The 221614-nt window shown below is 42.4% G+C and overlaps 3 protein-coding genes, 2 long non-coding RNA genes and 1 other non-coding gene across 12 annotated transcripts; 2 read left to right on the plus strand and 4 right to left on the minus strand.

Moving 5' to 3' along the window:
• Positions 1 to 3574: 3574 nt before the first annotated feature.
• Positions 3575 to 6794, plus strand: LOC118146204 (uncharacterized). Its single transcript, XR_008475356.2, has 3 exons — positions 3575 to 3702; positions 3796 to 3898; positions 6659 to 6794. It is a non-coding gene; the product is annotated as an uncharacterized LOC118146204 (long non-coding RNA).
• Positions 6795 to 7287: 493 nt separating this feature from the next.
• On the minus strand, positions 7288 to 17759 carry RPS15A (ribosomal protein S15a). 4 transcript variants are annotated; one of them, XM_078344782.1, is made up of 5 exons: positions 17704 to 17759; positions 16041 to 16178; positions 14946 to 15025; positions 10941 to 11026; positions 7288 to 8977 (listed from the first exon to the last, which is right to left on the minus strand). In XM_078344782.1, exons 2-5 carry the CDS (start codon positions 16171 to 16173, stop codon positions 8884 to 8886), a joined length of 393 nt encoding a protein of 130 aa, XP_078200908.1. In that variant the 5' UTR covers positions 16174 to 16178; positions 17704 to 17759; the 3' UTR covers positions 7288 to 8883. The 4 variants fall into 4 exon arrangements, with proteins under 4 accessions (XP_078200908.1, XP_078200910.1, XP_078200909.1 ...); XM_078344784.1 differs by having other exon boundaries at positions 16041 to 16203; XM_078344783.1 differs by having other exon boundaries at positions 17638 to 17728.
• A 361-nt stretch (positions 17760 to 18120) lies between these two features.
• ARL6IP1 (ARL6 interacting reticulophagy regulator 1) lies at positions 18121 to 30357 on the minus strand. Of its 2 annotated transcripts, XM_009009239.4 has the most exons (6): positions 30241 to 30357; positions 27608 to 27741; positions 26531 to 26650; positions 23395 to 23512; positions 22192 to 22276; positions 18121 to 20908 (listed from the first exon to the last, which is right to left on the minus strand). In XM_009009239.4, exons 1-6 carry the CDS (start codon positions 30274 to 30276, stop codon positions 20790 to 20792), a joined length of 612 nt encoding a protein of 203 aa, XP_009007487.1. In that variant the 5' UTR covers positions 30277 to 30357; the 3' UTR covers positions 18121 to 20789. The 2 variants fall into 2 exon arrangements, with proteins under 2 accessions (XP_009007487.1, XP_035122959.1); XM_035267068.3 differs by lacking the exon at positions 26531 to 26650.
• A 3938-nt stretch (positions 30358 to 34295) lies between these two features.
• SMG1 (SMG1 nonsense mediated mRNA decay associated PI3K related kinase) lies at positions 34296 to 148007 on the minus strand. 3 transcript variants are annotated; one of them, XM_078344781.1, is made up of 64 exons: positions 147522 to 148007; positions 123367 to 123424; positions 119086 to 119249; positions 118346 to 118501; positions 114453 to 114589; positions 113099 to 113157; positions 111474 to 111687; positions 109726 to 109851; positions 109261 to 109333; positions 107654 to 107751; positions 106012 to 106185; positions 103659 to 103883; positions 100523 to 100624; positions 99404 to 99673; positions 96096 to 96226; positions 95779 to 95940; positions 94901 to 95019; positions 94352 to 94439; positions 94161 to 94262; positions 93425 to 93565; positions 92676 to 92875; positions 92099 to 92295; positions 91764 to 91928; positions 90513 to 90667; positions 88038 to 88180; positions 87697 to 87898; positions 84487 to 84596; positions 83672 to 83819; positions 83134 to 83293; positions 82285 to 82405; positions 78718 to 78966; positions 77586 to 77870; positions 76351 to 76495; positions 76100 to 76238; positions 74100 to 74330; positions 73819 to 73996; positions 73091 to 73252; positions 72028 to 72245; positions 71665 to 71819; positions 69545 to 69767; positions 66461 to 66707; positions 65814 to 66043; positions 63963 to 64211; positions 62436 to 62574; positions 62242 to 62351; positions 61901 to 62119; positions 61148 to 61338; positions 60259 to 60431; positions 59831 to 60110; positions 59091 to 59363; positions 58393 to 58627; positions 56676 to 56902; positions 53537 to 53687; positions 53245 to 53434; positions 52603 to 53072; positions 50358 to 50495; positions 47730 to 47882; positions 45563 to 45742; positions 44586 to 44813; positions 43451 to 43662; positions 43172 to 43278; positions 41123 to 41302; positions 40935 to 41041; positions 34296 to 38744 (listed from the first exon to the last, which is right to left on the minus strand). In XM_078344781.1, exons 2-64 carry the CDS (start codon positions 123378 to 123380, stop codon positions 38667 to 38669), a joined length of 10908 nt encoding a protein of 3635 aa, XP_078200907.1. In that variant the 5' UTR covers positions 123381 to 123424; positions 147522 to 148007; the 3' UTR covers positions 34296 to 38666. The 3 variants fall into 3 exon arrangements, with proteins under 3 accessions (XP_078200907.1, XP_078200906.1, XP_002755984.1); XM_078344780.1 differs by lacking the exon at positions 123367 to 123424 and having other exon boundaries at positions 41123 to 41299; XM_002755938.7 differs by lacking the exon at positions 123367 to 123424.
• Positions 93732 to 93835, minus strand: LOC118146601 (small nucleolar RNA U13). Its single transcript, XR_004732451.1, has one exon. It is a non-coding gene; the product is annotated as a small nucleolar RNA U13 (small nucleolar RNA).
• A 6200-nt stretch (positions 148008 to 154207) lies between the features above and the next one.
• LOC128929197 (uncharacterized) lies at positions 154208 to 187923 on the plus strand. The gene is made up of 2 exons (XR_008475263.2): positions 154208 to 154298; positions 187289 to 187923. It is a non-coding gene; the product is annotated as an uncharacterized LOC128929197 (long non-coding RNA).
• The last annotated feature ends 33691 nt before the right edge of the window (positions 187924 to 221614 follow it).

Consider the following 221614-nt stretch of genomic DNA (forward strand, 5'->3'; position numbering starts at 1 on the left):
CTGACCTCGTGATTTGCCTGCTTCAGCCTCCCAAAGTGCTAGGATTACAGGCATGAACCACCACACCGGGCCCACAACCACAATGCTTTGAGAATTAATTATGTGTACTCCCTCTGCGCTAGCAACCAGCCTCAGAAGTACAGGCTGACACCCTCGTTCCCTGCTGATCTGGAGTTGGGAGGATGTTAGGTGGGCAAGCAAAAATACCATCGTACTCTCTTACCGCAAAACAGAGCCGTGTGTGTGTGTGTGTGTGTGTGTGTGTGTGTGTGTATGTGTGTGTGTGTGACAGAGTTTCACTCTTTTGCCCAGGCTGGAGTGAAGTGGTTTGAGATCGGCTCACTGCGACCTCCACCTCCCACATTCAAGCAATTCTCCTGCCTCAGTCTCCCAAGTAGCTGGGATTACAGGCATGCGCCACCATGCCCAACTAATTTTTGTATTTTTAGTAGAGACAAGGTTTCACCATGTTGGCCAGGCTGGTCTCAAACTCCTGACCTAAGGTGATCCAACTGCCTTGGTCTCCCAAAGTACTGGGATTACAGGCGTGAGCCACTGCGCCTGGCCAAAACTGTTTTTTATTTTTATTTTTTGAGACACATTATCTATCTGTCAGCCAGGCTGGAGTGCAGTGACACAAAATGGCTGACTACAGTTCGACCTCCTGGGCTCAAGCAATCCTCTCACCTCAGCCTCCTGAGTAGCTGGGACTACAGACTCACCACACCCAGCTACTATTATTATTAATTATTATTATTTTGTAGAGACAAAGTCTTGCTATGTTGCCCAGGCTGGTTTCAAACTGACCTCAGGTGATCCTCCCACCTTAGCCTCCCACAGTGCTGAGATTTCAGGTGTGAGCCACCACACCCAGCCCTTAAAAACAGATTTACTAATGACCACAAAGGTGCTCCTGTCCACTCAGGATCTTTTTTTAAAAAAAAAAGTTGGGTTTCTCCATGTTGGTCAGGCTTGTCTTGAACTCCTGACCTCAGGTGATCCGCCCACCTTGGCCTCCAAAGTGCTTGGATTACAGGTGTGAGCCACCACGCCCGGCCGGCCTCACCCAGGATTTTATGTTCATTACTGGCTCAGCACAATCTGCAGCCCTAATCATCCATTTCTTTTTTTTTCATAACAAACACTGTTCAGGCCCCAAAGAATGTCTCATCTATTGTCCTAAAATCTCAAAACAAAAGGCAACTATGGCCAGATGTGGTGGCTCACACCTGTAATCCCAGCACTTTGGGAGGCCAAGGCAGGCAGATCAATTGAGGTCAGGAGTTCAAGACCAGTCTGGCCAACTCCATCTCTACTAAAAAATACAAAAATTAGCCAGGTGTGGTGGCGCTCAACTGTAATCCCAGCTACTAGGGAGGCTGAGGCAGGAGAATGGCTTGAACCAGGGAGGCGGAGGTTGCAGTGAGCCAAGATCGTGCCACTGCACTCCAGCCTGTGGGGCACAGCAAGACTCCGTCTCCAAAAAAAAACTATATCTGAATGTCAGGAAGGTTTGTGGGTTGCAGCTGCTACCAATGTTGGAGACTCACACTGCTTCAGAGTATGCAGAGAACTTGAGTGTTTAAACACTTAAGAGGAAGCATAAATCAATTCTTTAGTTCCTCTTCTCAGGTAGCCTAAATGCAGCAGATTCTTGCATAACGAGTATCATTTCTCAGAAGTGCTGAGAGCCCATTTTTCTGTTTCTCCTCATGTTCCAAATTATGCCTCCAAACATACTCATGAGTTAGAGAGTAACATGGGTCAGGCGTGTTAGTTCATGCCAATAATCCCAGCACTTTGGGAGGTTGATGCCAGAGGATCACTTGAAGCCGGGAGTTCAAGACCAGCCTGAGCAACATAATGAGACCCGCCCCCCCATCTCTACAAAAATTTTAAAGTTTAAATAAAAATAATAAAACATTTTAAAAGAGGCCAATATAGCCACTCACTGTAGCTGAGGAACATTTAGCCATTTAAACAATTCATACCACTCTCTAATTTGTACAAAAGATCTAGACACAGAATGTACGATGCAGTAGCAGTCCTTTAGGTGAGCATTTAGACTGACATTGACTATTAGAACTGGGAAGAGTTATTTAATAATAATATGCAATAAGATTTAAGTTTTCAAAATATTAAATTTTTCAGCTTTTATTTAGTTTTCTTTGAGACAGTATCTCACTCTGCCGCCGAGGCTGGAGTGCACTGGTGCAATCACACCTCACTGCAGCCTCAACCTCCCCAGGCTCAGGTGATCCTCCCACCTCAGTGGAGCTGCGGGGCCTACAGGTGTTCACCACTACGCCTGGCTAATTTTTGTATTTTTTGTAGAGATGGTATTTCATCATGTTGCCCAAGCTGGTCTTGAACTCCTGGGCTCAAGTGATCCGTCCACCGCAGTCTCCCAAAGTAGTAGGATTATAGGCATGAGCCACTGTGCCACCCAATTTTCAGCCCTAAGCACTTTTTATTTAAAACTTTGCAAAAATACAAAAAATTAGCTGGGCATGTTGGCAGGCACATGTAGTCCCCAGCCTCCTGAGTGGCTTGGATTAGAGGCTGTCACCACGCCCATAATTTTTGTATTTTTTGTAGAGAGGGGGTTTTACCATGTTGGCCAGGCCAGTCTCAAACTCCTGACCTCAGATGATCCACTTGTCTCGAACTCCGTAAGTGCTGGGATTATAGGCGTGAGCCATCGCACCCAGCTGTATCATGCTTTGAAAGGCATGCTTTCCCATGGCCATGAGAGCCAGGGATTATTTTTTAAAGCACAGTACCATGCCCTTGGAGAGGTTAGATGCTGGGGATACACAGATGACTAAGAGGGCGCTTGCTGTAGGGAGGCTCAGCCCATTAGGGATTAACAGGTTCCAAAAAGGGCCCCGACTGCTTGTTTGTGCACCCTTGTGTCCGAGTGCCTAACATTGTCTGGACGCTGTAGACTTCTAATAAACACTGGATAAGACCAGGAGAATGCATGACGGAACACGCTAAGGGCCAGCAGAGTAGGCTGGGGTTTAAATATATTCAAATGCTGATTTGACCACTTCCCAGCCTATTGGACAAATGGCTTTACAATTCTGTGCCTCACTTTTTTTCACCTGAATAACTAGAGCTGGGCCAGGCATGGTGGCTCACGCCTGCAATCCCAGGACTTTGGGAGGCTAAGGGGGGCAGATTACCTGAGGTCAGGAGTTCAAGACCAGCCTGGCCAACATGATGAAACCCTGTCTCTTCTAAAAATACAGAAAAATTAGCTAGGCGTAGTGGTATGTGCTGGTAGTCTCAGCTACTCAGGAGGCTGAGGCATGAGAATCACTTGAACTTGGGAGGTGAAGGTTGCAGTGACCTGAGATCACACCACTGCATTCCAGCCTGGGTGACAGAACAAGACTTTGTCTCAAAAAAACTGGAGCTGCTAATTGTACCCATGATGCAGAACTCTTAAGATTAAATAATGTGTTAACGCTCTTAGCTCCATGCCTGGCAAGCACTAACCACCATTAGTTTCATTAATACAGTCACACTTTTAGGAGAAAGATAAAGTATAACACATGTTCCTTTTGGAGGAAGATAAATGGAAGTGACTTGACTCTTGGCAACATCTTTGGAGAGAAAAAGGCATTCCAGATGGGATGAACCATGCATGAAGGCTGAAGTGGAGCATGTATGGAGTCCACTGAGGATCTGGGATTGGTATGTTATGTCTTTGGCAACAATGGATTAGACTGAAAAGCCAAGTGAGATTGAGAGCTTAGGTCTCCCAGAGCTTGCTTTCTCTCTGGCCAGGAACTGAAAGTGAACTTCCTAACCTGGGGTGAAGTTGCCTTCTCAGATGTTGGTCTAGACCCAGATTCCAACTCTGCCTTGCCCAGAGACTCTTCACCCTCAGGTGAGTCAATAGCCTCTAAGCGAGGACATTTGGCATGCACCAGTACAGACGTGTTGCTGAATGTAGAGGTCCCTGGCAGTGGTTCCTTGGTATTTTGAAGGACAAATTTCTTTCGGCTTCTGCTCAAAGGCTCTGTGGAATGTCTCTCCAAAAAAATGCACAGGTGGTTAAGTTTTGCATGTATTGCCCAGCAGTGCATTATATCCCTGACACCTGCGGCTCCGAGGTGAGACCTGGATAGATGTCATTGAGGTGGGACTGGATGATCCAGATGCTATCACCCTCTCCCCACCCCAGGGTCTCTGCCTGTCAGCAGAGAAGTATGCTGGGAAGCTGGGATCACCCCACGGGGGAAATACTTGTTTCTGAGCCAAGATATCCTGCCAGCAGGAAACTAAACTGTCTTCAGATCTGCAAGCCCTGGGGTCTAGTCCCACACCCTGGGTCTTATTATATATATATATATATATATATTTTTTTTTTTAAACCACCTTGGAAGTGGGGGTGGGGGCGGGGATGAGGGTGAGGGGCTTCAGACATTCCGAGGGCTAGTGGATTCTGCAAATCACCTTCTGGGCAGAGATGAGGGTGAGGGCTGGGGATGGGGTGAGGGGTTTCAGACATTCCGAGGGCCAGGGGACTATTTGACATTCCGATTGTTACTTAAGTGGTTAGCATTCGTTTACACATTGTCTGGGTAGGGTGGGGATCACAGTCCTTAATTACTTATTTACATTTGGGTTAGAGAGAGCAGTTTCCTTATTTTTATTTTTATTTTTTATTTTTTTTTTAAAGAAGGGGAAAAAAAGAAAAAGAGGGAAAAAGGAATATTACTTCATTCCTAAAATGGGTTTCAATAATGGCCGATCAATATTTTGAGTGTTTAAAGTGGTTAACGCATATTTTATGTGTTTAAAATGGAGACCTCTATTGTGTTTATTTGTTCTGGCTCTGAGTTCAAGTCCTGGATATCGTTATCAATTTGTTGTCTCGTTGAATCTAAATCTCGTTATGTGTCTTATGTATCTGGGTGTTAAGATCTCTTATTGTTACATTAATCCTTTTACCCTTGCATCCTTGTAGCTTTGAAATCTATTTTATTAAGTGTGAGAATTGCAACTCCTGCTTTTTATTTATTTATTTTTGCTCTCCATTTGGTTGGTGAGTTTTTTCCATCCCCTTGTTTTGAGTCTTTGTATATCTTCAGATATATCGTTAGATTTTGTGGATAATGTATATTTTGTGTGTTTAAAATGGAGAGCTCTATTGAGTTTGTTTGTTCTGGATCTTAGTTCCAGTCCCGGGTATCGTTATCAATTTTCTGTCTCGTTGAATCTAAATCTCATTATGGGTCTTATGTATCTGGGTGTTAAGATCTCTTATTATTACATTAATCCTTTTACCCTTGTATCCTTGTAGCTTTGAAATCTATTTTGTCAAATGTGAAAATTGCAACTCCTGCTTCTTATTTATTTATTTTTGCTCTCCATTTGGTTGGTACGTTTTTGTTTTTTTTTTTTCCAACCCTTTATTTTGAGTCTATGTATATCTTTGGATATACCGTTAGATTTTTTCTGTATCTTTTGATTGGGAGATTTGGTCGATTTAAATTTAGGGTTGCTGCCATTTGTTATTAACTGGCTATTTTGTCCTTTCGTTGATAAAAATTCTTCTTTATGTTAATGCTCTTTACTTTTTGGTGTATTTTTAGAAAGGGTCATACTGGTTGTTCCTTTCTGTATATAATGCTTCTTTTAGAAGTTCTTGTAAAACAGGCCTGGTGGTAATAAAATCTCTGAGTACTTGCTTGTTGCTAAAAGATTTTATTTTTCCTTCAAATGTAAAGCTTAAATTGGCAGGATATGAAATTCTGGGCTGAAAGTTCTGTTGATTAAGTATATTGAATATTGGCCCCCACTCTCTTCTAGCTTGTAGGGTTTCCGTTGAGAGATCTGCTGTAAGCCTAATAGGTTACCTTTATGGGTGACTTGATCTTTCTCTCTGGCTGCCCTTAATATTTTCTCCCTTTCGATCTTGGTGAATCTAATGATTATGTGCCTTGGGGTTGGTCTTCTTGAGGAATATCTTTGTGGTGTTCTCTGTATTGCCTGGGGTTAAATAGTGTCCTGCTTTGCTAAATTAGGAAAATTTTCCTGGATAATGTCCTGGAGAGTATTTTCCAGCTTGACTTCATTCTCTCCCTCACATTCAGGTACACCAATCAAGCGTATTTAGGTCTTTTTACATAGTCCCATATTGCTTGGAGACTTTGCTCATTCCTTTTTATCCTTTTTTCTCTATTCTTGTCTTGTCGTTTTGTTTCATTAAGTTGGTCTTCTACCTCTGATACCCTTTCTTCTGCTTGATCCATTCGGCTGTTTAAGCTTGTACATATTTCACTAAGTTCTCGTGTTGTATTTTTCAACTCCATAAGTTCATTTGTATTCCTCTCTATATTGTCTATTCTTTTCAACATTTCATCGAACCTTTTTTCCAAGTTCTTAGTTTCTTTACATTGGGTTAGAACAAGTTGCTTTAACTCCCAGAAGTTTCTTATCATCCACCTTTTAAAGCCAACTTCAGATAATGGAACACAGTCCTTTTCCATCAGGGCTTGTTCCGTTACTGATGAGTCCTCTTCCATCAGGGCTTGTTCGGTTGCTGATGAGACCTTTTCCATCAGGGCTTGTTCCGTTGCTGATGGGTTCTGATTTTGAGTATACTCGGCCTTCTTATACTGTCTTTTTCCCTTCATTGTAGATGAACCGCCTTTCTAATTAGTTTTCTGAGTCGACATCCGACTTATTGATTCCCAGTGCTGGGATCCGAGCAACCCACTGTGGCAGCCTAAATAGCAGCGATAAGACTGATGGTGCTCTTCTGCCCGGGAATCTCTGGTCTGGCTTCCCTCTTGAGTCCGCAACAAGCGGCTCTGACTTCCCGGAGCTCCAAACTCCGGTCAGTAGGGGAAGCAGTCCCGTTGGCTCTGCATGAAGAGCTGCTCCGCCGAGACGCCGGCAAAACCGCTGCGGTGGCCACAAGAGTCGCGCTGGCGACCCGTGGGGCTCCTCCACTGGGAATCGGCTAATCGGTGAGTGACGAAAATTCGTCTAATGATGTGGCGTCGTCTCCTTCTCTGAGCTTTCACTGGGAGCTACAATCCTGAGCTGTTAGTGGTCGGCCATCTTGGATCGATCTCCCCTGGGTCTTATTATAAAGCCACTTAAAGGATCTAAGAAACATGGGCTAAGGTCATCTGCTTCCTTGCCAACATAAAGAACAAGTGAAATCCACCAACCACACGACTCACTTTCCCTATCGTATTTCTCCAACTCCTGACCACTTCTAAGGAACACAGGATCCCCACAAAATGGTGACAACAAATGAAGCCATTGCCATATCCTATTTTATTTTTGAAGTCAGTGTCCAGAAACTGACAATTCACTCAATCAACATGTAACTGACTAAGGTATCCCTAGGTGCCAGGCTAGCAGGCTAGGGACCAGAGACACAGTGGTACAAGTCACAGCCCTGACCCAAGAGCTTACACCTTTGGCCTAAGAAAATCCTTCTGGACTTTTACCCATGCCTGTGACTGTCATGTGCCAAGTGTGCTTTATACAATCTTATTTTTCTCTCAACTCGGGTACAGATTTTCCATCATTCCCATTAGATAGGGACGTTGAGGCTACTGAGTGGTAAAGGAAACCTGAATTCTGGTGCTGGACTGCCAAACCCATGTTAATTACTCACAGCCTCCCAAACATGCCTCTCAACTCACTTCTCACAAATGCAGGCCGTTATCTGCCCCATCTCCAGGGCCATTCTAACATTCGTAGCTACTTCCCACATCTTACAGAGGTTGACCCATGCCCCTTGGTAAGGTAGCTTCTCTCCCCTCTGTATACCACCTGGATAGCCAAGGGCAGAGCAGAGACTGGGGGACAGGCCCAAGTGCCAGGTCACCACTCACTACCTCCTGTGATCTAGAGTGCTCACCACTTCAATGGGCACCTGCAAGTGGCACCAGATCCTCTTGGAACAATTCCTAAGTCTGGGCACAGTGGCTCACACCTGCAATCCCAGGCCTTTTGGAGGCCAAGGTGGGTGGATTACCTGAAGTCAGGAGTTCAAGACCAGCCTGGCCAACATGGTGAAACCCCATCTCTACTAAAAGTACAAAAATTAGCTGAACGCGGTGGCACATACCTGTAATCCCAGCTACTCAAGAGGCTGAGGCACAAGAATTGCTTGAACCCAGGAGGCAGCGGTTGTAGTGACCTGAGATCAGCCACTGCACTCCAGCCCAGGCAACAGCAAGACTGTCTTTGCCTGTAATCCCAGCACTTTGGGAGGCCAAGGCGGAAGGATCACTTGAGGCCAGGAGTTCAAGACAAGCCTAGGCAAGACGGCAAAACCCCATCTCTACTAAAATTAGCCGGGTGTGGCAACACACACCTATAATCCCAGCTACTCGGGCAGCTGAGGCAGACAATCATTTGAACCTGGGAGGCAGAGGCTGCAGTGAGCTAAGATCGTACCACTGCACTCCATCTAGCCTAAGGAACAGAGTGAGTCTCTGTCTCAAAAAAAAAAAAAAAACCTAACTAAAATATTTAGTGACAAGTACCTGGTTTTGGCAGACAGCAGGAGTGACTGTTTTCTTATGCGTATTGATTTCATAAGAACTTTTTCCCCCAGGGCACTCCTCTATAAAGCAGTCATACAGCAGTTTCCCAAACCTGAATCCCAACCTGGACTCAACTGCCCAGGGCCAGACACACCTGCCTCTGGCAAGCCAGGAGGGTTATGGTGTGGTATCACAGGCTGTATTAGTCACTTCAGGGAACAGCATTCACCAATAAACAAAGCAAATGCGGGCTGCTGCAGAAGCTCTGGCTACATTGCTGTAAAGGCTGAAAACGACCAAGTAGAAGCACCAGAGTCCATGAGGCATTTTATTTGTAAATATATGTATCACATCCCTAGAAAAAGAATCCCAGGATTTTCCCTCCTGTGTGTTTTCGTCTTGCTTCTTCATGGTCCATGATGCCAGCTGAGGTTGTCAATACAATGAAACTACGGAGTAGAAAAAGAAAATGCTGGTGAGTTAATAATTCAATATAGAGCTGCTTTCTGGTGCAGAAAAACATCAACACTCATCAGTAGTTAAGGACGCCTTCCTGTGGGGCACACAGCAACAGAGAGTGTCTATAATGTAGCGTATGAGCACTATCTGCAACCCAGTGACCCCAGCCACACACTCACACAGCCCTGACTTCTGCAAACACCATGAAACAAACATGATTGAAAACAAAAGGTGGGAACTCCTTTAACCTCAAATGTCACTTTCTGCTCTCAGATAAGGAGACTTCAAAGTATTCACATAAACTTGAATCTAAATTGTGTTTCTACCAGGCACTGTGTAATAGATAAGCTATTATATGAAGACATGTTCAGGTGTACAGTGAGTGGCTGCTTCATGAGTTACCATGGGGATCAATGTAACAAGCATATAGTATGCAAATATGAGGCATTGAAATCAGTAACATAATTACAAAGAGATAGATTTTTCTTCTTTTTTTTGAAATGGAGTCTCTCTGTAGCCCAGGCTGGAGTGCAGTGGCGAGATCTCGGCTCACTGCAACCTCCACACCTCTGGGTCCAAGTTCAAGCAATTCTCCTACCTCAGCCTCCCAAGTAGCTGGGATTACAGGCACGAGCCACCATGCCCAGCTACTTTTTGTATTTTTTAGTAGAGACAGGATTTCACCATGTTGGCCAGTCTGGTCTTGAACTCCTGACCTCCCAAACTGCTGATCCACCCACCTTGGCCTCCTAAACTGCTGGGATTACAGGCGTGAGCCACCACGCCCAGCCGAGATATGATTTTTCTAAGAGAACACTGTACCTGTAATACAGCAACCATGAAGTGAGAATACATTCAACCAAGACACCAAACGCCTAATTTGGAGGATATAAATTCTTTTTTTTTTTTTTGAGACAGTCTTGCTCTGTTGCCAGGCACCAGGCTGGAGGGCAGTGGCACAATCTTGGCTCACTGCAACCTCTGCTTCCCGGGTTCAAGCAATTCTCCTGCCTCAGCCTCCTGAGTAGCTGGGACTACAGGCATGTGCCATCACACCCAGCTAATTTTTGTATTTTAGTAGAGACGGGGTTTCACCATGTTGGTCGGGATGGTCTCAATCTCTTGACCCTGTGATCCACCCGCCTCGGCCTCCCAGAGTGCTGGGATTACAGGCATCAACCACCGTGCCCAACCCGGAGGGCATAAATTCTTAACCACAAACATACGAATTTACTGTGCCAGCTCATGAAGTGCTTTACCAAAATTAAATCAGATGATAAAGAGAGGAACTATTACTACTTTTACAGATGAAGAAATCAAGGCTATGATTTGCCCAAAATCTCATGGCTTTAAAGCAGAAAAACAAGGATTTGAACTCAGACAGGCTCTTAGGGACAAAGATTCCCAAAGTAAGTTTTCCCAAAGGCCTAGGCTTCAGAAGTGATTCTGGCTGAGTCTGGGATCACAGGGAACACACAGTATGAACTATCTGCAGTGAGCCAAAAGGCCAGACATGAAAGTGGACACGACCCTCCCCTTCTGCCAGTCCAAGTTCTCATGCGCCTCTCAGAACCTGAAGCCCAACACACGGTATGTGGCAAATGGCCAGGCACAGTGGCAGGTGCCTGTATTCTGAAATCCTCAAGTGGCTGAGCAGGGAGGACTGCCTGGGGCTAGGAAGTCAAGGCTGTAGTGTGTTATGACCACACCTGTGAACAGCCACTCCACCCAAGCCTGGGAAACAAAGTGAAACCCTTTTAAAGAGAGAGAAAAGAAATACTGATGAACACTTGAGCTAATTCTTAGGTCAAACTGGTTGAGAATAGACAATAGTGAGAATAGAGACTACTACTGCTTTGCTTTAAAAAGAGAAAAAAGAAAAAACCTCAAGTCAAACTGCATCACAGCAACTCTTAGCATTAACTTTTTTTAATTAAGGAAAGGCCAACTTACCCAAACTGGCGGGACGGAAGCAGATTATTCTGCCATTTTTCTAGATCTTTGAGTTGCACATCAAATCTGGGGCTGATCACACCACACTGTAAAATAACAGCAAATAAATATTGTTCACTTTACCAGTAACAGAAAAACTTAGTAACACAAGATGGTATTCATAAATGAACAGACCTCCAAACCAAACCCCAACATTCAGATGGGTACCTATTCTGTGCACAATCCTTGACATGCTTTTCAAAAAATACACTTAAGAAAGACTATGCCGGCCTACGAGAAAAAGTAAAGGCATGAAAAGATGGGACAAGGTAAAACACGGCAGTGTCAGGCCACTGGCGCACTCCTGGGGGCTGGAGAGCTGTCCAGAATAATCAGATTTTACACAGCTAAGAGATCAAGTCTTAGACAAGGGAGACTATAGCCTACCCTTTCTCTCCTTTTTTGAGACGGAGTCTCGCTCTGTCCCCCAGGCTGGAGTGTGGTGGTGCCATCTCAGCTCACTCCAACCTCCACAGCCCAGGTTCAAGCAAGTCTCTTGCCTCAGCCTTCTGAGTAGCTGGGACTGCAGGTGTGTGCCACCAGACCCAGCTATTTTTTTTTTTTTTTTTTGTATTTTTAGTAGAAACAGGGTTTCACCATGTTGGCCAGGATGGCCTCAATCTCTTCACCTAGTGATCCACCCGCGCTGGCCTCCTAAAGTGCTGGGATTACAGGCGTAACCCACCACACCTGGCCAATAGCCAACCCTTTTTTACATAGTAAGGCTAAAATAAAATCTTAGGGTCTCAAATCCTGAAGCTCCTAAGCTAAAACTGCAAATTCTTAGAATATCTAAAGAACACGCTATACACGCACTGAACTAAGAACGCTGCTTCCACCAATGAAGTACAATTACACTTTTCCAAGGAACAATGTCCTACAACCCCAGGCAAATTTCTCAAATGAATCTGACAAAATGATGGAAGGCAGAAAGAGCAAAGGGCTTGCAATTATCTCATCTTATCACTACTTGTGTCCAGACACAGCAACAATGATCCTCCTAAGTGAGAGCTCTCCAAGAGCTCTGTCATCACTCAATTATATGCCAGCCCTATAACACTACATCTTCCAACAAAGCCCACTAACTGAAAACCCTCTGTTCACAAAATCTGCTCTACAATCACAGGCATACTTAAAGGCACTTCCAAAAGCAGAGACTGACCCACAGAAACTGAAAATGTGCTTGTCAAAAAGGCCCAACTGCTTTACACCAGGAAGCCTGCTTAAGTTCTCCTACCATTACCCCATCAGCTATGCTGTGACTTGATTAACAAGGACAGTCTCACAGCGGATGAAAGAAATGCAGGGATAGGAATACGGGAAAACTAGTTTTATCCAAGCAAGCTATATAGCGAAAGATCTCTCCAAAGTCTGCCACATGCTGCGTCCAAGTTTTATGTTGATTCCAGCAGCAAAAATCCCTCTAATTCTGATAGAATTAAAATAGCATTATAATCCCAGCACTTTGGGGGGCTGAGGCAGGTGGATCATGAGGTCACAAGATCAAGACCATCCTGGTCAATATGGTGAAATCCCATCTCTACCAAAAAAAATTTAAAAATTAGCTGGGCAGAGGTGCACGCCTGTAGTCCCAGCTACTCGGGAGGCTGAGCCAGGAGAATCGCTTGAACCCAGGAGGCGGAGGTTGTGGTGAGCTGAGATCACACCATTGCACTCCAGCCTGGGTAACAGGAGCGAAACTCCGACTCAAAAAAAAAAAACCCAGCATAACCCTCCCAACACAGAGAATCCTAAGAGGATGTGATCAAGGCCAAAATTTTAATAAATCTAGTCTTTACACATTATCTTATTTCCAAGCTCAATTTCCACACTAAGGGTAGGTCCATGTCTTGGATGAAAGCAATGGAGGCAGACATTCTCTTATAAATTGAGAGAAACTGACTCCTGAGAAACAAAAATTGTTTGCTTTGCCCAAAGTCAAAGAGCAGGCCAGGTGCCATGGATCATCTGAGGCTATGAGTTCGACACCAGCCTGGCCAATGTGGTGAATCCCGGTCTTTACTAAAAATGTAACAGCTAGCCAGGTGTGGTGGTGCACACCTGTTACTAGGGAGGCTGAGGCAGGAGAATCACTTTTACCTAGGACACGGAAGCTGCAGTGGCCAAGATGATGCCACTGCACTCCAGCCTGGGTGACAGAGCAAGACTCCATTAAAAAAAAAAGGCACAGAGCAGCAGGGCCTGTATATCAACTGTTGTAGGCTACAATTTCTCAAATTAGTGTACCACAGAACAAGAGTGCCACAAATAAGTTCCATTTACAGAATGCTCTGTTCAAATTTACTTCTTGGCTGGGCCTAGTGACTCACACCTGTAATCGCAGCACTCTGGGAAGCTGAGGTGGGAGAATCACTTGAACCTACGAGTTCAAGACAAACCTAAGCAACATAGAAAGATCCCACCTCTACAAAAAAGCTATAAAAAATTTAGCAGTCACCGGGCATGGTGGCTCACACCTGTAATCCAGTACTTTGGGAGGCCAAGCAAGGCAGGTGGATCACCTGAACTCAGGAGTTCAATACCAGCCTGACCAACATGAAACCCTGTCTCTACTAAAGATACAAAAATTAGCCAGGTGCGGTGTCACATGCCTGTGATCCTAGCTACTTGGAAGGCTGAGACAGTAGAATCACTTGAACTCAGGAGGTAGAGGCTGCAGTGAGCCAAGATGGCACCGCTGCACTCCAGCCTGGGCCAGAGCAACTGTCTCCAAATATAAACTAATAAAAACAAATCAATCCTACTTTGATGTGGGGTTCTAATGGCTACAACTACAACAAAACATGACATACCAAAAAATTACCCTTGCAAGTTCTTCAAATCTTATGGAGTTTTGCTCTGTCACCCAGGCGGGAGTACGGTGGCTTGGTCTTGGTTCACTGCAACCTCTGCCTCCCAAGTTCAAGCAATCCTCCTGCCTCAGCCTCCCAAGTAGCTGGAATTACAGTGGCCCGCCACGACACCCCGCTAATTTTGTATTTTAGTAGAGATGGGGTTTCACCATGCTGCCCAGGCTGGTCTCAAACTCCAGCCCTCGTGATCCACCTGCCTCGACCTCCCGAATTGCTGGGATTACAGGTGTGAGCCACTGTACCAGGCCAATTCTTCAAAACTTTATGAATACTTCAGCAACTCACTTTCTGGGTAGCCTTCCCCCCTGATCTGTTGGACTAGACAAAGGGGTGTCCAAGGGAGAGAATACAGTCCTGGGCTCTTAATTTCTGTTTCTAGTTTAGCCAGTAAGGCCCCTTCCTCATCCCTTTTCTATTTATCATTAGAGACAGAAACTTTACCATGGTTTCATACTGCTAAAAGCCTAAAACAAAACACAACAACAAAATAAGGCAGGCTGGACAAGCCTGGACTAGAGGGAACTGACTCCTTGCAAATCTGAAAGCTATAAGCTTGAACAGAGGAAGCACAGTGGACCCCTCAACTAGCTTACAGACACCTGACCCCAAAACACACTCAATCACTTAAACCACAAAGTCAGTTAAGGTGTTGACAAGTCAAATTGAAAAGCAGCACAGACCCCAAACACCAATGCCAGCAAAACCAGAAAAAGTATTAGTAGTGCTATGTAGAAAGCCCCATTAACTCAAAGATAAAAAGATTCAGTTCAAAACACCCAACATGTCACTGAGAGGAAGGATGCAACATCTTGGACAAAAGGCTCAGTGGCCTTGAGCCACCCAAGTTCAAGCCAGTGAGGTAGGTATGTTAACATCCAGTACCAGCACTGATTGGTTTCACCCCGTCCCCCCTGCGACAGCTTATACCCCATGAAAACAGTAGGTCAACTGACATAATTCTAGCAGTCAACCCAGGAGAACAAATGAAGGTATATGGATAAAGTATGGCACCACTATTCAGTATATACACAACAGTATGCCACACTAAAAAACTCTTAAGGCTTTGAAATGTGTGTAGATCACTAAATCTTACCTTGTTTAGCCTGCCTGTGAGGTTCACAACAATTTTCCCAGCTCTGTGATCATCAATGATTTCAAATTCGCCAATGTAACCTGCAAAAAATAACTGGATTAAATACAAGACCAACTTGAGAGCTAAATCTTTGTGCTCCTCTAACCTACTCAATTCTTCACTCTCTCATCACCTCAGTGACTGCTTCTCCAAGAAGCTGGGGGGAAGACAGTTGCTCTGTATCAGAATTTTCACAACCTAATATAAAACATTTAGGAGACAATACCCAAAACAATCCACCTTGCAATTCTAAAAGAAATTATTTACCCCTTGCCCCTTCCTTCACTCTTTCCCACTCCCAAAGGCTACTTTATGCCAAAGATGTGAATAATCCAATCTTTCTTCTCCTTCCCAAAGGGTCCTGAAAAGAGCTCAGGAGTCTCACACTGTCCCCCAGGCTGGAGTGCAGTGGCCAGTGTCAGCTCGATGAAACCTCCACCTGCTGGGTTCAAGCAATTCTCCCTGCCTCGGCCTCCCAAATAGCTGGGATTACAGGCACCTGCCACTACACCTGGCTTTTTTTTTTTTTTCCTTAAGTAGATATGGAGTTTGCCATGCTGGCCAGGCTGGTCCTGAACTGAGCCCAGGAGTCCTTTCAATGACTCGGGTTCAGTTAGCTCTCAAACACCTAGCAGGGCCCCTTTTCCCAGCAGTCCTACCCTAAGTGACTCTTTAGGAGTTTGCATTCGTTCTCAGGTACAAGAGACATATACTTTGGTCTCTCAAAATTTCTACAGGACTAATTTTTCTTTTTTCTAAATTTGTTCTTCTTGCCTATTCTGGAGGGCAATGGGGCAATCTTGGCTCACTGCAACCTCCACCTCCCAGGTTCAAGAGATTCTCTTGCCTCAGCCTCCCAAGTAGCTGGGATTACAGGAGTGCGCCACCATACCCAGCTAATTTTGTATTTTTAGTAGAGATGGGGTGTCTCCGTGTTAGCCTGGTCTCGGCCTCCCAAAGTACTGGGATTACAGGCATGACCCACCACGCCTGGCCTAGGGCTGATTTCTTAAGAGTCTCACATTAAAACATAAAACACAGCGGCAGCACACTTACCATGCTTCATCATCACAGTGAGAAACCGGACGATGACTTTGGAGCACGGCCTAATAAGCACCTGGCGTTTGCCTCTCTTTTCGGCATTGTTGATGCTCTTGAGAGCATCAGCCAGGACATTCATGCGCACCATTGTGGCTGTTAGGGGAGACAAAATAGGAGGCTTTACTGGCATTGCTGACAACACTCAACAACCATTACACGGCAGAAGCATCATTTTCTTTCTGGCCCCACCTTGGCGAAGTTGTCTTAAGTCTAAGCAGGCTGCTTCGCCATTTCCCACCACCCAGGAAAATTCCTATTTACTACGGTTATTGAAAACAAGTTATCGGGATGTCAGCCTGCACATTTTAAAACTCATTCATTCGCTAACCACTCTTCTTCGAATCGTGCCACACCACCGTATGGAGGTAATAAAATGTGGGACAAAATCCACCTCACACAAGAAAACATCAGAATTGGTGGAAACTGCCAGCACCAAAACGAAAACATTGGATATACTCAACCGGTGATTCAGAACAGAAGCAGAACGTCACCGGCAACATTTTTCAAATTGCGGAAAATCCGCAGATTCTGTACTATTAACATTGTCCTTTAAATCAGTTCACTCTGGCCGGGCGCGGTGGCTCACGCCTATAATCCCAGCACTTTGGGAGGCCGAGGCGGGTGGATCACGAGGTCAAGAAATCGAGACCATCCTAGTCAACAAAGTGAAACACCGTCTCTACTAAAAATACAAAAATTAGCTGGGCATGGTGGCGAGCGCCTGTAGTCCCAGCTACTCGGGAGGCTGAGGCAGGAGAATTGCTTGAACCCCGGAGGCGGAGGTTGCGGTGAGCCGAGATCGCGCCATTGCACTCCAGCCTGGGTAACAAGAGCGAAACTCTGTCTCAAAATAAAAAAAATAAATAAGTTCACTTTTCACCTACCACGAAGACATCTATTAAACTTAACATCCATCTTTGTGCCATTTAAAATTGCGTCTAATAGCAAGAGCCACAGTGGCAAATAGAAACATTGTACATGCTGTCAGACTGGACACTTCTAATGGGCACGAAACGCACAATACACTAAAGTTTTGAAAGCTCTTAAGTATGGAGACCAAAGTGCCAACAGTAAAGAAAACTTCAGTCTCTCCCCTTAAGTTCCACAAAGTGTCTAAAGAAAAACTCCGCGGCCCAGAAGCTCCAAGTTAGCACCCAGCAAACCACCAACCACGGCACGATGCAGCTTTTACCTGTTAGGTGACCTCAACCTCCCAAGCTCCAAGCGCGGCGGCGGCGGCAATGAGAAACTGCACCGCCCACCAAACCCGATGCTGCCCGACACTAAACGAAGTGTGGGCCCAAGCGCTGCCTCAGACACTAAACGAAGATCCAGGCGCTGTGGCCGGAGCCGCAGCTACCGCCTAACTGGGCAGTCCAAGGCTCCGGCTCCCGCCAGCGCTGAGGCCTGAACCCGACGGACCCGGATCCCCGGAGTGCACAGCCTGGGACGCCCGGGCATGGCTATCCTCTATGCCTGTCCAAGAACCCGCAAGGCCAGCATCCTCTGCCAAGGAGGGGTCCAGCCTCCCCGCAGGACACCGAGAGCGAACCTTATATTGCGGGATGGCACAGATGACAGACGGATGAAATTGGAGCTCTCAGAAAGGGATACTCACCGGCACCGAAAGATGGCGGAAAGAGGACGGGAGGGGAGAGTGCACGGAGTTATGGGAAGCAGGAGAGCTATCGCGAGACTTTCAAAGGACCGGCAAAAACAAGGACCGCCTAAAAGGAGGAGGGCTAGGCGGAGCCTCCTCAGGGGTTGGCAGTCGAGAGTCGATGGAATCAACCTCCCCCGGTGCGGCCTCGAAGAGGCAAGGTGAGCCGTTCTTTGGAGGTTTGCCTACTTTTTATTTTCATTTTGTTTTTGATACGGAGTCTCGCTTTGTCGCCCAGACTGGAGTGCAGCCTAGAAGTTCGAGATCAGCCTGGGTAACATAGGGAGACCCTGTCGTTTTGTTTTTTAAAGTTATCCAGGTCCAAGTTTTCTAGAACCTACTTTGGCCAATAATTCAGAACTTAGATGCAGTATCTTTTGAGACTGAACCTTTATTTTTTGAAAAACATATTTCATACAATCTTTGCCATGTTAATGCAAATATGCACAAAGTAGGCATGTATTTTTGTTTTCCAACAGATGAATTATGAACATTTTCAGGAAGCTGGTATGATTTATTCAACTTTTAAATACAACCACAAAATTATATCCATCAGGAGGTATTACATACAACCTTTTGTACAGAGAAGCCACTACTTATACAATGTTACTAGGACAAGGAAGATTCAGTTCTACTTTTTCTTTTTTATACCGAGTCTCCCTCTGTCGCCCAGGCTGGAGTGCAGTGGCGCGATCTCAGCGCACTGCAGCCTTCACCTCCCTGGTTCAAGTGATTCTCCTGCCACAGCCTCCCAAGTAGCTGAGATGACAGCCATCACACCAGGCTAATCTACGTATTTTTAATAGAGATGGGTTTTCACCGTGTTGGCCAGGCTGGTCTTGAACCTCTGACCTCAAGTGATCCGCCCACTCCGGCCTCCCAAAGTGCTGGAATTATAGACGTGAGCCACCACACCCAGCTAAAAAAAAATTTTTATTAAAAAATAATTAAATCTCAGACATAAGTCACCCAACAGTTGCTTACTGAGCACCCAAGTACCAGCACTGAGCAAGGCCCTGGAGTACAAGGTACCTGTACAGGGACCATCTAGCCAGTTCTGTCCCCTGCTCGTTCTTCTAGCTTCATTCTCTCTCACACATCATCGTTGGCCCTTGATTGCATTTCCTCTTCCCTCTAGCATGGTGCCTGGATATTTGCTAAATAAGTAAACTTAAACCTTTTATTTCTGTTCTTTAAATTTTTCATAGACTCCTGCTCTGTTGCCCAGGCTGGAGTGCAGGAGTGCACTCATACTTCAATGTAACCTCAAATTCACGGACTCCAGTGAATCTTCCACTGAGGTCTCCCGAAGTGGTGGGATTACAGGTGTAGCCAACGAGCTCTGAAAGAGTACCTTAAAGACGTGTAAGGACCACACAGGGTACTTCACTAGTCAGATTCATAAATCCAATCATGTAAATATTATATTGGCTAAGATATAAAAAAAAAAAGTGAGACATGAAGAGTCTGGCTGTTTTTATTTTTTCCCCCTTTTACACAAAACCGAGTAGAAGAAATAATACAGGATTAAAACTGCAAAAGTAGTTAATCAGTAGAACATGTATACACAAAAAAATCCAGATAGGAAGACAGGCTTATTTACAATTAAAGTAAGGTAAAATTAAGGTGTTTTTCTTATGAAATATTTTTAAAAATCAAACATATGCTACAAAGGGCACCACTGTTTACAGCAATATTAAAGAGGAGAAAACAACACTTAATAGGGACAGATAAACCACAAGGTCCATAACATCAGTGCAACAAATTCTCAAAACTATATTACAGCTAGTTCATCAGTTTAAGGATTGTTCTCAAGTCAGTCACATTTTTGGCCCTCAGAAATTGATTCCTACAGATTTCAACTACTCTAAATTTCTAGCTACCGAGAAGTTAAGAACGATTATAAGAAGCTTTCCAAAGAGTTACAAAATCTTTGTAGACCAGAGGCGAACTATCATCACCTCAAGTCTGCTCTCACCAACAGCCCTTGTATTTTTCAGGGAGAAATCTCTAGGAAAAAAGTCAAGACACCAGTGTAGTCACTATCTCCCATGTCAAACCTAGGGGACTAAAATGGCCAGTATTACCATAAAATGAGAATTTTGAGGTTTACCTTAAAAGGCTTATTCTGGTATCAAAAATCAGTCAGATTATAATCTACTAAAATGAATCTTGACTAAACATATAAGACTGCCATCTTTTGCTGCTGGTCTTAGAGTACAAGTCATAGACGTGAGTTTTAACCTACTGTATACTATATAGCTAAAGTCAGCTGAAAATCTGAAATTAAAAGTATGCTAGACATCCTAAATGCAATCTTTTGAAACTCTGCCATTAAAAAGCCTTTAAGGATTTACTAACTTCAAGTCTAAGTGCAAGGGGACAAAAGCTTAAGCCTGTCAGACATTCCTTTTTTATTGACAAAAAGATCAAAGTTTCCTACAAATAGCTAAGTTTTGCACAAGGGAGAAACCTACACATACTAGCGCATGGAATCAGTTTCATTTTATTCCATGGGGACTCTTCTCCCACAGGAAAGAAACAGAATGAGGAATGAATCTTACTTGGTCTCTTCATCGGAAGTGGTAAACTTGGTCTCTGTATTCATGAAGTCAAACAGTTTTTTAAGGAGACTGTGGAAGCAGACAGTAGAACCAGCTTCCTGTAGCCACAGACCACTGCACTGAATCTAGCTAAAGCAAAGATGAGCCTGAACAATTATCCAGAGTCTCTTGAACTGTACTAAAGGGCAGGGGTCACCACTATGAAAAGGAAGTCATCAAAAAGCAAGAATTCAATTAACCCTGGCCACGAAAAATCAAAACAGGTCAGACACACTGAGTCACTCACGAGGTCAACTGCTATGCGACATGAAGACACTATGCACAAAGGCTTACTTGGCGAGCTCAATTTCTATTAACTAAGGGCAGAGTGAGGAGAGCGAAGAGCTACTTCTGAAACATTTTAGTATGCACACAGTACAGCAGAAACGGTTCCCAGGGGCAATGGGTGCTCCATTAATCACGCTGAATAAAGCAGATGAATTATTCGTTTTTCTTTTCTTTTTGTTTGAGAAGTTTGTTTATCTCCCTTTTGGCCATTCCAATGTACTTCGAAATGATTCCATGTTGGTTTAGTCCAGGAAGCAATAGTAAGGAAGTCACTTAAAATAAAAAAAATAAACAACATTAAGGAGGCAGCAATTAACTTGCTAAAGGTTATTTATTTATTTTTTTTGAGAGGGAGTCTTACTTTTTTTGCCCAGGCTGGAGTGCAGTGGCATGACCTTGGCTCACTGCAACCACTGCCTCCCGAATTCAAGCGATTCTCCTGCCTCATCTTCCCAAGTAGAGCAGCTGAGATTACAGGAACCTGCCACCACGTCCAGCTAATTTTCATATTTTTAGTAGATAAAGGTTTTCACCATGTTGGCCAGGCTGGTCTCGAACTCCTGACCTCAGGTGATCTGAGGTTATTGTGTGTGTGTGTGTGTGTGTGTGTGTGTGTGTGTGTGTGTGTCACAGTCTTGCTATGGTACTCAGGTTGGAGTGCAGTGGTGTGATCTCAGCTCACTGCAACCTCCACCTTCCAGGTTCAAGTGATATTCATGTCTCAACCTCCTGAGTAGCTGGGACTACAGGTGCGCGCGCATCACCATGCCTGAATAATTTTTTTTTTTTTTTTGAGATGGAGTTTCGCTCTTGTTACCCAGGCTGGAATGCAATGGTGTGATCTTGGCTCACCGCAACCTCCGCCTCCTGGGTTCAGGCAATTCTCCTGCCTCAGCCTCCTGAGTAGCTGAGATTACAGGCACACGGCACCGTGCCCAGCTAATTTTTTGTATTTTTAGTAGAGACGAGGTTTCACCATGTTGACCAGGATGGTCTCGATCTCTTGACCTCGTGATCTACCCGCCTCCGCCTCCCAAAGTGCTGGGATTACAGGTGTGAGCCACCGCACCCGGCCGTACTTTTTTAGTAGTGATAGGGTTTTGCCACGTCATGCAGGCTGGTCTCTAACTCCTGGCCTCAAGTGATCCACCTTTCTCAGCCTCCCAAAGTGCTGGGATTACAAGAGTGAGCCACCATGCCTGGCCAGTTATTACACTGTAAAGAAGGTAGGTTTCCAGATTACTAAACTCTGTAATGGGAGGAACCAACAGGAAACCAATTACTTCCACTGGGGTGTATCCCCAAAAACTTCTGCTCTCATCCCCTCTTCCACCTCAGAAAATCATCACTGCTTATTTTTACCTCTCGCACATTACTTTCTACCTTGGTTATTACATTGTTTTCACTTTCTATGAGACCATAATAATCTTTCTATATTCCCACAGTTCCCTTCCAGTATCTAAAACTTAGGAAGTACTCATAGTTGTTTACTGACGAAGTTACACTTAAACTTCACTGGCCAGGATATGCCTGTAGTTTTTCCGCAAAGACTTACCTATGAGGTAGGTAAGAAGCAGGTTGTGGACTTGCTGTCCCACCCAAGCAACCGCAGCAAGGGAAACGATCATGGTCATGAAGTACTAACAATGAAAACAAGAATTTATCAACTCCTAGAAACAGACTAAGCCTGACTTTAAGAAACTCTTTCACCATTCTACAATCTCTACATATATCAAAACTTCATGTGACACCATAAATATATGTAATTTTTATTTGTTAATTAAAGAAGAGTTTGTTTCAAAGTCTGGAAAATCATTTAGCTTTTATTATTACTTTTTTTTTTTTTGAGACGGAGGTTCGCTCGTTACCAAGGCTGGAATGCAATGGCAAGATCTCGGCTCACCGCAACCTCTGCCTCCTGGGTTCAGGCAATTCTCCTGCCTCAGCCTCCCGAGTAGCTGGGATTACAGGCACGCGCCACCATGCCCAGCTAATTTTTTGTATTTTTAGTAGAGACGGGGTTTCACCATGTTGACCAGGATGGTCTCAATCTCTTGACCTTGTGATCCACCTGCCTCAGCCTCCCAAAGTGCTGGGATTACAGACTTGAGCCACCACGCCCGGCCTCACTTTTGTTTAAAAATTCTTAGATTTAAAAACCTATTCCATTGGATCTACTTTACAGAAGTTTGATACATTTCTTCCTACAATTCTATATGTGGATATTTTATGATATAAATTATACAACCTTTTCAATTAATAACTTCATGGAGCAGCCTCACGTGAAGCTGACAGATAACAGATGAACAGATGCGTTTTTATTTTTTTGAGACAGAGTTTCATGTCATACAGGCTGGAGTGCAGTGGTGCAAACAGCTCACTGCACAAACAGCTCAATGGAGCCTCAACCTCCTGGGCTCAAGTGATCCTCAACTTCCCGTGTAGCTGGGATTATAGGCATGAGCCACCGTGCCTGGCCTAAGCAGATGCTTTCTATGGATATGTCTTTTTACTAGTATTTCAGTAAGAAAAATGAAATAGAAGAATTTTGTTTTAATAGAATAAAAAAATTAAATGCAAAAACGTTATTTTTAACTTTAAAATGATTCAGTCTGGTTAACACAGGTAAATATTTATGAATGTATTTAGGAGTTAACCAATGAATAAATTTCAAATTATAACTATTAAGACAAAAAAGGCAAAATAACTCAAATATTTAAATTTTACTGTACTTATTAAGTCAAAGCAAAAAAAGTACCATCTTAGGTTTTTCTTCCTTTAGTGTGAAGAGGCGTTTCCACCAACCCACAGCTCTGCGTCGAGTTTTTACTAGATTGCTGCAAATTTCATGGAATCTTTGCTGTTGTTCAGTGGTCCTAGAAAAAGAAATTTGTCTTTTGCTATAAACACATCGCTATAAGTTGACCAAAACACACCACCTTCTCCAATTTAAGAGCTATCTTCTAAAGAAAGTCAAAATAAAAACAGTGTCTCACCATTATCTTATATAAGTGAAAAAGTCCTTCCACCATTAAGATACCTTTTATAGCACAGCAATAAGTTTTTACATAAACTGTTTGAGAGAGTGTGTGTGTGTAATAAAGAAATGATAATCTATGGCTCTGAAGCCACATTTATTTTATTTTTTTGAGACAGAGGGCTCTTGTCAAGGCTGGAGTGCATGCAATGGTGTGTTTTGTTTTGTTTTGTTTGAGACAGAGGGCTCTTGTCGCCCAGAATGGAGTGCAATGGTGTGATCTTGGCTCACCACAACCTCCACCTCCCAGGTTCAAGCGATTCTCCTGCCTCAGCCTATGGAGTTGCTGGGATTACAGGTGCCTGCCACCACGCACAGCTAATTTTGTGTTTTTAGTAGAGATGGGGTTTCTCCATGTTGGTCAGGCTGGTCTTGATTTGAACTCCCGACCTCAGGTGCTCTGCCTGCTTTGGCCTCCCAAAGTGCTAGGATTACAGGCATGAGCCCCTGCGCCCGACCTGGCCTGAAGCCACATTTATTTAATGGTAGTAGAAGACTCATGACTTCTATGGGCCATAAAGAAATCCATCTAGGGCCGGGCGCAGTGGCTCAAGCCTGTAATCCCAGCAGTTTGGGAGGCCGAGGCGGGTGGATCACGAGGTCAAGAGATCGAGACCATCCTGGTCAACACGGTGAAACTCCATCTCTACTAAAAATACAAAAAATTAGCTGAGCATGGTGGCGTGTGCCTGTAATCCCAGCTACTCGGGAGGCTGAGGCAAGAGAATTGCCTGAACCCAGAAGGCGGAGGTTGCGGTGAGCCGAGATCACACCATTGCATTCCAGCCTGGGTAACAAGAGTGAAACTCCGTCTCAAAAAAAAAAAAAAAAGTAAGAAAGAAAGAAAGAAATCCATGTATTCCTAAATAATTTTTTAGATCCAAATAAATTCTGCACTACATCTATCAGAATCCAACCAAACAGCTGTATTTGAACACTCTTCAGTAACATACTAACTACTAGCATTTAACACGTAACACCCCCAACTGGGCCCCATACATTTGATGACAAGGCAGCAGTAAGCTCAAATCTAAATTCTTCTTTATAAACTTAGTCCTAGGGAAAGAAAACATAATCAACGAACAACACACACAGCAGTAAAAAGCCAACAAGAGACCCTCCAAGAAAACCTTTTGTATTTATAATGTTTTCTTGTTTTTTTTTTTTTTAATTGCCTTTGCACTGTCTTCGCTACACAGCTCTAATGGCTGCTATTATTACGTAGGCCTGTGCTGAGGGATGTGTTGCCTTCTCTCCTGTAGCCCTCATCTCTGCAAAACTGCAGTGACAGATAGAGGGATTTCTGCTGAGCCCTGGAACTTCTTTTTAACAGTTAGACATTATTTGTTGCCCATGGTCAAGGCTAGATTGTGGCTATGCAAAAGAGTGTTCTTTTCCCCTATAAGATCAAAAAAGAAACAAAATTTGCTCTATCAATAACTGAGGCACACCATGAAACAATCAGCGGCTATTTCTGAAGTTTCCTCTAGGAGTTATAAATTAGCAGACTGGAATGTCATCTGGCTAAGAAGGCCAAGGTTAGTGGTTTATTTCCTTTGCTAACTCTGTTACATTGAACATCCAGAAACTTGCCCAAAAAAGCCACAGCATTGATTCATTACCACAAGTGAAAAACAATTCAAAGGATAGTTCCTAACATGAATCCATTCTGTTGTTGGGGGAAACAACTTTAAACAAACATTGTTAATTATATGGTAATAAGCAAACTTTGAATTTGTTCCTAAAGATCCCTAAGGTCCACATTTAAAATCATTATATTTAAAGAATTATTTTGCAATTTGCTATCCTCTGAGAAACAACCAACCAAAGGCACAAAGAGAATACTAACCAAATAAAATAAACAGCCAAGGGAGAACAGCAGCTGAGAAGAAAAAAATGTATTCCAACGTCTATTTTGGCTGATTATTTGAATCAAAATTCAACATGCTACAGGAAGTTAAAATACTTTTAAATAATATGATCCTTATCCAGTTAACTATATCTGAGTTCTTAAGCAACCATTTCAGAATGGCATAAATAAAATCAGCAACTCATGTGTATCCAGTTTGAACAACTTCAGAAACACTTGGTATTCCTTTGTTAATCCACTTTATTAATTCCACTGCTTCACTAAGTATCTCAGCCTTAACACAAAATCTACTTAAAAGTCAAAATATTTCACAGTACTTAACAGTGTCTGCCATTTAATAAATAATTGTAGACATTTAATAAATAATTGCTGAACGAATGTGAATGAAAATCTACCAATTTCCTTTTCTGTATTCATTCGAAAATAATTTGTAAAGTTATTATACTATCTTTTTTTTTTTTTTTTTTTATACAGAGTTTCCCTCTTGTTACCCAGGCTGGAGTGCACTGCACTCCAGCCTGGGTAACCCAAGAGGTGACCTCTTGGGTTAAAGCGATTCTCCTGCCTCAGCCTCTGGAGTAGCTGGGATTACAGGCACATGCCACCATGCCTGACTAATTTTGTATTTTTAGTAGAGACAAAGTTTCTCCATGTTGGTCAGGCTGGTCTCGAACTCCCAACCTCAGGTGATCCACCTGCCTCGGCCTCCCAAAGTGCTGGGATTACAGGCGTGAGACACTGTGCCTGGCTATTATATCAACGGAACTGTAAAAATGTATATGTACAGTTACCATAAAAGAACAGAAAACTCATAGTTCATATTCATATTCAAATCAGTTAAGACATTCTTCACATGAAAGCAATACATCTGATGCTTAGGTGTCTGAGGTTAGAAAATTATCTCTGCTTATTTACGGCATACTAATCACAGCCACCACGTTCAGTAACTACACAGAAATTAGACTGCCAAATCATTATGCTACCTACCATTTATTGGAGCCAAAAATTCTAGGCGCTAGAATGGGAACGAGGTAGTCAGCCAAGCACAAAAACATAACAAAACAGGAAACGCCAGAAAGAACAGATGGGTCTAGATAGTAGATAATCCTGTTAAAAAAATCAATAAAGTTTAGAAAAACATAGTCATTATTATTCCTAACTAAACAGAACTAACTTAATTATTCACTTAATCCACTGCTTCTCAGAGATATTTGCCATTTTTTTTCTAATTTTTTCACAAGTGGCTTTCCAGATGCTTGGTGACATGCTGATATCACAGCTGCAATGGTTAAGTAAATATCAATGGACAAACACTCTTTGGAGTTCTCAGTAATTTTTTTTTTTTTCTTGAGGCGGAGTCTCACTCTGTCACCCAGGCTGGAGAGTGCAGTGGCACGATCTCGGCTTACTGCAACCTCCACCTCCCAGGTTCAAGTGATTCTCCTGCCTCAGCCTCCTGAGCAGCTGGAATTATAGGAGTATGCCACCACGCCTGGCTAATTTTTTGTATTTTTAGTAGAGATGGGCTTTCACCATGTTAGCCAGGATGGTCTTCATCTCCTGACCTTGTGACCCACCCACCTCAGCCTCCCAAAGTGCTGGGATTACAGGCCTGAGCCACTGCGCCCGGCCTGGAGTTCTCAGTACTTTTTAATAGTTTAGGGGAGTGGGAGACCAAGGAAGGGATAGCATTAGGAGAAATACCTAATGTAGATGACAGGTTGATGGGTACAGCAAACCACCATGGCACATGTAATATCTATGTAACAAACCTGCATGTTCTGCACGTGTATCCCAGAACTTAAATTAAAAAAAAAAAAAAAAAAAAAAGTGTAAGGATAAGTTTGAGAGTCACTGATTTACCCAAGTGCTTTAGGTCACCAAAAGTACTTACTTTATGTAAGTACTACAAATTCTGGAAACTAGAAGTGCCTATAAGAAAACACATTCTTTCTGGGTTATATATTACAAAAGACTTAAGACACACCCACAAATGAAAGCTATATATTAAAAGGCTTTTATTAACAAGAAACACAACCCGTAGTAATCTGATAGTTCACTTACAGAAACACCAAAGAAACCACACCCATGATGGCAGGTGGAAACCAGGCTCTTTCCCATCGAAGGACTCTATCAGCCATCAGCATCACTTCTCCCCATCCTTGCAGCTGTTCTTCCAGACTTGCAGTCTCTGCAGCCTAAATACCGCCAACATTTAAAGCAATTGTTTTACCACTCTCAACATCTTTGTGGTTCACAAAATTCAATTATTTTAAGGCTCCAAATACATAAAAATAACCTCTTAACCAAATTGCCATTTTAAAGCAAGTTGGTATCTGAAAAACTGCAATTGCAAAGATGAAAACCCAATGGTTTTTTTGTTGTTGTTGTTGTTTTCTGGAGTCTTGCTCTGTCACCCAGGCTGGAATGCAGTGGTGAGATGAAGCTTCTGCCTCACAGGTTCAAGCAATTTTCCTACCTCAGCCTCCGGAGTAGTTGGGACTACAGGCACATGCCACCACACCCGGCTAATTTTTTGTACAGATGGGGGTTTCACCATGTCAGCCAGGCTGGTCTTGAACTCTCGATCTCAAGTGATCTACCAGGCCCAGCCTAAATATCCTTTTAATGGTCACTTTTCTGGTCCAAGCACTGGGCTATTCTTTACATACATGATGTAACTTGATCCTTATAGAGAGCCACAAGGTAGGGATAATTAGACTCATTTTACAATTAAAGAAAGTGAGCTCAAAATAGTTTACTTTCTTAAAGTCATACAGGGAATCATGCGGCAGTGCCTAGAGTATTAATAAAAACGAAATTGCTTTAAGTTTGTTTATTTCGGATGGTTAGAATTGATCTGTTTTGTCATCTTATTGATTTAAACCCTTCTAAATCCATTAGGAAAGACTTTCCTGAACAGCATTCAATTTCTAAAATAGCTCTTTGTGTAATGGAATCACTCAGATGTTGGCATTCATTGCACAATTAAGGAAAACTACTTTCACTAAATTAAAGTGGCATATTAGGCTCAATGTATCTCCTCAGTACAGTGTTTCCTACCACTTAGGAGGTCATTCTGGTTATACTTCAAATTTCTCTATGACTCTGACAGCCGAAAGTGGACCTTTAGGATGAGCTAATGTGGCAAAAGCCCTGAAAACTCGTTTTGATACAGGAAGAAAAAATTAGAAGAAACCCAAGTGTTTGTGTTGAGTCTGGATGCAGTGGCTGACACCTATAATCCCAGCACTTTAGGAGGAAGAGACTGGAGGATTGTTTGAGCCTCAAGAGTATGGGACTAGCCTGGCCTGAGACCTTGTCTCTATAAATGTCATTCACTGGGAAGCATGCAAATGACAGAATCTTAACAAAGACACTTCATCTTAACAAAGCCACTCTATCTGTGCCACGCTGACCACTCTTTTGATCTCAATATTTTTGACTTTATTTCCATGCTTAATACTAATGAAAGAAGAGGCTACCTCCCAGCAGTGGGAACTCTGCTGAGCATTTTATATTTATACTTCAATTAATCTTCCCAACAACCCTAAAAAAGGTGCTATTACTATCCCCATTTTAGAGGAGGAAACAGATAAACAGAGGTTAACAGACTTGCATCCAGGAAACCCAAGACCAAAGGCTTTGCTTTCCTTATTGTTATACTGCTTTGCTGCAAAGCAAGAGCCCTAGCCCAGGATTTGTCATTTCAACAGGGCATGAGCAACTTCTTTGTGCTTCAATTAATCCTCTTAAAAGGAACCATGCTGGGAACTATGTTAGAAGGCGTGTGTTTAAAGGAACAAACCAAGCATTTCTAAAAGCAAATATGAAGTGAAAATAATGCACAATCAAAACTGCCCTGAAGTCACGTCATTGGCCAGCACCTGGGCTCTTGGAAGTTCAAAAGCCCAAAATTAAGTTCTTTGGTTCCGTTTTTCATTGCTGGTGTGTGACCTGCAGTCACAAGGAAGGGTAACCGAGAATATGTAAGGGTATCTTTTTTCTGCCTACATGGTGCACTTAAATTCGTAACAAATGAAATTTACCCGCCTATGATACCTAACATCACTGCAGTTCCTTCGGATCCCCGCTTATTACTCTCAAGTTGTTTCCAGTCGTCCTGTGACCCCACCCCCGCCAGACTTCCAAATTCCAGACAAACGCCAAGACATGCCATTGTCTGTTCAGCTGTACCCCACTCTCTCAGTTCCCCACGGTGAGCTCGCAGCCTCCCTGCGGTTTTAAGTTGTAGCAGCTCTAACAGAAATTCTCAGCAGTAGCCTTTTGACCTTCTATCCTTCCAAGCTTTAGGGGGAAAAGAAAGCAAGCACAGCCAGGTTAAGATCAAAGACGGGGAAAGCCGAATACGGCTGGGGCCTGGGCCCCGAAAGCGCTGGAGAGGCCCCAAGAGGCCTTCTGCCCCCTGCGGCACCCCAGGCTAGTGTCGCAGCCCCAGGCCTCCCACTTCCTCCTCGACCCCTATTGGCGGTTAGGAATCACCCGCCCTCCTCGCCCCGTCGAGCACCGTCCCCAGGAAAGGTCAGGGATCGACACCCAGGGCCAGGCATCGTCGCCTGCGCCAGGAGAGAAGGGACGGGCCCGCGGCGGGTGACAGGGAAGAGGCCGCGGCGTTTGAGCCCACGGACGTCCGGCGGCCTCGCTTGGCTCCCGGGGAACAGGCAGCCAGGACTCACCAGCAGGTTGGAGCTGCGATTATCTCCCTCCGCCATCGTCTCTGAGATGCTGTCTCTTAAGCTCAGGCCACCTTCCAGCGAAACCTCCTACCAGGACTCGCACGGCGACCGCAGCGCACGGGAACGCCCCGCAGACCGCTTATATGGGTTGTCTGCCCTTCCCGACAGCCCCCGCGATACTCGCTCCTCATTGGACAGGCTGAGCTCACGCCTCCGGGAAGCCGGACCAACCGAAGTTCAGCGCATGGCTTGAAATCGAGGTCAAAGGAGACAGAGGCGGTGTCGGGCCGAGGGGAGGGGACACGGAGTGGCCAATCAGCGTTCAGAGACTGCGCGACATCCCACCCAGGTCTGTCGGTAGCGGTTCAACGGCCGCCGCAGGGGGCGCTGTCCCGCAATGGTTCCCCAGTTCCGGCCTCCGCGGCCGCTTTCTAACCCTCTTTGTCTGGCTCTCGCAGCCCAGGAGCCTCTCCGAAAAAAGAGCTCCTCGGAGAGATACCGCGCCGCCTGAAGCGGAGGACGCCGGGCCTGCGACACTTAACCTATTCGTGGCCCCTAGGCGACTGGGATCCACTCCCTCTACGGTCCGGTGCCTTCGTCAGGCACCTGAGCCGTTTAGCCCCGATTTGCGACTCGCGAGGTTTTTTTTTTTTTTTTTTTGAGACGCAGTTCCGCTCTTGTTACCCAGGCTGGAGTGCAATGGCGCGATTTCGGCTCACCACAACCTCCGCCTCCTGGGTTCAGGCAATTCTCCTGCCTCAGCCTCCTGAGTAGCTGGGATTACAGGCACGCACCACCATGCCCAGCTAATTTTTTGTATTTTTAGTAGAGACGGGGTTTCACCAAGTTGACCAGGGTGGTCTCGATCTCTTGACCTTGTGATCTACCCGCCTCGGCCTCCCAAAGTGCTGGGATTACAGGCTTGAGCCACCGCGCCCAGCCCTGCGAGGTTTTGAGGACAAATGAAAAGAGCTCTTTGTGTAGATTTTGCTGCAATGTTTCTCTTCTACCCAGTAGAAATAAGGCCTTAGTGGAAAAACCCAGGCCTGGTTTGAGAACGTGTGAAAAATGCACCGCCCTCTAAGTGGCTTATTATACGTGGGTGCTTAAGTTACTTAAACTACGCGCTCCCTTTCCAAAAGGATTTTTTGTTTTTTGAGACGGGGGAATCTCGCTCCATTGCCCAGGCTGGGGTACATTAGCGCGATCTCTGCTCACTGTAGCCTCCATCTCCCGGGTTCAAGTGATGCTCACGCCTCAGCCTCCGGAGTAGCGGGAATTACAGGCGCCTGCCTCCATGCCCGGCCAATTTTTGTATTTTAGTAGAGACGGGGTTTCACCATGTTGGCCAGGCTGGTCTCAAATTCCTGACCTCAAGAGATCCACCCGCCTTGGCCTCTCAAAGTGGTGGGATTACAGGCGTGAGCTGCCGCGCCCGGCCAAAAGGATAGTTCTGATACGACTTTTCTACCATTAGAAGATTAGAAGTCAGCAGCTTAGCAACTGTGTTGAGACACTTGTACATGTTTTCTATCCAGGATTTCAAATGCAGTTAACAAGTGCTTTTTTTTTTTCTTTGGAGACAGAGCCTCACTCTGTTGCCCAGGTTGGAGTGCAGTAGCCACCGCGCCCGGCCAATTTTTTATTTTTCAATACAAACAGAATCATGCCAAATGCTGTCCTGATCAGGTTTCAGGTGAATTAACTATAGTTTTAACTTCCAACCTTTTTTTTTCCGAGGCGGAGTTTCGCTCTTGTTACCCAGGCTGCAGTGCAATGGCGCGATCTTGGCTCACCGCAACCTCCGCCTCCTGGGTTCAAGCAATTCTCCCGCCTCAGCCTCCTGAGTAGCTGGGATTACAGGCACACGCCACCATGCCCAGCTAATTTTTTTTTTTTTTTTTTTTGTATTTTAGTAGAGGCGGTTGACCATGTTGACCAGGTTGGTCTTGATCTCTTGACCTCTTGATCCACCTGCCTCGGCCTCCCAAAGTGCTGGGATTACAGGCGTGAGCCACCGCAACTTCCAACCTTTTATCCTTTTATACAGGTTTTAACTTCCAATCTCTTACCTATTGTGCCATTGAATTTAAATTTATTTTTAAAATGTTCCTTAAGTAACCACCAGGTTCTTAAAAGTTCAAGAAGTCATCAATGTGAGAGAACACAGCTGCAGGCCGCATACTGCCCCTAAGAGAGCTGGGCAAGGGAAGGAGCACTGTGAATTTCATGGAAGGGTGTTGGTTTGCTGTGGGTCTTTTGGGGGAAGGTGGAGTGAAACATCTGAATCAGGGAGAAGCACGTGAGAAAAAAAGCCTTTGTAACGGAAGCTGACTGTTCAATAAATTGCCACTCTGGAGAATGTTGGGGAAAAGAAGTTTTACAGGCAGGATACAGCCAGTTGACAGAGACGCTATTTGGGAAGATTTTAAAGATATGGAGTCTGAGACGAGCAGGTTCTTCTTCACACCCTCGAAGAAGAAAAAAAAAAAAAGGAATCCCTGGGAGGCCGAGGCAGGTGGATCACGAGGTCAAGAGATCGAGACCAGCCTGGTCAAACAAGGTGAAAACCCGTCTCTACTAAAAATACAAAAAAATTAGCTGGGCGTGATGGCACACACCTGTAGTCCCAGCTACTTGGGAGGCTGAGGCAGGAGAATTGCTTGAACCCAGGAGGCGGAGGTTGCGGTGAGCCGAGATCGCGCCATTGCACTCCAGCCTGGGTAACAAGAGCGAAACTCCGTCTCAAAAAAAAAAAAAAAGGAATCCCTTGAGCCCAGGAGATTGAGGCTGCAGTGACTTGATTGCACCTACTGCACTCCAGGTTGGGCGATAGTGCAAAAACTGTCTCAAAACAAACAAATAAAAAGATCCAGGCAATCTGCAGCCACATAATTCATGAACATGTTGAGCACTGGGTGCATAATCTTGCTAGACCTACAGTAATAGCCACTTCCAAAAGAGAGACTATGGGTTATTAGGTTTAAAGCTGACATTTCATTAGCTATGTGTGGTGGCGCGTGCCTGTAGTCCCAACTACTCTGGAGGCTGAAACAGGAGAACTGCTTGAACCCGGGAGGGGGAGGTTGCAGTGAGCCGAGATCGTACCACTGCACTCCAGCCTGGTGCCTGCCTGGCTATGAAACAAGACTCTGTCTCAAACAAAAAAAAAACAAACTGACATTTCTACTTTGGGAAACCAGCTTTTGCTGCAGAGTACGCTTCTCGTTTTCACCCAAGTTTTCCACGTACTACTTAAGACTTGTTAATACCAGCATGTGGAATAGAGTAGGTGAAAAAACAGAACCAACTCAAGCAGCAGTTTCTTCACTTAGTATTTATTTTTGTTACTTAACAAATAATGTGTTCCCATACCTATTTTCAAATGATCTCTCACTAAATTTCCTATTGGTCTAATGATTAAAAACACCCACCCTTAAGGTAGCTTTCTTTAGAGCTTTTTTTTTTCCTACTGAGACAGGATGTGATCTTTTGAAATGTGCCAGATGACTAAGCAGTTAACATAAATCCTAACATCATCAAGCAGCACCAAATGCAATCTTCAAGATACAAAGCCTGCTGGACATTTTCTATTTTCTTTCAGAGGTTTCACACAAGGAATGCATCTGTCACTATTGAACTATGGGAATTCTGTTTTTAAATATTGCCAAAATTAAGCTTTATAAATTGGACCTTAAAGCAGAATTTTATCATTGAAGTAAAATTTCCACTGTTCAAAAATACAACAGAAGTTTGAGAGTAAAATAATTACTTTTCTGAGAATTTAGGGGTTTTTTGTGGGGTTTTTTTTTTTTTTTGAGGTATTAATGCTATTCAGAAAAAAATGGCTAGGCTTGGCTTGGCTCAGGACTGTAATCCCAGCACTTTGGGAAACCAAAGATGGAGGATAACTTGAGCCCAGGAGTTCAAGATCGGCCTGGGCAACACAGGGAGACTGTTTTCTTGTTTGTTTTTTTAAAGCTACCCAGGTTCCAAAAGGTTCCAAGTTTTCTAGAATCTACTTTGACCAATAAATTCAGAACTTAAATGCTGTATCTTCTGCGACTGAATCTTTATTTTCTGAAAAACAGGTATTTCATACAATCTTTGCCATGTTAATGCAAATATGCACAAAGTAGGCATGTATTTTTGTTTTCCAAAAGATGCATTATGAACATTTTCAGGAAGCTGGTGTGATTTATTCAACTTTTAAATACAGTCACAAAATTATATCCATCAGGAGGCATTACAACCTTTTGTACAGAGAAGCCACTATTTATACAATGTTACTAGGACAAGGAAGATTCAGTTCAACTCAACTTGCTCTTAGAATAAGGGTAAAAGTAAATTAACAAGTAAGTGAAGTATAATGTTGTTGCCACTGACATTACAGGTGGAAATATAAGGGAAATTTAAACCAGAAAATGACACAACTTTAAAGAGGAGCTGAAACCTTGACTGTCAAGAAAAGAAAAAAACTATTAGCCTGTTTTCAAATAAAAACATTCCAAAAGTCTGCATTTCAGAACAACATAGAATTCTTTTAAGTTTACCATCTTCAAAAATCTACTTAATTGTATGACACTTTTACATTGGCACAACGAAAACTTTTTCTACTAAGTCCAGTCAAATTCCCATGGAAAAGCAAAAGACCCTAAGTGGTTCATGTTTTGCAGCCCTTGAACTTAATAAAGCTTTTCTCGTTAAGAGTCAGTTTTGTCCTTCTGTAAATAAGGATGGTGATATTTTTATCCAGACCTAAATAAAAAGCAGGAAGTGCAACAAACCCTTAGGGTTTCATAATACAGTGAATTTCCCCCTCCCCAACGTTTTGAAAAATTTGGGACACTCACTAGCTCTTCCATGTGGGAGAAATCTTTCTAATACTACCCAAATACTGAAAAGAAAATCTACCTTCTTTAACACTTGTATTAGTAATTCTACCTCCTTGGTTTAAGGAGAGGAGTGAAGTCCTAGTTTTAAACTGCTGGCATTTTACAAGCTCAACAAGATATAAAATGAAACACTGGTTTTCATACTCTATGTAAAACAAAGATGCTTAAATGTGCTAATAGTAAAGCATTCACTGGTATTTGATGTCTCTGACTGAATAGGACTAACAGGCTAATCCGTAGGTGCTTTCATATGAAAATAATTGAGAGAAAAGAAGAACCAGCTCCTTTGATTTTAGTACTGCCAAAACAAGTAAGCCCCCAGAGTTAATTACAAAAATGTGGAGGAAAATAGGCCAGGAAGACTTCTCAATTTAAAGTACTGCCTATAATACCCCAGATTAAAAAGGACCTAAGATTGCACATCAAGTCTAATATTTGGCTGTACTTGCATTGCCCTGCTCGGCATTTTAAAAAATGGCTCTTTCCTTAAATTTCACACGTCAGAACAACCACAATTAAAAAACAAAACAAAAAACAATGCAGATAACACCAAACATTGGACAATATTAAGAAAACTACTTACTAAGCTTAGGTAATAGAGGCAAGGGTTAAGGGCAGAAGTGATGGAAGTTTTTCTTTGTATTACAAACCCTCACCCTGAATCTGGGGTTTGGGCTCTAAAAGAAGCAATTTAGGGAAGCAGATCAAGAGCCTGATTATCATTCTCACATGGAAATCTCAACAGATCTCAAAAACAACTCATCAGAAGTGTCAGACACAAAATAATCTTAATAATCTAGCAAACTACACTAAGAACTCAATGACCAAAAATAATCAGAAACTTCAAGACACACCAAAGCAACAGTAAAAGAGAAATAACTAAACAAGCTAAGCCCCCACAGCTCTGTAGAGAAATCAACTAAAAATTAGGCAATTCTAGTAAATAAAAGACAACAAAAAGCTTAAGATTGAACTTCAATTTCCAAGGGTACTTTGAAGAGGTTAATTGTAGGTTATTCTGTACCCTCTGAATCTTAGAGAAAGTGGGGGGGATGGAGAGGGGACAGAGGAATGGAGGGAAAGGGGGAGATGTTGAGAGAGAGAGATAGGAGACGATCCCTGGTTTTCCCAGGTATTTTGTGTTATCAAAAATGTATGACTTCATAACTACAGCACTCTAACTTTTCTCGGTCTAACTGCTGAGGTCTCTTATAAAAGTTCAAATGGCAAGTCACCTTGTAGAATGACTTAACAGAGGAAGCCAAACTATACAGACCAGGGTCTTGTCCAGAGTGCAGTAAAGAGCAGGCTTTTGAAGTCATCTATTAAATCTGCCTTACAACCAAACCCACTGTGTATGCCACATTATTCTTGGAGGGACCACTGTAAAACTAAAGTGATGGATAATTTACCAGAGGCACATGCTTTTGAAGTAAAGCTGTTTTTTGTTTTTGCTTGGGTAAGGTGCCAGGTACCTCTGAAGCCTGAAAACACAGGCAATAAAATTCACCTATTTCATTTATCTTCTTTACCAAAGAAGAAGCAATTTCTGAATACTATCTACAGTGATAAACTAGTGTGAACTGGTTTTATCACTACGATAAAAGTTTTTCCTTATGATGACAACAAAGAATGTTGCTGAAAGCAGAGGTAATGTAATAAATGTAATTTGCTCCCAGAGCCTCTAGGAAATAAAGCAGCATGCAAAATACAATATGGCATTATTATTCCAGCTAGGTTGTTTTGATTGTGAAAATAAGGGTTCCAAATGAATGAAGAAAACAAAATTTGATGCGCTAGGTTCCTTAACTTGCTCCTGGACACATGAGCATTTCAAAAAATCCACCCTGCCTACAATACTTGTTAAAGTATTAAGAAAGCAGGGATACTGAAACATATTCTTTCATGGGTAAAGATTACAGATTAAAGTGGCAATCAGAATACAGAAAAGGCCCAGAGCTATGTGGAACTTTTTCCTTAATACCTTTTGTCTGTGAAGACTGGCAACTAGAAAGTGACCACTGTCCTAATCTCTAAAATGCAGGGAAAATGTAGTCAATTAAGATTTTAATTCTATTTTGTGTTGATACGTGATTTTAAGAACCCTATTCTAGTCCGGATTTTTATTTTGGATCAACAATTTAGCTTACACAGTAATGAAATGCAATGCTAAATTTAAGGAAACCTTGATCATGAATTCACTATAATGTATTACTGATTAGCAAGCTATTAAAATTGTACAAAACGTAAAGCACTTCACAGACTAATAAAAGATGTTGGTGGATCTCATTTTTGCTGATGTTTCACGTACATGTACTAAAATGCCAAGTAAACTAAAGAACTTTTAATTTACACTTGGTAAATTAAAAGTATCAAATGAAAAAAATGAATTAAAAAAAATTTCAGTCTACCTCCACCAGAACATCACTTTATTGTTAATCTACCATCAACAATGTAAAACTCTAATAGATACTCTATCCTGGTTTTTAAAAAGGTAAAAGATTACACTGGATTAGCTACTTTCTATGAAAGAAACTACAGCTACCATATAAGAGAGAAAATTTGAATGACCTCCAAAAAAAATGCACACCTAAGCAAAAGGGAGTGTACATTAAATCAAATGTCTGTTAGATTCATTACTTTTTAATGCACAGTGACGATTATGGAAACTGTACATGATAGAATCACAAATGACTTAAATAACCAGAATTACATTTTGTGTGTGATCGTCAGACCTTTAAACAATCCTTGAAGTTTCCATGTTATCAGAAGTTGTTAACAGTATCAAGACGGAAGTATATGAAATATAAGGATTGAAATAAAAGTGAATTTGAAAGATGGCTAATCTACTCTAGATTAGGTAAAGAGGGAACGGGTAAGTGGTGGGGAGGAGCAGGGAATGATGGGGTGGTTTTTTTCCCTTCATTTCAGAATAAGTTCTTCCACTGTAGTGTATCTGTTTCATAGCTCTCCATTTTCAGTCCATTTCTGAAATTCGTATCGCATAGCCTTTAGCCTGTTTGTACTTACTGGTCAACCCAACCAGTACTGTTGCCAAGCAACAGAGAATCTGAATGCATCAAATCTTCCTTGGCTGGATTTCATCGCGGCCCCAGTTTTCTCTGTTTCTGAACGGGATTTGTTTTTTTCCTGGATTGTACACACAGGGTCAGGTGGAATGGAATTCCAAATCACTCTGTGCTCCGTGGCATCCCGATTTCTTTCTGCAGCTAACCTCCTGACACGTTTGCTGCTGTTCTGTGGCAGAAAGACAATCTCCGTGTTCAGGCGGTGAGCTTGCTTTCCTTCACCCTTGACCCTGGGGTTGCAGGCCATGGTGTTGGGAGTATCCCTGAGTGCAGCTGTCCTGCAGGATTCACTTCCTAGTGCACCGAGATTTCCTAGGTTTCCTCAGAGTAAGCCCCCAGTTGCATCACCACCGACTGTGGTGTGGCTTTGGATGCCTGAGGCTGAGTTGATTCTGGTGGATGTCTGAACTCGCTTAACCAGACTCGTCTACTGTCTCACCATTCACACCCAGGCTGTCCAACCTTCATACAGCTGAGCCAAGTTATCTAGATTAGTTGCTTCCTTAATGACATAGTCAACCTGTAAAAATAGGCAGCATAGTATTTAAAGTCATTTAAAACTTCTGAATTGTCTGCTGAGTTACAATCTATGCCAAAAGTTATGTGCAAAGGACTCTATATACTTACCCTGCTCCTGAAAGCCCCTTAATTTTCATATAAAATTTAATAACTATCAGAATAAAAGCACAATAGCCAAGTATCCTTTAAAAAGACAGAGAGCTAAGACAGACAGTTATAAAGATTTGAAAAGCACACAATGCATTAACCTACCAGAATGTTTCTGAAGTAAAAATATCCCTAACTCAGAACATCTTTCACAGTTTTGACAAACCTGACAAAACAGTTTCTTTAAAGAAAACAAACAAACAAAAATCTTGCCCAAGGAAAGTTTAAGTCTAGGTCCTATAAAGAACGTAAGAGTGTTTAAAAGAAAAAAAAAATTTCTTGCTGATGTTAAAATTTAATTACAGATGGCAAACTATCGAACAGGATATTCAGTCTCTTAATTTTTATCCCACAGAAAAAAAATGTACATTTATAATGGAGACATCAAGAGGATACCATTCTTGACCAAATGACCTAATTTATCACCATCAAAGATGGCATAAACTGATGTGTCTCTTGATATAAAATACTGAGAAAGAAACATCACTGATGTTGCATTCCTTCTAAAACAATGTTGAATGAATTGAATTATAAGGAAAATATCAGACAAATATAAATGGAGGCACATTCTGCAAACCAACTAATCTAGACACACCAAAACTATCAAGGGAAAGGAAGAGGGAAAGGCTTAGAAACTGTTCTAGGTATTAAAGCAGAACAAGAAGTAGGACAGGATGGAGAGTCCCTGACTCATAATGGGTCCAAATGACCATTTTTAACTTCAACATGGGTTTATCAGGGTATTAAATGCATTTTAGACTTACGATGGATTTATTGGGTTGTCATCCATCTTAAGGGGAGCACCATCTATCTGTATGCAAAAATGCACAATGATCTTTGACTAGATGTTGGAGACGGGGGAAACAGGGAGTTCAGACAGGAGGAATAAGCAATAAAGGACACTTTGAGGTAACTGGAGAAATCTGAATGTGGATTGAATGTTAGATAATAGTATTACATCAATGTTAAGTTTCCTGAGTTGACAATTTTACGGTAGCTACAGTATTATAGTATTTTGTTCAAGAAACCCATGGTGAAGTATTTAGGCATAAAGTGTTAAGATGTCTGCAAAGGACCCTCAAATTGTTCAGAAAAACTGCGTGTGTATACACACACACAGAGAACAATGAAACATGAAAAAATGTTAACTGATAAGTCTAGGTAAAATGTTTATGGGCATTCCTACAACTTTTCTGTAGCTTAAAATTTTTCTTTAATAAATAGCTGGGGCTGGGGATGGATATTCTCAAATTTATATATTCAATATTAGTAAGACTAATGAAAAAATTTCAGAGCAATGACTTCAGACAATTGTCCCCATTAGCAAAAGGGAGTGTACAAAGATGCTTTACAAATATAGGGTGAGTATCCCTTAACCAAAATGCTTGGGACCTGTAGTTTTTGATTTTGAATTCTTTGAGATTTTGAAATATATACATGTATATAATGAGGAACTTGGGGGTGGGATGCGAGTCTGCACACGGAATCCACTTATGCTTCATATATACCTTATTATACAGATAGCCTGAAGGTAATTTTATACATTTTCAGTTATTTTGTGCATGAAACAAGGTTCTGACTAGGTTTTCACTAATGGGATCCATCAAGCGGTCAGGCATGGAATTTTCCACTTATGGCATCATGTCAACACTCAAAATGTTTCAGATTTATAGCATTTGATTTTCTAATTAGGGATGCTCCACTCACACTATACCTGCAACCCAAAGCGTCCTTCACATTTCATTTGAAAGCTTCAACAGTCTTCTTTAAATAGAAATTAACTGTAGTCTGATAGAGGAGGATCAGACTTACATTTTGGCTAAAACAGGGTTGGGGAAAAAGAAAGTGCTCATAGGGAAGGGTCAGAGTAAAATGGTGACTACTTGATAGCTCCAGAGCTGTGTTACTCAAAAATCTTCTGAATCCTGAAAATACATTTAAGTTCCTTGATGAACCACTAAGAAAATGGATGAGAGGGAGCTTTATAAACCTCTACTTTTCCAGCAGCATTAAAATGTGTAGCCCAAGTCTAAAACATGGTCACCTGTTCAGCAACTGACATCCTCCTATTTGGATCAACATCTCGGCCCTCTAACTTGGCTTTCACTCTCTTCCACACACTCACTGCATAGGAGTTTCTCTCTTGCACCGCTATGAAGCAACAAAAACATACGTTAAGTCAAACCATTATTTTATATAAAAATTTAAGGCATCTTTATTCTAACTAATTACCTTTCCCAGTTTTAGGGTCTCTGACTGCCTTTTTAGGACTACAAGCAACACTCTTGCCAGTTCCTGGAACAGTGCTTGGTGGAGTATCAGCTGATGTAGCAAGATTTTTCTGGATCAGCTTTCTAGCATTCTGTGACATGACATCAGGCTGAGTCTTCTGGCCAGTGTTACTCCGGACTGCTACAGAGAAACAGTTGGTGGCTCAATTTACACGTAAACAGAACATGGAGGGGGCAAAGCGGAGAGCACACGGGATTGGCGGTAGTGATTAACGCCCCAAATTAAATAATCAACTATAAATCCTTATCATTGACACAGAAATTGTCTTCCTAAAAATATAGCCTAAAAACAGTCAGACATTCGGGTATGAATTTGTACAATGATGTTTACTAGGCTTCTGCCATCAAAAACCATAAATATCAGCCAGGCACAGCGGCTCACAACTGTAATCCCAGCACTTTGGGAGGCCAAGGTGGGCAGATCACTTGAGGTCAGGAGTTTTGAGAACAGCCTAGACAACATGGCAAAATCATGTCTCTATAAAAATGCAAAAATTAGCCAGGTGTGGTGGCAGGTGCCTATAATTCCAGCTACTTGGGAGGCTGAGGAGAAAAAAATCTCCTGAACCCTGAAGGTGGAAGTTGCAATGAACTGAGATCACACCACTACACTCCAGCCTGGGTGACAGAGTGAGATTCAGTTTCCAAAAAAAAAAAAAGATAAAATAAAAACAAGAAAATAAAAAATAAAATTAAATTGGCCATTAAGTCATTTTTTAAAAGGTTATTTAATGACTGAGAAATTAACGGGAAAAAGGCAACAAAAATTGCATTTGCATAATCATCCCAATGTGCATATGCACAGAGAAGTAAATCAACAAATGCAGAGTGGTTTTGCGTCTATTTGTAATGAAACTATAAATTTTTCATTTGTACTAAGTATTTTCCTAAGATTTCCTTATAGATATATATTTTAAAATCATAAAAAACTTTTTAGTCAGGCCTGGTGGCAGGCACCTGTAATCCAACCTACTTGGGAGGCCGAAACAGGAAATTCACTTGAACCTGGGAGTGGGTGGAGGTTGAGCCACAGTTGTGCCACTGCACTCTGGCCTGGGCAACAGAGAAAGACTCCGTCTCAAAAAAAAAAAAAAATAGGGGCCGGGCGCAGTGGCTCACACCTGTAATCCCAGCACTTTGGGAGGCCGAGGCGGGTGGATCACGAGGTCAAGAGATCGAGATCATCCTGGTCAACGTGGTGAAACCACGTCTCTATTAAAAATACAAAAAATTAGCTGGGCATGGTGGCGCATGCCTGTAATCGCAGCTACTCAGGAGGCTGAGGCAGGAGAATTGCCTGAACCCAGGAGGCAGAGGTTGCGGTGAGCCGAGATCGCACCATTGCACTCCAGCCTGGGTAACAAAGAGCGAAACTCCATCTCAAAAAATAAAATAAAATAAAATAATATTAAAATTAAATAAAATAAAAACAATATATTTTAAGAAAAGTATTCAAATACAAGGCATTTTTATTCTCTCATAAATTGTTTCATTTTGTTTTGAGACAAAGTCTTGCTCTGTCACCCAGGCTGGAGGACAGTAGTGCGATCTCTACCTCCCAGGTTCAAGTGATTATCCTGCCTCAGCCTCCCAAGTAGCCAAGACAAAGGGCATCTGTCACCATGCCCAGCTAATTTTTTTTTTTTTTTGTATTTTTGTATTTTACCATGTTGGCCCGGCTGGTTATGAATCCCTGACGTTAGGTGATCCACCTGCCTTGGCCTTCCAATGTGCTGGGATTACAGGAGTGAGCCACCTCACTTGGCCTTTTTTTAAAAAATACCTGTTTATTTATTTATTTTTAAAGAGATAGGATCTTGAACATCTGGCTCACCTGAGTATTTTTAAGGATAAGCCAAAATCTGTTCAGTTCAAGATTACAGAATGACAGGGCTTAAGGGTTTAATATTAGACAGTCATATATAATTAAACATCTTAGCATTTATGTGTGACATTTTTAACAGATCAAGACTCAGGACTCTTCTCCTACCTGCAGCAAAGGATGGCTGATAAGTAGCAGATGACGTTGGACTCGAACATTCATTTGTTGCATCGGTGACTAAGGGTGATGCAAAACTCACTAAATTATTATAGATACTGAAATACAAAATAAAATGGCTTATTTATGAAATGTTTTGCCTGATAACTACTTACAAAAATGCAAAAAAAAAAAAAAAAAAAAAAACCTGAAAAATTAAATCAAAAGACAAATCTACACCAGTAGTTTTGTGCTTCTATTTTATAAATTTTGACCAGAAAGCATTCTTACCTCTGACTTTGTGTTTTCAGTTCTTTCAAGGTGGGAGTGATTTCCTGGAGCATTTCAACATGTTCTTGACTTCGAACCTGACCCATAGCCTGGACTAATGTAAACAGAACTGTTTGAATGTTGTCTTGCCATGATTTATATTCACCCAAAAACTGCCTAACACTGTTCTCATAGGGAACATCTTCACCATCTGACAGAGCAGCTTCTTCATCCTAGAATAGATACATTAATGATTAAGAAAAATAGTGTTAGTATCAGTAATTACTCTCGAGACAGTCACCTGGTGAATAAGAAGTAACAAGTGTTTCAAATATGAGTGTGTTTAAACTGCTTATTATAGTTCTCGCTCTTATTGCCTAGGCTGGAGTGCAATGGCGGAATCTCGGCTCACTGCAACCTCCACCTACTGGGTTCCAGCAATTCTCCTGCCTCAGCCTCCTGAGCTGGAATTACAGGCAGGTGCCACCACACCTGGCTAATCTTATATTTTTCAGTAGAGACTGGGTTTCTCCATGTTGGTCGGGCTGGTCTCAAACTCCTGACCTCGGATGATCCGTCCCCCTTGGCCTCCCAAAGTGCTGGGATTACAGGCGTGAGCCACAGTGCCCAGCCAGTTCAACTCCATTTTTATAGGAACTTTGTTTCCACCATCAAATAAAAATTCAAAGTAAATTCTAATATTAAATTATTTACTGTTTGTAATGATGAAGTAATAGCCTTTTCCAGAGGCTTAGTTTTCTTACTAACTAGACTCTGTTCAACACTGAAGAAAAGAGACAACATTTCATTCATTTGGCAGGCAAACTGTATGGTCGGCTGATATAGCTAAGAAGGAGAAAGGCTGGATATCTGAATGCTTACACTAGGTTCATATCTTGATTTTATGGTAAGTTATATCACAATAAAAGGAATCTATTTAAGCCTCAGTTTCTCTGTGTATGAAATTCAAACTACTACTACTGGCTTTAAAAAAACAGTTTATGAAAACACAAGTTAACTCAGTTAAAAACAAATTGAAAGATGTGATGAGATAAACTGTTATTTACAAAATGTCACTCTTTTTCCTATAAATAAAACTACTTGTACATTTTATAACAGAGGGCCAGTGAATGTGTGTTCATAGCATTAGTCTTACCTTAGCCATAGCTTTCAAGAGATGTTTGACATCTCCAAGCTGTCGGTTATGACCAGTAAGCACAATCTTTATATTATCAACCAGATTCTGAATTGTTTCACAGACCGTTTCTATCTGCTGCTCTTTCTCTGTCTGAATTGCCCTCTGAGTAGACATATCCTGGGTCAATTGTTTGTGTGCTGACAAAAGCCATTCAGAGCTACCAATAGGATGTTCAAGTCCAGTGTCCTAAATAGAACAAACATTTGTTTGACTTCAAGTATCAGCTGAAATAATGAGTCCTTTCTTCATTATCATCATCAAAAGATATTAGTAACTCAAGCTGACAAAGAGAACCCTCCGTTGCTAAGTCATGAATTAATTACCCACGAGTTACTTAACAGTAATCTCAATAATCTATGAAAAATAGATAAAGATTTTTACTTTTCTGCATAATCATTCGAGGTATAAATGCTTAAAAGTTTAAGACCTGAGAAATACATTCAGAATCACAAATATGACTGGCAATCCAGATCCCTAAATTCTAAGTAAATTCTAAGTAACTCTGAGAGAAGAAATGTGAACTTTCTAACGTACAGCTTTAAGCTTTCCGACAAAATATAAACGTCAAATTTACCAACTTGCTATTTTTGGCCTTCACTAACCTTTCCAGCATTCATCTTCCATAAGCCCTCCTTCTCCTACTCTATTTTCAGTGTATCTAAATCATTTGCTATATATCATCTTTCTCTTCCCTTTTAAATGTTTTGATATTCTGGTTGTAGCTCTGAGGATCCTTTACACTTTCTCATTTTTTATATTTTTAAACATATAATATGTTCTGGGGGCAGGGGGCTAAGAGGATAATTTAATCATCACTGTCCCCCCCCCATAACAATCTCTTATATGCTCAATAAATGTAAACAGAATGAATGTAGTAAATTGGTTTTGATAGTATCACATTAACCTTAATCAAGTTTACGTCCACCAAGACTCACCACTCTCTGTAATAAACGAAGCTCTAACTCAGACACTGAACTGTTAAACTGTGATGCAAATGAACACATCTGCTGACATCTCTTGATTAGTTCAAATAATGCTGCATCCAGGTTTAAGGCTTCTGCAGTTCTTGTTCGTAAACTTTCAAAATGAATGATATTGCTGCAGAGAAAAGTGACCTGTGAAGACAGAAATGGAACCACAAGGGGAGATGGGGGGAATGTGGAGAAGGGAAGTGGTAATTAATAACATGAAAATATACTACTTCCTCATTTTGAGAATTCAGGACCAGAATTGGTCCTGAAAATATATGACTCTTTTGGGAAATAGACCAAAATCTTATACAGACTACAAATAAATGTACATTTATATTGATACCATTAGGTCTGAGATGGCCAAAAGCACTGAAGAATAATTAGGTCAATGTATCTTTCTTTTTATTATTATTACTTTATGTTTTTGGGACAGAGTCTCTCTCTGTCTCCCAGGCTACAGTGCAGCATGATCTCGGCTCACTGCAACCTCCGCCTCCTGGGGTCAAGCAATTCTCTGCCTCAGTTTCCCGAGTAGCTGGGATTACAGGCACCCACAACCACGCCTGGCTAATTTTTGTATTTTTAGTAGAGACGGGGTTTCAACATGTTGGCCAGGATGGTCCTGATCTCATGATCCATCCCGCTCGGCCTCCCAAAGTGCTGGGATTACTGGAGTGAGCCACCATGCCCGGTCTCAGGTAAACATTATCTTCTACATGATTGTTTTTACATAGACAATTAACTCCACAACAAAGCTGTTAACATATTCAGCTACAATTTGTTAAATTCAGAAGACAATTCTGTCAAAATGTTGTTCCCCTTCTGCTTTTATTCTTGCCTAACTTATCCGGCAATATTAAGGTCATTTTAAAGGTATGATTAATTATTGTGGTGGTTAGTTTGTTTTTTTTTTCCTTTGAGACAGGGTCTCCTCTGCTGCCCAGGCTGGAGTTCAATGGCTTAATTATGGCTCACTATAGCCTTAAACTCCTGGGCTCAAGCAATCCTCCCGCCTTAGTCTCCCAGGTGGCTGGGACTAGAGGTGTGTGCCACCATGCCTAGCTTAAAAGTTTTTTGGCCAGGCACGGTGGCTCATGCCTGTAATCTCAGCAATTTGGGAGGCTGAGGTGGGTGGATCACCTGAGGTCAGGAGTTCAATACCAACCTGGCCAACATGGTGAAACCCCAACTCTACTAAAAATACAAAAAAATTAGCTGGCTGCGGTGGTGGGCACCTGTAATCCCAGCTACCTAGGAGGCTGAGGCAAGAGACTCACTTGAACTCAGGAGGTGGAAGTTTCAGTGAGTCAAGATCACGCCATTGCACTCCAACCTGGGAAACAAGAGTGAGACTCTGTCTCAAAAAAAATAAAAGGTAGCGATAGGGTCCTGCTATGTTGCCCAGACTAATCTCAAACTTCTAGCTTCAAGCCATTCTCTGGCTTCAGCCTTCTGAGTAGCTAGAGCTAAAAGGACATAGCACCATGTCCAGCTATGATACATTTTTAAATAGTTCTTAATAGGTATATACTAAAATATTTATAGATAAAATCATGTACTATTTGGGATTTCTACTAAATGTGCACAGAAAGGAGGATTAGGGAGTACGGGTAAAATAAGACAGACTTAAGTTGATCATTATTAACTTAATAATGTATGGTGTATGGGTGGGTATAATGTATTAGTACAATTTTGTACTTAGTTGAAAATGCCCGTAATTTTTTCGGTTCTCCTCCCACAGCCTCTTGACAGAGTACAAGGTCTTAAGACGTTTTATTGTCATGCAGAAAAAATTATATTTGAAGTACCTTTCCAAATCTTTGGATCACTTTACTTGCATAAAAGAAAACCTGAGAATCTTAAACAAATATGAATTTAAACCCTGTTTATTTTTCCACAGAGGCTGAATTCACCTAATAAGTTTTTAAATGGGAGGCAGTAAAGGCCCAGGAAAATAAGGAGCTGTGGGTTCAATTTAAAGCATGCCCTGAAAAGCCCGTCAGTCCCTCCTCCCAGTGCTGTGAACCAGAACATGGGCTCCCAAGCTCCCCTGGTTGCCCCACATATAACTTCCAGCTACTCATCTAATCCTGTAAGTGAATGCAAAGATGGTACACGTAAGTCACAATACCTGACTTGCTCTTTGGCTCTCTTTAAGGACAAGATTTCTTCTTTCAGCTATTGTTGCTTCAAAATCTTGTAGCACAGGGGCCAATGCAGGGTTGGCACCACCTGCCCACTTGAGTCGCTGTTCAATACTTGCTTCAAGTGCTGCAAGCTTCTCCTATAAAAAGTCAGCAGAATCTTAATGTATATGATATTCTCTACTTTCTATCTGTGCAGTATTTTATGTAACACAATAAAGATTCAAAAGAACCAGGGTAGACATGTGGAATTCAGAAAACAAAAGCTTTAACAATCACCTTTTTGAATTAACCTTGATTTCACTTTGAACATTTAAAGCCAAACATATCTGGCTTTCAGATTATCTTAAAATGTACAGAAGGAAGTTTCACTTTCATTTTAAAATAAAATGATCTTTAAAAAATAAAAACTCTGCTATGCCAAATTCTCACTGAGCTCTACGTGCTATCTGTAAGAAAATCCATTTATACTTTTTTTCTTTCGAGATGGAGTCTTGCTCTGTCATGTTGTAGTGCAGTGGCACAATCTCGGCTCCCTACAACCTCCACCTCCCAAGTTCAAGTGATTCTCCTGCCTCAGCTTCCTCAGTAGTTGAATTACAGGCACCCGCCACCATGCTCAAGTTTCACTATGTTGGCCAGGCTGCTCTTGAATGCCTGACCTCAGGTGTTCTGTCCACTTCAGCCTCCCAAAGTACTGGAATTATAGCCACCACAAGCAGCCCTCCATTTATACTTTAGCTTAAGAAAGACAAAAATTAGATTTCCACCAATTCCTAAGTTTGTTTACTAACTTGTAGAGACAAAAAAGAAAAATTATTGAGGCAAGGTCTGGCTCTATTGCCAGGCTGGTGTGCAGTGGCATGATCTTGGCTCACTGCAACCTCCACCTCCTGGGCTCAAGCTATCCTCCCACCTCAGCCCCGAGTAGCTGGGACGAGAGGTGCACGCCACCATGCCCAACTAATTTTTGTATTTTTTCTAGAGACAAGGTTTTACTAAGTTGCCCAGGCTGGCCTTAAGCAATCCACCAACCATGGCCTCCCAAAGTGCTGGGATTACAGGTGTGAACCACACCATGCCTGGCCAAGTCTATGAATAATGGTAAAAATCCATCCAGATTATCATGACAAGGAAAGTTTCACGTAACATAGTTATCTGATTATTTATTCAACATTTCAGATGGAGGCATTTACATTTTCTCTCCCCACTGCCCTCTACTTTCCTTCAATCCATGTCTCTAAAATCATAAAAAGGAAGAGTTCATTCTTTTAAGTTGAAAACATATCTTCTCTCTGACCAATACACTGTAGAGAAAGCTTATTTTAATCTTCAATGAACAGAGCTCCAAAAACGCTTCATTGCAAAACTTTAAAATATCACAGAAGTGATTACCTTGATTTTACACTGCTATTAATTTACAAAAACAGAAAAATGTCAGTTACTACGAGTACGTGAAGTATAAATGACAGACAATATAAAGACATAACCTTCAAGTCCAGTTTCTCATATATAAAAAGAAGCATTATATATTTAAATTTCAATATCCAGTCAAAAATAATAGTTCAGAAAAATATTCTGCTGCCTTAGGCATCACAAAATTCCATTATCTATACAACATAAGAAATGCCCATGCTTCTTAGGTACAATAATAAACAAAATAGAACTACTTCTATGCATTTCACAAAACAAATTAAGTATTCAAAGTTTTTCTAATCACCAAGATTTCCTTAATGAATTAAGGCACAGTAATTATCAAATTCATTAAAAACCTGAGATATCACTTTGGGAGGCCGAGGCGGGTGAATCACAAAGTCAAGAGATCGAGACGATCCTGGTCAACATGGTGAAACCCCGTCTCTACTAAAAATACAAAAAATTAGCTGGGCATGGTGGCACATGCCTGTAATCCCAGCTACTCAGGAGGCTGAGGCAGGAGAATTGCCTGAACCCAGGAGGCGGAGGTTGTGGTGAGCCGAGATCGCGCCATTGCACTCCAGCCTGGGTAACAAGAGCAAAACTCCAACTCAAAAAAAATAAAATAAAATAAAAACTAAGATATTTAGTATGTTTCTACTCCTGGTTCAAAATATACCTGTTACAAGATTCAGTTACCTTGGAGGGTAAGAAATAAAAAAGAGACCAGGTGTGGTGGCTCACGCCTGTAATCCCAAGACTTTGGGAGGCCAAGATAGGTGGATCAATTGAGGTCAAGAGTTCCAAATCAGCCTGGCCAAAATAGTGAAACCTTGTCTCTACTAAAAATGCAAAAATTAGCATGGTGGTGTACGCCAGTAGTTCCAGCAACTGGAGAGGCTGAGGCAGGAGAATCACTTGAACCCAGGAGGTAGAGGTTACAGTGAGGCAAGAGTGCCACTGCACTCCAGCCTGGGCAACAAAGCGAGACTCTGTCTCAAAAAAGAAGATATGTATATATACATTAATACATACACACACACACATAAATTAAAACTCAAAGTCAAAAGGATTATGCTCTTCTGGCTTGGAAGCCAAGGACACACACAGAGACACACTGAACAACAGAACACTAACAATAATGGTGTTGGTTATTTTTAGAAGGAAGATGTGAGAAAGGAAGATGTAACAAAACACACCTGAACTGTTGCAATAGAAGTTTCAATCTGGCTCAGGGTATGCAGTTTCTTTTTCATGCTGGTTAGGATAGCAGACCGTGGAGGAGGTGTGACTGACATGGCTTGTGGTCTATTGATAAGTAGATCTTCATGTTGCCACTGTTCAAAGAAAAATAAATGCAACAAAATCAGCAGGAAAAAGCCTTTAGATAAATAAGGGAAGGGAGGTACAACCTAGGACTGGAGGGAAGAGAAAAAAATCCCTGCTGCAGCCAATGGGAGGCGACCAGAGGAAAGTAACAGAAAAGACACACTCTGAAAAAAACCACATCCAGGTGAAAAGTCTTCTTGAGGTGGAGCATAGTTGATAAACTTCTTGGACCACTAACATGCAACATTTATTTTTTTGTTTTGTTTTGTTTTTTTGAGACGGAGTTTCGCTCTTGTTACCCAGGCTGGAGTGCAATGGCGCGATCTCAGCTCACCGCAACCTCCGCCTCCTGGCTTCAGGCAATTCTCCTGCCTCAGCCTACTGAGTAGCTGGGATTACAGGTACGCGCCACCATGCCCAGCTAATTTTTTGTATTTTTAGTAGAGACGGGGTTTCACCATGTTGACCAGGAAGGTCTCGATCTCTTGACCTCGTGATCCACCCGCCTCGGCCTCCCAAAGTGCTGGGATTACATGCTTGAGCCACCGCGCCCGGCCCATGTAACATTTAAATAGGAATTCTGAAAACGTTCAGTAGTCAGTGTAAAAGTCTAATATACAATCTCCTATAAAGACAATCTCTAGTTAAGAATATAGAGCAGGCTTAATTTGGTGGCTCACACCTGTAATCCCAGCACTTTGAAAGAGGCCAAGGTGGGTGGATTACTTGAGTCCAGGAGTTCAAGACCAGCCTGGGCAACATGGCAAAACCTCATCTCTACAAAAAACACAAAAATTAGCCAGGCATGGTGGCTATACACATGTAGTCCCAGCTACTTGGGAGGCTGAGGTGCAAGGAATGGTCAAGGTAGCAGTGAGACATGATCATGCCACTGTACTCCAGCCTAAGTGACAGAGTGCGACCCTGTTTAGGTGGAGTGGGGGTGTTGTCCAGCACAAAGTCTGAACAGGAGGGTGAAAAAAAAAAAAAAAAAGATGGCAGCAGTAACAGAACAAAGGACTGTTTCAACACAGAACCTAAAAGTGACAGAAAGTAGCAGGCAACTAGCAAGAGGCTCAAGCCATCTATTATGTTGCAGTGGTGATCCCAGAAGTTCCAAGGGACATTTGGGATAAGATTTAAAAGTTATACACTGTGATTTGAGTTTGCATTCAGATTTTTAAAAATTCAAAGGAATTTTACTGTTTTCCATAAGGCTGTCTTTTTTTTTTTTTTTTGAGATGGAGTCTCGCTCTGTCGCCAGGCTGGAATACAGTGGTACGATCTCGGCTCACCGCAACCTCCGCCTCCTGGGTTCAGGCAATTCTCCTGCCTCAGCCTCCTGAGTAGCTGGGACTACAGGCACTGGCCACCACGCCCAGCTAATTTTTTGTATTTTTAGTACAGCCAGGGTTTCACCATGTTGGCCAGGACAGTCTCAAACTCCTGACCTCATGATCCACCCACCTCAACCTCCCAAAGTGCTGGGATTACAGGCATGAGCCACCATGCCTGGCCAAAAAAACTGTATTCATAAGCAATATTTAATAATACAGACCATGCTTATTATACAGCCCTGATGGAAAGGAATGCTAAGAACACAAACCATAAAGGCTAAATGATCTCAGCTATACAGAAGAGAAGCGAAGTATCATTGGAAAGAGAGTGCCAAAACGCTATGCTGCATTTGCATTGGGTTGGCATCAGTTCAGGCAGTAAAAAAAAAAAATTCTTTGTATTATTCTATATTAATTTTCCCAGTTTTTCAAGTTTCCTACCTTGAGGAAAAACACATTATAAAGAAAAACAGTTGGCCAGGCGTGGTGGCTCACGCCTGTAATCCTAGTACTTTGGGGAGGCCTAGGCAGGCAGATCACAAGGTCAGGAGTTCAAGACCAACCTGACCAACATCGCAAAACTCTGTATCTACTAAAATACAAAAACCATCTGGGCATTGTGGTGCTCACCTGTAATCCCAGCTACTCAGGGGGCTGTGGCAGAATCGCTTGAACTTGGGATGTGAAGGTTGCACTGAGCTGATATCGCACCACTGCACTCCAGCCTGGGTGACAGAGTGAGACTCCGTCTCAAAAACGAAAAAAGAAAAACACTTACCTGAAACATGGCAATATGCAACTGAACCCGCTGCAGGCTTGTCTTACAAGAAGAAATACTGGTTTCCAGCCTTCGCACCAAGTCATGCTTCTTCCAGGCAGTGTCATAAGAACTTGCTAACACAGTCGCCCTATTCATAACCAACTGAGAGAACTTTCCAACCTGGATGTTATGTTCCACCGCTTTCTTACAAAGATCATCGACAGAAACTTTGCTTTCGGCACCAAAGTCCTTTGCCTCTACTTGAGCAATGATGTCTACACCCAGAGCACTGATAAAACTGCACAGTGTAAGTCCGAGGGCTTGGTTGGGTAGTCCTATCAAGAGCTGCCTCACAAAGTCAGCTGTGAATGCCTTGATAGGTTTGGCCATTTGGTCTTCACTGAAACAAGAGTTTCTAAAAAGGGTTTTCACATTGACAATCTGTACAGGCCCATTCACAGTATTCTGATCTTCAAGTGAACTTGATCCTACAAAAAGCAAAATTTTCTTATAAAGAATTTCATGAAGAAATAAGGTAATAGTGCTAATTTATAGTATTTAAGATGTCGTGAATGTATAATTAAATTAAGCTTGCTCTACCCTGCCCCCTTCCATAGTGCCTTATAACTAAAGCTAGCATGTTTAAAGGTATTATATTACCTGACAATGTTTTAGAAAAGGTACCACAGAGCCTGAAGAACTCCTTAATCGTCTGTAGTCTTTTTAGAAAGAAAATCTCTTCTAGCACCTGCCGGTGATTATCATCATCAAAAAAATTAACTTGAGTACTCCTGGCTTCCCTTATGATGTCAATCTTTCGCCAAGCTATAGGAATTTCCATCTTGTTCAACTACATAAATGAAAGAAAACAAAGTTAACTTCCCCACTCTTCACATACAGAACAACTATTTTATTACACTTGCATTATTTTTAAATCCAAGTCCACATTTACCTTTTCAACTAATAAGCTGAAAGCAGTTTCAACTTGAGCAAACATGCCATCAAATGCTACCAAAAGCATCTGGCCAGCTGACATTTTGGGTGTTTCATCAACTGAACCATTTCTTGGTTGAATTAATTCACCGTACTGAGCATGTAGTAGTCTACAGGAAAACAAAGGGAGTTAAAAACCTTTGCTGAAAAGTAAAGCCTTTGGTCAGAACATAAAAATTCAGTATATCTCACAGCTACATGGGAAGTGTAGAAAGCTTTCTGGCATTAAGAAGGAGTTATGGTATTTCACGTCCACCACAATAGGGTTTCAATGATTCCAATTCATTATTAACAATGGTTATATCATTAAATTTTATGCAAAGTTGAATGATTAGTCTCACTTTACACACAAAATGTGAAATAATATAAAATCCCATATTGAAAAATGTCAGAAATCACACAATTCTAAAGCTGGGGAACCAAGCAAATTACCAGGTATGTTTGCATTATTACCACAACATACGATACCAGCAACTATACTTGGGGTTTGTCTGGTTTTTATTTATGCACATTTTGAATATAAGGTCTTCAGAAATTCACCCCTGACATTATCATTAAGACTTACATAGCACTCATATATCCGGGCACTATTTCTTATCTCACACACATAGAGAAATTATTCCAAATGGCTGAACTATTAAGAATTTTTAAAGAGAATTAAAACTGTTTAGCTACCAGATAATTTCTCATGGAAAAGAGCTGTAAGATAGTATGAGAAGATTTTACTTGAGATTACTCAAAAAAAGCTTCTCTGAAACAAGACACAGATAGGCTGCCATAGATCCAGGCACAAAGCTTGTTAACCAAAGCACACATTTAGGCGAACATTCTTCTGCATGAGGATAAAAGGAACCCAGATTAGGATATTAAGAGAGACAAAATGAAGTCTGAAATTCAAGGAAAAAGAAAGATGTATAGATCTAGCATTTAACTTCTTAAATACTGCTAAAAATTATATGACAAAGCTGTTCTAGAAATAAACTAAATCATACTTAGCTGATATGTGTTTATGCTATTAATAATTATACTTTTTCTAGCTGGGTGTGGTGGTGCACATCCATAGTCACAGCTACTCGGGAGGCTGAGGAAGAAGAATCGCTTGAACCTGGGAGGCAGAGGTTGCAGTGAGCTGAGATCATGCCACTGTACTCCAGCCTAGGCAACAGAGCCAGACTCCGTCTCAAAAAAAAAAAAAAAAATAGGCCAGGCGCAGTGGCCTGTAATCCCAGCTATTCAGGAAGCTGAGGCAGGAGAAGGTTTGAACCTGGGAGGTGGAGGTTGCAGTGAACTGAGATGGCACCATTGTACTCTAGCCTGTGCAATAGAGCAAGACTCTGTTAAAAAGAAAAAAAAATTATATTCTTTCTCTTATTCTATGAATATAGCAACTCCAAAGAAACATGAGAAATAGGAAATTTCTGAATGCAGGATAATTCACATTAAGGAATTATTGCTACTTTTTTTGTTAAATAATGGCACAACATTCAAGAAAAATAAATTTATATTTTACATATCTACTTCCTGCATTTTTTTTTTTTTGAGAGGGAGTTTCGCTCTTGTTACCCAGGCTGGAGTGCAATGGCGTGATCTCGGCTCACCGCAACCTCCGCCTCCTGGGTTCAGGCAATTCTCCTGCCTCAGCCTCCTGAGTAGCTGGGATTACAGGCATGTGCCACCATGCCCAGCTAATTTTTTGTATTTTTAGTAGAGACGGGGTTTCACCATGTTGACCAGGATGGTCTCGATCTCTTGACCTCGTGATCCACCCGCCTCAGCCTCCCAAAGTGCTGGGATTATAGGCTTGAGCCACTGAGCCCGGCCTACTTCCTGCATTATTAATAGTTAAGAATGAAAAAACATTTACTTCAAAATAATTAGGGTAGTAAATTTAAAACAGACTGACCCAGGGCAGATAATTACCAAAGGTGGTGACACAGGGTTCATGAGACTATTTTCTCTACTTTCTTGTATCTTTGAAATTTCCCATGGGAGGAAACGGTGCTACAGTTCATTTCTACTCTCTCAATTATACTTTCTTCTGTGAATTAGATATCAGAATGCCAAAGAAAAAAGGCCCTGAGTCACTAGGGACAAAGGAGCTCAGGGCTTAGCTCTGAATACAATGCATGTCTGGAGGAACTGCCCAAACTCTACAGATCCAAAGTCAGATTACTTTTCTGGACTAAAGAGACAAAAAATACAATATTCAATCTAAAACAAACTTATAATATTTAAATTAATTTAAAAGTATTCACCTGAAGTGAGGTGCATACTCTGTTAGCTAAATACACTGTTTCAAGTGCCTCCACAGGGTTCTAGAAGATGACTTTAAAAACATGTTCAACTGTGTGTCTATGTACCTGTACATAACCACAGCACTAAAAGGATATATGTATATGACAGGACTATACACTTGCGCGCGCGCGCGCACACACACACACACACACACACACACACAAATGCATGTATAACTAGTGAAATCTGAGTAAGCTATACAGACTGTTGGTTTCACAATGTTGCTACTGTACTATAGGTACGCAAGATACTAACACTGAAGGAAGGATGAAGTGTGCACAATACCTGCCTGCACTTTCTTTTTAAACAACTTCTTGTGATATATAAATATTTCAAAATAAAAAATTTTTTAGGCTGGGTGTGGTGGATCACACCTGTATCCCAGCACTTTGGCAGGCAGAGGCAGGAGGATCACAAGGTTAGGAGTTTGAGACCAGCCTGACCAACAAGGTGAAACCCCGCCTCTATTAAAAATTTAAAAATAAAATAAAAATTAGATGGGCGTGGCGGCGCATGCCTATAATCCCAGCTACTCAGGTAGCTGAGGCAAGAGAATTGCTTGAACTTCGGAGGCAGAGGTTGCAATAAGCTAAGAATGTGCCACTGCACTCCAGCCTGGGCAACAGAGAGTGAGACTCTGTCTCGAAAAAAAAAATTAAAAGATACATATATGAGCATTTATATGTAATCATACCTGCTCTAAAAACTAAAAGTAAACTTACGGTAAAGTAAGAGCTCAGAATCCCTTTCTCTCACTGTCCCATCTCTTTTACGAGGAAATGGTACAGCCAGCATTCACTTGCCTGGCAACATCGATGTAATGAGCATGTGTTTCTTCTTCCAGTCCCATAGCTGCATTTCTTAAGTAGGCCTGAAGAGATTCCACTAGAGTCTGCAGGGGAACGCCATCAGTGGTCTGCTCGATAAGACCATCCAGTTCATGCAGCATACTTTCTAACGTGTATTCCCCTTTCATTAAACACCGAAGTGCTTCTGGAAATATGATTTGCCGGAAATTTGAGTTTAATTCCTATAAATATGAGAAAAAAATTTTTAGTGTTTTTTGAGTTTAGCTAAGTTACATATTTGGAGACTTAGAGCCATATATTAAGAGCAAACTTATGTAATTATGCCATCAACTCATTGATATAAGAACATCATTTTTTAAAAAAAAGTAAAGATGGGGTTTCACCATGATGGCCAGGCTGGTCTTGAACTCCTGACCTCAGGTGATCCACCCACCTCGGCCTCCCAAAGTGCTAGAATTACAGGCGTGAGCCACAGCGCCCAGCCAAGTACATCATTTTTTAACTTTTTGTTTCTACTTTTAAAATTTTTCTTTTTAAATTCTGTTTTATAGTCATGTGAAAATTTTCAGGAACTATCTCAAATGACTTTAAAAAGTTGTCAGGGCCGGGCGCAGTGGCTCACGCCTATAATCCCAGCACTTTGGAAGGCTGAGGTGGGTGGATCACAAGGTCAAGAGAGCGAGACCATTCTGGTAAACATGGTGAAACCCCCTCTACTAAAACAACAAAAAAATTAGCTGGGCATGGTGGTGCACGCCTGTAGTCCCAGCTACTCGGGAGGCTGAGGCAGGAGAATCGCTTGAACCCAGGAGGCGGAGGTTGCGGTGAGCCAAAATAGTGCCATTGCACTCCAGCCTTGGTAACAAGAGTAAACTCCATCTCAAAAAATAAATAAAATAAAATAAAAAGTTGTCATATAATTAAACATTCCTAGAATGACATACCTTAAGAACAAAAGAAACTGCCCAAAAGTACATAATATTGCTAATTTTTAGAAATCATATTTTTGATAGTGACATTCGTATTGTTATTCTCTTTTTGGTGTGGTTATAAGTGGCTTCTATGCCCAAAAAAAAAGCTCTATCAAGGTATAATTTGCATATAATAAACTGCATGTTTAAAACATATTTGGTATACTTTAGTACTTGCATATGATCTTGAAACTCACCAAAATCAAGAAAGTCAGCATATCCATTACCCTACAAGTTTCTTCCTGATGCTTTTTACTCTCTCTTACTCATGCTTCTCCATACCACCTCCCTCATCTCCAAGTAAACACTTAATCTGCTTTTTCTCACATTATACATTCTCCATTTACAGGAGTAGGGATGTTTAGCTTTCTTTGCTCAGCATAATAATTGTGAGAGTCATAGATGTGGCTGTATGTTTCAAGGGGTCGTTCACTTTTATTGCTGAGTATTCCATTATATGGATGTACCATATTTTATTTGTCCATTCACTTGTTGATGAACATTTGACTTGATTGCAAATTTGACTATTACAAATGAAGCTGCTATAAAAATTCAAAAAAACAAGTATCAACTGTAACCAAATTATGGCTATACATCTCACAATGATCTTTCTTTTAAATGACTGCTTCAACAACATTCAAAGGGGGAAGTCAAATTGCTTCCCTGGATTAAAGAGACGAGGAAAACTATTCAATTTCTAAAACAAACTTATAATATTAAGATAAATTGTAAGTGTTCACCTGAAGTGAGGTGTACACTCCATTGGCTAAGTGAACTGTCTCAGACGCTTCCAAGGGGTTTGGGATGTCTAAGTCCTGTGGCACCAGGTGGCACTGCTTCAGTAACTGAACCAAGCAGGTGACGTTTCCACTCATACTGCAGAGTTCTTCCAAGAACCAGGCTCCGTCCCGAGAAGTCAGATCAACCAGCTGTTCTCCAGCACTTGATGCTGCACCTTCCATCATCAGGTTACGCCTACAAGAGATAAATATCTGTATGGTGAAGCTTAAATGTATACACAAAACAAGGTAACTGACCCAGTCGAGGGCTCATGCCTATAATCCCAGCACTTTGGAAGACCAAGGCAGGTGGATGACTTCAGGCCAAGAGTTCAAGACCAGCCTGGCCAACATGGCAAAACCCTATCTCTATCAAAAAATACAAAAATTAGCCAGGTGTGGTGGCATACACCTGTAATCTCAGCTAGTAGGGAGGCTGAGGTTGCAGTGAGCCGAGATTGTGACACTGAACTCCAGCCTGGATGACAGAGTGAGACCTTGTCTCAAAAAATAAAAAATAAAACCCAAAGACAATTACAATCTGAAAAGAAAGCAAGCAGCTGTAACACTGAGCAAGACTAAGGAAAGTAAAAAACATTTTAGGTTTGGGTTTAAAAATAAGACACAGGAAATGTCTTATTTTTAAGTTGCTAACCCACCTTGTAAGGGTACAAAGGGCAGAAATAATGACACTTGCTAGACTCAAAGATCCTTCTTCTCCATTCTCATGAAGGAAAACTTTAATGCAACGTTCAATTTCTTTCAACTGGTCTTCACAAACTGGAACAGTGACGGCTTCTTGTTTCAGGCGTTCCACTTGTCTAATAAGCCTGCTGTTGATGTCTGCTGCATACCGCTGCAGGGTCATTTCAGTGGCAGTGATGAACTGACATACTGTTGGGGGTGGCTGGGGAGCATACTGCATTTCATATCTATTTTAAAAAAAAAAAAGAGGTGCTTGTTTGTAACACAACCACCCCCAACATACACAAGAATATTGCATTTAATCCTGATACACACCTTGAAGAGTAGAAATCATCATTTACATTTTACAGATAAAAATGTCTCAAGAGCTTAAGCAATTTCCTAAGAAGACTTGTTGGTGAGTGTGACAGAATCAACATTTGAGGCCAGGCACCGTGGCTCATACTTGAAATCCTAGTACTTTGGGAGGCCGAGGCAGGAGGATCACTTGAGCTCAGGAGTCGAGACCAGCCTGGGCAACATGGCGAAACTCCATCTCTACAAAAATATAAAACTTGTTGGGGCATGGTGGTCCCAGCTACTTGGGAAGCTGAGACTCCTGGATCACCTGAGCCCAGGGAGGCTGACGCTACAGAATACAACTTTGCTCCCACTCCCAAAAGGAAATAAAGAAAATTAAGCACTATCAACTTACTTCCTATAAAGTTCTTGACAACGCTCTACTGTGGTGTTACATATGAGCTCTTCCATCCAGGTCTTCCACTGTTCAATTCGATGTTTCTGAAATATGGCCTTTGGATACTGCAGAGCCACGGTTGCATAGTGATGCAGTTGTTCCAGACAGCCACGGAGCACTGACCGCCTCTGCTGCAGGAGAGCACCAACCTCCCCCTCCAGTTGCTCGCACTGGCTAATCAAGTGGGCCTGGCCAGCATTCTGCAAGAAGGCTGTTGCTGGCACGTAACTTGGAGGACCTTTTGGTAAAAGACAATATTAATCACAGTAAAACAGTGTTAAGTCAGCTATTATTGAAAGCTAACACAAACCAGAATCCTACACAAAAACACAATACTAATAAAATTCATAGTTTCACATGTGAACCTAAAATAAGTCAACCCATACCAAGGTCCATTTGTGTGCTTATCTCTTGAAGCAAGCTTGCAAGCTGTGTTGCTTCTAAATTATTGAATGCAGCCTGATAATGTGTTATCCATTGTTCAAATTCATTCAGCTTCACCTGGATTGCTTCCTGAACAGCTCTTTGCTGAGTCTGCAGTTGGGTGTGTTCAGAATACCTATTCACGAGGACACAAACGAAACCAAAAGATTACTTGCTGTTTTTCTTACACATACTCTCCTAACCTCAAATGTGTTCACACATAGACTGTCCAGTAAGCTCCTTTCCATGTTGAGGGCTCTGCTCAAATGGTCCTTACTTCTCTGTTTTTTTCCTGACCCTGTGATTCCCTCAACTATGCTCACAACATTATAATTTAAACTACTAAGTTTTGGGATCCTTGAAGGTTAGAGACTGATGCTTGACAGATCCTTGTAATCTGAAAGCTTCATGCAATGCTTGACACTTTCATATTCAACTACCCTTTATTGAGCACCTGCTGTGTATAAGGTTCTTTCAGTTCATCATCCTATTTGATACTTAACTCAGTGAGATAGATGAAGTAGCTGCCACTTTACAAATGAATAAGGACTCAGATACAGTAACTGTAATGAGAAAACCAAAACCCAGATTTTCTGATTCCAAGTTTTGTGTTCTAACCACAACACCCACTTGTCTCCCATAATTAGTCATCCAAACATTTAAGTTAAATATAATAAAAGCAGAACATTTCAGTGAATTTTTGTTTACTAACTTTGAAGTTGCAGTCACTAAGACAGCTTTTATCATTTATGTGAGTTGTGACAATTCTAATCCATATTGATTTTTAAACAAATATGAAAATCCTACTTAATGGAATGTATTTCAAAGTAAGAATTCAACACTATTTTAAACCTGTGTTGCAGAGTATGAGAAGGATGATCCACCCCTTCAGCTCCTTCTAGAAACTCTATTTCCTCCAGTAATTTGCCCTGCAGTTTTTCCACATCCGTCAGTTGCTCTTGCAAGCTTAGGTATTCATCTAAGCTACTGTCCAGCTTGGGAAGCACAACCAGCATCTCATCTCTATTCTTAAACCAGTTCACCTGTAAAAAGATACTACGATTAGAAAGACTCTGACAGGGCCAACTGCGAGACATGTCAGTGTCAGAAGAATATTTTGCACATCCTACTTAGATCTCTACAAAATCCCAAAGGAGTGATGTGTACAAAGATAATTAATGTGTACAAGTTTACATAGGCAGAAACTGATAGGCTCAATCCTGTAATACCATGTATTAATTTAATAGTTGTCAATGTCACCCAGAACAAGATTGGCATCCCTGGCTACCAGATGGGGAAACAAAGCTATCCAATTAAAGAACACTTACAGTCATCACTGGTAAACACATTTCAATAATTAAGAAATATACTTTTTCAAATCATGAACCCACCTCCTAGGAGTGTGGAATGTAACTGTGTGTGTTCCGGTAGGAGAACTGCCTAACAAAAAGACGACATCAAATTCCCATATTTAACTGCCATTTCAATATTATACACTAGTCTTGCCCAGAAAAATTAGAGAAACCATTTGACTCAACATTTTGATGAGCATGTTTACTCTATTAACAAAAAGAAGACAATGACTTATTCCATCCCTGACTTCACCTTAATCTCAGCTACTCTAGAAGAAAACAGGCTTCGGGTGATCTCTCGCTCCATCTCTCTCTTGCTCTGCTTGCTCTCGGCCTGCTGGCCGCCTCCACCATAAACGGCACCAGCAAACCCAGCCTCGCCTCCTGCAGTCCAGTCCACCAGGGGGTCGTACACAAAGGCCTCTAGCAGCGTCAGCAGGGTCTCTCTGCCACGCCGCATAATGTGTAAAACCTGTTTTCAGGAGAGTTTTAAAAGTAAGGTCTGCCACAAGTTTCATCACTGAAGTGTTTTTCATTCCACAGGTTTTGTTCATTTAACAAGTACACTAAAAGGTAGAAGAGAAAACAGCATACCTGCTCACATGAAAGCCTAAATACACCTTCTACTCCAGTTACACCCAGTGCTGTTTCAATGTTTTGTGTCATTCGAAAAGGTACTTTCTCAGGAACTCTAAGGCTTTTACCTTGAAAAGAAAAATCATTATATTTTTGCCCTTTCAACAAAAAACATTTGACCCTCACAAATGTAAAGTACACTTTTATTTTACCTTTTTCAAAGCAAACATTGTAATCTATGTGAACAACTTCTCCAGTTGTCATGTCTATGAGAACATTATCCAGATGTCTGTCTCCAAGGCCAATTATGTATCCAACCATAGACATGACTGCAGTAGATCTTGCATAAGACTACAGGAAAAGAAATGCGGGCAGTAGGTGAAACACCATTAGGAAATTCCCCTCAAACATGGACGAACATAAAATTTACAAAACACCAAAAACCTACTCCCTTATTTTAAAATAAATCAACAAATAAAAAGCATTCCTCAAGGTGGCTGCACGACTACTATATAACACTGCACACCTGATTGGTCCTAGTGAATTCACTATCAGGATGATGCATTTAAAAAAAGAGAGAGAATTTTCTTCATCCTTCCTGTTTGTCACTTTCTAAATTTTTTATTCTCCTTTTCTTTTTGAGACAGAGTTTTGCTGGTCACCCAGGCTGGAGTGCAGTGATGTAATCTCAGCTCACTGCAAACCCCCGCCTTCCAGGTTCAAGCTCTCCTGCCTCAGCCTCCCGGGCAGCTGGGATGACAGGGGCCTGCCACTACGCCTGACTAATTCCCCCCCCCCCAGTAGAGACAGGGTTTCACCATGTTGGGCAGGCTGGTCTCATACTCCTGACCTCAGGTGATCCACCCACTTTGGCCTCCCAAAGTGCTGGGATTACAGGCGCAAGCCACCACACCTGGTCTCCTTCTTTTTTAAAATTTAAATATTGATTTTTATTTAAAAATATTTTTCCCTTTCAACTTTTATTTTAGGCTTAGAGGAACATGTATATGTCACTGGGGTTTGCTGCACACATTATTCTATCACCTAGGCAGTGAACAGGTATTTTTTCCATCCTCACCCTCCTCCTGCCCTCCAGCCTCAAATAGGCCCCAGTGTCTGTTGTTCCCTTCTTTGTGTCCATGTGTGCTCAATGTTTAGCTTCCACTTATAAGTGAGGACATGCAATATTCAGTTTTCTGCTCCTATGTTAATTTGCTTAGAATCTCCTTTTTTTTTTTTTTTTTGGACAGAGTTTCACTCGTTACCCAGACTGGAGTACAATGACATGATCTCCGCTCACCGCAACCTCCACCTCCTGGGTTCAAGCAGTTCTCCTGCCTCAGCCTCCTGAGTAGCTGGGACTATAGGCGCGCACCACTATGCCCAGCTAATTTTTGTATATTTAGTAGAGACGGGGTTTCACCATGTTGACCAGAATGGTCTCGATCTCTTGACCTCGTGATCCACCCGCCTCGGCCTCCCAAAGTGCTAGGATTATAGGCATGAGCTACCGTGCCTGGCAGGATCTCCTTTTCATTTCATTCTTAACTCTTTCCCTATCCTGCCCTCAGACACAGTCACGTTCATGCCTTTATAACTGTAATATTAGCCTCAAATATGGATCTCAAACTACCAAGTCTGGAGAGACAGAGGAAGGAAAGGAAAGACGACAAACTAGACAGATAAGAAGGGTAGCAGGCCAAAGAAATACTGAGTATAGTTTAAAACAAAGCACATACCTGCGTAACTCTCCACCATTCATCAGGTGTTGTACAAGATGACCAGAGCTCTTTGGCAAGGAGATTTGGGGGTGTGGCCTCCATTAACTCTTCTAATACTGCCTTCATTACATGAAGAGGCCAATCCCGACGGGACACATCCAGGCTAAGCCCAACTGTTTTCAAAGCAGGGCCAATTTTACTGTAATAAAGTTCACTGGGACGAGGTACAATTCCAGGATTCTGAGGAGTCTGGTAGGAATCTTGGGCCTTAAGAAAAAAAAATTTTCTTTAAAGAAAACATCAATTTTATATAAGGAAAAAGAGTACCTTTTTTATGTAGAGTAGAATTTTTAAAAATGATTTTTCAGTAGCATTCACTAGTTACCCAGCTAAATATAACCTATTAATACAAAATAGCTAATTCTTCCGGCCTGTGGTTCTTATATTTATATCTTTCTTTTAATTAGGCCCATTCACTTTATTGAAAAAACTGGTCTTCTGTTCAATTTTCTTGGTGTTTAATTCAAAACTAAACACTCAAGTTACATTCTTCTTTATAATACAGAATTCAGTTTTAAAATAGTTCATAATTTATGCACATACTTCACTCTTCACACACGACTTAATCATTAATATAAAATTAACAATAAAAATTCAAAAACACATTACATAAGAATTTAGATAGCCCTTCTCTAATTACTATTTTGAAATTATCCTTCAATAACAGTTCCATAGTCTCCCGGGCCTAGGTTTAAAACTTGACTCCTTTCAAACTCTTAATTTTTCCCCCTACATACCATAATCAGAAGCATTTTCTTTAGCTAGATGTGAGATCCTAAAGCTAAGACTGTATAAAATTTATCTTAATATCCTAAGAGCTTAGTGCTGTTCCTGGCATATATCAAGCACTCAGACACATGGCTAAAACATATCCTAAATTAAACTCCTAGTCTAAATCAAAGCATAAAATTCACAGGTACAAAATAGAATGCCATGGTGATTAACTCCAAATTTAAAGTTGCTTCTTATTTACATATATTAAAGAACCTGGGTTTTAAAGCTATTATTTACAAATTTAATTTAAAAGAATGGTAAACCCAATAAAAACGTTAAGATGTAAAGTATCAGGAGTTACTGAGTGATTAACAACCACATGTTGCCCCTTTCCTATTTGTCTTGATAAACTCAATGCCATCATTTTTGCCTCTTAAAACTACTTTTAGCTGGGCGTGGTGGCTCTTGCCCATAATCCCAGCACTTTAGGAGGCTGAGGTGGGAGGAACGCTTGAGCAGGAGTTCAAGGCTGCAATGAGCTATGATGCACGCTAGCCTGGACAACAGAGCAAGACCCTCTCCCTTTAAAAAACAAAAAAAGCAACAAAATTTATTTTATAAAAGGTATCCCAAGGCCAGGCTAGGTGTCTCATGTCTGTAATCCCAGCATTCTGGGAGGCCAAAAAGAGTGGATCACTTAAGGCCAGGAGTTCAAAACCAACCTGGGCAATGTAGCAAAATCCCATCTCTACCAAAAATACAAAAATTAGCCAGGTGTGGTTGTCCACCCCACCCCCCCGGAGAGTCCCAGTTACTCAGGAGACTGCCACTTAAAGCGGTTTAAGTGGCAGGAGAACCGCTTAAACCTGGGAAGCAGAGTTTGCAGTGACCCAAGATCACACCACTGCACTCCTGCCAGGGCAAAAGAGCAAGACTGTCTCAAAAAAAAGCACCTAAAAAACACTGCTCTAAGGACCTCAAGTCTTTTCCTTCTTTAATGCTTATAAACATGCAAAAATGGTCTAGTAAGCTTAGAAGTATTTCACATAATAATAACAGTATAGGCTAATATACTGTGTGCATAATTTAATCAACCTTTTGTGCTTGTAAGGCAGCTTCCCGTTGTTGCCATCGTTTGTAAAGACCAAATAAGGGTGTGGCTCCATCCACCCACTGGATTAGTCCTGATCTTGTTCCTAGTGGTGTTACAGAATAATGTCGAGCATGGAACCGGGGTGTTTCCTGGCGATTAATTGTAGCAAACATGGTATTCACAATAGATAAGAACTGCATTATTCTCTCATCCAGATGTAAATCCTCCAGTCCTATGAAAACAAAATTAAAATAGCTAGAGTAGGTGATTAAATGAGGTTGTGAGATTACCACTCCTCTGTAGTATTGCAACTAGCAACGGGAGTCAAAAACTGACAGTCCGTGAGGCATAATGAGAGCATTAAAGAATTCTATTCTGTGACAAGATATTGGCAGTATATATTAGCATTATTAGCTGTACCTCACTTGTCCTGCTTGTACAAGTTCATACACAAAGTAGGGGTTGAAATCTTTCTGCAGAGCATCCAACCACTGCCCTTCAAAGGCACATAAGATACAGGGCACTGCAGGCTAATAATGACATACAGAAATTCACCCAAAATAATCTCCTACCATATACACCCACACTCACACAAAGCATTAGTAAGACTAATACTCTTCTGAAAAATGGAGGAAGTCTTAAATCCTACCTTTGAAAAGATAAGGATAGCTCTTCCCATCTGATCCAAGAAAGAGAAGTTTCTTTGGCTTGGTTTTAGTTGGTAAGATTGTGATGGTTCCACCCACACTATGGATTGTGACAGTGTCTCTGGCTGAGACTTCCCCAGGAAGAGCAATTTCAGTGTTAGTCATGGCAGCCAACCACGGACTGATTTCTTCAAGACGCAAGATGTAACTTGCACGTTTCTGTGCTCTCTGTTGCAAACTTAGCATTATCTGTATACATAAGATGGGAGAAACAAATTTACATCATAATTAGAACACTTATTTTCTTCCACATTCAATCTGGCATAAAAGTAAATTATAGGCCAGGAGTGGCAGCTCACGCCTATAATCCCAGAACTTTGGGAGGCCAAGGCAGGCGGATCACCTGAGTTCAGGAGTTTGAGACGAGCCTGGGCAACATGGCGAAACTCCATCTCTATAAAGAATACAAAATTAGTCAGCAAAGTGGCTTGTGCCTGTAGTCCCAGCTACTTGGGAAGCTGGGTCAGGAGAGGAGGATCGCATGGGACCGGGAGGCAGAGGTTGCAGTAAGCCAAGGTTATGCCACTGCACTCCAACCTGTGTGACAGAGGGAGACCCTGTCTCAAAAGCAACAACAAAAGTAAATTTGAAAACCCATACAACTATCTGTTGTTCTTATTTTTTAATTTAACTCAGTACTGGAATCTGGGCCATCCTGGATGGGTAAACACTGGTGGCTGATGTACATAGGATTCCCACTTTGTTAAGACTCTTTCTTCTCCTCTGTCCAAACAAGCAATGAAATTACAGGAGACAGAAGGAAAACACTGCTATTATCACCCAGTTCGGGGCTATTAGCAACTAGTAATAATTCCCCAATGTTGAGCTATGTATGAACAATGCCAAAACAAATCGATCCATTCTTTGCAACAGGTACAGCTAGCAGTTGGCTGGCTGTCAGGTAGACAAACACTTAAAAAGTCACCCACGAAGTTAACGTTAAATTATAAGAAAAATGAGGCTCTATATACTCTTATCAAACTGGAGGAGAGGAAATTTGGTGGATTTCTAAGACACTTAACAAAACTGAAGAAAAGACAAAGACAACAACTTTTTTTTTTTTCCTGGAGATGGAGTCTCGCTCTGTCACCCAGGCTGGAGCGCAGTGGCACAATCTTGGCTCCTGGGTTCAAGTGATTCTCCTGCCTTAGCCTCCCGAACAGCTGGGACTATTGGTGCATGCCACCACGCCCAGCTAATTTTTTGCATTTTTAGTAGAGACAGGGTTTCACCACATTGGCCAGGCTCTTCTCGAACTCCTGACCTCGTGATCCACCCACCTTGGCCTCCATAAGTGCTGGGATTAAAGGCATGAGCCACTGCACCTGGCCATAAGAACGTTTTTAACAAAGAAGTAACCATTTAGAGGTCTGACCATTTGAAGTATGCAGAAAAGCCCCATAATACTTTCTAATAATCACAGGAAATAGCCTGTATGTACACTTGTGTTGTTACATGCACCAAAGTCCATAATATACACCCAAATTAACATATTCTGGACTCCGCTTTCATGTGAAACAACGTAAAGCAATCTTTAGCAACCTTTGTTCATAAAAAGAAAAAAACGAATTGGAAACACCCCAAGTGCCCAGTGACAAAAGAATAAACTGTGGTATTTTCACGTAACAGATCATTGTTCACACACACACTCACACACACACACACACACACACACACACACACACACAGTTCACAAAGTATTCATTCCTCCTATATCCTCTTTTCTAACTTGTTTACTGAAAGGGAAATAAAGAAACAAGAAACCTGTCTTAGAACCCAAGGAAACTCAGGCCAGGTGTGGTGGCTCAAGCCTGTAATCCCAGCACTTTGGGAGGCGGAGGTGGGCAGATCACTTGAGGCCAAGAGTTGGAGACTAGCCTGGCCAACATAGTGAAGTCCTGCCTCTACTAAAAATACAAAAATTAGCCAGGCATGGTGGCGTGTGCCTGTAATCTCAGCTACATGGGAGGCTGAGGCAGAAGAATCCCTTCAACATGGAAGGCAGAGGTTGAAGTAAGCCAAGATCCCGCTACTGCACTCCAGCTTAGGCGATAGAGCAAGATTCAGTCTGAATGTCAGATATAGGTGATGGGGATCACACTGCCATGTGTGTACCTATGCAACAATCTTGCATGTTCTTCATATGTACCCCAAAACCTAAAATAAAATTTTAAAAAAACCACTCCTCCCCTCCCATACACACACACCCTCTGAAACTCGGATTTTGGCAAGACCACATAATAAACTTCATCCTTCATGTTAGTTTTCTTTCCTGTACTTCTAGCTATTTTCTCTGAATTTAACACTTTGCATATAAGAAAGCTGGCTGCACTTTTTGTTTCTACATGTATCTTTTAATAGCTTTCTCATTGCTCAAGTTCAGTAAGAAATCAGCTAGGAGCAATAAAGGTAAAGGAGGGAGGGAGAAGGAAAAGCTAGAGCTACAAAGTAATAAGCTCCCTCAACTAATGGTGTTATTTGCTAGAAAAGATAAAGACCAAAGAGAATATAGAATTAAGAAAAACCAAAATATAAAAGGTAAGGATTCTCAAATATGTGAATACACTAATCATCCCACACAGCATATGCGGAATTGATTCCAGAACAACTACTTGTAAAAATGTATGTTGTTATAGGTGACATTTTATCTGTTAGAAATATTGAATGCTCTCCTCGTGAAAAACTACATAGGCACAAGATTAAGCTTCTTATCTTTTATAAGGTGAATAAGCAGGCAGCCAATATTTAGCTCAGGGTCATAGACCCTTCCCTTGGCTAATTTCTTCACGTGTTGTTCACCGGTGTGAAACTTCCACACATGAAAGATTAGGCACCTTTGCCCACTGATTTCCAAATTCTTAAACAAAAACACTTTTTTCTATATTCCTTATAAGCAACTGGCCACAGGCTGCCTTCTACAGGTTTATAAAATCTCTTACGTTCGAAGTAAGGAGTCCACTTATTTAAATTTCATTATCTCATGGGAACTGTGCCGTTTCAGTAGCACGCCTGGGATTATTCTATACCTCTTTAAATGGAATCCAGCTGCTCCCAGGCTTTGCAGGGTTGGATGGGGTCTTCAATTTTTCCAGGGCATTTTCAATGGCATCACCATAGTTATCCTGAAACCATTTCTCATGAGGTGTTTCTGCAGGAGCTGCTGTGATACTCCTCACGTGCTCCAAAGCAAATACAATGGGCTTCATCAAAGCTGTATGCTTCTCCCGCATGATTGCAATTTTCTCTTCTCTGACCAAGAAGAAATTTTTATTCAAAAACTTACTGTACATTAAAGTTTTACACAAACATGGAACAATTGAAATATATCAACTCTTAAACAGCACCAAGAAATAAGTCTAAATAAAGCAATAACATGTTCACAAAGTAAATTACTAACAAAGAATTTTTTTTTTTTTGAGACAGAGTCTTGTTCTGTTGCCAGACTGGAGTACAGTGGTGTGATTTTGGCTCACTACAACCTCCGCCCGCCTCAGCCTCCTGAGTAGCTGGGACTACAGGCGCACACCACCAGGCTCGGCTAATTTTTTGTATTTTAGTAGAGATGGGGTTTCACTATGTTGGCCAGGATGGTCTTGATCTCCTGACTTTGTGATCTGCCTGCCTCTGAAAGTGCTGGGATTACAGGCATAAGCCACCACACCCAACCAAAAATTGTTTAAAAAAAAAATGCAGCTCTTAAAAGAGGCAGCTCCTCTATTCAATGAATTAAATGACACAGGGAAAACAGGATACACACATGCAAAAGAAAGAAGCAATAACTCAAAATGGATCAAAGACCTAAACTTAAAAGTTAAAACTACAAAACACTTAGAAGAAAACATAAGGGAAAGGTTTCATGATACCAGATTTGGCAATGATTCCTTGGATATGGCACCAAAAGCACAGAGTAAATTGAGCTACATCAAAATCAAAACTTTTATCAATCAAAAAATACTATATACTATGAAGAGAATGAAAAGACAACCCACAGAATGGTAGCAAATATTTGCAAATCATGTATCTGATAAGGGTCAGTATCCAGAACACATAGAGAACTCCTACAATTCAACAATTAAAAAAAAAAACAAAAACCCCAATTAAAAAATGGGCAAAGGATTTGTAATGACATTTCTCCAAAGATATGCCAGTGACCAATAAAACACATGAAAGGATGCTCAACATCACTAGTCATTAGGAAAATGCAAATCAAAACCACAAGGAGATACCACTTCACATCCACCAACCATAACAGCTACTGTGAAAGAGAGAGAAAGAGAGAGAGAAAGAGAGAGAGAGAGAGAGAGAGAGAGAGAGAAAGAAAGAAAAAGAGAGAAGAAAGGGAGAAAGAGAAAGCGAGAGAGAAAGAAAGAAAGAGAGAGAGAAAGAGAGAGAGAGAAAGAAAAGAAAAGAAGTATTTGCAAGATTAGGAAAAAGTAGAACCCTCATGCATGACTAGGATTGTAAAATGGTGCAGCAACTATGGAAAAGTTTATCAGTTCCTCAGTAAGTTACACGTAGAATTGCCATATCATCCAACAAATCCACTGGATCATCCACAAAACATACACAAAATTCACATAAAATTATACAAAGCTGGGACTCAAATAGATGCTTGTACACTAATGTTCACAGCAGCATCGTTCAGAGCTAAAATGTAGAAGCAACTTAGCTGTCCAAAAACAGATGAACAAAATGTGGTATAACCATACAATGTTATTCAGCCATGAAAAAAATGAAACTCTATCATGTGCTACAACACAATGAACCTTGAGGCCTTTATTCTGAGTATAAAAAGCCAGACACAAACGAATGGATACAGTATGATTCTACTTTTATGAGGTAGCTAAAATAGGCAAATTCAGAGAGATGGCAAGTAGAATAGAGGTGACTAGGAACTTAGGTAAGGCGGAAATGAAGAGATAATCTTTAATGAGTACAGAGCTTCTTCTGTTTAAAATAATGAGTAAGTTCTGGAAATGGACCATGGTGGTGACTGTAAAATATAGTGAATGTATTTAATGCTACTGAATTGCACCCTTAAAAATGATTAAAATAGTAAATTTTATGTTATTTATACTTTGATACATTAAAAAAAAAAAAAAAAGAGGCAGCTTCACCATCTCAGGCCGAGTGTATGGAAACATACTTGCGTAAGGTGTTGTTGTTCTGGACTCTTTTCACCTCATCTTCGAGCTGCTGAATTCGTCTCAGGACGTACATGTGTTGTTGCAGCAAAACTCCTAGCCAGAGCTCATCCCAGAGCACAGTGACCCTGCGCAGTTCAGCCACGAGCATCTGAACCTGCATACACAGCACACCCAAACAGCTCATCTATAAGTCTACGCAAAGCACAGCTCTTCAAACACTGGACTTCATAAGTTAAGTGTGTGCAATATGTGTTCATTATACAATTAGAGAACACTGACTAACGATTGTCAATACAGATTGGCAAAAGCCATTTTGATTATTCTATAAAAAATTCTTCTACACCATGCGAGTTTCTTTGTACCTGTAACACCATGGTTGGGTTTGCAGAGGACAGCTTATCTACAATTTTGCTGTAGCAATCCTGCATCATGGCTTGGTCTTCATTTAATCCACTCTTAGGTTCATCCTTAGTGCTATCCTGAGATGCAGGAGGGCTTCCTCCCTCACATTCAGAAACCAGCAATTCTTCTCCTTGAATATTGCCAAGTAAAGTTGGAATTGCAGAGGAAAATTTATTTCCTATAATGAAATAGGAGGACAAGGAATACTTTGAACATTTCTTTCATGTACATATGCTGAGTTAGGGAAAACAATGATATAGATCTATTTGACTCAAGAGCACTCATTGAACTGATTTGCCTTCCATGCATTACACTGATTAAAGACTGTGGTTATTCTGTCTTTTTATAAGTTGAGCTTTCATACTTATTAACATTATAAGCTAATGGAAGATATATGGGAGAAAGTAAGTGTCTAACAATATTCTTCAAGCTGGAGTTCAAAACTTGGTATAATATGTCCCTTTTTTTGGAAACAGGGTCTTGCTCTATATCCCAGGTTGGAGTACAGTGGCACAATTTTGGCTCACTGCAACCTGTCTGCCGGGTTCAAGCAATCCTTGTGCCTCAGTCTCCTGAACAGCTGGGACTACAGGTGTACACTACCACACTCGGCTAATTCTTTGTATTTTTAAATAGAAACGAGGCTTCACCAGGTTGGCCAGGCTGACTTCAAGTGATCCACCCACCTTAGTATCCCAAAGTGCTGGGACTATATGTGTGAGCCACCTCGCCCGGCCAAAACTTGGTATAATACCCTTCTACCAGTTACAGCTCAGTGAACCTGGCACAGTTACTCCATTTATCCACATCTTGGTGGATTATTGTCAAGACTACAGATAATGTGCAAAGCACATGTCCTGGTGCCAGATCCACAGTAATTATTCCCTCAACAAATGCTAATTATTACTAAAAAACCGACAAACTGTAACAACTCTGGAACATAAAGCTTAAAAAATTTGACCTAACAAACATTATTGGCACAATAATTTATACTTAAAGTAGCAATATTTGAATATTCTGTACCTGAAGCCTGGGATTCACTACTAAGCGATATGGTACCCACTATTGCAGGATACAATATGAGATGTGGGGAATCTTGAGCCACGCGACAGAGAAGGTTACAAATGCTTTGGCGCACATACACTTCAGGGTGGTTTAAGCGTGAGAAAAGTTGTGGAATAATTCCTTCAGGATAAGGAGAGAAAGACAGGGTTATTTAAATTTAAGAAGAAACTATCGGCATTGTAGATTGAACAGATAAAACCTGATGTGTGTCAGCATTAGTACAAATTTTAAGAGTTCAAATTTCTCCCTGTGATAATAAAGAACCATACACAATAATTCTTTATTTACAAATCTGATTAAGGTTGGTTTAGGTAGAGCACTATAATGAAAGTCCAGGGCAACTCAAAAATATTGTGGAGAAATATATCTTTTGTGAACGCCTACAAACAAGGCAGACACAGACAATTTTTATATACAGAGGGTATATAAAACCTTTTGAAAAATTTCACCACCCTCTCCAAAATTCATTTCGTATATAAAAAGCTCCTGTGTCTTTCAGCTTCCCATTTCTTGTAAAGGTGGGAAGAAAAGTCCTAGTGATGTAACAAGCAGTGCAGGGTGTCCTAGGAACTAATCTGGCTGTTCCTTCACACATTCAAATAATAAACATAAGAAAAACACTTGTTAAAATCTTATACATCCTACCGAGAAACATTTTTTCCTGAAACATTTTATGCAGGTCTCACCTCTCCATGGCGCAGTGGGTGTTGTCTCCAAGCCATGCTCCAGATACTGCCGAAGCTCGCCAGCGTGCTTCACGAGCAACCGCAGCAGGCGCAATGTGGCCATCACAATCACGTCATCAGTGCTCTGTTCTGCTCTGTGACTTAAATGCAGTCTAGGGTCATCTTCATCTAAAGGAATCTAAGAGTGAAAGATGAGGGGAATAAATAAGAAAATAATTCAGAACACTACTTCTGTTTAGTAAGGTTCCAAATGAATTTTCTTAGAACACTGTGCTACATACTTGACCAGCGTTGAGTTTAAGGAAAGTAAAGTATGCACTGCAAGAGAGTTTGTAGAGGCTGAATATTCTATCTACAACTTTCCTCCACACTTTAATAACTCCTTCAGTTGCACTTTCATCAAGTTCTGAAAGCCATGGGCAGCTTGATATTAACTGACGCCAGATAACATCAACCATGTCATCTTCTTCATTATCTTCACTCTCTGTTATCTGAAGTGTTATATCTTCATCCTGAACAGGAATTGTGCAAAAAATACTATTTTAAATACAAACTGAAAAAGGAAAAAGTATGTAATTCGACCATCATAAAAACATTCTTCTCATATATGATAAAATTATCCCACATTTAGTGTTAGACGCACTAAGTTAATGTCAGTATGCTTCTCTTTATGATGTATTTACTAATATGAAGACAATGAAGAATATAAGCTTTTAGCAAAGATTAGACTTTTCTGGGGGTTTTTTGTTCCTTAAATGCTTCCAAATTACAATACAGTATTCTGCCTGCAGAATTTTTTTTTTTTTTTCCTTGAGACGGAATATCAAGGCTGGAGTGCAAAGGCACAACCTCGGCTCACTGCAACTCTGTCTCCTGGGTTCAAGCAATTCTTATGCCACAGCCTCCTGAGTAGCTGGGATTATAGGTGCCCGCTATCATTCCCAGCTGACTTGTTATTGGCCAGGCTGGTCTCAAACTCCTAACCTAAGGTGATCCACCTGCCTTGGCGTCCCAAAGTGCTGGGATTACAGATGTGAGCCACCATGCCCAGCCTATGCTTGCAAAAAATTAAGCACAATCTGCTCAAAGTTTGAGGCTGAATGTAGACAGAACAGTAAACCTCATTCTCTTTATAGTACTGTGCATGTATCGGACACCAGCTTAGTCAGAGACTTAGATATGCTGCTATTTACAGAAAGAACTGATCGATGTAGCTTAGCCTGGCAAATAAAATCCATGCCTGTGAGGACTGCAACCAAATGATATATTGCTTCGGCATTCTAGAATTGACAGAACTCTGAGGGGAGACAGTATTAACCCTGCAGACCTAGTCCATTGTTATCAACTATGGCTACACATTAGAATCGCCCAGTAAGTTTAAATACACACAACACACACACACACACACCCTTCATTCAGAATATCTGGGAGTAAGTTTCATGCACTGGCATTTTTAAAAGCTCACAAACCAGCCAGGCACAGTGGCTCACACTTATAATCCCAGTACTTTGGGAGGCTGAGGCAGGAGGACCACCTGAGGTCAGCAGTTTGAGACCAACCTGGCCAACACTGTAAAACCTTGTCTCTACTACAAACACAAAAAAATTAGCCAGGTGTGGTGGTGCATGCCTGTAATCCCAGCTACTTGGGAGGCTGAGGCAGGAGTATTGCTTGAACCTGTGAGGTAGAGGTGGCAATGAATCAAGATTGCGCCATTGCACTCTAGCCTGGCAACAAGAGCAAAACTCTGTCTCTCAAAAACAAAACAAAACAAAAAAAGCTTCACAAGCGAGGGTGGGTTAAGAACTTAAAATTTCTGGTAAGAGCAATTAAAAGTGATTTCCACTCACTGTAAACTTCAAGTGGTTCTCCTGCCTCAGTCTCCCTAGTAGCTGGGATTATAGGCATGCACCACGATGGCCTGTCAATTTTTGTACTTTTAGTAGAGATGGGGTTTTGCCTTGTCGACCAGGCCGACCTTGGTCGGTCACTTGAACTTCCGACCTCAAGTGATCCACCCACCTGAGCCTGCCAAAGTGCTGGAATTACAGTGCCCAGCCAACTTCACCTATTTTTAACAGGAATCTAATGAAATGCCTTGATTTCTCAAAAGAAGTAAACTCTTCCTAGACAAATATAACTCATCTTAAAACGTAAAGTTTTAATTTACAACAATAACTGCCAAGCCCCATTCAATATTTAATCAAATATATATGGTCAATTTTTTCAAAATCAATGATTTGGAGTAGCAATCTTGCCCCAAGCACCATGTTTTCCTTGCCTGAATCCCCGCCGGCCGACATACAGCCTGTCCAAGAATACCATATATTCTCTCTTTCTCTTCCTCAGTTATAGTGTCTGGAAGCAGATTTTGAACTTCAGATTTTTCTCTAGGCAGCAAGCGAACACCTTCTCCCTGACTATAAAGGTAAACAAGTCATCAGCATTTTAGCTGCCAAAACTTTACCATATTAGAAGACATTTAAATATTTATTTTTCCAATGCATAAATAAACTACACATTTAAACATACCTGGCATTGTCAACCACCTTTCTGCCCCACCTATAAGCCCAGCTGGCCAACGCTGCCCAAGATTTGGCTACTTCAGGTGCCTGTACTGAAGACAGGTGATACAACTGTCCCAAAATGAAGTCAGGTTCTCCAACTCCAATATGCACTGCCATAATGGACCAAAAATAATAAAAGAACTCAACAATGTTACATTCACAAATTCCTAATTACATTCCCATTCACATTTTAGGCTTTTATCTTCAAGCAATAAAAAATTCCATAATATTACTGTACATAATTTGAATAAAGCACAAATATGAATTATGCTCTCTTAAAGGTTGATATGTTGAAATGAATTCATTATTAGTTTCCCAAGTAAGCTTAGATTATCTCCTATGGAAGACATCAATGTCTTTAATGACACTGAACATTGTCAAGTCAGGTATAAGCTGTACTGTAGAAAGTCTTGCATTATGAATCTGATTGGCTATTTCCTCATGATCAAATTGACTTTAATCATTCTGGCAAAAATAATAGGTGATGAGTACACCATTTCATTCATACAGACTCATGAGGCAAACATTTTCATTCCCTTGTTAGAGGTGAAGAAACTGTCAAATATAGTGCATTTGCAGTGATCACAAGACATATCCTTTATGAATATCAAGACCCTATCAAAATTATTAACACCAATCTAAGTAATTAAACTCTTAGGCTTCAGAACAACAAAGTTCAGGTATATTCTCATGTTTCAGCAAATAAAATCATCTCCCAAATTTTCTCTGAAATTTTAAAAACAGGGAATGGTGCCTTCCACAACAGGAAGGGTAGTTGACTGAAACAATCAACTACCCTATCTGTAAGATATCTTTCTGTTACTAGCTTATGTCAGAATGGGAACCATAAATCTTTCCATAGGTTCTGTGTTCCACCAACCAACAGGAACACAGGTAACTATTTTAAATCTTTGTTGCTCCTTCTATTGTGAGGAGAAATTTTAGATGTGATGGGTAGGATCTTATTGCCAGCAAAAACATCTAAGTCCATAAAAGCAAATCACCTTGGAATCAGAGTTCACTGACTTCCAAAATGGCATTCGATCCTTAATATGTTTTAGTTATTTCCTGACAATAAAATAAACTCAAATTCCATAGATATACTTTTTCTGGAAAATTATAGCCAGCCTAACATTATAAACTTTGAAATAGAAAAAATATTACTTCTAAAATATTTTAAAGCTAATAAAGAAACTCTACCTGTAGATTCGCTCTCAATCCGAGGATACTCCTCTTCCATTGTATTAACAGATGGCAGTTCTATTAAAGTGAGTATGTTTTTAGACAAAGTAGAGAGACCTGTGAAGTTCTGTTGATGCTGAGCTCTGTAAACCTGTTTCAGCTGTCCTGAAATTTCTTTCCATTCTGCCTGGATCCATTTAGCCAGTGTCAGAATTGACTTAGCAACTGCATATTCAGCTTTCGCAGACTTACAGAAAGATATGGCACAAGAACTTAACATTTCCATTGCATGTGTTGACTGGCCTACAGAAAACAATAAAGTCAGAACTTAGAATCTTTAAAAGCAAATGATGGAGGGAGGCACTTGGGTTAGGAAACAAACAAAAAAGCAAACAACTAACATGATTTCAGTGTAAAATAATAAACTTAAAAAAAAAAATAAAACATACAGGACCTCACCATGTTGCCCCAGGATGGTTTCAAACTCCTGGGCTCAAGCAATCCTACTGTTTTAGCCTCCCAAAGTGCTGAGATTAAGGGCATGAGCCACCATGCCCAGCCAAAACGCTAATTTTTTTTTTTTTTTTTTTTTTTTTTTTTTGAGACAGGGTTTCACTCTGTTCACCCAGGCCGGAATACACAGTAGCACAATCAGGGTTCACTGCAACTTCAACTTCCAGGCTCAAGCAATTCTCCTACCTCTGCCCCTCAAGTAGCTGGACTACAGGCATGTGCCACCAAACCCCGCTAAGTTTTTTGAGTTAAAGTATAGCTGAGGTTTAGCTCTGTTGCCCAGGCTGGTGTCTAACTCCTAGGCTCAAGCAATCCTCCCACCTTGGCCTCTTAAAGTGCTGGGATTATAGGCATAAGCACCTGGCCCAAAAAAGTAAAGTTAAAAAAAACATGTAAATTCAGTGATCAGTGACCTCTGGAAACATTTCTTACTTTAATACATTGCAACAATATTCTTTTAAAAGCACTGAATTATAAAGGTAAGTCAGTAACAAGCAACTTATTCAGGATGCAAATATTCTGCAACAGCTGGAAATGATCATCTTTCCTACTACTACCTTACGCCATACATACACAGTAACATTAATATACATATTTTTATTTTACTCGTGTATTAACCATAATTTATTTTACTAACCTGCTGTATATAGCAATTTGGTTTTTTCAATGTCAAGTTCTGGTCCCCACTTTTCATCCATCTGACCTTGAGTTGACAGTTTTTTAAAATGTTGGACTAAATCCTGTGCAGTGGTGGTCTTTCCCAGCTGAACTTCACTGCATTGTGCCAGCAGTCTTGTTGCAAGAGACACATTCCCTCGTTTTCTAGCAAATTTTGCTGCTGTTAGACCTAATTCCATGAGATGGCTTCTAATTGGAACTGTTTGTTCTGAAGAGAAGAAAATGTTTTATTAGTCCCTGATTTGTCTACCCAGATTGCATGGAAACGTGCCCAAAAAATTATTCCCGAACTATCCCTCTTCCATACTACTTCCTGAAACAAAGATAACTCATCCTCAAATCCCTAGCAGCTAGCATAGTGCTTGAGATACAATGAACAAGGTCTGCTAAATTAAATGTATACAATGAAGTAGAGCAAAGTAAAATCATTCACTTTTAACAAATTTTTTAGTTTCTGAATCTTTAGCAAAAAGCCTGGGCCAAAGGGTAGGGAAAATAGGGAAGGCTAAAGCATCCCCCACAACTTCTCTAAGTACCCTCTGCCCTTCAATTATTCTCTTGGTTTTCTTCCTACCTTGCTGAAGAATCCTTCTCAGTCTCTTTCTCTTCCAACACTCATCCATTAAACACCGGTGCTCCTTGGACTCAGTCCTAGGCTCTCTACTCTTCCCACTGCATACTGTCCCTGGACATCATCGTCTTTTCCTGTGACTTCAATTACCACAGAAATGCTGACAACCATTCAATCTTTACCCAGACCTGACAACTGATCACTTACACTCTATTTATTTCAAGAGTGCTTCCACTAATGTCCATCATGTCAAATGGAGTTCATTTTCCACCACCCTCCAAACCTCTTACTATCTTTTTCCCTTTTCCTCTTCTCAAGGAAGGGCACAGGATCAGCCTGGCTGCCTATGCAAGTACTTGGCAACTGTCATAGACTTTACCTTCAACCCTCATAACCCATTTGCTTTCTTCTTTCCCTACTGCTACCCTAGTTACCCTTTTTAGCAGAGACTTCAGCCTAACTTAGTACCTTTGTCCCCATTCTTACACTCTTCTAATCCACTCTCCAACTTGCAACTGAAATATTACACAAAGGGTAAATCTAAACCTGTAACTTCCCTGCTTAAAAGCCTCTGATGACTTCTCACTGCCATTCTGACAAATCCTCAACTCCTGAATTCAGCTCGTCACTGACGCTTTTGGGCATTCCATTCCAATCTCAATCTCATCCAGCTCCATCTCTTCCTACGCTATCTTCCTTAAGTTTCAGCTTAAATGTTACTTCCCCACAAGTCTTTTTCTGATTCCTAGGATTAAATCAGATGCCCTCATTATTGCTATTCTTTGTTGTGATTTTTGTTTGTTTGTTTGTTTTTAGAGACAGGGTGTCACTCTGTCACCCAGGCTGGAGTGCAGTGGCATGATCAGAGCTCACTGCAGCCTTCATTTCCCAGGCTCAAGCAATCCTCCCACCTCAGCCTCCTGAGCATTTGAAACTATAGACACATGCCACCACACTCAGGTGATTTTTTAAATTATTCTAGTAGAGACAGGGTCTCACTATGTTGGGTCACCATGTTTGAGGTCAGTTTTCCCTGACAGAATCTACAATCTCCTTGATCACCATTATATTCCAATGTGAAGCGTAGTACCTGGTAAAAAGCACATTTGATCAGTACTTGCTGAGTAAAGAAATAAAAACAAAGAGGAATGGAGTTCTGTCTCTGAATATAACTGCTGGTTACTGACCTTTCTTCTCAATTTAAAAACTTATGTGATATAAAAGAACTGGCTAAGTATGGTGGCTCACGTCTGTAATTCCTGTTACTAGAGAGGCTGAGGCATGAGAATCTCTTGAACCCAGAAGGTGGAGGCTGCTGTGAGCCAAGATCGTGCCACTGCACTCCAGCTTGGGCAACAGACTGAGACTCTGTCCCAAAACAAACAAACAAACAAGACTGGAAAAAAAATGAGGGTACTTGTGAAGCCATATTATACAACACACTCTGTCCCAGGACTTCTATATACCTTGTCTCATCTCTTAATCTCATATAATCCCTACAAGTATCTCACAAGTGGGGTAATCCCCATAAAAATGAAAAAGAAAGCAGTCCAGAAATTCAATGATTGGCCCTAAGATTCCTCAACTGGCAAACGTCGGGCCAATGATCCAACCCTGGGTATGTTTGGCAGTGAGAAACCATTGAGTTACAGCTGCAAATAACCACCCTGCAGTACAAGTCCCTATCTTAGCTGTCAGCTTATGTGATATTTAACACTCAAATTTACTTAGCAACATTAGCTATCATATTTTAACTAAAACTCCACAGCATTCTGACAACTTTTCTGTTTTACAGCAATAAACGGTTAGCATCCCTTTGACATATAAATTTTTTTTTTTTTTTGAGACGGAGTTTCGCTCTTGTTACCCAGGCTAGAGTACAATGGCACGATCTCAGCTCACCGCAACCTCTGCCTCCTGGGTTCAAGCAATTCTCCTGCCTCAGCTTCTCAAGTAGCTGGGACTACAGGCGTGCGCCACCATGCCCAGCTAATTTTTGTATTTTTAGTAGAGACTGGTTTTCACCATGTTGACCAGGAGGGTGTCAATCTCTTGGCCTTGTGATCCACCCGCCTCGGCCTCCCAAAGTGCTGGGATTATAGGCGTGAGCCACCGCGCCCGGCCTGACATATAAATATTTATACAAATGGTAATTCTCTAGCCATTCATTTGGAGTATATAAAACTCAATATTCATAGTATATTTTATGTGACAAAGAACTTATGTTCAGAACACAAAAACAAGTCTTATGCCTTTATTAAAAATAGGTGAAGAATTTGAATGAACATTTGAAAACTAAAATATACAATACCTGCTATGCAAATGAAAATATAATCATCATTATTAATCATCAGGAAAATGTAAATAAACCTATGAGATATCACTACATACTCCAGTGATTAAACTTCTTTGAAAGTTAAGCCATGTAACCCAACAATTTTACTCACAGGCATTCACTCAAGAGAAAGACAAATAAACGTCCACTCACAGACTTGCACATGATGTTGAGAGCAGCTTTATACTTAACAGCCCAATTTGGAAAAAAAAAAAAAAAAAACCCAAATCTATCAAAGGATGAAGGGAGAAATAAACTGGTATACACGTACAATAGAACACTACTCAATAATAAAAAGAACTGTATTCCTGATACATGCAACACAGGTGAACCTTAAAAATATTATGCTAAGCAAGAGAAGCCAAGCACAAGAGAATATGTTGTTAGGATTTCACGTACATCAAACTTCAGTAAAGACAAGTCTAATCTATAGTGACAGAAGGGTCAAATGAGGAACCTTTGGGGATAAGATGTTCTGTATCTTGATTGTATCAGTGTTCATACAAGTGAATACATGTTAGAACACATCAAACCATACACTTAGAATGTGTAATATATACCTCAATAAAGAAAATTTTTAAAAAATCTTTCATTTTCTCTTAAGAAAAAAAACCACTTACCTTTAATTTTCTCCAACAACTGATTCTGGTACATAGTATACCTTAATGCCTGCATCCATGGCCTCACATCATGCTGTTTACATGAACGTAAAGCTTCACTGAAGAGCGGAATAAGACAGTCCTGACAGGAAAAAAAACAAGATTACTTAACGTAAAACAGGCTCTTGATGTATTTGCAGATACACAGCAAGTCTTAAGTCTAAGACTGCAACATAGTTTGGCTACTTCAGATTGATTGGTTTTATCTATTACACTATACCCTTACGTCACTTATCTTCTACTCATGAGAGGCAAGCACACAGTAAGTGAAAACATTTTGCTTTGAAGAGGAATTTTCTTCAGAATATTAAGTCTAATTTATCAATATACTTAATAAAGCACACTACCAAAAAAATCGCAGCACATTTACTATAAAGCAGACTGCTAAAGTGCAGAAAAACATTACAACTAAAGCTTTATAATGAGGTTCTCAAAGATCATCATTCCTTTGGAGGCCCCAATCTCTGAATTTTACCCCATTTGGAATGAGGAGGAAAGATCTTTGTTTGTAGCAAATCTAAAATTTACATAATCTGCTTAAAGGAACTATCCTTTACACACACCACCTTCCACCCCAAAAATAGAAGAGAAAAATTAGCAATTTGCCATTCTTGAGATTATCTCAGGTCGTTCCATCTGCCCCACGTACTTCTCAAATCAAAGTCTGTCTGAAAACAACATGTTAGATTCCTGGATTTACTAGCTTGTCCAACTAAAAATCCTATTTCGAAAAACTCAAAAAATAAGGTCTTTGTTCTACAATAGTGGCCATTAATAGTCATAAGAATATGCTTGTAAAAATATACAGACCTCTGTTGAAAGTCTATTAGAAACTGTGTTCTCCAGAGCAGATGAGCAATATAGCTGCAAGGTACTTAGAACTGGCAAAGACTGTGAAACTGTTAAAGTAGAAAGTCTCAGAGGTCCAATAGCGATGCGGGATGTCTGCTTCAAGTACTTTACCACATTTCTGAAACAAAATGTTTGCTGTCAATTAATTAATGAAAATTGTCAACTCACAACCATTGAAGGAATAAAGCAATTGATAAGATGCTATCAAACTGGTGCATCCAAAGTTAGGGGGAAGAGGAGCAGCCTACTCTATAATAAAATGCTATTAGCAAGTCAAGACATTTGCTTTCGAGAATTTTTTACATTTTATTTCATTTAAACCTCAGTATACGTTGGCAAGAAGCATTCATATGTCATATGACTTCTACAACTAAAATGAAGCTATCAGCACTAGAATTTAGTAATCTAGTAACTCTCCTTCCAGCCCTCTTCACCCCATATATGTTTATCATATGATATATACAATGTACATTTACCTCCCCAAGATTAAACTTACTCTGTTATAGATTGCCACTTCTGATCTTGTTCTACAGGGTTTAAAGCAGTTGCCAAACAAACAGAACTTCTCAACAATTGAACTTCAATGGATTTCTGAAGTTCCCTTGGATCTGGACTTAACATATTAGGAAGCAGTTTTTTCATGTCTACAGAAGTTAAATAAGATGTCATTAAGTTAACATTCTTTTATTATACAATTTTTATTTATATCTGGCAGTAGTAAAAAATAATCACCAATGAATTATCTCCTTTCATATTTAAGTTAAGACAGCTAAATACTATAAGCATTACTGAGAGCTATATAAAAATCATTACTTCATACAAACTTACTGTATCTCAGACCCCTAAAAAGCAGTTGCCTTCAAAGGCTCAAAAATCAGTAAGTCATCCTACTATTTAAGGAGCAAATCTAGACCTACATTAGCAAATCTTGCTCAATCCAGAATATTCATTAAACTTTTAAATAACATTCTATAAAGTGTTCCATTTGTGATACAGAACTTAGTAAGCCATATCAAGATGAAAATCAAGAAAAATATTTAGCTGAAACACTACTCTGTCCTTTGTCAAACAAAATGGCTAGATAAATCTCAAAGTATTAATGTAGCCATTTTTTTATTTGACTTAATTTTAACTGCTTTTCATTTGCCAAATCAAACATAAATAGGGCAGCCCTAAATGCATTGCTCCACATGGGATTCTGCCCCCAAAAATGTAAAATAACTTCCAGATTTTCCAGTAAAATATATACTAAGCCAAACATTTTAAGCAACTTATCCATTAAAATAATTTTAAAATTATTTTCTCAAATACCTATTTTTTCTTTTGATCCTCCAGCAAGTAGATTGATATTTTCTCCTGGTAACAATTCTAACTGCTCGGTACATTCAACAAATTCTCCAGACTCAAAACTGCTTAATGATCTGTAATTAAAATATTGGTTAGCTTGTATTCCTAATGTAGCCTGTGGAACCATTTAAAAAATAATAATAATGAAAATTCTAGAAAGAAAGTATACAGCATTTTTCTGACAAAATTCCTTCCACAAGGATACCACCATTTTGGTTTTGGTTTTTATGTGGAAGGTGTGACTACCATCTTAATTAGCACTCAAACTGGGGTAGAGAACCAGAAAGCCACAGGTACAGACATTCGGTGTCTCCTTCCTGTTTTCGTGTGTCGCAGCCTGTTCTCTTTAGAGCCTAACACAGTAACAGTAGACCTCTGCAGGGCAACTTTGACTCCCAGTTCTCTCCAAGCTGCCAGTGAGCTCCCTGCACAGTCTCACTCCCAACCTACAGCAAGAGCCCTTGCAGCTCTCCTAGCATCACAATCCTGTATCTCAGTCCTGGCTTCTTTCACCACTGGCATCTCTCTCTCTCTCCCTTTTTCACCTACTTCTTTTTTGAAAAAATTATTCTCTTTCATATTCTTAAAGATAAAAAATAATGACACCTCTGAAATTCTTTCCTGCAGTCCTGCAACGACAATGCCAGGAAGACAGGCCCCATCTTACCAGCTCTATGCTGCTCCTTTCAGATCCCTCACCCTGCCCCCATTTCCATGTCAGGGGCTCTCCAGCCAGGAAGAAAACACTGTCTCTCTCTCTCTCTCTTTTCCATCTTTGCCTGTCCTTCTCGCTGTGTCACTTCCCTTACAACTCAGCCTGAAGCCAGTGCTGGAAAAGCACATTACCTGAATTATCCTGTGCCTGGTTCTACCTGGATCAGTGCAACCACTGGCTTTTCACTGGCTTCACAGAGGGAGCCTTGAGTACTGGGCACTGATGAACTGCTGCCAACATATTCATCATTTTGCCATTAAAAGCTCCTGAGTCTTCTCCAGTGGCAGGTTCCCCAAGTCCCCGCTATGTTCTACAATGTCCTATGCTTTCAGCTAACATCTGAGTCCTCAGGGAAAAAAAAAAAAAAAACCACAGGCTTTAATTTTCTCTACCCTTACCTCCAAACCACCATACACTGCCCTCCAAAAATCTGTCTATAGCATCTTTGACTGTTTTCCTTGAGGCACAGAAAAGGTAAGGTCCAGTTAATCTCCTGTTTCTTCAACCTATGCTTTCTAGTGGCTCCTTGGCCAAAAGAACATAATTTCTTCAACATCTAAAACAAACATCTATTTCCCTCCAGCAACAGCTTCCTATCCTCGAGTTAAAAAAAAAAACTCGCTGACCAAGTAACTTACTTTAAGCTTTTCATTTTCAAATTTCTCTGTCACTCAATATTATTCAATCTAACTTCTTCTGTCTCTCTCTAACTCTTTTTCCTTATAATACCTAAAGCATCTGACAAGGCTGACTACTCCCATCTGGATGTCCTATATCTAGGGCACTTCCCTCCTCAATGTCCCTGTGTTTTTTTTCCAATGGCTTTTCCTCCTATTCTTTCACAAAAATGCTAAACTAGGATTCTGACCCATGGCTTCTTTCCTCTTCACTCACTATTCTCCAGAGGCTTATCTCTGGTTTGGTGGCTTACACGGCTCTAGAGTATAGAGACTGAAAAGGAAAAAGGGCCTTTTCTGTGTGCTAATCATCTGGAAATCTCTCAAGCTTAGACTTTATCCTTAGTTCCAAATCAGATTCTTAACAGCTTACCCAACAATCTCATCTGCACATTTCATTAGAAACCTTAAACATGCCTTGTTCTTCTCTGTGTGCTCCTGCTCCAATTAATAGCATTGTTTCTTCTCCCTTTACCATTACCCCCACAAATCAATGGTTTCCATTCATCCACATTTGCCCCCACCTGTTTCTTCACCATACCTCCAATTCCAGTCTCTTCACCATAGCAGAATGAACCACCAAGTCAGATCACAACACATCTCTGCTGACATCCCACCTAAACTTTTGATCTTACTAGAGTAATAGCCAAAGTTTTTCTCAGTTCCTAGCTACTTCTCTGCCTTTATATTCTAGGTGCTCCTAACCACACAGACCTCCCAGCTATTTCCAGAACACTCCAAGCCCATCATTCGTACATCAGGTATGGGCCCAAAGGGCATCCTGATGGGCATGCCTTGACCTTGTATCTTCCCTCCCAAGAAAGTCACTTTACCTAACTGCTTTCCTTATGGCATAAAAAATGTAAGTGAGGCGGGTGGATCACGAGGTCAAGATATCGAGACCATCCTGGTCAACATGGTGAAACCCCGTCTGTACTAAAACTACATAAAATTAGCTGGGCATGGTGGCGCGTGCCTGTAATCCCAGCTACTCGGGAGGCAGAGGCAGGAGAATTGCCTGAACCCAGGAGGCGGAGGTTGCAGTGAGCCGAGATCGCGCCACTGCACTCCAGCCTGGGTAACAAGAGCGAAACTCTGTCTCAAAAAAAAAAAAAAAAAATATGTAAGTGAGGTCCAATTAATCCTTCTATCAATGTTCTTTGTCTAATCTTTGCTCTAAAAGGTTGGAATTTGCGTCTGTTTTATGTGCTGCCTGGAATGTAGTACTCGTTCAATGAAGCAATTACACATTAACCCATTTAGTAGAAGGCGAGGGTATCAGACAGTCTAATGACCTTTATCTTCCCAGCCAAGTGTCTGCAATAGAATGCTCAATTTTGAATTACAGAATTAACAAAAGCACAGAGGAATGAGAATAAAGTTTAATTTACAGATGTTCACAAATTCCTCATTAGAATAAATGTTTTTTATATATTCAGACCTAATTTAGAAACAAAGCTACCAAATGTGATTCTTTTTAAAGCAATACAAATTTTTCTTTATATTCATTCTGGCATTACCTTTAAATTGTAGTAAGGTTTTAGAATGACAGGTTCTGAGAATTAATACCAAATGGCTATCTCAGCAGCCTGTTTCCCATTATGCAAACACCTTCCTCATCTCTGATGTCAGTTTCCTGTTGTTATTTTCATAATGGCAGTCAATTAGAAATATAACCATTTTATATTACTACATATGACCAACTTTATATTTTTTTGCCATAGAGAAAGACATCATAGTTACTGGAAATTTTGTTTTATAATTGGAAAAACAAAGCCTTACTTTATATAGTTGAAGTCAGCTTTCAGGTTGAGGGACGTGCTACTGGTACTCTTTTTCAAGTCATGGATAGCATTCTGCCATTCCTGCACAGCAGCCCAATCAGCAATTGAGATGTAGCACTCACATGCTTTATTTCCTAAATAATTTATAACCTCAGGGGAAGATTCAGTTGGTTTGGACAACACAGTTTTCCTGGATTCACCTGAAAATATTTTATAAAATAAAAAGAGAAATTCACATCAATTAGAAATACTTCAAAGAGCAAAGAAACCTGAAAATAAGACCATCAGTGCAATATCTTACTACAACTTTTGCTTTATTTAAAAATACTGAATGCTTACCGTTCAGAGAATGTTTCGGGCTGGCACTGTTACGCCCAGCATTGGCTAAGGTGAGCACAGATTTGTCAAAGCTGGAGATGCAGCAATCAACACCTGTCATGGCACACAGGTGTTCCTGGTACTCCACAGAGGCCTTTTCAAACCTGAAAAGCAAATTGAAGTAGTCTTATTTACGTATTTACTTATTTTTTGAGACAAAGTCTCGCTGTCACCCAGGCTGGAGGGCAGTGGCATGATCACAGCTCACTGCAACCTTGCCCTCCCAGGTTCCAGCAATCCTCCAACCTCAGCCTCCTAAGTAGCTGGGACTACAGGCACCTACCACCACACCTGGCTAAAACAAGGTTTGGCTATGTTGGCCAGGGTGGTCTCAAACTCCTGGGCTCAAGCAATCCGCCCACCTGGGTCTCCCCAAGTACTGGGATTTCAGGTGTGAGCCACCCAACCCAGCCCCAAAGTAGTCTTTTTTAAAAGCACATATCTCATTTCTCTCCCAACCCCCACAAAAATGGTGCAAGAATAAACTGAGTTAAAACAGTAAGTTGACTATGGCAAAGAGAGGTTTGATATCTTCCTCACAACTATGAAACTAAATTTAAAGGTGGTTAAATGTTTTTTTAAAAAAGTAAAACAAGGCAGGGCACGGTGGCTCAAGCCTGTAATCCCAGCACTTTGCGAGGCCGAGGCGGGTGGATCACGAGGTCAAGAGATTGAGATGATCCTGGTCAACGTGGTGAAACCCCGTCTCTACTAAAAATACAAAAAATTAGCTGGGCATGGTGGCGGGTGCCTGTAATCCCAGCTACTCAGGAGGCTGAGGCAGGAGAATTGCCTGAACCCAGGAGGCGGAGGTTGCAGTGAGCCGAGGTCGCACCATTGCACTCCAGCCTGGGTAACAAGAGCAAAAACTCCGTCTCAGAAAAAAAAAAAAGGTAGGACAGTATAAAAGAACTAGTGTTAAATACTGATAAGTAAATGATGTCAATGTGTGGAAAGACTTTGCAAAAGAATAAATGAAAGAAAAGATGCACAAGTAATGCGTAATGTTTACACACAACATTAACATTAAAAACAAATTATAAATCAAGAAATTAGATAGCATCAACAACCTTGATACTAAATAAAATTTCATAGATTAACACAGGAAAAACTGTGAGGCCATGAAGACATGATCCATGTTTTTTTAAAAAATCACAAATGGTCAATATATGGGGCAAGTTCTACTATTAGTCATTAATAAATATAGAATTGATGGTGGTGACAGCGTTCTTGTTTCTCAGTAACTCTCAGTATCCACTAAGGTGAAGGGAAGGGGTACTCTATTATTAAGGGTATTAACTGCAGTCATCTTTTCTGCAGAGTAACTTAGCAATAGAATATATCTAAGACTTATGGTTAGACAGCCTTTCTTACATTAAATCAGTCTGTAAGAATGGATTCCAAGAAAGTAATCAGAAATATAAGCAAAGATTTTAAGTGCTATGGTGCGTTAACTTAATAAAAAGATATCAGAAACAACTTTAATGTCCAACAGTAAGATACTAAATTAATGTTACACTCATAAATACAAATCTTCATTAAAAATAACATTGTAGAATACTTAACATGGCAAATTTTTTAAAGAATATTGAATGGGAAAACCAGATCATAAAGCCATGTGCCTATGTATGCTGCTGTTTTGATGAAGAGTGGAGAAAACTACATGAAAAAAAAAAAGAGCGAGGCATGGTAGCTCACAAGGTCAGGAGTACGAGACTAGCCTGGCCAACATGGTGAAACCCCATCTCTACAAAATATACAAAAATTAGCCAGGTGCCGTGGCAGGCACCTGTAATCCCAGGAGGCTTAGGCAGGAGAATCGCTTGAACCCAGGAGGTGGAGGCTGCAACAAGCTGAGATCAAGCAATTGTGACAGAGTGAGACTCTGTCTCAAAAAGAAAAAGAACTACAAAAGTCTTTGAATATGGAATTGTGGAACTACAAAAGCACACATACCAGAAGTCACCACAAAGATATGAGCAGTTCTTTTTATTTTCCTAAATTTGCAAGATTTCATTAAACTAACATAAATAGGCACAGAATATTATGGTACAAGCTCCTTCACCTGAACAAGTAGATGAGTCTGAAGTAGGGTTCACGGGACTAATAAGCAAATACTCTGACAATAAAGGGTAATTTGTATCAGACCCTGAGGGAGAAGGGGCTCAAGTAGGGATCAAGTTCAAAAGCATTTATAAAACAAGTGACAGCTCTTTTTTTAGTGTAATTTCCCACTAATTCTTAAGAAAGGCACTCAAGTATTGTTGCTAACTAAAGAACAAATTAAAGATGCTGCCTGGTGAAGTAATTTATAGCAAGCTTCAACTGGTGAAATCAAACAAAGCTGTTGTAACATTTAACTACAATGTCAGTGAGTAAAACAAAGGATTTCAACATTAAGTAATACTATCATCCATTTCCTTTCTTCAAACCTACCTCCCTTCAGCCTGTTGAGCTACTGAGTTAATCCACAGAAGATTTTTTCCAACAATAGATGATGACCAGACAGCAATTCCCTGTATAGCTTCAGGACAATGAAGTTCACACAGTGCTTCTACCACCATCATAATGGTTACTTCCAATTCATTCCCCTGAAAATGGCATTCAGAAAAATTAGTCACAGACCCCAATACCATTAAAACATAAATCCCTACAAAATTTACAACTGATCAGTCTATGCCTACTGAAAGCCAAATGTATTCAACAATTATTTTCACAATTTTAACATTATTTAGCCCAGAATTCTTTAAAATGTTACATATGGAATAGCCACAAAGGATGACTAGCAGAACCTCAGCAACACGTGGATGTTGTACCCCCACCCCAAAGTTACCCAAACATTTAACCTGTGGCCTCTGTAGAAATAACACATGGAGTAAAAAGAAAGCAAAAATTAAATATAAACAAACATGAATTAAACAATGTTTAACTTCATGTGTTTGAATATTGCTTAACATTACCTGAATTGCTAAACATTTGTTGATTTTAGATTCCAGTTATTTACTGTGAGCCCACTTTTGAGCCAGAAATTAATCAAGCATTTGCCATATACTATAAAAACAATTCCTCCTGGCCAATGCGGTGGCTCATGCCAATAATCCCAGCATTTTGGGAGGCAGAGGCGGGCGGATCACTTGGGGTCAGGAGTTCAAGACAAGCCTGGCCAACATGGTGAAACCCTTGTGTCTGCTAAAAATACAAAAATTAGCCGGGTATGGTGGTGGGTGCCTGTAATCCCAGGAACTGAGGCAAAAGAATCACTTGAACCTGGGAGGCAGAGGTTGCAGTGAGCTGAGATCACACAACTGCACTCCAGCTGGGCGATAAGAGTAAAATTCTGTCTCAAAAAAAAAAAAAAAAAAAAAGATTTCTCCCATTAACAAATTTTTAGAATTACCGTTAAAGTTCTGACCCTCAAACATAATATAGTTTTAACGTGTTCTAACATGAGCACTGTTTCAACATGAACAAAAACATGAACACTGTTTTAACATTCTATCATTGTTTTAACATGAATAAAATAGATAACTTTGACAGTTGTTGCTTTTACAAAATACAGGATCAAAAGCTTTGAAAATAAATCTAAGTTTTAACTTATTTTACCCATAGATTAAATCCCATCAAAGGAATTAAACCATGTTTTTCTAATTAAGTTACTTAAAATGAATCCCAAAGACACCACTTTACCTGAGATAGGTTGGTTGCTTTCATCTCTGTAAGCAAGTCAAAGCCGTGTCTTACTGTCACCGCAGGCTGGCCTGCCAATAAGCCTACTCTCATGATGGAGAGTCGAATCCGAGTTAGCCAGTCCTGACAAGTTTGGCGATTGGTATAGAAAAATGTTCTAATGACCTTTACAATACGAGAAAGAAAAGCTCAGGATTGGTTCAATTTAAACATATGGTTATCTCACTTATATATATAAACCAAATACACAAGTCTATTGTGATTTCAGCTTTGCATATACTGCCAGTTGTTACCGTTAAACTGCTACAAAACAACACTATCTTACGGACACCAACCTTCGGAGGTGATGTTAATGCATTAGCACATCCCTCGTATGCATTATACATTAATTTCTCCAGATTTTCCAGATACTGCAGAAGAAGAATAAGTCTAAGTTGGTTGTTACCATGCCCTTCATCATTGTCTGCAGTTGTCCACTGACTAACATCTTGATCAGGATTTAATGTGTGAGCTGCGAGACTTCGAATGATACCTGAAAGCAAAGACAACATTATGAATTTTTTTCAATCTTTAAAGTTTCTAGAATAAACGTGAATTTTTATGACAAATCCAGATTTATCGAGTATCCTCTGTCTATCCATAATTTAAAAATAAAAAATCCCAACATGAAAGGTCTTTTATCTTTTGGGGAAAAAATGTATTTTCTCCATACAACTCCCGTAAGTTTTAGGGGGAAAGAAACGTATTTCCAATGCCATTATTCAATGAAAGCTTATTCTAACAAACATAGCTGAAAATTACTTTTTAAAAAAAAATAATAATAAACTCTCAAACATTTAACAAAGATTTAAAAATCCATTATTTCTTGTAAGGCTTTCAAAGTATTCATATCACAAAGTTTGAGTGAGTTACCTTCAATTGTCTGGAAGGTGTCTTGAGCTCTGCCCAGTGGGGTTCTCAGCTTAGAAAGAACAGTGAATTGTGCAGCTTCCCATATGGCCCACTGCCAAAGGACAGCATCTGTCTTCAGGAGATTGCGTGGAATTGTTGACTGGTCACGCTTATCCAGTCTCTGGCAGCTATAGAACAGTCTTTCCAACCAATTGTCCTTCCTGGGAAAAGTAGTTTCATATAGAATAGACAATGACAACTTTATTTTAATTTAAAAAAAATTGCAAGGAAAATGTGAATAAGGGACTGTAATTTTCCCTACACCAAAAAGGCAAAACCTATGAAATTAAGAAGTATATATCTCCACCTCTCATTTTGAGGTGTTTTACAGTTCACAGGACGAGGTACAATGCGGAAGGATGATTAGGGTAAATGGCTCATGCCAATCAGGAATGAAATTCATTCAGTGCAACTAAGCATCTCTAGAGTATCTCCACCCCCATCCCATTCCCCAAAGTGTTAATGACATCACATCAGTTAACTGTTAACCACATTTCATTACTCAATTTCAAAGCCATTTTTGTTTCTACAGGTGCTATCTTCAAAACAATTTTCCTATTGATGAAAACTAAAATAACCCATTTGAGAAGAATGTTACTTAATACTCTGCCACCCCAGACATATTCTCTCTTCAAAACTGTATGTAAAGTCACGGGAAGCTTAAAATTATGTTTCCCAGATAAAATAGTATAAAAAAAAAAAAGCCTTACCCTGTTCTATGAGAGTTCCCATACAAAATAAAACTAATAACATCAGAGAAATCTTGGGGGTGGAATGTGTTACTTGGTGCTTTACTCATGTGACTTCTTAATGCTAAAGAAATTTCTTGAATTTCTGTGTGATTATTATTGCTGTAGAGAGAAAATAAAGTTGTTATGCAAAATGTTTTATCTTACAAGGTTAGCACATACTGTAAGTGGGTTATTTACTTATTAACTCACTGGAGGTAAAAAATACAGTAAAATTGAGACTTTAAAATGGAGATGTGATTACAACTTTAGATTCTTTTTTCATTCACGTCAGATGGGTAATGCGCTGACATCATAAGAGGATTTGAGGGAGGTATATCTAACATATGAACATAAAAACCTAATCATCATGGTTATGTATTACAAAAGGATCAATTTTAGGATCTTAAAGCTCCCAAATCAACTTGATCAAAAACAATAAAAGATTACTGTTTAGTTTTTCAAATATCTGATATACTAAGAGACATATTTTGGCACTATGAGTTATTCTATACTAATTATTGTGAGCCTATAAAGCCCATTAAAAAGTTCTCATTTTCTTGCAGAACTGCAAAATTTGATTCTTTGACATCACTTCAATCACTGACAAGCAGGGTCATAAAAGATAAGTCATTAATGCTCTAATAGGCGATTTATCTTTTTCTAAAGTAGACCACTAATAGACTGTAATGTCTTTGCTCCAAAACCACTGTTATACCTTAGGACAACATCTAAAGGAATTGACTTCAAGAGTTTTCCAAAGGCTTGTCGAATACGAGTTCCACTGTGCACTAGTTGAACACGGCAAACATCAACACATCTATGAAAGAATCAAATAGACAAAGCAGGTGTGTTAACATTTCCAGATGATTAGGGTCAGTGTCAAAAGACATGATCTTAATTCCATACCTCTGTAAAAGATCATCTGGCAAAGAAGAGGACAGAGCATGTAGACTGCTGCATGCCTGCAGACAGATATTCACATCTTCAACGAGAGCTATTAAACATTAAAAGACAGTTACTTTCAGCTGGCCAAAAGAAATTATATCCCATTTGTCATAATTATCTGAATCTATTCATTGAACAAAGAGTGAACGCCTACTATATAGACTAGTCACTGTTCTTATCTGGCATCCTCACTCACTTGTCACATTGGGAAAATGATACAGTCAACAAAACCCACGTAGTATAAGTGACTGGGCATCACACAAACCTTTTACTGAGAGAAAATGTAAAAGTACATACAAGCTATAAATATTCACATAAGCGTAAAAATGTGACAATCACTTCAGAAACATTTTTCTAATACTAAGAATAAAAAAAAAGACTGTATCTCTCATTAAAATAGGGATTATACATCTTCATGTCAGAAAAAGAATTTGATTGATGACCTTCTCCCATTACCAAAGACCCTTTTAAGGGTTGATAGACAAAATTCTTTAAAAAACAGAGTCTTACTGTTGGCTAAAAGGCCTTTGCAAAATTTATGGAAAGACGGAAGAGAGAATAAAGGTGCATATGTTTCCGACTTCTTCATTAAAACAGCTACTTCCAAAGCCCAAGTCATTAACAGTTTCCTGAAACACAAAATACACAATAGATTTTACATTTAAAAAAAAAAAAACCCACCCTGAAAAAGTTAGTCTTCTTCTGATTTTTCAAACACCTCAAGCAACAAAAAAAACAAAAATACAAAATGAAACTATACAAATTACTGTCAAAATTGTTGTGTACCTTTTAAGAAAACCTCCCAAAGCGGCATACTAGCAAAGAGGCTGGGTGCAGTGTCTCATGCCTGTAATCCCAGCATTTTGGGAGGCTGATGCGGGTGGATCACCTGAGGTCAGAGTTCAAGACCAGCCTGGCCAACATGGTGAAACCCCATCTCTACTAAAAATACAAAAAGTAGCTGGGTATAGTGTCGGGCACCTATAATCCCAGCTACTCAGAAGGCTGAGGCAGGAGAATTGAACTTCGGAGGCAGAGGTTGCAGTGAGCTGAGATCGTGCCACTGCACTCCAGCCTGAGTGACAAGAGGAAAACTCCATCTCAAAAAAAAAGCAAAGAATATTAAAAATCTATATATAGTCTTCTATGAAACATTGGAGATGTGGGATTGAGATTTTTCATATATTTCTTTTCAGAAAAAATAAGAAAGCCTAGATTAAATAATAAAACCAAATTATAAGGTGTTCAACAACGAATGAGCTGCCTCTGCCTCACCTCTTACATCCACCTTTATTTTATTATTTCTTGTAATCCATATTTCTTATTCTCAAATTATAAAGGCAAATAAATAAAGTTAGGAACAGTTAATACTATAAAAAATCTGTTACCTCGTGTCCTGATTAAGGTTATCTTTCTTAAGTAATATTCCCACAAGATTTAATATAATTGAGAAATGTTTCTTTGTAGCCGTAGTTACAGTGCTAATCACAGCTCCATCAAACAAAGAAGGAGAAGAAGAACTGAGGCTACTAGAGATAAAGTGATCATGCCTGAAAGACAAAGTATAGATTAACTTTTCATCTTTAATCAAACAAAGAAAGTCTAAGTCCAAAGTTAAAATCAACATACATTTAAAAAATCTATACATTAAAAAATAAATGTTTTGTGGGATTATTTTCTTAAGAAAAATTCATAAATACAGTACCTGGTACAATGAGAATACAATGTGTAGAGTACAGCATACTGAATGGCAGGGAAGTGAACAGCCAGGTCACTGTGCACAATCATCAGATTCTTACTCAGAAGTGCAAAGACAGTTGGAGATAGCGCCCACATCTGATCATGTACAAAACAAAGTAAGTTTATGGCTTCTCCAAGATACACAGAAACATACAGAGTTTATCCTTCAAAATAGGAATATTTAGACATTTTTTAATTAAAATTACAAATTTAAACTTAAAAGGCATCTAGTACACTAAACCTGGGGCAAACACTTTACTGTGAAGAAAAGTCGGTAACCGCTTTGCATGCCATATAGCATCTCTGTGCAATGCAGCAACTCCCTATCTATCACTATGGTAAGAAAACAGCCACAGGTCTGGTGTTATGGCTCACACCTGTAATCCTAGCACTTTGGGAGGCCAAGGTGGGCGGTCCACTTGAGCCCAGGAGTTCGAGACTAGCCAGGGCAACATAGCAGGACCCCGTAACTAAAATTACAAATATTAGCTTGGCGTGGTGTTGCACACTTGTAATCCCAGCTACTGGGGTGCTGAGATGGAAAAATCGCTTGAAGCTGGGAGGCAGAGGTTGCAGTGAGCTGAGATCCTACGCACTCCAGCCTGGATGACGAAGTAAGACTCTCTCTTTTTCACACAAACAAACAAAATAAAACCAGCCACACACAAAACATAGGAATGAGAGTGGCGGTGTTCCAAGAAAACTTTCTTTTTTGAGTTGGAGTCTCGCTCTGTCACCCAGGCTAGAGTGCAATGATGCAATCTCAGCTCACTGCAACCTCGGTCTCCTTGGTTCAAGTAATTCTCCCTGCCTTGGCCTCCTGAGTAGCTGTGATTACAGGCACCCACCACCACAGCCGGCTAACTTTTCTTTTTTTTTTTTTTTTTTTATTTAGTAGGGATGGGGTTTCACCATGTTGGCCAGGCTGGTCTTGAACTCCTGACCTCAGGTGATCTGCCTGCCTTGGGCTCCCAAACTGCTGGGATTACAGGCGTGAGCCACCAAGCCCAGACCCAAGAAAACTTTATAAAAACAGGCGCCGGTGTGGTGATGGTTGCACACTTCTGTGAATATACTAAAAAAAATCAGTGAATTATACACGTAAAATAACAAACAAAAAACAGGTGCTGGGCCATATTGGACCCACAGGCCATAGTTTGCTGATCTCAGGTCTAAACAAAGCCCTTTGTATGTGCCTTTTAGGGGAGTAGACTGTATTTCCTCCATTTTCCAAATGGGAGTAGACTGCAAATGGCAAGGTGCCCTGTTCAGTAAGAACACAGAGGCACACCCTGCCACTCTATACCTTTTCCATCCACCTTTTTCCTTTATACTGTAAGACACTCCATTCCACCTGACTGTCCCATCCCCACCCACTTTCTCCTTATTTCTAGAGTGCAGGACATAAATATCTTTCAATCTGTAAATAATGGGAATGCCTCAAAAATCAAGCTTTCATGTATGAAGACGAGTTTACTGCAGACTTTAAACATAAGCCATGACTGGCAATAAGGAAAGCAGCTATGGAATGATACAAGGCAATCCAATCAAACAACATGGAGCACATGCAAGCACAAATATCAGATTTTACCATTTTCCTCTTAAAAATCTTATCCCCTAATTACACTCATTTCTTTCTTTTTCTTTTTTTGAGACAGAGTCTGGCTCTGTCACCCAGGCTGGAGTGCAATGGGATGATCTCAGCTCACTGCAAACTCGACCTCCTGGGTTCAGGCGATTATCCTGTCTCAGCCTCCTGAGTAGCTAGGATTACAGGCATGCACCACCATGACCAGCTAATTTTTGCATTTTTAATAGAGATAAGGTTTCACCATGTTGGCCAGACTAGTCTCAAACTTCTGACCTCAAGTGATCCTCCCACCCTGGCCTCCCAAAGTGCTGAGATTACAGCCTGAGCCACAGCGCCTAGCCTACACCTATTACTTTCTATTAAAAACAATGTTTTTCTACTCTGCGTGGTCCAATATGAAGAAATACACAAGCCATAAGCAATAAATACGAATCAAGAGCAGAGATTCAAATTACTTTAAAAAAAAAAAAAAAAAAAAAAAACAGGCAGAGCATGGTGGCTCACACCTATAATCCCAGCACTTTGGGAGGCCAAGCAAGGCAGGTGATCACCTGAGATCAAGAGTCAGAGACCAGCCTGGCCAACATGGTGAAACCCTCCCCCCAACCCCACCCCGTCTCTACTAAAAACGCAAAAATTAGCCAGGTGTGGTAACAGACATCTGTAATCTCAGCTACTTGGGAGGCTGAGGCAGGAGAATTGCTGGAACCCAGGAGGCGGAGGTTGCAGTGAGCCAAGATCACGCCATTGCACTCCAGCCCAGGCGACAACAGCGAGACTCTGTATCAAAAATTAAAAACTTAAAAAAGTTAAAAAAAAATTTTTTTTTCCCTAAAAGAAAGAATACAGCTTGGCTATCCCTTATTCAAAATGCTCAGGACCAGAAGTGTTTCAGACTTTGTATTTTTTGGATTTTGGAATATCTGCATATATATAAGTCTAAACACAAAATTCATTTATGTTTCATAGACACCTTCTATTCATGGCCCAAAGGTCATTTTGTACAATATTGTACATAATTTTGTGCATACAACAAAGTTTGGACTCATCACATGAGGTCAGCTGTGAGATTTTCCACTTGGGGCATCATACTGGTGCTCAAAAAATTTCAAATTTTGGAGCATTTTAGATTTAGGATTTTCAGATTAGGGATGCTCACCAGTGTTAGCAAAATATTCCAAAATCCAAAATCTAAAACACTCCCAAGTATTTCAGATAAGGAATATTCAACTCTATGAATGTTCCTAGGGAAAAGTAGACAGCCAAAATATAAGACTGTGGACAAGAACTAACTTCAATAGCAAGAAAGAATAAAGTACCAGGGGAAGAAGAAAGAGACTGCATTTTAAAAGAACTATACAAATTCAAGCTGTAAGAAACATTGACATTTTCTATAAGCATGCTAGGGCAAAGAGGGGAAATTCATAAGACATTTTCTAGAAAATAAAACTAATATAAAAAACCTTATCAAGATTTACCATGGAAAAGGAAAAAGACAAGTTAAATATAATGACAAGAAAATAGTCCTAGCAATTTTATTTATCCAGGCATGTCTTAAATATGGCTTTGTGTTACAAACAGTGATCCTACAGACATGTTGACATGATAGTGAAATATATCAATATGTAATAAGAAAAGGTTTAACTGTGGATAAAATTAAGTCATTACAATTAAAGACTCACCCCTATTAGTGAGTTTTTGGCATTTCCAATTGTAGTCAGGGCACTGAGGTCAAATATAACTACAAATTTTGCATTGTCTACATTGAACACATGATTCTTGAAAGCCTCATGTTTTATTTCAGAACAGGCCTCAGGAAGTTGCAGACTATGTAGGAGGTTATTTAGGGCACAAGTCATTTCTCCCAATATTAACTTATAGGCAGTTTCCAAAACAGGAATATTCTTCAAGCTGAGCACTGCTTGATAAACAGCATGGGCTACAGCAACAACCTGAAAAATAAAAAATTCAAGGAAGTGATAATTAAATGGACAATAAATCTTCTAAAATTATATGGAAAATAAATCACTATATGTATAGTGCTGATGATACAAATAAATTTAAGATTAATCAATTCACTGCCTGTAAAACTTAATATTTTAATTTTTAAAAAACCAATCAGAAAGCTGACACATGTAAGTATGCTGTTTCAAATCTATCAAGTTTTATCCCAAGAGTACTGTAAATAAAAACTGTCAATATAAAATTTCCTAAATGACCATTTTTTAACATAATCAACAAAAGACATGCAAACAGTGGCTTAAGACTGATTTTCGTAAAAAATCTACCAGAAGCCAGGTGCGATGGCTCACACCTGTGATCCCAGTGCTTTGGGAGGCTGAGGCAGGCAGATCACCTGAGCTCAGGAGTTTGAGACCAGCCTGACCAATATGGTGAAACCCCGTCTTTAAAAAAAAAAAAAAAAAAATTAAAAATATACCAGAAAAGTCTGTGGTGGAGGAGACTGGGGGTGGTTGAAAAGCCAGTCTTTTTGTTTACAAAATGCACAGTACTTCTTAATTTGTAACTTTATAAATGTATCAGCTTGTTTTACCCTTATGAAAATTTAACAAATAACAGCAAAAGATGCACAGTCTGAAGAATATCATGCACGTCATTCATCAAAGTATTCAGTGTGATTATCAAAAAACATAAACTTAGAAGAACAAATACAATCACTATATTCTAAATCTAACATTTCTCACTTCACTCAATTTCACTTATGTAGCCTTGTAAGCAACATTAGGCCCAACTCTTCAGTGACTCAAGTTGACAGGATTCATTATCAATGTATTACTTACCTCTTTTTCTTTATGATAACGCAAAAATAGTAGTTTAGATGATGGTATAAACAGTTTTTCTACAAATGATGATGGTAGTTTTGTATTTATCTGTTCAACAATCTAAAAGAATAAAATTTTTTTAAAGTGAGCTTCTCAAATTACACAAAGGCATGGAGAAACCTTAAATGCACAATGTTAAGTGAAAGAAGCCAAATGAAGAGACTACATACTATATGGCTCCAACTACATGGCATTCTGGAAAAGGCAAAACCATGAAGACAGTAAAAAGATCAGGGGTTACCATGGGCTTAAGCTGGAGGGAGGGAGGAGTGGGGAGAGGGACCGAAGAATGAGTGGATGGAGTGCAAAAGATTTTTAGGGAAGTAAAACTATCCTAATAGGGTAATAGGGGATACATGTCATTACACATCTTGTTAAAGTCAGTAGAATACATAACATAAAGTGAACCCTGGAGTAAACTATAAAATTAGTCAATAATAAAAATGTATCAATATTTGCTCCTTTGTAACAAATGTACCACACTAACATAATATGTTGATGTGGAAACTGTTGGGGTGAAGATAGTATATGGAAACTCACTGTTTTCTGCTTAATTTTCTGTATATCTTTTTTAAAAAGTCTTTTACTTTAGAAAAAATATATATCTAAGGTATATTTTAAGGCCTTAACACTGTGAAATTAAAATGTGTAGACACCTAAATAGGACACGTTATTTTACGGTTAACATGGGCATTTTTTCACATTAGAAAGGGAGGGGTAACTCTGGCAGCAATGCCCAGCAGAATGTCATCTAGAATTTGCTTTAAAATAATCCAGATGGAGATGAAAAGACAGCAAAGAGGCCTAGATGAAACCAGATGGACCATTTGTTTCTAATTATAGAACTTGAATATTAAACATGTAAACATTTATTACACTATTCTCCCTATTTTTATGTGCTTCAGAATGTCTATAATAAAAGTGGGGGAGGAGGGAGATTAATGGTTAACAAATTAAAGAAGGCCAGGCATGATGGCCCACACCTGTAATCCCAGCACTCTGGGAGGCCAAGGCAGGAGGATTGCTTGAGGCCAGGAATTTGAGGCCAGCCTGGACAATGCAGTGAGACCCCTTCTCTACAAAAAATACAAAGGCTAGCCAGGCTTGGTGGCATGCATCTGTAGTCCCAGATAGTTAGGAGGCTGAGGTGGGAGCACTGCTTGAGTGATCAGGAGTTTGAGGCTGCAGTGAGCTCTGATTACACCACTGCACTTAAGCCAGGTCAATACAGCAAGATCCTCAAAAAAAAAAAAAACAAAAAAACAGAGAGAGAGAAAAGAAAAAAAGAAAGAATCTAGGGTATAGAGCACTGTTTCATCGGAAAAAAATGAAAGCAAAAACAAAAAGAAGTGGCAAGGCATGGTGGCTCACACCTATAATCCCAGCACTTTGGAAAGCCAAGGTGGGTGGATCATGAAATCAGGAGTTCAAGACAAGCCTGGCCAAGATGCTGACACCTCACCTCTACTAAAAATACAAAAATTAGCCGGGTATGGTGGCACATGCCTGTGGTCCCAGCTACTCAGAAGGCTGAGGCAGAGAACTGCTTAAACCTAGGAGGCAGAAGTTGCAGTGAGCTGAGATCGGACCACTACACTTGGACCTGGGTGACAAATTGAGACTCTGTCTCAAAAAAAAAGAAACACACATACACACACACAAAAATGAGTAAAGACACACTGAGACTAGCTATCAACCACTAAAAGTAGAGGCCTGGCAGAGTGTCTCATGCCTATAATCCCAGTAATTTGGGAGGTCAAGGCAGGTAGGCTGCCTGATCCCAAGAATTCGAGACCAGCCTGGGCAACATGGCAAAACCCCATCTCTACAAATAACACAAAAATTTAGCCAGGCGTGGTGATGAGCACCTGTAGTTCTAGGTACCTGGGAGGCTAAGGTGGGAGGATCACCTGAACTCAACTGGTTGAGGCTGCAGTAAGCTAAAATCATGCCACTGCACTTCATCTCACACAGTGAGACTCTGTCTCAAAAAATTTTAAATTAAAAGTAAAGTCAGGCACAGTGGCTCACACCTATAATCCTAGCACTTTGGGAGGCCAAGGCAGGCGGATCACGAGGTCAGGAATTCAAGACCAGCCTGGCCAATATGGTAAAACCCCATCTATACTAAAAATTACAAAAATTAGCTGGGCAAGGTTGCAGGTACCTACAGTTCCAGCTACTTGGGAGGCTGAGGCAGGAGAATAGCTAGAACCTGGGAGGCGGAGGTTGCAGTGAGCCTAGATCGAGCCACTGCACTCCAGGCCGGGTGACAGAGCAAGACTCCAACTCAAAAAAAAAAAAAAAAAGAGAGAGAGAGAAAGAGAAGAAAAATAAATAAAAATAGAAGTAAATAGGCCAGGCATGGTGGCTCACACCTATAATGCCGGCACTTTGGGAGGCCGAGGCAGACAGGAGTTTGATACCAGCCTGGCCAACATAGTGAAACCCCATCTCTACTAAAAATACAAAACTTAATCAGGTGTGGTGGCATGAGCCTGTAATCCCAGCTACTCGGGAGGCCAAGGGGCAAGAATTGCTTGAACCTGGGAGGCACAGGTTGCAATGAGCTGAGACCACCATTGCACTCTAGCCTGGGTGACAGAGTGAGACTGTGCCTCAAAAAATAAATAAAAGTAGACACCAAAATGAAAGCATGCAGGATTATAAGAATGATGAATGTACACTAAAAAATAATATAATAAAACAAAGACCTTAATTTTTTTCTTTTTTGGAAACAGGGCCTTTTTTGTCATCTTGGCTGAGTGCAGTGGCACAATTGGAGCTCACTTCAGCCTCAAGTTCTTGGGCTTAATGAATCCTCCCGCCTCAACCTCCCAGGCAGAGCTAACACTGTAAGTGCATGCCACTACACCCTAGCTAATTTTTTATGTTTTTTTGTAGAGATGGAGTCTCATTATGTTATCCAGGCTGTGCCAGAATTCCTGGATGCTAACAATCCTTCTGCTTTGGTCTCCCAAAGTGCTGGGATTATAAGCGTGAGCTATCATACCCAGCCAAAGCCCTTAATTTCTTCCACATCAATTTAAGGGTCTGGATAAACCAACACATTAAAAAGGAATAATTCACATACCAGTGTGAGTAAATTCAAGACTGAGATGATATAATCGGTACCACAAGTCTGGCAATTCTCCAGTTGGTCTAATCCATATGTAATGACCATGTCACAATGTATAGTCATGCTAGGATCCAAGCTGCCGAGCAAAACACCAACACACTCATTAGCAGCTGTCAACACAGCCTCAGAAAAAAACACCTGGTTTGCAGCCGTCACACATCTCATTACTCTGTACAGAACCTGTAAATGGGGAAAACAAGCAGCTTTTTTAAAAAATTCACGTTTCTACAAAGCAAGAAAATACTTTCTATTTAATGCAATTTCAATTGAAAATTAACTACTTGCCTTGCCAGCAGTCTCTTAATATTCTAGTTCTCAGTAGTTGAATAATAACGATAGCTTTAGTACAGTATATAAACATTATCTTGACTAAAAAATCCTAAAGTGCTATTACGACAGGAAACGGAATCTGCCATCCTCTATTTCCCATGTACCCACTTCATTTCCCCCAATGTCACTAAATGGCTGAAGCTCAGAATCTTTATCATGAAATACGACATGACAGTAATGGTATTGACAACAAGGGAATAGCCTGCCCACACATACTACAAGCTGGCTCTTGGGCTTTTGGAAATCAATCTTTAAAACTGTACATATAAGTCACCTTAATCTTATTAAAGTTTCTATCTGCTGATGGTCTCTTTTGAAAGATAAGTATTGTCATGCTTACCACATAATATCTTCAAAAATTGTATTATTTCCAATACACACACAAACAAAATCCCCCACTAAACTATAATGGGCAATAATTGTGTACTATATTTCTAATAAAATAGGGGAAAAACACAGAGCAAATAAATGCTAAAAAATATCTCTACAGTATTTAACAACCAATACATACAGGATTTTATTTCGTCTACCCACAGTTTTCATTAAAAGCATCCTTTGAGGCTGGGCACAGTGACTCTTGTCTATCATCCTAGCACCTTGAGAGGATTAGCTGGGAGTTTCGCTTGAGTCTAAGAGTTTGAGACCAACCAAGTCAACATAACCACCTCATCGCTACCAAAATTTTTTTAACTTAGTTGGGCATGGTGGCATGCACCTGTAGTCCCAACTACTTGAGAGGCTGGGGTGGGAGTATCATCACTTGAGCACAGGAGGCAGAGGATGCATTGAGTTGTGATTATATCACTCCACTTTAAAAAGAAAGAAATAAAAGCTGGATATGGTGGCAGTCGAAGGGCTGAGTGAGGTGGGAGGCTCACTTGGGCCCAGGAGTTCAAGATTACAACGAGCTATCATTGCACCACTATACTCCAGGCTGGTAGAGTAAGGCCCTAGCTCCAAAAAAAATAAAAACAAAAACAAAAACAAAAACCCCACCATTCTACCATTCTCAAAGGGCTAAAAGATCCTCATATACACCTATCCTATAAATTACGTCCCTTTTATTTTACATCTAAGTTAATGGCTTTTTATTTCAACTCTGCAGTCTTCAAACACCTTTAGATATTAAAAATGAAGCAAAGATATTAAACCATTTTGAAACCATATTCGTTTAAAATACCAATATACTGGTTTCATTTATCTTTAAGATCTGACATTTCTGCTCGAATATACAACTTACTAAACATTTTATATATCTATATACTCAATATCCTATTTTATCTAGCAGTATGTTTAGGAAAAGTATATGCTCCTAAAAGCAAGTTTTATTCCTAACAGTAAAAGTTTAATCAGTTAGATTAAATTTTTTATGACTGCAACACACATGCTTCTCTCTCCTTATTCAAAGCAGAGCACAATGCCTGGGATTTGTTTCTCCTGTCTTTTCCACCGAATCCTCACTGGATGTGCTACCATGCAGCTAATGTTTGAGGCTGCTGAAGTGTGGCAATCTAACTACTTTGTTTTTAATTTGTTTATATTCTTTGATACCAGGCTATCAAAGAATACAGATATACAAGTTTTCATAGGAGTTCCATCTTATGCTCAGAGATTACTTTCTGAGGCTTTTCCTATAGTGTGCTATTCGTAGTATGTTGAAAAACTAAAAGGAAACCCAACAATTTAAAAGCTAAATTATAATAAATATTATTTTAAAACAAAAGAATAAGATTTAAAAATTCAGAGTGGTCTTTTGTCATGGTGGAGTAGGGGAGTTGGATGAAAGGAGGATGAGATATAATAGGATTCCTTTTCTGGCTATTTAAGAAAGCAATCAGATGGTATATACATATATACATACATAGACACATGCTAAACAAATGAAGGATTAGTAACAGTTTACTAGGTAAAGAGAAGCGTTTACAATGTAAAACAATTTTATCTTTGAATGACACTTGAAACACCTAAAAGCACTTACATCTGTTACATACGCCTCAGTAATTGGAGGACCCCGAATTGGGCTGAAGCGTTCCCCAATGCTCCTCACCACAGTACTAAATACCCGGAGAAGTGCAGCCAGTTTTGGTAATGACACTGATGGAGGAGGGACGTCTTCATCCACTGATTCCCCAGAGGCTACATGGCTGAGGTCCTAGATGTGAATTCACAGCAATCTTAAGTAGTGCATTGTTTTAAAAAAAAAAACAAAAACTCTCAAATTATTAAATCAATTCATTTTAGAATAGATTTTTAGAAAGAGGAATTGTGTGGTCCATGAAAATATCCATGGCTCTAAATATATAAAAATGGGTTTTACCTAATTATTTCAAAAAACCAACATTAAACCCAATAGACAACAGATTACGGAAATAATCTCACATACCAACTCAGAAAGCTGTTGGGGAAAAATAAATTCTAGTACATATGCTCTAGTTATATATAGGTATAAATGGAGCCAGACCTTTTGCCATTCCTCAATTCGTTTTCTGCTAAAAATCTCATTCTAGGTATTCCTTGAGCCACTCAGCTCAATAGTAAGTCCTCCAAACCAAGCACATGCACATGCACATGTAGAGCAAAGGGAGGTCCTAAGACCTGGCCTACAGATTTGTAATTGAGGAAGTATGATATACAAAAAGGACAAGAGTCGCAAAAAATGGGATACTAGAATCAATATATGTATCTACCTAACATTAAGCACCAAAATAAAAGAGAATGAGATCTTAAGGATAACACGGGGAAGCATCTCTGCAAACCAGAACGTGTGGCTTCTGAAAGGTAGATCAGCTTTAAAGGTAAGCTATGAAAAAAGACGTTCTAGGTGTGGAGGCAAAGAAATAAATGCAGAAGCAAAACATTTCCTGGCTTTTCTAGGAAAGAGTAAACGTATCAGTACAGATAAAGGTACTGAATTCCTGTTGACTCTAAGTAGCAAAGATGAAAAAAACAAGATGAGACTAAATCTTTATGGGAGTCTTGATTGGTTGATCTGAATAGGGGAGAAACACAGAGATTCAGATAAGAGATGGCACAGTTAAGCCACAACTGTGGGGCCAGAAAAGCCAAGTACCAGTAACAAGGGTTTCAGCAGCACTCTTAAAGCTCCTATGCTATATTGGGAAAGCTGCAAAAGCAGGCTGAAGCCAAGGCTTGTCCTCCAAAGTCTGATTCAAGATTTCCTGTACGTATGTAAGAGCAAAGTCTTTAGCGGCTTTTGGTACTTTCTCTCTCTCTCTCTCTCTCTCTCTCTCTCTCTCTCTCTCTCTCTCTCTCTCTGTGTGTGTGTGTGTGTGTGTGTGTGTGTGAACATCAATTTGCTTTAATACTCTTCTGGGAACAAAAAATAAAATAAACAGTAGAAAATGTCTTTAGAAAAATACCAGCTACCAAGAGTATGTAAGCTTTGTGAAATACGAAGCTTGCAATGTTTCTTTTAGTCTTTCCAGTTAATTCTCACAGTTACTTAAAAACATCTGAAAAAAACATGTTTAAAATATTGCAATGAGCTTGTAATATCTGCTTAAATGTCAGAAGGTTGGAACTATCTTAAATCTAGCACAATTTAAGATTTTTATTTTTTCTTAACAGAAATTTTAAGAAACAGCTTTCTGTATACTCACCTCAGCATATGCTTCCATGTCTTCTAGAAACTGACCAAGAAGAGTGGTAGAAAATGCAAGGTCAGCTACCCAAAATGGCTCCAAACTCTGCAACCACCCTTGGAATCATGTAAGAAATTATGAAAAAGGATGGGGGAAAAACATTCAAATTAAAAAAATATCAGAGCCTTGTTTTAAGAGGTACCTGGTTTTCAAGCAGCATATCCTAAAACACATCCTATATCATAAAATTAAGACTGTTAAACATGCTGATCATGATTAACCAATACCTCTCTAATGCTGCAAAAATTAACTTGTAAACATTATTTCCTTACTTCTTCAGTAAATTTCTTAACTATATTGTCACTACACATGACTTAAGACTAAAACGCTGGGCCAGGCACGGTGGCTCATGCCCGTAATCCCAGCACTTTGAGAGGTCAAGGCAGGCGGATCACGAGGTCAAGAGATGGAGACCATACTAGCCAACATGGCGAAACCCCATCTCTACTAAAAATACAAAAATTAGCTGGGTGTGGTGGTACACGCCTGTAATCCCAGCTACTCCGGAGGCTGAGGCGGGAGAATCACTTGAACCCAGAAAGCTGAGGTTGTAGTGAGCCAAGATCACGCCACTGCACTCTAGCCTGGTGACAGAGTGAGACCCAGTCTCAAAACAAACCAGAAAAACAAAAAAAAGACTAAAATGCCACAATCTACCATTGGCCTCGCTAATCCCAGGTCCACATCTAACCATGAAAGGTGTATACTCATCTCCTCAGTGAAAATGAAACAGATCACTATCACCTGAATACCCTATTTTCAAAAGTTTATCACACCAAGTAAGTTATGAGAAACGACACTTGAAACAAGCTGAAATGTGCAAATGACACATGCTAGTCATTCACTTAACTCCAAAAAAAATGGAAAAAACATCATTTCTCATTTGTGACAATTCTCCAAATTAATCCTGTATTTCACTTAAAAAAAAAAAAAAGTAGCCAGAGAAACAACAAAAAGTAAAATAACTAGGATCTTCCATTGTCCACTTCAGGGTATTGCCGCTACCATATACTCTTACCATGTATTTTCCTACCAGTACAAACTACAAATAACTTGGGTAACTTCTATCTGTACTTACTCTCTCCATCTACTACTAATTTCCTCTGAAAAAATATATTTAGGGCTGGGCGCGGTGTTTCATGCCTGCAATCCCAGCACTATGGGGGGCTGAGGCAGTTGGATGACAAGGTCAAGAGATTGAGACCATCCTGGCCAACACGGTGAAATCCCGTCTCTACTAAAAATACAAAAATGGGCTGAGCATGGTGGCACATGCCTGTAGTCCCAGGTACTCGGGAGGCTGAGGCAGGAGAATCACTTGAACCCAGAAGGCAGAGGTTACAGTGAGCCGAGACAGCACCACTGCACACTAACCTGGCAGCAGAACAAGACTCCATCTCAAAAAACAAGATACATTTAGCTAAAAAATAATGTTCATTTACAATAAAACATTTCTCTGAAGCAAAATTTTCTTGGATCATTAAAGAAATGGTATTGATATCACTGGGGGAACAATGCTCCTCTTCGACAGTATTTAAATGACTGGAATATGCTGCAAGACTTACCAGACACCTGCTGTGTGAGTGAAGGTTTCTGAGTATGATCTATATGCCATCCAACTAATATATCAACTGTATCCTTGATGGAAACAAAGAGAGAGGGGACCAATCATTTTAAGGTATTACTGCCATTCACCTGTGGACCATTTCACAGTAAAAGATCTTGGAGCATATTTGTTCTACTTACTTGACATTCTAGAAACTTGGAAAGGGGAGAGGGGGCAGGAAAATAAAAGAAATACATTTCTGACAATGAAATAGTTTATTTTTGTTAAATATTTTAAGTATAAATGTCAGAAAGAAAAATGCAGATGACATTTTTTAATAAAAATGCAGCATTCAACCCTGGACCCTCAAATAACACTGATTATATTCAAAGGAGTAAAGGCATTGTTTTCCATCTGATTCCCCAGTTTCTCACACACACAATCATCCCCCTTATCCCATGATCTGAACAAGGGAGGAACTCACCCTAAAATTAGTGCTGAAAATATGAGGGTAACATCGAGCCACCAAAAGAATGCACTTAACACATTTGCAAAGCAATTCTGGTGTATCCACATTTTCAAGAATAGACTGCAGGCTGGTCATTACAAGCTTAAAAATAAAAGTTACAAACCGTGAATATTCAACAAAATAGGGAGAAAACAAACAAATCAGATTCATTTTTTACGAAGTGATTATGTGAACAACTGAGTATATGACCAAGGAAAACAGAATCTATAGTTTTAGTTCAAAAAAAATTTACTTGTAATCACAGCTACTTGGGAGGCTGAGGCATGAGAATCGCTTGAATCCAGGAGGCAGAGGTTGCAGTAAGCTGAGATCATGCCACTGCACTCCAGCCTGGACAACAGAGCGAGACTCCATCTCAAAAATAAATAAATACATACATATAAAAAGTAAATTGAAAATATTTCACTCCACTAAGATGTTAGGCTAAAATCAAATTCTGTTTTCTCTTCTTTAATGTTTGTTAATATTAGTCCTGGAAATCAGTTAACATTAGTCCTTAATAACATCTGTTTACATTATGTCAAATGCTCTCTTTAAGACTCTACCTGTGATGAAATTTCAAGTAAAAAAGTAAAATAGACTTGGGAAACTTGAAATGCAACAATTACTTTCCAAACTAAAATATACAGCAAATTTTACATAATTTATGCTCTAGTATATTAGCACTTGCTTCAAATTAGAATTAAAAAAGGTAAGTATGGCACCACACATGAATAACATGCAGGCTCATGTTACCATTAGACATAAATTTTTAAAATACATATATGGCAAAAATAAAATAAAATAATAAATAATTATATGGCACTCCATTGATAGAATATTTTGCAGCTGTTAAAAAACACTTTTCCCTAAAAAAGGAAAAGTTCTGCTTTACATAGCAATCTTATAAAAGAAATGCTAGAATCAGAAAGCCATCATTTTAGGCTGGGTGCAGTGGCTCATGCCTGTAATTGCAGCACTTTGTGAGGCTGAGGTGGATGGATCATTTGAGGTCAGGAGTTTGAGACTATCCTGGCCAACATGGTGAAACCCTGCCTCTAGTAAAAATACAAAAATTAGGCAGCCGTGGTGGTGGGCACCTGTAATCCCAGCTACTCAGGAGGCTGAGGCAGGAGAATCGCTTGAACCGGGAAGGCAGAGGTTGCAGTGAGCTGAGATCATGCCACTGTCCTCCAGCCTGGATGACAGAGTGAGACTCCATATCAAAAAAAAAAAAGAATGATTTTTTTAATATATTCAGATACACAAATGTGAAATAAAACTAAGGAAAGCTAGTATTCATTTACATATAATTATCTTATACTATTTGGAATAAGAATTTGGGGCACATTATCAAACCAAAAGGCTCAAAAAGGAATTGTGATATTTAGTTCATCTCCCTCAACAAATGTGAAGCATTCTTCTACCCAGCATTCCTAGTGGAGTTGCTATTTCCAAATTTGCAAATCATTCTGGTCCTGGACAACCTCAAGAAAACATTTCTAAAAACAAAACAGGAAAAAAATCTCAAAACTAACATTTCAAATCTAACTTCAAGGTATATCCTTTACTCAAAATGAGAAAGATGAATTTCTAAAACATATTTCCTATCAGTAGGTAATCCCAATTCTATGTTTCCCTTCTTCAAGCTCCCCTCCAAGGACATATGTTATGGGACAATTTTCTTCCCAAGTACATCATGAATTTTTGCCCTTCATTCTTACCTGCATTACAGATGAAAAGGCTTTCTTTTCTCCTACAGTCTCTAGTGCTTTGTAGGTGGCACATAAGTAGAGGAGTTTAACTTCATCTTTTGCAGATGAGCTAAATTTGCTAAAAATCCACTTGAAGATCTTCTCAGCCTCATAGCTCAAAGAAGCACAAAGAAGGCCAAGACAGCAAGCTCCCTCCTGTCTCAACTCCTGAAGCAATTTGCTACTGTTTATTTTAATGCAAACAAAAAACAAACACAAAAGACTTAAGTTTTCTATGAGGACATGAGTGAGACATCTTATAAAAGAATGTCTTACGGCCAGGCGTGGTGGCTCACACCTGTAATCCTAACACTTTGGGAGGCTGAGGTGGGTGGATCACCTAAGTCAGGAGTTCAAGACCAGCCTGGCCATCATGGTGAAACCCCATCTTTAAAAATATATAAATAAATAAATAATGTCTTAAATGGTTTTTAAAATTTCTATTCAAACTATGTAAGAGGTTGAAATTTTCTCCATTCTAAATATTATATTCTGTCTAGCCTGCATTGCCAAAAAGTATCTGTCTGACATTAGACTTTCTTTTTACAAAATCAATTATTTACAGTGAGGGAAGGCCCCCAAATGCTAAATTCCATCTCAAACTATATTAAACAACTCTCAGAAAAGGGCAGCAACAAATAATTGGATAAAACACACTATACATAACTACATTCTATGTAATATTTAATATGTAATGACTATAAAATAAAAAATGGTACTAGGCAAATACAGAAACTTAAAAGGATAATAGGAATGATTTACGTATAACTTTAATAAGTAACTCTATAAAATAAAGTCATCAAAAATCACTGAGGTTTATGACAAGCTGAGATGCTTGCCAACACTGCAATTCTTTGGGAATCACCTTAAGAAAAAATGACTTTGGAGACTCCAGTAACCAGAGAATAGATGGTTCGAATCCACTCTTACCCAAAGAAGGATGCTCCTTTTCACCTCTATTCTCTAAGCAATTTCAAATTCTCTGGTTTACAAAAACTAATTGTATTCATTCATGCCTGCAACAAAAATTTATGCCATTCCACAAGTAAGTGCTCAGTTATCCTTGAGACTAGCAAATTAAACATATAAAGTATTCCTGCCGGGCATGGTGGCTCACCCTTGTAATCCCAGCATTTTGGGAGGCTGAGGTGGGTGGATCACCTAAGTCAGGAGTTCAAGACCAGCCTGGCCAACACGGTGAAACCCTATCAAAAATTAGCCAGGAGTGGTGGCGTGCACCTGTAGTCCCAGCTACTCGGGAGGCTGAGGTGAGGCAGAAGAATTGCCTGAACCCAGAAGGCAGAGGTTGTGGTAAGCTGAGATCACGCCACTGTACTCCAACCTGGTCAACAGAGTCAGACTCCGACTAGAAAAATAAACAAATACATACATACATACACACGCACACAAAGTATTCCTTTACAAATGCATTCCATTTGTACCGAATGGTAATTAACATATATAATGCAGACCAAAATGACAAGAGGACCTACTGAAATCTCAATAGATGTCCATAAAGCCAATGAGTTTGTCTTCTTGTGTATTTTTAAGTAATTTCTAAAAATAGTCATTTAAACTGAACCATTATTACTTACCTTTCATTGAGCACATCATGTACAGCAGCCAAGATATTATCCAATTGTTTAACTAGTACCTTTAAAAGAAAACACATTTATAAACACTTCAAATTCCTATACTTTTAAGAATAGCATTATGTACTTTTTAACTTGTTGTCCTTCCAAATTTTAATTCAACAGCACTTGAGTTTCCTTATTATTCCCAGTCCCCATGAGCATATATCAGGAATGCCATGTTTCCTTTCAGACTGTGAAAGAAATTCACCCATTGGAAACACTGAGTCATAATCATCAACCAAAAAATAAACTCAAAAACCTTGTTTTCTTTACTCTGAAATACATTTGAAAAACGGATTGATGATGGAGGGATACATGGAGAGATATGTGACAAAGCAGTTATTTAGGGTAAAATGTTAATGACAAAAATTAGATGATGGGTATAACAGATTCAATGTCGAATTCTTTCAACTTGCTATATATTTGAAACTTCTCATAATAAAATTTGGAAGAAGGAGAAACTTGCTTTAATCCAAATATTATCTGCCTCACTAGACCATTTTCATTAATTTTCTCCTACTCCATATCAAGTGCTTTTTTTGTTTGTTTGTTTGTTTCTTAGATGGAGTTTCACTCTTTTTGTCCAGATTGAAATGCAAACGGCATGATCTCAGCTCACTGCAAACTTCACCTTCCAGGTTCAAGCAATTCACCTGCCTCAACCTCCCAAATAGCTGGGATTACAGGCATGTGCCACCACATCCAGCTAATTTTGTATTTTTAGTAGAGACTAGGTTTCGCCATGTTGGACAGGCTGGTGTCAAACCCCTGACCTCGTGATCCACCCACCTTGGCCTCCCAAAGTTCTGGGATTAAATGCATGAGCCACCGTACCTGGCCCATATCAAGTTCTTCATTGAAGTATAGAAAGTGAAGAAAAAACTGTAACCCTTGCTACACTTTGTTGTGTTTCTGTTGTTGTTTTAAGAGACAAGGACTCCTCGGTTGCCCAGGCTGACATGCAGAAGTGTGATCATAACACACTGCAACACTAAACTCCTGGGCTCAAGGGATTCTTCCATCTCAGCCAGGCACAGTGGTGCATGCCTGAAGTCCCAGCTACTGAGGAGGCTACAGTGGGAGAACAGTTCGAATCCAGGAGTTTGAGACTGCAGTGAGCTATAATTGTGCCACTGCACTCCAGCCTGGGTGACAGGGCAAAACCTTGTCTTAAAAAAAAAAAATTATGTATTAGCATCAAATTCTAGATTGTTATAATACAGGTTTTCCCCCTTCTTAAACTATTTGAGGTAGCACTACCTACTTTATTATGGAAACACAAAAATCTTCATATTTCCAAATATACTATACTTACCAGCTTATTTTCCGGTTGCTGAATAAATTCTTTCAACTGCTTTACAGTAGCCAGTCTTCGGTCTCTGTCGTCTTCCCGGGTGATCCTCCGAAGAAGATTCGACAGTCGAGACTCATCAGAGTAAGACATTGATCGCTCTGTGAATAAACATTTTGTTGTCCACTGAGTATAAACAAGCATAGATTTTAAATTTTTAAAATTACATCAGGCAGGGCATGGTGGGCTCACACTAGTAATCCCAGCACTTTGGGAGGAGGGTAGATCACCTGAGTTCAGGAGTCCGAGACCAGCCTGGGCAACATGGCCAAACCCTATCTCCACAGACATACAAAAAAATACACAAATTAGCCAGGTGAGGTGGTGAGCACCTATAGTCCCAGCTACTCAGAAGACTGATGCAGGAGAATCACTTGAGCCCATGAGGTAGAGGCTACAGTGAGCTGAGATCACCCCACTCACTGCACTCCAGCCTGGGTGACAAAGCAGGACTCTCTCTCACAAATACAATTTCAAAGTCACAGTTCACTAGTCAATAAAAGCTCAGGGAATATAGGTCCTATCACTCTTTTGTTCATCTCTATATACTAGGTCCCAGCAGAGTGCATGGCACATAACAGACCCTCAAAAAAATATTCACTGAAGGAAATGAGAAATGAATCGCCCAAGGCCAACGGAACAGCTCATTCCAGAAGACTGGCTGAGTGAGAAAAAAGGCAGGCTTAAGAACAACTTTCTTCGAGTCCATTCCAAATTGTTTTCAACATCCAGGTAAAGATCCTGGGTATAGGTAAATTAAATGACTTCCACGGGATACAGATAAAGTCTCAGTCAGGTAAAAACAGTATATAAGCTTCTGCTTATCATCTAGGTATCCCACTGGAGGAAAGCCTCTTATTCACATTACCATCATTTCCCCGGGATGAAGTTTTAGGGAGCCATAATCACATATTTAGTTCAACAAATGTCTAATTATCATCTACCACATGCAAAGTAATGCCTGCACTAGAAAAGTTGCAAACCACAACTTTTCTCCCCTTTATTTTTTAATCACAAAAACAAGCAAACATAGTGAATACTATCAGTATATTAAAGATGCCTTTAAAAATTAAATTTTTGCTGGGCGAGGTGGCTCTTGCCTGTAATTCCAGCATTTTGGGAGGCCAAGGCAGGCAGATAACTTGAGCCTAGAAGTTCAAGACCAGTGTGGGCACATGGTAAAACCCCATCTCTACAAAAAATACAAAAATTAGCTAGGCATAGTGGCACATGCCTGTATGCCTATAATGCCAGCTACCTGGTAGGCTGAGGTGGGAGGACTGCTTTAGCCTGGGAAGCAAAGGTTGCAGTGAAATCACACTACCGCATGCTAGCCTGGGTAACAGAGCAAGACTCAGTCTCAAAAAAAAAATGAACTAAATTTTTACAAAATGTTTTCAACTGTGCTATTTACCATAATTAGCCAATACGTACATAAACAACAAATCACAAAGAGTCTGACGGTTTCATTTCTAAGGTATGAGAAAAAAATTGTAATAAACTACAAGGCCCGCTACCGGGCTCATGCCTATAAACCCAACACTTTGGGAAACCAAGGCGGGAAGATCATGAGGTCAGGAGCTCGAGACCAGCCTGAACAACATGGTGAAACCCCGTCTCTACTAAAGGCGTTGTGGCACACTCCTGTAATCCCAGCTACTCGGGAGCTGAGGCAGGAGAATCACTTGAACCCGGGAGTGGAGGTTGCAGTGAGCTGAGATCTCACCACTGCACTCCAGCCTGGACAACAGGACCAGAATCCATCTCGAAAAAAAAAAAAACTACAAGAGGAACAACACATACTGGGGCATCCTGAAGGGTGAAGGGGATAAAAACAACCAATGGGTGCTAGACTTAATACCTGGGTGATGAAATAATCTCTACCACAAACTCTCATGACACAAGTGTACCTGTGTAACAAACCTGTCCTGGTAGCCCTGAACTTAAAAGTTAAAAAAAAAAAAAAAAGAAAAAGAATAAAGAAAAAAGAAAAAGAAACAACAATGAGGGAACAGGACTTTTACAAATCCCTAACCCACAGAGTATTTCAATAAGGATTGATACCAAAAATGTCATCAAGTGACCAGCTGAGAAATTAGGCTCTATTTACAACTCTGTCACTAGTAAACTACATGACCCTGAGCCTTTGGAGAAAAGGAATTGTACTAAAATAGCTTTACAGTCACTGTTTAACTTCTATAATATTCTAGGTCTAAAGTTTTAAACACTCCATTAAGAAATAGTATAGCCTTTGAATTAATCATTCCACTTGTGAAAACTTATAAAAAGAAATCAGTTTTTTTAAAAGTTACATACCAACAATAAAAGCTACAGGCACAAAGATTTTCACCAAGATACACAGGGCACATATAAAGTAAAAAAAAAAAAAAAAAACTGGTCAAAAACTAAATATCCAAAAAGTAATTACATCTGACAAAGTCCATAAGTCAGAAATGTGAATTTCATAAACAGCTTTACTGATAAATTTTCTCCTTAAGGACAAAAATTGTCATTACCTCTAATCCTCTGAACTTTCAAGGGACTCACCTATACAGTGAGGCTATGTTATAAGGCAGAAATGGTATCAGTTTATTTAACTTTAGAAAAGTGCCCATCTAGGCCGGGCCCAGTGGCATATCCTATAATCCTAATAGAGGCCGACAGATCACTTGAAGTCAGGAGTTCATGACCAGCCTGGCCAACAGGGTACAACCCCATCTCCACTAAAAACGCAAAAATTAGAGGCTGAGGCTTAAGAATCACTTGAACCTGGGAGGCGGAGGTTGCAGTGAGCAGAGACTGTACCACTGCACTCCAGCCTGGGCAAGAGACTCTGTCAGCACTTTGGGAGGCCAAGGTGGGCAGATCACCTGAGGTCAGGAGTTCAAGACCAGTCTGTAGCTGGGCACGGTGATGCGCACCTGTAGTCCCAGCTACTCGGGAGGCTGAGGCAGGAGAACTGCTTGAACCCAGGAGGCAGAGGTTGCAGTGAGCCGAGATCGCGCCATTGCACTCCAGCCTGGGTAATGAGTGAAACTCTGTCCCAAAAAAAAAAAAAAAAAAAAAAAGACCAGCCTGGCCAACATGGTGAAACCCCATCTCTATTAAAAATAAAAAATTAGCCAGGTGTGGTGGCATATGCCTGTAGTCCTAGCTACTTGGGACACTGAGGCAGGAGAATCACTTGAACCCAGAGAAGGAGGTTGCAGTGAGCTGAGATTGCACCACTGCACTGCAGCTTGGGTGACAGAGTAACATTCCATCTCAAAACAAACAAACAGAAAAGCGCCCACTCTGGGGGCCAGGGGGAGGGAAAGCATCAGGAAGAATAGCTTAATGGATGCTGGGTTTAATACCTAGGTGTTGGGATGATCTGTGCAGCAAACCACCATGGCACACATTTACCTATGTAACAAACCTGTACATCCTGCAAATGTACCTTGAACTTAAAAGAGAAAAAGAAAAAAAAGACAGAAAGTACCAACTCTCTATATATATCCATATCCTCTACAGGCCCAAGACTTGCTGTAGTTAAGAGTCCACATACACTATACAATCAGCATCCATGATAACTGGGCAAACCCTTTCTGTAAAATCTTATCCAGTCTTCTGTTTTAAGATAACTCTTTCAAAATGTATTATAAGCTTTCTAATGGGAAAGTAATAGTTCACAGGAAAAGAATACAAACAATTTTTACCTATACAGTAGAATAATCAAACTGCACAGTAGTTGACTTGCACAGTAAACTAATCAACTCATGCCTGTCCAAAGTCATGAGTAAGAAGAATCCAGGGTAAGAGGACATACAAGTCTTTGGAAGGTGTTATGTGATTGGTCCCCATTTTCCCAGCCTTACCCTGTGATTTCCTCATGTCTTTGGTGGCTAAAGCACGACTGCCATGCTGAACACTGGTGAACTCAGGGCTGGTCACATTGTTAACCCTCAGCTCTTGCCCCAACGACTTCCGACCATAAGTATTTTCCCCAGATCCTCCATTGACGCTGTAGCCACCTACAAATAGCAATGTTTATGTTATTTAAATATGGCCCTTGGTTTCATTTAGTCAATTCCTGATAGCTCAGGATCTAATCACCCAATCTGCAGTTCAACCAGTCTTTGCTTCTCCTACCTTTTTCCTGTGCTGTATGCCTTGAAATAATTTCTATTTCTTTTTAACATACCTTAGAAGTTAAATTAATTTCATCTTGATCCCTTCATTGGAGAGTAAGCAGAAAAATGAAAACTGAATTAAATCAAATTTTGCACCTTGTTTAAAAACTTCCTTGAAGTTTAGAGGAGAGACAGTAGCCAGGAGGAACGTCAACCTTAGCTGAATATTTTGAAAACAAAAACGGTATTGTATATCTCTTTTGTAAGAAAGCTGCATTTATGAATTATGTATGGGGGAAAAAATTCAAATTTTAAAAATAATAAAACAAACTTCCTATGAAGTTTTCAGAAATAACATTGCATTTGTTATTATATTTTAAACATATTAGAAGAAAGTGATACAGTTGAGGTGTAGGAAGGCAGAAGGGTAGGATACATAGGTTAAAAAAAAAAAAATGCTTGTAGCAATAAGAAAATATATATACCCTTTTCGTCATTCTGTATGTCAGCGTGGACTCTGGTATCATCGTGCCTTTGCCGAGACACCACAGCTGAATTTGAAGGTTGCAGTCCATAAGAGGAAGAACCACCTCTATCTCTGGATGAAGAATATTTTAAATTATCTGGGTCGGCTGATGCACTATCAGTTCTATAAAAAGAGAAAAGTGTAAGATTAGAACTCCAAATAACACAAATCTTTCTTTATACAAGCCTCTCTCTTCTCCCATGTTATATTTAGTATAATACATACTATACATTATATGTAAGCACTCAGCTGTCTAATAAGAGGTCTTTCACTGGGAAGAGATTCTCAATGGATGAAATGCCAACTTTTTAGTCTCTTCTACCGTTCTAAAGATTCGTTCAGAAATATAAATAACTACTGGGATTAGGGTGACTTTGCTGGTTTTAGGCACTGAAAGTCTCCTATCCTAGGCAAAACGAGACAATCGGTCACTCTGGTACAGAGTTCTCCTCACATGACTGGATAGTAAGAATAATTCTTTCTGAATTCTCCCACCTTGAGAGGGTTAATTAGTCAAAAAATTTCAGTCTTTCCTGTCATAAAAATAAAAAACACTGGCAGCGTGTCAGAGAGGGGCAATGTCTTACCAAGTCAGATTTTCTAAGTACTGATGACATTTAGGTACTGTAGTATTGAAGGCCTCACTGATGGCCGTTAATACACTGCCTTAACTGTAAAGAGTAGCAATCAAAATTTTAAAAAGTAAAAAAGAAGACATTTTAAGAAAATAAAAAAAATTTCTCATACCAGTAAGGTATCAAACATCCAAAATCTATAATGGAAAGTTGTGGTTCATAATCTATTTAAAATTTAGGTATTATTTAGAATAATACCTGCGACTTATATAAGCAAACAAGTGGAGTACAGCCAAGGGTAAAGGCATGTCCTTATCTAAGTATCAGCTCTATGTTTCAACTGCCTCATAAGTAAAACAGAGCTGAGTTAAAAGACTTCTTGCCCAGCACGGCGGTTGACACCTATAATCCAAGCACTTTGGAAGGCTGAGGCAGGCAGATCACGAGGTCAGGAGATCAAGACCAGTCTGGCCAACATGGTGAAACCGTCTCTATTAAAAATGCAAAAAAATTAGCCAGGTGTGGTGGCAGGCACCTGTAATCCCAACTTCTTGGGAAGCTAAGGCAGGAGAACTGCTTGAACCCAGGAGGCAGAGGGTGCAATGAGCCAAGATCGTGCCACTGCATTCCAGCCTGGGTGACAGAGCAAGACTCTGTCTCAGGAAAAAAAAAAAAAAAAAAAAGACTTCTCATGAGTCTTATTCTTCCAGCCATCAATGATAAATTATCAAGAAGAAAACACAAAATACTCTGTTGTAGCATATGAAAAGTCCAATTAAGTTCTTCTACTGATTTTCTCCTAAGAGGAACAACTTTCTGAGGGGAAAAAAAACTTCTATGATATTTACTAAAAATGCTTTCTGAACCCATAATCTTTTAGAAAAGTTCAGGACACTGGCAAGGCCAGAAACTAACCTATTCCTCTACCCTTTGCCCATCCCTCTATGTGTAAAAGTGATAGCAGTGTTTGTATACTATATAATTTCGTTTAGAGTGTATATCTTTCCTTGCTCCCAAAAATACTAAATATAAAATTTTGCATGGGCTAAATTAGTTGGATACCTTGATCTGTACTTACTGTAATCACTGTTAATATTGAATGAAGAGAATAGGTCCAATGAAACTTGAATATCTAACTGGTACAAGTCATTACTTTTTTTTTTTTTAAATAGAGACAGGGTTTCCCCATGTTGGCCAGGCTGGTCTTGAACTCCTGACCTCATGTGATCCGTACGCCTTGGCCTCCCAAAGTGCTGGGATTACAGGCGTGAGCCACTGCACCCAGCCAAGTCATTACTTCTAAAGGATCTCAATCTCAAACTTCATGAAATTCATAACCTAGCATACTAGAGGCCGGACACAGTGGCTCAAGCCTGTAATCCCAGCACTCTGGGAGGCCGAGGCAGGTGGATCATGAGGTCAAGAGATCGAGACCATCCTAGTCAACATGGTGAAACCCCGTCTCTACTAAAAATACAAAAAATTAGCTGGGCATGGTGGCGCGTGCCTATAATCCCAGCTACTCAGGAGGCTGAGGCAGGAGAATTGCCTGAATCCAGGAGGTGAAGGTTGAGGTGAGCCGAGATTGCGCCATTGCACTCCAGCCTGGGTAACAAGAGCAAAACTCCATCTCAAAAAAAAAAAAAAAAAAAAAAAAAAAAAACCCTAGCATACTAAAATGACTAAGACTTCATAATGAAGCATCTTCTAATATTCAGAGTCCACTTGTTCATAGATAAAACTAAGTACTTCTCATCTAAGGGAAAATAAAATCTATGGAATTTCAAGAAAAATGTACAAGAATATTTTCTGAGTATACTAAGTCTATAAGCACTAAAATATTAACGGAGCATAACTTTTTTAAACTAATGAAAAGACATTCCTGACCAGGCATGGTGGCCCAAACCTGTAATCCCAACACTTTGGGAGACTGAGGCAGACAGCTCACCTGAGGTTAGGAGTTTGAAACCAGCCTGACCAACCTGGAGAAACCCCATCTCTACTAACAATACAAAAAAAATTAGCTGGGCATGGTGGTGCATGCCTGTAATCCCAGCTACTCAGGAGGCTGAGGCAAGAAAATCACTTGAACCTGGGAGGCAGAGATTGTGGTGAGCCAAGATCCTGCCATTGCACTCCAGCCTGGGCAACAAGAGCAAAACTCCACTTCAAAAAACAAAAAGAAAAGACGTTCCTAATGTATCTAAAAACAGCACATTTAACATGCAGCTATATAAATCAGAGCGTACTATTACTTTCTTTCTGAAAGGGGACTGAAACATAAGCGAGCTTATAACCTTTTCTGACAGGGTATGAACTTGTCTATATGAATACCACAGTAAGCTGTTAGTAGATGAGGGAATAAAATAAGCACATGACTAATTCTGAAACACAAAGATAACTGAAGTCTGCCAATATTTAAAAATACCTTCACTTCCTGTTTTCATCATGTTTACATATCTCCTATACTACCTTCACTATTAAGAGTTAAATATTTGTATCATTTTCTGATGACACAGTAGTAACATAAGGCAGCAGAGAATACAAGTCAAAAAAAGATCTGGGCTCAAATCCCAGTGCCAACACTGAAAAAGTATGTGTGTCTTTGCACAAATTACTTGATCTCCAAGCCTTGGTTGTCTCTTACATAAAATGAGGATAATACCTATCTGACATGCAAGGTTGTTGTGAAGCTTAAATAAGATAACCAATTGTAAAGAAACACTTAGTGTGCAGGGTATGTTAAAAGTTATTATGACCATAATACAAAATAAGCTCAAAGTCTCCAGTCTAAAAGACAATGTACAAACAGTTCATGAGTATATGAATATAATTAAAACAAGTTTTTACAGTCAATAAAGAGCAAGTTAAATGCTTCACTGAAGAAATCAGCTAATCTGTTGCTACCAACGAATCTGTTTTCAACTAGGAAGCATCACATTTCAAACTAAACTGTAAAAATCAAGAGCAGTTTCCCCATTAGTTAGAAATAAAGTTTTTAAATCCCATAAATCATGAACACAGATTTTTTTTCCAAAAAAATTTTGGGTTTTCAGAAATATAACAAAAAAACTCACTGTAATAGAGCCACTGTCTTAGAAATGCCTAAAAACTCCCCAGTTGCTAATTTATTTCAATACAAATTTATCAAAACATCTCCAACCAGAACTCAGGTTGTAAGCATTCTGAACCTAAAGGCACTAAATGGTTTAGCATTTACATGAAATTTCTATTTTTATAGAATCTTAACTGCTTCAGTTTCAAAAATGTCAATGTCAGGCTGTTAGCACCAACAAGATCATCCCAGTCCAATAAACAGAAAACTGTTAAAGAACGGAAATTAGCACTTAAAATGAGGCAATCAAAACCACAAAACAGAAATTGCAGATTTGAACTCCAAGAAGCAGGCATAAATGTTAGGCTAGTTAGAAGAGCTGAAAGAGATATCATCTGCCAGAATTAGTGTCTCAATTTAGTGAAAAAGGAAAATCTGTTAAGTCTAAGAATCCTAGTAAGGATCCAAAAATACCTCTACAGCCCCTTTAATATTCTAAAAATATCATGGAGAAAAAAAAAAGAAATGCATAAATCTCCCCAAAATGATCAAACTGAAGTTAAAGCCTGATGTACATGCCACATGAGAGGTAAGTTTCTAAAGCTCATACCTCAAAAATCGCATACTGTATAATATGGAGCCTTTGTGATGTTTTGCATCAAGTCAATCTGTAAGACAGTAGTTACAATATTAGTGAAGACAGTGGGTTAAAACATTTGTTTTTCAAACATGAAGCAAATATCAATCATGAGTTAGGTGCTTTTAGTTGAACTATGGTCCCATTAGGGTTCATACATTAAAGCAAAAATTGAGGTGGAAAGCCACTCTGCGCCTTAGAGAATAAAGAGGCTTGATGTGGCAACTAAAAAAAATTTAGTACATTTAAGAGAATTTAAATGTTAACTATAACATACAAAATCACATGCAAATATAGTTACCACTTATTTTAGTTACCTATTCTCAATATACAGAAAAATGCCATAAATCTAGGAGGCCATTTGTTTCAAATGACTGGAATCCTCAGACCTCACATTAACAATCCACCATGTGCTGGGGATAGTATCTCCTAACTAAATGCAGCCTTGCTGTCCAGTTCTTGTAGGCATTAGAGAGAAAAAGAGAGAGTCATCTCTGTAAAATGTGAAGTCAGGGAATTCCCTACTAGGAAGCATTTCCATAAAGTACCCCAAAATGACTTGATGCAAACACCACACCTAGTGGTGTCACTGGAGTAAGCATCATATTACTTCAAATTGCTTTTACCTAGGTTTATTAAGGGATTTTACTCTCAGGGTCATATCTAATCTGTAATGGATATAAACCAGGAAATGAGATTTGCACTAAAGTCAATGAAGTAGGAATGTACTTATTCTCTAAAGTAGCAAAAATAGTGTCATTGTCACAGAGCAGTTGTTCTCCACACTAACAGTTGATGCCACTTGAAAATGATTTACCCTTCAAAAATATATTCAAGGTTATCCCCTGTAATGCCTCCTACCTGGATTTAAACATGCTTTAATGAAGAACTAAGAGAAAGGATGAAACTATGAATAACACTGGGCCTTCTGTGTATCATTACATTAAAAACACTGCTCTATGTATGAGTCAATGGCTAAAATATTAATTTGAGAGGCCCAGGGAATTTATTATATAAATCTCTTCTCACAGAGAACTTTAAGTTCAAATTTAATAAAACAAAACAGAACCATTCCCTGTCAAAATTATAAATGAGTATGCATCAGTTTTGTAATACTGAAATATTAAATTAACATAACTTCTTGGTAAAACTAGCTTAGCTCTCTAAGTATTAAGTGTCTACAATAACCAATTCTTAATTACCCATTTATGGGTGATTTGTTTCTTTTTCGAGACAGGGTCTCACTCTATCACCCAGGCTGGAGTGCACTGGCATGATCACAGCTCACTGCAACCTCAACCTCATGGGTTCAGCCTCCCAAATGGCTGGGAGCACAGGTGCATGCCACCCCATTTAGCTAATTTTCTACTTTTACGCTTTTATAGAGACAGAGGTCTCATTATACTGCCCAGGCTGCTCTCAAATTCCTGGACTCAAGCAATCCTCCCACCTCAGTCTCCCAAAATGATGGGATTAGAGGCATGAATGACCACATCTGGATTGTCATCAATTTTTAAATTAGAAGTCTGTCAACTAAACAGCAATGTAGACTGATAAAATATATTTAACTATTGTAAAATTGTAAAACATTTTATTTTGCCCAAGGAGAGGTCTGGCTTTTACCTGTGGCTTCTGGAAAGTAATCTCTAAACTCTTGAAATGTCATACCTATTAAGAGGGTCCTGGCCAGGAGCAGTGGCTCACACCTGTAATCCCAGCACTTTGGGAGGCCAAGGCAGGCGGATTGCTTAAGGTCAGAATTTTGAGACCAGCCTGGGCAACATGCTGAAACCTGCCTCTACTAAAAATACAAAAATTAGCCGGGCATGGTGGTGGACACCTGTAATCCCAGCTACTCAAGAGGCTGAGGTTTCAGTGAGCTTAGATCGCACCACTGCACTCCAGAGTGGGCAACAAAGCAAGACTGTCTCTCAAAAAAAAAAAAAGCGAGAGGAAAATATAGTATCCTTCTTCATCTGGGATCTGGGGGCTTTAGGCCACAGTAGAGTCCAACAACGTGGCTTAGGGTGGGGGTTTTGAGTCACATGGATCAGCTTGACCTCCAGAGGGGCTGGAGACTAAGGTCAGCCACATGCAACCCCAGTACAAACTTTGGACATAAAAAATGGAGTGAGCTTCCCTGGCTGGCAATAATCCACGAGTATTGTCGTATATCATTACCACCAGGAAAGTATCATTTTTCACAACTCTACAGGGAGAGGACAATCAGAAGCTCTAACATTTGGAACTTTCCTGAACTATGTGCCTCTACCCTTGGCTGATTTTAATCTGAATCCTTAAACCGCAATAAATTCTAAATGTGTCTATGAGAACTTTCAGTGAGTTCTGCTCCCGGAGAATCATCCAACCTAAGAATGGTATTGGCCGGGCATAGTTGCTCAAACCCGTAATCCCAGCACTCTGGGAGGCCCAGGCAGGCAGATCAATTCAGCTCAGGAGTTTGAGACCAGCCTGGCAATACGGTGAAACTCCCGCATTTATAAAAACATACAAAAATACAAAATTAGGCAGGCGAGGTGGTATGTGCTCAGAGACCCAGCTACTCAGGTGGCTGAGGTAGGAGAATTGCCTGAACCTGTAAGAGAGGAGTTCAGGGCTACAGTGAGCCATGATCATGCCACTGCACTCTTGCTTGGGTGACAGAGAGAGACCCTGTTTCAAAACAAAAAAAAAAAACAAAACAGAGTGGTCTTGGGAACCCCGAAACTTGGAGTTAGAATTACAAGCAAGGATCATCTTATGGACTGGACTCCCTCTTACTCTGCATTCATATTTAAAACCATTAAATGTATTATAGCCCAAAAAAAGATTATAATTTTTTTTTTTTTGAGACACAGTCTCACTCTGTCACTCAGGCTGGAGTGCAGTGGCACAATCTGGGCTCAAGCAATCCTCCTACCTCAAATCCCCGAGTAGCTGGGACCACAGGGTTACTCCACCATGCCTAGCTAATTTTTGTATTTTTCTTGTCCCATTCTCTACAACTCCCCAAAATATTGCCCAAGCTGGTCTCCCACTCATGGACTCAAGTGATCCACTCACCTCAGTCTCCCAAAGTGTTGGGATTACAGGCATGAGCCACAGTACCCGGGCATAAATTTTGTTTTTTAATAACATTTTTAGCAAACATAATAAAGATTTGACTTCAGAGTTGCTTATTTCCCTTCCAAGGAACCTCAAATATTCTCTATTCTCAGATCTGCAATCAAATTAGCCAGAAGTAGCAAACAAAGCCAGTAACTCAGGAGGGCAATAGATCGGATTTTAACCTTTGCTTCATGTGCAAAATCGTCTTCAGAGAAATGCTGGTGAAAGTACCTCCTCACCTCCAAGCCCCAATGCTCCTTTACTCTGCCTTCAAGTGAGCCTCCAATGCTGCCCACATTTCCCTCACCAAGTTTCTTTCCTTTCCAAAACACGTGTAACACTTTCTGCACCCTCTTCCTTCTGCCACCACCAGTGGATGACCTTATAAATTTTTGCTTCATGAGAAATAGAAGCCATTTGACAGCACCCTCAGCAAGAGCTAACATTTTAGCTCCTAACAAGAGCTAGTGGGCAACTGATCCAAGCAGTTTACATATATTTATCATGTCATTTCATATTCAATACAATCTTATTAGTTATAATTTTACAGATTGATAACTAACGTTTTATAACTGACTTAGGGTTGTACAGCTTGTAAAAGGTAGAGCCAGAACTCAGGCCCAGTTCTGTCTAATGTTTAAGCTCTTCAATACTCCACCACTGCCTGCCATTTTCCTTCTAATATATCCACAAATTCACCTGCACCTGCTCACACAGCCTTTCTTCCCATCATCTTTGCATAATAGAATAAACCTCCTATCCATAGAAATCATCTGGATCTGTCTATTCCCCACATTTTCCAAGGTATGCCTTGTCTCTCTTTTGAATGTTGCAAAATTTCCCATTTTACTACTGCTTATCATCAACATATGAGCACTCTCAAAAGTCTTACCTTAAAAAAAAAAAATGGCTGGACACAGTGGCTCATGCCTGTAATCACAGCACTTTGGGAAGCTGAAGCATGCACGTGCAAATCACGGGGTCAGGATATCAAGACCATCCTGACCAACATGATGAAACCACATCTCTACTAAAATTAAAAAAAAAAAAAAATTAGCTGGGCATGGTGGCATGCACCTGTAGTCCCAGCTACTCAGGAGGCTGCAGCAGGTGAATCACTTGAACCCAGGAGGTGAAGGTTGCAGTGAGCCGAGATCACACCACCGTACTACAGCCTAGCAACAGGGCAAGACTCTGTCTCAAAAAAAAAAAAACTCTAACTGCCTTTCTCCCCCTATCAATCTAATTGTCTACACTCTTCACAGACAAACCTGTTGAAAAATTCACCTTCCTTGCCTTCACTTACTTTTCAACCCAACTTTAATCTGGGTTCCACCTGCAACATAACCACTGAAGCTATTCCTACCAAGGTAGAAACTACCACTTAAGGCCTTCTTGGCTCTAAAATTCCATCAGCCTTTTTCAGTTCACCTTACACTTTTTCAACACCATTCTAAAGTTTATGAGTTTTCTAGTTAACTTTAATTCCAGTGACTCTCTCTACCTTTTCCCAGTCTAAGTATTCTCTTCCATCTAAGTATTCTCTTCCTTTTTTTTTTTTTTTTTGATACAGAGTCGCACTTTGTTGCCCAGGCTGGAGTGCAGTGACACAATCTTGTCTCACCGCAACCTCTGCCTCCTGGGTTCAAGCAATTCTCCCACCTCAGCCTCCCAAGTAGCTGAAATCACAGGCCCCTGCCTCCATGCCTGGCAAATTTTTGTATTTTTAGTTGAGACAGGGTTTCACCATGTTGGCCAGGCTAATCTCGAACTCCTGACCTCAAGCAATCCACCCACCTCGGCCTCTCAAAGTGCTGGGATTACAGCCATGAGCCACCGTGCCTGGCCCCTTCTTCACTTCTTTAACCAGCTTAGATTTCATTATGTATCCTTATTTCAACAACTCGTGCTTATATCCTTAACTCTAAAATTTTCTTCACACCAATCTGACAAAACCCCAATCCTGGATAAACCCAGGGATTCATCAATAAGCACCGCACTCCCAGGTCCTCCAGTGTTTATTTCCCATTCTATACACGCACTATCTGAACATTCCCATTCTCTTCAAATGCTAAAATATCCTATCACCTCCCCTCCCCATACACACATTCTACTTCAGCAACGTCAAAAAAAAATACAGACTGAGTGTGGTGGCTCACGCCTGTAATCTCTGTACTTTGGGGAGGCCGAGGCAGGTAGACCATCTGAGGTTAGGAGTTCAAGACCATCCTGGCCAACATGGTGAAACCTCATCACTACTAAAAATACAAAAATTAGCTGGGTTTGATGGTGCAATCCCAGCTACATGAGAGGCAGAGGCAGGAGAATCACCTGAACCCAGAAGTTAGAGGTTGCAGTGAGCCAAGATTGCACCACTGCACTCCAGCCTGGGCAAGAAGAGTGAAATTCTATTTTTTTTTGTTTTTTTTAAAATAGATACTATAACATACCTGCACCTGATTCTAGACCTTAGTCAGGATTCCATCTACTTCCACACCTTATTGTAACTTTTCAAATACCTTTCCCAGTGAACTAAATCTTCCCCTTAAACATGCAATGTTTTCTAATGCATCCCATTTAAAAATACTAAAACATGGCTGGGTGTGGTGGCTCACCCCTGTAATCCCAGCACTTTGGGAGGCCAAAGGAGGCAGATCACCTGAGGCCAAGAGTTCCAGGCCAGCCTGAGCAACATGGAGATAACCCATCTCTACTAAAAATACAAAAAATTAGCCAGGTGTGGTGGTGCATGCCTGCAATCCCAGATACTCAGGGGGCTGAGGCAGGAGAATCACTTGAACCTGGCAGGCAGAGGTTGTGGTGAGTCAAGAACACACCATTGCACTCCAACCTGGGCAACAAGAGCAAAACTCCATCTCAAGAAATAAATAAATAAATACAAAAACATAAAAAGGAAAGACAAACAAAAGGAAAAACTCCATCAATCCCACATGTCCCTCTGTCAAACAATCCGCCTTTACTTGCTGCAACCAAACTAAACTTGTCTAGACTCCCCCTCCCATTTCTTCACTTATTCTAGGTCCTTAACACACACTGGTCCAAATTCTGCCCTACCACTCTTGACAAAATCCATTATGACCTACAGGCTGCTAAATCCAAGACAAAGTTCAGGCCTCAATCTGCTCATCCTTTCAGCAGCTTTCACAGGGCTACTAAGTAGAGTTGTAAAGTTTTGCCCTGCACACAGGTGCTCTGCAGAGAAATAAATAAGGTGGGCTGAATGAAACTACTTTTTAAAAAAATTCTTGGCCGGTGCAGTGGCTCACGCCTGTAATCCCAACACCTTGGGAAGCTGAGGCAGATGGATCACTTGAGGTCAGGAGTTAGAGATCAGCCTGTCCAATATGGCAAAACCCCATCTCTACTAAAAATACAAAAATTAGCTGGGCGTGGTGGTGTGCACCTGTAATCCTAGCTACTCAGGAGGATGAGGCAGGAGAAGCACTTGAACCCAGGAGGTGGTGGCTGCAGTGAGCCGAGATTATGCCACTGCACTCCAGCCTGGGTGACAGAGTGAGAGAGATGCCATCTCAAAGAAAAAAGAAAGTGAAAAGACAACTCACAAAAATCAGAGAAAATATTTACAAATCATGTATTTTATAAGGGTCTAACAATTCAAAACATGAAGAACTCCTACAACTTAACGAAAAGGTGAACAACCAAATTTTAAAATGGACAAAACATCTGAATTGTTGTTTCTCCAAATATAAAAAAGACCAGTAAGCACATGAAAAGATATCCAATATAATTAGTGATTAGAGAAATATAAATCAAAACCACAATAAGAAACCACTTCATATCCACTTGGATAGTCATAATTTAAAAAAAAAAAAAAAAGCAAAATAGGTGCTGTGGTGATGCAGAAAAATTAGAGCCTTCATACATTGCCCGTGGGAATATAAAATGATACACGGCCACTTTAGAAATCAGCGTGATGATTCCTCAAAAAGCTAAACATGGAATTATCTTATAACACAACAAATCCACTTCTAAGTATATGCCCAAAAACAGGTACTCAAGCAAACAAACAAAAATACCCTGTATACAAATGCTCATCACATTATTCACATTAGCCAAGAGGTAGAAACCCAAGGTCCATCAAAAGATAAATAGTGGCCAGGCATCATGACTCACACCTCTAATCTCAGCACTTTGGGAGGTAGAAGCAGGAGGATCACTTAAGGTTAGGAGTTCAAGACAAACCTGGCCAACATGGTGAAACCCCACCTCTACTAAAAATACAAAAATTCACTGGGCATGGTGGCGCACATCTGTAGTCCCAGCCACTTGTGAGGCTAAAGCACGAGAATCACTTGAACCCAGGAGGCAGAGGTTGCAGTGATCTGAGATGGCACCACTGCACTCCAGCCTGGGGGACAGAACAAGACCCTGGTATCTTTTTTTTTTTTCCAAAAAGACAGGGTTTCACCATGTTGGTCAGGCTGGTCTTGAACTCCCGACCTCAGGTGATCCTCCCGCCTTGGCCTCCAAAGTGCTTGGATTACAGGTGTGAGCCACCGCGCCCCGCCTGACCCTGGTCTCAAAAGAAAAAAAATGAGCCAGGCATGGTGGCTAATGCCTATAATCCCAGCCCTTTGAGAGGCTGAGGGGAGCGAATCATCTGAGGTCAGGAGTTTGAGACCAGCCTGGCCAACATGGTAAAACCCCATCTTCTAAAAATACAAAAATTAGCTGGGCATGGTGGTGCATGCCTGTAATCCCAGCCACTCAGGAGGCTGAGGCAGGAAAGTCACTTGAACCCAGGAGGCAGAAGTTGCAGTGAGCTGAGATCGTGCCACTGCACTCCAGCGTGGGCGACAAGAGTGAAACTCCATCTCAAAAAAAAAAATCAGCTAGGTGCGGTGGCACACACCTACAGTCCTAGCTGCTCAGGAGGCTGAGGTGAGAGGCTCACCTGAGCCCCGAAGTTGGAGGCTGCAGTCAGCTATGATAGTATGATAGCATCACTGCCCTCCAGCCTAAGTGACAGAGTGAGACCCTGTTTCTTAAAGAAAAGAGGTGCTACAATGTGGAGGAACCTGGAAAACATTACAGTGAGTGAAATAAGCAAGACATAAAAGGCCACCTGCTGTATGAGTCTACTTATATGAAATGTTCAGAATAGGCAAATCCATAGAGAAAACAGCATTGTGGTTGACAGGGTTGGGGAAAGGGGAAAATGGGGAGTGACTTTAATCAGCGAAGGGTTTCCATTTAGGGTGATGAGAAACTTCTGGATCTAGATACCAATGGCTGCACAACATCATAAATGTACTTAATACCACTGAATTATAAAATGGTAAATTTTTATGTACATTTTACCATAATTTTTAAAACTTTAAGATATTCTAGAAGACAGAAGTATGGGTAAAAAAGACCAGTGGTTACAAAAGGCTAGGAATGGAAATTGACTACAAAAGGGCACAAGGAAATTTGGGAGGGATGATTCTATGTGTTGTGGTGGTTACACTACTATAAGCATTTGTCAAAAGTGAAAGAACTATATAGGAGCTGGTAAATTATACCCCAACAGGCCTGACTTTAAAGAAAACATTTATTTACAGGAAAGGTATAAAATATAAGTAAAATGTTGTTAATTTATTTTTAATAATTCAGTATTTTGTATCTTACATTGCCTGCCATATTTAGCCATTCTAAATGAAAAAGCAAAAATGTAGCACTGGCTTAAAGTTAAAAGTCACTGTGCTTGCCGATAAAACCAAAGACTGACTGTATCTGAATTAATCAGGCATAAGAAGAGCTGAACTTGGCTGGATGCAGTGGCTCATGCCTGCGGTCCCAGCATTTTGGGAGGATGAAGTGGGCTGATTGCTTGAGCCCAGCAGTTTGAGACCAGCCTCGTAAATATAGTGAGACCTCACTCTACAAAAAATGTAAAAATGAGCTGTGCCTGGAGGCGCACACCTGTATTCCCAGGTACTTTGAAGTCTGAGGTGGGAGATTGATTACTTGAGCCTGGGAGGTGGAGGTTGCAGTTAGTCATGATTGTACCACTGCACTCCAGCCTGGGCAATAAGAGTGAGAATCTCTCTCAAAAAAGAAGAGCTGAACTTAAAAGTTCAAAAAGGATTAACCTAGCCAAGGTACAGAAAGAAACTTATACCAGTAAAAGACAACTGTCATCTACACTAAAAGGTTCTAAATTTCTATCATAATATGCAACCATTTTTTAACTCCTGTAATCCCAGCACTTTGGGAGGCCGAGGCAGGTGGATCACGAGGTCAAGAGATCGAGACCAGCCTGGTCCAACACGGTGAAAACCCGTCTCTACTAAAAATACAAAAATTAGGGCCGGGTGTGGTGGCTCAAGCCTGTAATCCCAGCACTTTGAGAGGCCGAGGTGGGTGGATCACGCGGTGAAGAGATCGAGACCATCCTGGCCAACATGGTGAAACCCCGTCTCTACTAAAAATACAAAAAATTAGCTGGGCACAGTGGCGCATGCCTGTAATCCCAGCTACTCAGGAGGCTGAGGCAGGAGAATTGCCTGAACCCAGGAGGCGGAGGTTGCGGTGGGCCGAGATTGTGCCATTGCACTCCAGCCTGGGTAACAAGAGCGAAACTCCATCTCAAAAAAATAAAAATAAAAATAGTCCCAGGCCAAGCCAGGTGTAGTAGCTCATACCTGTAATCCCAGTTACTTGGGAGGCTGAGACGGGAGGATCACTTCAGCCAAGGAGTTTGAGACCAGCCTGGGTAGCACAGTGAGGCTCTGTCTCTTTAAATAAACAAATAAATAAGGCTGGACGCTGTGGTTCATGCCTGTAATTCCAGCACTTTGGGAGGCCGAGGCGGGCAGATCACCTGATGTTGGGAGTTCGAGACCAGCCTGACCAACGTGGAGAAACCCCATCTCTACTAAAAATACAAAAATCAAAATTAGCTGGGCATGGTGGCACATGCCTATAATTGTAGCTTCTCAGGAAGCTGAGGCAGGAGAATCTCTTGAACTTGGGAGGCAGAGGTTTCAGTGAGCCGAGATTGTGCCACTGCACTCCAGCCTGAGCAACAAGAGTAAAACTCCATTTAAAAAAAAAAAAAAAAATCAACATAATCCTAGTCCAGCCCAAACACCATAGCAAGACCTCCAACTCTAAAATAAAATATAAAAAATATTGAAGGTCAATTTAATTAGAGGTCTCAAGTAATTCCAAAAAGATGTGCTCTCAGAAATCAAAATAGTTGAAAAAGGAACATACTTTTCAGAACAATCACACTATTCTTTTAACTGTCAGAAAATTTATTAAATGAAGACAGCTTTTGGAAGCTGCTGAAACATACTAGTAAAAGCCAGAAAACAACGCTCCCACTGTGCTCAGCAGTAGCCAGAAATTTACTGAGATCTTGATATTGAGCCTTAAGTATAAGAGAGCTAGGAAACTTCAAAATCATCACTTAAGCCACCTTAAACCCGCAGTATACAAATTCTATCTTTTTCTTTTGTTATATTTTATACTAAACACACTTTAATCAGATTGACATAAGTGATTTAAAAGACATAACTTCAGGCCGGGCGCGGTGGCTCAAGCCTGTAATCCCAGCACTTTGGGAGGCCGAGGCGGGTGGATCATGAGGTCAACAGATCGAGACCATCCTGGTCAATATGGTGAAACTCCGTCTCTACTAAAAATTACAAAAAATTAGCTGGGCACGGTGGCGCGTGCCTGTAATCCCAGCTACTCAGGAGGCTGAGGCAGGAGAATTGCCTGAACCCAGGGGGCGGAGGTTGCGGTGAGCCGAGATGGTGCCATTGCACTCCAGCCTGGGTAACAAGAGCGAAACTCCGTCTCAAAAAAAAAAAAAAAAAAAAGACATAACTTCCAGGCGCGGTGGCTTATGCCTGCAATCCCAGCACTTTGGGAGGCCGAGGCGGGTGGATCACGAGGTCAAGAGATCAAGACCATCCTGGTCAACATGGTGAAACCCCGTCTCTACTAAAAATACAAAAAATTAGCTGGGCATGGTGGCACACGCCTGTTGTCCCAACTACTCGGGAGGCTGAGGCAGGAGAATTGCTTGAACCCAGGAGGCGGAGGTTGCGGTGAGCTGAGATCACGCCATTACACTCCAGCCTGGGTAATGAGAGCGAAACTCCGTCTCAAAAAAAAAATATATATATATATACTTCTATAATTCCCTTTTACAAGAAAAAAAATTCAATGTTTCTAGATATTAAGTTCCTTAAGAGATGGCAATCATTTGTTAGAGTAGATTTACAGTGCTACAATTTCAAATAGTAGCAGAATATTTTTTTTTGAGACAGTGGCACAATCACAGTTCACAGTAGCCTCATCCTCCTGAGCTCAAGCAATCCTCCCATCTCAGCCTCCTCCCAAGTAGCTGGAACTACAAACTCATGCCACCATATCCAGCAATGTACATACATATATACACACACACACACACCACACATATATGTGTATACATACGTATATGTATATACATATACATGTACATATCTATGTGTATATATGTGTACATATATATATATATTTTTTTTTTTTTGAGACAGTCTTGCTCTATTGCCCAGGCTAGAGTGCAGTGGTGTGATCTCAGCTCACTATAACCTCTGCCTCCTGGGCTCAAGCAATTCTCCTGCCTCAGCCTCCTGAATACCTGGGATTTCAGGCACAAACCACCATGCTCAACTAATTTTTGTATTTTTAGTGGAGATCAGGTTTCACCATATCAGCCAGGCTGGTCTGAAACTCCTGACCTCGAGAGATCCACCTGCCTTGGCCTCCCAAAGTGCTGGGATTAAAGGGGTAAGCCACTGTTCCCAGTCAATTTTTGTATTTTTTGTGGAGACAGGGTCTTACTATGCTACCCAGGCTGGTCTCGAACTCCTGGGCTCAAGTGATCCACCTGCCTCCCTGCCTTGGACTCCCACAGTGCCACCAAGCCCTGCGCAAAATCTTAATTGCTTAATACTGTACATACATTTATACAATAATACATTTCCCATCTTTGTTTAGAAGATGCATGTGGTTCTTCTCTACCCCCCCAAGTACTTAAAACTATTACACTGGCAGAGTACGAGCTTTCCATGGCCCTGGCATCCTCCCTCCTCCCATTAAAAAAAAAAAATTAAAATAGGCTGGGCATGGTGGCTCCCAACACTTTGGGAGGCCAAGGTAGGTGAATCATAAGCTCAGGAGTTCAAGACCAGCCTGGTAGATGGTGAAGACCATCTCTACTAGAAATACAAAAATTAGCAGGGCATGGTGGCAGGAGCCTGTAATCCCAGCTACTCGAGAGGCTAAGGCAGGAGAATCACTTGAATCCGGGAGGCAGAGGCTGCAGAGAGGGAGATCTTGCCTTTGCACTCCAGCCTGGATAACAAGAGCAAAACTCTGTCTTTTTTTTTTTTTTTTTAATGTTTCTTTTTTTTTTTTAATTGCATTTTAGGTTTTGCGGTGCATGTGAACAACATGCAAGATAGTTGCATAGGTACACACGTGGCAGTGTGATTTGCTGCCTTCCTCCCCTTTACCTATATCTGGCATTTCTCCCCATGCTATCTCTCCCCAACTCCCCACCCCGCAAAACTCTGTCTTAGAAAAAAAACTTCAAACACACATAGCACTCATATATATCTTTTTTTTTTTTTTTTTGAGATGGAGTTTTACTGTTGTTACCCAGACTGGAGTACAATGGCACGATCTCGGCTCACAACCTCCGCCTTCTGGATTCAAGCAATTCTCCTGCCTCAGCCTCCCAAGTACCTGGAACTACAGGCATGCACCACCATGCCCAGCTAATTTTTGTGTTTTTAGTAGAGACAGGGTTTCACCTTGTTGACCAGGATGGTCTCGATCTCCTGAACTCGTGATCCACCCGCCTCAGCCTCCCAAAGTGCTGGGATTATAGGTGTGAGCCACCACACCCAGCCCTCATATACATCTTTTAACATCAGGTTGAAATGCTAAAGGAAATAAAGGTAAGTGTTTTTAATTAATAAATTTAAGAGGGAAAACTTTAAATTCAAAGAGCTTCAGTAAAAACATAAAAGAAAATGTTAGCAATGTTATCAAAGGTGGAGGAAAATCTAATATATGTCACTATGTAACCCAAGACATATTTATTAGTGGAGCTTTTTATCTAGGCTATTAAGAGGCCACCCAAAAACAAAGATCTAATAAATATTAAGTTTAACAACTTCTTAAAAACCCGTAGGTTCCCAAAGGTATATACATATATGTGCAGTGAGGCCACTGTTAAGCCTCTAATAATTTTGTTGTAGACTACTGAAGTTCTCTATGATGATAAAAAGGGTTAAAAAAAAAAAAAAAAACTAGTGTCTCCCCTTTATAATAAAAGAAAGAGCGTAATTCAGGAAGTTCCATAACAAAAACCATCTATAATTCTGATGCCAGAAACCCCCCTGAAAAAAGTTTTAAATGATAAACACAAAAAGTCTATAAAAGGTTTTTCAATAAATACAAGGTCCTACACATATTATATAAATACCAACATAATAATATGAATATGAATATCAACATTAACCTCCAGATTTCTAACAGGAATCCAACTCCTTTTTTGGAAGGGTCACAATATCAATATGAAAGAAGTATGTTTAGAAATCTGTTGATTCTGGGCTGGGTGCAGGGAATCACGCCTGTAATCCCAGCACTTTGGGAGGTCAACGTGGGCGGATTGTGAGGTCAGGAGTTTGAGACCAGCCTGGCCAACACCGTAAAACCCTGTCTCTACTAAAAATGCAAAGAACAGTTCAGCATGATGGTGGGCGCCTGTAATTCCAGCTCCTCGGGAAGCTGAGGCAGAATCCAGGAGGTGGAGGTTGCAGTGAGCCAAGGTCACGCCATTACACTCCAGCCTGGGCGACAGGGCGAGACTCCACCTCAAAAAAAAGAAATCTATTGATTCTGGGGCAGGTGTGGTGGCTTACACCTATAATCCCAGCACTTTGGGAGGCCAAGACGGGTGGATCACCTGAGGTCAGAAGTTCAAGACCAGCTTGACCAACATGGTGAAACCTTGCCTCTACTAAAAATACAAAAACTAGCCAGGCAAGGTGGCTAATCCCAGCTACTCAAGAGGCTGAGGCAGGAGAATCGCTTGAACCCAGGTGGCAGAGTTTGCAGCGAGCCAAAATCATGCCACTGCACTCCAGCCTGGGTGACAGAATGAGACTTTGTCTCAAAAAATAAAATAATCTGTTGATTCTGGAATATTTGGGTTTCATTCCCCAATCAGCAGGCATGCAACTGGCAAGAAGTGTGTTTCCCCAGGCATTCTAATAGGATGCCAGGAGGCTCAACCTAGGGCTTAAAGTTTTAGTGATTACATTGCTTAAATAATGAACAGATATAACAGACTCAAGATAAGTCAATGTGTAAAAGGACTTTAAATATGCGCCCGGGTATTTTTTAAGATGGACAAAACATTTGAATCTTAAATTACCACATTCTTTCTTCTATAAAAAGATCTGGCCACTGCAGTCCATTAGAATACTGTCCTTTTGAGCCTGCTCAGTTTGTTTAAGCCCTGACTCAAGCTAACAGGACTGCCATAAGAAGAAGGGTTCCCCTCAAAATGCATCCTACAAGAATAGTGTTGTAAACTCTGGAGTTAATGCTAAATATAAAAACACAAACTTGCAGGATCTCATTTTCATGTATTTACTTGAGGAAAGGCACTCAAATATGGAGTGTATGCTATTTATTAACGCACTTAATAGGAAAGAAGGAGACAGCAAACGTAACAATTTTACCAGACCCACACACATACGCAGGTTTTATTTTACTGGAGATGACACACATAAAAATTCCAGATAGTGGTAAGTACTATTAAAAAAAAAAACATGGGGCTGGGTGCGATGGCTCAAGCCTGTAATCCCAGCACTTTGGGAGGCCGAGGCGGGTGGATCACAAGGTCAAGAGATCGAGACCATCCTGGTCAACATGGTGAAACCCCGTCTCTACTAAAAATACAAAAAATTAGCTGGGCATGGTGGTGCGTGCCTGTAATCCCAGCTACTCAGGAGGCTGAGGCAGGAGAATTGCTTGAACCCAGGAGGCGGAGGTTGCGGTGAGCCGAGATCGCGCCATTGCACTCCAGCCTGGTTAACAAAAGCAAAACTCCGCCTCAAAAAAAAAAAAAAAATTAAAATTAAAAAAAAATGGGCAGAAATGGGTGTGATAACAACGGAAAAGTCACTGCATATATGTACCGTGACTGGGGTCATGGTTATATAGGTGTATACATTTGTCATAATTTACTGAATTTAAGACTTATATATACATAAATTTTATCTCGAAGAAGCATCACAACAGAATTCCAAAGAGAATTCAATTTAGAAAGGAAAAGTGGCCAGGCGTGGTGGCTCACACCTGTAATCCAAGCACTTTGGAGGCCAAAGCGGGCGGATCACCTGAGGTTGGGAGTTCAAGACCAGTCTGACCAACATGGTGAAACCCCGTCTTTAAAAAACAAACGAAAGAAAAAAGTACACTCAATTAACTAATACAATATGGAGGATAATTAACATTATGAAACCAAATGTCTCTGCATGAGTGAACTCCACAAGAATTTAATAAATCATACCCTACATTAAAAAAACAAAAACACAGAATAAGGGAGCATTTCCAATACATATGAAACCACAAAATTTCTATACTCTTTACTGTTAGATCTCCTCTATACAAGAAGTATGTTTTATTTTATAGTTCCAAAAATAGGCTCTGAAAAACTTCAATATAGTCAAAGACAGGGAACCAAAATGATGACAACATGAAAAGACAAACAGCTCCTGTGAATCCATTAAGGGTGGTCCAATGAAAGGAACCTCATGGATTTATTTTAAGTGAACTGGATAAGGAAAGTATGCAAGCGTCAGGTTAACAAAGGCAGAAAATCCTAAAGAGTTACGGCAATTCTATGTTCCCAAAAGACACCAAGGACCACACTCCATTTTATATGATACTATACGACATTTCATATATGTGTCTAATATAAATTGAAGACTGAGCAGATTAAAAAGTACCACTTTAGTGATCATTCTCAATCAATACCAGATGACAAATGGGGGGCTTTTGCTTATGGAAATTCTCACATATTAAGCTGAATATTTTTACCTTGATTTAAATTAATTATAATACTCAGGTCCTTAACAGTTTTTCTCTATAATGCTCCAATTACCTGTTGCCCACTTCAACCTTTTGCATGCATGCATGTACTCTCTAACACACACTAGCTTGCTCTCTTTCTCTCTTATTCAAGAAGCAACTAGATTTAATCTTCCTAAATTATGCCACTTTCCTGAAGGTAAAATTACAATGGTTCCCTAAAGTCACTCCAAATACATTTAAACTGGGCTGGGCGCGGTGGCTCACACCTGTAATCCCAGCACTTTGGAAGGCTGAGGTGGTGGATCACCTGAGGTCATGAGTTCGAGACAAGTCTGACGAACATGGTGACACCCCCGTCTCCAGTAATTACAAAAAAGTAGCCAGAAGTAGTGGTGGGCACCTGTAATCCCAGCTACTTGGGAGGCTGAGACAGAAGAATCGCTTGAACCCAGGAGGTGGAGGTTGCGGGGAGCTGAGATTGTACCATGGCACTCCCACTGCCTGGGCAACAAGAGTGAAACTCCATCTCAAAAAAATAAAATGAAATAAAATATAATCACACTTAAACTATGATCCAAGGCCTATAAAAAGGTTCCCAACCCAGTGCTTCAGCTTCACCTCTTATGTGTAATATTCCTGATAAGTACCCAAATTCCTCGACACACCAGCAACTTACACCTGGCCTTATCCTGATTTTCTATTTTGGGGGGACATTCTCCCCTAAATTCACAAATTTTACAGACCAATTCCATCACGCCACTGCCCCATACTCAACTGTATAGTTTTCTCTCCTCTGACTCTGCATGTTTTCGTTCTTTTTTTTTTTTTCTTTGAGATGGAGTCTCACTCCATAGCCCAGACTGTAGGGTAATGGTGTGATCTCAGCTCACTGCAACCTCCTGGGTTCAAGTGATTCTCCTGCCTCAGCCTCCCAGGTAGCTGGGATTACAGGCGCCCACCACCATTTCCACCTCATTTTTGTATTTTTAATAGAGACAGGGTTTCGCCATGTTGGCCAGGCTGGTTTCAAACACCTAAAGTCAGGTGATCTGTCCGCCGTGGCCTCCCAAAGTGCTGGGATTACAGGCATGAGCCACCACGCCCTGCCGACTCTCCAGGTTTTCATACAAAATAAGGCCAGGTGTGGTGGCTCATGCCTATAATCCCAACATTTTCGCAGACCAAGCCAGGCAGATCACCTGAGGTCAGGAGTTCAAGACCAGCCTGTCCAACTTGGCAAAACCTCATCTCTACTATAAATACAAAATTAGCCAGGCGTGGTGGCAGGCGCCTGTAATTCCAGCTACTCAGGAAGCTTAGCCAGGAGAATCTGTTGCAAGATTCAGCCCTTGCACTCCATAGAGTGCATATATGTTGGCAATAGAACAAGACTCCGTCTCAAAAAAATAAGAAGAAAGGTATACTAAGAATTATATCACAAAATCCACATGCTCTTCCCCTTTACAAAGTCCTTTACTTACCTCCCATAATAACTTATAGCCTCTTAGAAGACAGTGATTGTACAAGTCATAAAAATCCTGGCTCTGGCTTGGTACAGTGGCTTATGCCTGTAATCCCAGCACACTGGGAGGCCAAGGCAGGCAGATACTCGAGGTCAGAAGTTCGAGACCAGTTAGTCAACATGGTGAAGCCCCATCGCTACTAAAAATACAAAAATTAGCCGGCCCTGGTGACATACACCTGTAGTCCCAGCTACTTGGGAGGCTGAGGCACACGAATGAATCACTTGAACCCAAACGGTGGAGGTTGTAGCAAGCCAAGATGGTGCCTGCACTCCAGCCTGGGAGACAGAGTAAAATACAACTAAAAGTAAAAATAAAAAAAGCCAGGCATGGTGTCACACACCTGTAATCCCAACTTTGAGAGGCAGAGGCAGGCAAACAGCCTAACATGGTGAAACCCCGTCTCTACTAAATACAAAAAAATTAGCGGGGCATGGTGGCAGCCTGTAATCTGAGCTACTTGGGAGACTGAGACAGGAGAATCACTTGTACAAAAAAAAAAAAAAAAGTTGGGATCGGGGGAAGGTTTAAATTAAAGATACAATTACTAAGTGTTTCATAAGGAATGTCTTATTTTATAATGAAATAGAGGCTTAACACCAGCCTGGGCAACATGGGGAGACCCCATCTCTACAAAAACTTAAAAAAAAAAGTTCACATGGCCAAGCATGGTGGCTCACTCCTGTAATCCCAGCACTTTGGGAGGCAAAGGAGGGAAGATCACTTGAGCCCAGGTGTTTAAGACCAGCCCAGGCAGCATGGCAAAATCCCATCTCTACAAAAATATAAAGTAGCCAAGCTTGGTGGGATGCACCTGTGGTCCCAGATATTGGGAGGCTGAGGCAGGAGGACGTCCCGAGCCTGGGAGGTGGAGGCTGCAGTGAGCTGAGATGGTGCCACTGCATTCCAACCTGGGCAACGGAGAGAGATTCTGTTTTAGAGAGAGAGAGAGAAGGCTGGGCACAGTGGCTTACACCTGCAATCCCAGCACTTTGGGAGGCCAAGGCGGGTGGATCACCTGAGGTCAAGAGTTCAAGACCAGTCTAGCCACATGGTGAAACCCTGTCTCTACTAAACATACAACGGGCATAGTGGCATGTGCCTGTAGTCCCAGCTACTTGAGAGGCTGAGAAAGGAGAATCACTTCAACCCGGAAAACGGAGGTTGCAATGAGCTACTACACTAAAGCCTGGGCAACAAGAGCAAGACTCAATCTCCACCCCCCACAAAAAAAAGAGAGAGCAAGAAAGAGAGAGAAAGGAAAAATAAATTAGCCAGGTGTGGTGGTATGCACCTGTGGTCCCAGCTACTTAGGAGGCTGAGGCAGGAGGATTCCTTGAACCCAAGAAGTTAAGGCTGCAGTGAGCAGTGATTCTACCACTATACTCCAGCCTGGGCAACACAGCGAGAGCATATCTCAAAAAATGAACAGGAAAGAAAAGAAAAAAAGAAGAGAAAGAAAAACATAAAAATAAACATTATTTTAGTTTTACTTTTTAGTTTATTATGAGTATTTTACTCTTCCTCAAGTAAAACAACGATACACAATTTGCAGAAATTTTCAGCTTTGAAATCCGTGGAACAGAACTGGTAATCACTGAATTCTACTTAACCAAAGTTCCATTTAAGATTAGGCTGGTGCGAAAGTAATTGCGGTTTTTGCCAATTACTTTTGCACCTAACTAACAGCTATAAAATATGTAACTTCACTTAATTTTATCCTTTATGTATGTCCCTAAATTATGCACCTATGAACATCAGACTTAGTACAGACTCATAAAGGGCTTAATAGACAACTCTGGTTTCAAAAATCCAGCTTCTCACGACATCAGACATAGCAGTATATGGCTTTTCTAATTTCACAACGCATTTCCATTTTCTGGTCTTTCACAATAGAAAATAAAGATGTGTGTACTTTTGAATAATTGGATTGATTTGTCTACATTCTACCAAAAACAGAAGGCGTTTTTTGTTTGCTTATTTGTTTTTGAGACAAAGTCTCACTCAGTTGCCCAGGCTGGAGTGCAGTGATACCATCTCGGCTCACTGTAACCTCCACTCCCCGGGTTCAAGCAATTGTCCTGCCTCAGCTTCCCTAGTAGATGGGACTATAGGCACACGCCACCATGTTTGGCTAATTTTTGTATTTTTAGTAGACGGGGTTTCACCACGTTGGCCAGGCTGATCTCCGACCTCATGATCCACTCACCTCAGCCTCCCAAGTTGCTGGGATTACAGGTGTAAGCCACCGTGCCTGGCCTGGAAGGTGTTTTCAATATACAGTGTCATCCTTTTAGAAGTATAGAAAGATTGTAAGTTTGGGCACAGCAAGACACCCAATATAGATCTATTACTAAACAAAAGAAATCAATTACACAAAAAATGTCCTAAGACCCCAAGTGTAGAAGAAAAATCTACTTGTTTTCTGTTGACTTCAATGCTTTCTCTTCTTTGTTGAATTAATCAATCTATTTGACTCCAACGTCAAATTAATCAATGTCACTTTGGAATATTAAAACGTACAATTTTGAATTACACATTTAATTTTAAAACACATCATTCTGATGCCAGGCACAGTGGCTCACGCCTGTAATCCCAGCACTTTGGGAGGCCAAGGCGGGCGAATGCGAAGTCAAGAGATAGAGACCATCTTGGCCAACATGGTGAAACTCTGTCCCTACAAAAATACAAAAATTAGCCAAGAGCGGTAGCACACACCTGTAGACTCAACTACTAGGGTGGCTGAGGTAGGAGATGCTTGAACCCGGGAGGTGGAGGCTGCTGTGAGCCAAGATCGTACCACTACACTCCAGTCTGGGCAACAAAAGTGCAAATTTCTGTCTCAAAAAAAAAAAGACAAAAAAAAAAAAAACACATCATTCTGATCTCTATCCTGATCGATACTAGCAGATTATCTTCCAAACTACAGTAGAAAAATGACAGATTTTAGCTATTGGCAATGATAGGTCATTTTTTATGGGAGAGGAGTAGAGAGACCAACCTCCGTAGGTCAGAATCCCTTTGTTCTAAGAAGCCACCACTCCTATTTCTTCAGATGGGGGAAAAAAAAAAACAAAAAAACAGAGGCATCCAGTGGCTCCCAAAACCTCAACTTTATGCTTGAGGGACCATAGATTTCAAGTAATACAATTGACCTAAGACCACTCATTTGCTTAACCTTTTTTTTTTTTTTTTTTTTTTGAGAAGTCTTGCTCTGCCACCCAGGCTAGAGTGCAATGGTGCTGCTCACTACAACCTCTGCCCCCAGAATTCAAATGATTCTCCTGCCTCAGCCTCCTGAGTAGCTGGGATTACAGGCATGTGCCACCACGCTTGGCACATTTTTTTCTTTTTAAGTTGAGATGGGTTTCACCATGTCAGTTGACCAGGCTAGTCTCAAACTCCCGACTTCAGGTGATCCACCTGCCTTGGCCTCCCAAAGTACTGGGAATACAAGTGTGAGCCACCGGGCTAAGGCTGCTTAACCATTCTTAAATGTTGATTTAGGTCGGTGGCTGGGGTGCGGTGGCTCACACCTGTAATCTCAACACTTTGGGAGGCTGAGGTGGGTGGATCACCTGAGGTCAGGAGTTCAAGACCAGCCTGGCCATCATGGTGAAACCCCATCTTTAAAAAAAAAAAAATGACTGAGAGTGCAGTGAATGAAAAGGAAGACTACAGCCAGTGCCATATAAATGCTTACTGTTAGAGGTATGCTTCTACGGAACATGGGTTTGCTCTGTTGCCATGACATTCATCTATTCAGCCACCTGGAACACTTCCTTGTCAGTATATGTGAAGTCTCATGTGTGGTCAAAAGCGACTCAACAGTCATTTTCCACACCAAGTGGTAAACTAACACTAAAAGAAACCAACCAGAGTTGCTTTTTCCAAAGCCTAAATCAGCCGGTGCGGTGATTTACACCTATAACCCCAGAACTCTGGGAGGCCAATCTGAGATCAGGAGTTTGAGACCAACCCTGTCTCTACTAAGAATACAAAAAAACTAGCCAGGCACCTGTAATCCCAGCTACTTGGGAGGCTGAGGCCGGAGAATCTCTCAAAACTGGGAGGCAGAGGCTACAGTGAGTTGAGATTGGGCCACTGCACTCCAGCCTGGGTGACAGAGAGCAAGACTCTATCTCAGAAAAAAAAAAAAAAGGCCTAAATCAAGGAAAGCACAACCAAAACACCAGGGAGGAAATTTTATATTAAAGGCAAAAAAAAAGTGTTTAATCAAACTTGTTTAGATGAGCCATAATAAACATGCTTCATTTGAAGATGTTCCAAACTTTCATTTAAGCAAGAAGGAAGATCAAGATCCATTCTGTCAGTTACCTAGAGTCTGTCATCTTTCTGAAGAGGGGACAGAATAACAACCTCAAATTTGACTAATGAAAATTTTTGACTTGGCAAACACCTGAGTATTTTTATTGACTAACAAATCAACTATGACAATCTTAGAAACAAATCAGATTATGCTACGGGGTAGGTCCACACTTCCCTGTTCCCTCTAAGAGAGGAGAAAACCAAATCTTTCCAAAAACTTGTTACTCCCAGTAACAAAAAGTATCTCACAGTAGCTCAACCAAGGCATTACATTCTGAAACTAAGTTCCTCCCTTCCCCCATTGCCCCTCCCCAGAGCCAAGACTTGAAAGAAACAACATGGATAATATTTATTAATAGCTCATGTACATATTCCATAACTACATAAGCCATTTGGCTTCATACCTGTCAGCAATGAAGTCAGGTGACCACAGCACGTGGTTGCAACTCTTCTCTATTTATTTAGAACTAAAAACTACAATTTATACTTTTCCAAAAGCTCTAGGACTATTTGAATGGCACTATTCCTCTTACTGAATTCTCTTATATACTATACTGATCACAATACTGAAAAAAAAAAATAGAAAATCCATTGTCAAATTCAAGTTCATTTACCACCTACTTTGTCAGATGCCAAAAAATAAAATCAAATTTGACACATTTCAATAAAAAGGCAAAACTAAAAATATCAATTATAGAAAAAATACTCTTAAAAATCAACTAAGTTTATTTAAAGCACTCACAAACAAGTGGTACAAGGCAAGACAAGGCTATAGCTATGAAACTTTTTTTACGACTAAACATCTCAATTCTAGACTCAGACACTAATTATTAAAGTCATCTAGTTATATAGTATTTGGGAAGGCATATTAAATAGACTAAGGGGTGTACCACCCATTAGCCAAAGATAATTTTATGGATTTTTCTAACAAGTCTTCAAATATTACATTCTAACATCTTACCAAATCATTTCCAAATACTACTGGAATTACATGTACCTATCAGGAAACCAAAGGACTTCCCAATAACCTGTGCATTCTACATTTATTTGGCCAGTTTCTGGACAATTATAATACAATTGTGCTCCAAAATAGGCGAGTTCCATGAATCAATTATCCCTAAAATATATTTATATACATTTAAGGAGTTCTCCTAAGCATTGAATTAAATTCCGAACAGACTCTGAATACAAGCATTTATTTAGTAAGAGAGGTTGGAATAAATCAGTGCTAAATTAGGCCCAACTACCCCCCAAAGGGATCAGAGAAAGACAGGAAAATTGCATTTATTTAAAAAGTTAATGTTCCTAATCTATCCAAATCTAAGCCCCCAAAACGGTCTGAGATCACATCCTCCATAAAAGAGGAAATTCTCTAGTCTTCTAAGCGGGTGCCAAAACAGTTCACTCAAGTGTCCAGGTATGAATTACGGTTCACCAGAGTAATTGGCCTTGCACTTAGGGAAAACTTCCATCTCCCAAGACCAGAGTGGGTCGATCCCATCAACAGTCACACAATGTCATTTCATGCTCCACTAATGAATGCCCTGCCTAAAGTCAGAGCAATGCCTTAGCTGGAGTTCTGTTTTGGTTTTTTTCAATATTAACACGTGGGGGTCACAGAAAGGAACACAGGTTAGAAGGTCTCTCACGTGGCGGCTGAAAGAGTGAGGCACCGAGGAAGTGAATGAGTAACAGGGAGGGGTCCCGGACTCGCAGGATCTTCCAGCTCAGGGTGGAGGGAAACGGTAACTGGAATGCCCCCCACCCCCGCCTCTTTCTCACCTCCTGGTCCCGACCCCAGGCCAGTGCCACCGCCCGGAGCCTGGGGCTGAAAAAGCAGGGAGGGGAGACACTTAGGCCTTGCCTCCCCGCGGCCTTCCTTCCCCAGCCGAGGCGGAGGAGACCCAGGAAGCCGCGCCCGGCTCCGTGGGGTGGAGGGCCTAGGCCGCGCCTCCCAGCCCGGCGGCCCTAGGCCTCGGCCTGCCAGAGGCGGAGCCCGGGAGGTCGGGGCTGGGGCCCGAGCCGGTCACCCACCTGGGTTGCCAGTCATTCCAGCTCCGCGGATATTTGGTGCCGCCGCCGCCGCCGCTGCTCAGCCGAGACCCCGGGGCTCTGCGGCTCATTACCTTCCCCGACACGACATGGCCAAGCGCCGCCGCCCAAAGAAGCGCGAGTCACCGCCCGAACCGGCCGCCGCCGACACCCCACTCCGGCCCGGGGCTGAGGAGGAAGCCGAAGAGAAGGAGGAGGAGGAGGAGGAGGAGAAGGAGGAGGAGGAGGAGTAGGAGGAGGAGGAGGAGGAGGCGGCGGAGGGCGGGGGAGGAGGACGGCCGTTCCGGGTTCCGCCTGAGCCAGCAGCGCAGGACGAGGAGGCGGGAGCGGCGCGGTGAGAAAGAGGCGGATGAAGGGGAGGCGACGTCTCTTCCAGGACCGTGCGCAGCCCACGACGCCGGAGCCCCGGAGGACGAGAACAGCGAGGAAGAGGCGGTGGCGGCTGCTTCTCAAGCTCACACAGCCACTGCTTCCCCGCCTCCCGGCTCCGCCCGCCGCGCCGCCGCTGCCGCACGGCATGCTGGGAGCGAGGGGTGGTGCCGACGCCCGCTGGGCCTGGGGAGATGGGCGGGGGGCCTGTCGGCGGGGGCGGGGTCGAGAGGGGTGGGGCCGATAGCAGATCGCCCCGCCCCCCATGTCCCCAGGCTCGTGGGAGGTGCCGAGGTTTGGGCACCGCGGTGACGAATCCTGGCACAGGGGATCTCCACTACCGCGGCCACACACTTTTCTCCCGGAAAGCACCGGATCCCCGGGGGCCGGGCAGTCAGGTGTAAATGCGGGTCCAATCAAAGACCTGCGGTTTCGGGGGCTGGTGCCCTGGCGTGCGCACGCACATAGGCGTGCCCTTGCATTCACGTGCGCCCGCCTTCCTTCGGTCTAGAGGGGAAAAAGTGAAAATAGTAAGATCGAGAGGTGGATATCCACCTTTCCAGCCTCCACCTGAAATGTGCCCATCGAGTCCTGGCACCTTCTACTATTTCTTCACAATGAAAAAAATTAAATGATAGAAGGAAAGGGAGTACCGACGACCACTAAGCCCTGTCCTCTGCAATGTGAAATGTGCTTTGAAGTCCTCTCACCCTGACGCTTGGCCGCCTTCTGCAGGAGAAAGATGCTGGGGGGCGGGCGAAGTGGCTCAGGCGTGTAATCCCAACACTTTGCAAGGCCGAGGTGGGTGGATCACTTGAGGTCAGGAGTTCGAAACCATCCTGGCCAACATGGGGAATCCCTGTCTCTACTGGAAATACAAAAATTACCCGGGCATGGTGGTAGATGATTGTAATCCCAGCTACTTGGGAGGCGAAAAAAAAGAAGCTGGATAGAGGAGGCATACCTGACCCTCTGCCCCCTGACATTGCCCCCTGGGAAAAAAATTTCCTAAAGCATCTGATGTATAATGTGAATGCATACACATACACTTTATTTATGTATTTATTTGAGACGGAGTCTTACTCTGTCGCCCAGGCTGGAGTGCAGTGGCACGATCTCGGCTCACTGCAATCTCTGCCTCACGAGTTCAAGCAATTCTCTGCCTCAGCCTCCCGAGTAGCTGAGATTACAGGCACCCGCCACCACGCCCGCTAATTTTTTTTGTATTTTTAGTAGAGATGGGGTTTCACCATCTTGGCCAGTCTGGTCTTGAACTCCTGACCTCAGGTGATCCACCTGCCTCGGCCTCCCATAGTGCTGGGATTACAGGCATGAACCACCATATTCAGCTTTTTTTTTTTTTTTTTTTGAAACAGAGTCTTACTCTGTCACCCAGGCTAGAGTGCAATGGTGCAATCTCCGCTCACCGCAACCTTCGCCTCCCAGGTTCAAGCGATTCTCCTGCCTCAGCCTCTTGAGTAGCTGGGAGTACAGGCATGCCATGGGCCTCCATGCCCAGCTAATTTTGTATTTTTAGTAGAGACGGGTTTCACCGTGTTAGTCAGGCTAGTCTCCAATTCCTGACCTTAGGTGATCCGCCCGCCTTGGCCTCCTAAAGTGCTAGGATTACAGGTGTGAGCCACCGCACCCGGCCTGCATACACATTTTTTAAAAGGTGGGCTCAGAAGCTCCTCGAACAAGTGTCTAAAAACCCTATTTGCATGAGGAGTCTTAACCTATCTTTTTTTTTTTTTAGAGACGGGGTCTCGCTCTGTTGCCCAGGCTGGAATGCAGTGGCTATTCACAGGCGCGATCCCACTACTTATCAGCACTGGAGTTTTGACCTGCTCCGTGTCTGACCTGGGCCGGTTCACCCCTCCTTAGGCAACCTGGTGGTCCCCCGCTTCCAGGAGGTCACCGTATTGATGCCGAACTTAGTGCAGACACCCAATCGGCATAGCACACTACAGCCCAGAACTCCTAGGCTCAAGCGATCCTCCCACCTCAGCCTCTGGAGTAGCTGGGACTGCAGGCATGAGCCACCGCGCCCAACTTGACCTACCATTTTATGTTGCAAAGAAAGCATTTTTATACTTCACTTGTATAATCAAAAATTCTTACCAAAAGTACTTGAAGATTATGAGGAGTTGATACTTCCACACACATGCATACTCCCTCCACCTTGGGCTCCTTGCTTATGGCCACCAATCCCTCACTACGGGAGGATTCTGCCTGTTCTAAATGATGGGGACTACAAAAAATAGCCGGCGTGGTAGTGCATGCCTGTGGTCCCAGGAACTCAGGAGGGTGAAACAGGAGGATGACTTGAGTCCAGGAGGTCGAGGCTGCAGTGACCTATGATCCTGCCACAGCACTCCAGCCTGAGTGGCAGAGGGAAGGAAGGGAAGGAGGAAGGAAGGCAGGGAGAAGGGAAGAAGAAAGAGAAAAGGCTGGTCGGCTGGGCACGGTGGCTCACGCCTGTAATCCAAGCACTTTGGGAGGCCGAGGCGGGCGGATCATGAGGTCAAGAGATCAAGACCATCCTGGTCAACATAGTGAAACCCCGTCTTTACTAAAAAATACAAAAATTAGCTGGGCGTGGTGGCGAGCGCCTGTAGTCCCAGCTACTCGGGAAGCTGAGGCAGGAGAATTGCTTGAACCCGGGAGGTGGAGGTTGCAGTGAGCCAAGATCGCGCCACTGCACTCCACCCTGGTGCCTGGCAACAGAGCGAGACTCTGTCTCAAAAAAGAAAAAAAGAGAGAGAGAGAGAAGGCGGGTCACACCTGAATCCCAGCACTTTGGGAGGCCGAGGTGGGTGGAACCCTTAAGATCAGAAGACTAGCCTGGCCAACATGGTAAAACCCCGTCTCTGCAAAAAAATACAAATATTAGCGAGGCATGGTAGCGCACACCTGTAGTCCCAGCTAATCGGGAAAGCTGAGAAGTGAGAACTGCTTGAACCTGGGAGTCAGAGGTTGCAGCAAGCCAAAATCATGCCAATGAACTCCAGCCTGGATGACAGAGCAAGACTCTGTTTAAAAAGAAAAGAAAGCCATCTGAGTGTGGTGGTTCATGCTTGTAATCCCAATAATGGGAGGCAGAGACTGGAAGATCCTCAAGTTCGGGAGTTGTAGACCAGCCTGAGCAACATAGTGAGACCCAATCCCTACAAAAAATTAAAAAAATTTTTTTCAATTAGACGAGTAAGAAATTGCTTGAGTGCCGGGCCCAGTGGCTCACACCTGTAATCCCAGCACTTTGGGAGGCTGAGGTGGGCAGATCACTTGAAGTCAGGAGTTCAAGACCAACCTGACAAATGTGGAGAAACCCTGTCTCTACTAAAAGTACAAAATAAGCCGGGCGTGGTGGCACATACCTATAATCCCAGCTATGTGGTCCTGAGGCTGAGGCAGAAGAATCGCTTGAACCTGGGAGGTGGAGGTTACAGTGAGTGGAGATTGGGCCATCTCTGTCTCAAGAAAAAAAAAAAGAAAAGAAATTGCTTGAGCAACTGGGCACCTCTCTGGCACTACCTTTCTTTCTTTTTCTTTATTAGTCAAAATATTATTCAACTAAGCATGTGAACGTGGAGACTGTACCTGTGATCCCAATTATTTAGGTGGCTAAGGTGGGAGAATTGCTTGAGCCGAGGAGTTTCAGGCTGATGTGAGCCATAATGGTGCCTCTGCACTCCAGCCTGGGCAAGATGAGACTGTTTCCTAAGGGGAATGGAAAAAAAGCACTCCGATTGTGGCAGATTTCCTCAGGATAGATTCCCAGAGGTGGAATTATTGGGGAAAAGGCTATTAACGATTTTAAGTCTTTGGATACAGACTGTTAAGTTCCTTTCCAGGAAGTTTCTGCCAATGATACTCTGATACCTTCTGTGTCCTCACACCACCCTTTGTCAACACTGAGTGTTTTTGAGGGTTAATTATTTCTATGTTAGAAGTTAAGACCGGGAGCGGTGGCTCAAGCCTGTAATCCCAGCACTTTGGGAGGCTGAGGCGGGTGGATCACGAGGTCAAGAGATCAAGACCATCCTGGTCAACATGGTGAAACCCCGTCTCTACTAAAAATACAAAAAATTAGCTGGGCATGGTGGCGCATGCCTGTAATCCCAGCTACTCGGGAGGCTGAGGCAGGAGAATTGCCTGAACCCAGGAGGCGGAGGTTGCAGTGAGCCGAGATCACGCCATTGCACTCCAGCCTGGGTAACAGCAGCAAAACTCTGTCTAAAAAAAAAAAACTAAGAAATTGCTTGAGGTGGGGAGCAGTGGCTCACACCTGTAATCCCAGCACTTTGGGAGGGTGGCATGGGAGAATCACTTGAGCCCAGGAGGTGGAGGTTGCAGTGAGCCTAGATCATGCCACTGCACTCCAGCCTGGGGTACAGAGTGAGACTCTATCTCAATAAAATAACATTTAAATTTAAATCAAACATGAGCAACTCTCATAACTTCCAATATTTTTTTCTTCTTCCTTTTGGTGATTCTGCCTCTGTGGTTCCATTAGGATTTTCCCCCTCCATTTCAGTCATGAGAACCAAGTTTTTGTTCCTGAAACACACCAAGCCTTTCTGGCCTCTGGATTTTTGCACTTGCTGTTCCCTCTGCCTGGAATGCCTTTCCTGCAGGTGTTCCCTCAGAGTTGGAACTAGCAAAGTGACAGGTGATGGAGTTGCTGAGGGTGCAAAATTTAAGGAGGCACCTACTCCCAGCATCATGCAAAAGCCAACTTTGCATTTGCACAAGCCTGCAAGTGAGTCCCTCCTTAAATTTGAAGCTCTACTGCAATCCCAGCTACTCAAGAGGCTGAGGCAGGAGAATTACTTGAACCTGGGAGGCAGAGGTTGCAGTGGGCCAAAACCAAGCCATTGTACTCTAGCCTGGACAACAGAGTGAAAATCTGTCAAAAAATAATGTGTGTGTGTGTGTGTGTGTTTGAAGCTCTCGGCACCACATTTGCCTTACCCTGGCCCCTGCCCTGATTTTCCTGGCCTGTCTCATCTCTTCAGACAAGTTTACCTTGACCTCCCTGCCCAAAAAAGCTGGCTAGTGCCCTTTCCAGGTACTCTCTGTCACACACCCTATTTCTTTCCTTGGTAGTACGCAGCACCATCTGCAAGTATTGGCCTTCTTTGCACATTTCGTATCCATCCAACCCTTAGGATATGAACTTGCAAAAGCAAAGATCACATCTATCTCAGCCCTACCTCCTCTATCCCCAGCACACAGCACAGCACCTGACCACAGGAAGCACTCAAGAAATGTGAGGAATGAAAGGGAAATTATCTAAAATAAGGATCAAGATCGATACAGAAGTATTCATCTCACTTTTACTTATTAATAGCAAAACAAAAAGAAAAAGAAAAACACACCTGGAAATTATACTAATGCCCAACAATAGGAAACTGATTAGGAGGCAGTACATTCAGAGCTGAAATTTTCTTTTCTTTTTTTTTGTTTTTGTTTTTGTTTTTTGTTTTTTGTTTTTTTGAGATGGAGTATCGCTCTTGTTGCCTAGGCTGGAGGGCAATGGCACAATCTCAGCTCACCACAACCTCCAGCTCCCAGGTTCAAGTGATTCTCTCGCCTCAGCCTCCCAAGTAGCTGGGATCATAGGCATGCACCCACCATGCCTGGCTTATTTTGTATTTTTAATAGAGACAGCGTTTCTCTTTTTTTTTTTTCAGACAGGGTTTCTCTATGTTGGTCAGGCTGGTCTCAAACTTTCCACCTCAGGTGGTCTCTCAGCCTCGGGCTCCCAAAGTGCTGCAACTATAAGCGTGAGCCACAACGCCCCACCAAGACTTTTTAATGAAATTGGAAAAGTATTATGCTAACATGCTAAACAAACAAACCAAAAAAAGCATGAGATTAAAAAACAGGGAGGCTGAGGCAGAATTGCTTGAACCTGGAAGGTGGAGTTTGCAGTAAGCTGAGATCACGCCATTGCACTCCAGCCTGAGCAACAAGAGCAAAACTCCCTCTAAAAAACAAATAAACACTTGCTATGATCTCAACTTAATTTTTAAAAAATGAAAAATATTGTGGGTCTGGTCACAGTGGCATACGCCTGTAATCCCAGCCCTTTGGGAGGCCAAGGCAGGTGGATCACCTGAGGTCAGGAGTTCAAGACCAGCCTGGCCAACATGGTGAAACCTTGTCTCTACTAAAAATACAAAAATAAGCTAGGCATGGAGTCACACGCCAGTAATCCCAGCTATTCAGGAGGCTGAGGCGGGAAGATCACGTGAACCAGGGAGGCAGAGGTTGCAGTGAGCCAGGGCCAGTGCACTCCAGCTTGGGGAACAAACTGACACTCCAACTCAAGAAAAACAAGAAACACACAAAAAGTAGAGGGAGGAGTTCACAGAGAAAAAGAAGGTAATATATTACATTTACCTACTCTTTCAAACCTGTGATAAATGGAATCATGGGTGATGTTTTTTTTCTCTGCTTCTTGCTAGTTTCCTAATGTAGAAGTGGTATTTGTAAAACAAAAATGTAAAAAGCTAAAAGTAAGCATTCAATAAACAGGTGTTGAATGAATGAATAGAGAATGAATACTCAGGGTGTGGCAGTGACTCAGACAGACCAGTTGAGTAAACTTAGGCCAAGACATTAAGTCTTAGCTCTAATAATAGTGACCAGCTCGGACCAGGTGCTCATTCCTGTAATCCCAGCACTTTGGGAGTCTGAGGCAGGTGGATCACAAGGTCAGGAGGTCTAGACCATCCTGTCTAACACGTGAAACCCCATCTGTACTAGAAATAGAAAAAATTAGCTGGGGGTGGTGGCACGCTCTTTCCATCTCAAAAAAAAAAAAAAATAGTGACCAATTCTACCTAATGTTCATTGAGCATTTTAATTTAATTTTTTTGTGTGTGTTTTTAGTGGAGACAGGGTTTTACCATGTTGGCCAGGCTGGTCTTGAACGCCTGACCTCAGGTCATCTGCCCACCTCAGTCTCCCAAAGTGCTGGGATTACAGGCGTGAGGCACCACACTCACCCTTTACTGAGCATTTACTAACACAAAAGCACTCGGTCAAATGGTCAATATGAGTTACTTGGAATTCTCCAAAACCATGAGGTAGGTATCAATGTGGCATTTTACACTTTGGGGCTGTGATATCAAGAGAAGCTAGCTCCCTGCCCAAGGTCACCCAGCTGGTAGCAGGCAGGGCCAGGAAGGGAATGTCACAGGCAGAGACATTTGGCCCCAACTCCACATTCGTCAAAGGCATCAGATTTAGACCTTTGACGTGATCGCTTAGAGAGGTTATACCCAGAATCCCAAAGACACACACACAGGAAGGAAGTCTAAAGTTAAAAAATTGTGTCTCATTACCAGCTCACATACCTATAGAGGCTGTGCATTCATACTCCCTAATAAATTATATATTATTACCTGGTGAATACGTAATTATATGGCTTCATAGTTTGTTTCCCCTTGTGTTAAAAGTGTTCAAAACATTAAAAAAGGAAATAAACTACACTAGAAAATTTGCTGTTTGCTATTTCTTAAATTTTTGATACACTCAGCCTCAAAAACTGTCAGTAACCTTATCTTAACTTCTAAAAGTCCTTCCAGTAAGGATTCGAACACAAACCAACCCCAGGGTTCTTAATCACCAGGATTTTCCTAGAAATCTTCCAAATTTCCTAGAGAGACACTGTACTGACATTTATTCCCTAAGTAAACAAAAGAGAATTCTCTCTTTCCTTTTCTTTCGACCCTATATCTGGCCCAGGATTAACTCCCGTAGGGAACCAAGAAGTGAGGAACTTTATTCTCAATCAGGAGACTCAAGTTATACGGGTGATTTTTAAAATGCAATCTTAAAAGCAAATCCACATCATAGAGACATTAAAGCAGATTTTTCAAAAAGAAAAACAGCAGCCTTCCTGTTCCTGCTCCCAGCTAGAAAATCTTTGTCACAGGTCAGGCTCCCTCAGTAAGGGCTATTTTTATAGTGAGTTTTCAAGTTGGTGCAAGAGGAATTTGGCTGGGAAACCTCATGACACATTTGAAATCTCCACTTGGACAGTCTCAGCTTGAGGCAGGGGCCAAAATTCTATGAATCAGGGCCCAAGACGTGCTGCCTAGTGGCTTGTGAGTTCTTTCAATAATGAAATAGGAAGCCAGTGATGCTCATCTTAAGCTATTTGTAACTTATACATTGAATAAAACAAGAAAGTGAAATTCACCCATGTTTGGCCGTGAGCCGCCCAAGTACTGGCATGGTCATTTTTTTTTTTTTTTAATTTTTTATTTGATTATAGGTTTTGGGGTACATGAGCAGAGCATGCGAGACAGTTGTGTAGGTACACACATGGCAGTGTGCTTTGCTTTTCTTCTCCCCTTCACCCACATTTGGCATTTCTCCCCAGGCTATCCCTCCCCACCTCCCCTCCCACTGGCCCACCCTGGCATGGTCATTTTAATGAAACTAACTCCTTTGCTCTCTCTGATTAATTCATTACTAGGGATATATGTAAATAAAATGCAAAATTAAGTAAATAAAATCTCCAGCAGCAAGTTACTGCCCTCTGTTGTTTATACAGTTATTATTTAACATTTTGCTTTTTTTTTTTTTTTTTTTAAATAAGACAGGGTTTCACCATGTTGGTCAGGCTGGTCTTGAACGCCCAACCTCAGGTGATCCACCCGTCTTGGCCTCCAAAGTGCTTGGATTACAGGCATGAGCCACCGCGCCTGGACAACGTTTTAAAAAAGATATCCTGTGTATGTCCCTTTTCTGTCCCTAGTAAAGTCTTTCTGAATAATTGGATTGTATGGAGTTTAAATTCTTGTAAAAAAAATTTTTTTAATCTAATTTATTTATTTATTTTGAAACAACCTTATAAGACTGGCTAATTTTTATATTTTTGGTAGAGATAGAATTTTACCATGTTGCCCAGGCTGATCTCAAACTCCTGGGCTCAAGTCATACACCTGCTTCAGCCTCCCAAAGTGCTGGGATTACAGGTGTGAGATACCATGCCTGGCCTTGGAGGCAAAACCTTTGCTTTGAATGCTAACTACAAGTATTTTCTGGCCAGAGGTATTTCATCTTCTTCTTTCTTTTTTTTTTTTTTTTTTTTGTGACAGAGTTTTGCTCTTATGGCCCAGGCTGGCGTGCAATGGCTCGATCTCAGCTCACCGAAACCTCTGCCTCCCGGGTTCAAATGATTCTCCTGCCTCAGCCTCCCGAGTAGCTGGGATTACAGGCATGCACCACCACTCCCGAGTAGTTTTTTTTTTTTTTTGTATTTTTAGTGGAGTCGGAGTTTCTCCATGTTGGTCAGGCTGGTCCCAAACTCCTGACCTCAGGTGATCCGCCGGCCAAAGTGCTGGGATTACGGGTGTGAGCCACCGCGCCTGGCCTCATCTTCCTTTATATCTCTGGCTTTAAGTAGGACCCAGTAGAATTGTAGCCTTCTGTTTCTTCCTCATGTTACTGTTTTTAAGAAAGAATGTTATATTTTATTTAATTTGTATAAATACATGGGGTATAAGTGCAACTTTGTTACATGAGTAGATTGCCTAGTGGTTAAGTTAGGCCTTTAAGAGTCTCCATTACCTGAAAAACATACATTGTACCCATTAAGTAATTTATCATCATACATTGTACCCATTAAGGAATTTCCCATCATCCACACCCCTCCTATCCCCTCACTGTTATAAGGAGTCTCCATTGTCTATCCTTTCACTCTTTATGTCCGGGGTCAGGCATGGTGGCTCATGCCTGTAATTTTAGCACTTTGGGAGGCTGAGGCAGGTGGATCACCTAAGGTCAGGAGTTTGAGACTAACCTAGCCAACATGGTGAAACCCATTCTCTACTAAAAAACAAAAATTAGTGGGGCATGGTGGCGGGCATCTGTAATCCCAGCTACTGGGGAGGCTGAGGCAGGAGATTTGCCTGAACCCCAGAAGGCAGAGGTTGCAGTGAGCCAAGATCACGCCATTGCACTCCAGCCTGGATGACAAAAGCTAAAGATTGTCTCAAAGAAAAAAAAAAAAGGCAGGGTTCTTGCTGTGTTGCCCAAGCTAGTCTCAAGCAACTTTCCCATCTCGACCTCCCAAAGTGTGGAGATTATAAACGTGAGCCTATGCAGCTGGCCCTTATTCCTATTTGATAGGTGCAGGTGAATCACACACACGCACACACAAAGTTAAACTTGTAATACCTGATTAACTTTTTTTTTTTTTTGAGAGGCAGCCTTACTCTATTGCCAGGCTAGAGTACAGCGGCATGACCTCACCTCACTGCAACCTCCACCTGCCAGGTTTGAGCGATTCTCCTGCTTCGGCATCCCAAGTAGCTAGGACTACAGGCACGTGCCACCACGCCTGACTAATTTTTTAGTAGAGCCAGGGTTTCACCATGTTAGCCAGGCTGGTCTTGAGCTCTTGACCTCGTGATCTGCCATCTCCACATCCCAAACTGCTGGGATTACAGGTTTGAGCCACCATGCCTCCCAAGTTTAACTTTTTTTTTTTTTTAGATAGGGTCTTGCTTTGTCACCCAGGCTAGAGAGCAGTGGTGAGATCTCAGATCACTACAACTTCCACCTCCTGGGTTTAAGCAGTTCTCCTGCCTCCGCCTCCCAAGTAGCTGGGATTACAAGTGCCCATCAGCCCACCTAATTTTTGTATTTTTAGTAGAGACAGGGTTTCACCACCTTGGCCAGGCTGGACTCGAAATCCCGTCCTTGTGATCTACCTGCCTCAGCCTCCCAAAGCGTTGGGATTACAGGCGTGAGCCACCACACCCAGCTGAAGTTTAAATCTTTATTTATAAATAAATCTCTTTATAAATAAAGCGTTAAAGAGACTACCAAATAAAGGAAGGATAAATATTTCACTTCAGAGCTTCCTGTTGAAATACAATCATTTAGCTTCTTTCAGGCACTGCAAATGATTTAAATCTTTTTATTGAAGAAATCATTTGCAGTGCCCAAAAATGGAGGCAAATGGAGGCTTATTCCATAAAGTGATTTGTACTATAATAATTTGAAGGTCACACTGCTTGGCATGGCGTTTGCACCATCCCCCAGGCATACCACCTCTCAGGGGACCCTCCCCGCTGGGCCCTGGAAGAGGCTTCTCAGATAAACTAGGACTTGAGGTAGCTTTTATATGAAGGGGAGCAGATGGCCGAGTATTACATCACCTTGGGTAAGGAAAACAGGGATATGAAAATAATAGGATTATAGAAAAATAATAGTCTAATCTCCAAATTATCCACAAGCATTGGGGAAGTGTTTGCTCCCAGCAAACACCAGGAATGGAAGGGAACTAACAGAAGCCTAGCTCTGTGTTACCCAATTTAAAAGCAGATACCATCTTTTTCACCATTTTTGTCAAAGTACTAAGAATTTCACTATGAATTTTAATTATACTTATTTCTTTCTCTTTTTCTGAAGACATATTTGATCCAGTTTTTCTTTTTCTTTTTTTGAAGACTTTTTCTCTTTCTTTCTTTTCTTTTTCTTTTTTTTTCTTTTGACGTAGTCTCAGTCTCTCACTCAGGCTGGAGAGCAGTGGCCCGATCTCAGCTCACTGCAACCTCCACCTACCAGGTTTAAGCAATTCTCTTGCCTCAGCTTCCTGAGTAGCTGGGATTACAGGAAACTGCTTCCATGCCCAGCTAATAATGTAGTCTTAGTAGAGTCGGGAGTTTACTATGTTGGTCAGGCTAGTCTCGAACTCCTGACCTCAGGTGATCCCCTCCCACCTCAGCCTCCCAGAATGCTGGGATTACAAGCATGAGCCACTATGCCCAGCCTCCCTTCCTTTCTTTCTTTTATTTTCTTTCTTTTTTTTTTTGTTTTGAGACAGGGTCTTGCTCTATTACCCAGATTGAGGTGCAGTGGTGCAATTACAGCTCACTGTCATTTGACCTTCTGGTCACAAGTGATCCTCTCACCTCAGCCTTCCGAGTAGCTGGGACTACAGATATGTGCCACCGCAATGGGCTAGTTGTGCATTTTTTTGTTTTTTGAGACAGAGTTTCATTCTTGTTGCCCAGGCTGTAGTGCAATAGGGTGATCATGGCTCATTGCAACCTCCACCTCCCAGCATCAGGCAATTCTCCTGCCTAAGCCTCCCAAGTAGCTGAGATTACAGGCATGCGCCACCCCACCTGGCTTCTTTCGTGTTTTAGTAGAGATGGGGTTTCTCTATGTTGGCCAGGCCGGTCTCAAAACTCCTGACCTCAGGTGATGTGCCCATCTCAGCCTCCCAAAGTACTGGGATTACAGGCATGAGCCATGGTGCTCAGCCTTTTTTTTTTTTTTTTTTTGCGAGGGGGTTGGGGGAGTAGAGTTGGGAGTCTTTCTATGTTGCCTAGGCTGATCTCAAACTCCTGGTCTTAAGCAATCTTTTTACCTCCCAAAGAGCTTGGATTACACACATGAACCGTTACACCTTATCTATAATAATTTATCTCTAATCATTACAACTCCTCAATTTCTTGGTGGTAAATATTACAAAATCCCCATTTTTACATAGGAAGAAATTGCACTCTGGAAAGTTAGTGAGAAAATTGCCCCAGGCCATGCAGCTGGTATGTAGCAGAAACTGGATTTGAGTCCTGGTTCCTGTGATACTAACGACATCTTCTACCTAAAAACTACCTGAAGGGCAAATAAGAAGGAACGTTTTGGCCGGGTGCGGTGGCTCACGCCTATAATCCCAGCACTTTGGGAGGCCGAGGTGGGTGGATCACAAGGTCAAGAGATCAAGACCATCCTGGTCAACATGGTGAAACCCAGTCTCTACTAAAAAATACGAAAATTAGCTGGACATGGTGGCGTTCACCTGTAGCCCCAGCTACTCGGGAGGCTGAGGCAGAAGAATTGCCTGAACCCAGGAGGCGGAGGTTGCGGTGAGCCGAGATCGCGCCATTACATTCCAGCCTGGGTAACAAGAACGAAACTCCATCGCAAAAAACAAAGGAACATTTTTCTCACTTTTCCATAAGGCATAAAAATGATGAATAATTCTGATGGAACTAGGGGAAAAAATAAACAACAAAAAGTGATGAACTTCCAAGCACATAGTTATTCTTGGCAATTGGATTTTTTATGGAGAATTAGGCTTTTAAGTTTTCCTTTTGACATATGTTCATCTCTGCCAGGTGTGGTGGCTCACGCCTGTAATCCAAGCACTTTGGAGGCCAAGGCGGGTGGATCACTGAGATCAGGAGTTCAAGACCAGCCTGACCAACATGGTGAAACCCTGCCAGAAAAAAAGGACATGTTCATCTCAAAAAGACTCATAGAAAGTACCCCAGAAGGATGGAAGTAGTTGGAATTATTAGGACCTTTTTCTTTTCTTTTTTAAGATAGAGTCATGCTCTGTCACCCAGACTGGAGTGCAGTGGTACGATTTCAGCTCACTGCAACCTCAACCTCCCAGGTTCAAGTGATTCTGCTCCCTTAGCCTCCCAACTAGCTGAGATTACAGGCACCCGCCACCACGCCCGGCTAATTTTTGTATTTTTTTAGTAGAGAGAGGCCAACATTTCACCATGTTGGCCAGGCTGCTCTCAAACTCCTGACCTCAGGTGAACTGCCCACCTCGTACTTCCAAAGTGCTGGGATTACAGGCATGAGCTGAGCTGGACCTATTAGTGCCTCTTTGTTGCTAAACATTCTATAATTGAAGAAATGTAACATTGTGAAAATTCTTTTCTTTTCTTTTCTTTTTTATCTTGAGACAGGGTCTGGTTCAATTGAACTCCACCAAGGCTGGAGTTCGGTGGTGCTATCATGGCTTACTGCAGCCAGGTGCTCACCACTACATTCAGCTTTTCTTTATTTTATTTTTTGCAGAGACAGGGTTTTGCCACATTGCCCAGGCTGGTCTTGAACTCCTGAGATCAAGCAGTCTGCCTGCCTCAACCTCCTAAAGTGATGGGATTACAGTCATGAGTCACCATGCCTGGCCAATAGTCTTTAGCTTAAAAATCACCCATATTGAATGAGTCTGAAGAACCATATTTGGAGGAAGACTGACCCTTATTAAGTTGTAAAGTGTTCTGATTGAAAAAAAGAAATTATAGGCCAATGTTTATAGTATAATAACATTTCTGCAAGAAGAGAAATTGACTGACTGGGCGTGGTGGCTCATGCCTGTAATCCCAGCACTTTGGGAGTTTGAGGCAGACAGATGAGTGAGTGGATTGCTTGAGTACAGGATTTCAAGACCAACCTGGGCAACATGGAGAAACCCTATCTATCCAAAAAAAAAAAAAAAAAGAAAGAAAGAAAGAAAAGAAAAAAGTAGGCTGGGCACGGTGGCTCATGCCTATAATCCCAGCACCACTTTGGGAGGTCGAAGCAGGTGGATCACAAGGTCAAGAGATCAAGACCATCCTGGTCAACATGGCGGAACCCCATCTCTACTAAAAATACGAAAATTAGCTGGACATGGTGGTGCATGCCTGTAGTCCCAGCTACTCGGGTGACTGAGGCAGGAGAATTGCTTGAACCCAGAAGGCAGAGGTTGTGGTGCACCTAGATCACACCACTGTACTCCAGCCTGGGTAACGAGTGAAACACCATCGCAAAAACAAACAAACAAACAAACAAAAAACTAGCCAGGCATCGTGGTGCACATCTGTAGTCCCAGCTACTCCGGAGGCTAACGTAAGAGAATTGCTTGAACCTGGGAGGTGGAGGTTGCAGTGGGCTAAGATTGCACCACTGCACTCCAGAATGAGTGATAGAAGACCCTTTTCCCAAAACAATAAAAAATAAAAATAATTAAGAAAAAAATAGGCTGGGCGCGGTGGCTCAAGCCTGTAATCCCAGCACTTTGGGAGGCTGAGGCGGGTGGATCACGAGGCCAAGAGATCGAGACCATCCTGGTCAACATGGTGAAACCCCGTCTCTACTAAAAATACAAAAAATTAGCTGGGCATGGTGGCGTGTGCCTGTAATCCCAGCTACTTGGGAGGCTGAGGCAGGAGAATTGCCTGAACCCAGGAGGCGGAGGTTGCAGTGAGCTGAGATTGCACCATTGCACCCCAGCCTGGGTAACAAGAGCGAAACTCCGTCTCAAAAAAAAAAAAAGAAAAAAATAGATTTGTAGCTATATATATGTTATATAATGGAAAATATATAACATATATAGGAAAAGGCTAGAGGGATATTGTGACAGTAAATTTTTTTTTTTTTTGAGACAGAGTCTCCGTCTGTCACTGAGGCTGAAGTGCAGTGGCACAATCTCAGTTCACTGCAACCTCCACCTTCTGGGTTCATGCAATTATCTGCCTCAGCCTCCCAAGCAGCTGGGATTACAGGTGCCTGCCACCATGCCCAGCTAATTTTTTGTATTTTTAGTAGAGACAGTGTTTTGCCATCTTGGCCAGGCTGGTCTTGAACTCCTAACCTCGCAATCCACCCACCTTGGTCTCTCAAAGTGCTGGGATTACAGGCATGAGCCACTGCACCCAGTCCGTGACAGTTAATTTTAATGTGTGAATTTGACTGGGCCACAGGATGCTCAGATATTTGGTTGAACAGTATTCTGGGTGAGTCTGTGAGGATATTTTTATTTTCTTTACTTTTTGAGACAGGGTCTTGCTTTGTCAGCCAGGCTGGAGTGCAGTGGTGCAATCATGGCTCACTGCAGCCTTGACTTCTCAGGTGCCAGTAGCTAAGACCACAGGTGTGTGCCACCATGCCCAGCTAATTTTTTAAGTTTTTGTAGAGACAAGGTCTCACTATGTTTCCCAGGCTGGTCTCAAATTTGTAGGCTTAAGTAAGTCCCCTCCCTTGGCTTCCCAAAGTTCTGAGATTACAGGTATGAACCACTACACCCAGCCTGTGAGGGTATTTTTTGATGCGATAAACTTTTGAATTATAGGCTAAAGCATACTGCCCTCCTTCATGCAGGTGGGTTTTATACAATCAATTAGAGAACTGAATAGAACCAAGTCTAAGGAACTCCTGTTCAACTGGGATATCTCAGACTCACATGAGCTTAAAAAAACTAAGTAAGGGCACGCATGCTGGCTCAGGCCTGTAATTCCAGTACTTTGAGAGTGCAAGGTGGGCAGATCATGAGGTCAGGAATTTGAGACCAGCCTGACTAACATGGTGAAACCCTGTCTCTATTAAAAATACAAAAATTAGCCAGGCATGGTGGTGCATGCCCCCAGCTATATGGCAGGCTGAGGCAGGACAATAGCTAGAACCCAGGAGGCAGAGATTGAAGTGAGCCAAGATTGCACCATTGGACTCCATCTGAAATAATTAATTAATTAATTAAATTTCCTATTGGTCCTATTTCCTTGGAGAACCCTAACATACATACATATATATATGTATTGGTTTTTTTTGTTTGTTTGCTTTTTATTTGTTTTTTTAAAGATGGGGTTTCACCATGTTGGTCAGGCTGGTCTCGAACTCCTGACCTCAGGTGATCCGCCTGCCTTGGCCTCCAAAGTGCTTGGATTACAATCATGAGCCACCACGCCCAGCCTAACATAGATATATATTAAGCTCTAATATACTAAACTCTTCTGGGTGCAGTGGCTCACCTGTAATCCCAGGACTTTGGGAGGCCAAGACTGCAGATCACTTGATGTCAGGAGCTTGAGACCAGCCTGGCTAACACAGTGAAATGCCATCTCTATAGAAAAAAAAAAAAATACCCATCTTTTATAGAAAAAATTAGCCAGGCCTGGTGCCACACGCCTGTAATCTCAACTACTCCTCCTGTAATCTCAGGAGGCTAAGGTGGGAGAATCATTTGAACCCAGGAGTCAGGTTGCTTTGAGCTGAGATCATGCCTCTTCACTCCAGCCTGCTCAGCAGAGTTATACTGTGTCTCAAAATGAAAGAAGAGGAGAGGGAAGGGAAAGGGTAGGGAAGAGTGAGGAGGGGAGGGGGTGGGAAGGGGAGCCCCAGGGCCCAAAACCTATAATGGGGGACACTCTACTGTAGGCCTCAACCAGTGCACTTACTATGTGCACGGGAAGGCCACTGGAAAAGAAATGGCCCTTTTTTTTTTTTTTTTTTTTTTTGAGACAGGGTCTCGATATATTGCCCAGGCTGTGGCTATTCACGGGCACCATCCCTCTACTGATCAGCACGGGAGTTCTGACCTACTGCGTTTCCGACCTCCTTAGGCAACCTGTTGGTCCTTCGCTTCTGGGAGGTCATCACATTGATACTGAATTTAGTGCGGACACCCGATCAGCACAGCGCACTACAGCCCAGAACTCCTGGGCTCAAGCTATCCTCCCACCTCAGCCTCCCAGGTAGCTGAACTGCCCATATTTTTTTTTATTTTATTATTTTTTTAAGATGGGGTTTCACCATGTTGGTCAGGCTGGTCTTGAACTCCCGACCTCAAGTGATCCACTCTCCTTGGCCTCCAAAGTGCTTGGATTACAGGCATGAGCCACCACGCCCGGCCCTGAACTGCCCATATCTTAAAATGACTAATGGCAGGAGAAACTCATTCCCCACTCACCAGATGCCCAGAATAGCTGAGAGTTCTGAAATTGAACATATCAAAGACTAGGAATGATGGGGCTCAGGGGTTCCTCCTGACCCAATCAACACCCTCTAGATTTCCCACATGGAGTCCCAGGTCGTGATAATAGTGGGACATCAACTTTTGGACTTTTTGGTGGACACCAGGGCTCAGTATTTGGTGATAAACACCTGGCTGCCCACACTCTCTTCAGAAACTGTAAAAGTGACCGGGGCCTCTGGAGAAACCGTGATGAAACTGTTTCTCCAGCCCCTAAAAATGTAAACTGGGACAAACCCACCTAGAACACAGCTTTCTATATCCCTGAATGCCCCATTCTCCTGCTGGGACATGACCTTCTAACTAAAATTCAATGCCAAAGTTACTTTCAGCCCAGGATGACTAAATATTGGGAGGGGAGGGGAGGGGAGGAATATAAAATACAATATAATAAAATAATAAAATAAAATAAAAATACAAGATTAGCCAGGCATGGTTGTGCACATGTGTAGTCCCAGCAACTTAGGAGGTTGAGGTGGAAGGATTGCTGGAGCCTGAGAGTCAGGGGTCACAGTTAGCAAAGATTTCACCGCTGTACTCCAGCCTGGGAGACACAGGGAGATTCTGTCTCAAAATAATAATAATAATAATAATGATAATATTTTAAACTCAATGAAACAGTCTATTTTGCTCTATGTGTTTCTGTGATCCCAAGCAGGCTGACAATTGGAGGAGTATTGGCAGTATAATCCTAAAAATTAATTGATTCAAACACTTGTTTTTCCTAGCCAAGGAGCCAGAGAATAAGGGAGTTGAGTGATAACCTTCAGCTCAGCTGCTACACTGACAGGAGTCTGTCATTTCAGTTCCTTTAAGAAAATCTGGGCCAGGCAAGGTGTCTCACGCCTGTAATCCCAGCACTGAGGCAGATGGATCACCTGAGGTCAGGAGTTCAAGACCAGAATGACCGATATGGTAAAACTTCATCTCTACCAAAAATACAAAAAATTAGCCAGGCATGGTGGTGAGTGCCTGTAATCCCAGCTACTTGGGAGGGTAAGGCAGGGGAATCGCTTGAACCTGGGAGGCAGAGGTTGCAGTGAGCCAAGATCACATCACTGCACTCCAGCCTGGGCAACAGACTAGACTTTTGTCTCAAAAAACAAAAAAACAAAACTGAGTGCATCAGGGTGTCCTTCTAGGAGAAGCATACCACAGTCATAGCCTTGGGGCAGTCTGAGAGGTAGGTGGCACTCAGCTCCCAGCAGTTTCCACCTAGGAAACTGATGTTAGGTTAATCTTCCTCCTGTGCCTGGAGCCCCACTTCATCTATGAGGTCAGGCCCTTGAGCCAGCATTTCCACACTATTGTTTTTTTGCTGTTGTTTTGTTTTGTTTTCCAGGCTGGAGTGCAAGGGCAGGATCTCAGCTCACTGCCACCTCCACCTCCTGGGTTCAAGCAATTCTACTGCCTCAGCCTCCCGAGTAGTTGGGATTACAGGCAGCCACCACCAGGCCTGACATATCTTCCTGTATTTTTAGTAGAAATGGGGTTTCACCATGTTGGCCAGGCCGGTGTCAAACTCCTGACCTCAGGTGATCCACCTACCTCGGCCTCCCAAAGTGCTGGGATTACAGATGTGAACCACCCTGCCAGGCCACACTATTGTTTTTTGTTTTGTTTTGTTTTTTTGAGATCGAATCCTGCTCTGTTGCCCAGGCTGGAGTGCAGTGGTATGATCTCTGCTCACTACAACCTTCGCCTCCTGGGTTCAAGTGATTCTCCTGCCTCAGCCTCCCGAGTAGCTGGGATTACAGGCACGCACCACCATGCCCAGCTAATTTTTATATTTTTAGTAGAGATGTGGCTTCACCATGTTGACCAGGATGGTATAGATCTCTTGACCATGTGATCCACCCGCCTCGGCCTCCCAAAGTGCTGGGATTACAGGCGTTAGCCACCACGCCTGGCCTCTTTTTTTTTTTTTTTTTTTTGAGACAGAGTCCCACTCTGTCACCCAGGCTGGAGTGCGATGGCTCAATCTCAGCTCACTGCAACCTCTGCCTCCTGGATTCAAGCAATTCTCCTGCCTCACCATTCTGAGTAGCTAGGATTGCAGGTGCTCACCACCAGGCCCAGCTAATTTTTGTATTTTTAGTAGAGACGAGGTTTCTCCAGGTTGGCCAGGCTGTTGTTGTTGTTATTATTATCATTTGAGACAGTATCTCACTCTGTTGCCCAGGCTGGAGTGCAGTGGCATGATTGTGGCTTGCTGAACCCTCTGCTTCCTGTGTTCAAGTGATTCTTCTGCCTCAGCCTCCTGAGTATAGCTGGGACTACAGGCACCACCAGCATGCCCAGCTAATTTTTGTATTTTTTGGTAGAGATAGAGTTTCACCATGGCCAGGCTGGTCTCAAATTCCTGGCCTCAAGTGATCCACCCTCCTTAGCCTCCCAAAGTGTTGGAATTACAAGTGTGAGCCACTGCACATGGTCTAATTTTTAAATGAATGAATTAATAAAATTTTAAATGAGTTATTTATAGAAACACTATTTATTTATGTATTTTATTATTTTTGTAGAGATGGGGGTTTCACTATGTTGCCCAGGCTGGTCTCAAACTCCTGGCCTCAAGTGATTCACCCTCCTTGGCTTCCCAAAGTGCTGTGATTACAGGCATTAGCCACCATGCCAGACCTAGAAATAATTTTTAGGTTAAAAAATATTGCTGGCACCAGAACAAGCTCTGTCCATCAGAACAGAATTTAGGAAAACTGCCAAAACCTAATAAACTGTATTTAAACTCTTTAGAAGAGGTTGGGCACAGTGACTCATGCCTGTAATCCCAGAACTTTGGGACACCAAGGCGGGCAGATCACCTGAGGTCAGGAGTATAAGACTAGACTGGCCAACATGGCAAAACCCCATCTCTACTAAAAATACAAAATTTAGGCGAGTGTGGTGGTGGGCGCCTGTAATACCAGCTATTTGGGAGGCTGAGGCAGGAGAACCTCTTGAACCCAGGAGGCAGAGGATGCAGAGAGTTGAGATTGTGCCACTGCAATCCAGCCTGGGTGACAAGAGCAAAACTCCTTCTCAGGTAAACAAACAAACAAACAAACAAATAAATAAATAAATAAAATAAACTCTTTAGAAGAAAGAACAAATAAGTAAGAGTGGTAGTTTTAGACTGACAGAATCCAATATGGTAGCCACTAAGCATTTACAGCTACTGAATACTTGAAATGTGGCTGCGTTTCATTGAAATACACTGTAAGTAGGCCGGGTGCGGTGGTTCACGCCTGTAATCCCAGCACTTTGGGAGGCCGAGGCGGGTGGATCACCAGGTCAAGAGATCGAGACCATCCTGGTCAACACGGTGAAACCCCATCTCTACTAAAAATACAAAAAATTAGTTGGGCATCGTGGCACATGCCTGTAATCCCAGCTACTCAGGAGGCTGAAGCAGAAGAATTGCCTGAACCCAGGAGACGGAGGTTGCGGTGAGCTGAGATCGCGCCATTGCACTCCAGCCTGGTAACAAGAGCGAAACTCCGTCTCAAAAAAAAGAAATACACTGTAAGTAACATACACACTGGCTTTCAAAGACTTATCAAAAACAGAATGCAAAATATCTCATTAATAATCGTATATTGATTACATGAAGTGATACTATTTTGGATAAAATATATTGTTAAAATGAATTTCACAGCTGGGTGTGGTGGCTCATGCCTGTAATCCCAGCACTTTGGGAGGCTCAGGTGGGTGAATCATGAGGTCAGGACTTCAAGACCAGCCTGGCCAAGAAGGTGAAACCTTGTCTTTACAAAAAATTCAAAAATTAGCTGGGCGTGGTGGCGGGTGCTGTAATCCCAGCTACTCAGGAGGCTGAGACAGGAGAATCACTTGAACCCAGAAGGTGGAGATTGCAGTGAGCCGAGATCATGTCATTGCACTCCAGCCTGAAAGACGAAGTGATACCCTGTCTCAATAAAATAAAATAAAATTGGAAGACTGTTAAGCCACAGTCTAACCCAAACCCTTGAGTGTGCAGATGAGCAAATGAAAGTTCTGGGAGATTAAGTTCCTTGTCCAAGGTCAATGAGCACATCAATGTCTTATGATTGGAAACCTGGAAATAAAAAAGGTAGTTAAAACAGAAAGTGGCCCAGAAACTATCACCTACATAATCTCCTGTCCCTTAAGCCTCCCTCATCATCATTTGTTTACCTGTAAGAGAAAATTACACTTTCCAGGTGGGCCATGAATATAGATATACTCCTTCCATCCAAACAGAAACAGAGAAGAGACCCACTACAGCAGCAAGTTAGCACCTCAGAACTCTTTCAGCCTTCCTGATGAAAACAGGCAAAGTGAAGATTCATATTGGAGTTTTCTTTCTTTCTTTCTTTTTTAAGACAGGGTTACATCAAGTTGGTTGGGCTGGTCTTGAACTCCCAACCTCAGGTGATCCACCCGCCTTGGCCTCCAAAGTGCTTGGATTACAGGCGAAAGCCACCACACCCAGCCTGGAGTTCTTTATAGTAATGATGATACTATTCGAAGAACCCCTTGCCCTGGTTTCTGGAATTCTGGTGATAAGATTTTACCTGTTCTGTTCATGATCCTCAAAATGTGAGCCTTCTGACAAGGAAATAAAGTTGATGGCTGGGGCTTGCCTCTTAATGGAGAGTTTTGCAGGATTGGATGGTTCAGCCAACCTCTGCTTGGGACTTAATTCCACACTCTTATTCAGAACACCAAAGAGGCCACATGACATATATCCCCCATACCTCATGACTTCTTTTTCTGTTTTTTTTGAGATGGAGTCTTGCTATTGTTGCCCAGTTTGGAGTGCAATGGCATGACCTTGGCTCATCACAACCTCTGCCTCCTGGGTTCAAGTAGTTCTCCTGCCCCAGCCTCCTGAGTAGCTGGAACTACAGGTACACACCACCATGCCTGGCTAATTTTTGTATTTTTGGTAGAGATGGGGTTTCACTATGTTGGTCAGGCTGGTCTTGAACTCCTGACCTCAGGTGATCCACCCGCCTCAGCCTCTTGAAGTGCTGAGATTATAAGCATGGGCCACCGTTCCTGCCTCCAAATTTTTTTTTAAATAAAAATTATAGGCAGGGCGCGGTGGCTCAAGCCTGTAATCCCAGTACTTTGGGAGGCCGAGGCAGGTGGATCATGAGGTCAAGAGATCGAGACCATCCTGGTCTACATGGTGAAACCCCGTCTCTACTAAAAATACAAAAAATTAACTGGGCATGGTGGTGCGTGCCTGTAATCCCAGCTACTCAGGAGGCTGAGGCAGGAGAATTGCTTGAACCCAGGAGGCAGAGGTTGCAGTGAGCCAAGATCGCACCATTGCACTCCAGCCTGGGTAACAGGAGCGAAACTTTGTCTCAAAAAAAAAAAAAAAAAAAAAATTATTTGTAGATTTTATTTCTGTGGGAAAGGGGAAGAATGGATACTGGGACAACTAGAAGTCCCTGCCAAAGGTCAGGGAAGGCTTTTCTGAGGAAGAGAAATGAATGTGAGACATGAGTGACGAGCAGTTTCCTGGCATATTGACAAGCAAATACAAGGGCCCCATGTTGCAACAAGCCTGGCATATTTGATGTATACAAATTATGCTAGGACTGGGCATGGCAGCTTAGACCTATAATCCCAGCACTTTGGGAGGCCAAGGCAGGTGGATCACCAGAGGTCAGCAGTTTGAGACCAGCCTGACCAACATGGTGAAATGCCCTCTCTGCTAAAAATACAAAAATTAATGGGGCATGGAGGCATGTGCCTGTAATCCCAGCTACTTGGGAGGCTGAGGCAGGAAAATCGCTTGAAATCTGGGAAGCAGAGGTTTCAGTGAGTTGAGATCGTGCCTTTGCACTCCAACCTGGGCAACAGAGCTAGACTCCATCTCAAAATAAAAAAAATAAAATAGGCCGGGCATGGTGGCTCATGCCTGTAATCCCAGCACTTTGGGAGGCCGAGACAGGTGGATGACAAGGTCAAGAGATTGAGACCATCCTGGCCAACATGGTGAAACCCCGTCTCCACAAAATAAAATAAAATAAAATATATACGTATATGCATTGTAAGAAACATGTTTAGGAAAATGTCAAAAATAAACAAAACAAAATTAAATTGAATTAAAAAGAAAGCTATTTCCCAAGTTTTGATGTGAGTAACCAGTGTGTTGGTGCCATTTGCTGAGATAAGAAAGACCTGGATAGAGGCAAATTTGGGTCAAGAGTTCTGTTTTGACCATGTTAAATCTGAAATAACAGAATAAAAAAACTGAAAAAAGCCATAAACAAAAAATATCTGAGATGTGAATGAGATTGCCAAGTGCACATGTCAAGCCAGGAGTTAGATTTAAAAAAAAAAAATGTGGCCTAAAGTCGCAAATTTGAGAATCATTGGCCTGAAGATGATACTTTAAGGATAAGTATGGAAACAATGTTACAGATAATTGGCTCAAGGCAAAGGAAAGTTATACATTTTTAAGTGCAATTAAACAAATTAAAAAACCTAGAGTCATCTGTCTTAAAGGTCCTTAAACATCCCTAGAGGCCTCCTTCAGAATCTTGAAGTGTGAACTCTTGTTCTTGGTCTTCTAATTAATCCTGCCTTAGAGTTTCAAGGGCCATTCACAAGCAAGAAGCTTTTTATCATCATTTATAGAAAAGAACCTGCAAAAGCTGCTTCTCCTGCTGTATTTCCATTCTATCGGGGCTGTTTTCTGAGTTTTTAAAAACTTGCAATTGTGCAATATTTGAGGTGTCTTGTAGCTTAAATAGGTAGTTCTGGATTTACCATGGGAAATAACCAACTGATGCTGTCTCCATGGGAAAAAAGCTCTGAGTTATACACTTTTGGAACACAACCTATTGCCTACAAGTTAGGAATTGTCACGTATGATTTTAATAAGACCCAGCCCTTAACTCCAAGGAGTTTATAATGTCATAATAAACATAGTAACACCAGGGCTGGGTGTGGTGGCTCATACCTGTAATCCCCACACTTTGGGAGGCTGGGGCAAGAGGATCACTTAAAGCCAGGAGTTCAATACCAGCCTGGGTAACATGGTGAGACCCTATGTCTACAAAAAAATAAAAATATTTAATTAACTGGGCATAGTGGCACTCACCTATAGTCCCAGCTACTTGGGAGACTGAGGTAGAAGGATTGCTTGATCCCAAGAGTTCAAGGCTGCAGTAAGCTGTGATTGTGCCACTGCACTCCAGCCTGGGCAACAAAGCAAAAGTAGCAACACTAGATATTATAGCATTGACTGAGCATTTCCATGATCTAAATGTGTCTCTCACAATTTTTTTTCTTTGTATCTTTATTTCTTTTTTTTTTTTTTCAACAGAGTCTCCCTCTGTCACCCAGGCTGGAGTGTAGTGGTACAATCTTGGCTCACTGCAGCCTCCACTTCCTGAGTTCAAGCAATTCTCCTGCTTAACCTCCTAAGTAGCTGGGACTATAGGCACACACTACCATGCCTGTCTAATTTTTGTATTTTTTGTAGAGATGGGGTTTCACCATGTTGGCCAGGCTGGTGTTGAACTTCTGACCTCAAGTGATTTTCCTGCCTTGGCCTCCCAAAGTGCTGGAATTACAGGTGGGAGCTACCATGCCTGGCCTCCCACAAGTTTCTGCATTGAAATCATAACACTCAAGATGGTGGTTTCAGGAAGCCAGGTGTTTGGGAGGTGATATGGTTTGGCTGCGTCCCCACCCAAATCTCCTATAATTCCCATGTGTTGTAGGTGGGACCCCTGGTGGGACATAATCAAATCATGGAGGTAGTTTCCCCCATACTGCTCTTGTGGTAGTGGTAGTGAATAAGTCTCACCAGATTTGACAAGTTTTATAAGGGTTGCTTCTTTTGCTTGGCTCTCATTCTCTCTTGTCTGCTGCCATGTAAGACATGCCTTTTCCCTTTGCCATAATTGTAAGGCCTCCCCAGCCAGGCGGAACTGTGAGTCCATTAAACCTCTTTTTCTTTATAAATTACCCAGTTTCAGGTGTGTCTTTATCAGCAGTGTAAAAATTGACTAGTTCAGAGGCGATTAGGTAATGAAGGCAGAGCCCTCATTAACAAGACTAGTGTCCTTTTTTTTTTTTTTTTTTTTGGCAAGCAGCAGTTCAATAGAATTTGTTCTGCTGAAAGGACTAGTGTCTTTATAAAAGAGGCCCCAAGAAGCTGCTTTGCGCCTTCCCACTATGTAAGGACACATCAAGAATGTGCATCTGTGAACCAGGAAGCGAGCCCTCCCCAGATACCAAATCTGCTGGTGCCTTGATTTTGGACTTCCCAGCCTCTAGAACTATGAGAAATAAATTCCTGTTGTTTGTATGCCCCTGGTTTATGCTTTTTTTTTTTGATGGAGTCTCACCCTGTCACCCAGGCTGGAGGACAATGGTGCAATCTCAGCTCACTGCAACCTCTGCTTCCCAGGTTCAAGCCATTCTCCTGCCTCAGCTCCTGAGTAGCTGGAACTACAGGTGCACAACACCACACCTGGCTAATTTTTGTGTTTTTAGTAGAGACGGGATTTCATTATGTTGGCCAGGCAGGTCTCAAACTCCTGACCTCAGGTGATCCACCCACCTGGGCCTCCTAAAGTACTGGGATGATAGGTGTGAGCCACTGCCCCTGGCCGCTATTTTGTTATAGCAGCACACATAGACTGAAACAAGCATCTACCCCATGCCAGGTAGTATACTTCTCAGCACTTTGCAGACAGCTCTGATCTTCACACATGCTTGATGGGGAGGTATTATTATTCCATTTTATAGAGAAAATGCCAAGCTTTGGAATGACTGTGTGCATGTATTGCTAAAGACCTGAACCCCCCTTACCTTAGACTTTTCAGCAAATGTAGTTGTTCAGTAAGTCTTATTATTTATTGTGGAATGTGACTTAGCCGTCTCATTTGCTCACCTAAAGGTACAAACCCCATCTCATTTTTTTCTATCAACTATAGTTTCCAGCTTATAATGGGTACTCAAATATTTATTGAAGGAATAAATAAGAGACACAGATATGACTACACATACACAAAACAGCAGGGGACATAGTGAGACCCCATCCCTACAAAAGGTTTTAAAAATAGTCAGTCATAGTGGCATATGCCCGTAGTCCCAGCTACTCAGAAGGCTGAGGCAGGGGGCCTGCTTGAGCCCCAGAGATTGAAGCTGTGATTGCACCACTGCACTCCAGACTGGGTGACAGAGAAGAGAAAAAAAAAAAAAAAAAAAAAAAAACCCAAAAACCCTCAAATGAATTAGAGAGGAAGAATTGGATCCTAAAAAAGTCCTGAGATACCATTTCATCTGGAATTCATTACCTGGCTGGCTCCAGGTAAACCATGGCCTCAGGAGTATTTTGTGTAATTTCCAAATTCTGCAAAATAAAGTAGTGTTAGTTTCTGGCATTTATAAATTGAGAAATTGCAAATGGAAATCCAATTATTATTATTATTATTGCTTCCCTTGAAATATGGCAATTTGCCTGGGCGTAGTGGCTCACGCCTGTAATTCAAGCACTTTGGAGGCCAAGGCAGGTGGATTACCTGAGGTTGGGAGGTCAAGACCAGCCTGACTAACATGGTGAAACCCCGTCTTTAAAAAAAAGAAGAAGAAAAGAAATGTGGCAATTCTAGACCTATATTCCCACAAGTTAACAAAGAAAGTGGGTGGGTCTGAGAAGGGGCTACGCTTAGCCCCCATAGGCTATTCCTTAGGTACCCATAACCATTGGAATTTGCACCCTTGGCCATCATATTTTCTTATTTTCAGCCAGGCATGGTGGTTCACACCTGTAATCCCAGCACTTTGGGAAGCTGAGGTGGGCAGATCACGAGATCACGTGGTCAGGAATTCGAGACCAGCCTGCAACAGAGTGAAACCCTGTCTCTACTAAAAATACTAAAAGTTAGCCGTGGGGGTGGACACCTGTAATCCCAGCTACTGGGAAGGGTGAGGCAGGAGAATCACTTGAACCCAGAAGTTGGAGGTTGCAGTCAGCTGAGAGTGTGCCATTGCACTCCAGCCTGGGTGACAGTGCAAGACTCCATCTCAAAAAAAAAAAAAAAAAAAAAAAAAATCCTTATTTATTTATTTTTTAAAAATTATTTAAGACGGGGTTTCACCATGTTGGTTAGGCTGGTCTTGAACTCCCAACCTCAGGTGATCCGCCCACCTTAGCCTCCAAAGTGCTTGGATTACAGGCGTGAGCCACCACACCCGGCAAAAAAATCCTTATTTTTGAAGTGAGAAGATAGAGACCCAGCAGAGCAGAGTGACTTGCTCTAAGGGATCCAGGTGTCCTTACTCCCATCCCTAACCTCTTTCCATACCCCACTGCCCAGGATACAAAAGAATCCTACAAATCCTTATTTGTTAGCCAGACCCAGTGGCTCATGCCTATAATTGCAGTACATATACATTATGAGGGACATATCATGAGGTCAGGAGATTGAGATCATCCTGGCTAACAAGGTGAAACCGCGTCTCTACTAAAAATACAAAAAATTAGCTGGGCATAGTGGTATGAGTCTTTCTCCCAGCTACTGGGGAGGCTGAGACAGGAGAATCGCTTGAACATGGGAGGTGGAGGCTGCAGTGAGCCAAGATCGTGCTACTGCACTCCAGCCTGGGTGACAGAGCAGGATTCCATCTCAAAAAAAAAAAAAAAAAACCCTTATTTGCCATGACTGCACCTATGCACACATACATATATCAAAGTGAGTATGGGTTTGGAGACTCTAGAGAAACGAACCAGCCATGTGTCATTTTCAAGCTAAGGAAAAAGACTTAAATATATGAATGGGATTAATGCAAAAGGATCTTGTCAGTTAAAAAGTTCCAAGACAGGGCCGGGCGTGGTGGCTCATGCCTATAATCCCAGCACTTTGGGAGGCCGAGGCAGGTGGATCACGAGGTCAAGAGATTGAGACCATCCTGGTCAACAAGGTGAAACCCCGTCTCTACTAAAAATACAAAAATTAGCTGGGCATGGTGGCGCACGCTTGTCGTCCCCAGCTACTCCGGGAGGCTGAGGCAGGAGAATTGCTTGAACCCAGGAGGTGGAGGTTGCAGTGAGCCGAGATCGTGCCATTGCACTCCAGTCTGGGTAACAACAGCGAAACTCCGTCTCAAAAAAAAAAAAAAAAATCCAAGACAATGACATTTGTGTTGCCTTTGGTCACAAGTCCCACTGCAATCTGGGGTTCTTATCCTACCTGTTCAGGGAAATACAAAGTCCAGGTGAATGTGTATTTCAATTCTGACTCAGGCTTGGTTTCACTTTCTAAATTGTTCAGCAGGGATCTGATAAGATGCTGAAAAAAGAGTAAAAAAAAAAATTGGAGGGTGGGGCAGGGAGAATCAGAAACAGCTGGTTTAGGGGAGGACTCCTGGGAGTTACCATGAAACAATGCAGTAATTAATAATTTGAGGAATAAAATCTATCCAAGTATTAATTAGCATTCCCTCCTCCCTTACTCACTCTCTAGGGCAACCTGGAGGTGCTCATTGAATTTACTCTCCCCAGGCCATTTTCCCCTCCCCTAAACAGATCATCTGAGGGGAGGTGGGTTGGGGGAGGCAGGAAAACAGCCACTGTCACCAGAGCATCAGAAAAGCAAAAGCTGGCCAGATATGGTGGCTCATGCCTGAAATCTCAGCACTTTGGGAGGCCAAGGTGGGTAGATCACTGAAGTCAGGAGTTTCAGATTAGCCTGGACAACATGGTAAAACCCATCTCTACCAATACAAAAATTAGCCAGGTGTCGAGGTGGATGCCTGTAGTCCCAGCTCCTTGGGAGGCTGAGGCAGGAGAATCGCCTGAACCTAGGAGGTGGAGATTGCAGTGAGCTGAGGTAGTGCCACTGCACTCCAGCCTGGGAGACAGAGCAAGACTCCATCTCAAAACAACAAAAAAAGAAAGCAACAACCTCTGGACTGGGTTCAGTAAATCATTAATTTGTAAGTCAGACAATTTCAGACCACATCTCAGATTGAGGTTTTTGTATTCCAGGACAGGGCATCTCACATTTGAATGTACTTAGGAGGGTCACAGGGCCAGGCGGGATGGGTCACGCCTGGAATCTGAAAACTCTAGGAGGCTGAGGCAGGAGGATCACTTGAGCTCAGGAGTTCAAGACCAGCCTGGGCAACATAGCAAGACCCTGTCTCTATTAAAAAATAATAATAATAAATAAGGCCAGGTGTGGTGGCTCATGCCTGTAACCCCAGCACTTTGGGAGGCTGAGGTGGGTGGATCACAAGGTCAAGAGATCGAGACCATCCTGGCCATGATGAAACTCCGTCTCTACTAAAAATACAAAAATTAGCTGGGTGTGTTGGCATGCGCCTGTAGTCCCAGCTACTTGGGAGGCTGAGGCAGAAGAATCACTTTAACCCAGGAGGTGGAGGTTGCAGTGAGCCAAGATTGTACCACTGCACTCCAGTCTGGTGACAGAGCAAGACTCCGTCTCAAAAAGAAAAGAAAAGAAAAATTAGCCTGGCATTGTGGCAGGTGCTTGTAATCCCAGCTACTTGGGAGACTGAGGCAGAGAGTTGCTTGAACCCGGGAGGTGTAGGTTGCAGTGACCCGAGATCATGCCACTGTATTCCATCCAGCCTGGGCGACAGAGGGAGACTCCTTCTCAAAAAAAAAAAAAAAAAAAATGAATAGGAGGGTAGGAAGGTCAACCCCCCACCCCACCCCATCTTGTTAAAGTGCAGACTCAGATTCATCGGCCTGAGATTCCTTTTTGTGTTTTGTGTTTTCCTTTTGGAGACAGTCTTGCTGTTGCCCAGCCTGGAGTGCAGTGGCACAGTCTCGGCTCACTGCAACCTCCACCTACCAGGTTCAAGCCATTCTTCTGCCTCAGCCCCCCAGTAGCTGGGATTACAAGCGTATGACACAATTCCTGGCTAATTTTTGTATTTTTAGTAGAGATGGAGTCTCGCCATATTTGCCAGGCTGGTCTCAAACTCCTGACCTCAAGTTATCTGCTCACCTCGGCCTCCCAAAGTGTTAGGATTACGGGTATGAGCCACTGCGCCCGGACTGGTTTTTATTTTTTTTCTTCTTAGACAAGGTCTCATTCTATGATTCAGTCTAGAGTGCAGTGGCATGTTCATGGCTCACTGTCACTACAGGCACACACCACCACGCCCAGCTAATTTTTTAGATTTAGAGACGGAGGTTTCACCAAGCTGCTCACGCTGGTCTCCAACTCCTGGGGTCAAGTGATCCACCTGCCTTGGTCTCTCAAAGTGCTGGGATTACAGGCATGAGCGACCGTGTCCAGTCTGAGATTCCACATTTCTACCAGGCACCCAGAGAGGTTGATGCTATGCATTCTAGACCACACTGCTTCTCAGACTCACCTACCCACTTGAATCACTGCAGGATGTTTAAGAACTACTGATTCGTGAGTCTTATCACCAGATTCCGATGTAAGGAGTGTGGGTGAAGCCTGAGCATTAGAATTTCTCAAAGCTGCCAAATAAATTCTAGTGTGAAGTAAAGTTTGAGATGCACTGCCTTAGACTAGAGCAGTCACTCTCACACTTTCGTGCACACAAAGTTACCTGGAGAGTTTGTTAAAAAACAAAAACAAAACAACAGATCACTGGGCTCCACCCTCCTAAGTTTCTGACTCATCAGATTTGGGTACAGCTTGAGAATTTGGCTCAGACTGTAGTGCAGAGTGCCATCATAGCTCACTGTAGCCTTGAACTCCTGGGCTCCAGTGATCCTCCTGCCTCAGCCTCCCAAGGTAGCTGAGATCACAGGCAGGTGCCACCACGCTCAGCTAAATTTTTATTTTTTAATGTTTTATATTTTCTTATTTATTTTGAGACGGAGTCTTGCTCTGTTGCCCAGGCTGGAGTGCAGTGGTGCGATCTTGGCTCACTACAACCTCTGCCTCCCAGGTTCAAGCAATTCTCCTGCCTCCACCTCCCAAGTAGCTGGGACCATAGGTGTACACCACCAAACCAGGCTAATTTTTTTGTGTGTATTTTTAGTATAGACAAAGTTTCACCTTGTTGGCCAGGCTGGCCTCAAACTCCTGACCTCAAGGGATTTGCCCACCTCGGTTTTCCAAAGTACTAAGATTACAGGCATGAACCACCACACCCAATTTTGCCCTGCTAATTAAAAAAAATTTTTTTTCCATAGGGATGGGGCCTCACTTTGTTTCTCGGGCTGGTCTCGAACACACAGGCCTCAAGTGATCCTTCCACCTCAGCCTCCTAAAGTGCTGGGATTACAGGCATGAGCACACCGTGCCTAGACTATCATTTTTATTGGGCAGAATAAAACCTATTCTGAATAAAAACCTATTCCTGAATCAGAATAGGTTCAGAGAGGCTCCTTTAAAAAACCTGTATGATACCCTCAGTTACGGCAGTGTACCTTGTGCCACTGAGTTTCCAAAGTGTACCTTTTTTTTTCTAACTGTGCTTCAAATGAATAGAAAAATTGTTATAGGCTGGGTGCAGTAGCTCATATCTGTAATCCCAACACTTGGGTAGACTAACGCAGGAGGGTCACTTGGGGCCAGGAGTTCAAGACCAACCTGGGCAACATGGCAAAAACCCATCTCTTAAAATAAAAAAAAAGGTTAGGCACAGTGGCTAATGCCTGTAACCCCAGTACTTTGGGAGGCTGAGGAGGGTGGATCATGAGGTCAGGAGTTTAAGACCAGCCTGGCCAAGATGGTAAAACTCCATCTCTACTAAAAGAAAAAAAAAAAAATTAGCAGGGTGTGGTTGCAGGCACCTATAATCTCAGCTACTTGGGAGACTGAGGTAGGAGAATTGATTGAACCTGGGTGGCAGAGGTTGCAGTGCTGAGATTGTGCCACTGCTCTCCAGCCTAGGTGATAGAGTGAGACTCCGTCTCAAAAAACAAAAACAAAAATCCTAGCTGGGTGGGATGGTGTGTGCCTTATAGTCCCAACTACCTGAGAGGCTGAGGCAGGAGGATCAGTTGAGCCCAGGGGGTTGAGTCTGCAGTGAGCTATGATCACACCACTGTACTCCAGCCTGGGCAACAAAATGAGACCCAGTTTCAAAAAAGAAAGAAAGAAAGAAAAAACTTAAAAAAGAAACAATAGGCCAGGCACCGTGGGTCACGCCTATAATCCCAGCACTTTGGGAAGCCAAGGCAGGTGGATCATGAGGTCAAGAGATTGAGACCATCCTGGTCAACAAGGTGAAACCCCGTCTCTACTAAAAATACAAAAATTAGCTGGGCATGGTGGTGCACGCCTGTAGTCCCAGCTACTCAGGAGGCTGAGGCAGGAGAATTGCTTGAACCCAGGAGGCGGAGGTTGCGGTGAGCTGAGATCGTGCCATTGCACTCCAGTCTGGGTAACAACAGCGAAACTCCGCCTCAAAAAAAAAAAAAAAAAAAAAGAAAAGAAAAAGAAGAGAAACAATAATATAGATTAAAAAAAAAAAAAAAAAGAACCACTTCCTGTGCGCTGATGAAGAGGTGAGGGACCTCATAGACAGCAGCTGTATGACCAAAGGAGAGATCAAGGGGAAGCCATTATCTTTACTTAAAGAAGTATAAATCATCAGGGTCCGGAAGCTGTGTTCATCGTCCTTCTCTTGTCACCTAGGGAGAAGTATCTACCAGCTGTAGCCAGCCTGTGGTCCTCTATTTATGCCACAGACTTGCCAGCTGTTCAATCTATCCACTCCACATGGACAACTCCCTTTGCCATAGTTCAGGACAACTGTCACTCCTCTAGAGCAGAGGTTGATGGGGCTTGTCCTCAGAGGGTGGTGATGATAACACTGTAAACTCCTATGCCTGGGCACGCTGCAGGCCTCCCAAGTTAGAACAGGGGTAGAATGGCTGGGCATGGTGGTTTATGCCTGTAATCCCAGCACTTTGGGAGGCCAAGGAGGGTGGATCACGAGGTCAAGAGTTTGAGACCAGTCCGGCCAACATAGTGAAACCTGTCTCTACTAAAAAATGCAAAAAAAAAAAAAAAAAAATTAGCCGATCATGGTGGTATGTGCCTATAGTCCAAGCTACTCAGGAGGCTGCAGCAGGAGAGTCACTTGAACCTGGGAGGTGGAGGTTGCAGTGAGCTGAGATGGTGCCACTGGACTCCAGCCTGGGCAACAGAGTGAGTCTCAAAATACAAACAAAAGAACAGTGATAAAGCGTCCACCTTTATGTCATGGTTTAACCACCTTAGGTTTTATCCCAAGGGTAGAAGAACTGAGCTATAGCCATAGGGACCTCAAGATATGGTCCAAGGAGTAAGAATTTTCTTCTGAGGGCATGGCACTCCTGTAATCCTAGCATTTTGGTAGGCCAAGGAGGGAGGATGCTTTGAGCCTAAGATTTTGAGACCAGCCTGGGCAACAGCAAGTCCCCATGTCTACAAAAAAAATTTTTTTAATTAGACAGGCATGGCGGTATGCACCTGTAGTCCCAGCTACTCAGGAGGCTGAGGCAGGAGGATTGCTGGAGCCTAGGAGTCCAAGGCTGCAGTGAGCTGTGATTGGGCCACTGTACTCCAGTCTATGCAACAGATTGAGTCTTCGTTTTTTGTCTTTTTATCCAAGTGCCACTTAATTAAGGCTACTTCTTATGAAAATGCCCTGAAAGAAATTAAATAGGTAAGTAAAGGAAATTTCCCAGGGGAAAATAATTATTTATTTATTTAGAGACAGACTCTTTTTCTGTCACCTAGGCTGGAGTGCCGTGGTGCAATTGCAGCTCACTGCAACCTCCTCCTTCCAGGTTCAAGCGATTTTGCTGCCTCAGCCTCCTGAGTAGCTGGGATTACAGGCATTCACCACCACGCCTGGCTAATTTTGATATTTTTAGTAGAGCCGGGTTTCACCATGTTGGCCAGGCTGGAAAATGAATATTTAAAATGAGTTTCTGGGCCTTACCTCTGCCTCATCTTGAGGCTTAGTTGTAAATCAGCATACTTTTTTCTTTTATCCTTTTTAATTTTAATTAATTAATATTTTTGAACCGGAGTTTCATTCTTGTCACCCAGGATAGAGTGCAATGGCTCGATCCTGGCTGACTGCAACCTCTGTCTCCTGGGCTTTAAGGTATATTATGCAGCAATCAAAAATGATGAGTTCGTGTTGTTTGTAGGGATGTGGATGAATCTGGAGAACATCATTCTCAGCAAACTGACACATGAACAGAAAATTAAATACCACATATTCTCACTCATAGGCAGGTGAGGAAAAATGAGAACACATGGACACGGGGAAGGCAGTACTACACACTGGTGTCTATTGGGGAAAATAGGGGCGGGACGGGGGGAGGAGCTGGGGAGGGATAGCCTGGGGGAGAAATGCCAAATGTGGGTGAAGGGGAGGAAGGCAGCAAAACACACTGCCATGTGTGTACCTATGCAACTATCTTGTACGTTCTGCACATGTACCCCAAAACCTAAAAAGTGATTCTCCTGCCTCAGCCTCCCAAGTAGCTGTAATTACAGGCGTCCACCACCATACCCGGCTAATTTTTGTATTTTTTGTAGAGATGGGGTTTCATCATGTTGACCAGGCTGGTCTCAAACTCCTGACCTCAGGTGATCCACCTGCCTCAGCCTCCCAAAGTGCTGGGATCACAGGTGTGAGCCACTGTGCCCAGTTTCTCCTTTTTAAAATGTAAAATGTGAAGTAAAAACTGGAAAAAACATTACATTGATTCAGAAATAACTTTCTGGAATAACAAGCTTGGTCTCTTGAGGGATGTTCCTAACATTGAATATTTTTCCATCTGGCTCCCATAAGAATTTTTTTTTTTTTTTTTTTTTAAGAGACGGAGTCGTAGGCCGGGCGCGGTGGCTCACGCCTATAATCCCAGCACTTTGGGAGGCCGAGGCCAAGAGATCGAGGTCAAGAGATCGAGGTCAAGAGATCATGATCACAAGGTCAAGAGATCGAGACCATCCTGGTCAACATGGTGAAACTCCATCTCTACTAAAAATACAAAAATTAGCTGGGCATGGTAGTGTGTGCCTGTAGACCCAGCTACTTGGGAGGCTGAGGCAGGAGAATTGCTTGAACCCAGGAGGCAGAGGTTGTGGTGAGCTGAGATCATGCCATTGCACTCCAGTCTGGGGGTAACAACAGCGAAACTCCGTCTCAAAAAAAAAAGAAAGACAGCATCTTGCTCTACCACCCAGCTTGAGTGCAGTGGCACAATCATAGCTCACTGCAGCCTCAAACTCCTGGGCTCAATCAATCCTCCCACCTCAGTAGCTGGGATTACAGGTCTCCCAAGTAGCTGGGATTACAGGTGAATGCCACCCTGCCCGGATAATAGGTGGGGCTTTTAAATAGCCCTTGAGATGGGTGAAGGCAACTATATTTATTTATTTATTTAGAGATGGACTTTGCTCTTGTTGCCCAGGCTGGAGTGCAATGGTGCGATATCGGCTTACTGCAATCTCCTTCTCCCGGGTTCAAGCAATTCTCTTGCCTCAGCCTCCCGAGTAGCTGGTAATACAAGCATGCGCCACCACACCTGGCTAATTTTTGTATTTTTAGTAGAGATGGGTTCTCACCATGTTGACCAGGCTGGTCTCAAACTCCTGACCTCAGGTGATCCGACTGCCTCAGCCTCCCAAAGTGCTGGGATTACAGGTGTCAGCTACTGCACCTGGCGCAACTACCATTTATTAAGCACCTGCTGTATGTCAGGTATTCCACAAGCCTCTTTGTGTTCATTAACTTGTTGCAGTGGGAAGCTTGTTTATCATTGCGATTATGACTTGTCTGGAATATTTGCTTAGAAAGTTTGCAAAAATATTTTTTAAACCAAAATAGTCTATTCAGATAAAGCATTCCCACAGAGAAAATTATGCAGATATTTAAGAATTCTGTAGGGCTACAACCCCCCACTGCTAAATTTGACTGGCTTTAAAAAAAAAAAAAAAAAAGAATTCTGTAGAGCTGAGAGTGTATGCAGGCTATTAAGCCTTAAAAACTTTCAGGACCTCTTAGGCTAGCCATTAAGACTCCTGCTGGGAGCTGGTTATTTAATTACTGCTACAAACAAAGTTTCAGCAATTGCTTCTAAATGTTTTTTCCAGGCCTGGAGGGAACCTAGGCTGGGTTGGTGTGTGATAAGGCTGTTTGCCTGCTGGCAATTTTTAAATATTGCTTTCTTTTGTTTTGTTACATAGAGACCATTAATTATGTAGCAAAACAATGCCATGTATTAAGCAAGGGAGCGATTTTATTTTCTCTCTAAAACAATATGTCAAACATTGGCCTTGAAAATGACTAGGTTTGCTCATTTTATTCTATTTTATTTTATTTGAGACAGGGTCTTGCTGTATCATTCAGGCTGGAGTGCAGTGGTATGATATAGGCTCACTGTAGTCTCAACCTCTTGGTCTCAAGCAGTCCTTTTACTTCAGCCTCTCAAGTAGCTGGGACTACAGGCACATGCCACTACACCCGGCTAATTTTTTCTTTTTTTTTTTTTTTGAGACGGAGTTTCGCTCTTGTTACCCAGGCTGGAGTGCAATGGCGTGATCTCAGCTCACCGTAACCTCCGCCTCCTGAGTAGCTGGGATTACAGGCATGCGCCACCATGCCCAGCTAATTTTTTGTATTTTTAGTAGAGACAGCGTTTTGCCATGTTGTCCAGGCTGGTGTTGAACTCCTGACCTCAGGTAATTTACCTGACTTGGCCTCTCAAAGTGCTGGGATTACAGGCGTGGGCCACTGCTCTGGGCCTTGCCTAATTTTTTACAAAAATTTTTTGTAGAGATGGGGTTTCTCCCCCATCTCTGGCCAGGCTGGTCTCAAACTCCAGAGATCAAGTGATTCCATTTACCTTGGCCTCCCAAAGTGCTGAAATTACAGGTATGAGCCACTGCACCCGGCCGCTTTGCTCATTTAATAAACATGTTTTGGCTGGGCACAGTGGCTCACACCTGTAATCCTAGCACTTTGGGAGGCAGAGGCGGGTGGATCACCTGAGGTCAGGAGTTCAAGACCAGCCTGATCAACACGGAGAAACCCCATCTCTATTAAAAAATAAATAAATACATTTTAAGGGACCTATTGTATGCAATGGTGAATAAAATAGACATACTCCTTACCCTCTAGGAGCTTCAGGGATGGCCCAAGAAAGAGATACTGCAAGTAAGTCAATGTACAGCCCAAAGCTGTATTATGAAACTTGTCTCTGTGTTGTATATGTACAATCCCAAATTGTATATAGGAGAGAAAAATATATAGGATATCACTTATAGTGGAAGCCCAAGGAAAATTACATTAGCTGGGTCTTAGGGGATAAGGAAGAAGGGACTAGATGGGGACTTGGTGAGGGAAAAAAGATCATCAGTTATTATAGAAGCAAAATTCTTTCCCTCAAGTGGGAAAGAATGTGGCAACATCTGAGAGCAGAAAAAAGAGCGAGCTCCGCGTCTTGGCTCACACCAGTAATACCAGCCCTTTGGGAGGCAGTTAATAGTTAATAGTTAATAGTTCAAGACCAGCCTGACCAACATGATGAAACCCCGTCTCTACTAAAAATACAAAAATTAGCAAGGTGTGCTAGTGGGTGCCTGTAATCCCGGCTACTCGGGAGGCTGAAGCAGGAGAATCACTTGAACCCAGGAGGCAGAGGTTGCTATGAGCTGAGATCACACCACTGCACTCCAGCCTGGACAACAGAGTGAGACTCCATCTCAAAATTAAATTAAATTAATAGAGTTCTCCAAATGAATAGAACCAATGGACCTTTGAACAACACTGGATTGGAACTGTGCAGGTGTCCATTTTTTTTTTTTTTTTTTTTGAGATGGAATTTCACTCTTCTTGCCCAGGATGGAGTGCAATGGTGAGACCTTGGCTCACTGTAACGTCTGCCTCCAGGTTCAAGTGATTCTCCTGCCTCAGCCTGCCTAGTAGCTGGGATTACAGGCTCTCGCCATCACGCCCAGCTAATTTTTTCTATTTTTAGTAAAGATGGGGGTTTCACTATTTTGGCCAGGCTGGTCTCAAATTCCTGACCTCAGGTGATCCACCCGCCTAGGCCTCCCAAAGTGCTGGAAGTGCTGGGATTACAGGTGTGTGCCACAGCGTCCAGCCTCCTGCTATAATTCTGTAAGGTCTAATTTCTAGAGTAAATCTCTTATCCCATAGCAATGTGTTTTTTGCATTGAACCCTGACATGAATCAGGCCACGCAGACCATGGTGAAGGCCAAGGGAAGCTACTGAAGTTCTCTGAGTTAGGTAGTTGGCCGATATCTGTGGGTGCGGCTCCCTTAACTATAGTCAGATTCAAGATTCTGAACAGAATAGGGTGCTGTGCGGAAAAAGATGATGTTAGACGATTTCCTAAATCTCCACAGCTGGTTCCTATCTTGCTGGCAAGTGGTTATTAGGATTTTGTTTCTCAGTCCAGACAAGGGGGAAGTGTTATTTGTGCTGTCAGCTGAGAGCCCAAAACAGACCCCTCTTGCTTAATATGGACCCTAAGCCTAAGGAAATAAAAATTACCTACAGGTCACAGGTTCAGGTGTTGGTTGGCATGAGTTCTTTCCTAAATTCCTATGAACGCAAGAAACAACCACGCTCTTGCTAAATTCCCTAACAACAGGAGCTGTCAAGGCAAATTACCAGACTTCTCTTAACTATTTTTTTTTTTTTTTAGGCAGAGTCTCGCTCTGTCACCCAGGCTGGAGTGCAGTGGTGCTATCTCGGCTCACTGCAACTTCTGCCTCCTGGGTTCAAGCGATTCTCCTGCCTCAGCCTCCCGAGTAACAGGGACTATAGGTGTGTGCCACCACACCCAGCTAATTTTTGTATTTATAATAGAGGGGCTTTCACCATGTTGGCCAAGATAGTCTCCATCTCTTGACTTCATGATCCACCTGTAAGGCCGGTTGCCTCGAGGGAGGCCGGACACACCCACCTCTGCACTCAGCACCTGACTCTGCAGCCAGCACCAGGCTCTGCACTCAGCACCTGACTCTGCAGCCAGCACCAGGCTCTGCACTCAGCACCTGACTCTGCAGCCAGCACCAGGCTCTGCACTCAGCACCTGACTCTGCAGCCAGCACCAGGCTCTGCACTCAGCACCTGACTCTGCAGCCAGCACCAGGCTCTGCACTCAGCACCTGACTCTGCAGCCAGCACCAGGCTCAGCACTCAGCACCTGACTCTGCAGCCAGCACCAGGCTCTGCACTCAGCACCTAGCTCTGTCGCACGGCTCCCTTGGAAGACTCCTGCTAATGCAATCCTGGTCAGCTCTTGCACCGGAAAACCCGCCCAACAACTCGCCAACCAATAGCGGCCCGCCCTGTCCCAATCCCGCTCCCCTGGAGCCAATCAGAGCTCCCATAGCCAAAGGCACCCCGCCCCAGGAAGTCAGCGCGACTTCTCTGGCCCCCTTTCCCGGGACCATAGAACCTCTCCCGGGAGCTGAATAAATTTGCATTTAATATTCTTATACTGGCCTCAGTTTCCTCATTTTAAACTTGGCAATAACCCTTACACCACCCACTTTGACCTCCCAAAGTGCTGAGATTACAGGCATAAGCCACTGCTCCTGGCTCAGCCAGATCCCTTTCTACCTTCACCCTCCACTCCTCTTAACTTTGATTTACACTCAGACCACTGTAACTCTGGACAGAGGACGGACCTTACAGACATTCTCTTCTGATAAGCAACTGCAGACCTTAAACCAGTTTCAGCCAGTTTATAGAGGCTGCACACAGATTGCTTTTGTGTCCTATAGCTCCCATTTTGGCACAGAGAGCCAAATCTATCTCATTTTATTGCTAAAACCCTACCCCCAAGTGAACGCGGGATGTATGTTACATATGTGTTGACTCATTGTACATGTGCTAAACTCCCCTCATAAATATGCATAATCTTTTCCCCAAACCTGCTGAATATGTATGATTCCATTGTGTAATACAGGCTCTGTAAGGCATAAAACCCAACCTGCCCTTTTTCCTTTCCAAGACAGAGCTGCTTGCATGCACTCAGGAGACTGTCTCTTCCTGGTTTGTGAACTGATGTCATCAATACAACTCTCCTGTTACTTAGCCATCTTGGTGGTCTTTTGGATGACACTATCTAATGCTTAGAAGAGTTCATGAGCGAGAGAATGGGCTCCAGTCTTTTGTGGCAGTATTTATATTCAACAGCTTCGTGGCAGACACAGAAACAGATTAAGTGAGTTGACTTTCAGACTGAGAACAGCTCAAAATCTGCCATTCATCAGAAAGTGTGCAGTAGTCCAGGGATAAATACATGTAATTTGCCAAAAGAGGCAGTGGGTGCTAAACTTGGAATCAATATGAAGGCTTTAAAAATATACAGATGATTGAATCCCACTGCAACTCATTTCAATCTGGATTTCTGAGGGTGAAGCCTAGACATCTTTACTTTTTTAGTCCAATTTATCTATTTTTTTCTTATTTTTGTTTTTGAGACAGAGTCCTGCTCAGTTGCCCAGGCTAGAGTGCAGTGGTGCAATCATGGCTCACTGTAGTCTTAGCCTCCTGGGCTCAAGCGATCCTCCCCGCTCAGCCTTCCTAGTAGCTGGGACTACAGGTTCATGCCACTGTGCTCAGCTAATTTTTGTACTTCTGTAGAGATTTGTTTTGTCATGTTGCCCGGGCTGTTCTCAAACTCCCTGGGCTCAAGCAAGCCTCCCAAAGTGCTGGAATTACAGGCATGAGCCACTTGTACCCAGCCCTATTTTTTTCTTTTGTCATTTGTGTTTTGGTTTCATATCCAAGGCTTTGCTTCAGCCAGAGTTACAAAGATTTTCGTCTATATTTTCTATGCATCACATGTTAGCTGTTACATTACTGTTCAGTTCTTGAGACAAATGTTCATTAATAAAATTCAAATATATTACTACAAACACTGTACCTAAGCCTGGGCGCAGTGGCTCACGCCTGTAATCCCAGCACTTTGGGAGGCCAAGGCAGGTGGATCACGAGGTCAGTAGTTCAAGACCAGCCTGGCCAACAAGGTGAAACCACGTTTCTATTAAAAATACAAACATTAGGCTGGGCATGGTGGCTCAAGCCTGTAATAATCTCAGCACTTTGGGAGGCCGAGGCGGGTGGATCACGAGGTCAAGAGATCGAGACCATCCTGGTCAACATGGTGAAACCCCGTCTCTACTAAAAATACAAAAAATTAGCTGGGCATGATGGCGCGTGCCTGTAATCCCAGCTACTTGGGAGGCTGAGGCAGGAGAATTGCCTGAACCCAGGAGGTGGAGGTTGCGGTGAGCTGAGATTGCACCATTGCACTCCAGCCTGGGTAACAAGAGCGAACTCCGTCTCAAAAAAAAAAAAAAAAAAAAAACCCAAAAATTAGCTGGGCATGGTGGCATGCACCTGTAGTGCCAGGTACTCAGGAGGCTGAGGCAGGAGAATAGCTTGAACCCTGGAGGCAGAGTTTGCAGTGAGTTGAGATTGTGCTACTGCACTCCAGCCTGGGTGACAGAGTGAGACTCTGTCTCAAAACAAAACAAAACCCAAACAACAACAACAATAACAAAAAACAAAATTAGCCAGGCATGGTGGTACATGCCTGTAATCCCAGCTACTTGGGAGGCTGAGGCAGGAGAATTGCTTGAACCTGGGAGGAGGAGTTTGTGGTGAGCCAAGATCACGCCATTGCACTCCAGCCTGGGCAACAAGAGTAAAACTCCTTAAAATAGATATATATAGGCCGGGTGCAGTGGCTCATGCCTATAATCCCAGCACTTTGGGAGGCTGAGGCGGGTGGATCACGACGTCAAGAGATCAAGACCATCCTGGCCAACAAGGTGAAACCCCGTCTCTACTAAAAATACAAAAATTAGCTGGGCATGGTGGTGCATGCCTGTAGTCCCAGCTATTCAGGAGGCTGAGGCAGGAGAATTGCTTGAACCCAGGAGGCAGAGGTTGCGGTGAGCCGAGATCGTGCCATTGCACTCCAGTCTGGGTAACAACAGTGAAACTTCATCTCAAAAAAAAAAAAAATATATATATATATATATATATATATATATATATATATATAGAGAGAGAGAGAGAGAGAGAGAGAGAGAGAGAGAGAAACTACCTAAGAAGGATCATGTTCCTTTTCTCCAAAGGATGCATCTCATTGGAGGATCATAATACAACAGCATTTATCATCACTGCCAGCTGAGGGCCCAGGAGGCAGTCTAGTGTAGTGATTAAGGGAGCAGATGCCAAAGTCAGTCTGCCTAGATCAGGGCTTGACAGGCTTTCTGTAGAGGAATGTCTTAGTCTGTTTGTGTTGCTACAAAGGAATACCTGAGACTGGTAATTTGTAAAGAAAAGAGAGTATTTGGCTCATGGTTCTGCTGGCTGGAAGACTGGGCATTTGGTAAGAGGCTCAGGCTTCTTTCACTCGTGGTAGAAGGCAAAGGGGAGCTGCCGTGTGCAGAGATCACATGGAGAGAGAGGAACCAAGAGGGAGATGGGGGGTGTAGGCTCTTTTCATTTATTTATTTATTTTTGAGATGGAGTCTCACACTATTGCCCGGCACCCGGGCTGGAGTGCAGAGGCATGATCTTGGCTCACTGCAACCTCTGTCTCCCAGGTTCAAGTGATTCTCCTGCCTTAGCCTCCGGAGTAGCTAGGATTACAGGCACCTGCCACCATGCTTGGCTAATTTTTTTGTATTTTTAGTAGAGATGAGGTATCACCATATCTCGGACTCCTGACCTCAGGTGATACGCAGGCCTCGACCTCCCACAGTGTTGGGATTACAGGTGTGAGCCACTGTGCCTGGCCTTTTATTTTTACTTTTATTTATTTATTTTTTTGAGACAGGGCCTTGCTCTGTCACCCAGGATGGAGTGCAGTGGTGTGATCATAGCTCAGTGCATCCTGGAACTCCTGGGTAGCTGGGACTATAGGTGTGCCACATGTCCAGCTAATTTATTTTTATTATTTTTCTAAAGCTTAGTTTATTTATTTATTTATTATTGCATTTTAGGTCTTGGGGTACATGTGAAGAACATGCAAGATTGTTGCATAGGTACACACATGGCAGCGTGATTTGCTGCCTTCCTCCCCTTCACCTATATCAGGCATTTCTCCCCATGCTATCTCTCCCCATGCTATCTCTCCCCAACTCCCCACCGCCTGCTGTTCCTCCCCTATTTCCCCCCAACAGACCCCAGTGTGTGATGCTCCCCTCCCTGTGTCCGTGTGTTCTCATTGTTCAACACCTGCCTGTGAGTGAGAGCATATCCAGCTAATTTTAAAAAATATTTAAAAAACAAACAACAATAACAATAAAAAATACATATATACATGTATTTTTTTTTTTTTTTTTTTTTTTTTTTTTGTAGAGATGGGGATCTCATTATGTTTGCCCAGGCTGGAGTGAGGCTCTTTTTTTTTTTCCTTTTTAGGTGGAGTCTAGCTCTGTCACCCAGGCTGGAGTGCAATGATGTGATCTCAGCTCACTGCAACCTCCTCCCAGGTTCAAGTGATTTTCCTGCTCCAGCCTCCCAAGTAGCTGAAATTACAGGTGCCCACCACCACGTTCAGCTAATTGTTGTATTTTTAGTAGAGAAGGGGTTTCACTGTATTGGTCAGACTGGTCTCAAACTCCGGACCTCATCATCTGCCTGCCTTGGTCTCCCAAAGTGCTGGGATTACAAGCGTGAGCCACCACACCTGTCCATGAAGCTCTTTTTTAACAATTTGCTCTGGTGGGAACTAAAAGAAGGAGAACTCACTGAGTCCCCCATCCCAGGGCATTAATCTATTAATGAGAAATACACCCCCATGGCCCAAATATCTCTCATTAGATCCCACCTTCAACATTGGGAGCTGAATTTCAACATGAGGTTTGGAGGGATTGACTATCCAAACCATAGCATTCAAATGGCTTTGCAGTTCTTTGGATTCTGTTGGATCTATTCAACTCTGCCAATATTTCATAAAAGCAGCCGTAAACAGTGTATAAACAAATGAGCAAGGCTGTTCCTATAAAACTTGATAGGGGGGTAGAAATGAAATTCCCAATCCTCTAATCATGCCTTAGTCTTTCTGGTCACCAGCCCCCATCTTGAAGCTATGAGAGGCCCTCTGCCACCAGCTATCTCATTAACATGAGAAAGACATTCATATCACTCTGGACATTTCAAGGGTTTTAGTAGCTGTATGTCAGGAACTGAGCTGAAGATCAGGTAGTTCATTTTTTTCATAGACCCTTAGCACTGTATTAAAGAGTCTTGGTAATATTTCTGCTTGCTTGTGAAATGCTTGTTTTGTCTCTTTGAATGTAAGCCCCATGAGGGCCAGGACTGTGTCTGAATAGAACTCAGACTCACAATCTGCAGCAATCAGCCCAGGAAACCAATTATAGCAACCAGTCCAGCAAGCCAGCCTGCTCTCACAACTCGACTTGTAGGAAGGCAGGCCACTTTCTCTAGCAGCCAGTCTGGGAAACCAAATAACGCTTGTGATCATTGACCCAAATGGCCAAAACCCGATTAATAGCTGACAGCTTCTCTAATTTTTTATTTTATTTTATTTTTAAAAAGACAGTGTTTCACCATGTTGGTCAGGCTGATCTTGAACTCCCAACCTCAGGTGACCCGCCCACCTTGGCCTCCAAAATGCCTGGATTACAGGCGTGAGCCACCACACCCAGCCGCAGCTTCTCTAATTTTTGTCTCCACTTCCAATTTAGGGCCAGCCAGAGAAAGCCAAACAGGCACTCCTAGCCAATCACATAGGAAGTCCACTTTCAGTTAGTCCGCCTGCAGCTTCCGCAGGTCAACATGTAGCAGCACAAATTGCAGACGAAACCTCCCAGACACCAGATTTAAAGAAGGAAGTGGCTTTACTTGGCCAGGAGCATTGGCAGACTGGCATCTCAAGAACCGAGTTCCCCGAAGAAGAAAATCCTAGCCCTTTTAAAGGCTTATAATTCTAGAAAGTACACGTGAGAGGGTCGTGATGGATGAAGTAGGGTGGGGTACGTGATAAGGTGGGGGTTTGAGCAAGATTGAGCAAGAACAATAGAGGGCGTTTTCTCCATATTATGCCTGCTATCTATAGATAGGAGTGTGAATAAGGGTGGGGGGTTTAATCTTTAACCTCTAGGCCTGATCAGCCCTTGCCTCTGACCTCATGCCTGCTATGTCTCAACTTTTACTTCTTCCTCCTTTGAGACAAGAGGCAGGAGGCTCGGTGCGGTGGCTCACAGCTATAATCTCAGCACTTTGGGAGGCCGAGGTGGGTGGATCACGAGGTCAAGAGATCGAGACCAAAAATTAGCTGGGCATGGTGGCGTGTGCCTGTAGTCCCAGCTACTCGGAAGGCTGAGGCAGGAGAATTGCCTGAACCCAGGAGGCGGAGGTTGCAGTGAGCCGAGATCGCGCCATTGCACTCCAGCCTGGCGACAGAGCAAGGCTCAGTCTTAAAAAAAAAAAAAAAAGAAAGAAAGAAAATAAATACAAAAATAGCTAGTCTGAAAGCAGAGCCGCAATATGGGCTGCTTGACTGAATATACTTATAGTGACTTCTTGATTATATGCTAAACAAGAGGTGGATTATTCATGAGTTTTCCAGGAAAGGAGTGGTCCAGTCCTGGAACTGAGGGTCCCTCCCCTTATTGCCATGGCAATACATTAAACTGTAATGGCGCTGGTGGGAGTGTCTTTTAGCATGGGAATGCATTATAGTTAGTGTATAATGAGCAATGAGGACGAGCAGAGGTCACTTTCATTGCCATCTTGGTTTTGCTGGGTTTTAGCCAGCTTCTTTACTGCAAGCTGTTTATTTTATTTTATTTTATTTATTTTTAAGATGGGGTTTCACCATGTTGGCCAGGCTGGTCTTGAACTCCTGACCTCAAATGATCCACCCACCTTGGCCTCCCAAAGTGGTAGGATTGCAGGCATGAGCCACCTCGCCCAGCCTACTGCAAGCTGTTTTAACGTCAAGGTCTTTATGACTCGTACATTGTGCTGATGTCCTGTCTCATCCTTTGACTAAGAATGCTAACCTTGGAAGGCAACTTGTTTTACCCTCAAGGTCTTTGGAACTCGTACCTTGTGCTGACCTCCTATCTCATCCTGTGACTAAAAATGCCTAACCTCCTCAGAAGGCAGCTCAGTATTCTCAGCCTCATTTTACCTAGCCTCTATTCAAGATGGAGTCCTTCTGGTTCAAATGCTTCTGATACAGGTGTGTGCCACCATACCCTGATGATTTTTTTTTTTTTGAAATGGTGTCTCAGTTTGTTGCCCAGGCTCGTTCTTCACTCAAGCAGTCTCCCACCTTGGCTTCCCAAAGTGCTAGGATTACAGGTGTGAGCCGCCATGCCCAGCTGACAGTGACTGTTCATGGTGTAAATGCACACTGCAGCAAAGGGACCAGTATAATCACCCAACAGCTTCTTTTTGCCCACTGCCCAGAAAAGGCAGTGCATTGAGAACTGCCGATCCTGAAGCAAAGAAAGAGTTTAATAATCACAGGGCTTACCAAGCAGAAAGATGGGAAAAAATTATTGAATCTCCCTCCCTCAGAATATGAAGGCTATAGGGTTTTTCAAGGACAGTTTGACAAGTGCTGGGGATGGGAATGTGGGATGCTGATTGGTTGGGTTGAGGATACAATCTTAGGGGTCAAAGCTGGTCTTCTTTCTGAGTCAGTTCCTGGGTGGGATCACAAGACCAGTTGACCCAGTTTTTTGGTATGGGCTACTGATCTAGGTGGTGCTGGCTAGTCCATCAGAATACAGGGTCTGAAAAATACCTGAAACACCAATCTTAGGTTTTACAATAGTGGTGCTGTCTGTAGGATCAACTGGGGAGGTTACAAATCTTGTGGCCTCTGGCGACATGTTTCCTGAGCCATCGTTCTAACCTTGTGGCTAATTTGTTAGTTTAGTAAAGGTGATTTCAGTCCCTGAGCAAGGAGGGAGTTTGTTTTGAGAAGGGGCTCTTACCATGATTGCTTTGAAGTTAAAGTATAGGTGGGGCGTAGTAGCACATGACCTGTCATCCCAACACTTTGAGAGGCCGAGGTGGGCAGATCAGTTAAGGAGTTCCAGACCAGCCTGGCTAACATGGTGAAACCCCATCTCTACTAGAAATACAAAACTTAACTGGGCATGGTGGTAGCCGCCTGTAATCCCATCTATTTGGGAGGCTGAGGCAGGAGAATCACTTGAGCCCAGGAGGCGGAGTTTGCTGTGAGCGGAGATTGAGCCATTGCATTCCAGCCTGGGGAACAGCTCTGTCTCAAAAATCAAATCAAATAAAATAAAGTTAAACTATAAATTCTTCCCATAGTTAGCTCACCTATGCCCAGGAATGAATAAGGACAGCTTGTGAGGTTAGAAGCAAGACAGAGTCAGCTATGTCAGATTTCTCTCACTGTCATAATTTTTGCAAAGGTGGTTTCATCTGTGCAGTCCTTCCATTGTCCCCTGCCTGGACACTCAAACCCACAGCACACTCCTTGCTCTTATTCTTACCCATCCTCTCTTACCCATCCTCTCTCTAGAACTCCAGATCTGCTCACACAGTGGCTGACTCACCATCTCTGCCTGGACATACACAGGCCCTGGGACTCAGTTGGTCCCAGACCTACCCGTCATCTCCTCCCTCCCTCCTTTTCTGGTTTCCTGACCCAGGATCCCCCCAGCAACCAACTAGAACCTGGGAACCACCCTTCCTCTTCCTCATGCTCCTGGACCTATGATCAGTCAGTAAGTCCTGTCGGTTCACCCCCAGGATCTGGCAAATCCTTGCCTTCCTCTGCTCCTTTCCTGGGTTACTCCTTCCTTGCAGCAACAGCCCTGGATCTGGTCCAGTTGCCTTCAGTCCAGCCTCCTCCAAAGCTGCCAGGGGACGTTTTATTTCCCCAAACAACTCATTTCTGACCAGGAAGCTCCCTAAGAGCTTCTCGGTCACCTTCAGATAGAGTAAACTTATGAGAAGAGACTTTCTTTCTTTCTTTCTTTTTTTTCTCTTTCTTTCTCTTCTTTTCTTCCTTTCTTCTCTCTCTCTCTCTCTCTCTCTCTCTCTCTCTCTCTCTCTCTCTCTCTCTTTCTTCTTTCCTCTTTTTTTTTGAGAGACAGTCTCAGTCCATCATCCAGACTGGAGTTCTGAGGCATGACCTCAGCTCACTGCCACCTCTCCTTCCTGGGTTCAAGAAATTCTCGTGCCTCAGCCTCCTGAGTAGCTGGAATCACAGGCACCTGCCACCACACCCAGCTGATTTATGTATTTTTAGTAGAGATGGGGTTTTGCCATGTTTGTCAGTCTGGTCTCCAACTCCTGACCTCAAGTGATCTGCCCACCTCAGCCTCCCAAAGTGCTGGAATTACAGGCGTGAGGTACCGCTCCTGGGCTGAGAAGGAGCTTTTTGGAAGCCCCCAGATCTGGTCTCTGCCTGCTTTTCCACCTCTAACTCCAGATTCAGCCTGCCCAAGCAGGTTGACCTCTAGCTCCCAGAACTCTAGGCCACTCCCTGATCACACCAGCTGTACTCTGCCAGGCATGCCTTTCCTCCTTCCCTCACCTACTTGGCAGGCTAGTTTCTCGTCAGGTCCCAGCAAGTCTGCCTCTGTGGTGAAACCACTTCCTCGCTGAGCCACAATCCCCCAGGTGCCTATGGCTCTGGGCTCGTTTTCACAAGAATGAGATTTGCTTGTCATTTCCCCCAAACCTTCCATTAAATTCCTTGAAGGCAGAGATTCTTTTTTTTTTTTTTTTTGTAACCTTTGTCTTCTTAGAACCAAACACAATGCCTGGCACTTGGCAAATATCAGCATGTAAGTATTTGTGGAGCAAATAAATGTTTGCTAAAGAAATGAGCTGTCTCAGGGCTGGATTACCCAATAGAGTTGAGGGCCAGGAGCAAAACAGGGGAGACCCCCAAAGTATTTAGAAAAAATTTGATATTTGATAGTTGGATAAAAGCATTGAAATGTCATGACAGAAATGAGAATTTTGGAGGATGTCTTTACATTCTTTTCACTGCTTTTTTTTGTTTGTTTGAGGCAGGGTCTCACTCTATCACCCAGAATGGAGTACAGTGGCGTGCTCCTGGTTCACTGCAGCCTCAACCTCCTAGGCTCCAGTGATCCTCCCATCTCAGACTCCCATGTAGCTGTGCCCCACCATGCCCAGCCCAGCTGGTTTTTTATTTTTTATAGAGATAGGGCCTCACTATGTTGTCCAGTCTGGTCTCAAATCCCTGAGCTCAAGTAATCCTCCCGCCTCAGCCTCTCAAAGTGCTGGGATTACAGGAGTGAGCCCCTACGCCTACCCAATTAAAAAAATTTTTTTTCATTTTGTAGAGATGGCGTTCACTATGTTGCCCAGGCTGGTAACTTCTGGACTCAAGTGTTCTGCCAGCCTCGGCCTTCCAAAGTGCTGAGATTATAGGCATGAGTCACTGCACCTGCCCTCTTCTTGATTTCTTTACGTTTATTGCCTAGGCTGGAGTACAGTGGCACGATCTTGGCTCACTGCAACCTCTGCTTTCCTGGTTCAAGCAGTTCTTCTGCCTTGGCCTCCCAAGTAGCTGGAACCACAAGTGTGCACCACCACACCAGGATAATTTTTGTACTTTTAGTAGAGATGGGATTTCACCATATTGACCAGGCTGGTCTCAAACTCCTGACCTTGTGATCCACCTGCCTCAGCCTGCCAAAGTGCTGGGATTACAGGCATGGGCCACCATGCCTGGCCTATTTATTACTTTTTATTTGTTTATTTATTTTAGATGGAGTTTTGCTCTTGTTGCCCAGGCTGGAGTGCAATGGCACGATCTCCGCTCACCACAACCTCTGCCTCCCGGGTTCAAGTGATTCTCATGCCTCAGCCTCTCAAGAAGCTGGGATTATAAGCACATGCCACCATACCCAGCTAATTTTTGTATTTTTAGTTGGGATGGGGTTTCTCCATGTTGGTCAGGCTGGTCTCAAACTCCTGACCTCAGGTGATCCGCCCACCTCAGCCTCCCAAAGTGCTGGGATTACAGGTGTGATCACGCTACCTGGCCTTCCCTTTATTTTTCAAGCTGAATTATACAATTGTTTTTTAAATAGCAGACTTTAAAAAGAACAATCTTATAGAAAGAGCAGGTTTATAGAAAATTGAGCAGAAAGTACAGGGAGTTTCCGGGGACTACTCCTTTGACCTCCACCCCTTTATTTCCCCCATTTTTAACAGCTTGCACTAGTGTGGCACACTTGTTACAATTGATGAGCCAATATTGATACATTATTATTAATTATATGTCATCATTCACATTAGGGTTCACTCTTGGTGTTGTACATTCTATGGGATTTAACAAATGCATGATATCTCATGTGTCCACAATTACGTTTTCATACAGAATAGTTTCACTGCCCTAAAAAAATTCTCTGTGCTTCACCTACTCATCCCTCTCATCACCTTGTTCTTTAATTTTTTTTTTATTTCAAGTTACATAAGAAAAAACAGTTGGGGGAGTCGTACTCATTTAATCTTATTATCTTATGAAAACTTTCTCCTTTTTTGAGGCAGAGCCTCGCTCTGTCATCCAGGCTGGAGTGCAGTGGCATGATCTCAGCTCACTCCAACCTCCACCTCCTGGATTCAAGGAATTCTCCTGGCTCAGCCTCCCAAGTAGCTGGGACTACAGGCACCTGTCACCATGCCCAGCTAATTTTTGTATTTATAGTAGAGATGGGGTTTCACCATGTTGGCCATGCCGGTCTTGAACTTCTGACCTCAAATGATCCACCCACCTCAGCCTCCCAAAGTGCTGGGATTACAGGCGTGAGCCACTGTGCCTGGCCTCTTATGAAAACTTGCAAACATCCATTTAGGTTGAAAAAAATGATACCTTGGCTGGGCACGGTGGCTCATGCCTATAAGCCCAACACTTTGGGAGGCCGAAGTGGGTGGATCACGAGGTCAAGAGATCGAGACCATCTTGGTCAACAAGGTGAAACCCCGTCTCTACTGAAAATACAAAAATTAGCTGGGCATGGTGGCACGTGCCTGTAGTCCCAGCTACTTGGGAGGCTGAGGCAGGAGAATTGCTTGAACCCAGGAGGCGGAGGTTGCGGTGAGCCGAGATCGCGCCATTGCACTCCAGCCTGGGTAACAACATCAGAACTCCGTCTCAAAAAAAAAAAAAAAAAAAAAAAAAAAGATACCTTTAATACCAATGATATGGTTTGGATCTGTATCCCCACTCAAATCTCATGTTTATTTGTAATCCCCAGTGTGGGAGGCGGGGCTTGGTGGGAGGTGACTGGATCACGGGGGAGGACCCTTCATGTAAGGCTTAGCACCATCCTCTTGATGCTGTTCTCCTGATGGTGAGTGAGTTCTCTCAAGATCTCACTTGGGAGGCTGCTTGTTTAAAAGTGTGTAGCACCTTCCCCTTCTCTTTGCTCTTGCTCCTGCCACATAAGACACATCTGTTCCTCTTTGGCCTTCCCACTTGATTGTAAGTCTCCCGAGGCCTCCCCAGAAACTCAGCAGATGCCAGCATCATGCTTTCTGTTTAGCCTGCAGAACGATGAGCCAATTAAAGTTCTTTTCTTTATACATTACCCAGTTGCAGGTATTTCTTTACAGCAGTGTGAGAACAGACTAATACAACAAGTGTATGCGCCACTTCACCATTGTTTCTTCAGATAGAGTCTTGCTCTGTTGCCCAGGCTGGAGTGCAGTGGCATGATCATGACTCATTGCAGCCTCAATCTTCTGGGCTCAAGTGATCCTCCCACCTCAGCCTCCTGAGTAGCTGGGACAACAGGTGTGTACCACCACACCTGGCTAACTTTTTTGCCTTCTTTTTTTTGTAGAGATGGAGTTTTGCCATGTTGCCCAGTCTGGTCTTGAACTCCTGAGCTCAAGTGATCCACCTGCCTTATCCTCCCAAAGTGCTGGGATTACAGATGTGAGCCACCATGCCTGGCTTTCAACAATTGTTAACATTTTGCCATTTCCACTCTCTATTATTTATTTATTTTGCTTTATTTTACTTATTTTTTTTTTTGAACCATTTGAAAGCAAGTTGCAGATATTATAGATGTTGATCCTTAAATGCATCAGCTTGCCTCTCCTGGGAATACTGACATTCTCTAACACGGTGTCATGCCATCAGCATACCTAAGGAAGTTAACAGTAATTCACTGTTATTTAATATCCAGTCCACATTCAAATTTCCCCAATTGTCTCAGAAAAGCCTTTTATGATTACTTTGTTTTCTCGAGCCAGGGTGCCACTAACATTCATCTTTGGCTTTTTTTTTTTTTTTGGCCCTTTAATATCTTTTCACTCAGAACAGTCATTCTGGGCCGGCCCAGTGGCTCACACCTGTAATCCCAGCACTTTGGGAGGCTGAGGTGGGAGGATCACCTGAGGTCAGGGGTTCAAGACCAGCCTGGCCAACATGGTGAAACCCCATCTCTATTTTAAAAATACAAAAATTAGCCGGGCATGGTGGTGGGCACCTGTAATCCCATCTACTCAAGAGGCTGAGGCAGGAGAATCGCTTGAACCTGGAAGGCAGAGGTTGCAGTGAGCCGAGATCACGCCATTGTACTCCAACCTGGGCACCTGAAGCAAAACTCTGTCTCAAAAAACAACAGTCCTTCCATCTCTTTTCGTCTTCTTCATTTTTTTTTTTTTTTTTTTTTTTTTGAGACAGAGTCTTGTTCTGTCTCCAGAACTGGAGTGCAGTGGTGCAATCTCAATCTCAGCCCACGGCAACCTCTGCCTCCCACATTCAAGCGATTGTCTTGTTTCAACCTGCCGAGTTGCTGGGCTTACACGTGCACACTATCATGCCTGGCTGATTTTGTACTTTTAGTAGAGACAGTGCTTCACTGTGTTATCCAGGCTGGTCTTAAACTCCTAACCCCAGGTGATCCACCCGCCGTGGCCTTCCAAAGATTACAGGCATGAGGCACCATGTCCAGCCTCTTTGCATTTTTGTTTTTTAAGAAACAGTGTCTCAGGCTGGGCGCGGTGGCTCAAGCCTATAATCCCAGCACTTTGGGAGGCTGAGGCAGGTGGATCCCAAGGTCAAGAGTCGAGACCATCCTAGTCAACATGGTGAAACCCCGTCTTTACTAAAAATACAAAAAATTAGCTGGGCATGGTGGCGTGTGCCTGTAATCCCAGCTCCTCAGGAGGCTGAGGCAGGAGAATTGCCTGAACCCAGGAGGCGGAGGGTGTGGTGAGCCGAGATCGCGCCATTGCACTCCAGCCTGGGTAACAAGAGTGAAACTCTGTCTCAAAAAAAAAAAAAGAGAAAAGAAAAATAAAGAAACAGTGTCTCACTGTGTTGCTCATGCTAGAGTGCAGGGATACCGTCATGGCTCACTTCAACCTTGAAATTCTGGTTCAAGTTGTTATTATTATTTTTTTTACTTATTTATTTATTTTGAATCAGGTCTGACTCTGTTACTCAGGTTAGAGTGCAGTGGCATGATCTTGGCTCACTTCCCAGTGAAAGACTTCTTATTAGACAGCCCAGTGCTTTATATGATATATAGTGCATAGTATACTACATATAATAGTAATGGTTAAATGCAAAAGTTGGGAGAAGAGAGAGGCTTGTATAAAGGAAGATTTATTTATATTTGTTTAGAGTTCTAATCTATTCTTTTTTTTTCTTTTTGAGATGGAGTTTTGCTCTTGTTATCCAGGCTGGAGTGCCGTGGCGAAATCTTGGCTCACTGCAACCTCTACCTCCTGGATTCAAGCGATTCTCCTGCCTCAGCCCACTTAATTTTTTGTATTTTTAGTAGAGACAGGATTTCTCCATGTTGGTCAGGCGGGTCTCAAACTCCTGACCTCAGATGATCTGCCTGCCTTGGCTTCCCAAAGTGCTGGGATTACAGGCATGGGCCACTGCGTCCAACCCTAAAGTTCTAATCTTATACTTTTCTTAGAACTGATAGTGCATCAGCCGAACCAGATGATTTAAAATATTCTTTATCCAGAGATAAGGGTGCTTCTTCCTTTTACAGACTGCAACCTTCAAATTCAGCTGTGCTGTCTTGGCAAAGGCACATAATATCAGAGTCCACGTGGACATACAGAATGATGAAAAGGGTATATATATTTTCAGCCGGGCCTGACCAACATGGTGAAACCCCATTAAAAAAAAAAAAAAAAGGGTATATATATTTTCTTATTGCTACAAGCATGTTTTGTGTGTGTGTGTGTGTGTGTGTGTTTTTAAAGACGGGGTTTCACCATGTTGGTCAGGCTGATCTTGAACTCCCGACCTCAGGTGATCCGCCTGTCTTGGCCTCCAAAGTGCTGGGATTACAGGTGTGAGCCACCACACCCGGCCCTTGTTTGTGTTTTTAACCTATGTATCCCACCCTCCTGCCTTCCTACACATCAACTTTCTCACTTTCCTCCAATGTGTTTAAAATATAAATAACAAATGCAGTGTTATTTCTGAAATCGTCATAGGAAGTTTATCCACTTAATTGTTTTAAAATTTTATTTTATTTTGTTGCGACAGAGTCTTGCTCTTTTGCCCAGGCTGGAGTGCAGTGACGTGATCTTGGCTCACAGCAGCCTGCATCTCGCAGGTTCAAGTGATTTTTGTGCCTCAGCCGCCTGAGTAGCTGGGAGTACAGGCGCCTGCCACCACGCCTGGCTAATTTTTGTATTTTTAGTAGAGACAGGGTTTCACCATGTTGCCCAGGCTGGTGTCGAACTCCTGACCTCAGGCAATCTGCCCGCCTTGGCCTCCTGGTGCTGGGATTACAGGTGTGAGCCACCATGCCCGACCATTAATTTAATTTCTTTTTTTTTGATGAGACTTTTGCATCGACATTAATTTAATTTCTTTTCTTCTTTTTTTTTTCTGAGACGGAGTTTTGCTCGTTACCCAGGCTGGCGTGCAATGGCACGATCTCGGCTGACCGCAACCTCCGCCTCCTGGGTTCAGGCAATTCTCCCGTCTCAGCCTCCCGAGCAGCTGGGATTACAGGCACACGCCACCATGTCCAGCTAATTTTTTGTATTTTTAGTAGAGATGGGGTTTCACCATGTTGACCAGGATGGTCTCGATCTCGTGACCTCGTGATCCACCTGCCTCAGACTCCCAAAGTGCTGGGATTACAGACTTGAGCCACCGTGCCCGGCAATTTAATTTCTTAAAAAAATGTGAGTGACCATGGCCTGTGACTAAGCCCGCAGAAGGTCTTGAGAATATATGCCCCCAAATGTGTCACTGGAACCATTTTAAGTGTACAGTTCTATGGTGCATTAAGTACAAAGATGTGCATCTATCACTGTTAGCCATTTCAGGAGCTTTTTTCATCTCATAGAACTGAAATCTGTGTCCATGAAACACTAACTCACTGACTCTCCATATCTTCTCCCCTAGCCCATGACAACCATAATTTCCTTCCCTCCCTCCCTTCTTTCCTTCCCTCCCTCTCTCCTTTCTCTCCTCCCTCCCTTCCTTCCTTTTTTTTCCTCTTCTTTTTTTCTTTCTGTCTTTCCTTCTTTCTTTCTCTTTCCTTTTTTGAGACAGTCTTGCTCTGTCACCCAGGCTGGACAGATTGCAGTGATGCAATCTGGGCTCACTGCATCCTCCACCTCCTGGGTTCAAGCAATTCTCCTGCCTCAGCCTCCTGAGTAGCTTAGACCACAGGCATGTGCCACCGAACTAGGCTAATTTTTTGTATTTTTAGTAAAGATAGCATTTCACTGAGTTAGCCAGGATGGTCTTGATCTCCTGACCTCATGATCTGCCCGCCTCGGCCTCCCAAAGTGCTGGTTTGTGACTCTAGGTTCGCTCACAGCTTCACTCTGTGTGTACAGGGTCTTTTGTTTTTGGAAATGACAGAAACCATAACTGAAATCACCCGAAGCAGAAAAGGGAATAAATACATCAGCTTGCATAATTGCAAAACCCAGGGAAACCATGGTGCCTAAAATGATAGGCACCATGGGCTGGGTGGACGGCCTCAAATCCTGTTATTAGAATATTAGAAACCGGTCTCTCCATTTTTTTCTTTTTTTTTTTTTGAGACAGAGTTTTGCTGTTGTTACCCAGACTGGAGTGCAATGGCATGATCTCCGCTCACGGCAACCTCTGCCTTCTGGGTTCAGGCAATTCTCCTGCCTCAACCTCCCGAGTAGCTGGGACTATAGGCGCACACCTCCATGCCCAGCTAATTTTTGTATTTTTAGTAGAGACGGGGTTTCACCATGTTGACCAGGATGGTCTCAATCTCTTGACCTCGTGATCCACCCGGTCTCCCAAAGTGCTGGGATTATAGGCGTGAGCCACCGCGCCTGGCCAGTCTCTCCATTTCATAGCTCTGCTTTATTTTGCAAATAAGCTCCCTGATGCTATGGGGAAGCTGACCTCAAAGAGCTACAGACTCCCATCCACGTAGCTCATCCAACTCAACGAAAAGAGACACACATCCTTCCTTGCTTGGCAACATCTCAAGGCAGCCTCTGATCAGCTTGCATTGGGTCACATCTCCATCCTAGAACCATCCTGATTAGCCAGCCACACACCCACTCCTTTGGCAAGGGAGGGCAGATACTATGGATTAATAGCCCCAGTAAGACAAACGGAACAGAGGTGGGTGATTTCTAAAAGAGGGGATCTGGGATGAATAGATCTCCATGCTCGGCTTAACTCCAAACCAATACTATGCCAGAAGTGGCCCATATGGGCTCACAAGAGCCAATTATGTGTTATCTCCTTCCAGTTCTGTATTCAGTAACATTATATAGGTAGTTTGAAGTTTATACTATATAGGTAATTTGAAGTTTATATAGGTAGTTTGAAGTTTTCCGTTTACATCACGGAAATCAGTACCTTCTAAACATTAGGTTTTTCTGGCTGGAGTTGGCTGATAAACATATACCAGTACCCCAGTGGTCCAAACTGTATGCTCCTATGTTTTTCTTTTACTGTTACACTCATGTCTTTGAGAAATATTGGTCAGAACTATTGTGGAATGTCCTTCAATTTGAGTATATCTAATGGGTTTTGTTTTTTTTTGGGAAACGGAGTTTCGCTCTTCTTACCCAGGTTGGAGTGCAATGGCATGATCTCGGCTCACCGCAACCTCCACCTCCTTGGTTCAGGCAATTCTCCTGCCTCAGCCTCCTGAGTAGCTGGGATTACAGGCACGCACCACCATGCCCAGCTAATTTTTGTATTTTTAGTAGAGATGGGGTTTCACCTTGTTGACCAGGATGGTCTCGATCTCTTGACCTCGTGATCCACCCGCCTCGGTCTCCCAAAGTGCTAGGATTATAGGCGTGAGCCACTGCACCTGGCCTGTCTAACGGTTTTCTCTAATATACCTGTTTTTTTTTTTTTTTACTTTGGGAGGGTAAAAATAACATCACCATTTTAAATGTTAGTCATTTTGACCATTTTTCTTTTCTTTCTTTCTTTCTTTTTGAGATAGAGTCTCATTCTGTTGCCCAGGCTGGAGTGCAATGGCACAATCTTGGCTCACTGCAACCTCCACCCCCCAAGTTCAAGTGATTCTTTTTTTTTTTTGAGACAGAGTTTCGCTCTTGTTACCCAGGCTGGAGTGCAATGGTGCGATCTCGGCTCACTGCAACCTCCGCCTCCTGGGTTCAGGCAATTCTCCTGCCTCAGCCTCCTGAGTAGCTGGGATTACAGGCACGCGCCACCATGCCCAGCTAATTTTTTGTATTTTTAGTAGAGATGGGGTTTCACCTTGTTGACCAGGATGGTCTTGATCTCTTGACCTTGTGATCCACCCGCCTCAGCCTCCCAAAGTGCTGGGATTACAGGCTTGAGCCACCGCGCCCAGCCTAAGTTCAAGTGATTCTTATGCCTCAGCCTCCTGAGGAGCTGGGATTACAGGTGCCCACCACCACACTCAGCTAATTTTTGTATTTTTAGTGGAGAAAGGGCGTATTGCCATGTTGGCCAGGCTGATCTCAAACTCCTGACCTCAGGTGATTGATCCACCCTCTTTGGCCTCTCAAAGTGCTGGGATTACAGCTGTGAGCCAACATGCCTGGCTGATCCCTGTTTTTCTAAGGGTGAACATCTGTGGGTAGGGTTGGCTGGCACATCTGCAATGCCACTAAGAGTGGCAAGTTTCTTTATTAGCTTGTGAGTATCAGCTGTAACCTGAGATTCATGGTCTTGTCATTTAGACCATTGCTCCAAAATCCCATAAAGAAGTAAAAAACCAGGATGGGTGTATTGGCTCATGCCTGTAATCCCAGAACTTTGGGAGGCTGAGGCAGGAGGATCTCTTGAGCCCAGGAGTTTGAGACCAGCCTGGGCAACATAGTAAGACTCTCTCAATAATAAAAAACTAAAAAATTAGTTGAGTGTGGTGACACGTGCCTGTAGTTTCAAATACTCAGGAAGATGAGGTGGAAGGGTCACTTGAGCCTGGAAATTGAGGCTGCGGTGAGCCAGGACTGCACCACTGGACTCTAGCCTGGACAATTACACAGTGAGACCCTCTGTACAGAGGGTCTCAAAAATCAAAACAAAGGCCGGTGCGGTGGCTCACACCTGTAATCCCAGCACTTTGGGAGGCCGAGGCGGGTGGATCACGAGGTCAAGAGATCGAGACCATCCTGGTCAACATGGTGAAACCCTGTCTCTACTAAAAATACAAAAACTTAGCTGGGCATGGTGGCGCATGCCTGTAGTCCCAGCTACGTGGGAGGCTGAGGCAGGAGAATTGCCTGAACCCAGGAGGCGGAGGTTGCGGTGAGCCGAGATCGCACCATTGAACTCTAGCCTGGGTAGTGAAACTCCGTCTCAAAAAAAAAAAAAGAAACAAACAAAAAGCAGGCTGGGTGTGGTGGTGGCATATACCTGTAATCCTAGCTACCTGGGAGGCTGAGGCAAGAGATCACTTGAACCTGGGAGGCAGAGGTTGCAGTGAGCTGAGATTGTGCCATTGCACTACAGCCTGGGCAACAAGAGCGAAACTCTGTCTCAGAACACACACACACACATACACACACGGAGCAAAAACCAGGCAGATGAGAACTGTCATGGGAAAGCCAAGGGCTCTGGTCTGTGAGTGTCCCGTTTCCTGTCTTTACATCCTGCAGATTTAAAGGGCCCTTCTGCTTCTCATAAATCTCAGTCTCATCACTAGATACAGTTGTCAGATTGCGACTGGTTGAAACAGGGACAGGATTTAAGGCTTTGAAAATAGGCAGAGATGGACACGCCGGAAAGAACAGAAAGACCGGGGTCATCCTGCATCTCTACAGATTGAAAGTATCTCATGTGTATAAATTAATAAAAATATATGAGTTGCTCACACAGCCAGGGCTGGGACTCAGCCTTTGGGACTGCTGGGAAACTTCTCTTTTTACTTTTTCTTTTTTTGAGACAGAGTCTTGCTCTGTAGCTCAGGCTGGAGTGTAATGGTGCAATCTTGGCTCACTGCAACCTCCGCCTCCCAGGTTCAAGTGATTCTCCTGCCTCAGCCTCCTGAGTAGCTGGGATTACAGGCCACCATGCCTGGCTAACTTTTGTATTTTTAGTGGAGATGGAGTTTCACCATGTTGGCCAGGCTGGTCTCAAACCCCTGACCTTAGGTGATCGGCTCACCTCAGCCCCACAAAGTGCTGGGATTACAGGCATGAGCTACCACGCCTTGCCAATTGCTGGGAAACTTCTGCAGTACAATATTGCCACCTGGACTTCCTTCTTTTTCTTAGTATGTGTCTGCCAGGGCAGTTTCCGCACTAAAGTTAAAAAATTTGTTTATTTGTCCATCTCCCCATTCCACCACAAACCCCAACTCCACTTTCAGATGTCAACTCTAGGGGCCAGGTGTGGTGGCTTCTGCCTGTAATCCCAGCACCTTGGATCACTCGAGCCCAGGAGTTTGAGACCATCTGGACAGCACAGTGAGACCTCATCTCTATAAAACATTTAAAAATTGGCCAGACATGGTGGCACACACTTATAGTCGCAGCTACTTGGAAGGCTGAGGAGGGACAAGGCTGCAGTGAGCCAAGACTTCGTCACTGCATTGCAGCCTAAGTGACAGAGTCAGACCCTATCTCAAAAACAAAACAAAACAAAACAAAACAAATTGGCCAGGCATGGTGGCTCATGGCTGTAATCCAAGCACTTTGGAGGCCAAGGCGGGTGGATCACCTGAGGTCAGGAGTTCAAGACCAACCTGACCAACATGGTGAAACCCCATCTTAAAAAAAAAAAAAAAATTAACCAGGTGTTGTGGTGTGTACCTGCAATTCCAGCTACCCAGGAGGCTGAGACCAGAGGATTGCTTGAGTCCGAGAGTTGGAGGCTGCATTAAGCTGTTATCTTGCTACTGCACCCATAAGAGCAGGAATTTTTTTTCTTTTTAACCGAGGTGAAATTCACATTACATAAAGTGTACAATTCAGTGGCATTCAGGACATTCACAATATTGAATGGTCATCACCTCTATTTAGTTCCATATGTTTTCATCACCCCAAAGAAGAGCCCATACCCATTAAGCAGCTAGTCCCCATTTTCCCCTCCACCTCCACTGGCAAAAAGCAATGTATTCTCTGTCTGTGAATTTGCCTATTGTGGGCATCTCATATAAATGAAATCACACAGTATGTGACTTTTGTGTCTGCCTTCTTTCACTTAGCATTAAAGTTTTCGTGGTTCATCTATATTGTAGCATGTATCAGCACTTCACTCTTTTTTCTTTGAGATGGAGTTTCACTCTTGTCCAGGCTGGAGTGCAATGGCACCATCTTGGCTCAGTGCAACCTGCGCCTCCAGGTTCAAGCAATTCTCCTGTCTCAGCTTCCTGAGCAGCTGGGATTACAGGCATGTACCACCACACTCAGCTAATTTTGTATTTTCGGTAGAGAGGGTTTTTTTTTCCATTTTGGCCAGGCTGTTCTCGAACTCTCAACCTCAGGTGATCCACCCATCTCGGCCTCCCAAAATGCTGGGATTACAGGCGTGAGCCACTGTGCCTGGCCTCTTTTTCATGGATGAATAATATTCTGTTGCACTAATAGACCACATTATGTTCATTTATTTATTTATTTTTTGAAGTGAAGTCTCACTCTATTGCCCAGGCTGGAGTACAATGGTGCCATCTTGGCTCACTGAACCTCCTTCTCCCCAGGTTCAAGTGATTCTCCTGCCTCAGCCTCTCAAGTAGCTGGGATTACAGTTGTGGGCCACCACACCCGGCTAATTTTTGTACTTTTAGTAGCAATGAGCGTTCACCATCTTGGCCAGGCGGGTCTCGAACTCCTGACCTCATGATCCACCTGCCTTGACTGCCCAAAGTGCTAGGATTACAGGCTGAGCCACTGTGCCTGGCCATTCATTCATCCTTTGATGAACATTTGGATTGATGGTGCCTCTTGGTGATTGTGAATGTGATAGGGCTACTTCTTGTTTACTCTGTTTCCCCCAGTGCCTAGAACCATGCTAACCTGAAGAATGAAAGGTGGGCCAGGTGTCACTCATTTCTGTCTTCCCCAGAACACAATGAGACCAAAGGGTGAAGTGGGCAGGAAGTCAACAGTCAGCAGTAAAACCCAAAGTGAGGGATGAAGGGAGGAAGGACCTGAACGGGAGATAAGCGATTTTTTTTTTTTTTTTTGAGACGGAGTTTCGCTCTTGTTATCCAGGCTAGAGTGCAATGGTGCCATCTCGGCTCACTGCAACCTCCGCCTCCTGGGTTCAGGCAATTCTCCTGCCTCAGCCTCCTGAGTACCTGGGATTACAGGCACACGCCACCGTGCCCAGCTAATTTTTTGTATATATATTTTTTAAGACGGAGTTTCACTTTTGCTACCCAGGCTGGAGTGCAATGGTGCAATCTCGGCTCACCATAACCTCCGCCTCCTGGGTTCAGGCAATTCTCCTGCCTCAGCCTCCTGAGTAGCTGGCATTACAGGCACGCGCCACCATGCCCAGCTAATTTTTGTATTTTTAGTAGAGACGGGGTTTCACCATGTTGACCAGGATGGTCTCGATCTCTTGACCTCGTGATCCACCCACCTCGGCCTCCCAAAGTGCTGGGATTACAGGCGTGAGCCACCGCGCCCGGCCCGGAGAAGCGATTTTCTATGTTCCGTACTTTCAAGTATGTTCCTTACTTGAAAAAGTGAATCGTGATGGCTACAGAGACATATTTATATACCCAGATCTGAGGAAGGTTCTGTCATCGGATCACAAAGGCAAAATGATACATTGGGATGTTGGGAGATGCACAGCAAAACACAAGTAGGCGGAGATGGCCGGGCGAGCACCAGGGAGAGAGGCATTGAAATCCAATTGCTTCCCTGAAAAGGACTTCATTAAACTGTCATGATTACTAGGAGCCTACTGCAAAAAAAAAAAAAAAAAAAAGAAAAGAAAGGGCGAGGGGAGTAATTTCTCTTTGACTATTGATGCAATTTGCAAGAAATTAAGTTGTAATTAAGTTCGTTTACTTAGGAGGAGACAGAATGCGAACACTCCCGGGGACTCCCCTTTCAGCCTTTGGAAAATAAAACGGCTTTTTGCTCGGGATGGTTCCCTGGGGACCGCCCTGTTCCTTCGCTAGTTTGGCTACTTCGGTGCGCCCTCTGGTGGCCACGTGTGGAAGCTCTGGCAATTGTGCTTTGCTCCCCGTCAGAGAAGGGGGTGACCAGCCACAGGAGGGTCGCCCTGAATATTAATTCACATTTAAACTGCAAGGCCTGACTCAGCGTGTGCCACGTAGGTGTGCAGGAAGAGCTATATAGATGAAGTGACTTTAAAAAATGAAATTATAACATCATGATTACAATTTCTTTTCTTTTTCTTTTTTTTTTTTTTGAGACGCAGTTTCGCTGTTGTTACCCAGACGGGAGTGCAATGGCACGATCTCGGCTCACCGCAACCTCCGCCTCCTGGGTTCAGGCAATTCTCCTGCCTCAGCCTCCCGAGCAGCTGGGATCACAGGCACGCGCCACCATGCCCAGATAATTTTTTGCACTTTTAGTAGAGACAGGGTTTCACCATGTTGACTAGGACGGTCTCGATCTGTTGACCTCGTGATCCACCCGCCTCGGCCTCCCAAAGTGCTGGGATTACAGGCTTGAGCCACCGCGCCTGGCCCTAATTTTTGTATTTTTAGCAGAGACGGGGTTTCACCTTGTTGACCAGGATGGTCTCTATCTCTTGACATCGTGATCCACCCGCCTCGGCCTCCCAAAGTGCTGGGATTATAGACGTGAGCTACCGCGCCCGGCCCTCTTTTTTTTTTTTTTGAGAGAGTTTCACTGGAATACAGCAGCACGATCTTGGCTCACTACAACCTCCACCTCCCAGGTTCAAGCGATTCTCCTGCCTCAGCCTCCCTAGTAACTGGGACTACAGGTGTGCACCAGCATGCCCAGGTAATTTTTGTATTTTTAGTAGAGATGAGATTTCACTTTATTGGCCAAGATTGTCTAGATCTCTTGACCTTGTGATCCACCAACCTCGGCCTCCTAAAGTGCTGGGATTACAGGTGTGAGCCATGGCACCTGGCCTCTGGCCACTAATTAAAAAAAAAAAATTCTTAGTAAAGATGAGATCTCACCAAGTTGCCCAGATTGGTCTTGAACTCCTGAGCTCAGGCAATCCACCCACCTCAGCCTCTCAAAATGCTGGGATTATGGGTGTGAGCCACGGCACTCTACCATTATGTAGTGTCTTTTCCAGCACCACCCCTCCAATGCTGATAACAGCTTCCTGAAACAAACTTTCTGAGTCAGATCAGGAAGTTTCAGAGAGATCCTCCTAATGCTTCAGAAAAGAGCATCAGAAAGATAGAATTGCCAGGCGCGGTGGCTCACGCCTATAATCCCAGCACTTTGGGAGGCCGAGGCGGGTGGATCACGAGGTCAAGACATCCAGACCATCCTGGTCAACATGGTGCAACCCCGTCTCTACTAAAAATACAAAAATTAGCTGAGCATGGTGGTGCATGCCTGTAGTCCCAGCTACTTGGGAGGCTGAGGCAGGAGAATTGCTTGAACCTAGGAGGCAGAGGCTGTGGTGAGCCGAGATCATGCCATTGCACTCCAGTCTGGGTAACAACAATGAAACTCCGTCTCAAAAAAAAAAAAAAAAAAGAGAGAAAGATAGGGTTTAATCCAATCCTTTTTCTTCTTTCTTTTCTTTTCTTTTTTTTTAAAGAAGGGTTTTCACTATGATGGCCAGGCTGGTCTTGAACTCTTGACCTCAGGTGATCCACCCACCTTGGCCTCCCAAAGTGCTAGGATTACAGGAGTGAGCCACTGGCCCCGCCATTTTTTTTTTTTTTTTTTTTTTTCAGACAGAGTCTATCTCTGTCACCCAGGCTGGATTGCCATGGCACTATCTTGGCTCACTGCAACTTCTGCTTCCCGGGTTCAACGGATTCTCCTGCCTCAACCTCCAGAGTAGCTGGGATTACAGGCACCCGCCACCACGCCCAGCTAATTTTTGTATTTTTAGTAGAGACAGGGTTTTACCGTGTTGGCCAGGCTGATCTCGAATGTCTGACCTTGTGCTCTGCGTGCCTTGGCCTACCAAAGTGCTGGGATTACAAGCATTAACCACCATGCCCAGCCCAATTGTTTTTCTTTTACGAAAAAAAAAAAATTATGTTACATGTCGAAGGAAGAGCTATAGCAGAAAATGTTGATTGGGCCACCCAATATTATTTATAACCTCATTCTAGAGGCTTGAAAACCAGATCTTCACTTTTCCAGACTTTCTTGCATCTCTGGGTGGCCATAATGCCAAATTCTACTGGTTTGTCCTTAATCCTTTTTTATTGTCTTGAACATGGCTATGATGATTGGAGATGTGGCAGCCATCTTGTAACCATGAGGACAAAAAGTCTACATGCTATGAATATCATCAGGGCTCAGAAAACAATACCCCAATATATGATGCTTTGTCCTTTATGCTGATCTGAAGCAGCAGCCTCAAAGTCTCTCAATGACCTTCCCTCATCTGGTTGTCTTTCTAATCCTCCATACTGAACCACCAGGAGGGACTCTCACCTTATCAGAACACTTTTCTCCTAAGAAATGCAATTGCCCCTGGGCACGGTGGCTCAAACCTGTAATCCCAGCACTTTGGGAGGCCGAGGCGGGTGGATCACGAGGTCAAGAGATGGAGACCATCCTGGTCAACAAGATGAAACCCTGTCTCTACTAAAAATACAAAAATTAGCTGGGCATGGTGGCGCGTGCCTGTAATCCCAGCTACTCAGGAGGCTGAGGCAGGAGAATTGCCTGAACCCAGGAGGCGGAGGTTGCAGTGAGCCGAGATCGCACCATTGCACTCCAGCCTGGGTAACAAGAGCGAACTCCGTCTCAAAAAAAAAAAAAAAGAAATGCAATTGTCTAAGACACCGTCCCCAGGAATCTCATCAAGTGGCTGGAAGAGACCGGGAGTCCTCGCCACATCCAGACATTTCATCTGTTCTTCTGAGGGCAGTTCTAAGGGATTACCTGGAAGATTTTATCTGCATAGTAAGCCAATATTTGTTCCTGTACAGTTCCAGCCCTCACCTGGTAACCTGTCTGTCTCATCCAGCTTGCAAAGAGAATAATTTTCTTTTTTTTTTTTAATTTTTCTTTTTTATTTTTTTTATAAAGACAGGGTTTCATCATGTTGGTCAGGCTGGTCTTGAACCCCCAATCTCAGGTGATCCGTCAGCCTTGACCTCCAAAGTGCTTGGATTACAGGCGTGAGCCACCATGCCTGGCCGAGAATCACTTTCAAAATAATATGTCTCCAGTCCATATATCTCTCCTGCAAAGAGAGATATACATACATAAATACATGTATATTTAACAGTGCTGCTTTGTCACCCAGGCTGGAATGGAGTGGCACAATTTCGGCTCACTGAAACCTCTGCCTCCCAGGTTCAAGCGATTCTCCTGCCTCAGCCTCCTGAGTAACTGGGATTACAGGCATGTGCCACCATGCCTGGCTCATTTTTGTATTTTTAGTAGAGATGAGGTTTCACCACATTGGCCAAGCTGGTCTCAAACACCTGACCTCAAGTGATCTGCCCACCTCAGCCTCCCAAAGTGCTGAGATTACAGGCATGAGCCATTGTGCCGGGTGGTGAAGATAGTGTTTGATTTCCAATCACCTGGCCTCTCTTTGAGTCTCACACTTTGTGTGTGGCTCCTGCGTTTGTAGACACATGAATAAAATGTGGGTCCTTTTTTTCTTTATTGATCTGCCTTTGTCAGTTTATTATGGAGCAAATGGGCTTGCTTCCTGATGTGCTTAAAAGCCAATAACTATAACACTGGCTTTTGAGAAAAGAAAGGTTTTATTGCAAAATCAGCCAGCAAGGAAACAGAAGTCAGGCTCAAATCTGTCTCCTCTATTTGGGTTCTGGGGCACCTTTTAATAGGGTGAAGGAAACAATTTAAGAATGTTGGCTTGGGCTGGGTGCAGTGTCTCACGCCTGTAATCTCAGCACTCTGGGAGGATGAGGTGGGTGGATCACCTGAGGTTGGGAGTTCAAGACCAGCCAGACCAACATGGAGAAACCCTATCTTTACTAAAAATACAAAATTAGCCAGGCGTGGTGGTGCGTGCCTGTAATCCCAGCTACTCGGGAGGCTGAGGCAGGAGAATTGCTTGAACCTGGGAGGTGGAGGTTACGATGAGCCAAGACCGTGCCATTGTACTCCAGCCTGGGTAACAAGAGTGAAACTATGTAAAAAAAAAAAAAAGAATGTTGGCTTGGCAGAGTCTGATTGGAGGGCTTCAAATCTGATCATTTACAGTAAGGTATGTCGAGGCAGATCCTAGCACTGGATCTTCCAGGCCAATGGACCACTCGCTTTGAAATAGTCCCAGCATTCAGGTTTTCATCACATCTTTGTCTTCTTGGCTCTGAGGGAAAGAACAGTTTGTTCTGGGTGTTATCAGAAGTCAAAGCTTTTTCTTTTTCCTTCAAGATGGAGTCTCTCTGTGTCACCCGAGCTGGAGTGTAGTGGTGTGATCTCAGCTCACTGCCACCTCCACCTCCCCAGTTCAAGTGATTCTCCTGCCTCAGCCTTCCAAGTATCTGGGATTACAGGCGCCTGCCACCACGCCCGGCTAATTTTTGTATTTTTAGTAGAGACGGGGTTTCACCATGTTGGCCAGGCCGGTCTCGAACTCCTGACCTCGGGTGATCCGCCCATCTCGGCCTCCCAAAGTGCTGGGATTACAGGTGTGAGCCACTGCGCCCAGCCCATACTTTTTTCCAATTGTGCAATGCCCAACAGGAATTGAAGTTTTTGGCTATGTTACACCCAAGAATTAACTGGACATTTTATTATCAACAGAGTAGGTGCAGTTTGGGTTAATCCCATGGACATAAGTTCATTTTTAGGGACCCGTTAGAGGGTGGAGGAAAAGTTTTCTTTTGGCCCCTACAATAGCAGAGCAGAAAGAGAAAGAACTTGAGTCCTTGATGGCATTAATGAGCTGCCAAACCCATCGTGAGACATCTTACTAATAAAAATGCCCTATGGTGCTGGCGAGGTGGCTCACGCCTGTAATCCTAGCACTTTGGGAGGCCAAGGTGGGTGGATCACGAGATCCGGAGTTCAAGATCAGCCTGGCCAACATGGTGAAACCCCGTCTCTACCAAAAATAGAAAAATTAGCTGGGCGTAGTGGTGTGTGCTTGTAGTCCCAGCTACTACAGAGGCTGTGGTAGGAGAATCGCTTGAACTCAGGAAGTGGAGGCTGCAGTGAGCTGAGATCATGCCACTGCACTCCAGCTTGGGTGACACAGCGAGACTCCATCTGGAAAAAAAATGCCCTATGGTTTAAGCTGAGTATTCTCTTAATTGCAAATGAAAAAATTCCTAATACAAGCTTCTTAGATTTATTTTTTAAATAAAATTTATTTATTTAATTTTGAGATGGAGTCTTGCTCTTGTTGCTCAGGCTGGAGTACAGTGAGGCTATCTTGGCTCACTGCAACCTCCATCCCCCAGGTTCAAGGGATTCTCCTGCCTCAGCCTTCGGAGTAGGTGGGACTACAGGCACCTGCCACCACGCCTGGCTAATTTTTGTATTTTTATTTTTATTGTTTTTGAGATGGAGTCTTACTCTGTCGCCAGGCTGGAGTGCAGTGGCGCAATCTTGGCTCACTGCAACCTCCACCTGGGTTCAAGCAATTCTTCCGCCTCAGCCTCCCGAGTAGCTGGGACCACAGGCGCGTGCCACCGCGCCCGGTCTAATTTTTGTATTCTTAGTAGAGAGGGGGTTTTACCATATTGGCCAGGCTGGTCTCAAACTCCAGACCTCATGATCCACCCACCTTGGCCCCACAGAGTGCTGGGATTATCGGCATGAGCCACTGTGCCCAGCCCTCTAATGTGTAGAAGAATTTATACACATTATTTTAATTAATTAATTTTTTTTTTTTTTTTTGCATTCACTGAACACTTTTTCTTAACAGGGAAGAAGGAACAAACTTCTTCTCAGAATCTATTCCACAGAACTTAGACTTTGTTAGGGATTCTCTTGGGAGAAGATATCCCAGGGGGACCAAGGCTTAGCAATCTACAGCAAATGTTTTATGGTTTATTTATCTTTTTTTTTTTTTGAGACAGGGTCCACTTTGTTGCCCAGGCTAAAGTGCAGTGACATGATCTTGGCTCACTGTAGCTTCCACCTCCCAAGTGCAAGCAATTCTCCTGCCTCAGCGTCCCGAGTAGCTGAGGTGAACTATAGGCACACACTACCACGTTCAGGTAATTTTTGTATTTTTAGTAGCGACAGAGTTTCACCATGTTGGCCAGGCTTGTCTGGAACTCTTGATCTCAAGTGATCTGCCTGCCTCAACCTCCCAGTGCTGGGATTACAGGTGTGAGCCACCCCTACCCTGTTCTGAAAGCTTTGCTCTGTTTTTTCCTTTTTTTTTTTTAGGCATACACCACCACGCCTGGATAATTGTGTAATTTTAGTAGAGATGGGGTTTCACTATGTTGTACGGGCTAGTCTCGATCTCCTGACCTCAGGTAATCCACCTGCCTCAGTCTCCTAAAGTGCTGAGATTACAGGCATGAGCCAGTGTGCCTGGTCCCAGAGTGAGACCTTGTCTGAAAAAAAAATTTGCAAAAATGTTGATGGTGCTAAAAGCACAGGAGAGAGCGAGAGAGAGAGCAAGAAAGAGAGAGAGAGAGAGAGAGAGAGCAAGAGCAAGAAAGAGAGAGAGCAAGAAAGAGAGCAAGAAAGAGAGAGAGAGAGAGCAAGAAAGAGAGAGAGAGAGCAAGAAAGAGAGAGAGAGACTGAACAACAGTGACATCTTTCAGCTTTGTCACCTACTGCTGTTGCCTGCCATTTTCTGCTGCCTGTACTGAAAAGTAGAAAGCCAGGACACAGAGAAGGAACAGGAAGCCTCAGAGAGAGGCTGAAAAGAGGGAAAGGTAGACAGCCACTGTGCTGGGTTCCCTCCAGCCCTCAGCTCCCATCTCCTTCTAAACTCACCTGCATCTCACCCAGCGTCTGTCCAGCAAAATTCCTATGATCTCTTGAGCAAAGCAGACTGGCTTTAAAAGAGCTGTGGTCCTTTTTTTTTTTTTTTTTTTTTTTTTTTTTGAGACGGAGTTTCGCTCTTGTTACCCAGGCTGGAGTGCAATGGCGCAATCTCGGCTCACCGAAACCTCCGCCTCCTGGGTTCAGGCAATTCTCTTGCCTCAGCCTCCCAAGTAGCTGAGATTACAGGCACGCGCCACCATGCCCAGCTAATTTTTGTATTTTTAGTAGAGACGGGGTTTCACCTTGTTGACCGGGATGGTCTCGATCTCTTGACCTCGTGATCCACCCGCCTCGGCCTCCCAAAGTGCTGGGATTATAAATGTGAGCCACCGCGCCTGGCCAAGAGCTGTGGTCTTTACAGCAACATTTCATTAATCAGCAGGACTTTAAGGTAAGTAAGGGAATATGTTGGAAGAGGAAGAAAACATTTTGCCAAAGGCTTTGTTTAGGTAAACCAGCCAAAAAAAAAAAAAAAAAAGCAGCCAGGTGCAATGGCTCACGCCTGTAATCCCAGAACTTTGGGAGGCCAGGGCAGGTGGATCACATGAGGTCACTAGTTGGAGACCAGCCTGACCAATATGGAGAAACACTGTCTCTACTAAAATTACAAAAAAAATTAGCCAGGAGTGTTGGCGTGTGCCTGTAGTCCCAGCTACTTGGGAGGCTGAGGCAAGTGAATCGCTTGAACCCAGGAGGCAGAGGCTGCAGGGGGCTGAGATCGTGCCACGGCACTCCAGCCCAGGGAACAGAGCAAGACTCTGTCTCAAAAAAAAAAGCCAACAAATTAGTAGCAAACTTCAGTTATCCCTGAAGATTGAGAGAAGTAAAAACATCAGCTAATTCTTTCTGTCACCAGGCTCCAGGCTAGAGTGCAGTGATGCAATCTCGCTCCCTGAACCTCCACCTCCTGGGTTCAAGCAATTCTCCCACCTCAGTCACCCGAGTAGCTGGAACTACAGGTGCATGCCACCATGCCCAGCTAATTTCTGTATTTTTTAGTAGAGATGGGGGTTTCACCATGTTGGCCAGGATGGTCTCGATCTCTTGACCTCGTGATCCACCCACCTTGGTCTCCCAAAGTGCTGGGATTACAGGTGTGAGCCACCACGCCCAGCTCCTAATTCTTTAATTCTTTTTTTTTTTTTTGAAATATGGGGTTTCACCATATTTGTCAGGCTGGTCTTGAACTCCTGACCTTAGGTCATCCACCCACCTCAGCCTCCCAAAGTGCTGGAATTACAGGTGTGAGTCACCACGCCCAACCTAATTCTTTTTACTATAAATGACCTAAAATGATGTGTATACATCTGTTGGTACATGTGACATAATTAAAAGAATATATATTTGGTCTCTGTCCTTGGTTCCTCGCACACAGCTCTAAAACCCTTGTAATTTCCCGAGTGATGGGGTGATAAGAGCATCTTTTGTCACGTTTAGTCTTTTTTCAGTGTTTTTCTTGTGTGTGTGCGCATGTGTGCGTGCATGTGTGTGTGTGTGTGTGTGTGTGTGTGTGTGTTACGGAGTCTCGCTCTGTCCCCAGGCTGGAGTGCAGTGGCTTACAGCCACCTTTGCCTCCTGAGTTCAAGCGATTCTCCTGCCTTAGCTTTCCGAGTAGCTGGGATCACAGGTGTCCACTACCACGCCCAGCTAATTTTGGTATTATTAGTAGAGGCAGGATTTCACCACGTTGGCCAGGCTGATCTTGAACACCTGACCTTGTGATCCACCCCAAAGTGCTGAGATTACAGGCATGAGCCATGCCCAATTGAGGGTTGGAATTTTTAGCCCCACCCCTGATCCCTGGAGAGGGGAGACAGGCTGGAAGATGAGATTAATCACCAATGGCCAGTGAATTTAACCAATTGTGCCTACACAATGGAACCTCCATAAAATCTCTAAACAGTTTGAAGAGCTCCTGTATTAGTGAACACGTGGAGGCCATGAAAGGTCCACACGCCTTCCCCATACCTTGGCCTATGCCTCTCTTCCTCCCGCTGTTCATTTGTACCCTTCATAACAAACGAGTAAATATAATTCAGGTGTTTCCCTGAGTTCTGTGAGATATTAAAGCAAAGTATCAGACCTGAAGAGAGGGTCATGGGAACCCCCAATTTGTAGCCACATCAGTCAGAAGCACTGGAGGCCTCGGCTTTGCAACTGGCATCCAAAGGGAGGGCAGTCTTGGGGGACCGAGCCTTTTATCTGTGAAGTTTGACTCTATTCTGGGTAGGTAGTGTTGGAATTGAATTGAATCCTAGGACACTGGGCTGATGTCAGGAGAATTGAAAGACTGGTTGGTGATATGGTTTGGATCTATATCTCCACCCAAATCTCACACGGAATTGCAATTCCCAATGTTGGGGGTGGGGCCTGGTGGGAGGTGAATTCATCATGGAGGTTGAGGAGGAGGTGGAGGCCGATTTCCCCCTTTGGTGCTGTTCTCATGATAGAATTCTCAGGAGATTTTTTTTGTCTTTAGTTGGAGTCCCACTCTGTCACCCAGGCTGGAGTGCAGTGGTGCAATCTAGGCTCACTGCAACCTCCACCTCCCAGGTTCAAGCAAGTCTCATGCCTCAGCCTCCTGAGTAGCTGTGCTAACTGTTGTATTTTTAGTAGAGGCAGGGTTTCACCGTGTTGGCCAGGCTAGTCTTGAACTCCTGCCTTCAGTTAATCCTCCTACCTCAGCCTCCCAAATTGCTGGGATTCCAGGTGTGAGCCAGTGTGTGGCAGCTCCCCGTTCGCCGCCGCCTCCTCCTGCTCTGGCCATGTGATACATCTCATTCCCCGCTTGCCTTCTACCATGATTGTAAGTTTCCTGAGGCTTTCTAGGCCATGGTTCCTGTACAACTTGCAGCATTGTGAGACAATTAAACTTTTCTTTATAAATTACCCAGGTATTTCTTTATAGCAAGGTGAGAATGGACTAATACAGTTGGTGTGAGGAAAAAACCCTCACACGTCTTTGGCATCAGAAGTGTGAGAGGAGCCCATTGTTTCCTTTGGTGTGTGCAGTGCCCTCTCCGTTGGTACATTTTGCAACCCACAGTTTTTTTTTTTTTTTTGAGATGGAGTCTTACTTTGTTGCTCAGGCTGGAGTGCAGTGGTACAATCTCGGCTCACTGCAACCTCTGTCTCCCGGGTTCAAGTGATTCTCCTGCCTCAGCCTCCTGAGTAGCTTAGACCACAGGCATGTGCCACCGCACTAGGCTAATTTTTTTTTTTTTTGTATTTTTAGTAAAGATAGGGCTTCACTGAGTTAGCCAGGATGGTCTTGATCTGACCTCATGATCTGCCCGCCTCGGCCTCCCAAAGTGCTGGGATTACAGGTGTGAGCCACTGCACCTGGTAACAATCCCACAATTATAAGTCTTAAATAGCAACAGCTACGGCGTTAACATTTATTTAGAAGTTGACGATTTGCAAAGCATTTCTGTTGTAGACAATGTGTAGAATGACAGTAGGTGGGTGTGGGAGGAAGGGAAAAAGATTTAGGGTGCCCAGGGTCCCTGTTTGTATCAGGACAACCTGCATTAAAGCTAAAGATGGGGCCAGGAGTTTTTTCTGTTTTTTTTTTTTTTTTGAAATGGAGTCTTGCTCTGTCACCCAGGCTGGAGTACAGAGACA

Source organism: Callithrix jacchus, chromosome 12 (assembly GCF_049354715.1).
Source record: "Callithrix jacchus isolate 240 chromosome 12, calJac240_pri, whole genome shotgun sequence".
NCBI lineage: Eukaryota > Metazoa > Chordata > Mammalia > Primates > Cebidae > Callithrix > Callithrix jacchus.

Coding starts and splice junctions, on each gene's coding strand:
- RPS15A (XM_078344782.1), bottom strand. CDS start 16,173: ATGGTGCGCATGAATGTCCTGGCTGATGCTCTCAAGAGCATCAACAAT. Junction 11,027..14,945: donor TCACAGGCAGGCTAAACAAG/GTAAGATTTAGT, acceptor GTTATTTTACAG/TGTGGTGTGATCAGCCCCAG. Junction 8,978..10,940: donor CTTCCGTCCCGCCAGTTTGG/GTAAGTTGGCCT, acceptor TCTACTCCGTAG/TTTCATTGTATTGACAACCT.
- ARL6IP1 (XM_009009239.4), bottom strand. CDS start 30,276: ATGGCGGAGGGAGATAATCGCAGCTCCAACCTGCTG. Junction 27,742..30,240: donor ATCGCAGCTCCAACCTGCTG/GTGAGTCCTGGC, acceptor GGCGGTATTTAG/GCTGCAGAGACTGCAAGTCT. Junction 22,277..23,394: donor AGGAAGAAAAACCTAAGATG/GTACTTTTTTTG, acceptor TTTCATTGTTAG/TACTTCATGACCATGATCGT.
- SMG1 (XM_002755938.7), bottom strand. CDS start 147,610: ATGAGCCGCAGAGCCCCGGGGTCTCGGCTGAGCAGCGGCGGCGGCGGC. Junction 78,967..82,284: donor GTTGTTGGAGAAAATTAAAG/GTAAGTGGTTTT, acceptor TCTTCTCTTCAG/AACAAACAGTTCCAATTAGA. Junction 50,496..52,602: donor TGCATATTGCCATGTTTCAG/GTAAGTGTTTTT, acceptor TTCTTTGAACAG/TGGCAACATGAAGATCTACT.